The sequence below is a fragment of the Lepus europaeus genome, chromosome 18 (assembly GCF_033115175.1).
Source record: "Lepus europaeus isolate LE1 chromosome 18, mLepTim1.pri, whole genome shotgun sequence".
Lineage (NCBI taxonomy): Eukaryota > Metazoa > Chordata > Mammalia > Lagomorpha > Leporidae > Lepus > Lepus europaeus.
In genome coordinates, this window is record NC_084844.1 from 25,769,198 (window position 1) to 26,043,138 (window position 273,941).

The following is a 273,941-nucleotide window of genomic DNA, read 5'->3' on the forward strand; positions in this document are numbered from 1 at the left end:
CCCAGCTCCCTGCTAATGCACCTGGGAAAGAAGCAGAAGATGGCCCAAGGGCTTGGGTCCCTGTAGCCAGCCCTGGCTGTAGTGGCCATCTGGGGAGTGAGCTAGCAGATGGATGATCTCTATCTCTCTCCTTTCCTCTCTGTGTAACTCTTTCAAGTAAATACAATAAATCTTAAAATAAAAAAAAGGAAATGGGGTGTGCATTTGGTGCAGCAGGTAGGCCACTGCTTAGGACTCCGCGTGTCATAATCAGAGTACCTGGGATCGAGTCCCACCTCTGCTTCTGACCCAGCTCCCTGCTGATGTACCTGGGAGGCAACAGGTGATGGCCCAAGTACTTAGGTCCCTGCCACCCATGTGGGAGACCCAGATGGAGTTCCTGGAGGATGGAAAAATCTCTGTCACCTTGCCTTTCAAATAAGTAAATCTTGTAAGAATTTTATATAAAGATGGGTCTAAGTAGAACATCTGAAATTTGGTAATGAATCTTTTATTGACAGTGTGGTAGATACTGAGTGTTGGAATTGTGAAGCACTATATAACAATAATTACATTTACAAACATTAAATTAGAATTAAAAAATTTAATTAATTGTAATATGCATTCTTCTAATTTTTTAAGATTTATTTTTATTTATTTGAAAGGCAGAGAGAAAGAGGGAGCACACTTTCGTATGTGGGTTCATTCCCTAAATGGCTACAATGGCCAGGGCTGTGGTAGGCAGAAACCAGGAGCCAGGAGCTCCATCTCTGGCAGGGGCCCAAGCACTTGGGCCACAATCCACTGCCTTCCCATCTGCCTTTTAATAGTTCAATGAGAGTATTTTAGTCACATCGGTGTTCAGCCATGTAACAACCATCTACGTACATTTTGGATTTTACTGTTAAGAAGTGATGTCCGTCCGGGAGTGTGGGAAGAACGTATTTCATTTCACATTTATTACTTCCATCTGTGGCCCCATCACTCTGGTCCTGGGCACCCCCCCATACACACCAGGGTCTGCTTCTTTGCTCTGTTTCCTGCTGGTCTCCTCTGCATGGCTCAGCAAGGCCTCCACGGCTCACCCCGGGCACCTGCTAGCAGCCCTGGCCCCTGGGGGTCCCTAGAACACATGGACATTTCGCTGTGCCTGCTCTGACCTGAAACGACCTCTCCCTCCCTTGCCATCACCACGCTCCAAGCCTCAGCCCCAGCGTGCAGGGGACGGCCGCTCTCAGGGAGTCCTCGCTGTTTGGAAGGCACCCCTTAAACGTCTCTTCCACTGGCATTGTGGCCATTTGGAAGGGGCGAACCCACATAGGGAAGATCTCCATCTCCCTCTCCCTCTCTGACAGTGTATTAAAAAGTTAAAAAGTCTTCAACATGGAAAAGCCTGGATGATGCCCAGGACCAGCAAGTGAGACCCGGTGCCTTGTCTCACCCCACGCGTTTCCATCAGCGTCGTCATTGTCATCAAGTGCCCCGGAAGTGACAGACTGCATGGAACCTGCTCTGGGCTGGCTGCTTGGCTTCTAAGCAGGCACTATTATTTGCTCCATTCTTCAGCTGGAGAAACCAGGGCCAGCAAGGCTGAGGGAAGCCCACAGCTTTCTGGCAGGTGTACGAAAGCAGCCAGCACCGTGGTCCACAGACTGGGGCACCCAGAGCTGAGCAGCCCTGCCCAGCCATGGGCTCCCCGTCCTGAGAAGCCTGCTACCCCCCGCCTCCTGGCCACCCCCCAAGACCACAGCTTGGTCAGCCAAGCAGCTGTCTGCCCAGGAGCCAGGCACATGTGCAGACCCCTTCACGGAGACAGCCCGCCTCGCCTCCCTCTGCCTCTGCCCTCTGGCCCAGCCTGTGCCTGGCCAAGGCTCGGGACATGCTGGGGTCGGACAGGAATGCTGCTGGTGGCTCCTGCTCATGCAGCCAAAACTCACGAGCTGGGAGACAGGACTGTGGTGTGGATACGGCCCGCCTGGAGCTCGCGGTCTACGGAGGGCAGGGAGGAAATCATGACTTCTTGGCCCACGGGCAGTGTACAGAGGGGCTGGTGTGGCGGTGCAGTGAGTTAAACTGTGCCGTTTGCGACCCCAACATCCCAGATCAGGCTCAAGTCCCGGCTGCTCTGCTTCTGATCCAGCTTCCTGCTACTGCATCTGCAAAGGCAGCAGAAGATGGCCCAAGTGCTCGGAACCATGCACCCATGTGGGAGACCCGGATGAAGTTCTTAACTCCTGGCTTTGGCCTGGAACAACCCTGGTCATTGTGGTCATTTGGGGAGTGAACCTGAGAATGGAAGCTCGCTCTCTCTCTCCCTCTCTCTCTCTCTCTCTCTCTGCCTTTCTCTGAGAGTGAGTGAGAGTGCGCAGTACAGAGAGGTGCTAAGGATAAAGGCACCAAAGAACTGCCCATTGTAGAAGGAGAAAGGGAGGCAGGCCAGCCCAGGATGTGAGCCAGAGCTGGAGCCTGCAGGAGCAGATGTGTCCAGGGGAGAACTCAGGCGGGGAGGCGGCCAGAGTGGGGTTGCGGGGGTGGGCAATACAGCTCAGTCTGGGGGCCATGAGCTGGGGGGCCACAGGGGCTGGAGGAAAGGTCTCTGACCCTCCTCCAGCTGTGCTTGCTCCCCTGGAGGGAGATGGAAGCAGAAACGGGAATTTGGAGAACCCGATTTCCCGCCAGTCCCCAGACGCGGGGGCAAAGGGCTGGCATAGTGGAGCCCCCTGAAATGATCTCAGAGCCCTCACCCCCGCCTCGTGTCAGCACCTGCCATCCCTGTATGTACCCAGAATGCACAGGGACAGACCTCCACACAGCTGGACAGGGGTGTGCATGGGATGTGTGCCATAGACGGGGACTCAATCATGGCCATTTCCGGCACCTGACTCCGGGAGACAAGTGCCAGCAGCAAGGCAGGGCAGGCTGAAGGCAGATCTCCTGGGGCCGGCGGTTACTGGAAACTTCCAGGAGGAGGCAGAAGAGGCTCTAGGCTGGGTTACCTTCCCCAGATGAAGCTCACACAACTGCAGCTGCCTGCGGTGAAATAAAATGGGCCAGTTTAGAAGGTAGGAAGTTGTGAAGGCGCTCTCGCACCTTGATAAAGCTGGCAGAAAAGCAAATCCAATTATTTAAAAACAATAAGCAGTAACTTGCAAGAAGATACAAGGACTGGACTTGGGGCAGCATCGCCTTCTGCCACCAAGACTCCGGGGCTCCTCTGGTGTGAGAGAAGCCACTAAAGCCCTGCAGAGCGGAAGCTGGGGGGAAACACTGATCTCCCTTGGAGGGCATCGGGGACTTCTGTAGGGTGTTAGAGCGGCAGAGGGACCCCGGGAAGGCTGAGATCACACAGCTCTACCCGGGGTTAGATTACGAAGGCATGGGGAGGGGTGGAGACCAATTACTGGACAAGCTGAGCGCACCAACAGGGGCGTGAGCATGTGAGCACACGCATAGTGCGTGCCTGAGCCGAGCGCTCCACTGGCCGGACAACCGTCACTTGTGAGGGCACTGTGTTGTCTGCAGCCTGGAAGCCAGGGGCCAACCTAGGCGGCTTCTCAGGCAGGTGCAGGGGTGCGCGTGCCGTGTGTGCACCCCCAGGTGCATGGGGGTCTCACTCATCCGTGGGGCCGTGTGTGGTGAGCAGGAGTGCACACGACCGGGGACTCGGGTTGGGTGACCTTGCAGGCTTCTGTTTGGGGCTGCAACTGGGGAGCAAGCAGTAAATTCGGGCATGACCCTCTGGGATCCTGCTGTCCCAGGTGTGACGCGCAGGTGTGTGCGTGGGAATGTGTGTAGGAGGTGGGGCTGGGGAGGTCCAAACCAGGCGTGAAGTCTGCTCTTGCAGGCTTCAGGACAGGACTGACCGGAGGAGTGTGGCTCAGGGGAGGGCTGGATTGAGGGGTGCTCAGAGTCAGCGGCTTCCTGGATGCCAGCCCCTGAATCGCCCTCTCCAGGGATTCTGCGGGGCTCATGTCCTGGTTACCGCCTCTCAGGACGCCAAGGAGGCACCAAGAGCCTTGTCCAGGGTGCCACTGCTATCCAAAGCATGCCCAGACCTGGCTCCGAGCCCAGAGCTCTTGTATCAGTGGCCACCTCCAGCATGGGGAGGTGGGTGCCCGGGTCATGGTTGGGGCCCAATGGTGTTACCTGTAAGACTGGGAAGGGAATCTATTTCCAGGCACTCAGACGCCTTGGGGAGCTCAGGCGAAACTCCACCTGCGCAGCGTTCTCCGCCCCGCCCCCTGCCACCCCCAGGCCCATCTGCTCCCTGAAACCCCTCTCCTCCAAACCCATGTCCCCATGGCAACCTCGTGGCCAACGGGAGGAGCCGCTGCCTGCGGCAGCGTCGCCCCCCCCCCCCCCCCACCCGCAGCTGGGCGCTGCAGCCGCTGTTCTGGCGCAGGAGGGCGAGGGGGCGGCTTGTGGGCGTAGCGACGCCGGGCTGTCTGCTCCGCTCGTCCAGGCTCCCATTAGCCAGCCGGCCCCAGAGGCCTGCGCAGGCTCGGCTCCTCGGCACCTTTGTTCCTTAATTATCACTGGGGAGCCCCGCTCACCTGCCTGCCACTTTCTAAGAAGCTGTCTGGCTCCCCCTCCCCAGCTTGTACCTCCAGGACCTAAGCCCCCCACCCCCTGGGGCGGGGCCTGGTGTCTAGCAGAGGCTTGCCCAAGGCTTCCGCAGCCTCCAGCTCCTCAGGGCTGCCGGTCCTCCCCCCTCACAGCCCCTCACAGGAGCCCTTGCTCTTTGGCCCTGTGCCGTTGCGAATCCTGCCCGGATTGACCCTGTTTTAGATGTCTGGGCTGAAATGGACCTTCCCGTGTGGTTCAACACCTGCCTCCCCACTGGCCTTTGGGATTGGGCCACCTACAGTCCATGCTCAATGAATAGTCAAGGGGAGGGTGATCAGACTCAGCAGCTTCTACTTGAATGCCTCTGTTGACGGGGAGCTCACTGCACCCCGAGGCAGCCAGTGCCACCTTGAGAGGGCTGGGTCTGGTGTAAAACTGCTTTCCCGGCATGCGCAGCGCACACCTCTCCCCAGGGCCCTCTCATCTAGAGTCCGCCTTGCTGTGTCTCACCGAGGCTCGGTCCCATCTTCCCCGCCGCGGGCTCACTGACGCCCTCCTCAGGCAGGAAGCCCCCCAGCGGGAGGCTCTGTCCAGAGGCCACTTCAGTCTCCTGCGGGGCTTGGGGACTGTCAGGCCTGACCCCAGCTCAGCGCTAGCCCCCCGCTTTCCTCCTCTCAGCCTCTGGCCGCCGTTCTCAAGCAGGAAGGCAGGGGAGGAGGCACTGGGGCCAGAAGCCTCAGGCCAAACAAGCTCTAACAGCCAACAAGCTTGGCGGCGGACGGGCGCTTGCCACACACACCGTCCGGGGCTGCCGCAGGCCTCGGGGAGTCGGGTGGGAGATGGGAACCTCCCCCGTGCAGCAGGCCTGCCTCCGGCGCTTGCACAACTCCCTGCCTCGAAGCTCTGTGGGCACGAGGGGTCGGAGGCTGGGCCGCCGGCTGGCAGAATGGGCAGCAAGGGCTCCCCCGGTTCAGGCCCAAGCCTGCATGGTGCGCCTGTCCAGGGAGCACTGCCAGCGAGGTGCTGTCCAGGAGGTAGCCAGAGCCTCCCTCTGCCCTGGGGACCCAGCCCCTCACCCACAGGTGCACAGAGGAGGGGGCGGGGCCAGACCCAGGAGCCCTGTGTCACAAAGGTCTCAGAGCCTGGGGCCTGGCCTTGCACCCAGTGCTCTGGGGAGGCTCCCGCCTGTCCCTCTGCATGGTCCCGGTCCCCAGTCTGGACCCAGCCAGAGTTTCCTTAACATTGCCACCTTTGTGCTATTTAAAAGGTGTCTGGGTCTCTCCTCAGACTGGGGGCCCTGAGAGGACGAGGCCGTGCCTCTCCCATCAGACTGGAGGCTTCCTGAGAGCAGGGTCGTGCCTGCCCTCAGACTTGTGCACACACAGGAAGGGTGGTGCTCGGAGCCCGGCCACGCCTGCAGCCACGCCTGGGCTCAGCTCTGCGCATCGTGCATCCCAGGAGGGCTGAGGGAGGCCAGGAAGGCGCCTGGCACTTCGGAGGGCCCTCTGGCCAAACAGCAGCGGGGGTGGAGGACTGGGGTCGGGAGGCCACCTCCAGCCACCAGACCGTGACCTCAGCCTGGCTGCCTCGTGCTGCCGTCCGGATCTGACTCAGGCCCTTCTCCGGCTGCTGCTGGGCGTCCAGCTCCAGGATCGGCCCCAGGAGGCCACCAGATGCCACAGGATCCACCCAGGCAGAGGCCGCTGCCCCCAGGCCCACTGAGGCAGCCCAGGGCTCCAGCAGGGGAGAGCAGAGGGCGAAGGCTGCCTGCGGGGCCGGCTGCAGCACCTGCAGCCCTTCCCCTCACCCAGAGATTTCTGCCAGTGTCGGCGTGGGCCCTGCTCCGGCACCGTCCCCCAGCCCCTGCCCCACCCCAGGCTGGCACAGAGGGATCCCCAGGGGGCAAAACAAGGCATTTCTCCCATGAGGGGGGTCTTCCGAAGTCACCCCCAGAACCCTCCTCATTATGAGAAATTAAATGAAGACACCGCTTCTGGAATGTTGCCCAAAGTCTGTGTCTAGAAGAGGGGCCTGGGGGGGGAGGGGAGAGGGGACCCTGACTGAGCCCAGTGAGTCCACTGGCCTCCTCTGGGCCTCAGAGACTGCTCCTCTCCAGCCTCACCTCCTCCCCCTTCCCCTCATTCACTCCCCTCAGAGGAGAGGGGACTTCTTGCTGTCTCACAGGCGCCAGGCCCACCTACCCCTGCCCCAGGGCATTTGCACCAGCCATAGCTTCCAACTAGAAAGCATTCCCCACCTTCTTCCTCATTCTTGTTACTCAAAACTCGGCGGCTCCTCAAGGCCTGCCTCAGGGCCACTCCGAAAGAGCGCCCCCGTCCCCGTCCCCGGTGCCCCGTCCCTCTGTCCGACTGCCCACTGCCTCTCGCGGCACTCATCACTCCCTGCATGGAGATTCTGGTTGCGATCTAGTACCACCAGGGCATGGCTGTCAGCTCATTGAGTGGCCTGGGGAGCTGAGGAACCAGGGGCCCACGGGACTGGCACAGGAAGGGGCAGCTGGCCCTGCGGCTCCCAGGCCTCCAAGGGGACACAGGGCTGAGGGGGGAGAGGGGTGGGAGGGAGGTGGCCAATCAGTAATCAGTGCCTTCCTAGGATGCCCCGCCCACCAGTTCAGAACCCAACTCTGATGGCCAATGGGGAGGCCACAGAAGGAGGCGCCACAGTCCCCATCCTCCGGGTGTCCCCAGACAAGAGGGACAAGGGAGCCTCTCTGTGCTGGGCTCAGAGCTTCCAGAGCCAGAGACTGTGTCCCTGTGGCCCCATGGCAGGCCCCACGCCGTCCATCTCACCCTTTCTGCCGCTTGCTCCGGCTTCCCCGGCTCCATCCACAACCTCCTCACTCCCCCAGGCCTCCCGGCTCCTCCCCGCGGAGGGATCCTTGGCCTGTGGTCCCTGCCCTCTGCAGCCAAGACAGCTGGCAAACCAACCTCCATGAGCCCCAAATTCCCAGGCCTCGGAAGCAAGCTCTGCCAGGGGCCAGCTCACAGGGCCGGGGCCGGGGCCCGGGAGGAGCCTCCTGCCGGATTCCAACCTGCATGCCCTGCGAGGGAAGCCGGCAGGGACAGGGGCTCGTGCTGGGAGAGCTCAGTGCCTCACTTCTCCTCCTCCTGTGACCCTGGGGAAAGTTCTACTTCTCTGTTTCTGTCTCCACCTGTGAGATGGAGAGAACGATGCATTTCGTACTGGCTTGCTGGATTTCTGGAATAGAGTGGGTGTTTAATAAACGAGAAGCCCTCCTTCCCACCTGATCTTCACTCAGGAGCAGTCTGTGGCTCCCAGCTTCCCACGTGTCCGACCTGAATTCCTCTGTCTGCCTCTCCAGGGTCTCCCATGATTCACCTGCCCTTTCCAATCCCCTCGCCACTCCTCAGACTTCTCACAGCCCCTGCTTCTCTCTCCCTGTGACCTAGTGAGTGCACTGTGGTCATCCCTCTGCCTCTGTATTCCCTCTGCTCACCCTACTTGTCTTGCAAGCCCCCCCTCCAGGAAGCCCTCCCAGACCACTCCCTGTCTCCTCCAAAACCCTGCTGGTCACTCAGCTCCGCACCATAGCTGTGCTGTCCTGGCAGCCTGCCCTTCCGTGTCCACAGCTCTTCCCTGCCCACCCTGGCCACCTGCTGTGTCCAGGCAGGCAGAGCATCCTTCCTGGGCTTCCCCAGAACTCACTAGAGTGTTAAACATATAGTAAGTACTCAATAAACAGCCATCTTTTGGTTTAGTACAAAACAGTGAATGAGGAGAATCAGTGAAAGACCCGACAGGTGCTGGGAGGGAATCTAAGGAGGGCGAAAGTGCTGAGTCTGACACCTGAGCCAGGATCTGCTTCCTCCCTTCTCTCTTCATCCTCATCTCCCTGGGAGGTAGCACAAACCCATTTTACAAATGGGAAGACTGAGGTTCAAAGAGGAGTAGTGACTTGCCCAGGGTCACGTGGTGAGACATCGGCAGGGGCAGGTACCTGATCTGAGGCTGGGAGGCGGGGTGGGGACGGGGGGTGGGGGGAGGCATTCTGGTGGGGGTGGGGGTGCAATCTGTTCAAAGGCTCAGAGCTGGGAGGCCAAGGTGAGAGCATGGAGGGGGGTGAGAGGCACATGGAGGAAGGGGCTGGTCCGCCCCTTTGAACAAGGGCGGGGGGTAGGGCTCCAGAATTCTCTGAGCCAGCAAAGGCTACAGCAACTAGCCTAGCCTCCTGTGGCCAGGGCCCAGCGTCCCAGAAGATGGCAGGGGCAGGGGTGTCGTCTCAGATTTCTCACCACCTGTGTTCCCAAAGACATAGCCCCTGCCACTGTCACCCCAGCGCTTGTTGCCGGCAGGGCCTCTGCAGGCCTCACCTTGCCCATGGCCTTGCTTCTCCTGCATGGACCCCCACTACCCGCGCGGGCCACCAGGCGCAGCTGCAATAACACGGCTCCCTCCCTCCCTCCCTCCCGGGGCACTGGACTATTTACAGCTCACCAAGACATGCACGCCCATGAGCTCACTGCAGCCCTCCCTGCCCGCCCTGGGAAGCCAGCGGCTCAGGCACCATTTTGTAGATGGGGAAGTCGAGGCCGGGCCTCCTAACCCATCAGTTGGTGGCTCTTCTCACCTCCTCCAGTGGGTGGCTGGGGGCAGCTCTGTCTGAAGGGAGGGGGGACTGGGCAGAGCCAGGCCGGTGGAGGGGTGGGAGCTGATGAGGCAGCCTGTCCCAGGAGTGGGAGGGAGCCTCCCAGGCAGCCGGCCAGGAGGCCAGGAGGCCAGGACGGCGGGGGTGGAGGGAAGTGTTCCTGGCCCCAGCCACTGGCTGGGCAGGAGGGCCTGCAGGCTGGGCAAGCTGGCTGGGAGCACAGTTGGGGGTGCCTGGCTCCCCTGGCTAGGGCAGGAGGAAGGAAGTGGGGTCCCGGCCTCGGAGTGTCTTCTTGGGCACACAGGTGGCTGCAGCTGAAAGGACGCTGGGTAGATCCCAGAGGGGACTTACCAGCCCCAGACTCTGCTTAGGCCCAGCTCCTCTGCCACGTGCGGAGTCCGGCCCAAGCCCTCCCACTCACTCACACAAGGATGGTGTCCCCGGGCCTTCCTGCCTGTCTCACCTCCCCAGCTCTGCCAAGAATCTATCCCACATCCGGGCCTTCCCAGTGGCCCACCCTCCAGGACTCACTCCCCCTCCTAGCGGGCAGCAAAGTCCATGGCCGCTTCCAGAGGCTTCTCTTCTTTCCTTCTCAGCCTCTGAACTTAAAGCCCAGGAAGCCACGGTTTGAATGCTCCCCAGCCTTTGTCTCTGAGCCTGGGTATGAGGGGCCTTCTGCCTCCTCTATAAGACCAGGGGTTCCTGGTGCTGGGGACTGCGTCTCCCACAGCAACCTTGAGAGCCGCCTTCCTCCAGCTCTGCCCATAGGGGGCGCCCAAACAGTGTTGTTGAGTCAGGGCGTCCTTGCTGGCACTGCAGGTGCCGAGGTGTGATTCCACAGGCCATGGGTCTGGGGGAGGTGTGCCGCATACCGCCCCCCCCCCCCCCGTAGCTCCAGTTTCCTTTAGGCGTAAGGGAGAATTTGAAGGTAGGAGGGAGCCTGCTCATTTGGGCTGGAGGCTGCAGACCAGACCATGACCTCTAAATCGTCCTCCTGACCTTGCAGGCTGGGGCAGGGGTGGGGAGTGCGAGGGACCCAGATGCCTTGCTGGGTCCTGCTCTGAATGTCCCCAGCTCCTGGGCAGACGCCCCAACCAAGCAACCCCTGCTCCCTTCCCCAAGTCTCTCGGAAAGTGGTGAGTCAGTTGCGGCCATGAACTCATCCCAGGCAGTAAAAATAGGAAAGCAAACAGGCTGCTGCTGCAGGCCGGGGGAGAGGGCCCGGGCGGGCGAGGGGCGAGGGGTGAGGGGCTTCTCCCCCGGGGGCAGACAGGCTGGCAGTCCTTTGCAGTGAGTAGCCTCCTTAGGGCCCTGGCAACTCAACCACATCAAAGTCACCCCAGGAAGGTGTTTGAGGGGATGCTGTGTCACACGCACACAGTCACAGTCACACACGGTGACACAACCGAGTCCCGCAGAGGAACGCACAGTGACACACAGTTGAGGTGCGACACCCAGCCACGCACACGGCAGGCAGAGCCGGGGACCCGCCAGGCAGGCGCCTCGGTGCAGCACACGGAGGAAAGCGCAGAGTCCCGCACAGCCCTGCACACCCACGGCAGCCATCTCCACGCAGGGCGCACAGCTAACACCCAGCCCCAGGCACACACCCCACACCTTCGCACACAGGCCACGCCCATCGCTAGGCACACAGCTGCACGGACAGTCACGTGCAGCCACGGCCACGGAGTTCCCACACCAGGCACGGAGCCACGCCCAGGCCACCAGAGCCATACCTGTTACACACCCACAGTTACACACAACTCACACCACCACCTTCACACACGCAACATGCACACAGTGGCGGGTGCAGTCATGCAGATGGAAACTGAGGCACCTCTGGGGCGGAGTCCTGGTGGCACCGATCGGGCCCAGGGGTTGGGGCTACGAGAAGTGATTCACCACCACCCACTCATCCCCCCTCGGGTCTGCACTCATGGCCATCCTCCCTCCTTTTTCTCAAGATTTATTGTATTTATTTATTTGAAACACAGACATACACACAGAGACAGAATCGTCCAACCACTGGCTCACTCACCAAATGATTGCAACAGCCGGGACCAGGCCAAAGCTAAGAGCCAGGAGCTCCATCCTGGTCTCCCATGGGGGTGCCAGCATCTGTTGGCCTCCGGTGAGCATTAGCAGGGAGATGGATTGGAAGCGGGGCAGCAGGAACTCCAACCACTCTGCTGACATGGGGGCGTCCTACCCCGCTGCGTCCTACCCCACTGGCCCCCATCCTCTCTCCTGAGCACCTGCTGTTCAGCGGCCTCCAGGTGTTGCTGAGATCCCACACCCCCTACCTTGGAGATGATGGAGTCCCATCGACATTAAGCAACATCCAGTTACTCACCTGCTGTCTCTGGCCCCGTGTGCCAGGTGCTGCACTAGGTGCTGGGGAATAGACCAGTTATTCTAAACCGGATCACAATTTCCCACCAACGTAATCCTATTTCCAAGTGTGTGCCCATGTGACCTTCCATGGATCAGCCCCAGACACGTACTCCCCACCGCCCTGTCCAGGACTGGGAGAACCCCACCCCAACCGCAGGCCCCATACTTCAACCATGTTTGCTTCCAGGATCACTTCCAGGAGGGTGAATGGTTCTCATGAAACTGACCCAAGGAGGCACAGGGCACAGGCTCGGGAAAGACCTTCCTGTGACCTTGGCCTTCCCTTCTCCCGCAGAGTGAGCCTTGAGAGGCAGCTGGGTCTCAGCTGCGTTGGGGTGCAAAGAGGAAACCTTGGTCCATTTGCAATTTGTCACTGGGGGCCAGGCTGGTCCCCTTGCCACTCAGCCTCTGCACCTGTGACCCAAGGGGCGGGGCGCTGGGCCCCATCAGTGTCTCACCAGGAGCACTTAGGAATAAATTCAGAGCCACAGGCCCACCCCAGGCCTTCCTAACACCCACTGACTCAGGTCCTGTATGGCCTCTTCCAGCTCAGAAGGACTGTGAAACTTGGAGGAGGGGTCGGCGCTGTGGCACAGCAGATTTAAGCCCCGGCCCAAAGCGCCAGCATCATATATGAGCACTGGTTCAAGTTCTGGCTCTCCACTTACGAGCTGGCTCTCTGCTAATGGGCCTGGGAAAGCAGAGGAAGATGCCTCAAGTCCTCGAGCCCCTGCACCCACGTAGGAGACCCGCAAGAAGCTTCCATGCCCTTGGCTCCGGCCATTGTGGCCATCTGGGGAGTAAATTAGCTGATGGAAGCTCGCTCGCTCTCGCTCTCTCCCTCTCTCTCTCTCTCCCTCTATCTATAATTCTGCCTTTCAAATGAATAAAGTTTTAAAAAATACTTGCCCCTCCCAGCCCTGGGCACATGCCACGCAGGAGCCACCACCACCCTGTGGCGCGTGCCACATCATCGTGCTGGGCAGCTGAAGGGTTTGTGGTTAGAGCAAGTGACAGCCAGGTCAGAACTCGGGGCCCTGTTCTTGGCTGAGGCCAGGCTCCCAGGCTGGGCTGGGCCATGAGGAGTCCTGGGACCTTTTCCAGGCCCAAGGATGCCCCGGACACAGGAGAACCCTTGACCCCAGGCTGGCAGCTTGCCTCCGAGGGACATCTGCAGGACACAGGGGAGAGCCCCAAGCACCTGGGCACTTGAATGAGGGTTTGCTTCTTTTTAACCCAGTTCCTTGTATTGAATCCATCTGCTTCCTGGTTTCCAATTGTCTCCTTTCCTGATGCTTAGGGGACCCAATCCCAGGTCTGGATTGGAGGGACACGAGCAGCCCCAACCCATTCCTCTGGCCCCTGACGCAGCCTCCCAAGTGCATACCTCATTTGAAAAGCTGCATTATGGGCTTTCCATGTGCTGGGCACTCTGCTAGTCACACACAGAACCTCCTTTGATCCTTGCAGCAGTGTCACAGGCTAGGGATTATTAACCCCATCTTACAGACCACGAGAACGAGGGCCGCCAATCCTCAGCCACCTGTGCAAGCTGGTAAGCATCGGAACTGGGACCGACGGCTCCTGCAGCTGCTCCGGAGCCCAGCTCGAGGCCACACCTCGCCCCATGCCCCGGCCTTGACTCCTCCAGCCACGAGGGCTCAAACACTTCCTGAGCCTGCACACATGCACCTTGGGGGAAGCAACGCTCAACCAGACATGCACCTGTCCCTGGGATGTCTCATTCCAACAGAGTGGTCATTCCATACAACATAGAAGCAGCTGGGCTCTAAAACAGAGGTGAAGAATGGACTGCTTTGGAAATCTCTCCTTCCTGAGTTCCTTCCTGAACCCTAAGCATTCGGTGCAGCTGTTAAGACACCGCTCGGGATGCTCACATCCCATCCGTGAGGGCCTGGGTTCAAGTTCCAGCTCCGCCTCTGATTCCAGCACCCTGCTGGTGCACACCTGAGAGGCAACAGTGATGGCTCAAGCACGTGGGTCCCTGCCACCCACATGGGAGACCCAGAATGAGTTCTCAGCTCCTGGCTTCTGTCCGCACAGCCCTGGCGGCTGGGAACATCTGGAAAGTAAACCAGCAGATGGGAGATACACACACACACACACACACATACGTGCCTTTCAAATACAACGAAAATAAATCAATTTTTAAAACTGTCTTTCTGGGGCTGGCGCTGTGGCATAGCAGGTAAAGCCACCTCCTGAGGTACCAGCATCCCACATGAGTGCCAGTTTGCATCCTGGCTGCTCCACTTCCGATCCAGCCCCCTGCTAATGCACCTGGGAAAGCAGCAGAAGATGGCCTAAGTTCTCAGGTCCCTGCCACCCCTGTGGGAGCTCCTGGCTCCTGGCTTCAGATCAAACCAGCTCCAGCCATTTGGGGAGTGAAGCGGCAGATGGAAGCTCTATCTCTAACTCTCCCTCTCTCTGCCTCTGCCTCTCTGTAACTCTGCCTTTCAGATAAATAAGTAAATCTTAAAATGAAACTGTTCTTAAATTGGCTCTAAATCTGCATTCCTGTGCCTTCCATTTGGTTCTCTGCCTTCTTAAAATGAAGCGCTTGACATTTTCAGGTGATCCTCACGTCCCTGCTGTCTACTTTCCATGGGGCCAGCAGCCTAATTTCTTTTCAAGTCCTGGCTCTTGCCATTGCCCCGCCCTCACTCAGGCCACCGCCCACCCCACACCCCTTCAGGGCCACCCAACAGCCAAGCTGGGCTCCTCCTTTGCTGTTCTCAGTTGGGGTTCTCTGGAAAACTCCAGAGTCAGGAGGCCGGAGTTCCAATCCTGTTCTGCAATGATGGGCAAGGCCCCGAGCTGCTCTGAGCCCGATTTCTTCATCCGTGAAATGGGGACAGCAATACTTGCCCCACCTGACCAGGTGGCAAGGAGGAGCTGGGATCCTGAGCGTGAACGTAGCCCACGATGCCGCCGAGGGGGCAGGCCCCGAGGTGTCCCGGTCCTCGGGAGGAGCTGAGTCTGGCTTCAGGGTTAGCTGTTTGCAAGGCCGGGAGCAGGTGCTTTGAGGCTGAGGAGCTGAGGAAGGCAGGGTCCCTGCCCCGCAGGAGCTCTGGATCCTGGGGTGGCTCTTCCGGCTGTCCTCAGCTCCTCCTGGGACAAAAGCTTGTCCCTGTGACCTGCCAGGTAGCCTGATGCAGACGGGCCTGGTCCTGTGCATGAGCCAAGGGGACCAACCAGGAAGGGGCGACACCTCTGTGTAGTCACAACCTCAGGAGGGGGGCAGGACTTCTTAGATGTCCATTTCACAGATGAGGAAACTGAAAATTCGGATCCATCTGGTTTCCAAGCAGGGGAGGGGGGTGCTCCACCTGGCTGTGGAAAGGGCAGGATCCAGGGAGACACTGTCGTTTGAGGCCTCTGATCAGTGGGAATGAGGAGGCAGAAGGGGCCCCACCTAGTAGGTACTTCCAAAGAGAGGAATGAAGATGCTGGGAGCAGGGTCTGTGGTCCAGCCAGGCCTCTGGGCTGGAGACAAGAGCGCACTTCCTTCAGGACTCAAAGGATGCAAGCCTGATTTCCCATGACCACCAGGGAAAAACCCAAGGCCCAGCCTCCAGGATTCTCTCCTCCCTCCCTCAGACCAGCACCAAACCACAGAGCAGTGCGAAGAGCCCTGACTCAGAAGGCCCGGCTGGGACAGCCAGCTCTGCACACTGGGCAGGTTTTCCCTGGCAAGACGTTGCCCAACATGGGCCTCAGTGTCTGCATCTGAAAAATGGGCCCAAGAAACCTCCTGTCTTCCACGTTCCCACGAGGTCCCGTAGTGGGGCCAGACCTCGCAAATGTCTGATCAGTCCAACTTTCAGCCCGCCTCCCTCTTCTCCCTGTTCCTCGCCTGCCCCGCCCCACTCCCACTGATGTTATCAGAAAGGCTCAGAAGCAATCCTAACTCTGATGTACGAAGTCCCCGGCCCCAGCCAAGCCCTCTGCACCAGAGCTTTGGGGTGATGCCAGGAGCGAGTTCCCCAAGTCGGAGGAAGCCAGGCTGGGGAGGTGGCATTCCAGAAGGCAGTCAGAGAGTGAGTCAGGGCTGGGGCGGCCCTCCCCCTCGCTGGCTTCCGGCCCAGGCCCAGACTGCATTTGCATACATCTGCATATATGCAAGTTTCACCTGTGCACACTGGCAGGGCTGGGGAAGACACCTGTGCAGGGGCATGGAGGGCAGCCAGTCAGCCGGGCTGCAGCATCCAACCCAGAACCCTGGGCTGCGGCTCTTTGCCCACCAGAGGCCTGTCTCAGTGAACCCAACTGAGCTGCCCGGCTGGACCCTCAGCAGCATCCTTGCTGGGACAGTCCCCAGACACACTCCCTGGGCTTGCCCCTGAGCCACCCTTCTCAGGCCACCTTCCTTTCCACTGCCTCTCTGTCCCAGGCCCTAGGGCCCGCCCCCATCCTCCATCCAACTGGGCTCTCTGCCATCCGACTCTCCCCCCACCCACCAGGTGCCCAGGATGTCCCTGGGACGCCTCTCTCCTCCATCCTTGTCCTTGCCCATGTCCCCAGGCCCCTTTTGAAGTTTTCAGTTGGCGTTCAAGACCCTCCACGGTTCAGACCTTCCCGACACTCGGCCTCAACACTATGTCTACTTTCTTACCTTCCAGTCACATAGATGGGAGCCCTGTCCACACCTCTGGGCCTCAGTCTCATCTGTAAAATGGAGACAAGAATAGGAGTCCTTTGGGTGAAGATTCGACGAGGAGATGCATTCAAAGCACATCCAGCAGACAGGTCCACATCACTGTCAGCCATTGTTGGTGTAATCGCCTCTCCAACTGCCTTCTATAAAGGGCACCTCTCTCTCTGGAGCCTCCTCCCCCTTCCCATTCTTCAGCCCTCCTCTGCCCTTCCCAAGTGGTGCTTGGGTAAAGCACCCAAGTAGCGGGTAAAGCCGCCGCCTGCAGTGCTGCATCCCATATGGGCCACGGTTCGAGTCCCAGCTGCTCCACTTCCGATCCAGCTCTCTGCTGTGGCCTGGGAAAGCAGTGGAAGGTGGCCCAAGTCTTTGGGCCCCAGCACCCGCAAGGGAGACCCAGAGAAAGCTCCTGGCTTCAGATAGGCACAACTCCGGCCGTTGTGGCCAATTGGGGAGCAAACCATCGGATGGAAGACCTCTCTCTCTCTGCCTCTCCTCTCTCTGTGTAACTCTGACTTTCAAATAAATAAATAAATCTTTTAAAAGGGGGGGGGGGCTGGTTGACTTGGGTTCAGCTGTTAGGTAAGCGATGTAACCTCCTGTGCCCCGATCTCCTCCTCTGTGAAGTGGGGACAACCTTGTCCCTGTCACAGAATTCTTACGATGATTAAGCGGAACCGTGCATCTGAGGGCTTAGTCTAGTGCTCGGAACACAGACAACACCTGGGTTTTAGCTGTTCTTGTCATTACTGTCTTACCCAGGGTACAAGGCTCCCCTCCTCCCTCAAAGGCTGGGCAACAGGCGCCCAAGCGCTCTTCAGTGTCATCTCCAGGGCCAATGCCTTCATCCTCATCCTTCGGTGCCCCAGGCAGCCAGCGCCCCCCCCCCCCACCCTCCTTCCCTGCGGAAAGGGACCGAGGCAGCCAGGCAGCGACCCAGGCAGCTCCCCTGGCTGCTGGTCTGGGGGGCACGTGCCACCACCATTTGGGCTGCGGAGCGGAGTGGATCTCCCTGCAGACAGGTGAGTCAGCTCAGAGGCTGGGAGGGGCCTCCAGGGGACGGGCAGATCAGTGTGAGCAGATGCTGTGGCTCCCCCAGCACACAGCCCTCAGTCGCCTGCCAGGACCAACTCCTCTACCCACCTCCCCAGGTGCTGCTGCCTTTTCCAGGCAACAGTTGGCGAACTTCTAGTCATCTTTTTCCAAGGAGCCTTAACCAGGGCGATGGACAAGGGAGGGGAGACCGAAGGCTGGGAGAGGTGCAGGGGCCACTGCCTCCTCCTTAAATAGAGAGGCCTGGGTTCAGCCACCCTCCCCCCACCTCCAGCTGAGTCTGCTAGGGGAGGGTTCAGGCGAAAAGGGGTGGGACACAGGTGCCACTCACCCTAGCTCAGCCTGCCCTGCCTCCACACAGGCCTGGGGCTGTGAGCCCAATGCAGGGGCACCCGGAGCCAGATCCTGCATTGGAGGCTTTTTGGTAATTGCCACTTTTCTCACTCTGAGGCGCAGGGGTGCGGGAGCTTGTGCGTTGCCCACCCCCACCTCCCAGACAACTGGCTCTGCTCTGCTCCACAGCCCCAAATAGGAATCCAAGACCCGACCAATCTTTGTTTTATGAAAGAAAAAGCCTAGGTCTCCAGAATTTGGCCTAGGAATCGGAAAGTGAAACCGATAAACCCATTGTCCAGCCCCTCCGCAGGATCCAGGGCGAGTCGTGTGCGCGCGCCCGTGTGGCGGGTGCGCTCTGTATGCACGCGCTGCGGCCGTGTGCGGGCCGCAGGTGTCGTGGGAGTGCGTATCTGAGTGTCCGACCGTGTGTGTTACGCGCGGTGCTGTGCGCGCCCGTGCACACACTCACTTCGCTGTTCCTTGCTCGAAGCCCATCCTGCTCCCGCCCAGACCGGGCGTCTCCGGCTCCCACCCAGACTTCGGCCGAACGCCCCTGTTTCCCTGCCTGGGTCTGGGAGGGTCTGAAGACCGGGGCTGAGCAGACTTCGTTCCCGGCATGGTAAATTCGTTGTAGCCGGGTTGGTCTCGGGCCTCCCGCCTGCTCACCGCATTCCCCCGCGGCGCTAGGCGCGCCGGCCCGCGATCTGTCCACCCGGGTCCGGTGCGGGTCCCTCCCTCAGGTTCAACGGGTGCGCGGTTGGGGCACCCAGCGGAGAACTCCCGCGCCCCTGGCCATCGAGGCCCGCGCCTACGCCATCGAGGCCCCGACCCCGAGCCACTTCCAGCTCCGCGCTCGGCCCAGTTTAGCGCCGCGTGGTTTCTTCGCAGCGCAGAGCGCCTCCGTCTCAAATTCGACACCGCCCCGGCCCTGGTTGACCGTTTTATTTGGGGGGAGGGGAATCTTGATCAAAGAATTGCTCAATTTTGTTTTCAGCGTGCTTGGTGACTTCACACACGTGTGTACTTAAAACGTCTCAGCCGATCTCAAAAAGAAAGACTTCCCGGAGCGAGGCTGCAAAAACAAGGACCAAGCCGGGAGAGCGACGCTGAGGTCGGAGCCGGAGCCCCTCGTGGGGGAGGGGGCTGTCCCAGTGCCCAGGTCGCGGTGGCCTCGTCTCTCCCCTCTCCCCCGGGAGCTTCTCCTGACTCTGGGAAAATGAGGCAGGAACTCCAGCCACCCAGAAAGCTCTCATCGGGGAGCGGAGGTGAGAGCCCAAGGGAGCGCGCGGCCACGCTGGCAGGGGCCTCGGTGCTTAGGGTGGTGTCCTGCCCGCGCCAGCGCTGGTTAAGTGCTCGATCCGAAAGAAGAAAATCGACACAAAGATTCCACGGAAAAGTCAACTCGGAGGGGTGCGCAGGCTCCGGCAGATGGCCCTTCCCTTCCCCAGGTCTCGCTGAACCGGGGGCTCCGTGCGCCGCCACGCACCGGCAGGCTCGGGCCACAAGCTGCTTCCTTTCCCTTCACCCTCGTGCCAAGCCGAATTGTTCGCGAAGTTTCCCCAAGCCGAGTTACTAAGAAAGGCCCAGCCAAATGGAATTCAAAGCCCACTGAGAGCAGACAAAACTAAACTGAAATTTCGTTTGGTGATGGGAGATAGGCTGCCAGGTGGGGTGGAGGCGACCCCGGCGCGGATAGTCCCGGAACAGCCGCCGAGCGCTAGCGCTGGGGTCACGGTCGAAGCGCATTTCCGAGGACACAGATCCGTACAGGTGCCGCTCCGAGAGCCCGCTCGAATCTGCTGGCCTTGGCTCCTGACTTAAGGCGCAGACGCGGGAGGCGGGCACCCTGCGCGCCCGCCGTGAGTTTGGGGTGCCGGTTCCGACGGAATTCCTGCTACTGGGAGGCTCGCAACTTGAATTAACCTCAAGCGAGGAACGCATCCCCCACCCCCTCCCCCGCATCCCGCGCCGCGTAGGTTTATGAAACCAGATTGGGTGGGATGCCCCTTTGCCCAGCTGGTGGCGAAGAGAGATCGCGCCGCGCACGGCGTGAGTTGGGTCCGGCCGTCAGTGCAGTGTCCCCACCCCAGACCCCAAAGTCTGCCCCTAGGGCATCGCTTTGGTGCCCGGGTCCTCTTTCGGAGAGCTTTTGGGTTCTCCGCTTTCCGGCTTTTGTCGGGAGCCCGGGACTGAAGGTTTGGCTGACACAAGAGAGTTGGTTTTGTCTGCCTGCCTGCCTTCTCCCCCCTCCCCCACTCCCTCCTCGGTTTTATTATGTTTTGGGATTTGGCTTTTTGCAAGTCATCATAAAGCAAGTGACAAAAGCTTGGCTTCTTACTTCAGCCCTGTCCTTTTATCCTTTCTGGATAAGCTAGTTTCAGGGACTGGGAAATGCCTAAACCAACGTATCACGGCCAGCAACTTGGTGGCTGAGCCGGCACAGAAATCCAGGCCTCTGGTCTCCCGGGGCGGGGGAGCCCTCCTTGCTTTGGGATCAAATGCCCCTCACTGCCCCCTCCTGGCCCCCTCCCCAGCACTTCCCCCTTTCCTGGGGTGGGCCGGATGGCGGCTCCTCCTGGGAGGAGTCCAGCTTTGGAGGAAAAGCCCCCATCACCTGCTCCAGCCCCACACCCTTTGGAGTGTGGGAGGGGGAGCCCGTGGGAGGGAGGCCCTGGCACAGAGTGGGCTGTCTTCACTTGCAGGTTAGTGCCTACTCAGCAGAGTTTTTTGTGAAAATGCACAGAGCCTGAATGCTGCCTTTGATAGAATAGGGTGTTTCCTGCCGCTGCATACAGGTGAGGCTCCTGTCTGAGCTCAGAGGAGTCCTGAGAGCTCACAGGCAACACAGGCCACGGAGGTCCCAGCTTTGTAGGAAGCCCAAGGCCAACCGCTGTGGATACCTGCCAGAAAATCCACTCGCACCCCTCCTTGCTAGGTCCAGCCCAGAAAGGACCTGGGTGCCTGGCGCTGGGAGGAAGTGGCCTGCCACTCAGCTTTCCAATGCCAGCTCAAATGAACCTCCTCTGGGAAATCATCCCTGCCAGCCCACCCTTTCTCATGCTCCTGCAGAGGCCACCCTGGGACCCCACCAGGACAGTGTTGTTTGATGGTGGCAGAAAGGAAGGTTTGGACAGATACTCACAGGTTCCCAGCCCCTGCTCTAAGGAGATGGTGGCGGGGTTGGAGTTTGGGGCAAGAAGGGGAGAGGTGGCCCCACGGAGAGATGGCATTTCTCCACGGAGCAACCCCCGTACCCTGTGGGATAAAAGGAGAGTGGGTGTTCCAACTGTCCAGAGGACGGGACTCTCCTGCAAAGCTGCTTCTTCTGATCTCCCAGACCTCGGGGTGGAGAGCTCCAATCTGTCCATTCTTGGGGAGCCCAGACTTCCCCTCCCTCCCTAGCACATGACCCTGAATTTCAATAACCCCTGCACATTCTTGCGATTTTCTGTCTCTCCAAGGAGATTTGGGGTTGGCCACCACCCAGTGCCTTCCATCTCTCTCTCTCTCTCTGACCATTTTCCTTTTCTACCCTCCAAATCTGTGACTGCTCCCTTCACTCTCAGCCCTGATAATGAAAGCCTGCATGTGTGCAAACATTAACATCCCTGCCAAGTTGCACACTCAAGTGGGCAAAAGCTGTGAGTAAAGGCCGGGGAATCTGCCAGCCCTGATGTGAAGCAGCTGAGATGTGTGTGCACAGGTACCGGTCAGAGCGTCAGTACTGTACATAAATGTTCCTACGCTGGGGTTTTCTGTACTTTTGAGTGTGTACACCAGAGTTTACTTGGGCATAGTGCTTTTATTCAGAGAGGTTGCTGTTCACCTTTGGGTATGCAGATGTGTGCAGTTTGCTACAACTTGCAGCCTGCAAATTCATCCATTCACAGAGGGGATGCTAGGGTGAGCAGCTCTGTGGACACCTGTATGTTGGTACATGCAAGTGCATATGTTGTATGAGTCCGTGTGTGGTCGTGTACGTGCGGCAACAGATGCTCGTATACGTGAACGTATGTCCACCAAGGCCTTGGGCAGGTTGAGAGACGGGTCCAGCACAGAGTCTGGAAAATAAGGCCAGGGAGACCCGCCCGCCCAGTTTCCTGTGCCCTCCCAGGAGCCATCAAACTAAGACTCATCTCCCACTCCCGGATTTTGTCCGGGGTCACGCAAGGCCTTAGCCTCCCGCGGCGCCAGGAAAGGCGGGGTGCCACATGGGCAGAAGCCCAGACGGCAGATCCCTCCTGCAGCCTCGGGGGCCAGCCCGAGCTGCGGTGTCGCAACCACACCGGGGGCCCTGCCGGAAGCGGAAGCCGGCCGGGGAGGGGGCGGGAGTCGCTGCGGCGGCGGTCGCGGCGTGCCAGGCCCGGGGCGCCCCGCGGGGCCATGCGCGCCCTGCGCGTGCGGGGCCGGCTGGGCGCCGGGCGGCACCCTCCCAGCTCGGCGTCTGTTTACCAACAAAGTGCCGGCGCTCGGCGGCGACGCATTCCAACGCGCTGAATAAGCCGCCGGCGCGGGCCGCGGCTGCGACTCCCCAGCAGGTCGGTGGCGGTGGCACCAGGATCTGCGCGCCGATCCCACGAACGCGGGCTTGTGGCGTCCCGGCAGCCGCCGTGCCTCGCCCACTGTGCAGCTCCCCTCGCCCCTTGCGCATTCCAGGCCGGCGACTCCCTAGCGTTTCTGCCACGGTTACCGAGGTTCCCAACTGCACCCCTCTCCGAGAAGCTAAATGCGCCCGGAGCGAACGCACTGTCCCCCTCCCTTTTCCCCACCACGGGCAGCCCCGGGGGCGGGTCCCGGCGCCGGGCCTCCGTGAGGTCACTGCGAACCGCAGCCAATCCGTGGCGTCCAAGTGGGCGGGGCCCCCGTCGGGGCCCGGGAGCCGAACTGGATGCAGAGGAGGGGGTGCCCCATGAATTTAGGGGGGGAGGGGGAAAGCCATGGGGGGTACCCACCCGGAACCCTTTCCCGGGCGCGCCCTCTCCGCTGGAAGAGGCTCAGAAAGACACTTTCCCCAGGATCCTAAGTGTGGGGGCGGCTGCCTGGGGGTCTTGTCCGGCCTAAGGCCCCAGGCTCGGGAGAGTTGGCGGCGGGAACGAAGGACGTGCGGGGCCATGGCCTAGGCCCCTGGGCTTCGGCTCCGGCCGCAATGACCTCTTTGCCCTGCCCCCTCCCTGGCCGGGACGCCTCCAAAGCTGTCTTCCCGGACCTCTCCCCCCTCCCGTCGCTTGGCCTCCTGCCCGCAACCACAGCCTCCCCCGATTTGCCCTACTCCGGCCCGTACGGCCACCTTCTGTCTTACCCCTACACCGGGCCGGCCACCCCCAGCGACTCCTACCTGCCCTGCCAGCAGCCCGCGGCGCCCGCTCAGCCCCTTTGCGGCCCCGCCGAGCACCCGCAGGAAGCGAAGGCAGGTAAGTGCGACCGCGGCGGCTCGCCCACCTGTAGGGTCTCGCTCCTGTGCGCCCCGGAATTTCGCCCTCGCCTGGCTGGACGCTGCTAGCGGGATTCAAACCTTGCTCGACTTCACGAGATCTGGGGTGGGGGGAGGGTGAAGGGATAGGCGGGAGACGGGGTGGGGGGGCTGTAGGAGGGGCGGGGGCGAGTCGGTCTCGATCTCCTTTCCAAACCGACCTGGTTTCGATTTGCAGCCGCGTGAAAGCCGGCGGCGTGAGGGCTTCCCCCTCCCCCAGCTGCCGGGCTGTGTGCACCCTCGTGTAACGGAACACTGAAGCAGTGCAGCTGTGGGGGTGGGCGCCCAGCCTCCCGCCCCTGCCTTCCCTCCCTTCCCCAGGTCGACCCGCTGCGCGTTGGTCTGGGTTTAGAAAGGAGTGCTCCGGCCAAACCCTGAGACACAGAAACGCGGTCTTTTCTCTCCCTTGCCGCACCGGCGGGCAGGCAGACCCGCGCAAGCCCTGGACCCCCACCCTGGCCTGGCAGAATTTGGGGCATCGGGCCCCACCATGCATTGCACTCAGAATGTAGCCACAGCCTGGGAAAGCGGCTCTGGTCTCTCCAAGGCCACCTCAGCCTTCCCGCTGTCATTCCCACCCCTTGCCTTTTTAGTACCTGGGTCTCTAGTTCCCATTGCCTGGAGCCAAGTTGAGCTCCTGAAACAGTGCTCCGTGGGAGGCCTCAAAGAGGTCTAAGAGCTGGCCTCTGTTCCCGGCACTGGGCTCCGCCTGCCCCATTGTGCACAGGCAGGAGTGCTTGGTAAACTCCTGGAGATGCTTTCTTGTGTTCCACTTCCCACAGCCATCTCGCTGGCTCCAGCTTAGACGGCAGGGCTCCTACACTCCGTGCCCTGCACCTCGCTGTGCCACGGTTCTTTGGCGCCATCCGCTCTATGGCTGCACACCACCCACCCGGTGACTTGGGGCCAGCCAGTCCAGGACCCAGCGGTCCCTTCTCCCTCCCCGGTCGCTCTGATGCACGGTCACAGCCTGGAGTGCCTCTAGGATTGGGGAGCTTCCCTTAAATTGTACACAAGGAGGAGCCGAGGGAGGCCTGCAGGCAGGGTGTACAGGGGTCAAGGACCCGCCTGCTTTCCAGGCTCCCGGCCCGGGCCGATCAACATCACGGCAGGAGAGCAGGAAAGAGGATTTTTAGGTTTAGGTTTTCCCCCAGCGCCCCGGGAAAGGTTAACTGCCTTTTGTGGCAGAGCTGGGGCTGCCTCTCCAGGCTGTTGGAGAGGACAGGCAGTGCGAGGAAGAGGGGTAGAACCACGGGATAAGTGTGCACAAAAGGAGCCTTCCCCTAGGTATAGGCGAGTTTGGTGTGTTGGGTGCGTGTGTTTGGGAGCGGCATGGAGACAACACGACCTTGCCCTTAAGAGACACGTTGGCTGCGGGGTGGGTGGTGGCGTCCTGTCTTCCACACATCTCGCCTCCCCTTTGGTGTAAGGACGGCGCAGTGGGGAGTTGCTCTGCAGACTTTCCCGGGTCCAGCGAAGCACACGGACACACAGCAGTCCCTGGGTCGGCGAGGGGAATTTTCTTCGCCAGAACTGCGGGGGCTGGGCCCATTCGAGCAAGAATGAGGGGATGTGACAGAGCTTGGGGGTCCTTCTTTTAGCCCCAGTCTGTGTCCGCCCCAGCCTCAGGGAAAGGTTTGGCTCCCAAACCGTCCAGCATTTGTGCCTGGAGGGAGGCCCTGGGGCAGATCCAGTTGCGACTCGCTGCAACTGGTGCGGCGGTGGCAGACTGCGAGGGGGTCTCGTCCTGGAGTTCAGAAGTGAGGGTCTGCCCCGATGGTGCCAGAGAGGCACGGGTGGTCGCCCGAGGAGCAGCCAAGCCAGGAGTTGAGAGCCCTGGCGTGGAAGGGACTGGCGCAGGCGGGAGCGGGAGCCCAATGGTTTTTCTGGGAATTGGCTGAGGCAGGGGTCGAAGGGGGTGGATCTGAGAAGCGCACAGCGCCTGGGGCCTGGGTGAGGGATGCGGGGGAGGTGAAGGCAACTGGTGACCACGCCGGGGACCTGGCTGTTTAGGGGAGGGAGCCGGGCGTGCTGTCGGCTGTTGCAACCGTGGGGCTCGCCGGTGTGGGACGCGGCGCACGCTGCCCTCAGCCCGCCTGCGGTTCCACCGTTTCACGCACTCCACAACCGTCCACCTGAGACAGTCTTTGGGGTCCCTGGAGTGGCACAAGTTTGGGGAAGAGTGGACCCCTGCCCCCACACTCTGGGACATCAGGCTGTCCACAACTGAGGGCCATGGAGAGAGCGAGGCGGGCAGGTAGTGACCAGCTCTCCCGTCGTGGCCTTGCAGCTCTCACTGTCCTGGCCCCCAGGGATCCCCAGTGCGCGGGCTGCTCAGTGGAGGATGGGGCCGCCCCGGCGTCTGGAGTCCCTGACCACCGGTCCGGTGAGCCAGCTGTCACTTTTCCTGCAGGGTGCGCCTCGGGAGAGGGCCGGCCCGTTCCAGCAGGCGAGGCCACGGCAAACCCTGGGGGGTCACTCCGACACTGGCCTTGGAGGCCCGCAAGGCTGAGCCTCTCTGACTCATTCCCATCTCGGCAGCCGGAGGGTGCCACGCGGACACTCTCTGGGGCCTCTGAGCTTTGACTTTGCATCCGTGCGCCTGGAATGCCCTGCCCCCATCCTCTCTGAACCTCAGCCCAGCCCCGCCCCACCCCAGGCCGGCTGCTTGGCACCCTGGTTGAACTCCGACCTCGCACCGGGGATGCCCCCGTATCCTGGCTCTGGTTCTTGGCACTGCAGACCCAGTGCAGATGAGGCTGTGAAACCGTCCCACCCTCTCGCCATCCCCCCACACGCTGTCTGTGCTGCTCCCCCAGACTCGGAGAAGCCACCGCTGTCCCTGGAGTCCTCCGAGCCCTCGGAGCGGAGCCAGCAGGCCCCCGCCAAGAAGCTGCGCAAGCCCAGGACCATCTACTCCAGCCTGCAGCTGCAGCACCTGAACCAGCGCTTCCAGCACACGCAGTACCTGGCGCTGCCCGAGAGGGCCCAGCTGGCAGCGCAGCTCGGCCTCACCCAGACCCAGGTGGGGCCAGTCCCATCCCTGCGGAGCTAACCCGCCCCGGGTGTGCTCTGGGAACTCACAGGCCCCTGGCCCTGCTGTCACACTCCTCCAGGGAGTGTTCAGAGTGGGGGACATGGGTTAAAAGGCGGGACATGAGGTGCAGGAGGGTACGCCAGGCAGGGAGCACCGGGTGCCAGCTCAGAGGCGGGAGCTCAGGGGGCCCCCGGCGCTGCGGAGGACTCAGCTAGTGCTCCCCAGCCTCTGTTCCCTGTACCTGGGTCTGTTTGCCTTCGGCGGAACCCTTCCAGGCACACACTCCTCATCTCTCATTCTCTCCCCTTTTCTCCTCAAAGGTAAAGATCTGGTTTCAGAACAAACGCTCCAAATACAAGAAGCTCCTGAAGCAGAACTCTGGGGCACAGGAAGGGGACTTCCCCGGGAGACCCCCTTCCCTGTCTCCCTGCTCCCCACCCCTTCCATCCCTCTGGGATATGCCCAAGGCAGGAGCCCTGCCCGAGGCCGGTGGCTATGGCAACAGCTTTGGAGTGTGGTATCAGCATCACTCTGCAGATGTCCTGGCTCCACCCCAGATGATGTGAGTCCCAGGAAGGGTGGGTCACGCCCCCAGCCTCCTACAAAGCCCAGGACCCTGCCCACCTGCACCCCTCTGGGCGGGGAGGAAACCAGGTCCAGATGGGTTTTCTCGGGGGAGGAGGAGCTAGAGGAGGAAAAGGAGTGGGGTGGAGTTCTGTCCCCCTGACCCCAACAGCTAAATCAAAGACTTAACCACTGCTCCCCCCAACACCATGGACTGGACACCTTCCCTCCAGCTGGACCAAGGCTCAGGTGAGAGTCCTGCAGTTCTCACTGCCCCTCCCCGGGTCTCTGGTCTCCTCAGAAAGGACTGCAGCCCCCACCCCACCTCCCCCACTCCAGCCTGGGGGTGAAACCAGGAGGAAACTTGGAGTATTTTTCCAGTGTGTGTGCCTTGGGCTTTGCCCAGCCCATTTGTGAACAAAAGCAAAGCGGCCATCCACACAGTTAGACACTACGGGTTCCACCCAGCCACACACTAATTTGCCTGGTGGTCAGCCCATGAGTCCCACCCCCAGTAGCTCTTCATCATCCTGAGGGAGGAAGGATGCTGGGACACGGGCCTTCTGAAACAGACCGCTCTCTCGGAGTCTCCCTGTTGGAGTAGATACTGGATCCCGTTGTCTGCGATTCACTGGGTATTTATGAAGAGTCCATTCCCCCTCACCCCAGCACGACAGCTGTCAGACCCCTGTGCGCACCTCTTGGGAACCCAGGAGGGTGACACTTTGGGAGACCTGAGGACAAGCAGGCTCTCAGATGGCTGCAGGTGCAGGCATTCTGAATTGGGCACAGGGCCCCAGCACTTTGGCCTCTCCTGGTCTCTGCCCGAAGGAACCGCTCAGAGACATAACCTACTTGACTAGCATGCCCCCAGTTCTCAGACCATGAGCTGGCCAAGATTAAAGTTTGTACCAAAACCTGGGCCCTGGATTCGAGGTGTGTCTGTCTCCTGATTTCCTCTCTCACACTGACTTATCCTCCCCTGAGCCAGCACTCGGAGGCAGTGGGTTCTGGTTTCGCCTATGCCACTGGCTTGCTCTGTGATTCTAGCTCTCGAGCCTTCTAGCATCGCCCCATACTGTCACATGCTGCAGTGTAAAACAAAAGATGCTCACGCTGGGATGACCAAGGAAGGCCTGAGTGAGCCTTGCTGGCGAATTGTCTCCTGGCCCAGCTCTGGAGGGAGCCAGGCACCGCCCCCCCAACAGTGGGGGAGAAACCTTGCTCTCCTCTGGGAGAAGACACGCCCACTGAGCCACTCGGTCCACCTGGGGGAAGTAGAATGGCCCTTGCCTGCCGCAGCATGATGGGGAAGGGGAGGGAGGAAGGGACTAGAATTCTCCATCCAACACACATTTGTACAGCCTCTGCTCTGTGTTAGTTCCGGGGATACCAAGGCAGATGCCCCAGGCTAACAGGGAGCCAGAAAAATGAACAGTCATTTGTGTGGCAAGGGCAGAACCAGGGCTCCCCACCGCACAGCCGGCAGCCCAGGGCTAGGGGAGCTGTGGGGGAGGTCAGAGCACCAGGCCAGGAATAATCCAGGGAATCCAGCTCAGCGTGGCCCCAGGGGGTGGGGGAGGGGCTCCAGTTCCAGGCAAAAAGCTCCCAAGAGTCCACTGATTTCCCTCCTCCTGCCTAAACCTGTTCTTGGGACTGCAACTGGGGGCCGTCTCCCTCTGAGTGCAAAGCCCACTCAGGCACTGCTAGGAAAAGCCCAAATTGGGGTTACAGGTAGGACAGAGGGGGTGCCATGTTCCCGGGGAGCCGCCACCTCGGACCCCCGCAGTCAGCCCCTCCTCTCCTTGCTCTGTGTCAATGGCCGCCCCCTACCCCGCAAAACACACAGGCAGAGGGGTCTCTCGGGGAATGCAGGCGACATGGGGGGGCCAAAGCCATGATGCAAGGAACTCCGAGGAACTGGAGCGTACCCAGAGGAGAGGCATCGCCTGGTTCCTTCCCCCATGCCTGCCCCGCGCCCCCTCACCCCCATCTCCAACGAACGGTTGTCTGTCGGTGGCCTGGGCCCCGGGTGCCTTACCTGGGTCTTTGCTGAGGCCACAGGCCCTCAGGGCAGCTGTTCTCTCCCAGTGCAGGTTGCACACTCCCCTTTCCACAGTCCTGAGATAAGATCTACCGCCCATCTCGGAAAGGCTCCAAAGGCGAGATTAATTGGACAGCCCAACACGAGTCGCATCGTTAAAACAACAGCCCAGGTTGTAAAGTTGCGCAGCAGAAGGAGTGTAATTACTCTCCCAGCCAGAGGCCAGCGGAGCTGACTGCGGAGTGTGGGGGGGGGGAGCTTCCTTACCCCCATCACCCTTAACAGGGGAGGGGGGAACAGGAATCTCTTTTCCACTTGGGAGTTGAGCCAGTTCCCCTGGGATCCCGGGATCCCCAGTGGAGGAGGCGCCCCACACCCTGGAAGAAGCCCTGCTGGGAAAATTGGGTCTGCAGGGAGGGAGGGGGAACCAGACAGTCCAAGCCCTGCCGCCTGCTAGCTGTGTGACTTTGGGCAGGATACTGAACCTCTCTGAGCCTTCGTGTCCTGCCCTCTAAGACAGGAATACTAATAGCGCTTGCTTCGCAGGGTGGTGGTGATGATGAAATGGGATAGTGCTTGTAACACGCTTGACACGGTGCCTGGGTCATGGTGAGCACTGAACAGATGGCGTTCACGGCTGCTGTTTGGATTGTCAGGGAGGGGAGGGGTTAGGGCGGAGGTGAGTCCATGCTGCCATCCACCATTCACCTCTTGCCTCTGGCAGACCTGCCGCCCACAGGACTGGAGGCGGGACTCTGCACACGCCAGACTGCGCCCTAGAAGAGGCCAGAAAACGGGGACCTGCCCTGGCAGACGTCCCAGACACACGCTGGTACCTCCGAGGGGTCAGCCACACCCGGAAAGGGACACGGGGCGTCCCTCCTGCCGGGGTCACTCGCCTCCCCTCTCCGGTAGACTATTTCAAGACCTGCTCCCCATTCGCTCCCCCAACAAAATGAGATTCAATTAATTCAATTAAAGCAATTTTGGAAGCAGCTCCTGAAGGCTTTCAATGTGAGATAATTACAAGTAATTTGCTGCTGCGAAGAGGCAAAGGGCACCCGGGGTCTGGGGGAGACGGGGTGGCCCCCTCCCCCCCAGTGCAGGCGGCTCTGGAGGGACTCGGCGCTGCAATCTTTAACTGCCCTCCTATTGGCCAAATTACTTGCAGGTGGGAAGAGGGAGACTGTGGGGGTGCGGGGGAGACATGGGAGTGACAGAGGCCCCTCCTCCACCCCAAATCCGTTGTGCGGGGTGGGGGTGGGCAGCTGGTGGTTCCCGACAAAATGTCTGCATAGCCGCAGCAGCTGATTACTCAGCTCCAACCCTCATTCGAGCTTGGATGCCTGGACTTGCCCTTGGGATTGAATCCAGAGGCAATGGAATGTTAGCCGGGTAGCTGAGGCCTGTGTAGACGGGGCCTTGGAGATCAAGGACTTCCCCCAGAATTTAGGAGGGATATGGGAGGGGGCGGAGAGGAGGATGACAGTGACTTCCTGTTTCCAAGGAGCCGATGAGACCCCGCTCTTTCCCCTCGCCCAGCTCTGCCTGGTCTCTCATCTCAATTCCTCCCCTGATGCTGTCGGCAGATCTCTCTGGGATTTCGGTCCTGGGGTGGGGGCAGGGGCTGAAGCCTGTTCCTTCCCCAAGGCATCTTACAGGTGTTTTCTACCCTCTCCTGGGGTAACCCTTTCCATGCCAGGCCTCTCTTGGCCTGGGAGGAAACAGAAGGGAGTGGTGATGGAGTTGAGAGGGAAAAGGGGTGGAAGCTGGAGGCAGGGGCTGAGGCCGGGTGGGGATGGGCTTCCAGCCTCTGCAGAGATCTTGTGCCTGCCCACAAAGGAGTTGGTTTCTAAGGGCCTAAGTCCTCCTTTACCTGGAAGCCCCTGTTCCAGATGAGAAGCATTTCAGAGGCGCCAGCGTCGTGACACAGTGGGTTAAGCTGATGTTCGCGATGCCAGCATCCTGTATCACAGTGTAGGTTCCAGGGCTGGGTGCCCCACCTGCGATTCAGCTCCCTGCTCGTGCACCTGGGAGGCAGGGGAAGATGGATCCCTGTGGAGTTGCTGGCTCCTGGCTTCAGCCTGCACCAGCCTCAGCCATTGCGGCCATTTGGGGAGTGAACCAGCGGATGGAAGATCTCTCTCTGCCATCGCTCTGCCTTTCAAATAGATAAATATCTTGTTTTTAAATGGTGATCAAAGAGAAAAGGTCTTTGATCCAAAGTATTCCTCTCCCCCCCTTGCCTGCTCTGGCTCCTCTCAATCCAGCAGGGGTGAAGGGGAGGGGTTCTCCCAGTTCTTTTGCCCCAGCCCTTCTCTGAACCCCTTAGCTCTTGGACCTGGGGGACCCCGGGGTGGGGGAGTTCCATCAGAGTCCCTGGGCTCCTGCTGGCCCCTCTCTTCCAAGATGAAAAGCTTCCAGGGGCAAGAGTGGCCTCCTAGCCATGCCTCCCCTTCCCCCTTTCCTGACAGTTATAAAGGAGGCCCACAGCTCAATATGCAAATGCCCCCCTCCCCCAAATGCTGGACCCAGCCACGAAGGCACCTGGACGAGGTACCTGCGAGAGTATTGCACAGAGGCTGCACAGGCAGACAGGGCACCCGGGGGAGGCAGCTGCCCAGAAATACACACGTGCTGTGTGCATGAGGCAGCCCCTGGCTGTGCACGGATCATACACAGGGCAATGCACTCACTGGCCTTGACTCTCAAGAACGAGATGCCCAGGGGCTTAAATCTAGGCGGACACAGACAGAAGCACACATGGAAATATACAGATTAGGGGTGGGAGTTTGGCATGGCAGTTAAGACGCTGCTTGGGACGCCCGCATCCCACATCAGAGCTGGGTTCGAGTCTCAGCTCAGCTGCCAATTCCAGCTTCCTGCTATTGCATACCTTGGGAGGCAGCAGGTGCCGGCTCCAGCAGCTGGCATCTCTAACTCGCACATGTGAGACCTGGCTTGAGTTCCTGGTTCCTGGCTTCGGAAATGAGCCAAAGGATAGGATATTTCTCTCTCTCTCTCTCTCTCTCTCTCTCTCTCTCTCTCTTTCAAATTCATCAATTATTTAAATAAAAATTTCAAAAAGAATAGACTGGCACCCCTGTGTGTGAGCACAGGCGTTGAGGGAACAGACCTCACCGCTTCCCTCTCTGTCTCCTGTTTTCGGGGAATATTTCCCGGGTGAGCAGCCAGCAGCGTGCCTGGCCTGCCCCAGAAGCCCAGGTTTGTTATGAAGACTTGATTTCCTTTGTCTCCCCCACCCACCCACCCAAGGCCTCGCCTGCTCCTCTCACTAGAAGAGCTCATGTCCCCCGCCTTGCCCAGCACATCCCACTGCTCCCAGACGTGGCCACAGGTCCAGCTCTGCCACGGTACCCCGAAGGCTGGCTAAAGGGGGGCTGAGGCGGCCCCACCTTGGACATCTTTGCTGACCCCTCCGCTCCTCTGCCCTGACAGGCACCCAGGGAAGCAGGAGGGGGCCAGGGATCACAGGGTGGTGAGGGCAGCACTGTTCTGGAAGGCAAAGATCTGGATCTGCTTGCTATGTGACCTTGGGCAAGTTGCATCCCCTCTCTGAAGCTCAGATAATCTCTCCTGCTAAGTCTTGGCAGTGGCAGTGGGGGAGAGGGTGCATTAATGTGTGTCTATTAGCACTTCCCACTCCAGTCTTGTAAGGCAGACCCTGCCTCTCCCATCAGGTTCTTCCTCCCCCATCGGATTGGATGCAACCCGCAGCTCCCTCCACCCCCATGCTCTGAGGATGGGAGGATACATCCTGGGGGTTTTCCTGGGGGTGGGGGCAGGTCTGGCCAGCAGAGTTGGCCCAAGCTTCCTTCACACTCCAAGCTTTCTGATTCAGCGTCTCACAGTACCCCAGCCTGGAGGAGATGACTTCATAGCCAAGGTGGGCGGCGCTCTCTGCGGAGTACACATGGAACATATGCCTCGTGGCTCCGTCGGCATCGGTCCCTTTTACACTGCAGCTGGTTTGGGGTCAAACTAAAGAAGATCCTTCTGCCAGTAAGAGGGGCTCTACTCTGGCTGTGCCCTCTCCTCCCCACCCCCCCCCACCCCCCCCACTCCCCGCTATAAGCCAGCAAGGATGCACAAGCCAAGTGGTGAGGTTGGGCTGGAGACACAGGGGCTGGATGACCCCCAGGGTATGAGGTTGCCTGGGAACCCCCTCCACCTGGAAGCTCTCCAGGGATCACCCTCTCCATCCTGTTTTGCATATTAACTCCACCCACTAGGACTTGTAGCCCTCCCCAGAGGCAGGTTGCCAGACAGCAGAGCATCAGCCTCCCCTCTCAGACTGGCGGCTCTAGGGCTCAGTGGTTCCTTCCTCTGCCTGCCCCCCACCCCCCCACCCCCCACCCACCCCCCACCCCCCACCCCCCACCCCCCACCCCCGCGCTCCAACCCTGATGTGCCGCCTCTCCTCAGGGTGCAGGGGCTCAGCACGCAGGGCTGATCAGAGGGCTGGGCGGGGGCTGTGGCTTTGTCTGGGCTCCACCCTTCTCCCCTTGGCCGCCAGGCCCTCCACAGAGCAGCTAGACCCCTCCTCTGGGCAGGACTGGGAGCTGCTTTCTCCCATCTCTGCAAGCCGGGGCCTGCTCAGGGCTCCTCCCCCCAGTCCTGGAGCCGCCGGGAATGCTTTGCTCCGACAGCTCCTGGGGGAAGCCAGACTGCTGGGGCTCCTGACATGCCTCTGCCCGGCCCCTGTCACATTCCCCGCGCCCAGGGGGATCAGCTGGAGCCACCGAGGGAGGCTCCTTCCACCCTGCTGACCCTGGAGCTTTGCCCCTCATCTCAGGCTCCCCGGGGGGGGGGGGAGCTCCCACGCCCAGTCACCCTGGCAACCACATGTGAGAAAGAAAAGTTACTGTCAAAAAATCAAACTTGACTCCTCCTCCAGAGAGACTTCACGGATTGGCACTGTGGAATGCAGACGCTCAGCTGTGAGGCCTTGGGCAAGTCGCTTTGCTTCTTGGGTTTGTACGGCCTCACATCAGTAGCAGGGAGAATGAGCAGGGCGGTGCCTCCCAGCGACTGGGTGACAGGGAGAGCGCACCCCTGGGGAGCAGTGAGATGGGGGTTGCCAGGAGATAGGGTGCTGCTCCCTCACCCTGGCCCTTCCAGTTCACTGCTAACTTCCTCTCCGTTTACCTCTGTTTGCTTCTATCCCCAAGAACACAAAATAATAAAAGGCCAGCTTCCTTTTTTTAAAGATTTATTTATTTATTTGGAAGGCAGAGTAACAGATGGACAAAGAGAGAGACAAAGAGAGAGATCTTCCATCTCTGCTGGCTTACTCCCCCAAATGGCTGCAACAGCCAGGACTGGGCCAAGCCAAAGCCAGGAGCCAGGAACTCCATCCAGGTCTCCCACATGGGTGACAGGGACCCAAGTACTTGAGTCATCATCCACTGCTTTCAGGGAGCTGGATCAGAAATGGAGTAGCCAGGACTCGAACCCACACCTCAGTATGGGGTGCCGTCTTCCCAAGCAGCAACTTAATGCACTGCATCACCATGCGCGCCCGGAGAGCCAGTTTTTGGCACTCAAGTCCAAGTTCGTTCGTTCTTTCTTTCTTTCTTTCTCTGCCTTGCCTTGCCTTGCCTTGCCTTGCCTTGCCTTGCCTTGCCTTGCCTTGCCTTGCCTTCCTTCCTTCCTTCTTTCCTTCCTTCCTTCCTTCCTTCATTCCTTCCTTCCTTCCTTCCTTCCTTCTTTCCTTCCTTCCTTCCTTCCTTCCTTTCATATTTATTTATTTATTTAAAAAGCAGAGTTACAGGGAGGCAGAGGCGGAGAGCAAGAGAGAGGTCTCGCATCCAGATTCACTCACCAAATGGCTACAACAGCCGGAAATGTGCTGATCAGAAGCCAGGAGCTTCCTCCAGGCCTCCCACATGGGTGCAGGGGCCTAAGGACTTGGGCCATCTTCTACTGCTTTCCTAGGCCACAGCAGAGAGCTGGATTGGAAGTGGAGCAGCCGGGACTTGAACCGGCGCCCATATGGGAGTGGGGGGCTTTACCTGCTACGCCACAGCGCTGGCCCAGGTGAGTTTCTTAGCTCTTCTGTACCTCCTCTTCCTGCCCTGGAAAATGAAGATGGTTGCAGGTGCTTCGTGGAGTCCCTGTGAGGCTCGACCAAGTTCAGACACAAAAGGCATGGAATGGCAGCCAGGATTTCTCATTACCAGAATCTCCTCTGTCCAGGAGGCATCCTGCCCAAGCACCCCAGTGCCCCACTGCTTTTCTCTGCTGGGACTCTCGGATCCCACCCTGCAGATTTTGAGGCTGGGGCACCTGCATGCAGGGCCCTGGCATGGGTGGTGGGCTGGGCAGAAGCTTCTGTGTGAGGAGGGGAGGAGGCTGTGCCAGAGGCTGGCTAGAGGGTGGGGACGTCTGACTGTGCTCCCAGAACAGCCCCCGGACACGCCATGCGCAAAAGGCACCTGAAGAGGTGTGGCCACCCCGTGCCTGCTCGCTCAGAGCTAATGCAGACTCAAACCAGGCTTCTGACTTCTTCATTCATGAACGTCCGCCCTCCCCCTGCTCCCAGGAACCCCAGATCCCTCCAACTGGACTAAAAAGCAGAGAGAAAATATTTCTTTTGGGATCACGTTGGCACCCCATACCATAGCGCTGGTTCAAGTCCTGGCTGCTCCGCTTCTGTCCCAGCTTCCTGCAATGCATCTGGGAAAGCAGCAGGGGCTGGCCCAAGTGCCTGGGCCCCTGCATCCACGTGGGAGACCCGGATGGAACTCCTGGCTCCTGGCTTCAGCCTGGCACAGCTTTCCTAGTAGAGAGAGGAGTCTGTAGGAGAGCTGCCCTCCTCCACAGAGAAAGAAGGGTCAACTCGGGGCCCCTTGTGGGTGCTTACAGTGCCCACGGCCACCCGGAGGGAGTCCTGACTGCCCACGGTTGATGTGGGTTGTGTCGAGTTCTCATCACTGTGCCAAGCTACATGCTATGGCCTCTGTACGTGCTATTTCATTCTCTCAGCAGCCGGCGCTGTGGCATAGTGGGTGAAGTCCCTGCCTGTGAGAGCCCCAAGCTGCCGCTTTCAATGCCACATCCTCTGTCAGAGTGCTGGTTTCAGTCCCAGCCGCTCCACTTAAGATCCACTTTCCTGGGGTCTGCATTGTGGTGTAGCAGGTAAAGCTGCTGCCTGCAGCGCCCCTGTCCCATATGGACACTGGTTCAAGTCCTGGCTGCTCCTGTTCTGATCCTGTTCTCTGTCATAGCCTGGGAAAGCAGTGGAAGATGGCCCAAGTGCTTGGACTCCTGTACCCTTGTAGGAGATCTGGAAGAAGCTCCTGGCTCCTGGCCTCAGATCAGCCCAGCTCTGGCCATCGAGGCCATTTGGGGAGTGAATCAGCGGATGGAAGACCTCTCTCTCTCTCTCTCTCTGTCTCTCCCTCTGTCTGTAACTCTAACTCTCAAATACATAAATAAAATCTTAGAGAGAGAAAGAGAGAGAGAGATGTGATTAGCTCCATTTTACGGGTGGAGGAAAGTCAGGCTCAGAGGGGGTAAGTGAGTGCACAGCTTCAGTTATCTCATCTGTAAAATGGGATAATAACGGCCCTGCCATTGCCAGGCAGTTGTGAAGATGAAATGAGACAGTGCCTGTGAGAGCTCCGGGTGTAGGGCCCAGCACACAGTAGGCCCTCAGTCAGCCCTTTCGGTGCCCAGCCCTTGGCAGGACCTGTCTGCCCCCAGCAGCTTTGTTCTGCTCTGCCTTCCAGCCTGGGCCCTGCTGACTCCCTCAGCTGCCCCCCCTCTTCCAGCAGAGGGCACCTTACCCTCCCCCTCCCCATCAGGGTGCTGGAGCCCAGGGCAGGCTTTGCTGGCCCCAGGGGCGGGCGTGGGACTGTGCCACACGCACTGCATGACATGGCCAGGCAGCTCGTGTGCGCAGGGAAGGCACGCTGCCGCTGCCGCCGCCGCTGCTGTCCTTTGCCAGGTGCAAGGTGAGCTGCCCAGAGTGGGGGGGCCGCCCCGCCCCCCGTACCAGCTAATCCTCCAGGGTGTGGAGCAAGCGCCCTGCTTATTCAGCAGACACTTCCAGTCCTGCGCTGCTTTGCCCCAGGACACAACCCAGGAATTTGGGCCTCCAGGTCCCACCCCACCTAGTCCCCTCCTTCCAGGCTGCCCTGGGCTCCTCCGCCCGTCCTTGGGCTTCCCACCCCGGCAGAGAGAAGCAGAGAGACTCCAGACCCTTCCTCCGCACCTCCCCGGGCTCTCCTGGCATCAGCCGGCCTGGTCCAGACCCCCTGCCACTCCGGGCAGCCTCCTGGCCTCTGCAGCCGGCCAGGCCAATGGAGGAAAAGCAACGCAGGGACTTCTGATCACTGGGGCCAATCTACTTGCTTCCAGATGACCTCTTGGTTCTGTGAGGGTTTATGGCCCACTCAGCTGTACCTGTCCAGGGACTGGCATTGAGCAGTGGGTTCAGCTGCCGCCTGCAACACTGGCATCCCATAATTTAAGTCCTGGCTGCTCCGCTTCTGATCCAGCTCCCTGCTAATGTGCCCAGGGTGAAAAGCAGAAGAGGATGGCTTGAGTCCTTGGGCCCCTGCACCTGTGTGGGAGACCCAGCTGGAGTTCTAGGCTCCTTTCTTTGGCCTGTCTCAGGCCCTGCCCATTGCAGCCATTTGGGGAAGGAACAAGCAGAAGGAAGATGTCTCTCTCTGTCACTCTGCCTTTCAAACAAATAAATGTGTACTGAAGAATCAACAACAAAACGGTGCCTGTCCAGTCGTGGCCTGGTGGACGTAGGGGAACCCAGCACCTGCCTCTCTGTTGCTGGGTGCGCGTGCGCAGTTGACAGTCTCTGGGCCTGCTTCCTGGTGACTGGAGGAGGCCACACCTGCCGAGGGTGCCAACGCAGGCAGCTCAGGGGCAACCATCAGGTGCTGGGCCTTCCTCCTGTCGCCTTGCCTAAGGCCCAGCAGCCTGGAGAGGGTGCAGCTCTCACACAGAGGTCCCTGGAGCCCTCTACCTCTCCACTCATTCATTCATTCATGCATGCTTGCATGGATCTGGGGCCCACCAGATGTCTTATATTGCAGCTTGTGCTCGGTGTCCAGTGAGGGGGACAGGGCAGTGTCCAGGTGAGCACTGCCCCTAGTTCAGCTCCTGTCCCAGCTCTGCTCTCAGGGACACCTTGGGATAAAAGGCGTCTGCCGGTCCCCCCACCATCCAGCCCGCGGCCCTCCCCAGGGTGAATACAATCGCTCCACGTGGTCCACGCCCACGCCATGGAGCTGAGGACGAAGCAATGAAGCAGGTGTTACCCAGGCTCTGCCCCTCCATGGAGCCGGCAGCGGAGGACTGGAGAGAGTCACCGATGGGTGGTGGCAGTCACGGCTGAGTGACAGGGGAAAGGCCAGGGCTGGGGACCCAGGTCAGAGTGCCGGGAAGCTTTCCCTCCTCCGAAAGTGACCTGCAGGCCTTCTGGCCTCAGCCCGCTCCTGCAAGCCCCTCCCCCACTCTCTGCCGCCAGCCCAGCTCCCCCCTCAGGGGGTCCATGGCCGTGGTCTCCTTGCCCCCTCCCCTGGGGCCCAGGAAACTCAGCTCCAAGCACTTTTTGGCTTCTGAGTCTCGCAGTCCGCAGGCTGCCGGGTGGTTGGTAAACAGCTTATTAAGGTGATTAACGCTGCAATTAAAGCTGGAAAAACAGAGACCAGGGTGCTGGCTGCAGGTTCCTCCTGCTCCTCCCCCTCCTTCTCCCCTTCCCCTCCGATCCCCTCCGGGCTCAGTTGATGCAACTCTGAGCCCTCAGCTGCCGGCCTGGGAGCCAGAGGTGGGGAGGGCGAGCAGCAGGGGTCCTTTCTCAGCTGCTCAGGGCCCCTCCCCCATTCCCCTGTTTTCCTGGACCCTGTGCTGGGCTCTGCAGGGTGGGAGCAAGCAGCTGAGAGGGTGCAGTGCTGAGGGCGTGGCGTGTGCAGGGCTGGGAGTCCTCCAAGGAGGGACCCCAAGTATAGCGTTCGGCTTTCCCCAGTGAGGAGGGCAGGGGCTGTCTCCCCGCCATGAGCCAGGGCAGCTCCCAGCACACCTGGGGGGACCCACAGCCTCTGATCCGTGTCTGCCACAAGGAAGAAGTGTTTGGGGACCTCTGGATCCTGCCCTAGCTGCTGTTCCCAGGCACCCCGTGGAGTCCTGGAGGGGGGATCGATTGCTCCACAGGAGGGGCCCCAGGGAGTGCGTTCCCCAGCCTGCCAGGCTGCTTCCATCTCTTTCAAGGCATAACTCAAACGCCGCCTCTCCCACGCCGCCGCCGCCTTTCCAAGCCTCCTTCTCACTGCTGCCAGCCGCACCTGCCCTCTCCTCCGAGACTCGGTCCAAGTCCTCCCAGGTGGTGTCAGGTGTGCCTGGCTGTGGCCACTCCCAGCCCAGGCTCTGTGCCTGCCTTCACTAGGCTTTGGTCATCTGCGGGACCACCAGGGCCTGGCATACAGCAAGTGCTCAGAAAACAGTGGTTGATTTGTTCTTTCTCGATGCACCTAGAAACGGCGAGGTAACCACCGTGGCAGGGGCAGCCAGGGATCTGGGTCTGAGTCCGGGGTCTGCAGGATTGGGTAGGACAGGAGGCGAGGCGGGGGGGTGGGGGGGCAGGAATGGCCTCTCTCCTGTGGCCAGCAGCAGCAGCCACTTCCATGCGCTGAGCAGGGCTGCCCCTGTACTTGGTACCTCAGCAAGCATTTTACTCACATTATCCCATTTAATTCTCACAACAACGTGGCTAGGTAGGCAGCATTATCCCTACATTATACACGAAGAAACTGAGGAACGGAAAGGTTAGGTGATGTGTCCAAGGTCAAAGTGTCAGAGGCAGGACTCGGATCTGGGTCAGCTGACTCTGGCGTGCACATTCCAGAGCTAGGCGTTCAGCTTCTCCTAGGACCAGCCCAGGGGAAGCCTCAGCGCAGGCCCTCCCCCTGCCATTTCTCCTCCCAGGGAGGAGGGCTGGTGGCCGGGTGGGCGGAGCCACAGTGGCTCCTGCATCTTCCTCAGTTGAGATATAGAAAAGCCCATGAAGAGTACCCATTCTCCAGACAGACCTGGGTTCAAATCCCAGCATGTCCGTGTGAGTGTGTGTGTGTGTGTGTTTGTTATGTGACCAGCAGAGACGGAACCTCTCTGGCCTCAGTTTTCCCTTCTGAAATATGGGCACTTTACCACGCACCTGCCAAGCCATTGTGAGGTTCACCTGCGAAGTACCTGGCGTGGAGCAGGGCTTTAGGAGATGCCACCTGTCCCGGGGTTGGGAGAAGAGCGACGCTTTTCCTAGGACTGCCCCTCTTCCTTCCCTTTCTGCAATGGGTGTGGTCCAGAAGCGCCTGGCAGCCCCCCACCCCGGCCCCCTCTCCCGCACCTTGCCTGGTTCCCCTGCACAGGAGCCCTCACCCTCACCAGGCAGGTGTAGAGGGCAACCTGACAGGCCTGGAGGTGAGGAGAGGAGGAAGGGGAGGTCCGGGGTGGGGCTGACCCCGCAGGAGGTCACCTGGGCAGTTAATCCAGCCTGACAACACCGGGATGAGCCGGGAGGAATTAGGCAGCTTACAACATCCTTTCATCCCTAGCTGCCCGCCCAGCCTCCCTCCTTCCTTCCTCTCTCTTTCTGCCCTTCTTCCCCCCTCTCCCTCCCCTTGCTGGCAGCCCAGCCCTAATAAAATGCAGTGTCTCCAGCGAGTCTGCCGGCTGCTCCTGCCTGCACGCAGCCCTCAAACCCAACTGCCCGGCTCAGCCCCGCCTGGCAGCTGCCACCTTAACCCTTGCCAGCCCGGCTGGCGTCCGTGGGCTGAGGGCCCTCCTCCCTTCCGCCTCCCTCAGGGCATGGGGTAAGGGAGGAGAGGGCCTGCTTTCTGAGAGGGAGGAGAAGGGTGGCCTGGGAGGGGATGGGGGGGGTTCTCGTGAGCTCTTCCAGGGGACCCCAATATCTGTGTGGCCATCACTGTCCAATCCACCCCTGCTGTGAGCTGGAGACACCCCCCCCCAAGCCTCCTCATCTACATTCTGCTCTGTGCCTCTCAGCAGTGCCAGAGGTCACCAGGGTGGGGATTCGTACTCCCATTTGACAGATGAGGAAACCCAGGGCCTGCCTGGGAGGGTCCAGACTGAGCTGGGTCACCTCAGCTACCGGGCGGTGCTGCTTGATCGGCTCCACTTTTTCCATTACAGGCGCTTCCTCTGCCGTGTGTGTGTGTGTGTGTGCGCGCACCTGTGTCGGGTGAGCTGTGTCTCTTGGAGCATTCCGGCTTTGACTGTGTCCTTTGGGTGAGGCTGCTGTGCCTCAGGTGTGTGTGTGTGTGTGTCCAGGGCTGTGACAGCAGGCGACAGTCCCTGGGTCTTGAGTGAGAGTCCGTGTGTGTCACGGTGGAGAGATGTGGGTGTCGTGGTGCGCGTGTGCATTAACTCCAGTGCGTGGATTTACACCGGCTCCCCTCTGTGCCGAGACGTGGCGGTGCTCACATAGCCTCCCATCTCCCCTGCCCTCTCCACTTCTTGTCTCCCCGGGCTGGAGCTCAGCTCCTGGAGGAGGAGGAAGGCAGCACCGTTGGTCCAGGTAGTCCACAGCAGCAGAGGCAGCAGGGCTCGGACCCATGGCCCATGGGGACCACAGGGTCCCCGCCAGGCACTGGAGCAGTGGCATTCCCTCGTTCCAAGCTGGAAGGGGTACCCGGGAGGGTGAGGGGCCAGGAGTGCCTGCGCGTGGAGGCAGGGGGTTTACATGCGTGTGCAAACACGTCTGCGGGTGAGCTTAAGATCAAAGAGCAGCCCTGAGGTGACCTGGCAGCCATGGTGGCGGCAGTGGCGGTGGCGGTGGCCACTGGCTGGCAGGGAACGCCAAGCCTCCAGGCACCACAGAATCGGGGCCACCACGGCTAGAAGCCTCCCACCTTGGCTCACCCAGATTGGGGGCAGCCTTGGGGCCGACACACCTGCCACTCGCAGCCAGGTGCAGCCCAGTGCCATCGGCCAGTAGCGAGTTCCAGGGCTGGGGGCTATCTCCCCTGGAGTCCACCCCTCACCCCCCACGCCGGCCAGATGCCTCCCCAACTCCCAGGCCCTCCCAACAAGCGTCGTTGGCCACCAGCCTGTAGTTCAAAGAGCTCAGTGGTTCTTTCCCTCTTTTTTTTTTTTTTTTATTAACATTATATATAAAGATGGGTCCAGTAGGAAGGCAGGAATGAGAAGGCTGGGAGGGCCGACAGCTGGCCCGTCCCTGTCCCCCTGGGTGAGACTCTTGGAGACCCACGTCTGTCTGTCTGTGTCCTCGCTCCTGCACCTCCCGCGAGAGGCGATGCAGCCAGAGCCCACAACCCTGTCTCAGCTCTCACCGCACAGGGCGATCCGTCCGGGCGCCCGGGAGGAAAGGGTCACATAAATAGGAAACCACAGGAGGGAGGAGGCTGCTCCCTCTTACTCTTAGCAAAAATACTTACTGTATATATAGCCACGGCACCCACCTCGGCTTTTCTTCCCTGCTTCACCCTCGGCACGGTGGAGGAAAGCTGGGAGGGGGCACCAGGGCAGGGAAGGGGTGGCGCCTCCAGCCCCCCCAGGCAGCCACCCCTACCGCTAAAGGCACAGAGTTAGAATCCCTTCTCTCCCGGGCACTGCACGCCCCCCCACTTCGCCAGCTCTGTCTCCAAGAGCACCGGAAAGGGGGTGTTGGGGGGGGCTTGTCTTGCCTGGTTCGTCTCCATGGAGATTTGGGGTTTGGCGCCAAGGCCGCCAACTTACTGGAGGAGGGAGGAGTAGGTGAGGTGGGGGTGGGGGTGGGGGGGCAGGACCAAGCAGCCCCCGCAAGGGGACGTTGGATCCTATCTGGTAACAATGCCCTTTGCTTTCCTAGTGTTCAACAGCTTTCAAAACCAAAGTTGTGCAAAGTCCTGTACAGGAAAGAAACAGTCCTTAGGAGAAATATCGGCGACCCTTTCCCCTCGCCCATCAGAGTGGAGGAGCGGAGGGAGGGGGCTCTTCCCTCTAAGCCACAAACATGAGCAGATCCCCACACTTGGGGCGTTCTCTTTGGTTTTCCCCTCAAATCTTCAGTGAGGGCCAGAAGTGCAGAGTGGGGGCCGGCTCCCCCCCACCCTGAGGCCGGTCGCGATGTCCGATGTCTTGTGTTTTGGCAGTGAGGGCCTGCTTAGGAAGGAGGGGGCCGCAGGTGGCTGAGGAGGAGCCAGGCCCGGTGGGTTCGGGATCCACGGCCCCCGGCACCCCAGCCCCACCTGCAGGCTCCCCACGGTGTCCCCCGTGCCAGGCATCTTCAGTCTGGGAAGGTGATGAGCCACAGAAAGGCCACCCAGGCTCCAGGAGCAGAAGGGGAACAGCTGTTCCCGCTGGGGTGGGAGGCTCCAACATCTGGAGGGGCACTCCCGGACCCAGGCAGGGGAGGGAGGTGCAGGGGACATCCTTGGTCCAGGCAAACGTCATCTGTCATCGGGAAGCTCTTGGGTCCCTGGAGGAAGGGGCAAGGGAGGAGGAAAGGGGGTGCCTTTCCCGCGTGCTCCTTGGTGATTCCTGAGTGTCGGCTAGGACGGAGGCACCTTCCGCCCGGTCCCGGGGTTGGGGGAGCTCCTTCGTAGGGGGCGCAGGCCAGACCGGGCACTCAGTACACAGCCCCAGGGTTGGGCGGGGGCCCGGGAGAGGCGTGGTGCAGGGTGGCTGGCTGAGGCGGCTGCTGCTGTAAGTGGGGTCCACTCAGGTTCTGTGTGTGGTACCACGAGTTGGTGGGGTCGTCCAGGTAGCTGGGGGAAGCACTGTACGGGAGCGGCGGGGGCAGCTGGCTGCGGGCAGGGGCCGGAGTGGAGTGCGAGGAGGTGTCCCAGAGGGCCGGTGAGGGCGGCGAGTTGCAGGCCATGGAGTCGCTGTTGTTGGGACTATGCTCCAGGGGCACCTCCCCGTTCTTGTAGAGCTTCTTGAACTTGGAGCGGCGGTTCTGGAACCAGATTTTCACCTGGCCGGGGGAAGGAAGGGATGCTGGTTAGCCTTTGGGAACCCTGAAGGAAGACCCTGTGGGAAGGCCAGCCCCGAGCAGGCGGGGGCCAGCACCAAGGAAGCTGGCTCCCCCCATCAGGGCCGGAACTGGAGCCAGGGGCTCTGTCCTGCCGCTTGCTCGGTGTGACCTTGGCCAAGCTGCTGGGCCTCTCTGGTTCTCGCATCCCTCTCTACTGCTCAGGACTGGGGTGTGGGGGTGGGAGGGTGATGGCAGCACCCCTGCCTATGTCTTGGGGTCATTCAGAGACTCAAATAAATCCGGACATACAGAAAGCTCTGAAGCAAGCACTCCGAAAAGGCTGCCCAAGCTGGGGGGGGGGGGTGTGGGGGGGCGGTGTGTGGCATCCCATGCACCTTAGCTCCCATGGGCAGAGGCAGGCACACCACAGAGACACACGCACCCACACACACACCACCACACTCAGCAGCGTACCCAACCACAGCTCAGCACAGACACCCCCCCACCATGAGCACCCACAGTCCCACACCTGGGCTTCACCCGTGACCTAGGGACTCGGGAGCAGGTGAGCCACGGGTCCCCACGTGTCCCCTGGGGTATCTCCCCCTCCCGGCGCGACTCCCCACCCCATGACTGGTACAAACAATGAATCAGCTCCTCCGGCTGACCCAGATTCCCCGCGGCCCAGGCCCCACGCAGCCAGCCGCAGCCCGGGCCCGCCTGTCCACACCTGTAGGGAGCCGGGCGGCCGCCACTCCTCCCTGAGCACTGCCAGGCTGCTGGGGCTCTGGCGACAGCCGGGGGCGGAGGGGAGCCTCCTACTCTGGACTCCCCACATCCCTTTGGCTGGGAAGCCCTCTTGGCTCCCGGGAGAGGTGGGCTGGAGCATGTGGGTGCTGAGCAGGTGTGCACCCATTTTAGCATCTGTACTCCCCAGTGTGCACTCACACATACGCGTGCCTTCCACCTTTGTACCCAGTGACCCTGAATGACCATCCTCACGGGGCATTCCCATGAGTGTGCAAACCACCAGCATGTGTCTGAACACACATGTGTGGACATGCGCCCTGCCCCCCCCCCAAACACACACACACACAGACTATCCTGGGGGAGAAACACAACATGCCTGAGGTGTGACCAGCACTGCTGGGGAGCTGGGGATTCGGGGCTGAGGGGGACATCTCTGCTTGTAACAGCCACACACTGTTTGCACAGGTTGCAAACTGCACGTTGCAACAGAGATTGAGGCTTGGAGGGCCCCACCGCACAGGCAAAGGTTCCAGGAACCTGCAGGACTCTGTACGAGGCCAGCCAGGCTCAAAGGCAACTGGGGAGCCCCAGGGTCCCGCGCCCCGACCCAACACCCACCTGTGTCTGCGTGAGGCCCAGCTGCGCGGCCAGCTCGGCCCGCTCGGGCAGCGCCAGGTACTGTGCCTTCTGGAAACGGCGCTGCAGGGCGGCCAGCTGGTAGCTGGAGTAGATGGTGCGGGGCTTTCGGACTTTCTTGGGCTTCCCGTTCACCATGCGCACCTCGGCTTCCGGCTCCTCCTTCACCGACACTACGAGGGGAACGCACCGGGGAGAAGGGCGACTCAGCCTGGGCCTGCGCCTTCTGCGCCCTCCAGGGTCCCCGCGGGACGGCCAGCCCCCGCCCCAGCTCGCCGGTTCGCCGCGGGATGTCTCGGGGCCGCGGCGACAGAGCCGGGCCGGCGGCCGCCCACGCCGCGGCGCTCCCGGCTCCGCGCCCGGCCCCTGGAGCGCTGTCCCTGGCGCCAGCAGCCGCCCGCGCGAGCACCGCGGTGGCTTCGCGCACGACGCCTTCCCGGATCGCCTCCCGGCCCCCGGGCTCCGCGCTGGCCACCCTCTCCGTGCCCCATCGCGCCGCGGCCGCCACTCTCCCTGTCTCCCGTCCCCTCCCTTCAACTTTCTTTTTTGGAAGAGTTTTGGATCTTCGGGAAAGTTTCAAGATAGTCCCCCCCCCCCCTTTCTCTTCCTTCTTCCTTTGTGTCCCCTTCGTTCGTTCCCGTTCCCCTTCCCTCGCTCCCTCGGTCCGTCCGTCCCTTCCCCAGCCTCCCTGCGCTCTCAGCCCCCGGCGGCCCGCGCCCTCTCGCTCTAGATCGCCACCTTTTCTCTCTGCTTCTCTCTCTCGGCTTCCCTCCGCTCAGCCACCCTTGGGTGGGCCTTCCTCCACGTCTCCCCTCACCTCCACCCGCGGCTCCCCAGCCCCTATCCCAAGTCGAGTCCCTGGAGCTGGCCCTGTCCCGTGCCGGCCGGAGCGCCGCGAGGTCACCTCGGCGAGGAGGCGCCCCGACAAGCCGCAGCCCGCGCCCTCCTCTGCGGCTCGCCCGACGCGCGCCTGGCGGGCAGCCCCCAGCCTGTCTCCTCCGGCGGCCATCGGAGCCACCTTCTCAGCCCACGTCTGCCCCTCGAAGCCGTCCTGCCTCGTGCGGCCCGCCAGGCTCCCAGCGGCGGCTCCCACCCTGCCCGCGACCCCGCGGCGCTCACCAGGGTCTTGCGCCGGCAGTGGCTGCTCGCGGTAGGCGCCGTATTGCCGGTAGGACGCTCCGTAGGTATATTCCGACTTGGGCGAGTAAGCGCCCGTGCCTGCAAGCCCGTTGAGATTGAACTGGTGGTGGTAGGTGTAGGGGTTCACGGTCTGGCCGTAGGGCTGGCCCGCGTAGTAGTCGTGCTGGGGAGCGCTGTAGTAGCCCAGGTCGGTGACCGAGGACTCGGGCAGCGTGGGCGAGTCCTTGGAGCCCGCATGGCAGCTCAGCGAGCTGGAGATGTCGGTGAGGATGCTGCTGAGCTTGCGATCGAAGGAGCCGCTCATCCTGGCGGGCGCCGACCTTCCGCGGGCTGGCCTCGGCCGGGGGAGCGCCCGGGAGGCGGAGGAGACGAGGCGGGGGTGTGCGTGTCCAGAGGGCGAGGGGAGGGCCCGGCCTGCGTCTCGGGGGAGGGGGCGGCCGAGGGGCGCTTAGACCATCGCCAGCCGTGGGGGCCGTCGCCGCGCGCCTGTCCTCGCGTCCCAAGCCACAGTCAAATGCTGCCAGCTCCGCCCGGCCAGCCGGTTATACACTCAATGTTGGAGTCGAGAGGGAGGCTCCTGCGCGCTGATTGGCTGCAAGTCTTGCCTCGGAGGCAAAACATGCTCTCTGGCTCTCTCGCCCTCTCTCTCCCCATTCTTTGTTGTTACCCAAAACGCACACACGCACACACACACAGCGCCTTCTCCTGTCGCTCCAACTCAGATGACCCTTGCGGGTGGGGGCTCTTTGGAGGGGGCTGCTCTGTAGAGCTCCCCCCCCCAGGGCCTGTCAATCTGTTTCCCTGGCTGGGGCAGGACTTGGGTGCAGTGGGGGAAGGAAGGGACTTTGTCTACTGGGTGTGTGTGAGGAGGGAGGTGGGGGCGTGTGTGTGCGCGCATGTGTGTGTACATGTGTGTGCACCATGCAAAGGACAGGCAACTCACCCTGCTCAGAGTGGACTCTGGGCACTTGATAACGGCATCCCCCTTCTTAAAATCAGAAGAAAAGAAAAAGAACTTTAAGTTGAAGGAAATGTTTGAAATGTTTGGATATATATTAATATACTATCTTACAATGCGGTCATAAAGCATAGTTTAATCTTTAAAAAAAAATTTTTTTTTAATGAATGGAAGGAAGTGGACAGGGCCGGAGTATGATTGTCGACTATCGTGGGTCCACCGTGCTTCTTCCTGGCGGAGGGACAATCCCGCTGGAGAAGGCCTGGGGCCGGGGCAGGTCGGTGTGCACTTAGGGGCTGATGGGGAGGCTGGTGCACCAGCTGTCCGGTGATAACCTCAGCGGCTGCCAAACTGTGTGTGCGAGTTTCAGATCCGGTCTGAAGGCAGCAGGGGCCCTGGGGCTCCCATGAGGTTGGGTGGGACACAGGCTGGCCTCGTCACCGGGGTGCAGTAACACCAGGGGCAGAGTCTGTGCATTCCGGGTCAGCCTGGGCAGAGTGGCGTTTCTGGGGAGCCAGGGTCTGGGCTGCTTGTACGCAGGGTGTGTGATGTGAGGGTTCCATGCATTGCACAGCACTCGGAGTTGTGTATTGATGCAGGAGTGTGTGTGTGTGTGTGTGTGTGAGAGAGAGAGAGCGAGCGAGCGAGCATGCCTGGTAGCCTGTGGGGGTAGCAGTGGGTGTGTGAACGTGCAGCTGTGTGCTGACCTCCCAGTACCTCCCCCCCACACACGCCGAGACCATGATGCTCGCCCCTCACTAGGGCTCCCGAGGAGGAGGCCCCTCCCTGCAGACCCCCAGCTCCTAGTTCTGCCCGTCCCACAAAGCCTGTCCCAGGGTCACCCTCGCTGCTCCGGACGCCTATCCCCTTCTCCGTTCCACCCCCACTTCTGCTTTCCTCCGGGGGAGGGAAAATTCCTCCAAATCTCAAGTCCCAGCCTCCCCCCCCCCATCCTACTGTCCCCTTCCCGGCCTCTGACGGCCAGCGGTGAGGACAGCAGTGCGAGGGCGCCTCCACGCGGCTGCTCCTGGACCCTGCAGCATCTCAAGCCCGGCGTCTGCCCCAGCCCCAGGGAGGGGTCTCAGGCGCAGACCCCGGGGGTCGGTCAGGGGGCTTTGTAGCCTTTCCCAAGTCAGATTCACGCGACTGTCTGCCGGGGCTGAAGAGTCCTTGAGAGGGGCGACGGGCGGGGGCGGGGGCGGCGGCCGCGGCGTGGGAAAGGTGGGGGCGGGGGCGGACGAGGGGAGCGCTATCTGCCCGTCTATCTCAGCGTCCCCCAGCCCTATCGCCCGCCGCTGCGAGCCCGTGGCGGGGCGAGTTGCCACCCGCTCCGGGTGCCCTCTGTTCTGCTGCCAACAGGGCGCCCAGAGAGCCCGCGGCGACGCGGGCAGGAAGGGCACTGGGCGGGCCGGCTCCCCTCCACCCTGCTCCAGGATGGGAGCAGGGAGGCGGCAGGAACCTGCTTTGGAGCCCCCACTCCTACCCCCGGCCAGGCCCACCCCCAGAAGGGACAGCGTGGGGCATGCCTTTCTCAAGGGCTCCTTCATTCCTGTATCAGGGCTCTGTGGCCTCACCTGCCAGGCCCACTCCCCAATGCCCCCTGAGTACAGGGAAGGCACCCTGGGCTGGGAGCCTGCCGTCCTGAAATGCCCTGGGGGACAACTTCCAAGCCCCATTCCACTGGGGGAATTCTGAGAATTCTAGAAATGGAGGGAAATTGCAACCCAAAACGCTCAGATGAGCAATTCAACAATTGTTTGGAACTGTGAGGATGACATCTGGTCCCTGCCACCGCTGTGGGCTCCAAGATGCCAGGGACCGGCTGTCCAGTGCTCCCTTCCAGACACCTGGGACCGAACTCAGTGGATATTCATTGAGCGAGTGAATGGACACCTTACTGCCAGGTCACCCTGGCACGGCTGCAGCAGGTTTGGCAGGGCTAGGACAGAGGGGTCAGGGCAGGCACAGGCGTTGAGCTGCCCCCTCCGGGGTCAGAGCACAAGCAGCTGCCCAGCTGTGGCCATGAATATGCCCCGCAAGGGGCCTCTTGGGCCAGCAGGTCTGGCGCCATCAACTCCCGAGCGGGTGTCTACTGGCTCAGGGCCGTGAGGTAGCTAGAGGATGCAGTGGGGCCAGTGCCACCCACCAGGCCTCACCTGGGCCAACAAGATGAGCAGGTGCCAGCCAGCCAGAGACTTGGCCCTGGAGGCGCGCGGGGGGGGGGGGGGGGGCCAGGAGCAGCCTGGGCTGGCGCCTGTGGAAGGCTGGGGGGAGCAAGAGACCACTTTGGCCGGTGCTCAGATCACGGTATGCTGCCCACACTGTTTCTGGCACCAAGAAGAGGTACCCTGTTGAAGCAAGCTATTCCCTGGAGCCCAGGTATCACGCCACCTGTGGGCACTGCCTAAGGGGGAGGGACTCAGGGAGGAGCCTTCAGGGGCCTCTGCGTCCGCCTTGCCTGAGGAGCTGGCGCCATCTAGTGGTCAGTGTGAGGAAGCCGTGTCAGCTCCTCTGGGGGAGCCGGACCTGGGCCACAGGGGAGCAGCAGGGGCAGGGCCATTATGCCCAGAACTGTATTCTTAATGCTTGTTTTAATTTTTATCCTAGTTTTATGTATTTGAAAGGCATAGTCACAGAAAGGGAGACAGGAAACCATACAGTGGTTTACTCCCCAGTGGCCCAACAGCCAGAGCTGGGCCACACGGAAGCCAGGAGTCTCTAACTCCATCCGGGTCTCCCACGTGGGCAGCAGGGGTCCCAGCACTTGGACCATCTTCGCTGCTTTCCCAGGTGCAACAGCAGGGAGCCAGAAGCCGGCTCAGAAGCAGAGCAGCCATGACCCGCACCGACGCTCATGGGTGCCAGCAGCTTACACGGCCGTGCCTCAGCGCCAGGTCCACCTTTGCAATTCTCCTTTCCATACGCTGACTCAGCTAGTTCTTACCTTCAGTAACTTCATAGCGAGGGAAAATTCAGCAAGCAATGTCGGACTGTTAAATATCAACAGCTTGTGAAAACATTTGCCAGACGGTCCAATGCCTTCTATAGATTTTTAAAAAAGAGTGTGTGTATTTGGAAACATTTATCTTTTACATTTACCAACTTTTTTTTTTTAGCAATTATATATAAATTACCTAAAGAACTATAATATTAGACACGCATCGTTACTGAGTCACGATCCTGCCGGAGGACGGCTCTGGAAGCTAGATCGGACTTCAGAGGCATCCGTGAGCATTGCAACAGACCCTCACCCATATGGTTTGCTTTGAAGTCAACAGCACACCTTTACGATTTCACATCTCCAGCACAAATAAGTAGCTTTGGCTTGCTCAGCAAACCCAAGCACAGGCCCGTCAAGGACTCTGAAAACACCTTCAGTCTCTCTTTTTTTATTTATTTTTAAATCTTTTTTGAAAAAGATTATTTATTTATTTGAAGGAAAGAGATACAGAGAGGCAGAGGCAGAGAGAGAGAGAGAGAGATCCTCCATCCGCTGGTTCACTCCCCAAATGGCTGCAATGGCCAGAGCTGGGCTGATCCAAAGCCAGGGATCAAGAGCTTCTTCCAGGTCTCCCACATGGATGCAGGATCCCAAGGACTTGGGCCATCTTCTGCTGCTTTCCCAGGCCACAGTAGAGAGCTGGATCGGAAATGGAGCAGCCGGGACTTGAACTGGTACCCATATGGGAGGCCGGTGCCACAGGAAGAAGCTTAGCCTACTATGCCACAGCACTGGTTCCTCCTTGCCTTTTAAATAAAATGCAAACAAATGAATGAAAAACTAATTTTAAAAGAAGATACTGCCACATAGCTCTCTCAAGCAGTTGTGTCATTAGCTCAATCTGTTGTGAACCTGTTGCTCCCAGCATGCTTTGGGGCTCCTGGGAAGAGCTGTGGGGGCAGGAGTGGGTTACAGGCTACAGGGTCTGCAAAACCAGCAGAGAGGCCAGGGTTGGAGAGGTTAACCGGGGCCTTCGGCATCTCAGGGCAAGTGGAGCCACCCACAGTGGGGGGATGGTTCAGAAGGAGGGGGAGGACACCGGCCAAGAGGCCAAGGTGGGGGGGGTCCCCTGGCAGCAGTGGGGCGGGGGGCAGGGGACAGGCAGAGGGAGCTGGTATGGGGGAGGCCTGGGGAGCGCTTGGAGGCGGCCAGGAGGCTGGAGTCCGGCCAGCGAGGCCAGACGGCGCTGTGAAGTTGGGGTGGGCATGATGAAGACTGAGTGGTCCCCTCTGGTTGGGGGCCTCAGGGTGGGGGCACCCACAGGCTGTTAGCGGCTGAGGGGCAAGAGGGAGGGGAGGAAGAAGACAGGTGTGGGTAAGGTCAGGATGGCTGCAGAGGGGAGGTGGAGCCCGAGGGGATTTGGCACCAGGGGTGGGGCTTGAGCTAGTGTGGTTTAAGTGGGAGCAAGGCTGTTTGGATGTCAGTTACGGCAGCCCATAAAGGCAGCTAATCAAGAGCACCTCCCCCAGGAGGCAGGAGGGGAAGGATCTGGAAGGATCTAGAAGGCTTTGGAAGCTCACCCCGGGGAACGGCCTTACAGAGCACCGTCTCCACCACTGAGTCAGGTGTGGGTAAAGAGCTGAGCTGTGGCCTCTGTGTGCCAGCACTATTGGAAGCTTCTACACAGAGGGGCTCGTCTGCAGCTCCCAGCCACCTTCTCTTTTCTGCCTTTTGCTAGGGGGAAACTGAGGCACAGGCAGCTCAGCGGTAGATTGGAGGTTTGCGCCCAGGCGGTCTGCCTCTTAGCCTCTGGGGGTGGGCTGCTGCGCCTGCAGGGTGCTGGCTACGGGGTTGCTTGTTAGGCTCTGCTCCTGCTTGCACTGCTCAGCAGGGAGACAGCGCCGGCCCAGGTGTACCAGGGCACCTGCAGGGGTGAAGTCAAAGCTGGTGAGAGAGGAGGCGTGAGACCAGGATTTAGGGAGAGTGGAGAAAGGCAAGCTGCCACAGCAACCAGGGAGTGTGCAGAAAGATGGCCATGTCTAAAGTGTAGGGGCTGCCCCAGCCTGGCCAGGACACACGAGGATGTCTGGGGGTGCTGGAGCCTTCTCAGGCCCCGGATGTAGCAGAGCGCTGTGCAGCCAGGCTCGGGGGATGGCTTTGGGCCGTGGGCCTGGCCAGGGCGGAGGCTGGGTTGGCAGCAGGGAGAGAAGGTGTCTGGGGCAGTCTGAGTGCAGCCAGGAGGGAGGGGAGCGCAGAGGGGACAAGGGCTCCAGGCTGCACGTCCCTAGAGACCAGGGGCAGGCAGAACGGGGACGGTGGAAGGGAGTGTGGGAGGCTGGGGTTTAAGGTTTTGGACTGAGAGCGGGTCCGGGCAGTGACAGGTACTGGAGGTGGATTTATCCAGAGGCTAACAGAGCTGAAGCCTTGGAGCCTGGGGGAGGCTGATGCATGGGCCTTAAAGCTGTTGGCACTAGAAAAACCTGATGCAGTTAATAAAAATCTCGATAAATAGACTTTCCTGGTTCATGGAGAGTAAGACTTAATTTTGATTTGTTTGTGTTTAGATTTGTTTCTATGAAAAGCAGAGAGAGAGAGAGAGAGAGAGAGAGAGAGAGAGATGGAGGCCAGGCCAAGCCTAAGCCAGGAGTCTGGAATTCCATCCGAGTCTCCCACATGGGCGGGGGCCCAAGTTCTGGGGCCATCATCTGCTGCCTCCTACCTTAGCAGGAAGTTGGGTCTTAAGTGGAGCAGCTGGGATTGGAACCAGCAGTTCAATATAGGATGTGGCATTGCAAGTGCTGGCTTAACCACTGCATCAGAGCACTGGCTGCTCAATATTAAGATGTCAGTTTTGGGTCCTGCACTGTGGTGTAGTGGGTAAAGCCGCCGCCTGCAGTGCCAGCATCCCATATGGGTGCCGGTTGGAATCCCTGCTACAACACTTCCCATCCAGCTTTCTGCTATGGCCTGGGAAAGCAACAGAAGATGCCCCTGCACCCATGTGGGAGACCCAGAAGAAGCTCCTGGCTCCTGACTTCGGATCAGCCCAGCTCTGGCCATTGTGGCCAGTTGGGGAGTGAACCAGCGCATGGAAGACCTTTCTCTCTCCCTCTCTCTCTCTCTCTCTCTCTCTCTCTCTTGCTCTGCCTCTCCTCTCTCTGTGTAACTCTGACTTTCAAATAAATAAATAAATCTTTTTTTTTTTTTAAAGAAGTATGACAGTGCTGGGAGAGCAGACAAGTAGATCAATGGGACAGAACGTGGAGCCTAGGAACAGAACCACGCTCAGCCCGTCCACCCTCCTCTGACCCAGGAACACAGACAATTCCAGGGGAAGAATTGTCTCGCCGACAGAAGGTTCTAGAACAACTGGAGATCCCGTGCAAAACAGGAAGTTAGAACCAGCTCGGATGCCTTTCCCCAAGACTAACTCAAAATAGAGCTCAGACCTAACTATAGCACACAAAACTATACAACCATAGGAGACAGGCCAAGAAAGACCCTAAGTGGTCTCAAATCTGGCAACAGGTTTTCAGCTGTCACACCAAAGGTGCGACACACACAAAGAAACATCGGTAAGTAAGATGTTAACGTGGACACCCTGCTCAGCAGGGTGCTGGGGCTGGACCTCAGGCTGGATTCTGGTGCCCTGAAGTTGCCGGGACTTTGGCTGTGACCCCTGCTTTCGGCCTGATGGATAGGAGCGGACGATGCAGACATTGGAGGTGAAAGAGTGCTGTCTCCCGTCACGGCTGGGCCTGCGGGAGCTGCGGGATGACTCCTGCTGGCCTGGAGGAGACCTTTCAGGCCAGGGATCTGAGAAGGGCTAGCCTGAGACCTTCAGGCCAGGGATCTGAGAAGAGCTAGCCTGAGACCTGAGGCCTTTCTCTGCGGTTCCCTTTCCTGGGAGTATCGAGGCAGCCTCACCAGCAGCCCTGTCTGGAGAAGCAGCTGGAGAAACTTTGGGCAAGTCGATGCCATCCTCTTGCCTTGGGGATTCACAGGATCTCTCCTAGGCCTGGGATCCCTCCAGGCCTGAGATGTTGAAAGGACTTTGGGTGCTAACATTGTCCTTGGCAGGTTTGAAGGCTTCAGGAGAAACCATGCAAACAGCCTTAGATGTTTTCAAAATGCAACAGATAAAAACTCTGGGAGACATTTGTTTCCAAAATAAATCAGATATATCTGCTATGAAAAAAAAAAAAAAAGAATGAAGCAACATGCCACAGACTAGATAAAATCTTTGCAAAACACATATCGGAAGGACTTGCATCCAAAATTTACAAAGCCTTGGGGAGGGTGCTGTGGTGCAGCAGGTTAAGCAGCCGCTCGGGACACCTGCATCCCTTACGAGAGCACTGGCTCAATCCTGGCTCCCTTGCTTCAGATCCAGCTCCCTGCTAATGCATCTGGGAGGCCATGGATGATGGCCAAGTGCTCAGGCCCCTGCATCCACATGGGAGACCCAGATACAGTTCCTGGCTTTGGTCTGGCCCAGCTCTGCCTGTTGTGGCATTTGGAGAGTAAACCAGTGGATGGAAGATCTCTTTGTCTCTTCCTCTCTCTCTGTCACCCTGACTTTCAGATGGATGGATGGATAGATGGATGGATGGTTGAATCTTAGACTAGTATTATTGCCCTAAAAATCTGTATTCCACCTGGTCATCCCTCCTCCCTTCTCTGAACCCCTGTGACCCCTGGTCTTTGTCACTGTCTCTTACTGGAAATTTCCCAGAATACCATCAGTGGTGGAGAGAGTGGTGGGGCCACCCAAGACCCCCCCACCAACCCGACTGCCCTGGTTCCTGCCCATTCCCAAGCCTGGTTCACCAGTACCCACTGGGCAAGTGCATCATGGATATGCTGTCAATATACTCTTTGGCTTTTTAAAGTCATTTGATGAAGTTATCTATATATGGAGGCATAGAGGAAAAAGGCAAAAGCACTTAGCACACACACACAGAAACATTATACTTAATGGAGACATTTTATAAGTAAAACTTTTTCTTGTAAAGTGAAGAGACAGACAGACAGATCGTCTGTCAGCTTGGTTGCTCCCCAAATGCCTACAACAGCTTGGACTGCACCAAGTAAAGCCAGGAGCCTGGAACTCAATGTGGGTCTCCCACCCGGGGGCAGGAACCGACTACTTGAGCTGTCACCTCCCGCCCGCCAGGGTGTGGAGTAGCAAGAAGCTGGAATCAGGGGCTGGGGCTCATACCCAGGCACCCCGACATAGGAAGCAGATGTCCTGAGTGAAAGCTTTCTCTCTCTCTCTCTCTTCTTTTAAAGATTTATTATTTTATTTGAAAGGCAGAGTTGCAGAGAGAAAGAGGCGGGGGGGGAGGGGAGGAGACAGAGAGAGAGAGCGAGAGAGAGGTCTTTCATCTGCTGGTTCACTTCCCAGATGGCTGCAATGGCCGGAGCTGTGCCAAACTGAAGCCAGGAGCCAGGAGCTTCTTCCAGGTCTCCCACATGAGTGCAGGGCCCCAAGGACTTGGGCCATCTTCCACTGCTTTCCCAGGTGTATTGGCAAGGAGCTGGATCAGAAGTGGAGCAGCCGAGACTAGAACTGGCACCCATATGGGACCCCGGCACTTCAGGCTGGGGCTTTAACCTGCTGTGCCACAGTGCCAGCCCCTGAGTATAGATGTGACAAATCCTTGGGTGTACACGAAGAACTAAAAGTCAGCCTTATGTAAAAAGAATGCTATGCCTTGCTTGAGTGGGATTTAGTCCAGCAACGCAAGGACGGCTTGGCTCAGTATTTGAAAATTAATCAGCATAATCTACCCTATTTGCAGCCTAATGAATAAAAAAAGCACAGCATCTTATTGTCTGATGCAGAAAAAAAGTGACAACTTTAACACACATTCATGATGAAAACTGTCACGAAACTAGGAATACAGGAGAATTAACTTGATTTTTAAAAAATCCATAGAAAAGCTGCAGCTAACGCACTTCATGGGAAAAGACTGAATGTCGTACTCCAAAGCAGAGGAACAGAGCAAGGACGGCGCCCGCCCACTGTGACTCCTATTAGCAGAGGACACAGTGCTGTGCAATAAAATCCCCAGGGGAATCTCACCCTGGAGATTCCTGGAACCAGTAAACGGATTCAGCAGAATCAAAGGATCCCAGATCAACTTGCAAACCAAAGCGCACTCCCACACATGGACAGTGACCACGGCGAATACTGGGACCACGCTTTCTTTTGTTTTTTAGAAATCTTTATTATATTTTCTTATTTGAAAGGCATTTACAGAGAGAGAGAGAGAGAGAGAGGAGGGTGGGGGAGAGAGAGAGAGAGAGAGAGGTCTTCCATTCATTGGTTCACTCCCCAAATGGCCACAACAGTCGGGACTGGGCCAGGCTGAAGCCATGAGCCTGGAACTCCATCTTGGTCTCCCTCATGGGTGGCAGAGGCCCAGGTACTTGGGCCATCCTCTGCTGCCCTCCCAGGTGCATTAGCAGGGAGCAGAAGTGGAGCCGCCGGGACTTGAACTGGTGCTAATACAGGATAGCAGCATTGTATGTAGTGCCTTAACCCACCACACCACAGCACCAGCCCTGTGGCCATGCTTTGTAAGAGCTCAGATAATGAAAATTAGAACGATGATAATACTAGTGCCAAAGATGACAATACAACACCAATGACATCGCTGGGAGAAAAAGACTAAGGAACCGTGTTATTTAAATTTTATTTATTAATTTAAAATTTTAGTTGTACTGAGAGAGAGTAGAGGACAGAAAGAATGAGCTTCCATTCTCTGAGTCACCCCCTGAATGCATCAGGTGGGAGCCCATTTGCAGGAAGCTGGAATCAGAAGTGGAGGTGCAGGCTGGCGCCGTAGATTAACAGGCTAATCCTCCGCCTTGCGGCGCCGGCACACCAGGTTCTAGTCCCGGTTGGGGCGCTGGATTCTATCCTGGTTGCCCCTCTTCCAGGCCAGCTCTCTGCTATGGCCCGGGAAGGCAGTGAAGGATGGCCCAAGTCCTTGGGCCCTGCACCCGCATGGGAGACCAGGAGAAGCACCTGGCTCCTGGTTTCGGATCAGCGAGATGCGTCGGCCATAGCGGCCATTGGAGGGTGAACCAGCGGCAAAAACGAAGACCTTTCTCTCTGTCTCTCTCTCTCACTGTCCACTCTGCCTGTCAAAAAAAAAAAAAAAAAAAAAAAAAAAAAGACCCAGGACTTACCTTTGAAAAAAAAAAAAAAGTGGAGGTGGGATATGAAGCCATGAGATGCAGACATCTTAATTGCTATGCCAAACACTCACCCCTACTTTAAATAATCAGATAATTAATTAGGGAGACAGAGATGAGTTCCCACGCACCGGTTCACTTCCCAGATGGGCACAGTGGCCAGGGCTGGGCCAGGCTGAAGCTGGAAGCCAGGAGCCCCATTCAAGTCTCCCACGTGGGAGGCAGAGACTCAAGCACTGGAGCCATCACCGCTGGCGCCTGGGGCTGCATTAGCAGGAAGCTGGAGTCAGGAGCTGGAGCTGGGACTCAGACCCAGGTCCTCTGCTGTGGGGCAGGGATGTCTTCACTGCAAGGCCAAATACCTGCCCCTAGTAAATCATCATCGTTATCTTCTTTTTTTTTTTAAGATTTATTTATTTATTTGAAAGACAGAGTTGCAGAGAGGCAGAGGCAGAGAGAGAGAGAGAGAGAGAGGTTTTCCATATGCTGGTTCACTCTCCAGATGGCTGCAATGGCGGGGGTTGCGCCGATCCGAAGCCAGGAGCCAGGAGCTTCTTCCAGATCTCCCACGTGGGTGCAAGGGCCCAAGCACTTGGGCCATCTTCTGCTGCTTTCCCAGGCCATAGCAGAGAGCTGGATCGGAAGTGGAGTAGCTGGGACTAGAACCGGCGCCCATATGGGATGCCGGTGTTGCATGTGGCAGCTTTACCCACTATGCCACAGCACTGGCCCCCAATTCATATTCTTAAAAGGGCAAGATAACACCATCCTTCTGTAAGCTGGAACTACATTATGAATAAGAATGGAGAAAGAGGCTACAGTAAATCAGAAAATTCTATGCTGTTTCTCCAAAACTGTTTGCTGCTCCGTGGGAGACCATCAGCATGAACTTGACTCTTCTGGGTGTTCACTGCCATTGGCCAGGTTGTGCAAGTCACTGTAAGATGGAAGAGCGGGTGCTCAGGGGAAGCACCGCCCGGGTCTGTTATCCCTAGACCCCCTCCAGCCTCTCTCCCACCGGGGCGGTGAGCACTCACACCAACGTAAAATAACTCATCGTCTGGACATCAGACTGCTGCAGAACTAAGAACAAATGTCTCTCGGGAAAGAACAGGCACGCTGGATAGGACTTTCTTAAGTTTCTCCACCAAACCTGCAAACTTACTCAGAGTGCAACCTTGATCCCACTCATCCCAGCCTCCTCTGTGTTGAAGGTTGGAAGTGCTTTCCCTATGGAGAATTAAACCTCCGACGGCCTCCACCGTGCTTCCAAGTATTTAAAAAGTGCAGATGCTGCAGGATGAGTTTCTAGGAGCAGAAGAGCTGAGTGGTAAGCAGCTGGTCCATTGACGGAAACCCGCAGATACGAAGTCCAAGGACATTTTTTAAGACCACAGATTAATTTCTACCTGCCTAAAAACCTGCTATTGCCAACCTGGAAAATCCTGAGTAGTCCACAGGCCAGGCTCACTTTTTTTTTTTTTAATTTTAAATTTTTTTTTTAATTTTTGACAGGCAGAGTGGACAGTGAGAGAGAGAGAGAGAGACAGAGAGAAAGGTCTTCCTTTTGCCGTTGGTTCACCCTCCAATGGCCGCCGCGGTAGGTGCGCTGCGGCCGGCACACCGCGCTGATCCAATGGCAGGAGCCAGGTACTTATCCTGGTCTCCCATGGGGTGCAGGGCCCAAGGACTTGGGCCATCCTCCACTGCACTCCCTGGCCACAGCAGAGAGCTGGCCTGGAAGAGGGGCAACCAGGACAGGATCGGTGCCCCGACCGGGACTAGAACCCGGTGTGCCGGCACCGCAAGGCGGAGCAGGCTCACTTTTTGTTTTAAAGATTTATTGACTTGAAAGGCAGAGTTATGGAGGGTGGGGGGGAGACAGAGACAGAGAGGTCTTCCATCCACTGGTTCACTCCCCAGATGGCTGCAACGGCCAGGCTGAAGCCAGGAGCCAGGAGCTTCTTCTGGATCTTCCACATGAGTGCAGGGGCCCAAGGTCTCGGGCCATCCATCGCTGCTTCTCCCACGTGCATTAGCAGGGAGACGGATCGGAAGTGGAGCAGCCGGGACTTGAACTGGTGACCATATGAGATAAGATGCCAGCATTGCAGGCAGAGGCTTAACTCATTACCCCACAGTGCCGGCCCCTCACTTAAAACAAATGCAGTCTACTTGAAAGGGAGAGAGAGAACGAGAGCAAGAGCAACAGAGAGAGAGAGAGAGAGAGAGAGAGAGCGAGCCAGTCAGGAGTTCAGAACTCCAAATGTGCCTTCCACAAGGATGGCAGGAACCCAAGCACTTGGGCCATCATCCTGTGCCTCCCAGGATGTGCATTAGGAAGAAGCGGGGTGGGAAACTGGGTCACTAGGACTCCCACCGCACCTGCCCGGGAGATGCGGGAGCCCCAAGCTGCGGTGACAGCAGCCCCACTTAAGGGTTCTGTCGAGAGGACGTCTGACACAAGAAGCATTTGTAAAACAGGTCTTGATGAAAGCAGAGCTCCAGGTCAAAGCGGATTTTACATTTCACCAACACCCACGGGACGAGCAAGACGTCCAGGGCCGCAGGCACTTCGGAGGAGCGCCATCAGGCCGGAAACACAGAGGTGAATTGTCCGGCCCCGGCACGGGCCAGACAGAAACCTGGCAGTGGTTGTCTCTTTTTCTATGATGTGCAAGAAATGTGTTCCACTTGGCTTCCTTAGGTTCTCCTTTTTAACAGCATTACAGGTCTGTTTCTTAAGAATACACAAGAATATACAGTGTAGCAGGTGAAGCCACCGCCTGCAGTGCCGGCATCCCATGTGGGCCCCAGTTTGAGTCCCAGCTGCTCCTCTTCTGATCCAGTTCTCTGCTATGGCCTGGGAAAGCAGTAGAGGTAGAGGATGGCCCAAGTCCTTGGGCTCCTGCACCCACGTGGGAGACCTGGAAGAAGCTCCTGGCTCCTGGCTTTGGATCGGCGCAGCCCCCGCCATTGCAGCCATTTGGGGAGTGAACCAGAGGGTAGAAGACCTCTCTCTCTTTCTCTACCTCTGCCTCTGCCTCTCTGTAACTCTGCCTTTCAAATAAAATAAATAAATCTTTCTTTTTTAAAAAAAGAATATACAATGAGATAAGCCTGCAGCACTTAAATATCCAATAAAGAGTTAAAGTCAACTGTCTATCAGAAGACAGTGCTGTAGATATTATATTTTCTCACCCACGGTATTTGTTTAATTGGTTGTGCCATTAATCAGTATTCATTGCTGTAAACTAGTCCTATTGCTCATGGATGGAAAGGAAATAAGAAATCATAGATAATGTCAAGTAAACCTGTTGTGTCTGCGCATTAAAGGCATAGATTCTATTGGATATAATAGTACTGTGTTTTCTATCTTTTGTCTAGGATGTCTGGGTCCTAGGCCAGCTCTCTATGCAGCTGGTCCCTCTCAGGTGAGGATGCTCGCAAGCCAAATCCAGGGTGGCACTTAGGGCTCGGAGCGCCAGTGATGTCACTGGGTCCCCACCATCTGCCATCTGCTGCCCATGCCCCCGGCTCGTGCTGACGTCACCCTCACCCGGCTCCCAGACACAGCCCTGCCCTCCGCCTCCCTGGGGACCCTGACTGAGCTCACAGTGGTGTCTCCTGAGGGAGTGGCCGAGCCTGCTCAGCGTGGGAGGCAGGCTGCAGGGAGCCAGCCCTGTCCAGCAGGCATCCAGAGAGCGAGGCGGTTCCGGACCGGGAAGCCGAGGGCTCCTTACCATAAGAGGGAATGGCTGCAGCGCCGGCCAGCGCTCTGTCTGCGCCGGCCATTACCTCTTTGGCCGGGAGCCAAAGTGCCTTCCGCGAAATCCTTTTGGGCCAATCCCCGGAGCCAGACACACACGCACCCGTTTCATCACTTCCCGGATCATGGTGAAGTGATCTCTTGAGGTGACTTTCTGGCTGGCTGGCCAGGGAGCGCCCAAGGACAGGACCCACACCTGCCTCCTGCTGTGTGCCCAGCACCCCGCCACAGCCAGGAGCGACACAGATGCTCAGGCCCCGGGGGCCCGCGCCTGCCTCGGCCCTCAGCCTTCAGGTCCATGGTGCCAGCGCCCTCGGCCCTGACCCCCGAGCTCCGTGGGCTCCGGGCTTCTGGTCACTGCACAAGCAGCTGAAACTGCACGTGTGGGAGACTGGGCTCACCGCCTTCGGCCCTAAGCCGCCTCCTCCTCCTGCACGGCCCCCAGCCCTGGTCACTTCACCTCCTCCGCCATAGCTAATTAATCCCAGGGTTTTTTATTTTTTAAGATTTTTTTTTTATTTACCTGGAAGGCAAAGTGAGAGAGAGGGCGAGATTATCTGTCTTCTGGTTCATTCCCCAAATGGCCACAATGGCCAGGGCCGGGCAGAAGCCGGGAGCGTGGAGCGTCCAGGTCTCCCACGTGGGTACAGGGGCCCAGGCACTTGGGCCATCCTCCGATGCCTTCCCAGGTGCATCAGCAGGGAGCTGGGCCGGAAGCGGAGCGGCTGCACAACACTAGGCCCCCTCGGTTCCTCTAAGTGCCCGTCCTCCCCACCCCTCCTCCCTGCCCTGCTCGGGCACCCGTGCCAGGCCTGCTCCCCACAGCGCTGGCCACGCAGGCCCCATGGGAAGCCCCTCTGTGTTTCCCAGCCCCTTCCCACTCCCACCCACACACCCTGCAGGCTCTGGGCTCTGGGGCTTCCACTCTGCCAAGAGCCGGGTGTTGCCCGGGGAGGCCCAGCTCCCTGTGTGTCTACCTCTGGGTACCTCTCCACCCTCCTCCCTTCACTACCCTCCAGCACCTTGCACTCATTCATCCATCCGTTCATTCACTCATCTTTTCAGGGGGGCACCTGGCCCTGTGCCCACTCCTGCGCTCCACCGTGACGTGACCTAGTGTGGAGGAGCCCCGTGGATGGACAGACGGCCTCTGCTTCCCAGTCTCTCCCTCTGGGTGCCGAGACAGCGCCATGGCGTCCCCTCGCTCTGGGACTCCAGCCGGGGCTTGTCGAGGTGTTGGCTCTTGGGAGGTGCTCCCCATTGTTAGCTGAGTGAGTCAGCAGATCGGCGACAGCGCCGGCTGGCAAACTTTGCACAGGGCCAGCGAGCAACTGCTTTGGACTTTGCAGCTCGTGTGGGATCTGCCGCAACGAGAAAGCAGCCCCAGACATGGCGGAACAAAATCGTATTCACGAGAGCAGGTGGCAGCTGATTCCGCTTGTGGGTCAGGGCCTCCGATCCCTGAGCTACAGGCCTGAACTGTCCCCAGTCGGAAACAACTTCTACCCCCATCCTGGGGGCGCATGGAACCTGACCTGTGCATTTCGTGTGTGTTTCCTCAGGAATCCAGACCTATCCAGACACAGACAACTGACAGAGAGAATTAGAAGTCAGTGGAGAAACCTGGGGTGGGGAGGGGACAGACAGAATTCCTGCCAGTCTGGAGCCTGGGGGCCTGGACCCTCTCAGATTGGCCTCCCTGTCTGGGTGTGGGAAGAGGAACCCTCTCATATTTCTCTCTCTCTCTCTCTCTCTCTCCCACACACACACACACACACACACACCTTGGAGGGCCTGAGTGTCCTGAAAAATAAAGTGATGTGGCCTGAGGCAGGAGGAGGGGCCAGGTGGGCCTTGGGTCCAGTCTGTGGGCTGCACTCTGGGGTCCGCAACTTGGGGCAGAGGACTGTCAAGTCCCAACAAGACACCTGCAGTTAGTGCAATCGCCACCAGGTGGCAGGCCCGCCCATTGCCAAAGGACTGTGGCCGCAGGCATCTTAGGTTGGCTGATGGATTTGTTTATCCAATCACCATTGATTTATTCACACGTCATTCATTCATGGTTTTTATTTCCCATGCACTTCTAAGTCCTCCTAGGTGCCAGCAGGCGCTGTGCTAGGTGTGAGGAGGAAATGCAGGGTCCCAGGCAGGGGTGGCGCCCTCTGCTCCGCAGCAGCCGGCAAGAACGCGCGGCGAGGGTCTCCGAGGGCCGCTGGGGTCTGTGGGGCAGGACCTTCTGCGTGGGGGCAGGGGGGTTCCCCTTGCAGCCGTCGGGGACGCTGCCCCTTGCTCCGGCTTCTGCCGCGGGAGCCAGCGGGCCGAGGGCCCCGAGCGAGGTTTGGATCAGCTCCCAGCGCATCTCAGGTCGCCCGCAGTGGGTCTCAGGTGCAGCCGCACGGCTGTCCCTGGGGCTGAGGTTTTCTCCATCTCTGTTCTCCCTTTAACCAGGCCCAACCTCAAACCACCAGTCCAGCCCCAGCCCCTTCCCCCCTCCCCTCTGCTGCGTGTGTTCTGGCAGCTTTTCTCCCAAGTGCCCAGCCCGACAGCAGAACCTGGGTACAAGGAGCAGGCCCCCCCCAGGGGGGGGGCACAGCGCCTCTGTGCCTTCCCCAAGCCTCGTTCCTGCCCCTCAACTCCACACAGCGCTGGTCTGCTGCTTGCTGGCAGCACCGCGCCTGTGCTGTGGACCCTCACTTTAGACACAAGGCAAGGACCTCAGCTTGTTCATTGTCAAAGCCACAGACCTTGCCCGGGGCCTGGGACGTAGGCGGTCTCCACCAACGCGGGCTGAGTCACGGCCCCCCGGGAAGGTGGGCACCACCAGCAGGCCACGTGGATCTATGGGGTGGCAGGGGCTGGCCCACGGGAAGGCGGGGAGGGCGCTGTAGCGAAGCAGGTTGAGCATCTGCCTGAGGCACTGGCATCCCATTTGGGCACCAGTTCAAGTCCCAGCGGCTCCTCTTCTGATCCAGTTCTCTGCTCATAGCCTGGGAAAACAGTGGAACATGGCCCAAGTGCTTGGGCCCCTGCACCCACGTGGGAGACCTGGAAGAAGCTCCAGGCTCTTGGCTTCAGATTGGCCCAGCTCCAGCCATTGTGACCATTTGGGGAGTGAACCAGCAAATGGAAGACCTCTCTGTCTCTCTCTGTAACTCTGCCTCTCTAGTTAAATAAATAAATCTGACACGGGCTGTCCTTCATAACAGCCTTAAATGGAATTGCAAGACCCCCTGACCTACCTTGGTGGGGACCACGGGAGCCGCAGGCCACTCTGGAAGGGCTGGGATGCATCAGGGTAGGGGCACACCCACGAACTCGCTCTTCGGACAGGGGCCCCTGGTGGCTTCGTTGGCCAGCGGCCATGGTGCCCAGTCACCGCTCTGCCTGGCTCCCCTCCTCCCCTGGCCTGCCCCAGCTTCCTGCTCCCCAGGCCTCATGCCTTGTGACTCACAGCACAGCTCAGCTGGAAAACATCTGGCCATGCCCACAGCCCTGGCATCGGGCCCATTTGCCCCACATGAGGCCCCCACCCCCCCGGGGGGGGCTCCCACCAGGCCCTCCACTAGGGTCACGTCCATTGACATCTTCCTCCCGCCTAGCAAATCCCACTGATAAGGGGGGTGGGGGGGTGTGGCATGGCGCCCCAGCCCCTGGGTCGTGCCAGGTGGAGTGGGAGCCCCATCCTATCAGCTCATCACATTCCAAGCATTCCCAGTGGGCAGAGGGGGCGGGGCTGGCCGGAGGAGGAATGCCGCTTGGCTCTCATACCCTACGCTTTGGTTTCTTCACTGCCCGGGCCCGGCTCCCAGGCCCGCACGTCTCAGCCCCACGTCCAGCTCCTCATCCTTTCTTTTGCTGCTCTGGGCTTCCTTCCCTTCCAGTTTCTCCTCCCTCGCTCGGGGCTGCCCTCTGTCTTCCCTGGGGTGTGTGGGGAGACCAGGCCAGGGTGCTGCACAGGGCCTGTGTCCCTTTCGAACTCTGGGGTTGGCCCAGCCTTGGCTCTGGACCCTCTCCTGTGTATCTTTGTCCAGGACTTGCCCTCCTGGCCACGGCCCCTCCCACTCCTGGCGGCACCGGCCTTGGGGTCTAAGGTGCTCCCGGCCCGGTGGTTTGTGGATGGCCTGCAGAGATTTATCCCCAAAGCCTTCTGCAGACTGTGTGGGACTGCACTGGAGAGACAGCTCAAGCCCGACCTGCACCTGCACCCTGGGCCTCTTCTCTTGCAGGTTGGGGGCACCTGCTGGTCCTCGTCATCCGTCTTCTGTGGGTGTTGAGTCTGAGCTTGGATGAAGTGGTCTTGTTCCCAAGACACTCACAGGAGCATCCCTTTGTCCTCTGGCCACCTCCCAACCAAAGTGCAGTGGCTGAAGAAGAGCTGGGATCCAGGAACCCTGGGTTCTGATTCTGACTCTGGCCCTAATTTGCTGTGTGACAGAGGCTAGTCACTGTGCCCCTCTGAGCCTCAGCCTCGCTCCACTCCACAAATGCCTGTAACAGCCAGAGCTGGGCCAGGCAGAAGGCAAGAGCTGAGAAGTTACTCTGTGTGACAGACCACAGCACTTGGACCATCCTCCACTGCACTCCCGGGCCACAGCAGAGAGCTGGACTGGAAGAGGAGCAACCAGGACAGAATCCGGTGCCCCAACCAGGACTAGAACCCGGTATGCCGGCGCCGCAGGCAGAGGATTAGCCTATTGAGCCGCAGCACCGGCCACAAACTATTAATATTAAAAAGCACATTTAGAAAGGTCACTGGATGCAAGATCAATATAAGAAATTAAATGTTATTTGATACACTATCAATGTGTTATTAGGAAAAGGAATGAAAAATATATCATCATTTACGTAAACGCAAAACACCTAGAAATAAATCTAACCAAGAGGTACAGGGTCATTTACAACACAGGGAATCATAAAATATTATTGAGAAATACTATTTTTTTTTTTAGATTTATTTATCTTACTTGAAAGGCGGAGCTACAGAGAGGGAGAGGCAGAGGCAGAAAAAGAGATCTTCCATCGCCGGTTCACTCCACAAATGGCTATGACAGCTGGAGCTGGGCCAGTGCAAAGCCAGGAGCCAGGAGCTTCTTTGGGGTCTACCACGTGGTGCAGGGGCCCAAGCACTTGGGCCATCTTTCACTGCCTTCCCAAGCACAATAACAGGAGAGTGGATCAAAAGAGGAGCAGCTGGGACTCGAACCGGTGCCCATATGGGATGCCAGCGCTTCATCATAGCGCTGGCCCAGAGAAATACTTTTAAACACCTGAATTCATGGAGAAATACACTATGTTCATGAACTCGGAAAGAGACTGTAATGGTGTCAACCCTCCCCAGATCAGTCTTTAGGTTCAATGCAACCCCAATCAAAACCCTAGCAGGAGGTTTTGTATGTATGTACGTGTACCTTGATAAGCCGCTTCTAAAAGTTTCTGTGGAAATGGGAAGAACCAAGAAGAGCCAAGACACTATTCAAGAGAAAGCCAAAGTGGAAGACTTTCAGTAGCAGGTGTTAAGACTGCACGGTGTCAGTGCAGGGATGGGCGTGGTGTTAGGACTGCACGGTGTCAGTGCAGGGGTGGGCGTGGAGCCCTGCAACGCAGCCACACTAATAGGGCCATTTCGTTTTCAGCAAAGCTGATACTGCTATGCCAGACTGGGGAAGGGGGTTATTACCAGTAAACGCTGCTAAGTTACTTGGATATTCTTGCGGAAAAAAGATATTTTGATCCTTTGTAAGGGATGGTACACTGATGTCTCGATGGTACACCGAAACATAATCCTAGATGGAACATAGCTCCGAATATACAAGGTAAAACAACTACAAGAAAACACAGCCTGGGACGCCCGAGGCTTGCATCCAGAACATAGAACTCATACAGATCCATAGGAAAGAGACAGACAGGTTGATAGAAAATGGGCAGGAGACTTGAACGGGCATGTCACAAATAAGGTTTTGCAAACGCGCTTATAGGATCTTATAGGAAGGTGTTCAGCATCACTGGTCACCAGGGAAACACAAAAACCACCAACAGCCAAAGTGAAAAAGAGGAGCACGGCGGCAGATTGGCAGCGACGGGACGCCAGTAGCACCCTGGTGGCAGGCTGAGGGGCGTGTGCATGGGCCCAGCCACCGTGGATGACACTGTGACAGCATCAACTGAAGTCGAGCAGCGGCAGCCCCTAGGACTACACGAGTCCACTGATGCCCCCGGCCAACTCACCCTGAGGCTGAGGACGCTCACAGCACAGCACACTTCTGACACCAGGCATGTAGAGTTCAGGCAATCAGCCTGCAGCAACGGCCCCCAGGTGAGCGGCCCCTGATTCAACTCAGTTCCGACACTAGCCACCTGGAGATAGCATCCGATGCCTCAGGCTGGGGCTCCGTCCCCAAGACCAAGCCCTGGGGGCTTTCACTTGTGCCCCCCCCCCCACACACACAACCCACTGCTTGGGTTCAGTTAATTTTCCAGAGCAGCGACACTTATGTCCACTTCCAGGTTGCCGAGGACAGGTGTGACAAAGGGCACGGACGAAGAGACGCACAGCACAAGGCAGAGCCAGGGGTGCTCCACGCCCTCCCCCAGGGCCAGTTTCCAGGAAGCGCCAGGTGCCCGGCTGTGCAGAAGTTCTGTGTGCCCTCTGTTCTGGCTGTGTGTGGAGACTTCCAGGGCCAGAGTGCTAGCAGGCCGGTGGGACGGCCAGCAGGGCCTGTCCGTTCAGATGCTCCGCGGCCTCTCTGTGGCGTTCCTTCCTCCAGGGTGTGGGGCTGGGCTCCTGCTCCCACGGGGGTCTTGTCATCCGCCCTGGGAGGGCGCCAATCCCTGCATTCCTTTATGGTCAGCTCCGAGAAGAGTCGGGTGCTCATGACTCACCTTAGAGAACAGAAATTCTAGTTTCTGCAGCCTGCCTTGGGGAGGGTGTTAGGAGCCAGGACTCACAGAAACCCGGAGGGGCTGGCGCTGTGGTGCTGTAGGTTAAGCATCCGCCTGTGGCCCCGGCATCCCATATGGACACCAATTTGAGTCTTGGCTGTTGCACTTCTGATGAAGCTCTCTGCTATGGCCTGGGAAAGCAGTGGAAGATGGCCCAAGTGGCTTGGGCCCCTGTACCTTTCAAGGAATACTCAGAAGCAGCTCCTGGATCCTGGCTTCAGAATGGCCCAGCTCTGGCAATGGAGGCCATTTGGGGAGTGAACCAGCAATGGAAGACCTCTCTCTCTCTCTCTCTCTCTTTCTCTCTCTGCTTCTGCCTTTCTCTGTCTATAACTCTGCCTCTCAAATAAATAAGTAAATCTTTTTCAAAAGAATCTATATGGATTATTTTTTAAAAACCCTATATATGTATATATATACATACATATATACGGTTTTTAAATATGTCATATATATCATATACACATATATATCATATACACATATATATCATATACATATATATATATATATATATATATATGATATCTAAGCTCCAAGAGAACCCCTGGATGTCCCTCTGCAGTACAGTGGATAAAGGAATGGTGGTTTACTCATGTTTCTTCTTCTTTTTCCTCTTTTCCTTCTCCTTCTTCTTCCTTTAGAGACTTATTTATTGATTTGAAAGGCAGAGTTACACAGAGAGAGACAGACCTACCATCCACTGATTCACTCCCTAGATGGCTGCAATGGCCAGGGCTGGGCCAGGCCAAAGCCAGGAGCCAGGAGCTCCACCCCAGTCTCCCACATGGGTGGCAGGTGGGCCATCCTCTGCTGCTTTCCCAGGCATATTAGCAGGGGCTGGATCGGAAGTGGAGCAGCCAGGACTCGAACCAGCTCTCAAATGGGATGCTGGCATCTCAGGTGGCAGCTTTACCTGCTGCACCGTAGCGCCAGCCCCTCTAGTTGTGTCTATAGGACGTCAGCAACCGAAAGGAGCAAAGTGGAATTACAGAAATTATGCTGATGACTCCCGCAGCTTAACGCTGAGCAAAAAAAAAAAAAAAAAAGCCAGGCACAAAAAGGACACATACTTGGGGCTTGCACTGTGGAATAGCAGGTAAAGCCATATGGGCGCAAATTTGAGCCCCAGCTACTCCACGTCCAATCCAGCTCTCTGCTATGGCCTGGAAAAGTAGTAGAAGATGGCCCAGATCTTTGGGCCCCCACATCTGCATGGGCGATCCGGAAGAAGCTCCTGGCTCCTGGCTCCAGATCAGCGCATCTCCAACTGGGGAGTGAACCAGCGGATGGAAGACCTCTCTCTCTCTCTCTCTCTCTCTCTGCCTCTCCTTCTCTGTGTAACTCTGATTTTCAAACAAATAAATAAATCTCTTTTTTTAAAAAAAGGAAACAAGCTCCACGGGCCATTCAAACCCAGGCGAGGCTACTGCAGGTGGGCAGAAGGCGGGCAGCTGCCTCCGCGGGGTAGACATGCAGTGGAGGACTAGGGGCTGGGGGATGCTGGAAATCCTCTCTTCCTGGCTTCAGACACGCAGACATGCCGGTTTTGGGAAAATCCACTCTTCTGTTTCCGCATTACATTTCAATTAACCATTCCCTATATAATCAAACGGCCCAGAGAGACTCATTAATGGGCCCAGAATCTCACAGCTCTCACTGGAGAAGTTAGAAGTCCCATTCTGCCAGCCCTCGGCCCTCGGGTGTGGGAGTAGGAGAGGCAGAGGGGGTCTAGCTAGTAGCCTGGGGGAACGCGGGGTTGCAGGGACCACTCTGGAGAGCATCCAGAGGAAAGACAGCGGTAGGGGAAGGAGAGAGAGAGAGAGACTGACTGCAACAAGACAGCAGGTCGTGGGCTCCCAGAGTGCAAGCAAGCAGGCGGTGGGAACTGAGATTCTGTGAGGGTGGAGAGGTAGCCCCCCTCACTGCCCCATCACCCCTCCTCAGGAACGCCCCCCACCCTCACTGAACGAAGAGGTTGTTTTTTTTTTCAGGAGGATTTAAGGGGAAGGGGGGCTGCGCCCCACACCTGGGCTCAGGAAGAGCAGAGCCGCCCCCACAGGTGAGGGGCAGAAGGGAGTGCAGCAGGCAGTGGAGCAGGTCAGAGGCCGAGGGAACAGGAGCCGGGCGCGGTGCCCAGCCCTGGGCGGGTGTGTGGGAAAGGGCAGGTGTGCTCGCCCTGAGTTGGGAGGACTCAGAGTGCCCAGGCGACCGACGCTGGTGCTTCACGGAGATGGGATGCGTGCAGGCTGCACCCGGGGCACACCCAGCTCAGAGAGCGTCCCCAAGCCCCTTCCTGCGCTGCTCAGGGCTGCCGGCCAGCCCCTCACCAGACAAGAACACAGACGTGCGGACTGTGTCAGAGGCTGCGCGGAGGCTCCTCGCTGGCACTGGGAGGCTTGGAAGAGAGACCCACGGGGACCTTGGATGGAAGGACCCTTGGATGTGGGCCCCAGCTCCAAGGACAGAGTCCATGGCCCTGAGCAGCGAGCAACAAGTGTGGCTGACCCTGAAGGTTGGGGGCAGGTGCATGGGGAAGGGGAGGCTTCCCATAATCTCTCCATTGCCTCTTACCCCTCGGATGGCACTGTGCCCTGCGGACCCCACCTCTCCACACTGTCACCAGCACGACTCCGGGGTCAGCAGGAAAAGCCCAGGAGGTCCTGTGTCTTGGTCTCTGCTGTGCGACGCAGCCCCAGAGCTTCGGCTGCCACATCACCATTGCCCACAGGAGGCACCCAGCTGGGAGGTGCCAGGCCGCGGGCACTGGCAGCCTGGGTGAGTTGGCGGGAGTGCCGGAAGTGTGCTTTGCCGAGATGCTGAGGGGGTAGCAGGGGTGGACACAGCCCCCAGAGAGCTGGGAGCCTCCTTTGATGATGGGAGTCCCTCCTCTTTGAGACCTATCTCCAGGGGCCGGCGTTGTGGCTCAGCAGGTTGAGCCACCGCCTGTGATGCTGGCCCATAAAAGCGGAGGTTCAAGTCCCAGCAGTTCCACTTCTGATCCACTTCCTGCCGAAGCACCTGGGAAAGCAGAGGAGGATGGTTCAAATGCTTGGGCCCCTGTACCACATGCGGTTCTGAGCTCCTGGCTGCATCCAGGCCCAGCCCTGGCCATTGTGGCCATTTGAGAAGTGAACCAGTGGATGAAACAACTGTCTCTCTCTCTCTCTCTCTGGCTTTTAAATAAATAAAACTTAAAAAAAAGAAAGACCTGTTTGCAAATGGCACCTCCTCCAGCAAGCCTTCCCAGATGCCCTCAACAGAGAAGCTGTCCCCACCCTCACCCCTGTCTCCCCACCTCCCCAGGATACAGACCACACCTTGTCCCCCACCCTGAGTGGGGGCTGCTCAGCCTGTGTCCCCACCTGGTGCCCGCTGACATCCGAGCAGCAGGGACAGAGGGCTCCTCCGGGTCTCCCGCAAGGTGCCCAGGTCCCCAGTGTGGACTTGGGGCAAGGTGGGTGCTCACCAGCATTTCTTATGTCAGGTCTCTTGTGACAGCCACATTTCCTCCCCGAACACCCCGATTTTAGGGTGGCCTTGTCCCTGCTGCCCTGGCCTGGGACGCCCCCTCCCCCAGAGGTGAGGAAGGACCAGCCTGCCCATGTTCCTGGCTGGGCAGGCGTGGGAAGCTCTCTCAGCGTCCAGCCCCCATCACCCCTCCGGTTCAGCCCCAACAGGGGAAACCCTGGGAAGAGAGGCAGGGGCTAAGCAGAGGGCCCAGCCCACCCGGAGCCCTGGCTACAGGGGCCTGGAGTCTCTCAGCTGAGAGCCCCTCCCCCACCCCCCAGGCCGGGGGCTTCCCCAGTGGGGCAGAGGGGGTTGGGGGGGCTTGCTGAGCTGCCCACACCTCACCTGGGCAGGAGAGAAAAGCTGCCTGTTTCTGTGTCCTCCCCGCCCCCGCCCCCAATTCCACAAAGCTCCCAAGGTGGGGCAGGAGGGGCAGAGAAGGTGAGGGTCTGGCCCCTCCTCCCGTCCCACCTCCTGTGTGTGGGCGGAGCCTGGATTGCTGTCCCAGCCTGTGTGACCAGACCGGAGACAGGAACAGAGAGGGGCTCGGAGGGTCAGAGGGAGACAGGAACAGGGGATGGCCGTGCAGGTCATGGAGGAAGAGGAAGGCGGCAGGAAAGAAAGTTCTAGAAGGGCCCCGGGCAGGGCTCTGGAAGTGGGGCTGGAAGGGCTGGGTGCCTTGGCAGGGCGACTTCCTGGGGCCGCGCAGCCGCAGGGGGTCAGGGTGTGTGCGTTGAGCGCGCCGTGGGCCCCGGGAGGCGGCGGCGGAGGCCCGGCGGGCCCGGGCAGCTCTCCCGTCCCTGTCAGGCTCCTGGAGGAGCTTCTCCTGATGGCGCTACCCCCTCCCAAGGATGTAAGGCAGGCAGCAGCTTGTCTGCCCTGCCTGGCCCTGAGGAGCCCCCTCCTGCTCCCCTCCTGGGAGCAGGGAGCCGGCCCCGCCCAATCGCTGCCCCCCTCCCCCGCCGCCGCCGCTCCAGCTTTGCGGGGGGTGGGGGGGGGCGGCCCTGAGCTTCTGGTTCGCGCTGGCGGGTGGGCTACTGTGCTCAGCCCCCCAGCGTCCAGGGCCTGCCTGCCTGAGTGACACAAGAGTAATGGATGAAGCACAGGGCCTGACCCGAGGCCTTGGCTGCGGGCCCAGCGCTGGGAACGCTGTGCGTAAATATTTGGGGAGTGAATAACGCGCGCCCCTCCCCAGGCAGCCCAGAAGAGTGGAGTGGAGGCCATAGCGGCCATCCCTCTGCCTTCGACCTGAACCAGCAGCCAGGATCTGGGAGTCCAGACTGCTGGGCCGTCGGGGAGGTGCGGCACGGACGGGAGCGCCTGTTCTTCATCACCCACGGGTGGCTCCGTCTCAGCCACGCCCCTGCCCCTCAGCCGGCCAGCATCTCCTCCCGCCCCAGAGATCCCCAAGCCTTCTGTCTTCTGGGTTGAGGGGCAGAATCCCCTGCTGATGAAGGCACACTGCCCTTGCAAAACCTCCTTTCTTGGTTTTTGGGATGGACGTGAACTCCACCCCCCACCCTCCACCCGCGCGCCCTCACCTTGCTCTATTGCGCCCCCTCCTGGACAGCTGTCTGTTGCTGTCACCTGTCTGGAAGGGCTCATCTCTGGGCCGACACCATCCAAACTCCTAGGGTCCCTTTCCATCTCTTTCGGGAGCTTGGAGGGGGCCACAGCTCTCAACTTTCCATGACCCCCTCCCTCTCCTGTGGCCTTAGATCGAGACAACAAGGATGGGATCCGGCGCTGTGGCGAAGTAGGTTAAGTCTCCACCTGCAGCACCAGCATCCACATAGGTGCCGATTTGTGTCCTGGCTGCTTCACTTCTGATCCAGCTCTCTGCTATGGCCTGGGAAAGCAACAGAAGATGGCCAAAGTGCTTGGGCCCCTGCGCCCACGTGGGAGACCCAGAAGAAGCTCCTGGCTCCTGGCTTTGGATCAGCCCAGCTCTAGCCATGTGGCCATTTGGGTTGTGAACCAGTGGATGGAAGACCTTTCTCTCTGTTTCTCCTTCTATCTGTAACATTGCCTCTCAAATAAATAAATAAATAAATAAATAAAATCTTAAAAAAAAAGGGACAACAACAAGAATGTATTCCAAACACTTGACCTGCCAGCCGCTTGCAGGTGGATGAAGAGGTCCAGGCCACTCCGCGTGCCCACTGCCTTCCCGGGGAGGCTGCAGGTGCTGAGCTGTGCTGGTCTGGAGGGAGGCAGTTGTCGGTACATTTCCAACCTCACTCCCTCTTCTAGAAGTCCATATCCACTTAAATTTCATGAGAGTCCTCTCGTCGGTTTCTTGCTCGGTAATACTGAGTGAGTCACATCCCCTAGGGCTCAGTTTTCTCGTGTGTAAAAAGGGGATAAAAGCAGGAGCTGATAAATTATGAGAGATCCACGCAAAGCACTTAGCGCATGAGAGTATACATTAAGTGCTCAGCAAATGCTAAGCATTATGAGGAAGGTTTTCAAGACTTTAGGGTCAGTGTCTTTACCCAAATTCGTTCAATCCAAAGTTGTGGGTCGGGGGGAGGAAAGATTTTACCTTGGGACCAGATGTGGCCCGTGCTGCAGCCCACCTGCCTGATCAGGCCAACCTGACCCCACCCACTGCTGCCCTCTGCCCCTCCCCGGGGTTCTCCTGAGCTCTCCAATCTGGTGCCTCCCTTCCACTCCCACCAGCCTCACCAGACAAGTGCCCAGCCCATTCCAGGAAGAGGGACGTAAACACAACTGGGATGCACAAGGGTCCCAGCATCCTCTCCGGAAGCAATGTGCAGCCAGGGGCTCCAGTCTGGATAGGAAGGGTCTGGGAATTCCTAGGGCTTGGGTGTGTTGGGGGGGGGGGGTCTGGAGACAGGGGAGGCTCCCCTTCCTGGAGGGGGGGAGCAATGTCCTTCTGGATGCCTGAGGGCCATTAGACCCCTGCACACCTGGTGGGGGTAAGGCTGTAGCTCATATAGTCTGACCTGCACCTCCCTAACGACTGATGACGTCAAGCAGCTTTGTGTGTGCTTATTAGCCAACTGTGTCTCTTCTTTGGAGAAATGTCTGCTCACATTCTTTGCCTATTTTTTAAATTATTTATTTATTTGAGAGACAGAGAGAGAGAGAGAGAGAGAGCTCCCACCAGCTGGCTTGCTCCCCAGATGCACGCAACAGTTGGGGTTGGGCCAGGCAGAAGTGAGGAATTCAGTCTGGGTCACTCACGTGGGTGGCGGGAACTCAACTACTTCAGCCGTCATCGGCTGCTTCCCAGGTGCCCGTGGTCGGGAAGCGGGAATGCGAAACAAAGCTGGGACTCAAATCCAGGCACTCTGACAAACAGCATCTCAATCTTTTAAAAAATTTATTTATTCAAAATGCAGAGTTATAGAAGGAGAAGAAGAGGCACAGAGAGAGGTCTTCCATTCACTGGTTCACTCCCCAAATGACAGAAACAGCTGGAGTTGGGCTGATCTGAAGCCTGGAGCCAGCAGCTTCTTCTAGGTCTCCTACGTGGGTGCAGGGTCCAAGGACTTGGGCCATCTTCTACTGCCTTCCCAGGCTGTAGCAGAGAGCTGGATCAGAAGTGGAGCAGCCAGGACTGGAACCAGCACCCATATGGAATGCAGGCAGTGGCTTAACCCACTACACCACGGTGCTGGCCCCCAATACATATTCCTGATACAAATCCTTTACCAGATAGATGGTTCACAAATATTTTCTCCCATTCTCTGCATTGCTTTTTTATTTCCTTGTTGGTGTCCTTTGAAGCACAAAAGTTTAACATTTTTGAAACAGATTTATTTATTTGAAAGGCAGAGCAACAGAGAGAGGAAGAGACAGCAAGAAAGAGATCTTTGTGCTGGTTCACTTCCCAGATGCCCACACAGCCAGGACTAGGCCAACCCAAAGCCAGGAGCCAGGATCTCCATACGGATCTCGCATGTGGGTGGCAGCAGTCCAAGCACTTGGGCCATCATTGTCTACTGCCTCTCAGGCGCATTAGCAGGAAGTCGGATGGCAAATGCAAAGTAGCTGAGAGGGAGCCAGGCCCTCCCCCGTGGGTGCAGGTGTTCCAAGCAGCGGCTTAACCTGCTGAGCCTTGACGCCCACCCCGACAGAGATTTCAATGAGTTCCATTTTTCTATTGTTTTTCTTTTGTTGCTTGTCCTTCTGGTGCTGTGTCTAAGAACCCATTGCCAAATCCGAGGTCCAGTGATTTACCACTAAGTTTTCTTCTGAGAGTTTTGTAGGCTTAGCTCTTATATTTAGGTCTGTGATTCAGCACGAGTGACTTTTGTGTATGGTCTGACGTCAGGAGAGGGAGGGTCCCCCTTCGTCCTTGTCCTCTGGCACGTCCAGTCCCCTGCCCCCATGGGACTCCGGAGCCCTGGAAGCACCAACTGGCAAAGCCACCTTACAGATCCCTGGCCACGGGGCTCAAGAGCCTGCTTGTAACAAAACACGGCTCGGCTCTCAGCCTGCGCTTATCACGGCTCTGCCCACCACTCCACTGGCACCGAAACGCATCGACGGAGCGCCACCCGGTAATTCGCCAGAATAGCAAGTTAGTGAGTGAGTAAAAGAATGAGCAGAACTACACTGTCAGAGCTGGAAGGGACCCAAGTGACGGTGCATTTCAGGACAGCGACTCGGTGCGACCGCCGGGGAGGCCCTGCCGCTCCCTCGGGGTCACAGGGTGCGGGCCAAGGCCATGTCGGAACCCAGGGTGTCCTCACCTCCTGACCAGTAGTGTTGACTCCATGCTGGCTGTGCCTCCACCCAGCACAAGTTCACTGCCACTTGCCCTGTGCCGGGCCTGCCCTGTGGGACCCTGCCCTGTCGCTCTCCTCCAGGGAGGGAGCTGCTTAGCCTGGCCCAACAGCTTCTCCTGGGCTTCAAGGCCCACTCAGTGTCCCCCCACCCATGCAGGGCCATCCCCGGTCTGGGGCCCAGTGCTGTGTGTTCCCTTGGCGCGAGCACTGGGAACGGGAGGTGGCAGGCGGCCAGGGGCACAGGGCGGGCCGAGAGGAAGGGCCCCAGGTCCAGTTCATTTCCTGGTACCCTTGTTTGCCGCGTGCCCCTGACTTCTGGTGGTGTTTCCGCCCCGCCCACAGCCTCCCTGGCGGAGTGGGCAGCTGGCCGGGAGCTGGAATTCTTCCACTCTCTTCAGCCTCGGCTGGGCCCTCCCCTTGGAGCCCAGCAGACCCCGGTGGGAGAATCCTGCGTGAGCTCAGCCACGTTCCTAAGCCAGTCCAGGCCTTCAGAAAAGAGGGAGATGTGACAGACCCCACAAGCTTGTCACGGAGAACCCATAATAGACAGAAAGGGCTTGATGCAGTAAGACTCCCCATAAAATGAGTCCCCTCTTCAGCCTGCCTCTCCCCATTTTCCTCCCCCAGGAAGTCCTCCAGGATGCTCTCCTTCTCAGTCTGAGCCCTGGGGAGAGCCTCTTGCAATCCTCCATGATGGGGGGCTGATGCCTCCAGTAGCCCTGGGCGGGCCCTTCCTTATATAGAAGTATGGGGACCCACATACTGAGTTATGGTGGGCGAGAGAAGATTCCGATTGATTCACATCATTGAGCTCCACTCCATCCGAGCGCTGTAGTAGGAGCTTCTGGCAGGGTGGAGACAGAGGTCTGAGCCACCTCCACTACCACTACCACCATCCCTGCCCTCCTTGTCCCCATACTTAGCCCTGCCCAAGTTCCTTTACTCTCCACAGCGATCCTGTGATGAGGGCGTTATTAATTCTGTTTTACAGAAAGAGAAACGGAGGCACAGAGCGCCTAGGCCACTTTGCCCCAACTCACAGGCGGCCCACCCTGGCCGATGCCCTGTGGGAGGGAGGAACAGGGTCCTGCAGGGGTGGACGCATCGGCTGAGCCCAGGAAGCTGAGGGGAGGCAGGCAGATGTCAGTTGGGCTTGAAGGAAGGGGAGCTGTGCTGGGCAGGAGGATGCTAGAGCCCTGTGGGCAGAGGAGGAAGTGATGAGCAGGTGTTTGAAGCGTGCAGATCCGCCTGGCAGGCCGGGGCCGTGTGGAGGACCAGTGGAGGACCGTGCAAGCGGTGAGGGTGGGGGAGGAGCTCAGACTGCCGGCCCAGAGCACACACGGCCCAGGGTTTGGTTCCGTAAGGCACCCAGGGTTGGGTTTTGCATGAGGTCAGAGTGGAGGAGGATGAGTGGGCCTCCTGGAGTCAGGTGACTGTCGTCTCTATGGGAAGAGCAGGGAAGGTCACGGAGTGCTGGGCCCCATGCCAGGGGCTTCCCATGCATGACCTCAGCTTGTCCCCCGCCACCGTCCTGAGAGCCAACAGCGTTATCGCCTCCTTGCAGAGAGGGGACCGGCAGCTGGTGCAGCAGACAAGACGTCCCCTGGGACGCACCTGGGTTTGAGTTCCGGCTCCGCTTCTGATTCAGCTTCCTGCTAATGTGCACCCTGGGAGGCAGCAGGTGACGGCAGAAGTGCCTGGGTCCCTGCCACGCACACGCGAGACCCAGAATGAGTTCTGAGCTCCTGGCTTCAGCTCTGCCTGTTGCAGGCATTTGATGAGTGATGAAGCATCTCTCTCTCTCTCTCTCGCTCTCGCTCTCTCTCTCTCCACTTCTCCCCCCCCCCCCCGCCTCTCAATAAATAAATAATTAAGAAAGAAAACCCTGATGTTCAGAGATGAACCCTGGCCAGCTGGGGGCTCGTGAGCACTGGGTGAGTGGACCCCACTGCCCGGCAGAGGGCCAGGGCCCAGGCCCTGCTCGCACACTGCAGCCAGGGTCACCCAAACAGGGCGAGACAACAAGGGGCGGGAAGGAAGGAAAAGCAGGGCAGAGGGGCTGGAGCTCAGGGTGCCGGTGGGGAGACGCCCTCAGGAATTGGGGCCTGGGAGCTGTCTTAGCTGAGCTTCTTGTGGGCCCTGCAGCAGCAGTGTGGGGGCATTTGGCGCATGGTTAAGATGCTCCTTGGGATACCAACCTCCCTTATCCGAGTGCCTGGGTTCCAGTCCCGGCTCTGTTTCTTTCATTATTATTTTTAAAATATTATTTATTACTTATTTACCTATCTATCCAAAAAGCAGACTCATACACCCACACACACCCACAGACACCTCCCCATACACAGACACACACACACACACAGAGAGAGAGAGAGAGATGAAGCTCCACTATTTGCAGGTTCACTACCCGAATGGTCACAACAGCTAGGGCGAGGCCGGGCTGAAGCCAGGACTGGGAACTCCTTCCGGGTCTCCCACGTGGGTGGCAGGGACTCAAGTATTTGAGCCTTCACCTGCTGCCTGCCCAGGCGCATTAACACCTGCATGGGAAGGCACTGGGATTCTGGAGGTGTGCAGACGGAGAGGCAGCATAACCGGCTGGGCCACAACGCTGGCCCCGGCTCCGCTTCTGATCCAGCTTCCTGCTAATGCGCACCGCAGGAGGAGGTGGATGATGGTGGCTGTCATACAGCAGACCCTGATGGAGTTCCAGGCTCCTGGCTTCAGCTTGGCCCCAGTCCCTGTTGTGTGGACATTTGGTGAGTGAATCAGTGGATGGAAGTTACCTCTCTCTCTCTCTCTCTTTCAAATAAACAAAAATATATAACATTTAAAAAAACACAAGAGGGGCCAGTTCCAGTCCCGGCGGTTCCACTTCCCATCCAGCTCCCTGCTGGCGCACCAGGGAAAGAGGCAGAAGGTGGCCAAGTCCCTGAACCCTGCAGCCACGTGGGAGACCCGGAAGAAGCTCGGGGATCCTGAGGAATGACGCAGCAGACGGAAGATCTGTCCCTGCCCCGCTCCTGCCATAGTTCTGCCTTTCAAACAAATAAAAAAAAACTTAAAAAAATATCACAGAGAAAAACCTGTACAAACTGTCCTCAGCTACCGGGTTTGGGGTGGACCCCTTTGGGTCCCCCTGGGTTCCAGTTCCTGTCTGGGGGCCTCGGGCACACTGCCAGTCGGACCTGCAACTCTGCCCAGGAGGCCCTAGCAGTCCCACAGTCTTGCCAGTCACCTTGCTGCTGCCCTCACCCGCCATGGCCCCACCTCCCACCAGCCACCGGCTCTTGCCTCCCCCCCAGATATCTCAAGTGCCCCGCATCTCGCCAGCCTCTGGGCTGCAGGGCAGCCCCTCGGCCCCTCTCATTTCCAGCCCTGCACCAGTTCTAGATGGGTCTTTGCCTGCAGTCAGGACACAGCTTCGGGATCCACCAAGGCTGTGGGCTCATTCCCTGTGTGGAGCTGCCAGCTCCCTTCAGTGCCACGCTGGCTGCGGGCCAGGCACTGGCATCTTGTGTGTGTGTGTGTGGCTTCCGAGCCACGGTGCCTGCCACTTCCGCCCCTTGCGTCTCACTGCCCGCTCCGCTACTCCACTACATCAGCCCCGGCCCCCCACCCGTTCCCTTCTTTGCTCCCCCGAACAGCTCTGCCCTAAGGAGTGGCCTTGACATCCCCTGGTCCCCACGGCTCCTCACTCAGAGTCCCTGGTGTCCAGGACAAGGTAGGATCGGGGACCCTCAGAGGGGAAGGTCAAGGCCCTGGGCGGGGCTTCCTCCATCATTGTTCCAGCTCCTGCTGGGAACGCTTGCCCACCCCACCTGCCCCACTAAACCATTCTTCGTCCTGTTCTTCCCCATGCCTCTGACCCTCCCCCTCCCTTCTGCTACCTTCACAGCTGCCTGACTCATCCCTGCCCTGGGGCCCAAGTCTCTGGGGACTGACAGACCGACTGAGTTGTGGTTCTGCCCATGCCCGCCCAGCCGGCCCCTGCCAGGTAGGGCTCACTGCACACTCAGGAGGCAAGGCCCAGCCTGCAGGGCAGACATTGTGCCATGCGTGCATGTTCCCAGATCAGAACCCCTCAGGACACCCAGCCTCCCCCATCAGACCTGGGTCCAGTGCCTCCGCCCTCAGTCTGTCCTGTGATGGCCGACTCCTAAGCACAGCTGAGACTTGCAAGCAGGGTTCCAACTGGCAGCACTGGGCTCCCCTGCCCTTCTGCAGCTGCCCCACAGGGGTGAAGTCAGCAGCCAGGGCAGGGGGAGGCTTCAGTCTGCGTTACTGAGGGCCTCGCTCCCTCCAGGGCAGGCGGAGGGGAGGAAGTGAGTCAGTGGGTGCAGCCATCCTTGCCTCAGAATTCTGACTTTCCTTTTCAATGCACTGAGCCGAGACGTTTGTCCCAACAGGATCCTGGGGTGAGGGAGGGGACAGAGCGGCGAGTATTAAAGAGACAGAGCTGGCTCGCTCCTTTCTCCAGTGCCATGAAGACTGTGTCGACTGAGTGCAGGGCAGGGACTGGGGGGGGGGGGGGGGACCATCCTAGGGGCTGGGAAATCCAGGTGTCACCAACACAGAGCGTAACAGCTGTCACTTCTGGGTCCTGGCTCTGTTTTGACAATGTGGAAGTTTGGTATCTTTGTGTCCAATTTATAGAGGAGGGGGCCGGCGCTGTGGCGCAGTGGGTTAACGCCCTGGCCTGAAGCTCCGGCATCCCCTATGGGCACTGGTTCGAGTCCCAGCTGCTCTACTTCCTATCCAGCTCTCTGCTATGCCTGGGATAGCAGTGGAAGATGGCCCAAGTCCTTGGGCCCCTGCACCCACGTGGGAGACCCAGAAGAAGCTCCAGGCTCCTGGCTTCAGATCGACGCAGCTCCAGCCATTGCAGCCAACTGGGGAGTGAACCATCAGATGGAAGACCTTTCTCTCTCTCTCTCTCTCTGCCTCTCCTCTCTCTGTGTAACTCTGACTTTCAAATAAATAAAAATAAATCTTAAAAAAATAAAAAAAAAAATTACAGAGGAGGAAGTTGAGGCTAAGAGAGGTGTTGGAACTTGTCCAAGGCCAAAGTCCCGCCTGGCTACAACCATGTTACCTGCCCAAGCTGGAAGTCAGTGCAAGGCTCAGAAGAGTCAACAATGACTATGTGTGCGCATGCGGGTCTGTGGAGTGGGGGAGAGGAAAGGCTTAACCGACAGAGTGCAAACTCAGAAAGGATTCTGAGGAATAAGTGGAGATTTTCCCAGTGGATGTGTGGGTGCAGGGCATTGCAGCAGAGGGCCCAGCAGGTGCAAAGGTCCAGTGGCAGGAACTGGCTTGCTGTGCTCATGGAATCCTGCTGAGCTTGAGGACCGAGCACTGACACAGAGGCTGTTGAAGGAGGAGCAGGTTGTGGAGATGAGGGGGGAGGGGCTGAGTCCTTTCTGGAAGCATCAAGGAGGAGGAGCCTGTGCAGCCTGAGCAGCCAGCTGGAAGTGCCTGGTGAGAGCGCAACATCAAGGCTGGAGCCTGGAGGCGCTTGAACAGCACAGAGGAGAACGTTCACGGGCAAGGGGTTGTCTGGGGGAGGCAGAGGGGTGGGGACCACACACACGGAAGCCTGGGGTGGGCTGAGGCCTTTGCATGGGATATGGGGAGGAGAGCACTGGGAAGAGCAGTCAGGGATGGCGCCTGGGAGAGGTGCAAGGAGTAGAAACGGAGCACAGAGGAGAAGGCAGCAGGTCACTGCTGTCGCCCTAGCAGGGTCAGGGCACAAAGGACCAAGCCAAGCCCAGGGTTTGCCCGGCACAGGAAGCTGGTGCTGGTGGGCTGAAGGAGGCTGAAGCCAGGCTGGGGAGGTGCGAGGGACTCAGGTAAGCTCTGGAGAGGATCCTTGCTCCAGGGGAGGGTGGACAGGCCAGTCCATGCAGAGACTGGAACTTCTAAGCCGTGGCCTCAGGGAGAATTAGGAGGCCAAGATGATGGGGGGGGGGTGGGCAGGGAGGTGGGTGTCGGTGCAGGGAGAAGGGGCTGGAGGCAGAGCAAGCCTGAATCCACCAACACACCAACAGACTGCCAGGGGCTCTGTGGGCCTGGGATGAGCTGGGCAGTCTCAAGGAGGGCGTTGTGAACTGAGAGCAGAGGTATCACGGGGGACAGTGACAGCGGCAAATCGTAAGGACCCCACTCTGGCAGCAGGCAGGGAGGGGTGGAGGCAGGGAGGGCAGCAGGAAGCATTGAGAGGAACCTAGGGAGCAGGGATGGAGGCAGCGCATGAACTGGCCAGGCACCTGGGAGGCGGAGTTGAGCCAGGCTGAGGGACGAGGGGAAGGGAGGGACGCAGGCTTCTGGCTGAGATGAGCCCTGGGGAGCAGTGGGACGAGGGGGGCTGCCTGAGGAACTTCCCTCCGGGGCTGGGATCCAGCACTCTACCATTCTGGCTCTTGGAAGGAGGCTGATTTGGAAAGCACCACCTGTGGCCTGGGTTATTAAGAACAATGAGGGGCAGGATGTTGGGGCACAGTAGGCTAAGTCGCCACCTGGGATACCTGCAGCCCACATCAGAGCACTGGTTGGCGTCCTGGCTGACTCACTTCCAATCCAGTTCTCTGCTAGTGTGCCTGGGGAAGCAGTGCAAGAGCTCCCTTGTGGGAGATCCAGATGGAGCTCTAGGCTCCTGGCTTTGGCCTGGGCCAGCCCCAGCTGTTGCAACCATTTGGGGGAGTGAACCAGCAAATGGAAGACCTTTCTCTCTCTCTCTTTCTTTCTCTCTCTCTCTTTCTTTCCTTTCTTCCTTTCTCTTCCTTAAATAAATCTTTATATAGTTATTTTTAAGATTTATTTCATTTATCTGAGAGGTAGAGTTACAGAGAGAGAGAGGGAGAGACAGAGAGAGAGAGAGGTCTTCCATCTGCTGGCTCACGCCCCAAATGACCACAACGGCTGGAGCTGGGCCAATCCGAAGCCAGGAGCCGGGAGCGTCCTCTGTCTCTGTACAGAGCTCCGTGGATGTGGGCGGTGGAGAAGGCGAACCTTGAGTCTGTAGGTGTTTACCTTTCATCCCTGCTCAGCTCCAGAGCTCTGATCAAGGCTCACAGCCCTGCCCATTGTGCTGACCAGCCCACCGGGAGGAACCCCGACTCTGTGGTCTCTGTTACTCCCACGTCCCCTGCTAGGCGCTAACCATCCAGCAGGAAGCTGCTGCCATCAGTATGGAGGAGCTGAGCGGGAGAAGGCAGGGGCTGGTCCGAGAGGCCCCGGGCGATTTGAGTAAAACTCCCCGGTCATTTCAATGCAGTCCTGGTCTGGAGGCCCCGACTCAGCAGGTAAGAAGGTGGCTGGGCTCCGTGTCTTGCCAGTTTCCAGATGCGCTGCAGGGTTTTCACAGAGGAGGCCCTGCTAGCGGCTCGTACGTGGGTTGGTGAGCCCCCGGTGTCCTCGGCCATCCATCGGGCTGTGACCGCATGTGGACTTCAATATTTAGCGTCTGCCCCTTAGTCAGTTTATCTGCCTCCTATGCCAGGAGAGCAGTAGCAGCCAGGGCTCAGAGGCAGGGTGGCCGGCCAGTCACTGCTGTGTCCAGCTGTTTGGACAGATAGGCCACCGGTCACCAGCTCAGGTATTCTGAGCTAGCACTCCCAAAGCCATTCCCTCTTTTTCATGGACAAACAAATGGAATTCGCGGGTCACATCAGGGAGTCCTAAAGCAGGTGTCTCTAATCTTTTTAAGAGTGAGAAAAGCCTCTTGCTGTTGCCTCCATGCAAATGGTTCCTTTTCTCCCCTCTTTATGGCTTCATAGAGGGGTTTAACTACCGATGAGTAGTTTGGGATCCAGATGAGACAGAAGCCAGCTGCTCCTAGGAGCTGTCAGACCTGTCTCTGGGTGTTTGGAGTTGGGAGGGTCCAGTTTGCCCTTTTCCGTTCAGGTCCCAGGACCCGATGCCCCTTGGAAATCGGAATGCCCAACTACCTGAGCTCCTTTTGACAAATCTGAGCTTTCTTGAGAGACACTCGCTATCCAGCCCTTCGGAGCAGACTGTGCTTCCGTTCCCCTGTGGCAATCCTTTAAGGCTGCGCTTACCAGGAGCAGATCGTCCACATACTGTAGGAGCGTTTGCTACCTCCTGGGAGGGTGCACCAGGGCTTCTCTGAATAGCGTGGGGAAGTTTCTGAATCCCTGGGGCAATCGTGTCCAGGTTAATTGTTCTTCCCGCTGGTGGCGGGGTCCTCCCATTCGAAGCCTAATAAGGACTGGCTTACAGGAGCCAGGCAAATGCAGAAAAAGGCGTCCTCTAGGTCCAGACAGGTAAACCACCGGGCCTCAGCCGGTGTGAGACCCAAGAGGGTGCAAGGGTTGGGGACCACCGGCTGAATGGTCGCTGTGGCCCGGTTGATGGCCCGTGGGTCCTGGACTGGTCTTTACAGGTAGCCGAGGAGTGTTCCTCTGTAGGTTTCTTTGAGCCCAAACGCACACCCACCTGGAAGCGGGAATTCCATATTTTCACTGCAGAGTCCATGTTTGTGATGGGCTGCGAGTGAACTCTCCACGCCTCTTCTTGGGGAATGGTGTCAAGCAGGATCAGCGAGGCATCTTCTGGAGGTCTCTGCAGGTTGGGGTGAGCGCTGGATCCCCCGCTTGGACAGCAGGTCCTGTCCTGGAAGAGGAACTGGCACTCAGGCGGGGAGAGGAACTCAAGTCTCACTTGGTCTGGGGGGCACGGAGGGGCCGCTCTGAGGAAGCCCCAGTGGCCCCTGTAACTGTGGCCCTTTTTTCAGACAGGGGACCCACCGGCCTGGTGATCACCGAACATGTAGCACCAGTGTCCACCATAAAGCCCATGTTTGGCTTTCCACTTTTATTTTGACCAGGGGCTCGTGGAAGCCCAAACTTATGGAGCCTGGTCCGTCTCAGTCCGGGCTACTCCCAGCAAATCCGAGGAGACTGGCGAGTGGAGGGCTCTGCCTGGTACGGAGCACGATTCTCTGTTGCCTCCCGGTTTCTGGTCTTCTTTCCTTTGGGTTTGTCGGGTTTGTTGGTTTTTCCAATGTCCAGTTTCCTTGCAGGAAGCACAGTGATCCTCCTGGAGGCGGGGTCTGGCTCTGGCCCCTGGTTTCTGGATTCTGTGGCCACCTGTGGGTCTAGGGCAGCAGCGAGCAGGGCCGCCTTCCATTTCTTTCTTCCGTCGGCTTTTCTTTTTGCGGTCTGTGCCTGGTTCACAAAAATGTTGTTGGCTGTCTCTCCCAGCGGGGTGCTGTGCAGTGCAGCAAGTTCTCCGGCTTCTGCAGTTGCTGTCAAATGTCTTCTTGCCCTTGACCCACAGAGGCAGCTTTCACCATCTGAGGTTTTCCTGGGCTTCAGGGTCAAAAGGAGTGAACGGTTGGAGTGCTTCATGCACTCTCCATGGAAATCTGACCGCTGCGGCCCGGCGCTGTGGTGTAGCGGGTAAAGCCTCCGTCTGTGGTGCCAGCATCCCATATGGGTGCCAGTTCGTGACCCAGCTGCTCCTCTTCTGATCCAGCTCCCTGCTGATGACCTGGGAAAGCAGTAGAAGATGGCCTAAGTCCTTGGACCCCTACACCCGGGTGTGAGACCTGGAAGAGCTCCTGGCTCCTGGCTTTGGATTGGGCCAGCTCTGGCCATTGGGACCATCTGGGGAGTGAACCAGCAAGTGGAAGACCTCTCTCTCCCTCTCTGCCTCTGCCTCTCTGTAACTCTGCATCTCAAATAAATAACCAAAATCTTAAAAAAAAAAAAAAAAGAAGAAGAAGAAGAAAGGAAGGAAGAAAGAAATACGATGGACCCCCATCTGGCTTTCGGAAGACCTCAGTGGTTTTGGCCCTGTTGTAGTAGTTTCTTTGCCCCCACCCTTGGTCCTCTGAAGAGAGCCTGCTGGCATCTCCCCAGGCTGGATTTCCTTTCTCTGAGTTTGGGTCCCAGTGGGGCTCACCTCCAGGAAAGGCGATCCTGACCCAAGCCGCAGCTTGCAGCTGGCCCGCCGGCGCCACCAGCCGCTGGTGAGCTTCAGTCGCCCGCCATCGTCACTCGTCAGTGTTAGGAGAGTCAGGAGAAGCCGGTGGCGGTCTCCCCAAGAGGGCGAGTCTGTCTGACGGATAATTCTAGCAGGTCCATCAGAGCCCGGGGCTTCTCCAAGTCAGAGGGAGTATGGTGTTTCCAACTAAGTCCGTGGTGAAGGGCTGGTCATAAAAAGTCGGCTGGCCCTCTCGTGGGGCGCCATCTTGCTCAGCCTGCGGGAGTCCTCTGACCTCGCGCAGGGGCACCTGGAGAGCTGGTTTTCTGGAAACACCATTGCTGCCACTGTGACTGCCTCTGCTGGTAGCCCTGTTCCCTGAGACAGAGAGGGTGGCCTCCTGGGGTCACTGGTCCTGGGCTGAACAGAGATGCAGCCCTACCTGCCCAGGTTCCTTAGGTTGCGGTGGGGGTGAAACAGATGGTGGAGGACCTTCTGGTAGTAAAGGGGCCCCTGGCCTTGGCAAAGCAGGGTAGGGAGTCAGCAGTAATGGGGGCGCTTCTGCTTCTCCTTGGAGGATCAGTGGAGGGGCTGTGGGAGTCCCAGAAACCCCAGGAGTCCTTTGCCCTCTTGACTGAAGCTGAGCTTTGGCCACAGGATTTTGCTCTGTCCCTGCCTGTCAGTGCGGAACCGTATCCAAGGGGGCTGAATTAATGCAACTTGCAACCAGGAATCTCCACATGGGAACTGACCTGGGTGGCCTGGCTCTCCAGGTATTAGCGGATGCACTGCCTTTATCTCAGCCAGATCGCGAGTGCCGTCTCGCGGCCATTCTACTTTGAAAGTTGGCCATTCAGCTTCAGAGGGCTCATAACCTTTTAGGAGACATTTGGACACCACAGACTCCTGATAACCCGTCTTAAAGCTTTGGAGCCTGCAGTCGAAGGCGGCGGGTTTTGAATGGGAGTTTCTGATAATGTGCCGCCCTCTGGCTGGTGTCGCAAGAGAGAGACAGAGACCTCCAGAACAGGCACTGATCCGGACAGAGATCGCTTCACCGGCCTGGCTGCTCTCCTGGTAGAAGAGACGGAACTGCAGCTGGGGGTCCAGACTCCGGAGCCACAGGGCCATGGAGCCATGAACACACTCACACTACACATGCACTCTTTCATTACAGATGCCAGACAGGTACCTTCTGTGGGGACCCAACAGAAGCAATCGTTAGGATTGCTGGGAGGTGACCAGGCTCTGCTTCTGAACAAAGGAGGGGCCTGGTACTGGGCTCCCCGGGGCGTCTTGCTGTGCCCTGAAGTCCAGGAGAATCCGTCCTCTCTGGTCTGGTTGGCCGCGAGGAGTGAGCCTGGGGAGCGGACCACGGCTCGGGGCATCAGGATCCCAGAGAATGAGTTGGGAGGCGCTTCCCAGTCATTCCCAGGCTGTCAACAGGCCCCGGAGCCCACAGGTCAGCCGTGGTTCAAGGGGCCAGCCTTGTTTGAACACTGTGGAATCTCTCAGCGCTCGATAATGGGCACAACGGGTGTTTCCTGGCCAACGCATTAAAAATGTCCCAGAGAGCTGGACTGGAGGAATTCCCTTAGTTCACGCAGGCACCGGAGGCCGGGTGGAGCAGCAGCAGCAGCAGTTTATCAAGGTTGAAGGGCCAGTGGAATCACTCCCAAGACTGGGCATCCGATCCAGGTTCCTCACCGCATTTACAGGTGCATCAGCGTCACGCATTCAGTTACAGCCTCAGTAGGCTTCGGTGAGCCTGCGGGGCTCGGGACCACCTGTGAGGAACTTGAGACCATGCTTATGGAGGACAGGAATTGGCGCAGGGGGGAGACGCAGCAGAGAACCAAAGAGAAGGACACCCACCCAGACATGACAACACCTGTGGGGAACAGGGATTTGGATGACCACCCAGACATGCTGATACCTGTGGGGTCGCAGTAAACAGAATGGGATGTCTGCCCTCCTCGGGGGTCTTTCTCTCCCTTGTCTTTGGTCGCAGCCGGACTTCCCCTTCACACTAAGGGGGAGGTTCTCAGTAAATATCAGCTCCCTTCCACATTCCTACAGGCCTAAAACATTCAGAGACATACAGCCACAGAGGCAAACACGTGAGTGCATACGGGATCGTGTGCACGCTGTAGACCCCACCAGGGTCTCAGCCTCTGGGGGGTAGGGCAGCAGGGCGAGGCCTTGGGCAGTAGGAGGAGAGCATGCAGGGGCGCGGGAGCCACAGGGACTGGGGTTTCTGATACTTGGGGCCTGTTCCCTGTGCCCTGACAGGAGCCTTGTCTATTTACCCCTAGAAACACCCAGCTTTTCCCCTTCCTACCCTCAATGTCTCCCCAGGCCACCCCCATCCCTGAAGTTCAAGTCAAGTACATGTGGACGCACACCTCACACAGCCCGGCTCTAGGTCTCTCCCTCTCCCTGCCCCTGCCCCTGCCTCTGTTCAGCCCACCTCATTCTGTGATCAAATGATCCCAGCAGCTCCCTCCTGCACGCCCCTACCCCATTCTCTCCTGGCAACGTCAATTTCATGCTGCAAACAAAATGTCTTTTTTTAAAAAATATATTCATTTTGTATGTATTTGAAAGGCAGAGCTACAGAGAGAGGAGGAGAGAAAAGAGAGAGAACGAGATCTTCCATCCTTTGGTTCACTCTGAATGGCTGCAACGCCAGGGCTGGGCAAGGCTGAAGCCAGGAGCCAGGAGTTTCTTCCAGGTCTCCCATATGCATGCAGGGGGTCAAGGACTTGGACCATCCTCTGCTGCTTTCCCAAGCGCATTAGCAGGGAGCCGGATCAGAAGTGGAGCAGCCAGGACTCTAAGCAGCGTCCACATGGGATGCCAGCGTTGCAGGAGGAGGCTTAATCTGCTAAGTGAGTCACAGTGGAGGCCACACAAAATGTACTTTCAGACAGTCCCCCTGTACCCCAAGCACCACCCCCCAGAGCAACATGGGTGTAGCCTCTGTCTAAATCTGTGGACCTCTGGAATATGAGGCCAAGACGAAACCCTGGCCTTCCTGAAAGAACCCCCACTCACCTTGCATGCCCCATGGGGGCCTGGCTCCGTGCTGGCATGTAGTAGCTTGTCAGGGAATGTTCCAGGCTGAATGATCTGAGCCAGGGAAGTGAGCTGCACTGAGCCCGCACCAGGGTCACAGGAGAAGGAGATCTGACAACTCTGCTGGTGCTCACCCCACCTCTCCCCCTCTCAGCCCCAGCAACTTGCACTTCCAGGTCAAGTCAGAGAGATGGACCAGAGTTGCTTAACCCAACACTGGCTGCTGACTGGGGACTAAAGAGGGAGTTTTCCCCAGCCCTTCCATTTCACAGATGGGAAACTGAGGCCAGAACCAAAAAGGTAACTTAGAGTGAGAGCCTGCGCTCAACCCAGGTGGCACACGACTGCTCTCCCTGGCTATGGCTCCAGCAGTGCCGTGTGCCACGTGGGAGGGCAGGCAGAGGGAGGCTGGGGCGAACACCATGAGCGCTATACAGATGGGAGATTTTTATTTTTTGACAGAGTGGACAGTGAGAGACAGAGACAGAGAAAAAGGTCTTCCTTTTCCTTTGGTTCACCCCCCAATGGCTGCTGCGGCTGGCGCACCGCGCTGATCTGAAGCCAGGAGCCAGGTGCTTCTCCTGGTCTCCCATGGGGTGCAGGGCCCAAGCACCTGGGCCATCCTCCACTGCACTCCCGGGCCACAGCAGAGAGCTGGCCTGGAAGAGGGGCAACCAGGACAGAATCCGGTGCCCCGACCGGGACTAGAACCCGGTGTGCCGGCACCGCAAGGCGGAAGATTAGCCTATTGAGCCGCGGCGCGGATCAGGAACTGCCTTTATACACTATGTCACCATCCTTGCTGGGAGAGCCTCACCCCAACCAGGCCCCAGCTCTTCTGCTTTTCTTCTCTTCCCCTGGTCTAGCGCTCCTCCTCCAGGAAGTCTCCCTGGCCCTCGGCAGAGCCCATCGTTTGCTTGTTATGAGCACCTGCAGAGAAAGGCAAATCCCTTCCCAGGTTTGTTTTAGATATCAAGACTGATGACTCCGTGAGCACCCCAGAGGGGAAGAGATTTATTATTTACATAATTGAGGTCTCCGGGAAGAGCAGGGCCTCTTAAGGAGGTCCCAATGGCCCAGGAGAGCCAGAGAAGTGGCAGGCCTGGGGTTTTGTGGTTAGGGGTTAGCGTGCAGAAAGGGATGTGAGTCTCTCTCTCTCTCTCTCTCTCTCTCTCTCTTTCTGACACCAAAGGAGGAGCACCAAAGCTCTCTTGTCCAGGTGTGGGACACAAAGGCCAGGGGGCAGTGAGATGTAAAAGCCATCAGCAAACATCAAAAACTGGACACGGACTCCTCACCCACGTGCTCTTGTTCCCTTGTGTCTGAGCTTCTAGCTGGGTCCCTGCTCCATGGGGAAGCGTTGCCAGATGAGGCCAACCAAGCGATGAGATAAGGCTGTGGGTGGCAGTCACTGAAACCAGAGGATTTCCGACCTGTGGTTTGAACTTGGAGTTCCCTCCTCATCTCTCCAGCTCAGACCCCTCCTGTCTCCGTGTCTCCCCCACCCCCATTCCATGCCCCCAGATCTGACACTCCCACACATTCCTCAGCTCAGGCCCTCCCCTCCTCCCCGTCTCCCCTGCTCCTGCCCCCACATTCCCTCTGGACACTCCCCTGGAGTGGAAAACCATCCCTCATCCCTTTCCTGCCCCCCGTCCCTGAATCGGACATGCTGGTCATTCCTGTTTGGGATGGCCACAGAGATAAGGCCTGGCAAGGAGCCCATTTGTCATCACAAGACTCCGAGTGGCAGGACTTGTACCCACACTGAGTGTCCATCCTGGGCCCCTGTCCTCCTGACCCTGGCTGTGTCCCCTTCTTTAGGAACAAGCTGGAAAGTCCACAAAATAGCAGCAGGAACGGGGGTGGAGGGAGAGATGGCAAAGCCATCTGGTCAACCTCCATCTAGGTCTGCTTCCTGTGCCTTGGTCTGGATGTCTCCTTACCCTGGTGTTGTGGGCCACAAGGCGGACCATGAGAGAGGCTGGGTGGCTCTGGAAGTCACAGCTTGGGAACAAACACTGTCTTAAGGGCAGTCGGGGACAAGCATCCTCTTCCCAACCACCACAGAAAAAGCTGTTATCGCAGCTGCTTTTGTTTACACATGTCTGGTTGTTGATCAACATCTGCCTGGAGTTTGTCTCTCTCTCTCTTTTTAAGATTTTATTTATTTATTTGAGAGGTATTGTTATGGACAGAGAGAAAGGTCTATCATCCGCTGGTTTACTCCCCAATTGGCGGCAACCGCTGGAGCTGGGTTGATCAGAAGCCAGGAGCCAAGAGCTTCTTCCAGGTCTCCCACGCAGGTGCAGGGACCCAAGGACTTGGGCCATCTTCCTCTGCTTTCCCAGACCATAGCAGAGAGCTGGATGGGAAGTGGAGCAGCCAGGACACAAACTGGTGCCCACGTGGGATGCTGGTGCCACAGTAGAAAGCTTAGCCTACTACACCACAGCACTGGCCCGAGTTTGTCTCTCAGAGACGTTGCTGTGGCCAGTGGTTTCCATCCCAGCCCTGCCTCCCATCAGCTGTGTGACCTTGGACATCCAGGTACTGTCCTGGGGCTCCATTCTTTGAAAGTCAAATGAAGAGGGTGATCCTGGCCTCCCTGGGAAGCTGGCCGGATGACACGGGTCTGCCCGAGAAATGATTCACAAACTGGAAAGTGAGGCTGGGGCCAGGTCCCAGGCTCTGACTCTGATCTCCTCGTCTCAGTTCTGTATTCTATTCCTTAAAGGGAGCTCCACACCGTACGAGCCCCAGGCTGCAGGAGAGGCCAGGTCTGTCGGAGCTCATTGTTAGCAGATGTGCTCCAGGGGCCGAAACACAGGGTTAGATTCCTAACTGAGGGTCCTTAGCCTGAGCCTTCTCATCTTTTTTTCTTTCTTTCTTTTTTTTTTTTTTTTTTGACAGGCAGAGTGGACAGTGAGAGAGAAAGAGAAAGGTCTTCCTTTTGCCGTTGGTTCACCCTCCAGTGGCCGCCGCGGTAGCGTGCTGCGGCCGGCGCACCGCGCTGATCCGATGGCAGGAGCCAGGTGCTTCTCCTGGTCTCCCATGGGGTGCAGGGCCCAAGGACTTGGGCCATCTTCCACTGCACTCCCTGGCCACAGCAGAGAGCTGGCCTGGAAGAGGGGCGGCCGGCGCTGCGGCTCACTAGGCTAATCCTCCGCCTTCTCATCTTGAAACAAAATTACACCTCCATGGTTGCTGTGAGCCTTTAATTTATTCATATTTGTAAAGCACTCAGTTCACGCTGTATTTGTGTTTAATCGATAGGATTTCTCTTACTATGATGGTGAGAAGCTAGAGAGAAAAGAAAAACGCTCAGGGAAAATGTTGCACTGCAGTAAGAGACATCTATTGTACTTCCAAAGTACACAGTGACCTCTGGCAGCTCTTTTCTGTTTGGTTCTTCTAGGAATAATGAGATCTTTTGGTGCCGCCCACCTACCTCCACCTGGCACCCCCCCCCCCACTGCTCACCTGGGGGTGCTGACTTCCTGCCCAGCACCCCCCACTGGCTCAGCCTCAGCCTGAGCGGAGGAGTGGACCTTTGAGATCCTGCCGGCCAGTCCCTGAAGGCAGGAGAGGAGGAGAAACCGGTGCAGTCTGGGCCAGCTCTGGCCACACAGTTCCCACTGCGGAGGGACTGGTCTTCAAGAGTCGCATCCACCTTCTAGAAGCAGCAGCCCTTAAGGGGAAATGTTATCATTTTGCTAATTACAATTAGCGATGTTTGATAATTACCACGACTAAGTATCTGTCTGGCTTCGCTGTGGAGCCAGTCCCAGCTCGAATCAGGAAGGTGGGGGCGGGTGGACCGCAGAAATAAATCTCAACAGAGACAGAGGAGGGGCTGGGTGCGGGGAGAGCGCCCAGAGACCGCCAGCCACCTCCTGGGCACTCACAGCGCTGCGGAGGCGAGCCGAGCGTTCCACCAGCCGCGCGGGGAGACCGTTCCCAGATGCGCCAACGCCCGGCCTCTCCAGCCGGGACAGCCGAGGTGGCTGCGCCAGCAGCCGCAGCAAAGCGGCGGGGCAAATCCCAACCCCGGCCCCGCCCGTCCAACCCTTCTCGCTCCGGAGGCGACGCTTCTCGAGAGATGCGAGGGGCGGAGAGGGCAAACTCAAGCTTTTTGGGGCTCCCGACAGGTGTCTGGGGGAGAGGGCGGAGCCAGGAAGGAAGGATGAGGAGGGAGGGGCGGTGCTGCCCCTTTAAGAGGCGGCGGCCGCTCGGGGACCTTTTCTCTTTCCCCGGAAGGAAAGCGGAGTCCGGGCTGGGCGCGCAAGGTGGGGAGGTGCGGGGCTGGGCGTGGGGAAGGCGGGGCGCGCGCCGTGGGACCCCTCCCTCCCGGCCTCCCGGCCTCCCGGCCTCCCGGCGGTCGACTGATCTCCCGGTCCGGATCCGCCGCCCAGCCGGGATCGAAGGCGACAGCGCAGCCAAGGGGGCGCGGCCGGGACAAGCTAGGGGGCCGGTGACCCGACTACGGGAGAGGCGATTGCATAGACCCGCGGACCTTGGAAGGGGATCGGAGAGCGCAGAGCCGGAGCAGACGCGAAACTGAGCGGGGCTGAGGGCGAGGAACGGATCCGCACTCGGAGGCGCAGCGGCGCTGCGGGCGCGGGCGGCCTCGGCAGCCAGGGAGCAGGTGAACAGGTCCGAGCTCCGAGCTGCGCGCCCTCGCGCGCTCTCGCCCCGGCCGCTGCTCCGGCTAGCAGCCATGGGCCCTGGCGCCCGCCGCGCGCCCGGCGCCCCGCGCCCGCTGCTCTGCGCGCTCGCTTTGATGGTGGCGGCCGGCGGCCGCGTCGCCTCCGCCTTCAACCTGGACACCCGATTCCTTGTGGTAAAGGAGGCCAAGAACCCGAGCAGCCTCTTCGGCTACTCGGTCGCCCTCCACCGGCAGACCGAGCGGCAGCAACGCTACCTGTAAGTGGGGCTGGCGGGGGTGGGGCGGGACGGAGTGTGCGTGGCGGGGTGCGGTGCCGGAGCGGGGTCGCAGCCCACTGGACCTCCCGACCCTTGTGAACCAGGATTCTGGAGAGCGGATTTCCGAGCAGCCCCCCGGGCTGCCGAACTTTGGCGGGAAATGGAGGATTGGGCGTGGTGTGGGGGGCATTCCTCACTGGCAAGTGCTGACCTGGCCAGAACCTGTCTAGACGCGGCCCCTCCACCCTTCAGATCTCTGTGAGCCGAAGTGTGGTCCCTGTTGCCTGAGCCCCCAGCCAGCGGGTGAACCGAGTGCCTAGCGCTAGCTGCTTCTCTCCAGGGCTGGGAGCTGGATAAACAAGATAAAAACACCTAGTGCCCCTCCCCCTCCTCCTGGGGAGAACCCACAGCACATGCATTTAAGCCCGCACCTCGCACTTAGTCTGCGGCCACGCGGGCCACGCCCTCTGCAGAGCCAGACGGGATAGCCTGCTCAGCCGCCCGGCGGGCTGGTGCAGGGGGAGCGGGGAGCCGACGGCTGAGTCCGGCCGTGCGGAGCTGTCCAGAAGCTCCTTCTGACCCCCTGAGCGCCGCGGAGCGGGGGCGTGGATGAGAGAGAGGAGCTGTCCCCATTGGGACTGCGCCTCCCAGCCGCCCAGCCCTGCGCAGGGGCGCTCTCCCACCAGACATCATCCCCGCATTCCACAGATTCATGTTGAATCGCAGCCCTGAGTGTGTTTGTTTTGGTTTGAAGAGGGAAATGGTGTTTTTCTTCTGTTCTCCTTCCCCGACAGCTGCAAAGGAGAAGGAGCTGGAAGGGCTCAGGGGAGGAGGGAAGGAGAGCATCCAGCTGCCTGCCCCTCCCCGCCAACTCCCGCCATAGGGACCCACACCCGGGGGCATGTCCAGGTTCCAGGGCTTTCTCTGCTATGGGCTCAGAGTGTGCTGAGGTTGGCAGCTGGGACAGGGCAGCTGGGGGCAGGGCCGGGGGAGGAATGAGGCTGCCCAGCTGGGACAGTGGTTAGGACAGGTCCAGCAAGCCGCTTTGACCCCTACCGGTCAGGTGACCCGACAGGTGTCTGTCTTCCCCTGGCCTCTGACCCCACTGAGCTGGAAGGAACTTCTCCCAGCTCCGGCTGGGGCCTGCAGAAACTTGAGGAAGTTGGGAATGGTCAAAGTCCAAACTGCCCCAGCCCTGGCCTCTGCCCTGTTGGCCCAGTCCCTACCCAGTCTGCCTGCCCGGGTGCGGCCTCACCTCCATCTGGCTTCTGTGGAGGTGAGGGCCACCACACCCTTCCTGGCCTGACTCCTGCTGCTGTCTGGCTTCAGCAAACCCCGAACGACCATCAGGGTGATTCTCCGTGTCAGTGCTCTTCCTGCCCTAGCCCGGGAAAAAGATGTTCAGGTTGCTGGGGCCCAGGCTGCTGGGTAGGAGTCAGCAGGGTGATGAGCAGATCCGTCTGGGAAGGCAGCACACACAGCGACTCCGAGGCCGCCCCTCCCCACTTTACCATGTGACCTTGAGCAGCACACTTTCCTTCCCTGGGACAGTTTTTCCCAAAAAGGGATTGGAGTTGGATCTCTGTCTCCTGCCCACCTCCGAGGGCCTGCGAGAGGCAACTTGGCATTGTGGAGGGCAAAGAGGCTCCCAAGTGCCACTGCCAGAGTCCTGTCGTGGGTCTGTCCCTGAGGCTCTATTTCTCCTCTGAAGGGCAAAGGCGCTCGTTCTTTAGGGGCACCAGTGGGGCTTTAACGGGACCATGTGTTTGAAATGCACTGCCCAGGTGGGCGTCTGGGCGCGCCATAAAGCGCTGGTTAAACACCTGCGCCCCTCATCAGAATGCCTCCATTCCATTCCCAGCACCAGAGGCCGATTCCAGCTTTCTATTAACGTGGACCCCGGGGGACAGCAGTGGTGGCTCAAGTGGTTGGGTTCCTGCCATCCACATGGGAGACTTGAATTGAGTTCCTGGTTCCCAGCTTCAGCCCTCACGCCATATGGGGGAGTGAAGTAGTGGGTGGAAGCTCTCTCTCAAATAAATAAATTAATTAATTTAAATGAGTTTTTTAAAAGTACCCTACATATGCCCACTTCCCCCAGGTGCAACCGCAGGCTCCGGTGCTACAACCAGGACCTGGATGCACCCCCAGTACCCACGAGCTCCACCCGAGATGGCTGAGCTAAGGGCTTCTGCTTTTCTGCCTGGGCGGCTCGAGATGGCATTAGGCCTTCCAAGAGCAAGAAGGTTCTAGAGCTCATGGACCGCCAAGAGGCAGGTGGTTCTAGAGAGAGTTTGGGGCCTCCCTCCAGGGGCATCCTCAATCTTTTTCCAAAAGTGGGTCTACCTCTAGGCTCACCTCCTTGGCTCACTGAATTCTGCACCCTGGCCCTGCGGGAGAGCCAAGGGGGCCAGCTGGGCTTGGCTGCAGCCAGCTGTGTAGCCAGATGTGAGCAGCTGCCTGGGTATACCGCGCCCGGGAACTAGCGAGCCAAACTGTGGCCTCACGTTCTGTTGCTCTCAAAGTCCCTTTGGAAGAAGGAGAACAGGCTTGTGAGTCTGGAGTTCATAGGTTTTTAGGAAATGAGGGATTTGAAAGTAGAGGCAGAATCCTGTGTGTTTTGTTCCTTGTCCTGGGGCGGGAGGAGGGGAGAGCACAGCTTTCCTGTTCTCAAATCCCCACCCTAGGGGTGGGGGGAACCTCTCTGCTGCCCCTTCGCCTTCCTCCCCCACCCACATCATCGGGGGTTCCCGCCGATGCACAACCCAGTCCCCCATTCCTGGAAGTGAGGAGCATGGGGGAGACCAGGGTACTTTGGCTTCTAATGGTGAGATGGGTGCAGTCCCCCTGGAGGGAGGTGGCACCCGCTCTGTTGCTCCCTCCTGGAAGTCCTTGTGAGCCATGCGGGCAGGCTCTGAGCCTCTCTCCCTTTCTCCTTTGCCTGGAAATGAGGGCATCTGGAGGCCTGGCGCTCGTGGAAATGATGTCAGGCACGAGGTAGGCAGGAGCCCAGCTTACCTGCTGTGCTCCCCCAAAACAGGTTCCCCTGGGCGGGGCAGGTGCCTGGCAGCCTCCGAGGCTCGTGCCAGCAGAAATGGGCACAGCGGCTATGGCTGCACGCAGCCGGCCTGCACGTGGCAGCTCCCTTCCCTCCTGTTCTCCCCAGCGACCAGTGACAGCCCCGGGGTCTTTGAAGTGGGCGGGCACCGAGGAAGGCCGGCCAGATCTCGTCGAGAAAGCAGCAGCAAAAGGGGCTTGCTTGGTCACACAGGGCTAAGCCAGGGAGGAAGAGGATGTCCTTGCGGTAACCTCTTACCTGAGGTTAGATGATACCAAGAGTGCCCTGTGGTGGACAGGGATACTAAAGAGAGAGAGAAAGAAGAAGAAATGAAAAAATTAGTTTTTTTTTTTTAACCTGAGCCTTGCCCATGGCCTCTTTCTCCCATGCCTTCTCATTCTCTCACTGCCTCCAGCTTGTCACTCTGGCTCTCGGGCTGAGTCACCAGTGGGGAGAGGGGGCTGGGTGGGCAGTGGAGGAGGAGCAGCGGGAGGACGGAGAGGGCTGCAGCTTCAGCTACCGCAGGAACTGCCTCTGGGGAGATGATTAATTTGGGCAACAGCGCTGGCACTGAGCTGGGATCCAGGATCTTGAGAACTGCCCCATCCCCCTACCCTCTGGGGATCAGGGCTAGAGCAGGCCCCCTCCCCTCCTGCTTCCTGGCCTGGGAGGGGAGCATGTGCCAGGAGCTGGCCTGAGTGCTGGGTCCTTCTGGCCCCTCTGAAACCTTCCCGGGAAGTTGGATGTTATGGATTTTTTTCTCTGAGCCTCACCCCACCCTGTGTTCCCGGGGGGACCTTCTTCTCTTTGGAGTGAGCCAACCTGGTGCCTGATCTCTCCTGGGTCCCATTCCTCAGCTTCTTTGATTCCATTGCTCGCTGCTTGACTCTTCCATTAGCTTTGAACTGCCCTGGAGGAGTGACCGGGCAGGGGTGAGCAATAGCTTTTCTGGAGCTTAGAGCTCAGGGGCCTCCCCAGGGGCCCGCAGGGGCTGTCTGCCTGGAGCCAGATGAGAGGGTATGAGGAGGCAGCTGTTGGAAAGCCCCCGAGAGGTCATCTCCCCCACCCTCCTCCTCCCAGGGGCTCCCTGCTCCCTGACCCCAACCTGGTTGCATCTCTGGTCTTCCTTGCTCCACGAGCTCCATCTCTCCATCCAGCCTCCCACCTTCTCCCTGGGCTGGGTGGACAGGTGCACTGGTGGCCTGGGAAGGGTTGGCTTTTAGACCCTGTGCTCTGGACCAGACCCAGCAGCAGGTGGCTAACAGAGGTGCTTATTTGCCTAGATGTTCTATTTTCTTTTTTCTTAAGATTTATTTTTATTTATTTGGAAAGCAGAGTTATACACACACACACACAGATATCTTCTGGCTGCTGGTTCACTCCCCAGATGGCCACAATGGCTGGAGATGAGCCAATCAGAACCCAGGAGCCAGTAGCTTCCTCCAGGTCTCCCACATGAGTACAGGGACCCAAGACCTTGGGCCATCTTCTACTGCTTTCTCAGGCCATAGGAGAGAGCTGGATTGGAAGTGGAGCAGCTGGGACTTGAGTCAGCGCCCATATGGGATGCCAGCACTGCAGGTGGTGGCTTTACCCGCTACACCACAACGTCGGCCACTGCACCATCTTCTGCTACTTTCCGAGGTGCATTAGCAGGGAGCTGGATGGGAAATGGAGCAACTGGGACTCAAACCGGCGTCCTTATGGGATGCCGGTGTCACAGGCTGTGGCTTAACCTGCTGCTCCACGACACTGGCCGCTAGAAGTTATATTTTCATTTTCATGTCAGTAAGGACCCTTCTAGCCTCTGGATTCTGCAGCCCTACCTGCACTCACCTGGCTGTGGCTGGAGGAAGCTGGACCTGACCCTCTGCACGCCGCCTTCCCTCGTGCACGCCGCCTTCCCTCGTGCACGCACAGGCCTCTGGCTGTGGACCCATTGGATCCTGGGCTGGGAGCCAAAGGGCCTTAAGGGGCCTCTGAGCGGGCCAAGCAGGAGCTAAAAATACTCCAGGGGGGGTGGGGGGCTCCCTGTGGAATCTCTGGGGAGGGTGGGGCGTGGGATATGGAGCTGGGATTAGGGCACTGGCCCCGTTCCATCCCCCCAGCAGCAGGCACAGAGCTGGCTGGGACTGGAGAGCGGAAGCAGGAGGGTGTAGGGGCCACAGGGATTTATTTCGATCCAGTTGCCATCTTGCCCAGCTCTGCCTGCTCAGGAGGCTCAGGAGAGGGGTCCCTCAGCCTCCTCTCCCTGGGACAAGGGAGCTGAGAGGGCACGGAGATCCTGGTCCTCGTCCGCCTGCCCGACAACCTGAGCAGGGCAGCGGCGGCCGCAGCAGCAGGGCCACACTTCCATTACAGTGCATGGCAGGACTGCACCCTGGCTTCCCCTAGGCACCCCACCCACTGAGGCCTGCACTCCATCAAGGTCATCCTAGCCAGCCCCCAGCCTCCCCCTCAGCCACTGCCTGGCACCCTTAGGCCCTTGAAGTCCTGCCACCGAAGTCTGTTCTTTGTCCTCTGCTCCAGGCGAACCTGAACCTGGCAGGGCAGAGATTCTGGGTCCCTGGAGAGAGGCCTGGGGTCATGCTAGGCCAATCCTGGTGCCACAGAAAGCAGAGCATCAGAGCCCACACTGGCTACGGCAGGAAGCCCAGTTTGCAGATGAACCCCTCTGTTCCTCCAGCGGCCCCGGAGTCAGCAGGACCGCTGCTGTCCCCATTTTACAGATCAGGCTGTTGAGGCTCAGTGAGAGAAAGGAAATTTCCCCTTGAGGCAGAACAGGCTCTAGAAGCAGAACCTTTGACTCCCAGGCAGGGACGTTCCCTTCCCACGGGCACGGCTTCCTTCTCTCATCTGTGAGGCACGCCGGGGAGCGGATGTACATGGGTGGTCAGGCAGTGGACTCGCCGAGGTGCCCTCCCCAGCCCCGACAGAAGGTGACTAACTGGGCCTGGCTGCCCCACTGGCCTCCCGCCAGCCCTCCTGCGTGGGGAGCTTGACCCCATCCATCGCAGGAACACTTCCCCAGGGGCAGGTCTGCGCTGCAGATGTGAGGTGCAGGCAGCCGTCCCCGCCCTTCCCAGCACCCCCAGGCAGTGCATTCCTGGCTCTCAGTGGGCGGAGGCACCCCAGGCCCCGGCATGCCCAGGCCCTGCCCTACCCACTCCCTGCCGCCCTCACGCACAGGTCCCAGGCTGGGGCTGCAGCCGACGCTGCTTGGCACTTCCTGCCTGGCAGGAGGCCCAGAGCCCAAGTTCTAAGCCGGGAGCCTCAGGGGAGACGGTGCAGCTGGGGCCAGTGGAGGGGCATCTGGGAGATGCCTGCCATCCGGAGGGTTGGGTCCTTTGGCTGGAGGAGGGGGTCCTGGCCAGCACTGGGAGGCTGCAGGGAATACGGATGAGGGGAAAAGAGAAACTGGCAGAATGGGCTCAATACCCCAACCAGGGGTACGCCAGACTCCATCCAGATGGCCTGGGGTGGGCTCAGGAATCTGCCTGTTTCACAAATATCCAGGCCCTTCTGAGGCCAGCAGACCACAGCCTGTCCCCTGAGGCTGATCCCTGCCTCTCTCTGCTCCAGTCACCCCTCTGGCATGGGATGGCCTGTTTCGTCCATGTCCCTCAAGATAGGTTCTGGGACAAGCTGATAGTTCTTGTGCCCTCCATGCCACCCCCTTGGAACACTGCCCCCCGGGGCCACGTTGTGCAAAGTGTCAGGTGCCCAGTCCAGCCCCATCCCTTGTGTGCCTGTTTCTAGGTGACAGTAGGGAGGTTGGGCATCGCCGTGCCTTCTGGATCTAAGTCCTCCCATGGCCTCCAGAGGCAGGGTCCTGGCTTCCAGCAGCCCTCCCACCCCCATGCAAATGCTCCCTGCTGGCCCCTCTGGGATTTGAACCCAGTGCCAGGGTTCCTCCAGCCTCCTCCAAAGCTAGCGGGTCAGGGAACATCCCACTAGCTGTGGGCCGTGTATAAGGCCCGCAAAATCATTTGTCCTGGTCCTGTTAAGGCCACCAAAGGCGGGACTCGCAATTCAATACATCTACAGCGGGCTCATTTTTAAGTTGTTCATTTTTTGTGGTCTGCAAAGGATGCTATAAAGATCCAAATGGCCCTGGGCAGAAAAAAGGTTCCCCAGCCCTGGCAAGGGGTTCCTTCCAAACCCGGATGGGACCAGGCCCCTCCCCTGCCTCACACCCCTGGGGGGCTCCCTCCAGGCCCTCTCCCCACCCCTCATGCCCCACCCGGATGTTGCTGGGCCACAACTGTCCCAAGGACTTTCCAGAGCTGTTCATCGCACAGTGTGCTCATGCCTCCTGGCTCATGCACATGCCGTACCTTGTCTCAAGCACCCTCCCGCCCCTCCTTCACCTGTGACCCTGGCCAGTGTCCTGCAGGCCTCCCTGACTGCCCGGCTCCTGCTGAATCCAGGTGGCCCTCCTGCACGAGGCAGTGCCAGAGCCTGTTCCCCCCGACTCCTGGAGGCAGGGACCGGGTCCCATCGCCTCCCGGCCCCCAGACCCCGGCACACAGCTGATGTGCGGTAACTGCCTATCAAAGAGCAGGTTGTTCCAGGCGGAGTCTGAGCTGGGGCCCACCTGCCTCCCCGCCTCCAGGCTTCTGGCCGGTGCGCCCCAGGACCTTGCTGCACCCGATGGCTACACCAACCGGACCGGTGCTGTGTACCTGTGCCCACTCACTGCCTCCAAGAACGACTGTGAACGGATGGACATCGTGGAGAAAAGTGAGGGGAAGGGGTGGGCCAGCCAGGTCGGGAGGCTGGCAGAGGGGCAGCTAGAATGTTCTGGAGCCACTGGTGCAGTTCTGGTCCCTTTGTGTCCAGTGTGGGGCCATGGAGGAGCAGCACCACATGAGATTGGTGGGGCACAGAATAATGTGGGGGGAGTGGCTGCCCTGCTTGGGTGGAGGGTCCCAAAGGGACCAAGCCAAGCCTAGTGGAGGCTCTGGGTCCTGGAGTATGGATGGAGGGGCCGCAGCTCATGTGCTGTCCCATGCCCACAGGTGACCCTACCCATCACATTATTGAGGACATGTGGCTCGGGGTGACCGTGGCCAGCCAGGGCCCTGCAGGCAGAGTCCTGGTAAGTGGGCACTCAGTGTCGGCCCCTCCCAGTCCTTCACCTCCCAGGGACTGGGGAGAGGTTCAAGGGCAGCCCAGGCATTCTCTGTGTGTGCGTGTGCGGGGGCCCTTGCAAGACGTCCCTCTTTGTGGCTGGGTGTCCCTACAGGTGACGGGTCCCCCACTTCCTGTGCTCCTGCCGAGGGGGTGTGTGACACAGGGCCGGCCGGGCAACCTCAGTCTTGGCTGAATTACCCGCTTTGTCCCTGCACCCACAGGGGTGCTCGTCCTTTGTGGGAACCCCAGGGAGTTGTGAGAGGGCTGAAAGGGCAGAGAGGGCCCCGGGCGGCTGGCGCTGGCCGCTGTGCCTTCCTGGGAGATTGGCTGCCGGAAGAGCCAGAACCCTGCTGACCCCGGCTCACCCCGGGGCCCCTCCCTGCTCTCAGTTGTCACCTCCTGCCTGCATTCTTCAGTGCGGTCCCTGGGACCTCAATTTCTGAGTCTTAGGAAGACAGGGTTTTTTTGTTTTTGTTTTTGTTTTTGTTTTCCCTTTATTGTTTAGATTGATGTAAAATTTACATCCGGTGAAATGGACAGATTCTTAAGTTTCAATGAATTTTTCACAAATGTAGGTACCTGTGTAACTGACACCCACAAAAGATAGACCAAATTGACATCATTCCAGAACATTCCCCGTGCCCCCTTCCCATCAGTCACCACCCCCATAGTCTTTGAACACCGTTCTGAGCTCTGGGTTTGCATCACTTCACCAAAACCCCTCTTTAGGAGTCCATCGAAAGCGATTCCAGACGGGGCCCTGTTGTGGTTGTACGTTCAGCCCCCCATCCGCCCACTCATCCACCAGCTGTTCAGTGAGCAGCTACTGCGCACCGAGCACTGTGTGAGCCCCAGGAAGGTGGCGGTGACTCAGGTCGGGCTCCGGCGCTGAGCAGTGGGGCTCACAGCTGGAAGGGGACACAAAGAGCAAGTAAACAAGAAACAGGTCTATTTCTGGCACTCGTCTGGCCCCAGGCTGTTTTCAGACACCTCATTCTGATCCATTGATTTGCGCAGTAACTACTCCCGGGCGCTGAGCACCGAGAGTGTGAGAGCGTGGATCGATTCCCACCTTTGCTGGGCAGCACAGCCGAGGGGCTTGGGAGCAAGGACTTCAGAGCCACACGGCCTTGGCTGGAGCGGCCTCTGCCTCTCTCTCTCTAGATGTGGGATTTGGGGCAGGTTACTGAGCTCCCTGTGCCTCAGTCTCTTGATCCGTAAGATGGGAGAAACAACTGCCAGTACCCCCACAGGGTGGTTAGCAGGCTTAAAGGAGTCAGTCCGTGCATGGGAGGAACTTAGAATTGTGTCTGGCGCGTAGTAGGTGTGCAGTAAGTCTTGGCTGCAGCCACTGTTGTTTTTTTCAGTAAGAGGACAGGGTCATCTGGCGTCAGCGCAGAAGCAAGTGCCTTGATCGCTCAGTCAATAGCTTCTTTTAGATTCAAGAACCTGAGCCTTATATTCCCTCATCCTGTCCCCTTTTCCCTTTGCCAAGATCTCTAAGCCACGCTCAAATCCGTACCTCCTGGCTTCCCAAAAAGTGTAGCTGCCCTTCAGAGCAATTTCTGAATTCTGGAAAGCAGGTGCCGGTTTCCATGTCGCTGTGGGAAGGCAGAGAAGCCGGACTTCCTCCAGCTCTGCTTCTGCAGTGAGAGGGTCACGGGGCTAAGGGGACCCCTGCGTCTGCGCTCGTGGCTCAGCCTGACTGTGCTGGGGTCGGGGTCCCCAGGTCTGCGCCCACCGCTACACTCAGGTGCTGTGGTCAGGGTCGGAGGACCAGCGGCGCATGGTGGGCAAGTGCTATGTGCGCGGCAATGACCTTGAACTGGACCCCAGTGATGACTGGCAGACCTATCACAACGAGATGTGCAACAGCAACACCGATTACCTGGAGACCGGCATGTGCCAGCTGGGCACCAGCGGCGGCTTCACCCAGAACACTGTGTACTTCGGGGCCCCGGGGGCCTACAACTGGAAAGGTGGGGGCTGTGGGGGAGGGGAAGGGGGCAGAGACCACTCGCCCTGTTAGCCTCTGGGACAGCAACTCAGACCATCCACAGTAGGGGATGGGAGAGATGGGACCCGGGTGCCAATCTCTCCGCAACACCATGACCTTGACTGCAGGAAAGCACTGACGTGTGCCAGGGACGTTCACCCTCTGACCTTATTCATCTTAAAACACCTTGGCCAAGCACGGACTACACCCATTTTCCAGAAACAGAAACCAAACCTGGAGCAGCAAAGTAAGCTGCTCAAGGCCAATAGTAAGTCACGAGGGGTGACTTGGAATTGGCACACAGGGCCAGCTGACTCCAGATGAACCAGCGGGAACCGTACCTTAAAGCCTACGAGGGACAGAGCCGCTAGGTGGTACGGGAGGCGCTCCTCCCCTCCTCCCATTATCCAGTGGGAAAAGGACCCTGTGGCTCCTTCTAGATTTGTTTTAGGCTCTGTAGGTACCCGAAAAACAAAAGCAAACCACAAACACAATCACAGTTAGGGTTCTCTTCTGCTGCCCTCTCTTTTCACTTACCGAAGGCGGTGGGCGCTGTTCATGTCAGCACACACAGGACCCCCCTTCCAGGAGCTGCAGAGTGTTTCCTTGCATCAAGACCCACGCTTGGTGCTGGCGTTTGTGGCACAGAGGTTAAGGCCCCTCTGGGGATGCCGGCATTTCATATGGGGGCACCGATTTGAGCCCCGGCTGCTCTGTTTCTGACCCAACTCCCTTCTAATGCACCTGTGAAGGCATCAGATGATGGCGCAAGTGCTTGGGCCCCTGCCACCTTTGTGGGAGACCTGGATGAAGCTCCTGGCTCTTAGCTCTGGCCTCACCCACCCTGACCATTGTAGCTGTTTGGGGAGTGAACCAGTAGACGGATGTGCTCGCTCGCTCGCTCTCTCTCTCCCTCTTCCTTCACCCGTCCCGTGTCATTCTGCCTTTCAAATAAATAAACAAATCTTTAAAAAGTAGAATATTAAAAAAAAAAGAACCAAGCCTTTACGGCCACAGCACCCCCAGTTCCCCCATCTCTCTGCCTCTCCCCATCACACCCCCGTGCAACCCCCTTGTTGCAGACTGAGCAGGCACAGAGAGCCCTGAGTCCTCTCCTGATACACAGGTAGTCCTGGTTCTGAGCTCCCCGGCGGCTGGGGCTCTGCCCCTCCCTGACCCTGCCTCCCACCTGCTGCTGGTCTTTTTGGACCTTGGCAGGGTCGCAGGTACTCTGCAGCAGCAGCCCTGTGGGCGGAGCCAGGTAGGCAGCCGAGCCTGGGGAGGCGGGACCAGAAGGAGATGAAAGTGTGGAGTCTGAAGCCAGCGTCTAGAGAGTACGGAGATGTCATCCGGTGTCTAATAATATCCAGGAGCCTGGATGCCAGCAGCGATGGCCCTGCCACCAGCCCCCGTGGGGACTATGAGAAAGCCAGTTTCCTTCTTTGAGCCTCACTTTTCTTAGCCACAAAATGGGCTTTTATCATTCCACCTGACAGACTTGATAAATTGAAGGGAGCTGGCATCTAGCCTGCAGTTGAAGCAGCCAGTTAAGCTGCCCAGGACCCGTTTCAGAGTCCCTGGGTTTGCACCCTGCCCCAGTACCCTAATGCAGACCCCGGGAGGCAGCACTGATGGCTCAAGTACTTGGTTCCTGCCACCCAGATAGGAGACCCGGATTGCATTCCCAGCTCCTGGCTTCAGCCTCTGGATGTTGAGGGCATTTGTGGAGTGGATCAAAGGATGGGAGCTCACTCTCTACTCCTCAAATAAATAAATAAATAAATAATTTCTTTAAAGTTAAAAAATAATAAAGAGGGAGAGATTTACAAAGGGCAAAGTGCTCATGACTCAAAGGGATTTTATTATTCTTATCTCGACTGCGGGTTGGGGGGCAGACAAGGTGCAGGAAAGGAGTGGTGACGATGCGCCCCCTCCCCCTCCCCACATCCCTGTGAAGGAAACAGCTACATGATCCAGCGGAAGGACTGGGATTTATCTGAGTACAGTTACAAGGACCCAGAGGACAAAGGAAACCTCTATATCGGTGAGTCCATCGTGGGGCCCATTTAGTGATGGGGGCTGCCCAGTCCCTGGCACACGGGTGCACTTGCTTTCAGCGTCTGGTGGAAGAGTGAGGTTAGCATGCAGTGGGGCCAGTGGCATTTAGTTCAGTTAACACACACTCGGTGACTACTACTACTGACTATGCCAGGCCCTCTTCCAAGCAAAGGTAGCAAAGTTGCTACCTTCCCAGAGCTCACAGTGTGCAGCAGGACTGGAGACTGGGAGGGAGTGTGGCTACTGGACATCCAGGGCCCACTTTCTTGCATCATCTGGAATAGCAGAATAAATAATAGGGGGGGAAGTGGGCTTTGGGGCTGGGTCAAGAGTAGCAGGGGACAAACTTTCCTGGGGATCTGGATTGATCATCTTTCTCCCTACCCCAGGGTACACGGTGCAGGTGGGCAGTGCCATTCTGCACCCCACGGCCATCACCATTGTGACAGGTGCCCCGCGGCACCGACACATGGGCGCCGTCTTCTTGCTGAGCCAGGAGGCAGGCGGAGACCTGCGGAGGAGGCAGGTGCTGGAGGGCACGCAGGTGGGCGCCTACTTTGGCAGTGCCATTGCCCTGGCAGACCTGAACAACGATGGGTGAGAATCTAAGGACATCCCCCGGGGCCAGGGAGAGAGGTGGGCGAGTACAGGCTTGCCCAAGCCAGCTCAGGGAAGTGGAGGTTTTGCACTTGCGCATTTGTTTGTGTATGTGCTGTTTGTTGAGATTTGTGATCTGACTCCACGGGAGTCTGGGTATTTGCATGTCATTTGCATGACACCTGCACTTGTTTGTGCCTGCCATTTGTACCCAGGGCTCCAGGGGATGGGGGCTGTTTGGGGTGATCTGTGCCTGTATAGCTTCCCCATGACATGTGTGTCCCACCTGGGGGGTCATTTGTTGCCATGTTCTCGTGACTGATGGCCAGGGGTGCTGCTTGCACTGCCTCGCACCTTAACACAGGTGTGGCTGTTAAACAGGAATTATGCTGCTTGCTAGGGGCCAACCTCACATGCCTGTTCCTCCCCCTCTCCTGCACAGGTGGCAGGACCTCTTGGTGGGTGCTCCCTACTACTTCGAGCGGAAGGAGGAGATAGGGGGCGCCGTCTACGTCTTCATGAACCAGGCAGGCACTTCCTTCCCTGCCCACCCCTCCCTCCTTCTTCACGGCCCCAGTCGCTCTGCCTTCGGCTTCTCCGTGGCCAGCATTGGTGACATCAACCAGGATGGATTCCAGGGTAGGAGCCAGCACCCCTCCCCCAGTCTCCCCACTGACTCAGTGCCAGCTGCATTCCAAGTCTGACAGGGCCCACAGAGGAGATGGGATGGGGCCCAACCTGCGGAGCTCAGAGCGTGATACTGGTGGGGGGAGCAGAGGGAGCAGCAGAGGGGAGCCAGTGAACCTCCTGGAGGAGGGGGTATGCGGCTGGTCAGTGGCGGCTGAGCTGAGTTCACACTGGAGAGGAGCTAGAGGCACAGAGGATAGGAGAGCCGGCTGCCTTGAAGTGCTCATTCTGGAGGGGGTTGTGAGATGGTTGGGGGTCGGCAGCAAGGCTGGAGGCAGCTCAAGAATGTAGTGTAGAAGGAGCAGATGATCGGGCTGGGATGGGTGGGAGCCGTTGGTAATAGGGGTCATCTTTAGTGCATCAGTCAAAAATGGGGCGTCAGGGAGTGATCACTGGGTTGAGCCTGGTTGTCATAGAAAGGCAGAGTTATGGAGAGAGAGAGAGAGAGAGAGAGAGAGAGAGAGAGAGAGAGGAGAGACAGATCTTCCATCCTCTGGTTCACTCCCTACATGGACACAACAACCCAGGCTGGACCAGGCTGAAGCCAGGAACCGGGAGCTTCTTCCAGGTCTCTCACGTGGGTGCAGGAGCCCAAGCACTTGGCCACCTTCCGCTGCTTTCCCAAGTGCATTAGCAGGGAGCTGGATCAGAAGTGGAGTAGCAGGGACTCACTGGTGCTCAGACACGGCACGGCAGTGTCACAGATGGCAGCCTAATCCACTGTGCCACAAAGCCGGCCCTTAGACTTTTAAGTTTTGACACTTTAAGTCCACTAAGTGTTCCGATTTTAATCCCCAGCCTAGTGTCAGACAGAGGTATGCTTCAATATCCTCCTTGCGACTCACTGTGTGACTCTGGGTTTTCTGGGTCTGTTTCCTCATCTACAAAGTGGGGATGAAATACACACCCTGCGGCAGTCTGGGGGGAGTTAAATGAGATGAATCTCAACAGCTTCCTGGCAGAGTCCCCGGTGACACACCTCCTTCTGACCCTGCCGGAAGGTATCATTAGAAGAGGTCAGGGTGTTTGGCATGCCCACATCCTATGTCAAAGCGCCTGGGTTCCAGTCCCAGCTCCATTTCTGATTCCAACTTCCTGGTAATGCACACCCTGGGAGGCAGCAGGTGATGACTTAGGCACTTGGATCCCTGCCACCCATGTGGGAGACACAGATTGAGTTCCTGGCTCCTGGCTTCTGCCTGGCCCACCGCCATCTGTTGGGCATTTAGCGAGTGAACCAGCGGATGGAAGATCTCTGTCTGTCTGTCTCTCTGCCATTCAAATGAATGAGTAAATAAAAGTTTAAAGAGGCGGGGTGTCTGGAGGTGGAAGGCGTTGTAATAAGGGGAAAGCACTTTTTTTTAAATGCTGGGCTGCTCAGAGCGCTGCAGCTGTGAGCACTGCCTGGCAGGGTGAGGTCAGCGCCACGCCAGGCTCTGTGGCCCGAAGGACAGGCAGACAGCTGCGGGGCGTGGAGGGCCTGGGTGACCCCCTCCTCTCCTCTTCCCCAGACATTGCTGTGGGAGCCCCGTTCGAGGGCTTGGGCAAAGTGTACATCTACCACAGCAGCTCCGGGGGGCTCCTCCGACAGCCCCAGCAGGTATGGATGGACGGGGATGCACCTGCTGCCCCCGCCGGCTGAGGTGGGCCTTCCCCCCTTTCCCTCACTCACCCCTTCCTTGCTGCCCTGAGCCTTACTCCCTAGAACCTCTCCCCACCACTTCCCCCTGCTCCCAGGTAATCCATGGAGAGAACCTGGGACTGCCCGGCTTGTCCACCTTTGGCTACTCCCTGAGTGGGAAGATGGATGTGGACGAGAACTTCTACCCAGACCTGCTAGTGGGGAGCCTGTCGGACCGCATCGTGCTGCTGCGGTGAGCCAGGGGACAGTGGGCGGGCTCCTTGCTCTCCTCTGTCCCTGTGTGTGTGGAGGCCTGCACCTGTCCATCGTCAGCACCAGGCTCTCGGAAGCCTGCGTCTTGGCCTTGGCCTGGGGCAAGCAGGAAGCACTGATCTCTGGTTCTGATGTCTGTGCAGGGCCCGGCCTGTCATCAACATCCTCCACCGGACCTTGGTGGCCAGGCCAGCGGTGTTGGACCCCGCGCTCTGCACAGCCACCTCCTGGTGAGCATCTCAGACCCTGCTGTGCCCACCACCCCTCCTCGTGTGTGGCAGGCGCAGGAAGGGGCCCAGTTTCCAATCCCTCCCTGGCAACTCCTGACAACCTACCTTTGGAGGTGTGATTCTGAGGTCAGCGGGGCTAGTCCTCCCTGCAAAGCAAACTTCCTCGTGGGAGATGGTGCACAGTGGCTGCAGAGGGACTGCCTGGTTCAAATCCCAGCCCAGCAGTTGCAGGGACAGGGCTGGGCTGTGGGGAATGAGGTCCCAGAGAGAAGAGGGGTGCACTTAGGTGGACGGATGTGGGGAAGGAGGGAGAGTCACCTTGTGCAAATTATCGATCTCTCTGGGTCTCAGATTTCTTGCCTGTAAAACAGAGTTCATAACTAATTCACAGGGCTGTAGTAATAAAAGAGATTATCTACCTAGAGTCCCTAGCACTGCGCCCTGTACACCCTACGTGCTCAAAGAACATGAGTTGCTCAGAAAGTGAGGACACTGATGGCTGTGACCCCCAGTCTTTGTGTAAATGAGGACATGGGGTAGAAGGCAAAGGGGGGCAGGGCAGAGAAGCAGGGGGTGGGGCATAGTAGGAGACCTGGATTCAAGACTGGTTGAGGCCACCAATCTCCTGACAACTCCAGATGGGTCTCTCTGTCCCCCCGAGCCTCAATTTCCCCTTTGGTGGCCTCTAACCTGTTTCCCATGGCTGTAGTGGAAATGGCATGGATGGGGCCAGGGACAGTGCAGATCAGCTTTGTGGACTCCTCAGTTTCGCCCTTGCCTGTCCCCAGAAGGGCACTGGTTTCCCTTTGTCCAGTACAGGGCAGAGAGCCAGGGCTGGGTATCTGCACCCTGGGGCGACCCGGCCCTCCTGTAACCGCCCCCTCCCCACCCCCAGTGTGCAGGTGGAGCTGTGCTTTGCTTACAACCAGAGTGCTGGGAACCCCGACTACAGGCGAAACATCAGTGAGTGCAGGGGCGCGGGCGCGGGGGCGCGCCTCCCGCTGGCCGCCGGCTGACCGCCCTGTCTGCCTGCAGCCCTGGCCTACACGCTGGAGGCCGATCGGGACCGCCGCCCGCCTCGGCTTCGCTTTGCCCGCAGCCAGTCAGCTGTCCTCCACGGCTCCTTCTCCATGCCCGACACGCGCTGCCAGACGCTGGAGCTGCTCCTGATGGTGAGGGGAGCGGCCTGGGAGAAGACAGTCTGTGGGGTCACAGCACCCGGCGCGAGGTAGAGGGGAGGTACCGAGCCTGGGGGTGAGCAGGACAGCAAAGGTCTTAGCGCCTCTGAGCAAACCTGAGGGACCTCTCAGCTCAGCTCTGGGAGAAGGGGCAAGTTCCGTCCCTCTCTGGGACATCAGGGCGGACCGGAAGAGCCCAGCCCCCCTTAGAGGGACCGCTGGGGAAGAGTCCCGTCTCCTCACTGCGGAGTGGCGTCAAGACGGTATAGTCTCAACTTGGCGATCAGTCCAGACGGGCCTCTGGCCGAACTGGGGGGCTGTCAGGATGGAGGGGTCCCCGGCGCCTCCCTGGGGCTCGGGCTGGTGTGAGGATTCCACTGGGGCTCAGCTCGCCCTCCCTCCCCAGGACAACGTCCGCGACAAACTCCGCCCCATCGTTATCTCCATGAACTACTCGTTACCCCTGCGGATGCCGGAGCGCCCACGCCTGGGGCTGCGGTCCCTGGACGCCTACCCCGTCCTCAACCAGGCGCAGACTCTGGAGAACCACACGGAGGTGAGCGGGGTCCGGGCCCGGCCGGGGGCCGCTGCGTGTGTGTGTGTGGGGGGGGGGCGTGCTCCCGCTCACATCCCGGCCACCCCCCAGGTCCAGTTCCAGAAGGAGTGCGGGCCGGATAACAAGTGCGACAGCAACTTGCAGATGCGGGCGGCCTTCGTTTCCGAACTGGGGCTGCCGATGAGCAGGTGGGCTCCGGGCCGCGCTGATTGGCCAAGGGATGGCGGGGCTTCATTGGCTGGCAGGATTTGGGGGCGGGGCCTCGCCGGCTAAGGGAGGAGCCTCATAGCGAGGCCAACTTGAAATAGAGGGGCGTTTTTAGACCCGGTAGGATGCCCAGAAAGGTGGCTTTCTCCTACAGGTAGGGCCTGGCTGTCCGTCCCAGGGGGTTTTCCTCCCTAGTACACCCGAGGGACGGGGGCTAGCGCTCCGGGGCAGGGCGGAGGCGGGGCTTTGGGCTGAGGCCGGGGCTCCTCCCCCCAGGCTCCAGTACAGCAGGGACGTCCGCAGACTGCTCCTGAGCATCAACGTGACCAACGCCCCGAGCCGGGAGCGGGCCGGAGAGGACGCCCACGAGGCGCTGCTCACGCTGGAGGTGCCGCCCGCCCTGCTGCTGTCTTCAGTGCGCCCGGTGAGTGCCCGCTGGCCGGCTCAGCGCCCACGCTGCGGTGCTCCGCATTTGCACCCCACCACGCACGCCATCTGCAGGTCATCCTTTGCCGCGTGCCGCCCTGCTCTGGGCTGGGCCTCGTCGCTCGCCTGCAGCTTCTCTGCTGTCTGGCGACCTCGGTTCGACTTCTCTGCCCTGTCTAGGGCTTTTGACCCTGCGCCCAGAGGGGACCGAGGACAGGGCCTCCCAGACCCCACCCTGAACCCACTCCTCTTCTTTCCTCAGGCGGGGACCTGCCAGGCTAATGAGACCATCTTGTGCGAGCTGGGGAACCCCTTCAAGCGGAACCAGAGGGTGAGCCCGGCCACGCCCTCCCAGTCTAGGTGGCTCCCAGGCTGCCCCTCCCACCAGCTCCTGTCCTTGTTTGTGCACACGTGCTTCGCAGGCTTCCTTGAAGCAAAGAGCCAGAGCCCTAGGGTGGGGGTGGAGATCCAGGTGGGGGCAGGAAAAGGCCCAGAGTCTGAGAAAAAAATGGGGCTGTGGCGGCGGGGGGGGAGGGGGGGGGTTTACATGCACACAGCTACAGCAGGCAGAGGGGAGGAAGCACCTGCCCTATCGTGCCAGCTTTTGTGTGATGTACTTCTCACGACTTCTGAGGCCCAGATGCCATCTTACATCTGACCCTGTGACAGATGGAGCTGCTCATCGCCTTCGAAGTCATCGGGGTGACCCTGCACACACGGGACCTCCAGGTGCAGCTGCAACTCTCCACGTGAGTGGCCTCAAGGAGCCAGGCCGGGCTTGGGGCCGCGGGGTCCTGGGTCTCCTTCCGACCTCCCGTATTCCCTCCCCAGGTCGAGTCACCAGGACAACCTGCGGCCCGTGACCCTCAGTCTGCTGGTAGACTACACACTCCAGGCCTCGCTCAGCATGTGGGTACTGCTCCCTCCACTGCAGACCCAGACTGCGGGCCCAAGCCGGGGTCTCCTTGTCCCCAGGGTGTCCCCTCAGCTCCTCTGACCCTCCTCCTGGCCAGGTATTCTCAGGCTCCCACTCCTCCAGGTCATGCCCCCGGGTCACCCAGGGTGATTGCTGTGACACCGCTGTAAAGCAGGGGGAGTGGACAAACCTGCCACCCTGGGCCTAAGGTGTTGGCTCCTCCCATTTCCTGGAGCTCACTGCTAAGCACCTGTGTCCATCACCTCACTGTCTTCTCACATCTGCCCTGTGACGCGTTAGCTGCTGTTAACCCCAGGGAAACCCTGACTCGGAAAAGCTCAGTTACTTGCTTGGGGCCACACTGCTGGTGGAGGCGTGGCTGGGGTTTGTATTCAGGTGTACCTGATGTCAGAGGGGTGGCAGTGCACCAGGCTCGGCACCCACCCCCTCTGCCAGTGCCCAGGCTCCTGTGCCCAGCGACTGTAGCATCTTTCCTACCCTCAGGATGAATCACCGGCTACAAAGCTTCTTTGGGGGGACAGTGATGGGGGAGGCTGGCATGAAAACTGCAGAAGACGTGGGAAGTCCCCTCAAGTATGAATTCCAGGTACGGGGGCCTGTGGAGTCCTGGTGGGGGGCTCCTGGATGGGAGAGGGGTCTGTTCGGAGCCTGGAGCCTGAGGCTGGGAAGGTTGGGGGCTTGGGGAGATGGAAGTAGCTTCCCAGGAGATAGTGACCCTGACACCTCTCGTCCCAACAGGTGGGCCCAATGGGAGAGGGGCTGGCGGCCCTGGGGACCCTCATCCTGGGTCTGGAGTGGCCCTATGAAGTCACCAATGGCAAATGGCTGCTGTACCCCACCGAGATCACCATCCATGGCAATGGGTCTTGGCCCTGCCAGCCACCTGGAGACCTCATAAACCCACTCAACCTCACTCTCTCCGTAAGTTCACCACCAGGGTCTTCCATTTGCAGCTCATTCGCAGGCTGCAGGACGAAGGCCAGTGTTTCCCCTCCCTCCCCTCATAACCTGCCCTGGGAGGCTGCCGGTCCCCTCTGTCCTCTCCCCTTTCACCACCCTGCTCCCAAACCTCCCTCTGCCTTCCCAGCAAATCTCCTCTTGCCCCTTCAGGACCCTGGGGACAGGCCACCCTCTCCACAGCGCAGACGGCGGCAGCTGGACCCGGGGGGAGATCAGGGGCCCCCGCCCATCACTCTGGCTGCTGCCAAAAAAGCCAAGTCGGAGACTCTGCTGGTGAGAGGATTGCACCCACCCTGTCCTGGGGTGCAGGGGCAGCGAGGGACGTGCAAAGCAAGGGAGAGCGGGACCCCTCTTGGGGAGAGCCCGATCTGATGAGGCGCCACGGCCCCTGCCCTCAGGAGCCTCCAGACAGAGGGGCAGACGTAGCTGCAGTCCTTAGAGGGTGCCCCACTCTGATGTGGGGGAGGGTCCAGTACAGTCTCCTCCCAAAGGTGGAGACCCTGGCTGTCTCCCAAGGACCCTGGAGGCAGATGGCTGCTCAAAGCCTTGAACTTTAGGGCTGGGGAGTGGAGAGGGGCAGGAGAATGTGTGGGCTGGGAAGGGAGGAGGAACAGGCTTGGGCGGGCTGGTAGAAGCCTGGCAGGGTGGAAAGGTGGGAGCTGGCATGAGCAGAGGCTCAGGGTGGTGGTGGGGGGCTAGGGAAGGGGTGCCAGGGCCATAGGGACCAGATTTCATGCTCTCCGTGTTCCTGGCACGATATGAGGTTGGCCTGAAGACTGTACAAACATGTAAGTGGCGGGGGATGGCAGGTCAGGGGAGCGTGCACAGTGATGGGATGACATCAGACCCCTTCCGGTCACTCAAGGGTGGGATGCAGCCCAGGAGGGGTGGCAGGTGAGGAGAGAAGCACGGGAGCCTGAGACCCGCTCTGTGTCACGTCTCGTGTTGCCCACCTGCTCACCTCAGACCTGTGCCAATGGCCGTGCCCGCTGTGTGTGGCTGGAGTGCCCCATTCCTGATGCCCCCAATGTCACCAACGTAACCGTGAAGGCACGGGTGTGGAACAGCACGTTCATTGAGGTCAGTGCCCCGGGCTGGGGGTCCCCACTGCTACCTGGCCAGATGGGGAGGCCAACAGGGAAGGGTGGGCGTGAGGCCAGGGTCCCTGCAAGGCGCTGTGTGTGCGTGCATGTGGTGGCACAGCATCGATGTCACTCCCAGTTGCGTGGCTGTGGCTGTCGCCGTGTCAGTGTTAGGTTTGCGCATCTGCCTGTGGACATATCCACGATGTTTATCTCCAGCCAAGGTCACTGTCTCCCACGTGTCCATTTTTTGGCCTCGCGTCCATTACTCTCGGTCTCAGGGCCTTTGCCCATGCCATTGCTGCCCCTGGAATGCCAGTTTCCTCTGTGCTGTCTCTGTGTGGGCCCGTTATCAGCCTCGGGGTCTCCAGCAGCTCATTTACCACCCGTGAGACCTTCTATGACATTTCCAGCTGAAAATGACCCCCTGCCTTGGACATGCACACAATGCTCTCGGAAGTGCCACTTGTCACACGGTCCTGCCAGTGACTTGGCCAGCCCACCCCCACCCCACCCCCCCCCGTGCCACCTAGACCAAATGTCTTCTGTCTGTGAATGATCTGTTCAGCTTCGTGGGCCATATGGTTTCTGTTGCCACCACTTCTGCCCCGTAGTACCCAAGCCGCGTAACCAACCAGTGAATCTGGCTGTGTGCCCAAACTACTTTGCTTCCCAAAGCAGGAGCTAGACCAGATTCTGCCCACAGGCCTGACCTAGACTCTGACCTTCATGGTCTCTGCTGGCCCTCAGCACACACAGGACCTGACACAGAAATGAATGGACAACGCACACTTGTGCATGGAGGAGGGGCCTGGCGCACAGGCCAGGGGTGCTGCTTAAGGGTGCTGCCCGGTATGAGGGCCCCAGCAGTAGGGGTGCTTGGGGTCAGGAGGGAGGCTCACAGGGGCTCCAGCTGCTTCTTTGGACCTCCCTCTTCCCCCTCCAGGATTACAGAGACTTTGACCGGGTCAGGGTGGATGGCTGGGCCACCCTGTTCCTGCGAACCAGCGTTGCCACCATCAACATGGAGAACAAGACCACATGGGTGAGTGAGCATGCTGACGGGTAACAGGCTTTGGGCTCCTTTTAGAAGCCCATGGATACACATTGGCTGTGTGGTTCTCAATTCTGTTTTTGTTTTATGGGTTTTTGTTTTTTTGATTGATTGACTTAAAAGTCAGTTACAAAGAGAGAGGGAGAGACAGAGAAAGGAATCTTCCATCCACTGGTTCACTCTTCCCAGGTAGCCGCAATGGCCAGTGCTTGGTCAGGCCAGAGCCGGGAGCCAGGAGATTTATCCAGATCTCCCACACAGGTGGCAGGGGCCCAAGAACTTGGGCCAACTTCCGCTGCTTTTCCCTAGCCGTTATCAGAGAGCTGGATGGAAAGTGGAGCAGCTGGGGGACTCCAGTGGGCACCCATATGATATTCTGGCATTGCAGGCAGTGACTTTACCCATGGCACCACAATACCGGCCCCTGGTTCTCCACTTTGACGGCACCTGGAAGCTTCTGGAGGACCTCTGGTGTCTGGACCACACCCCAGAGCAATTACCCCTGAATCTCCAGGAGTGGGGCCCCAGTGTCGGAGGGTTGAGTACCCCCAGGGCCACTAACCAGCGGCCAGGGTTGAAAGCCACTGCCATAGCTTCCTTGTCCGCACAGCAGCTCCGTGGAGATAGGGCTGGGGGTGGATCTCTGTTTTCCGCTGGGCTGAGAGCACTGAAGCCAGAGACGTGGAGTGACCTGTCCCAAGGGGCACAGCTTGTCAGGGCCTGGAGCCTGGGCCTCCAGGTGGTCATGTCCCCGATAGACATGCGAGCCTTCTGGCCACCGGCAATGAAGAGTAAGGAGCAGGATAATAAGGTAAACAAGTGAGGGCCACCGGGGGGAGCCCCACATTTGCAGATGAAGCAATTGCCTACACAACAGAAATGGCCAGAGCCAGACAATTGTCAGGGCCTGGAAGAGAAGTAGGGGAGTTCAGGAGCCTCAAGCACAATGTGGAATCCCAAGTCCCTGGGTTTCCTACACGTTGACAATAGCTCACCAAAAACACGGTGGAAAACATCCCACTCCAAGCTCACACAGCATCCAGGAATAAACATACCAATGAATGTGCCACCAAAAGTGAGGGAAAGAGGTCAGTGTGATCAAGTTCAAGTTGCCACCTCTTTCTCTCTTTTTTCAAAGATTTATTTATTTATTTTTTTTATTTGAAAGCTAGAGTTACATGGAGAGAGGGAGAGATAGAGAGACCTTCTATCACTGGTTCACTCCCCAAACTGCCAAAACAGCAGAGGCTGGGCCAGGCCAAAGTCAAGGCCTGGAACTCCATGTGGGTCTCCCTTGTGGGTGGCAGGGGCCCAAGCCCTTGGGCCATCTTCTGCTGCTTTCCCAGACACATTAGCAGGCAGCTGGATAGGAAGTGGAGCAGCTGGGAATTGAGCCAGTGCGCATATGGGATGCCGGCGTCACAGGCAATGGCTTAATCCATGGCACCACAACGCCAGTCCCAAATTGTCACATCTTCCCAAATAATCCCAGGCCTAATAGGATCAGGAAACTTGAGCAAAATTCCAAAACTTGATTCCAAGTCAGATCTTGAAGAATAAACCTGATAAAATTGAGAACAATATTTTGAAAAGGATGTGAGTGGGATATCAGGAGTCACATATAGGGAGATTCTGAATGGTTAGGTACATTTGGGGACATTTTCTAAGATAAATTAATATAATAAGAAGAGGTTGGAAAAGGGCCAAAAATACCAAGAAACAGAATGGAAATTTACTTTATGATACAAATAGTGCTTTCAATCAATAGACAAAAGTAGACTGTTAAATAGTGTTAGAACACCAGAGTTAGCAAATGCAGACAAATCCCTACCTCATGCTATAAATAAAATAATTCCATTTGAATTCAATGAAATATTTAAATGTTGAATTAAAACCCAATATGTCAAAATAAAATGCAGAGAATAGTTGAACAGTGATCTTTAATTTCAGGGAGAGTGAACTGTTATTAAACTCAGGAGTCACAGAGGAAAAAACCTGACAAACGAGACTCCATGAGAACTTAAATCTGTATATAACAAAAGCGATGGTAAAGAAACTAAAAGGGTGAATGATGTTCACTCTGTTGAAAAGTCCACAGCACATAGGACAAAGTGCAGATCCAGATTCTAATATATAGAGACAAAATGGATAAATAGGCAGTGTAATAGGGTGAAATACAAGTGACCAGCGTACTCATAAACAAAAATAACAGAAGCTAGATTTCGTGCTGCCTATCAGATCGGAAAATACTAAAAAGAATAACGCCGTCTGCCTTTGATGGGGTGGAGAGAAATGTCCCTGGCTGGAGCACACGCCGGTGGATTCTTTTTGAAGATGCATTTGTCAATATCCATGAAAAATTAAAATGCCCGTTCCCTTGGGTCCAGCGTATGGTAATAGACCTGGAGGGGGGAACAGACAAGTGTGCCGAGATGGATACGGGGCGGTATCTGAGGGCATTATTACCCCCGGTAGAACATTGGAAACCGCCCCCGTGCCTTTTAGGAGGAGACTGGTTCGAAACGTAAGGGCACATTTCCTACAGTGACTGTGCCGCCCTCAGAGGCGCTGAGGCTGATGTGGGGCACCCAACACGGAAAAGAAGCAGGGTGCAGAAAAGGGTGTGTGGCAGGAGCCCGTTCACGTGCGTGATCTGCCTGGGAGAGTCCAGAGGGAGTTACACCCAGACAGCAAAATGGCAGAACCTTTCGTCTTCATAGCATCTGCATTTAAAAAAAAATCCAAGTAATTTCAAAAGATGTGAAATCACATATAGTTAGAAAAATTCATGGATACAAAGATACTTCAAAGGGTTCATGGGAAATGGAATTAAATGATAAGTCTACTTGGATGCATGTAAGACTATTTTAAAGACTTATTTATTTTACTTGAAAGTCAGAGTTACACAGAGAGAAGGAGAGGCAGAGGAGAGAGAGAGAGAGAGAGAGAGAGAGAGAGAGAGAGAGGTCTTCCATCTGCTGGTTCACTCCCCAAGTGGCCATAACGGTTGGAGTTGCACCAATCTGAAGCCAGGAGTCGGGAGCCTCTTCCAGGTCTCCCACACAGGTGCAGGGGCCCAAGGACCTGGGCCATCTTCCACTGCTTTCCTAGGCCACAGCAGAGAGCTGGATCAGAAGAGGAGCAGCTGGGACTAGAACCAGCGCCCATGTGGGATGCCGGCACTGCAGGTGGCAGCTTTACCTGCTACACCAAAGCACCGGCCCCAACATGCAAGTCTATTTTAAAATTCAGACATAGCTTTTTGTAATTTGCATTTCCCATGAACTGTTTGAAGAGCCCTCATATACACAGATTTCAAAATGTTTGGCATCAAAATAAATTTATATTTTAATTTCATTTTCAAAGAACTTTTAAAAAAGTACCCTAGGGCCAGTGCTGTGGTGCAGTAGTTTAAAGCCCTGGCTGGCCTGAAGCACTGGCATCTCATATGGGCACCGATTCGAGTCCCAGCTGCTCCTCTTCTGATCCAGCTCTCTGCTATGGCCTGGGAAAGCAGTAGAAGATGGCCCAGGTCCTTGGGCCCCTGCACCCACGTGGGAGACCTGGAAGAAGCTCCTGGCTCCTGACTTCGGATGGGTGCAGCTCTGGCTGTTGCGGCCATCTGGGGAGTGAACCAACAGCTGGAAGACCTCTCTCTCTCTCTCCTCTCTCAGTGTAACTCTGACTTTCAAATAAATAAAAATAAATAAATTTTAAAAATTCTTTAAAAAATAAATAAAAAGTATCCTCATACATACGAGGGGGGTCTTCAAAACATTTGTGAGGCCGGCACCATGGCTCAATAGGCTAATCCTCCACCTTGCGGCGCCAGCACACCGGGTTCTAGTCCCGGTCGGGGCGCCGGATTCTGTCCCGGTTGCCCCTCTTCCAGGCCAGCTCTCTGCTATGGCCCAGGAGTGCAGTGGAGGATGGCCCAAGTGCTTGGGCCCTGCATCCCATGGGAGACCAGGAGAAGCACCTGGCTCCTGGCTTCGGATCAGCGCGATGCACCAGCTGCAGCGGCCATTGGAGGGTGAACCAACGGTAAAGGAAGACCTCTCTGTCTCTCTTTCTCTCACTGTCCACTCTGCCTGTCAAAAAAAAAAAAACACTTGGGAGAATTGCACATTATGAAAAATGTGCATGGGTTAAAATTTTTTTGCACCAAAATAAACTTACCTTTTAATTGTTTCTCTATGAAGGTTTTGAAATTACCGTGTATGTACACACACACACACACACACTCCTTTATAGGGAAATAGGATGGCTGTATATGCAATGCACTCTTCCGGGGCTTTTTTGGTAAATATTTGTGGAGCTGTGTAGCGGGTGTGGCTCTCAGCACTTCACTCGTATTAAATGCCTCTAACCTTCCCAGCAACCTGTGAGGTAGGTATTTTTGGAATTTCCATCCTGCAGACGGACAACAGAGGTTAAGTAGCTGGTGCCAGGTCACACAGCCTGTGACTAACACCGCCAAGTTCAGGTAGTCTGGCTCCAAACCCAGGCTTGCGGTCGCTGTGCCTCTGAGGTAGCCACTGTGACCCCCTTATGGGAGAGTAACGGAGATCCAGGGGGGCGGTCTGCCAAGGAGCGAGCTAGCACACAGCCCCGGGGTGTCGGTGCCGCGGGCGGAGGCTCTTTCCAGCCCCTGGCTGCCCCCTACTGGCAGCGGGTCAAACGGCAGGGTCCTAGGCCTCGTGAACCCCGGAGCGCGAGTCCCGAGCCTACGGTGGCGAACTCCTGGCTAAGACCCCTCTGCCTCCGGCCCCCCGCAGTTCTCCGTGGACATCGACTCGGAACTGGTGGAGGAGCTGCCCGCCGAGATCGAGCTGTGGCTGGTGCTTGTGGCCGTGGGCGCGGGGCTGCTGCTGTTGGGGCTGATCATCCTGTTACTGTGGAAGGTTCGGACCCCAGCCCGGCTCCTGCTCCCCAACCCCGCTCCTGCCCCCGCACCCTCCCGACCGTCCGCCCTCATCCCACCGTCCACCCTCCGCATTTGCATCCTACCCCACCCTGCCCCGTGGCCGGCCCCCTTGCCCCCCAGCTGCCAGCCACCCCCTGCAGGGCCCGGTCCCCAGTGCTGCCCGCCAGGACATCCCAGCGCCCCCTGATGGCCCTCCCGCCTCCTCCCCTGCAGTGCGGCTTCTTCAAGCGAGCCCGCACTCGCGCCCTGTATGAAGCTAAGAGGCAGAAGGCGGAGATGAAGAGCCAGCCGTCAGAGACGGAGAGGCTGACCGACGACTACTGAGGGGGGCAGCCCCCGCCCCCGGCCCACCCGGGTAACACGGCCTCCGCGCCTCCTCCCAGGGCCTCTCCCTCTGTTCTGTCTGCACTTCTTCCGCTAGGGGTCCCCCTCTGACCCCGCCTGAGATCTGGCCTCTCCCTGCCAGCCCCAGCTCTGGCTCTCCCCAGCCTCCCCTGCTGAGCCCCTAAGGCACCTGGGGCCCCAAGAAGGAGCCGTTGCCTTCTGGGGACTGGGGAGAGATCACGGCCAAGGCTGGGGGAGCTGTCCATAATCGTCCTAGACCACCGCTGACCCGCGGGACCCAGCGATTTCCCTCCGAGACAACCAGCTTGCTCACCGTCCCCAGCGCTTTCCTGGCCATGCCACCAGCACCCTGCAGCTCCCCTGTCTCCATCTGCCGCCTCCTCCCCTCTTTGCCTTCCTCGACTCCTCCTCCTTCCTCAGGGGTCTGCGCTGGGCGGCTCTTCTCCCTGTCTTGGTGCAGGGAGGTGGGGGTGCGTTTGAGGTCCTGGCTTTGCAGACCTCCAAGTTGGGGGAGGAAGCAGCCGGCCCCTCCTCCCCCTGCTCCCAAGGCTGGAAGCCAATGCTCTGTCTCTTCCCTGCCACCTCCAGTGTGACTTCTTCAAGCGGACAGGCTACTACCGGATCATGCCCAAGTACCACGCGGTGCGGATCCGGGAGGAAGAGCGCTACCCGCCTCCTGGGAGCACCCTGCCCACCAAGAAGCACTGGGTGACCAGCTGGCAGACTCGGGACCGATACTACTGATGCCCTCCCCCTGCCCACTGCCAGGGCCCCCTTCCCTCCTATTTATCATGAGTTATGCCCCTGGCTGGCTGCAGGCCACTGCTCATGGCTGACCCACAGGAGGCCTGGGCCCCGGACCTTGCAGCACCAAGCACCCTGCAGCCCTGCGCCCTGGACACAGGTGGGGCCTGCTGTTGCGGCCCATGCCTCTGCATTGCGGAGGCCACATGGACCTGCCCTGTCCCGGCCTCCACCTGTGCCAAAACCAAGCACCACCTCCACGTGGTGGTGACCCCTCCCCCACTCACACTGGATCCATCCTGGGCCACTGTCACTGGAGGGACTTGGCTGTCCAGAGGAAAACTACTGACAGGGAGCAGCGTGCTGGGACCCGTGCATTGCTGGACCTGGCCATGGAACTGCAAGGAAGGTCCTGGCAGGGCTTTCCCGGGCCACCAGCTAGGCCAGCAGGTGAAGCGGGGGTACAGAGGAAATGCCACTACTGAACTGCCACCCCGTCTGGGTCCCGGACACAGCTGGCCTGGAAAGACTGCAGTCCAGGAGGGAGGGAGCAATGCCGGAATGGAGACCCGGCCGCTCAGGCCCCACACTGCCTCCTTCCCCGGGTCCAGGGCCTGGAGTGCTGCTCCTGGCTGCCCTTGGCCTTCAGAGCCTGGCTGACTCTGCCTCCACAGGCTGCAGCCCAGGCTGGTAATCCGCCCCGCCCCCTCCCAGTCCACGGTACTGTAGCAGGGGAGCTCCTCCCCCTCCTCGTGCCTTCTTTGTACAGAGGCTTCTCATGGTGACCAATAAACAGCTCCCTGTTTGTACGCGCGGCTTCCGCCCCCTTCCCAGCCTGTGCTGTCTCCCTGCCGATGCTGAGTGGACAGCGCTGGCGTGTGTGTGTGTGTGTGTGTGTGTGTGGAGGGGGTTGGAGGGGCCCCTCCTCACTGAGATCCAGGACCTAAGATGAGGGCGGAGCTGGGATGGGATCTGGAGCCGAAGCAGAGTGTCCCAGGAGAGTGTGCTGGCCCAGGGAGGGAGCAGGGCAGAGTGGTGTGCTAAGATGGGTCTAGAAGAAGCTGGAGCTGTTCCATCAGGGAACCAGCAGGACTGGCTTGATCAGGTGGTCAGAAGGGGAAGCAGTGACCCAAAACTGCCAAGACCAGAATGGCACAGGGTCCATCCCATAGGGAGCACCCCGGGGCTGCTCAGCCCTGGGCCTACGAGCCCTGTCCTTTGCTCCCCAGTGCCTCCTGGGGTTCTGGGTGCACCCGCATGGGAGACCAGGAGGAAGCACCTGGCTCCTGGCAGCGCGCCCGCCGTAGTGGCCATTTGGGGGTGAACCAATGGAAGGAAGACCTTTCTCTCTGTCTCTCTTTCTGTCTAACTCTGCCTGTCCAAAAAAAAAAAAAAAAAAAAAAAGTGGAGCTGGGACTCAAACCCAGGCCCTTGGTTATGGGACATGAATGTCCAAACTACATGTCTTTTTTTTTTTTTTTTTTTTAGATTTAATTTTTATTTATTTGAAAGCACAGTGGGAGAGAGAGAGAGAGAAGACCTAGAGAGACCTTCCAGTTGCTTGTTCACTCCCCCTGGTAGCCATATTGGCCAGGGCTGGGCCAGGCCAAAGCCCAAGAGCTCAGAACGCTATCCATGTCTCCCAGGTGGGTGGCTGGGGTCCAAGCACTTGGGTCATCTCCCGCTGCTTTCACAGTGCATTGGCAGGGAGCTGGATGGGATGCTGGCATCACAGGCAGCAGCTGAATCCACTACACCACAGTGCGGGCCCGGGCTGATTATCTTCACCACAGCTCTAAGCACAGGCCCCTCCATGGCTTCTGTGGCCTAAGCTGTGGCCTCTGTTGATTTTCCCTAAGGCGTTGAGCTTCAGCAAGACTTCACTGAGGCTGGAAGTGGGTAGCAGAGAAGCCTGGAGGCAGATCCCAGATTCCCAGAAGCCTGGGCTCCGTGCCTACCCTGCTCCCCAACCTTACCCCTGGGATCCGCCCCCCCCCCCGATGATTGACAGTGCAATGTCCACCTCTCTCAGCAAAGCCCCCACCTCTACCCAGAACTGCCAGGGATCCGAGAGACTTCACTTTGTTTCCCTGCTTGGTGGGGTGGGGGTGGGGGTGTTTACACAGCCCCCTCCCCCATCAGCTTCCCTGGCCCAGCCCCCAATCGGCTGCGTGAACCCTACATGATCCTGCCATTCCCAGGGTCCATGAAACAATTGGCAGAGCTGCCACCGTGCCCACTCTTCTTGAGCCCCGTGGACTCTCAGCCGTGCATCAGTAGGAGGTCCCACCAAGGCCAGCTGCTCCCTGCTGGACACGCGGGACTGCATGGCAGGCCCTCCAGGTTGGATGCAACAGTTGTGACTCAGTCTCTTTTTGTCAGATGTTTATTTATTTGAAAGAGGTGATAGAGAAAGGGAGTGAGAGGGAAAGAGATCTTCCATCTGCTGGTTTACTCCCCAAAAGTGCTCTCAAGAGTCAGGACCAGGCCAGGCTGAAGCCGGAAGCCCTTCCCACATCAGGGGCCCACGTGGTGTGGAGGGACCTCTGCACTGAGCAGGTGCACCCAGTCATCCTCCACTTGGGTCGTTGCTACGCATATGGGAGACCAGGATGAACAGTTCCTGTCTCCTGTCTTCAGCCTGGCCCAACCTGACTGTTGTGGCCATTTGGGGAGTGAACCAAGCAAACAGAAGATCTCTCTCTCGCCATCACTCTGCTTTTCAAATAAATAAATAAATCTTGCAAAAGAAGAGTGGTACTGGCAATTTTATTACACCATATTGTTATAATTGTTCTTTTACTATTATTCATTGTTAATTCCTTTTTTAAAAAAAGATTTATTTATTTATTTATTTATTTATTTGAAAGAAACACAGAGAGAGAGGAGAGGCAGAGAGAGAGAGAGAGAGACAGAGAGAGAGGTCAGTCTTCCATCCGCTGGTTCACTCCCCAATTGGCTGCAACAGCCGGAGCTGCGCCGACCTGAAGCCAGGAGCCAGGAGCTTCTCCTGGTCTCCCATGCGGGTTCAGGGCCCAAGCACTTGGGCCATCCTCCACTGCACTCCTGGGCCATAGCAGAGAGCTGGTCTGGAAGAGGGGCAACCGGGACAGAATCCAGCGCCCCGACCGGGACTAGAACCCAGGGTGCCAGTGCCGCAGGCGGAGAATTAGCCTATTGAGCCACGGTGCCGGCCTGTAGGGGGTCTTAACAGCCACTGGGGGTCTTGGAACCTATTCCCCCAGCGGGCAAGGGTAGGCTGGGATAATCACCTTCTGTTACAATTATTTTCTTATGCATCTGTCTTCCAAACCGAGAAAAGAAATGATCGAGGGACAAGGTCTCGTCTCGGTGCTGTGTTTCCTGATCCCAAGACAAAGCCCAGCATGTATTAGGCGTCTGATCAGCCCTGGCCAAGGACCGTCCCCTCCAAGAGCAGAGAGCGTCCAAGTGGCCAGCGGAACTCAGGTCCGGGATGGGACATACCTCCTCTGACCACAAGAGGGCGCGCCACGTTTCCTATGAGCGAGCCCAGCTGCTGGGGGCGCCCGGGGCGCACCGGCTCCCGGAACCTGTCCCCAAAGAAGCCCAGGGGTTTCGAGGGGCGGAGGGGCGCGCTCCATGGCCAAGGCTTTGTGTTGTGCTGATTCACTAAAGGTGCTCGAAAATTAGCACCTGGAGTGAGTGTTGAGTCTAGCGGTTAAGACGCCCCCTCCTCCCACATCGGGGGTCCCCGGGTTCCATCCCTGGGCCCGGCGGACGGGGCGCTCGCTTTCAGTACCTGTCTGTCCTCCTCTCAAACTAGAAATCGGAAAAGGAGATCGCACTGGTGGCAGCTGCTGTCTCCACCGCCGCCGGTCGCGAGGGTTTTGACTCCGGTGTTATTCGATGGGAAAGGCTACCGCTACTTTACCCCGAGCCACTCGGGCCTCCACGGAGGCGGCTGGGTTGCTCGCCTAGGCTTGCGTGCCGGTCCCCAGTGTGGCGCACATTCACAGTCCGGGGCGCTGCCATCCGCGCTTGGAACCCACAGGACCCCGGGGAGGGACAGCAGGCAGGCATCAGGACCAGTGAAACGGGCATCTCTGGCAGAACGGGGATTCGTTGAAAGCCACCTGGACAGGTCAAGAAATGAGAGGTAAAAGGACCTAGAGACAGCCCGGAAAGGCGCAGGTGGAAGCGCCGGCGAGAGGGCTCCAGGAAGGAAGGGGTTAACCCGGGCCCAGTCCGGGGAAGGAAAGGGAGGAGTGTGCGGGCTGGAGGCGGGACCCCGGCGCTGCCTCCGGAAAACAACAGGCCGCCTCGGGCAGGGACGGGGTTAACGGGGCGGGCCCGGAGGGAAGCCACGTGCCGAGGCGGAAGCCCATTGGCTCTCCCGGGGTTGTTTGTGAACAGACATTGGCGACGTCGGGGCGCCGCGACGAGCCCATTGGCTGAGCCTTTCAAGACCCGCCAGGGCCAGGGTAGGGAGGAGGAGGCGGTCGAACCGCGTCGCTGGGCCGGGCCGGGCCGAGCCGAACGCGAGCGCTACCCGCGGCCGGGACCGTAGCCCGAGCCCGAGCCGCGGCCGCCGCCATGCGCTGGGTCCGGGCTCTGCTGAAGAATGCGTCCCTGGCAGGGGCGCCCAAGTACATCGAGCACTTCAGCAAGTTCTCCCCGTCGCCCCTGTCCATTAAGCAGTTTCTGGACTTCGGTACGGAGGGGGCGGCGCTGGCTGGCGGGGGCGGGGGGCGTCGAAGGGACCCTGTTCTCGAAGGACCTACACGGAGGCAAGGAGAGGCTCCGAGGACAGGGACGAGCTGCCTGGAAGAGTACAGAAAGGAAAGGGTTAACAGGGAGTCAGGGTTAGCGCCTGCCCGGAAAGGGTTAAGGACTCCCCGAGAAGGGACTCCCCGCTGGGTTGTTCTAGGGGAAGGGGGCGCTGAGATGGAGGGGTCCAAGGTTTCTTCCCAGGCTCTCAGAGGGGTCTTGGGCAGTGAGCGGTGATGACGTTGGGGCAGGGAGGGAGCCGGGTGGTGTGCAGGCACCGAAGGGTTAATAGTGTTGTCCAGGTGACTGGGAGAGTCGGGGGGCCTGGAGGAGATGGCCAGCAGGCCGGTGGGAGTGCTGGCAGAGTGTGGAGATGCAGCCATCTGGAAGGAGACCTGGGCTGGGGTGGGCTTGAGGGCCGAGAGGCTCCTGGGCAGAGTGAGACAAAGCCAGGGGCCCTTTGGGAAGAAGGTGCCGACAGCCCCCCCCCCATCGCTGGGTCCCCCTGACTGTGCACCTGCACTCATTGAAGGGGCTGCACCCCAGCTGCCTCAGTAGGCAAGGACACTTGAAGATCAAATCTGCCCCAGCCTGGCCGCCTGTCCTTGCCGGGCAGGGGCCCAGGACGCCATGAGATGGAGTCAGGCCACTTGTACCCTCCCTGGGCTGCCCCGGGCTCCTGGATCAGGAGCACCCCCCGCCAGCATTCAGGGGGTGTCTCCGGGACGGGCGGAGGTGGCCATGCCAGCGGGGTGGCTCAAACAGGCATTGTGTGGGCCTCGTCTGTCTGCACAGTGGTTCCCTGGTGCCAGCTGGAGACTGGGGGGTGGGAGGGCAGGCCAGGTCTCTCCAGAGTCCAGCTGATAGTGCGTGGCTTCGGTTACAGCTGCGTCACGGACAGGAGCCGGCAGGGGGTGGCAGCCAAGACATAGGGCACCTTCCCCCCCCCCCCCACGAGTCTGTGGGCCCCCTGCCCTGTTTGAGTCTTGAGCTGCCCCTAGGTAGGAAAGCCTTCCAGGCACCTCCCAGCTCCCAGCAGCTCTCCGGCTGCAGAAGCGTCGCAGCTGGCAGGCCTGTACCGTGGAGTTTGGTCCGCTCGTACAGGGTGGGAAACAGAACTCTAAAAGGTGGGACACACCTGAGTGGCTGAGGTCCCCTGCCTCGAGGCTGGCTTATTCAGCCTGCCACCTCCCCTTTGTCCTCCACCCAGCCCATGCTATTTGGACTCTGGTCCTCAGGCTCCATTTGTGCACAGGTGGGCATTACTACAGGGGTGGCGCTGCACTGAGCATCCAGGCCAGCCTGGCTGAGGCCGACTGGGCCCCTGCAGCCATGGAGGTTTTAGCATACCTCCCCCCAGCCAGGACCTAGCCCAGGTAGGGATGGGTTTCCCAGGCTCCTCTGTTCACTGAGGCAGTGTCTGCCAGGAGGGAAAGAGAAGGGAGATGGCTTAGGCCAGAGGCAGCCCCAGGTGGGCCCGGGCTGAAGCCTGGGGCAGGGTGGTGTGGTGGTTGTCTCGCTGTGCGCCAGCGATGAAGGGTTCAGCTCACTGGGCGCCATGGTTTCCAGCTCCGGGGGCTCCCCGTCCTCTCTCTCCCTGCAGGTTCCAGCAATGCCTGTGAGAAGACCTCCTTCACCTTCCTCCGGCAGGAGCTGCCTGTGCGCCTGGCCAACATCATGAAAGAAATCAACCTGCTTCCGGACCGCGTCCTCAGCACGCCCTCCGTGCAGCTGGTGCAGAGCTGGTGAGACCCCTGGCTCGCTCCCCGCACCTCCCACCCTACCGTCAGGCGTCCAGAGCTCCCGGCGGGGGTCTCGATGCTCCCAGCAGCCTTGAGGAGGGTGAGGAGAGAGGCTAGTGGGTTGCCCCAGGCCACGTGGGGCTCCTAGGCCAACGCGGGGGCCAAGGGCAAGCTCCTGGCCTCCGTATCTGCAAGACAGCCCCGTTCTTAGCATTCTCCTTTCTCTGGAAGCGCCTAGGACAATCATTGTTTTCACAGCTACAGCGCAGGTCGGGCCGATGCCAGCGTTAGCCCTCTTGGGCAATATTTACTTGCAGTAACTTTTTGGGAAACACAGAAAGAAGAGCCACCTCCTAAAACACATTCTATAATCCAAGCTACCAGTCAAACTCAGAGATACTCAGAGATGGCACAGTCCCTGCCTGAAGAGCTTTGGATGGGGCAAAGACCAGAAGTGTCTTATATGTAGCCGCAGGAGCAGGCAAAAGCCTTGGTGAAGTTCACGCTCAAGCTCTGGCCAAGGTCAGGTGGCTGGAATACCTTAGCCAGTGGCCAGTCACGTGACCAGCAAGCCAGGCTGTGCTCTGCCTGCCACTGGATATGGCAGTAACTAACCAGCCTGGGTCTTTTGTGGCCCCGTGCAGCCCTGCATGGAGACTTCGGGATTTGCAGGATGCTATGGCCGTGCTGTCCACACCTGCTCTGATCCCGGCACCACACTGGGTCTGAGGCAGCAGCAGCCACTGCCTGCCCAGGGGCCCACGGTCTTGCAGGCCAGTAGGCACTCCTCGCCAAGGCCAACTGAGCACCTTGCCACGTAGGTCGTGGGAGGAGCCATGGGCTGCTACAAGGCAAGTTTTACCTAAGAACCAAGATGTTAGTTACTTGAAAGTAACACTGAGTGTTTTATTCCCTCATTGCAGAATATAACAAGTGCACTTTGACACTTGGATTAACACAAAAAAGGAGATAGAATAAAATGCCAACCGCTGCCCTCCGCCCCGTAACCAAACACTGTTTAGGTCTCCCAGGGCTTCCTGGTGGCCTCCTAGTGTTGTTTCTGTGTGCCGGCATGCGTAGACATGACTTGTTCTAATGAATGAGCTATGAGAAAGGAAGAATTGTCCACAGAGGCCACGTGTGTAGCAGGTGCATGCCGAATGCTGGCTTAGTCATAGGTAGTGGGGGAGCTGAAACGGACACACATCACCGGGCCAGGCCCAGGTGACCCCGAGCTGGGAAGGAGGAGAGGGCTAAAGAAACAGCTTGGGCGAAGGCGTGGCACGGGAAAGGGGCTGGACAGGGCATCCAGGACTTCATGTTAGTGCGAGGTGTGAAAGGGGAATGGGGGCTGGAGGAGGAGCTGGTTTCCATGCTGTCCAACCAGGTCACCCCTCGCTGTGGCCTGCCCCTCGGAGACCCAGGGCCTCTGTGTCATGCAGCCTGTGCCACCGTGGGGTGGCCGGGAGTGCAGAGAAGGTGCCATCTGTTCTCCCAGCCCTCCTCCGGCCCCGTCCAGCTGGCTGAGCTGGCCGCCTCTCCAGCTAGTCCCTGTTCAAGGCAGGGCTCCTCAGGCCCCTCCCTGGCCACTGTGTTCCTGGGAGAGCTGGGCCATGCAGGATCAGGGCAGGGGCTGCTGCCCGGCCCTCCCTGTCCCCCGCCACCTCCAGAGTCCCCACCAGTGACCCGGCTCCAGCTTGGCCTGACTTACTCTTCCTCCAAGTCTTGGAAGTTGTGTCCAGTGGCAGCAGGAGAGAGTCGAGTTAGACAAGAGAGGACACTTACCAGAGGCTGATGCAGCGTAGAAGTGAGCAAAGCTGTTTCCAGAGACAATGGGCACCAGCTGCAGCGAGCGGGACAGAGGTGTGAGGGCAGGAGGGACTTCCTGGCGGGGCCCAGGGGAGAGTGAGGATCCCCCTTCTCCAGGAGAAGCCCCTGTGCCGGGATGCTGGAGGAGGTGGAAGAGGGCAGGATCTGCAGGCAGGGAGGAGGCCAGCAGGCCACGCACAAACAGCTGCTGGGAGTGCTGATGGCTGCTCTGTGGCAGTAGCTGATGGAGCTTCTCATTGCGGCCAGGGGGGATTCCTGGTTCAGAGGAAGCCTGAGCGATTCCTTCACCTGGACCAACGGGGGCAGGGCCCGGACTCCTGTTCTGGAGCCACAGGGAAGGTGGAGGCAAGTGTGCTGTTAACGGCCATCCTCCACTTCCCGGTTCCGTCCCTAAGGCTGAGAGGCCAGGGCTGCAGGCAACTTGCGCAGATCTCTGTCAGCACGGGGCCCTTCCCCAGGCAGTGGGCGGCAGCACCTGCAGGCCAGACCTGATACGATAGGCCGAGGTTTCCAGACACAGATGAACATCCCTGGACAGCTCGCTGTGGGCCAGAAACTGTTTAAACGCCAAACGCACAACTACCTGCACCTCCAGCACAACCTTAGAAGTCGGCCTTGTCATTATCCCCACTTTGTAGCTGGGAAACGGGGGGTCCGAGGGGTGAAGACGCTTGTCTGTCGCCTGGGGAGCAGGTGGTAGAGCTGGGGCTCAAGCCCAGGCTGTGGGACCTGGAGCCTGCGTTCCTGACAGGAGAGGGAAGGCTCCGTGCTGGGGCCGTGACAGAGACAAGGATCTCCAAGTTCACGGACAAGTCCATGGGAGAGCAGGGTGTGCCTTAGAGAACGCCTCTGACAACTGGCGCTGCTGGAGCCCAGAAGCGGTGCCCTGGGCGTCTGCCGGGCAGGAGCACAGCCTGAGGCTGGGCGTGGGGCCGACGGGGATGTGCTTCCGAAAATGTCACTTGCAGGGTAGACTCAAATGACAGTGAGTCACTCCTGTCACTAATAGATAGAGGCTTCGTGGGAGTAGCTGGGAAAGGGTGGGAGGCGGTCATCTTCTCTGACACTGAGGGCCCCCCTGGCCTCTTGGTGAGGTGTGTGGACCCCAGGCCCTGCTCGGAGGATCCCTACTCCCACCCCAAGGGAACCCACGGGTCCTGGCCCTTGAGACCAGCAACAACCCTGACAGCAGTGGCCGGGGCCTGCTCTGTCTGGAGCCCTCGGCCACTCCTCCGGCGATGAGTGATGGGAGGGGAGCCAGTGACGGCTGCCTGCTGAGCCCCACTCCCTGCCTCATCTCCTTGTCTCTACCCTGGCCCAGGAGTGCACCCACCTTGCAGATGGAGACCCGAGCTGCCCAGTGGCCCCCAGAGCCAGCAGTGGAATCCAAGCTTGTCAGGCTCTGTGCCTGGCCTGCCCTACTCCTCAGAAGGCCCCTCGCCCTCATCCAAGACACCCGGCCCCCTCCCCGCCATGCAGCGAGCTTCCATCCTAACCCCGTCACCCAGCTCACACACTTGTCCCTAGCAGCCGAGGACATGAGGGTACGGTGTCTGTATCATCACACGCACTTCACTGTCACAGACTTGTACACACTCCCCCGCACGCTCAGGGCTGCCCTGTGCCCACACGCAGCTGCTGCACCCCTCTCCTCCCTCCCCTCTTTCCCAGAGCCCTGGCACACCCCTCCCCCCTGCCTGCACTCCACCCTCCTGCCTCCCAGATCCATAGCCCCAGAAGGAGGACTGGGCAGGCCGGCACGTTACCTCGGGCTAGGTTAGAAACTCGGGGTCTCACGTAGGAAGCTGTAGGCGCACAGACCCAGGCCTAGGGCTGGGCCCCCACTGCTCTGCCCAGAAGCACCGAGGCTGTCATTGCTCCACTGTTTGCATTCTCAGGCCCCTGGAGGGGGCGGGCAGCCCAGGAGCTACTGAGGTTCCATCCCCGGCGTCTGTCCCTTTAGCATCAGGGTCTGGCTCAAGGGTGATATCCAATGCGCCAAGCCTCCTGGGTCTTCATGGCCGGGCCAGGAGCCCTCTGGGCAAATCCTGCTCAGCCCTGCACCTGAGGGAGTGACCTTGGGGACAAGGAGGGATCAGAAGCCCTAAGGTCCTGGACACAGGCGTGAGCCTTGGGTCTGATACTCAGCGGCCAGCCCCTGGCCCTCGGCAGTCTGTCCTGCCCATTGCTTGGCTCAGTGGCCATGTGACCACACCGCCTCTCTGTCCTTTAGGGTCCACTGGGCATTCCTACCCCTGGGTTCTGGGACTCTGACCCTGCCCTCCTTCACCCGCTCGCCCAGCCTCCTCCTGGGTCCTGGGAGGTGTCCCAGGGCCCCACACCCCAGCTGTCTCCTCCCCTCTCCACTGGTTCTCTCCTGCCGAGAATCAGAGGAGCATAAATCCGTCTGCTGGGCATACTGAGGGCACACAGGGCTTGGAGTCACGCAGCCAGGCCTCCTCGGAAAGCGAGCTGCAGGCCGGGCATGTTAGCAGGAGACTGGGCGACAGCAACTCTGGGGTGGCCCCAGCTGCTACCACAGGTGGCCCTGGGCAGCCCTGAGCTCAGGGCTCCTTTTGGTTTCTCGGCTCTTTCCTGGATCCTGGGGCAATTGGCCTCTCTCCAGGCCTGCAGATGAGGGGTGGGGTGAGGGCCACCCGGCCTGGGGACCCTTTGCACTGGAGTGAGCTTTGGGGCCCTCAAAGGACAGAGCCCACTCAGTCCCAGGGCTCTTGCCACCCACCAGTGCCTGGCCCAGACCACCGTCGCTCAGGGAGAGGCCCTGTGCTGGTCATCCTGTCCCCTGGGGCCCTGGTGGGTGCAACAGCCACCCCACGGGAGACATTAGGAGGGGTTCAGGGGGTGGTGGGCCTCCCCCGCCTTCCTCGCTGCTGCCAGAGGGAAATCTCTCCCCAGGATGATGCTAGGTCTCCAGGCCTGCGGGGCCTCCTGGACGGGGTGATCCCCAGGCCATGCTCCCAGGATCCCACAGCAAAGGCACAGTCAAGGCCTGGCAGGCGGGAGGTCGTCTTGTCTGTCGGAAGGGAGACTCCTGCCCAGGCACATGGAGTGGAAACCCAGGCTGGGGCTGAGGCCGGGTCCCTCCCACCCCCTGCACACAGGTACGTGCAGAGTCTCCTGGACATCATGGAGTTCCTGGACAAGGACCCCGAGGACCAGCGTACCCTGAACCAGTGAGTGCCAGACCCAGCCTGGGCTGGGAGGCAGGTGTAAGCCAGGGGCACCTGGGGTCACAGCCCAGGGCCAGAACCGCCAGCAGGGTGCAGGAAAAGAGCCCTGCCTTCAAGGACGCCATGTGAAGAGGGAGACAGGAGGGAGATGCGGCCTCTGCCCTCAGCGAGCCTCCCCCCACCCCCCAGCCGATAGAAAGCCCCAGGCCCCGCCCATGGTGCCAGGGGGCTTCCTGGCAGAGCAAGCCAGAGCTCTGGGCTCCCGAGCAGGGGGCTGGGGGGCGGGCGGCCGGGAGACTGCAGGCTCTGGAGGAGGAGGAGAATGTGGAGGGCGGGAGGGGGCTGAAGGTGGGAGAGCCGTGCCCTCCACGCAGGTTCACCGATGCCCTGGTCACCATCCGGAACCGGCACAACGACGTGGTGCCCACCATGGCGCAGGGTGTGCTCGAGTACAAGGACACCTACGGCGACGACCCGGTCTCCAACCAGAACATCCAGTATTTCCTGGACCGCTTCTACCTCAGCCGCATCTCCATCCGCATGCTCATCAACCAGCACAGTGAGCCTGGGCCCGGGAGGGGCGGGGGCCTGGGAGGGGCGGGGCCCGGGAGGGGTGGGGCCCGGAGGGGCGGGGCCCGGGAGGGGTGGGGCCCGGAGGGGCGGGGCCCGGGAGAGAAAGCAACCGTCCAAATTGGAGGAAAAAAACCAGTGTTGTATCTGAAACGTTTACAGAACGTAAACTTATGTCACCTCGTTACCGTGTTCTTTTTAACTTAGCAGTCATAAAAATTCTCATCCTAATCAACAACATTATGTTCCTAGAGGACTGGCTATGATTCCTAGCTAATCATAAATTAAAGGATTTTCTCATGTGCAAATAATTTCAAAAGCAAGATGGCAAAAGTTAGGATGGCCTAGCAAAAGAAAACAATAACTAATAATGTGAGGTGTGTTCTGGGGCGAGACCTGGGACAGGAAAAACACTTGGGCCTGCATAGGTCCCCAGCTGACCTGAGCCAGGGATTCAGGGGTCAGGGGTCAGGGCAGGGGGGAGTAGCTTTAGGATCCCAGCCTCCTGGGCAGACCATGTGGCCCAGTGGGCAGCACCCTTCCTTCCTGCCCACAGCCCTCCTCTTTGACGGCAGTACCAACCCAGCCCACCCCAAACACATTGGCAGCATCGACCCCAATTGCAACGTCTCTGAGGTGGTAAAAGGTGAGCCATCCCCACCTGCACCCGGAGCCCAGGGATCTCTCCGAGCTCACCTGGCCACAGGGCGGCCTAGTAGGCTGGGGGGTGGAGGGGCGGGGGCGTCCGTGGGTTTAGTGTTGGTGAAACCCAGTGTTGGTGCCAAGAGGCCTGGCTGCTGGGTGGGCCACCCACACCCTGAGAGGCCCCTTCTCTCTCAGATGCCTACGACATGGCCAAGCTGCTGTGTGACAAGTACTACATGGCCTCACCTGAGCTAGACATCCAGGAGGTGAATGGTGAGTGGGCGTGGCTGTGTGTGCCCGCCCATCTGGGCACCTGGGGGTGCAGGGTGAGGGGAGGAGTCAGGACACGGGCTGTTCTCTGGACTGGCGCGAGGCAGAGCTGTTTCTGCCTGAGTATTAGAGTATTATTGTTACTACTACAGGCTGAGTGTACCCCCGCCCCCCCCGAAAATCTGAAATCCGAAACGCTCCCAATCTGAAAAGTTTTGAGCAGCAACATGCCACGTGTGGAAAATTCCACACCTCACCTCCTGTGACAAGTCCCGTTCAGAATACAAACGTGCTAAAAACAGTGCATAAGTCACCCTAGGCCATGTGTGTAACATGTATGTGAAACACGAATGAGTTTTATGTGTAGCTATGTGTGCAGTGTGTAACAGGCTTGGGTCCCATCAGCGAGCTGTTTCGTTATGTAAATGCAGATGCTACGAAACCTGAAATCCCAAACACTTCTGGTCCCAGGCAGGTTGGCTAAGGGACACTCAGCCTGTACTGACTCATTTGCTAGATAGTCTTAAGGCGGGATCGGGCCCTATGCTCAGGGAGCTTGCCTTCTTGGTGTTGGTGATGCTGGGACGTGGGGCCTTTCACCCGTGACCAGATAAATAAGCCAGATAATCTCCGGTCTCATGGTTGTGAGCGATGGGGAAAGTGAGAGGGGTTACAGGACAGCCACAGGGAGCAGTGGTGTGTCCCCTGGGGTAGCCCCTGGGCGGGGTGGTGGGGTGGTAGTCAGAGCCGGCTCCCCACCCCAGGTCTTAGTTCCAGCAGGAGGGAGGGAAGCATGGGGAAGGCCCAGGAGTTGATCAACATTGCTTCCCTGGGTCTCCCCGGCCAGGGTTGGCCTGGTGTTGAGGCTCCGGCTGGGCAGCCATGTGCCTGCTTGTCTCGCTGGGAGAAGGTGGGGTGGGGGCTGTGCGTTACTGGGAGAAGAGGGAAGACTGGCTACGGGGGTGCTACTTTGGGTAAGGACGTGGGATGGTGACCTCTTGCGATCTTCTGGTCTTTGGTCTTGACTTTCCCTGCAGCAGCCAACTCCAAACAACCAATCCACATGGTCTATGTGCCCTCCCACCTCTACCACATGCTCTTTGAACTCTTCAAGGTGAGCACGCGGGCGGCCCGTTGTCGGGGAGTACGGCCAGGGCTGGCTGCTCTCGCTCAGCTCCTGCCTCTCTCCCCCCCAACCCCCGGCAGAACGCCATGCGGGCCACTGTGGAGAGCCATGAGTCCAGCCTCGTCCTCCCTCCCATCAAGGTCATGGTGGCCTTAGGCGAGGAGGATCTGTCCATCAAGGTTATGGCCCTTGACCTTGGGGCACCAGGAGGGGGTGGGGAGGGAACTTGCCTCCTGCCAGGGACGGGCTCTCGAGTTCAGGGTGCCAGGGTGCGGTGGGTGGAGGTAGCAGAACTGAGCTGTGGGGAGCCCCTGACATGTCCCCTGTCTCCCAGATGAGTGACCGAGGTGGGGGCGTCCCCTTGAGGAAGATTGAGCGTCTCTTCAGCTACATGTACTCGACAGCTCCCACCCCCCAGCCGGGAACTGGGGGGACCCCGCTGGTGAGATGCCTTCACCCAGTGCCCCTCTCGCCGCCTTAAGGATGCTGTGGGTGGGGCCAGCCGCCCCTGCAGAGTCTGGGCCTCCCCTTCCTCCCATCTGTGCCCCACCTGTCACCTTCAGGCAGGCTTCCCTCCCCTCTGTCCCCACCCCAGTCACTGCCTTTCTCTGGGCCCTGCTCAGCTTTCCGGCACCTCAGCGTCCACTCCCTCGGCAGACAGGGCCAGGTTTGGGATGTGGCGACTCAGAGCAGCCCCGTGACCTGCTCAGACCCTGCGGCCCCCAGAACACAGTTCTCCTAGCTCCAGCCTCCCAACCCCAACGGTGCCTCATTCACCCCTGCACCTGGGATCTGGCCTCAGAGCCATCTGTCTCTTGGGTCCCCTCCCCAGCCAGCTAATCCTCTGCATGACCCCAGCCCAGGTCCCCGAGCACACCAGGCCCTGAGCTGTGGGAGCCCAGTCCCAGCCCCCCTCCCCCCTCCCTGTGCCCCCTGCAGGCTGGCTTCGGCTACGGGCTCCCCATTTCCCGCCTCTATGCCAAGTACTTCCAGGGGGACCTGCAGCTCTTCTCCATGGAGGGCTTTGGGACCGACGCTGTCATCTATCTCAAGGTGAGGTCCTGCCTGCAGAGCCCTCGGGGAAGGGGCTTCTTGTCTGCCCCACCCGGGGCGGGGCACAGGGTGATCTGCTGAGGAGGGGGCGGGAGCAGGGGCGGGGAAGCGGGCACTGAGCCTGGTGCTCCCCAGGCCCTGTCCACGGACTCAGTGGAGCGCCTGCCCGTCTATAACAAGTCAGCCTGGCGCCACTACCAGCCCATCCAGGAGGCCGGCGACTGGTGTGTGCCCAGCACGGAGCCCAAGAACACGTCCACGTACCGGGTCAGCTAGGGACCACCCTCCCCTGCCTCAGAGGACAGATGGCCGTCTCTGGGTCCGGCCACCAGTGACCTCTCCACCATCAGGGACGGGGCGGGGGCGGGTAGTGGGTTCTCCCTGTGACCAGGTCTGTTTCTGGGAACATCACTGTGGTGGCTGGTCTGTGGCAGTCTCTAAGTGCCAATCTGTCTCCGTGGGGACTCGCAGGGGGTCTCCCTGGTGTCTAGTCTCTGTGGCCGGCTCACCCCAGCGGGTGGTCCCATGGCAGCTCTTGACAACTGGGCTGTCATGTTTCTGCCAGGGGTCCTGGGTCCCACTCACTGCCCTCCACAGCTGTGGCCTCCATGTGGCTGCCCCTGCTTGCCTGTGCCCCGGTGCACACGGGCACCTTGGCCCTGGCCCGTGGTCAGTGTTAGGAAGGTGGGGCAGGGCCCCCGGATCTGGGAATTAGGCAGCCAAGGGCTTGCAACTCTGATCCCTGGCAGCTTCCCACTCTAGGTTGGGCCTTAAGGTCAAGGTCAGCCAGAGCTGGGTGGGGGGAGGGCTTCACAGAGAGCCCACCTGAAAGTGCAGGAACCTAGCTGTGCTGCTCGAGGCCCCGCAGGTGGCCTTGGCAACATGGGCTGCTGCCTCTGGAGCCTTCCCTGCATGTCCTGTCACACACGCCCCTCCCCCTGCCTGCCACACACTTCGCTCCCGCCCCGTGTACCTCGCTAGATTGATAGCCCTGGATGCCCCACCCCCTCCCCGCAGCACACCGGGGGTTAAAGCTGTGTGCTGTGACTGAAGTGACAGTGACATCTACAGTAAAGAGACTGAATGAGAGCGCAGGCTGGCTGTGTTCCTGGGGGCGGGGAGGCAGGCGGTACCCATGACGACACCGGGCGCACTGAGCACAGCCAGCCTCAGCTGGGACCTGACCCAGTGTGTACCGCAAGTGACGCACCAGGGAAGCCGTCCAGGGCCCCAGTGGGCAGACAGAAAGGTCACTGGCACATCGTAAGTGTTTATTGGAGTAAATTAGGAACCGCCTCCCCCTCACATGCAGGTGGGCACCCAATGCAGCTCCTGCACAGCTCACGGGCAGGTGCCACCCATCCTCCACCTGGCCCAGGGGGTGCCCATGTCCCCACACCTCAGTTTCCCCTGAAGCCCCTCTCCCAGCACAGATGGCAGAGAGGAAAGGGCAGAGTCCCAGTGACAGGGCCCTGGGCGTCTGCCACAGCCCCTGTTCAGGAACGAGGGGGTCAGCATGCATGGGTCCCATCCACTGTTCCAAGGCGCCAGACGCTGGGCTCGCTGCTGGGCTATGCCTGGCTGCCCCCTCCCTGGATGTTTCCTAAAAGGGACAGGTGCCACTCCCAGGCTGCTGGGAGTCCACCCTCAGCCCTCCCGGTGGCCCAGGGAGCCCCGGCCTGCACTGCCTGCCAGGGCTGGGGCCCACTGAAGCCCCAGCAATGCCCTGGGCAGATGAGGGATGGCTTTGAGCTCTTCCAATCCAGCCTGGGACCCCAGGTGTTGCCTCCTGCCTGGCTGGGGTGTGTGTGGGTGGGTAGGTATCCTATGTCCCCATCAGCCCCCAGACAGGGCTCAGCCCTCTATGGGAGCAGCAGGGACTGAGCGGCCCTGCACGGTGGCATCTTGGCCCGGGACGGGGGGGAGGGGTTGGAACCCTCCCTCTCGTCTCCTCCTGTCCCTGCAGAGATGGCATCGGTCCCTGCTGCTTGCTCAGCTCTGCTGAGGCTGTGTCCGGCAGTCTACCCTGAGAGTGGCTTGCTGCAGTGCCCAGGGGCCTCCCTGGGGAACAGAACACAGCTGGGCCACCATACAGCCGCTGGCGAGGGCTGGCGAGGAGCAGCTCTGTCCACTCCTGCTGAGCCCTGGGCCCCAGGGCTGGTCTCCGGGCCTCTGGCGAGCAGGCACCCCAGCTCCCTCAGTCCCCACCACGGGAGCCCAAGGACAGAGGGTCGGCGGAGCTCGGTCCCCTCCTGGCTCCTGCCTCGCTGCCCCTTCCCTGCACCTGCCACCTACCTCCCAGGAACGTGGTGCCCGACCGTCCTCGAAACAGGATTTATTAGGGGGCCCGCTCCAGAGGGTCTCCCTTTCTGAGGGCTCTGGGTCCAATCTGAGTGACAAGGCGAGAGGGGGCGTGCGTCCCACCCCACCCCCCAGCCTCCCTGGTGAGGCCTGTGCCCGCCCTGCCCTAGCTCCGCTTGGCCTCCTGCTCCCTGCGCCGCAGCTTCTCCCGCTGCCGAGCGGCCTTCTCCTGGGCCTTGCGCTCCTTCTCCGCAGCAGCCGCCAGCTCCTTCAGTTTCCGCTTCACCAGCGCGCGGTCATGGGAGTTGCTGAGCCCCAGGCTCTGCAGGGGGCGGGGGAGGACCCGAGAGAGAGCACCGGATCAAGGGTCCGACTAGCAGTGGGGGAGCCTGGCAGCCCATGAAGTGTGCAGGGTCAGGTGACAGTCTTAGAGGGCAAGGTCAAGTACTGGGCCCAGGGACCCCTGCTGGAGTGCAAAGGTTCAACTAAGGCCAGCGGTAGAGGTCAGAGGTCAGGGCAGGTGTTGGCATGCCAATGATGCTGGGCTTGGGGGCCCAAGGTCAGGAGGAAAGGCTCCCAAGGGACCTCCAGCCCCCTGGATGGCACCTGACCCACCTTCAGCCTGCTTCCGTCAAGCTGCAGCAGCTGCGGCCCATCCACCTGCCGGGCGGCAAACTCGGCGGCGTACTGCTCCAGGTTGAGGCTGTGCAGCCACTGGCCCACCTGCTGACTGGTCCAGTGGTGGACAGTGGGGAGGGGTTCATCCAGGAACTGGGGCGAAGACCAAGGAGAGTGAGCAGGGGTGGGGGGGAGTTTGACCTGAGGCAGAGGTCAGGGTCAGGGTCCCGGTGGGTGATGAGGGGCTAGCCTCACCTCATCCGAAGACTGGGACAGTGTGTGGTAGGGGTAGGAACATTTGGCCTCCTGCCGGGGACCACTCGGGATCTTGGGGCTGCTGCTCGGGGGCGTGGAGTCGTCACTCAGGGTGGATTCCTAGGGAGGGGGCACGCATGGCTGAGGGCAGCATGCACCTGCAGCCCTCCAGCCCCGCCCAGAGACAGTCGAAGTCCTGGATCAGGTACCAGGAGCTGAGCAGGGCAAACATGACACGACTCGCGTGAAACAGGCTGTCTATGCCAGCCAGAAGAGTTAGCAGGGATGGAGGAGGTGCCAGGCTTGGTGCCGCTTCCCACAGGCAGCCTACCAGGATTCCCTCCCCCAGGCTAGGACAGGTCCTGCTATTGCCTCCCACCTGGCCTCTGGAGCCCTGGCCTGATTAGAGGTCTTTGTCCTCACTGGCATATGAGCCCTGTGAAGGCATGGGCTGAGTCTTGTGTTCACCTGGCACCCCCAGGGCCTGGCCTAAAGGAAGAAATGGAGGGTGAGCAGAGATGGGTGAGAGAAGGAAGTCCCAAGTTGGAAGGGACACTGTCCCCTGTGTCCCCGGCTTCCTGGTTTTCCCCTGTGCCCTGGCCGCACATAAGGAACAGAAGCACAGAATACTGAGCGGGGGAGAGGTCACAGAGCTTCGCACCTGAATCTGGGGGAGGCCATGGGCAGGGCCCTTCCCTCCAAGCCTTCAGCTGCTCATCTGTACAATGGGCGCACAGGCCTGCACCTGCTACTTCACTCTTGCCTCTGTCCCTGGGTCACACCTCTCACTGGCGTCCAGAGCATTCCTTCGGAGTCTACTCATCCCACCCACCAAGTGGGCGGCCCAGCTCCAGGCAAACTAATCAGTGTGAATGGAGGAGACCTCAGACTGGAGGCCCAGTAGGGGAATCCCAGTCCAAATAGCAGTGTGTTGGGTGGCGGAAGCCATGGGTGAATCAGTGAATGACCTACTCAGCATCTGAGTGAGTGAAGGGAACAATGGTGAGCCCACAGCTGGACAAACTTCAGCAAGGCACGCCCCCCAGCCTGAGCAGGGGTGCAGGCTTACCTGGGAAGCGGACTTCTTAGGGCTGAAGCCCTCGTGCTTGGGGGAGCAGGTGGGGGAGGTGGTGCTCCCCGAGGACGCTGAGCCCTTGCCGCTGTCTGTGAACCAGGAGAAGGGCAGGAACGGGGAGCCCCCTGACCTGCCAGACCCCTCCACCGACTCCCTGTAGAGAGAGCGTCCGGCATGGGTACAGACCCGGAGGGCAGGGCTGGGGCTGCCCGGGGTGCTGGATGCCTCTCACCTGCTGCCCATGGACAGGCGGTTGCCGCCCTTGTCCTTCCGGCTCTTGCCAGTGGATGCTCGGCGTAAGGTGACCCTGCGGGGGGGGGGGGGAGTGGGGCATTGCTGTGACTCTCTCCCCCCACAGCTCCCGGCCCTGCGTGTGGGCCCCTCCTGCACTCACCCCAGGTCCAGGAACTTCCGGCGAGTCTTCTTATCCAGCCCAATCGTGGGGCTGGCAGGTTCTGGAGGGCTGGCATCCCGGCTGTCGTCTTCCGGGGCAGAGGGAGGGAGGGAAATCGCCTGGTTGGTGTGCGACCTAGGACAAGTCGCTTCACTCTCTGAGCTTTCTTCAATCCAAATATGGGGAAACCAACACCTGCCTGGTTTGCAGGACTTAATGGGATGTTTAAGAAAACCTTTTACAAACCGCAAAAGCACTTGACAAACTGGAAAGGCAGGGACCGCTACGTTTCCTGTGAATTTTATCCTGGTCAGTTTCTCACCAGCCTTCCAAACCTGGCTCAAATGGTCCAACCAGGTCAAGCCCCTGCACAATTCCCACATAGCACGAACCCTGTCCCACCTGCTCCAGCCCAGGCATCGGTGGCCACTAAGAGCAGGAGCTGCAGTCCCAGTGTGCACCGGCAGGGGGCGCCGCGGCGGCCGCGCTCACCTTCGCTGTGCGGCTCCGCGCGCGGGTGGCGGCGCACGAAGCTGGGCGAGCTGTCGGAGGAGGGTGCGGAGCGCGGCGGGGAGCACGAGGCGGCGGCCAGGCCCTCGTGCGAGGCGGCGTTGTGCAGGGGCCGGTAGCGGGTGAGCGGCGAAGGCGGTGGCTCGTCCTCGTCCAGGCTGCGCCGCAGCCCCGGGGGCTCCAGGCAGAAGGAGCCCCCTCCCGGGGACCCTGGGCCCGAGTGCAAAGGGGAGCGCAGCCGGTGCAGGGGACTCCCGCAGCCGTCGGTCACCTGCGGGAGGGGACAGCGCGGCTCACCGAGAATTTGCTTCACCCTGGAAACTGCGCAGGAGCAGCCGAAGGGGGGTCGGGACTCCGGGGGCCTCCAGGCGCCTCCAGGCAGGGCCGTGAGAGGTGCAGGAAGGGGAGCTTTGAGTCACATAGGTTCGGTTTAATTCCGCTTCCTTTGCCTACTAACTGTGACTTTGTTACTGAACCTCTCAGGGTCTCAGTGTTCCCGTCTGTAAGATGGGGATAATAGGACGATAATTCCGTCTTTAAAAGGAGGCAGTGAGGAAGAAGTGAACTGCAGTCAGTCACCATGTGTTGGCGTGACCACACCCATGTCTGAGGGTGCAGGTTTTCCTGGAAGGGTCTGGAGGGAGGGGTCATCAGGGGCGAGGAGGGCAGGGAAGTGCGCGTGTGTACGTGTGTGTGCAGGTCGCCCCAACCTTGCCTCCTGGCCCATCAGAGCCCTCGCCGTCCTCAGCAGAGCTGGCACTGTCCCGAAGCCTCGAGCGGGATGGCCGATGTCTCCGGCCCTTGGCCAGCAGTTGGGCCCGGGCCTTGTGTAAGCTGCTGTCCAGCCTGGCGGTCTCAGGCACAGCCAAGTCCAGGTCTGCAAAGCGAGTGCAAGGGCCAGAGACCAGACGGGTGAGCTGGCAAGCCCAGGGGCTCACCTCCAGTGGCTCCTGTACCCACACCTGACGTTCACCCGCTGTTTCCAGGTGCTGGGCGCTGACAGTACAGCGGAGAGGGACATCGGGGTGTGGCAGCATCTCTGTGCCATGGCAGCACGTAAAGGCAGCCTGGCCTGGGCAGGGAGCAACCCCGCCGGGAGGGGCTGCAGCAGGAGCACCTAGGCGGGGCGTTAAGGTCTGCGGGGGATTTACAAGTTTTCAGAGAAGCGGGCTGGGGGATGAGACTGGAGAGACCATGGTGGTAACCGCTACCACCTAAGAACCCCGCCTGCTACGCGCCACACAACCTTAGTTCCTCAGGCCAGCCTGGTGGCGTTAGGACAGCTTGTTCTGCACGTTTCTTTCACAGCTGAGCAAACTGAGGCTGAGAGACCCAAGTCCCTGGACTGACGCTGCCACCTCTCCCGGCTCTGAGCCTGGCTAGTCTGGCTCCAGAGAATGGCTCTGCTGGGGACCCTGCCGGCTGTGCGAAGCCCAGGTCGCTGCTGAGTGGAGGACTTGCAGCTGGAGTGGGGCAGAGGGGCTGTCCCCTCGGCCCCCAAGCCAGGGCCAATGGCAAGAAGGAAAGTGCTACAGCGCCCCGGAAGCCTGTGGCTCCCACCCTGGGGTCCATGGCCCAGTGCCAGGACCTGGAGGAAGGGCAGGCAAACACAACAGATCCCGCGTAGAAACCCCATCCGTCTTCGCTTCGCTTTTCATCTGCTCCACCTGGGAGTGAAGCCCTCACTCTGGACTGGCCCTGAGCTTGGCACGGGGCGGGGGGGGGGCCCTCCAAATGAAAGATTCTAGGCCGGCCCCGCGGCTCACTAGGCTAATCCTCCGCCTAGCGGCGCTGGCACACCGAGTTCTAGTCCCGGTCGGGGCACCGGATTCTGTCCCGGTTGTCCCTCTTCCAGGCCAGCTCTCTGCTGTGGCCCGGGAGTGCAGTGGAGGATGGCCCAAGTGCTTGGGCCCTGTACCCCATGGGAGACCAGGAGAAGCACCTGGCTCCTGCCATCGGATCAGCGCAGTGCGCCAGCCGCAGCGCGCTGGCCGCGGCGGCCATTGGAGGGTGAACCAATGGCAAAGGAAGACCTTTCTCTCTGTCTCTCTCTCTCACTGTCCACTCTGCCTGTCAAAAAAAAAAAAAAAAATTCTACCCAGGCCTCAGGATGAGTCAAAGCCATCCCCCCAGGCCCCCACGATCTCAGGGACCCCCATGCCATCCCAAGCCCACCCTGCCTTGCCTTCTCCTCTCTCCTTTCTACAGACACCCCTGAAGCCATCCTAGCCACGCTCCTGGCTTCGTGACCACCTGTGTCTACTTCCAGCCTTGACCCCTGCCCTGAATTCAAAGCTCAGGCACCTACCAGGGAACTTGCCACGTTAACGCCATTTGCCCCCCAAAACGAGCCCCTCACCCTGCCTCAAGCCCACTTCTCCCTAGCTCAGTGAAAGACCCACTGTCCAGCCAAGTCACACAACTCCGGCCTCCCCTTCGCCCTTAGCCCCAGCCCTGCTGTAACTCAGGCGTCCACCTGTCTCTTGGGCGCCTCCATGTGAACGTGCAGTGTGGCATCTCTGACTTCTGTGTCACGGCCAAACTCCAGACCTCGCCAGGCCCCAGCCACTGCTCCCAGCACTCCCGTCCCAGTGGGGGCAGCTCCATCCTTCCAGTGGGGTGGCCCGGGCTGAACCCTGGAATCACCCTTTTTTGCCTCCTATCCTATGAACTCGTGCATCCACTGTTCCTGCTAGCGCCACTTCCACCACACACGAGTGCCCAGACTTCCAGAAACCTAGCGAAGTGCCACGATGCTGTGGGCAGTAGGGGTGGAGAGCAGAAGGGGGTGTGGTGAAACCAGGCTGGCCCCGAGCCTGCCATTGTCACCGAGGACCTTGTGCTGCTTACTCTCCTTGGGAACCTTTGAGAGCCCTCACAGTACTGTTAGCGAGTGTGAGAGCTGCACACACACACACACACGCACGGGAGACAGCAGTGTGAGTGCACACACACATGTACAGTAGACAGCAGTGTGAGCGCACACACACACGTACAGGAGACAGCAGTGTGAGCGCACACACACATGTACAGGAGACAGCAGTGTGAGTGCACACACACATGTACAGGAGACAGCAGTGTGAGTGCACACACACATGTACAGGAGACAGCAGTGTGAGAGCACACACACACACATGCACAGGAGACAGCAGTGTGAGTGCACACACACACATGTACAGGAGACAGCAGTGTGAGAGCACACACACACACATGTACAGGAGACAGCAGTGTGAGTGCACACACACATGTACAGGAGACAGCAGTGTGAGAGCACACACACATGCACAGGAGACAGCAGTGTGAGAGCACACACACACATGTACAGGAGACAGCAGTGTGAGAGCACACACACATGTACAGGAGACAGCAGTGTGAGAGCACACACACACACACACGCACGGGAGACAGCAGTGTGAGAGCACACACACATGTACAGGAGACAGCAGTGTGAGAACACACACACACGTACAGGAGACAGCAGTGTGAGAGCACACACACATGTACAGGAGACAGCAGTGTGAGTGCACACACACACATGTACAGGAGACAGCAGTGTGAGAGCACACACACACATGCACAGGAGACAGCAGTGTGAGTGCACACACACGTACAGGAGACAGCAGAGTGTGAGAGCACACACACACACGTACAGGAGACAGCAGTGTGAGAGCACACACACACACATGCACAGGAGACAGCAGTGTGAGTGCACACACACACATGTACAGGAGACAGCAGTGTGAGAGCACACACACACATGCACAGGAGACAGCAGTGTGAGTGCACACACACGTACAGGAGACAGCAGAGTGTGAGAGCACACACACACACATGTACAGGAGACAGCAGTGTGAGTGCACACACACGTACAGGAGACAGCAGTGTGAGTGCACACACACATGTACAGGAGACAGCAGTGTGAGAGCACACACACGTGCACAGGAGACAGCAGTGTGAGAGCACACACACACACATGCACAGGAGACAGCAGTGTGAGTGCACACACACACATGCACAGGAGACAGCAGTGTGAGAGCACACACACACACATGCACAGGAGACAGCAGTGTGAGTGCACACACACACATGTACAGGAGACAGCAGTGTGAGAGCACACACACACACATGTACAGGAGACAGCAGTGTGAGTGCACACACACACATGCACAGGAGACAGCAGTGTGAGAGCACACACACACACGTGCACAGGAGACAGCAGTGTGAGTGCACACACACATACATGCACAGGAGGCACGGCAGAGTCGAGGAGAAGGGAGCCTGCTGGTCTAGGTCACGGTCATCTCTGGCCTCCGTGATAACAGAAAGCCTCTAGCTGGTCTTCCTCCCTCCTCCCCCTCCCACTTCCAGTCTATTTTCCACACAATGGGCAGAGTGAGCCTAATGAAACATGGCAGCTCCGTCACTGCTGTGCTCCGAACACTCCGCTGACTTCCATCTCATTCCGGGCAGGAGCCAAGGTTCTCGCAGCGGCCTTCCACGCTCAGCCTGCAGTGCCCCGGCCTCGCTGAGCTGCCACTTCTCTTCCTGGCCTCCAGCCACCCTGGCCTCCTGGCTCCTTCTCACACCAGCCCAGCATGTGCCTCAGGGCCTTTGCATTTCTCTTCTTTCTTCCTGCAAGGCTCTGGCCACCCATTTCTGCACACAGCTATCTGTCCCTCACCCCCTTGGGTTTAGCTTCAAAGCTGTCCCATTGAGGCCTATCCTGACCATCCAATTTAAAACAGCTTTCCCCACAAAGCCCCACTACTTTCCCCTACATCATTTATCCCTGTATTTTACTTATTTATTTTATTCTCTCTCCACCAATTAGAATGTCAGCAGATTTTTGTTTTGCTCACTGCTCTGTCACAAGCATAGGACAGTGCCTGGCACAGAGCAGGTGCGCAGTAAATAGGATTCTAATGGAAAGAACAAAATTTCTGACTTGCACTCTGCACACACATGGAACCAACCTCTCCTACCCCTCCGGATGGATGTGCCTTAGCCCAGGCCTTCACCAGCTGCACCCCCCCATCCCAGATGTGGCCTCAGCATCTGTCCATCCTGCCTCCCCACACGCATACCTTCTGCAGGCTGGCAGGAGCTTTCCAAGGGACATTTCAGGCCATGCCCTGTCCTCTCCAGGGGACAGGGCAGGCGAGGGAGCGGGGTCCCAGAGCCAACACTATGGGAAGTCTATGCTCCTGGGCCCTCACTCCAAGCCCAGCCAGCCCCGCCCCCATGTGAGCTCAGATTCCGCCCCTTCTCTGCCCCTTCTCCTCTGGGACACAGGCTCTGCAGCTGAAGGCTGATAGCCAGGGCTGAATCCAGCCTGGCTGGCTGGCCCTGGGCAAGCTACTGAAGTCTGGGTATCAACTTCCTCGTGACCATCACGGCAGGGCCTTCCTTGGAGGGCGGTCATGAGCATTCACGAAGATAATCTGCACACAGCACCCCACTATACCGCCTGTGACTCTAAGATCCCAGCAGGCACCCCTGTTGACGGCTCCTGTGTTAGACAGCCAGGGAGGTCTGCGTGCTAATGAAGATCTGAGGCTGTGGGGCCGGGGCTGTGGTGTAGTGGGTAAAGCCGCTGCCTGCAATGCCGGTAGCCCATATGGGCACCGGTTTAAGTCCCGGCTGCTCCACTACCAATCCAGCTCTCTGCTATGGTCTGGGAAAGCAGTGGAAGATGTCCCAAGTCCTTGGGCCCCTGCACCCGCATGGGAGACCCGGAAGAAGCTCCTGGTTCCTGGCTTCAGATCTATGCAGCTCCAGCTGTTGCGGCCATTTGAGGAGTGAACAAGCAGATAGAAGACCTCTCTCTCTCTCTCTCTCTCTCTCTCTCTCTGCCTCTCCTTCTCTCTGTGTGTGTGTAACTCTGACTTTCAAATAAATAAATCTTTTTTTAAGATTATTTATTTATTTATTTGAAAGTCAGAGTTACAGAGAGAGAGAGAGAGGAGAGGCAGAGAGAGAGAGAGGAGAGGCAGAGAGAGAGAGAGAGAGAGGTCTTCCATCCTTTGGTTCACTCCCCAATTGGCTGCAACGACCGGAGCTGCACCAATCCGAAGCCAGGTGCCAGGAGCTTCTTCCGGGTCTCCCATGCAGGTGCAGGGACCCATGGACTTGGCCATCCTCCACTGCCTTCCCAGGCCATAGCAGAGAGCTGGATCGGAAGTGGAACAGCTGGGACTAGAACCAGAGCCCACATGGGATGCCTGCGCTTCAGGCCAGGGCATTAACCCACTGCCCCCACAGCGCCAGCCCCCAAATAAATAAATCTTAAAAAATAATAATAATAATAAGGCCGGCGCCACGGTTCAATAGGCTAATCCTCCGCCTGCAGCACCGGCACACCAGGTTCTAGTTCCGGTTGGGGCACTGGTTCTGTCCTGGTTGCTCCTCTTCCAGGCCAGCTCTCTGCTGTGGCCCGGGAGTGCAGTGGAGGATGGCCCAAGTGCTTGGGCCCTGCACCCCATGGGAGACCAGGAGAAGCACCTGGCTCATGGCTTTGGATCAGCGTGGTGCGCCGGCCACAGCGCACCAGCCACAGCGGCCATTGGAGGGTGAACCAACAGTAAAGGAAGACCTTTCTCTCTGTCTCTCTCTCTCACTGTCCACTCTGCCTGTCAAAAAAATAAAGAAAGAAAATAAAGAAAAAAGAGCTGAGGCTTCAGAGAGAACAGGAGAGAGCTTTCCAAGGAAAAGGAATGCTGTGGGCTTGGGCTGGCAGTGTGGGGGGGGCAGCCAGGGGGCTCCTGCACTTGCAAGTGTTAGGCAGGAAGTTAGAAATCAGCCTGTGTGTGTGTGCGAGGGCCTGAGGAGACAGCTCTGCAGAGCTCACCTGGGAAGCAGCCCAGTACTTACACTCCAAGGTCCTGCCCGCACCCCAGCAACCTTCCAGGTGGTCTCAGCGCCCCCCAGGGGAAGCCTCTCTCCCCAGAAGCCTCTCTCAGCACCATGTGGGTTTCCTGGCCTGGACACACTGAGCAATGCAGCCTTCCCAGCCTTCCTCCACGGCGGGCGCCCTGGGGGAGGCTCTGCCCAGTGCAGGGGAGCTCAGTCTGACTGCACTGAGCAGTGGACCCTTGGGAGGAACTTTACCTGATTCACACTCAGCAAACTCTGTCCTGGAGGAGGGGACAGGAGGAGGGGAAGGAGAAATGGTGGGAAGAACTGGAGCCCTTCTGCTTAGAAGCCCCGGTCTGAGGACGGACTGTGCGCTCAGTACCAGCTCTGCTGAGCCGCCCGCCTGGCCTGCCAGGTGTATTCTGTCCACTTAACCATGCAACCTTGCTTGCCCCAGTCTGAGCGACTGGGCGCTCTCTCGGATTCTGTCCCATCCGTTCTGATGGACACCTTACCCTGTTAAACATTGCTTGCTGCCTTGCTCTCTATCCCACCCATCGCTGTTAACACAAGGAGCCCGGGCAGGGTGTGGTTCAGGGGGGAGGGCGCCCTCACATCCCCTCCCCCAGTCTCCAGGCAGTGCCTGAAAGCAGCCAGGCCTGAGGGTTGGGCCACAAGATAATAACAGCTGATGCTTTGGGAGCTCTTACTGTGCCGGCACGGTTCTGAGTGCTTCACAATTACTGGTTCATTTAGAGCTCCCCACACCTACAAGAGAGGGGCTCCAGGAACCTCCAGGGCATAGAGCTGGTGCCGAGTGGGCCAGCGCTGCAGACAGGCAGTCTGGCTCCATGGGAACCCCAAGCACGCTCTACCCCTCTCAAACAGACAGCAGGAGTCACTGTTCATCTAGTGAGTGGGGAAACTGAGGCCCTGTGCTCTGCCCTGGGCAGCAGCAGCACCAAGCCCTTCCCCCTTCTTCCATCTCTTCCCTCTGCCCCCTCCGCCACCCCCTCCCCTCCTACTCCCCCCCCCAAGTAGTGGGAGAAATGAATACTTAATTTCCTAGGACCTTGCTACCCCTGCAGAGAGGAGGGGAACAGGCGGCCTTTGGGTGGCTAGCACACAGCAGGGAGAGCTCCTCTGCGTGGGGCCGAGGTTAGGCCAGGCCTGTGCAGACAGACTCAGGGGCTGAGGCCCCCATGCAGGCAGAGGCTGGAGGAGCCCCAGGGAGACCGGGGTGGGAAGCAGCCTTCCCGGCATTGCCAAGGCCAGCAGTGATGGCACGGAGCGGGCAGCAGGCAGGGGAAGCGAAGCTGAGAGCCTCGTGGTACCCAGTGAGTCCTTCCTCAGACCAAACCCAGCTTCGGTGAAAGCAATGGTACTTTCCACCGCGGGGCATGCTGGGAAGCCTGCCCTGCCGCTGGTCTCTTTCTCAGTCCTCACGTTGGGAGCGGGGAGGGGGCGAATTTGAGTGTGCAGAGCAGCACGCTGGTCCAGAGGGACTGGTGTGCATCGCATTCTGTACCTGACCTGGAGGCAGGTGGGTCACGGGGCCGGGCATCCATGTGGGCAGTGCAGGACTCAGTGCCCCTCCACTCCCTGCCCAGAAAGCGGGCTCGTGCGTCTCATTGACACGAGCATGATGCGGCACATACGAGACGGAGGGTTTAGCCGAGCTCCTGGCACAAACGAAGCCCTTCCAAAATGGGGACCCCACTGTTGTAAGTGGCACGTCCACTGAGAAAGACAGCGGCAACAGAGACACACACACTCTGATCCCCACCCCCACCCCCCGCAGTGCCCACTGGCCTTGGGAGGAAGTGATCCACAGCTGGGTTTATTGGCTCCACGGAGAGCCGCACTGAACTTACCAAAAACTTCATCTGCAGGTTCTCGGAGCTTTGAAGAAGCCATGGCTCAAAAGAACTGGGGAGGACAAGTGGGGAGAGAGAGAGAAAAGACCCTGGATAACAGGTTCAGGTTCAAGGGGAGGGGAGGCCAATGACAGCCTGCTCCTGTCCTGCTGGCCCCTCCCCACCGCCTCTAAACTCTTTCCCCAGCTCCCAGGAAGAGAACTCATTGGAACCGGACCCAGGTGTGCACCTGCGGGCAGGAGGGGCAGGGTAGGAGCCCATCCTGGACACAGACAGGCTGAGCCCTGTGGTCTGGTTCCAGCTGATGGCTCAGCTGAGGGCTGTGCCTTCACGTGGGTCAGTGGGTTTCTCCCCTTCACTATCTTGGGCCATTCCATCATTAGCATCCCCTGTAAGTGTTCCATGATCATAAACTATCCAACCTCAAGTTTGGTAGAAGTCGTGGCGATGAAGTAGAATCTTTTCATTTTGCAAATAAAGAACCAGTAGGGCAAGGGATTAATCCAAGATTATACAGCAAACTCATGGCAAAAGCAGGACCCGAACCAGGTCCTTCCTCACGTCTCCCTACCTACCTATCCACCCATCTACCTGCCTAATCGTCTATCCATTCATCCACCCATCCATCATCCAGCCACCCTACACCATCTATCCACCCACACATCCTTGCACACATCTGTTCTCCATGCTTCTCTCGCCCATCATCCAGTCCTGCCTCCCCTCCCCCTGCCCCCATCACTGGTGCCCTCACCGCATGCCTTTGATCACAAGCTGCACAAGACGCTGGCATCAGGAGCAGGGCCAGAGTTCTAGACAGACTCATGGTCGCAAATGACTGACAGATGCAAGAAGAGTGGACAGCCAAATCTCTATGGGGCACCAAGGAGGTTCTGGGAAGAAGTATGGGTGGATGGAGTTTGGTTTGGTTTTGGTTTTCTGTGGGCTTTTCTGGCAGGAAGCAAGAAGCAAGACCAGGTAGAGAGCAGGTGAAAGTATCTGGGTAGGCTTCCTAGCAGATGTTGGCTCCTGCAGCCCTGGATGGGGAGAATAAGGATACGTAGGAGCCACGGAAGTGCATGGAGCAGAGGGAGTGCACGGCTGAGACGTGGTCTCCAGTTACTGCTAACACCGAGGCTCCTGGAAGAAGGTCAGGGCACCGGGCTGACCACAGGAAAGCTGGGCCATGTGCATGCCGGGGTCCTTTGCACCTCTCCTCTCCCAGGGCTGCATAGACACTACCTGCTGTGGGCTGGCCAGGCTTGAGAATCCTGGTGTCCCCACTGACAGATGTGACAACTGCGATGCCCTGTCTCCTGCCTCTTAGCCCCGCTCTTGTTAAGGATCTGCAGATGAGCGAGAGGCAGAGGGGGAGGAGATGGGCCACACAGGCTAGGACGGGGACAAGCATCAACACCACCCTCCCCCCAGCCCGTGGGTGTGTGGGGCTGCATGCGGGAAGTGAGGTGTGGGAAGGGAACCCTCCAGCCCTTCTTGAACTGGGAGGGGGGAGGGAGGTCAGTGGCAAAGATCCAGAACATTTCCTCCTGTCCCAGGGGGCCAGGTGGGAATGGAGGCAGAGCCAAATCCCCTCATTCAATCAGAAAGCCTTGTCTGCCCAGGTTCCTGGCTGCCACTTCCTCTAGCCAGTGGGGGGGGGGGGGGGGGGCGGTGACCCTCCTCCCATTGTCGTCATAATTTCTAGATCCAACCACTGGAAAAGGGAGACTCTTCTGAACTTCAGTGACTCCCTGCATGGGTGTTCTCTCCTCCGTCTGCTGGGGGGTCCCCGAGTGCACGCGGTGGGGGAGGGTATGTATTCCCCTATCAGACTAGGGGTGCTGGCAAGACAGGAAGGGTGCCTCCTCCCTCAGACTGAGCATGGCCTTTACGCAAGGCCCCCAGCCTCCGCCCTAGACCCTCTGTGGATGGAGGAGCGCTCTCCCAGTGCCCCGATGGGTGGGCTGGGGTTTGCAGCTTTTCTCTCCCTCCCTTCAACAGCGAGCTCCCTGCAGGGGGCAGGAAGGAAGGCCAGCCACTGTCCCCATGGGCAGGGAGGATACCACGATTGCGAGGTTACCAGGCCCCTCCCACCCAACCTGCTCCTTCCAAAACCGAGCCTTGGAAAATCACACGTTGAACCCCTCCCTCCCCCACCCACCCACCCACACACACAAATGGGCGTGCACACAAATACACACACTCCCACACACAAATATACATGCGCATGCATCACACATGCAACCAGGTAACTGCACCAGGGTGGAAATGAACCTGTTCCTAGGGAACACCTGCAGACCACTCCCCCCCCCATCAAGGCTTTCAATGCGGAGGAGGAGGAAGAGCACCAGTGACCTTTGACCTTCCCTGGGAGAAGGAGAGGCAGGTGAGCTCAAAACTTCCTGGGACGCGAGGATGGAGAAAGAAAAGGAAAGAGAAGCCCCGGGCAGGAGCCGGAGAGCGACAGGGGAGTAGGAGCGGCACAGTGGAGACCAGCCGAGTGTCGCAGGGCTGCTGAGAAGCTAGCGAGACCAGAGGGGGAGCAGGCCAGGGCCGGCAGTGGTGGAAACCCGGGGCTCCAGGGTCCTGAGAGAGGCCCCAGGGCGGCGTGCGAGGAGAGGAGAGAGCCAGGAGAGAAGTGCAGGGGAAGCGCTGGGCGCGCTCGGAGGCCGGGGCGCGAGAGGCGGAGTGGAGCTGAACTGGCGGAGTCGCCCCTGCCCGCGGGGCCAGGGTAGGGGTCCCAGGCTTGCAGGGGCCTGCAGGAGGCCCACAGCGCCTCCAAGGCCAGGGAGACAGGACACCTCCTCCACTCCCCGGCCACAGCCCCGCCGCTCTCCCGTTCCTCTCCAACACAGAAGGCCAACTTCGAGCCGAGCAAGAAGGAGTTAAGCCCTCTCCCCCTCCCCCCCACATCAGTTTTTTATTAATTTCTCTGGGCGCCGGGCGGGAGGGAGGAAGGGGATTAGGGACACAAATCCTATCTCCGCCCCCTCCCCTGACAGCTCAGCGCCCCAGCTCCGGGCCGTCCCCCTAGGAAGAGGGGAAGAAAGGCCTTCGTCGCTTTGCCCCAGGCAAGCCCCCTCGGGGGGTCCCACCGCGAGCCCGAGTCGCTCCCCCAGGGCCCGGCTCTCACCTCCAGCATCGGTCATCTTCAGCGTCCGGCGCCCCGGGAACCCCTCCGGCCCATAGTGCTCGAGGCGCGGGCCCGGAGGCAGAGGGGGTCTCCAGGCTGTCTCGTCACCCCGGACGCGGGGGGCTCCGGGCGGGCTCGAGCTGCTCCATCCCGGAGGTGGGGGCGGAGGTCGGCGGGAAGGGTCCCGGAGCCGGAGGGAAGGGCGGGCGGGGGGCGGTGCGGGAAGAAGGAGAAGGTTTGCAGGAAGCCGGAGGCGCGGGCGGGGCTGCACTGGGAGACCTGCCGGGAGGATGCTCCGTGTGTGCGTGCGTGCGCGCGTGTGTGTGCGTGTGTGTGAGAGGGGGAGAGAGGGAGAGGAGAGAGCGCCACCTCCCGCCCCGCCCCCGCCCGCCGGGCTCCACCGCACGCCGCCCCCCGCCCGCAGGCCGATTTGCGCGGTGTCGCGTCGGTCGCGGGTCCCCGGGGAAGGGGCGATGCGGGGGGCGCGTGGCGGGGAGGCTCGGCGCCCAGGAGACAAAGAGCGGGAGGGAGCGACGGAGGGAGGGAGGGAAGCCGGCAGGGGGCGGAGGCGACCGAGGGGCGGAGGCGGCCGGCGCCGCGGCCAGGCCGGGAACCCGAGTTGCCTCGACTTCTGGCGGGCGGAAGCCTTCGCGGGTGGGAGCCGCCGCGGCCCCGCCTGGGGACCCACGGGGCTTCCGCTTCCTCTGCAAGGGGCTTCCTGATTCACTCACTCATTCATTCATTCAACAAACATGCAGCCCGCGGGCGCGCGCGGTGCACTTAGCTGGATGGGGGAGGGGGGAGGGGGTGCTGTGGCGCCGGGAGAGGAGCGCCCCCGGGGCGCGCGGCCCGGCCGGGGGCGGCGTGGCGGGTGGGCAGGGGGATTCCTTCAGGATGAGATGTGCGGGTTACTGCCGCAGGCCACCGCAGGGGAGAGGCGCCATGGGGTGGAGCTGGGGAGTTCTGGGGGCCAGCAGGGCCCGGAAGGGGCTCCCACTCGCATTTTGGGCAGAACCTCTGGCTCCTCGGTGGGGAAGACAGGGACACCCCCACCCCACCTCCCCGCGCGCGCGCGCGCGCGCGCCAGGAAGACCAGTTGAGTACCCTCCCGGATGTAGGATTGAAGTTGACAGGCTGGGGGACCGGCTGGGCTTGGAGCAAGATTGGAGGAGGGGTCTGGGATGACGCTGGGGCTTGGCTTGGGGCTGGGAGCCCTGCAGCGGCGTGGGGGCGGGGAGAGATGAGCTCAGACTTGGACCTGGTGAGCTGGAGGTGGTGGCAGGCCAGGCAAGGGGGGGAAATGCAGTCATCCCCAACCAGTGGCCATGTGGCCAGGCACCCTCCCGAGCACTTTTCTGATTATTTACTGTCACCCTCCCAGCAACTCCACGAGGTAGGTGTTCCTGTTACCCCCTGGGGGGGGCACTCAGAGTGAAGCTGGATGGAGGCCCTGGCACAGGGGAGAGGCATGGCGCCTAGCAGGTTTGAGGTCCCTGCAGCCCCCCCTCCCACCTCAGAGCAGGTGCAGAGAACAGCCCAGAAAGGACACGGCTATGCGGGAGGTCTGTGGGTGTTTGGGGGGTCTCCGGGTGTCTTCAGAATCAGGGTGCTGGCTAGACCATGGAGCTATGGGGCCAAGGTGGTACCTCCGGTGTCAGCTTTTGGGGACTGTGTCTGGAGTCTTTAAAGAGGCTGTGTTTTGCAGGCATCTGGGGAGGTGGGCCTGGGGTTGCAAGGCAGGTTCCGTCAGCCCCTGTAGATCCCAGGGCCGAGGGACGACGGGATCTAGGGTCAGTGCTGGCAAGGGGTGAGGGGGTCCTACAAGGGTATCTCTGGCACACAAGACCTAGGAGGACCCTGTTCCTGGTGAGGCCCCTGGTTTTCCTCTCCTGTGGAAAACTGACTGGAGCGCCCACGAACTGGGCAGGAGGGGGCAAGGGGATGGGCTAAGCTGCAGAGCTTCACCCAGGCCTGCCCACAGCCACTGCCACGGTCCCAGACTCAGACTTGACCTTGGGTAAGTCACAGCTCAGGCTTGAGGGACTCACGGGGAAGCCACAGGACACTCCACCTAAATTCGAGAGGGCTCACCTTGGGAACGTACATGTGATACACAAGTCAGACAGGGTGGCCGGACCCCGCCCCTGTGCTTAACCCCAATCAGCAGCAGAAGCCCCTACCGCGCACTCACCACACCTCCTGCCCTCAGGGAAAAGTAACACCACGCTACTTGGGACTTCCTGGCTTGTGTCCCAAGCAGGGCCTCACTGGCCTTGGGGTTCAGTGACCTCGTGGTCCACTGGAAGGCTTGGGCACTATCCCCAGGTTTCCACATGGCCCTCGGGTGCATGGCAGGAATGGGCCAGCCCTCCACGGCCTCGGGGGGTGGAGCTAGCAGTTCTGAGCAGCAGCTATGAAGCCAGAGTCTGGCAGGACAGGAGGCATCAAGGGATGGGCTGCCCCTGGGGCTGCTCACAATGGAGGGGAAAGCCAGACTCCCCAGGGACCCCCACCCCTGAACACAAACGCTTCAGGGCTGGCGACACCCCACCCCCCCACCCCCCTCTGGGACTCCGAACCTTGTCCCAGCACCGGGGACAGTTCAGCATCTGGGTGTCAGGCCTCCCGGCACAGAGCAAAGCCTAGGACTACGTAGGAGCTCCCAGGCCCACCCCAGAGGGACACACAGAACCTGGGGTTCGCACTGTACCAACCCACCCCCTGCTGCGATCCTTCCTGAGCCCCCTGCAGGGCTCTCCTGGGAGTCCAGGGGCTGTGGTCAACCTGGCCACATTTAATTCATGCTGTGAAATCCTCCAGATGCCTGGGAGAAAGACAGGTGGATGTGCTGAGCTCGCTCAATAGGAACCATAGCCCTGCCCAGGCTGACTGGACCAAGCATGGGTGTTGATGGGGGATGCTGGACGAGAGGACGCCTGCTGGCTCTAGGGGCTCACTGGTGGGTGGGGACCACCACCCCCCACCCCCACTCCAGCAAATCAAGAGACCATGCAGCGAGGCTCTGGGGGCTGCTTTTATGAGGGCGATCTGACAGAGGGCATGGTCCGTACAAAACCGGGAACAATACATACATATATATATTATATACAGAGACGCGGTCCTCCGAAGGGCGGCCGGGCACCCGCGGCCCGCCCCCTCCCTCTGCCACGGTCCAGGGCGGGGCCCGGAGACAGCCAGCTCTTTCAGGAGGTGGGGGCATGGGAAGGCGGGGGCAAGAAATACTGATTGATGGCATGGTCTATTTACAGGGGACAAGAAGCCAAAACGTTTTTTAAAAATGATCAGAAACCCAGGCTTGGGGCAGGGGCATGAAAAAGTGGCCAACTGAGATGGATTCTGGAAGGGGGGACCCTGGGGGGGGGTCTCACCTCCCTTGGTCCAAGCCCCAGTCTGGGGTTAAAGTGGGAGAAGTGGAGTCGGTTTCGCTCAGAAAAGTGGCCAGGGCAGCCCTGGGCTCCAAAGAGCCAAGAAGTGGCGAAACCCTGTCCAGCCAGAGCATAGAACACAGGGTGGCGTGGGGCTGTCTCTGCCACGGGAGTGCAAGGCTTCCAGGTGTCGTCCTGGGCAGTGAGAAATACTCCCCTCACCTATGACCAGGGTCCCTGCAGCCAGGACCCCGAAACCAAACCACCCCCCCTTCCCTTCCTGGCATTCCCAGGCATGACCAGGACACCCGGACTCCAGGGAGGCCACACGGCTGTTCCAGGAGGCTATGGCTATTTGGCACCTGGGAGAGCGGAGGCACAAGAGCCGAGGGCTGTTGCCCAGGAGAGGAGGAGCTGGGGACCAGGCGTCCTAGACTCTCCCGGGGCCCTGCGCTCATCCCCCTCCTCCCCAAAGGACACGCCAGAGGTCAGGGCAGGTCGGGCCCAGCCTCTGGGCTGTGGGTGCACTCTGTCCCTCCTGGGATAGGGGACAGGGAGGGGAGGTGTCGAGCAACAGACAGCACAACGAGGGGGGACAGGGAAGGGCCAAGAAGGTGGGCTCTCGAGTCAAGAGGCCACGGGCGGGGAGCAGCCTCCAGATGGCGAGATGCTGGGAGAGCCCCCAGCCCCATTCCAGTCCAGAGACAAAGGCTGGAGGTTGTGAAGTCTGGCAGTTTGGTCTGCAGGTCCTCGTGTCCATCACCCACCCAGGCCAGCCCTCAGCATCCCTCGCTCAGCCTCGGCCCCTTGGGGCAAGGAGGAGGCCGCCCTTCCAGCCACCTGTCTGCCCGGGCCATCTTAAAGAGGCCTGTCACGTGGGCCCTCTGGTCCCTGAAGCTGGGGGAGGTGGGGTGGAGGGTGTGGGGAGTCGGGGCACCTGTCCCCAGGCTGGGAGGGGGTGGGGTCGGTGGTGGAGGACAGGGGAGGGAGGATGATGGGAAGGGCTTATGATTCCTGTTAAGTAGAATTGGAATTCCTCAGTGTCTGCAGGTTTCCTTCCAGTTCTGAGATCTGAAAAACAAAGGCGAGAGGGGGTGCTGGGCATGGGCCCCGGCCCTCTCCTCTGCCTCCCTGCTGGGGCCATGACCTTGAGCTCTCAGCCAGCAGCAGGAGCCCCTCCCCACAGGATGCGCAGGGCAGATGACAGGTGGGGGCTCGCGCTGTCCCCTGCAGCCTGCCTACCTTGTCCAGGAGCTTGTCCATCTCCTCCTTCCTCGCCAGCTCCGACTCCTCCAGAACCCGCCGCTGGGCGGTCTCCTTTTTCAGGAACTCGATCTCCCTGGGGACATGCAAGGTGCAGGCATGTGGCCTGGCTCCCGTGCAGGGAGACTCGGGACCCTCGACCCTGCCCTCAGCTCCACCCTCCCCCTCCCCCTCTGCCCAGGTTTTGTCCCAGGACCTCTGGGGCCTGGCCCTGTGCTGCCCTTGGTGCCCAGCTCAGGCCACCACCACCACCACCCCCGACCTCAGGGCTCCGCACCGCCACCCCAAGCGCTGCCCAGGCCTCCTGAGGCCCGCCACGTACTTCTGCTGGTAGTCCTTGATGAGGCGCTTGGCCTTGCTGTACTTGCGCTCCAGAGCCTGGTACTGCGCCTGGGTCTCCCGCAGGTGCTCGTCCACGGCCTGGCACAGGCTCTGGGCCTCACCCCAGTAACCCTCCAGCTTCTCCATGCGCTCCTTGTTCTCCTCCACACTCTGCTCGAGCTGAGCCTTCTCCGCCCGCCAGCGCCCCTTCTCCTGCTCCAGGCTCTGCAGCTGAGACAGGAGGCGTGGCCCTGGGTTGGTGGTGGGGATGGGGGTGACGGCGCCAGGGGATTCCAGCAGCGGTGGCACCCCCTGCCCCCGGCTCTGAAGTCTCCTTGGCCGAGCCTGGCGGGGGTTGGGGGGATGAGGCAGGGAGGTAGAGGGGTGAGGAGGGGAGGTGGGGGGATGAGGAGGGGAGGTGGGGGGATGAGGAGGGGAGGTGGGGGGATGAGGCAGCCTCCCAGCACCCCCCGCCCAGAGCGCAGGAGAGCTCCGTTAGTCACTGACAGCTCTGTGGTTTGGGCCAAGGCAACGCTGGCTCAAGACTGAGCCATTCCATCTGCAAAATGGGAGTGACACTTGCTTCGAGAGCACGCGAGGGCTACAGTGAGACAGAGGAGGCCCAAGTGCAAGGCAGGAGAGGGCCGTCAGCGCGCTCTGTCCACCCGCAGCCTTAGCCAAGCTCAGCAGCCCGTGCTCCGGTGGCTTCTTGACACTCTTGAGCTCCTGCTCTTCCAGCTCCCAAGGGACCCCAGTGCTGGCCCCCAGTCCCCAACAGCTAAGTCCTGGATCTCACTGCCAGGGGCATGGCCCCACCCCCACCCTGAGCCCCAAGCCTCAGCCAGCCTTGCTCTCAACTTCCAGCCGCATCTCCTAGCTCTTCACAGACACCAGGCCCCAAACCAGACCCCCTACCTGCACAACGCTAGGCCTCCTTCCCTAGCTTGCTCACCACTGGCAAAAGGCACCACCCATTCACAGCCATCCCAGCATGCACTCTCAGGACCCTGCCTGCCTTGCCCCCTTGTTAGCTGCAAATGCCCCTTACTCTCTGTGCCTCAGCCACAGACTTGCCACAGGACCTTTGCATGGGCTATTCCTGCTGCTTGAATATTCCCCATCTGCTCTTCCCCAGCCTAGTCATTTCCCGCCAGCTTACCCCTTGGCTCTGGGCTCAGTGGATCCCTTCCCCGCCCCAGCTGGACTGGGTTCCCGGGAGCTCAGTGACTGTGCTTCTGCACAGAACCCAGTGTCCGTTTGTAACAAGACAGCCATCAGTGTCAGCCACTAGAACAGCACCCAACAGACACTGCCAATGGAATGCACGAGCACACGGCTGGCCTGGAGCAGGGACCCTGGAAACCCAGTTCTTCCCACCCTCAGCCAGTACCCTGGGCAGTGCTCGTTGGCCTTGCCAGGACACTGCCCAGGCCTCTGCCCAGTCTGCCTGCCTCCAGGTCCTGCTCACCCTCACCCTCCTGTTCTGCAGGCAGTGACCTAAAACTCCCACGGCCACACAGCCACGCGCGGCCTGCCACGGCCCAACCCTGGCAGTCCAGCCTGCCCCACCTCGCTCTCCCCTCAGAAAGAGCGGCCACAGCCCTGCAGGCCTCCTCCCAGCACAGCTGCCAAGCTCCGGGTCACTGCATTGTCAAGAGGGCCCTGCCTTCTGCCTCTAAGCCCTGCCTTCCTCTGGAGGCCGGCCCAGCTTCACTCTCCCCAACGTGCGCTGGGTGCGCATGCACCTGTGTGCACGGCCCCTGGACACCTGTCTCTCCCTACCACACCGGAAGCCCCACTGGGATTGAGACTCATGTCGTGCAGGCCCCGGCAGTGGCCATGTGCGTGCCTGTGCTGGTACCCAGTGCGCCTGCATGCACATGTGTACGAGCCCCATCTGCAGGTCTGTGAGTGGCGCTGGCTGGCGGTGTCAGCATCAGCAGTGCCACGTGGCCTGCCCAGGTGAGAAGGCGTGTCCGGAGGCCTCTTCCTGGACTAGGGGGTCCGAGGGAACAGACTCAGGCTGATGACCCCGGAGGTGACGCCACAGTGAGACGTGAGCCCCAGCTCTCCGTGATAGTGTCTCTCGGTGTCCAGGTGCGTGGCTACCACTTGCCTGAGCCCAGGCTGGCACAGGTCTGGGCCTGTGCCTCTGAGCAGCCGTACTTGTCACTGGGCCTGGAGATGGAGGCCACGTGGGGGACAGTGTGGCCACACAGACATCTGGAGTGTGGGGTGTGACTCAGGGTGCTCAGTACGGCAGCTTATGGCTTTGGCTTTTACCTGTGACGTGCCACACACCATGCTCAGGACTTCCCAGCTGCTGTCTCCTTTAGTTCTTCCAGGCTCCTAAGGTGTCGCTGTGATAATCACCCCATTTTACAGATGGAGAGACTGAGGCACACAGCAGGGAGTGGAAGAGCAGATGGGCACAGAACTCAAGCTCTACTGTGTCCCCTTGCCCCTGGGGAGTGTGCTCCCGTGGATGCCTACAGGTGGTGTGCAAGTGTCAGTGCAGGCAGGTGCAGGGTCCCCTGGCCCTCACACGCTGTTCTTCAGTCCACACGAACAGCACACATGCTGCACACCAATGCCCCACACGTGCACACGCACCACCCACGCCACCACACGTCTTACCATCATTACGGCTCTCACCTTCCCACACGTGCACACACACCACCCATGCCACCGCAGGTCTTACCATCATCACGGCTCTCACCTTTCTCTTGAGCTGCTGGATCTCCGCCTCGGTCACAGCATGTTTGATCTGCAGCTGCGGGCAGAGGGACGGGCACTCAGCTCCAGCCGGGGTGGGCGGCGCCAAGGGCAGGAGGCCGGCCTGCTGCTCCACCCCCAGCCCAGGCCCCCACCTCCTTGAACTTGTGCACCAGCTTCTCGGGCTCCATGTCCACAGGGGACAGCGCGTCCTCGTTCTCCGCTAGCTCAAACACCTCGATGGCCACCTCGCCACCTGGGAACGTGGGGCTCAGCTCCTCCTCCTCGTCGGTGGCATATTCCCCCGTCTGCCAAGGAAGACAGGTTTGCCTGGGTCAGACTGGGAGCACCCCTGGGCATGATCCAGGCCTCCCCTCATGGTCTGTGTCTTCCGTGATGGCCAGGGGAGGCCCCTGCAGGCAGGGGTGGCGCCCCCTAGAAGCCTGGGACCGGAAGACACAGCCTGTGTATCCCCTTCATACTACACACAGATCCTCTGTGGTCCGGACCTGCCTCCCTCCTCAGATTAGACCCGAGAAGAGCCCCTCGAGGGTGCACGATCTTGGAGGGAGCTGTGTTTTCCTTGTGAGACCACGAAGGCTCTCCAAACACAGAGGGTGTAACCCCTAGGCTCCCAGGGATACAGAATGTCACTTTGGGGTTCTCTAGGGGGGGTCTGGGAAAGCCGCAGAGGCGGATGGCTGTAATGCTGTATCTGGCCACCAGGGGGCAATCTCCCCAGCAGTCAGGCCAGCACCACCTACCTCCTCGTCATCCTCCCCATACTGGGCGTATCTCTGTTCCATCATCTCCCGCTGCCATCGCTCCTGCTCCAGGGTCTGCTGAATTAGCTGGGCCACTTCGCTCTGCTCTCCGGGCCGCTCCCGGCCAATCATAAACCTGCAGGGGCACCGGTGTCATCCGCAGGCCTCTGTCCTCAGCTGTGTGATGTCACCATCCTCCCTGCTGGTGCTCCCCTCTCGAAATCCAGGCCCTCCCAGGGGAGGTGAAACAAGAGGGCTGAGTCCAGAGGCTGCCAAGGATTAATAATGAATGGAAGAGCTGGGGGACCTTACTGGGTTTCCTCCCGGGGGGAGGCGGGAGGCAGGCAGGCCCATGAGCCTTCCCAGCCAGCTCTGGAGGAGGGTGCTGTCCACCAAACTTTGGGCTGGGCTGCAGGGGCTGTGAGCTCAGGAGCTGCTAGTGCAGGAGGCACCGTGTGGGGAAAGCGAGGCAGGGGAATGGTGAGGATGACCCATGCCAGCAGGGCGGGGACTATGGAGCTGTCTTGGGTAGGCTCCAAGCTCCTGCGCTTCAGGAAGGGGCGGGACGATGGTGACTGGAGATTAGGATGGAGAGGAAGCAGTGGGACTTCCAGGCACCAGCCCCTCCCCCCCAGGGCCACCCACATCCTGTTTCTCTTCACCACCCTTTCCTGGGGGCACCCCGAATCCATGCCCTGAATGCACAGCCCGGGGTGCGGTTGGTCTTTCCAGAGGGGAGGGATGTAGTTCCAGACAAGGGGAGCTGGCATGATCGGCGCTCCCCTACACAGCTCCCATTTGGAGTCAGGCCCAGGCAGCAGCAGAGGACGGTTTGGAGGTGCATGGACAGTGGGCCTAGAAGCCTGAGCCCCAGTGGCGGCATTAATCTGGGAGCTGGGCGTGGGAAGGCAGGCTGGGGCAGAACTTCGTGCACAGCAGGCCCCGTGGGCAGCAGTCAGCGGAACTCGCCCAGGAGCCCGGCTGCCCAGAGCTGAACAGGCCGAGGGCAGGGGGCCCAGCGGCTGCGGGAGGGCCCAGCCTCCCCGACCCCACCCCTTGGGGCTCTCACCGCACACGGCCCTTGGTGTTCCGGAGCACAGAGGCCGCAAAGCTCTGGGTCACGCCCACCAGACTCGTGCCGTCCACCTCCACCAGGAGGTCGTTCACCTGGATCCTAGGGGAGGCGACGTGGGTTAGGAGGTCCAGAGGGACTCACATCATCTTTGAGAAATGCATGAACACAGATGCAAGCCAACAAGGAAACAGCAAACACACACGCTGCCTAAGGGAATCTGAAATGTCACAGCTACTCTTAAGAAATCCCATAACCTTTGTAAAAAGGCAAGAAAGGCGCTCAAGTCAAATGCATTTCTGTAATCTTACAATAGACTTATCAATTCACACACAAATGCACACAGGCAAAGGGTCAAGAGTGGAACCACGGGGGCCAGTGCTGTGGCACAGTAGGTTAAGCCTCCACCTGCAGTGTTAGCGCCGGTTCCAGTCCCAGCTGCTCTACTTCCCACCCAGCTCTCTGCTATGGCCTGGGAAAGCAGTAGAAGATGGTCTAAGTCTTTGAGCCCCTGCACCCACGTGGGAGACTCAGAAGAAGCTCTGGCTCCTGGCTTCAGATCGGCCCAGCTCCAGCTGTTGTAGCCATTTGGGGAGTGAGCCAGTGAATGGAAGACCTTTCTCTCTGTCTCTCCCTCTCTCTGTTAACTCTAACTCTCAAATAAATCTTTTTAAAAAATGCATTTCTACAACCTCACAACAGATTTATCAGTTCACACACATGCATGCGCACACGTAAAGGGGTCAAGAGTGGAACCATGGGGCTGGGGTGACCCCTCCCATTGGTACATCAATGAGCAGTTCCCACAGGGACCTGGGACGTTGTCGTCCTGCATAAGACGCATGGGGCTAGGCCCACCAGTGTGGGGAGGAAGAGCTGGGTAAGCCAAGAGACGCAGGTGTCCAGGCCCGGCAGAGGAGCTGGGTACACGTCCCATGACAGTCACCCTTGTCGCCTCCTCCATCACAGAACTCACCTCTGCCAGGCACACAGCAGGGGCCCAGCAGCACACGTGTGTCATGCTGCCCTCTTACACAGGCGTCTCGGCACACACCTGAGTCCACAGGTGTCTTGGCTCCCAATGCCTGGGTGCCCCTCCACCCAGCATCCCGCACCCAATACAGTGCAACCCACCTCTTGGCCCCCCATATACACTCTGTATACCCACCGCTCCTGTCCTCCTTGCCACAGGGAGAGGCGGGTGTTCTAGCCTGCCCAGAGAGGAAGGAAGGTGGGGGACTCTGGGCCACCTCCTCCCTCCGCTGCCACCTCCCTGGGAGCTCCCGGCCTTCTCTCAGGATTCCCAAACAGGAAGGAAAGAATGGCTCACATCTCCACATGGGCCCACGCCCGTGGACAAATTCATGCACACACACACCCCCAAGCCAACCAGCAACAACTGGAAAGCTCTTGAGGGGCCGGTGCTGTGGCGTAGCGGGTAAAGCTGCCACCTGTAGTACTGGTATCCCATATGGGTGTCAGTACAAGACCCGGCTGCCCCACTTCCAACCCACTCTCTATTATGGCCTGGGAAAGCAGTAGAAGATGGCCCAAGTCCTTGGGTCCCTGCACCTGCATGGGAGACCTGGAAGAAGCTCCTGGTTCCTGGCTTCAGATCAGTGCAGCTCCAGCCGTTGTGGCCAATTGGGGAGTGAACCAGAGGATGGAAGACCTCTCTCTCTCTCTCTCTCCCTCTCCCTCTCCTCTCTGTGTAACTCTGACTTGCAAATAAATAAATAAATCTTTTTTTTTTTTTTGACAGGCAGAGTGGACAGTGAGAGAGAGACAGAGAGAAAGGTCTTCCTTTTGCCGTTGGTTCACCCTCCAATGGCCGCCGCGGTAGCGCGCTGCGGCCGGCGCACCGCACTGTTCCGATGGCAGGAGCCAGGTGCTTCTCCTGGTCTCCCATGGGGTGCAGGGCCCAAGCACTTGGGCCCTCCTCCACTGCACTCCCTGGCCACAGCAGAGAGCTGGCCTGGAAGAGGGGCAACCGGGACAGGATCGGTGCCCCGACCGGGACTAGAACCCGGTGTGCCGGCGCCGCAAGGCGGAGGATTAGCCTGTTGAGCCACGGCGCCGGCCTATAACTAAATCTTTAAAAATAAAAAAAAAAGAAGACTCTAGAAAGTTTGAGGTCGGGGCAGGAGGGGCTGTCGCCCTTCTTCTCTCTGCACCCCCCACACCACCTGGACCACGACAAGCAGAAGTCCCCTGGACGGGGCAACCTCACCTCTAGCAACGTGACCCCAGTCACCCAGTTCCCACCAGGCCACTCTGCATCTGTGCATGGGGAGGTACCACCAGGGACCCCTGACATCAACCCCTCGCAGCTACCCTGAGGGTGCCCTGTCGCCCTTCCCACCCCCACGGTCCTTCCTGTGCTGTTAACACATACATAGCAGAAAAGCCAACATCAGTCAGCAGGCTGGCTGCCCCTGACCTTTCTGTCCCACAGAACTCAACCCTCCACCCGCAGACCCTCCACGCTGGCCCACGCACATGCCCTCAGCGTAGCGCAGTCCATTGCCAGAACATCTCCGCGCTGGTCCAGCCACATGGACACCTGGGTCTCCTCTGCCCTCCGGGCTGCAGCAGCCCCTGCTCTCCCTCAGCCCAGCCAACCCTGTGTCCACCACAGCACTCAGCTCCTCCCGAGTCCCAGAGGTCAAGCCCTCCTGCATCATGCCATCGTGGTACTCCACGTTTTCCCATTCCGCGCCTTGGGCAAGCGTGCCCACTGCCTTAATGCCTGTCTACCTCGCTACACCGTCCGAATCCTCATGGACAGCAGGGTGTGTGTGTGTGGGGATGCTCAAGTGCCCTCCAGACACAGCCTCCACGGCGCAGGCGCCCTACCAAGGCCCAACACCCACCTGCAGCCAGGACACACAGCACCCCAATTTCACTAGCCCTCCCCTCCCCTGGAGTGCAAGCACCACGGCAGGGGTGTCAGGGCCCTGTACTCCACACACGCCCCCACCACGCCCAGAGCACAGAAGCCGCCCATACCCGTCAGTGCGGACCCCACTGATGACCGCCGGTAGGGCGGAGGGGGGTGGTACCTGCCATCACGATGAGCCGCGCCGCCCTCGGTCACTGTCTTGACGAAGATGCCCAGCTTCTCCAGACCCATGTCGGCCCCAGCCCCCATGCCGATGATGCTGATGCCTAGGCCCTCGGAGTCTGGAAGAAGGAAGGGGAGGGGAGATGCCAGAGGTCGGGGGAGAGTCCCCCACCCCGAGCCCTCCCGGCAGCACGCAGCCCTATGTCAGGAGGCAGTCCCCATGCTCAGGGATGTCCTGTCACTGGGGTAGGGGCATGGCCTGCCCACCCCCTACCCGGTTGCTGAGCCACCAGGGAAGGCTTTTGGGTCGCTGGTTGCCCTTTGCCCCTTCCAAAGGGCTGCAAGCGGCAGGGTGTGCCCAGGGTGTGCCCAGGGTGGTGTACTGCCAGGTGGAGGCTTGCGTAGGCGGAGTAGGGTGTGGCTAGGCCTCTGGGGTGGCCGTGATGGGGCCTGATCCTGAGCCCTTTGGTCCCCCCTCTCCAGGCGGCCTGGTCTCTACTCACAGCTTTGGGGCCTTCCTCTGCCTGCCACACCTGCCCCGCCTGAACTCCTGACCCCCCCACACTCACTCACTGGTGGGCACCACCACTGGCTGCCAGGTCCGGGAGGTCCCGGATTCTTCCCCCCAGCCTCCACCCAAGCCAAACAACCTCCAGACCCTGCGGACTCCCTTCCCTGCCACCGCTGCCGCCCACGCAGGACGGTCTGGCCCCAGCCCCTGGTGAGCGTTGGCTGCCCTAGAATCCCTTTCCCACCTGTTAACGGCGCCCAAGCCCTCTAAGAGAAACACTCCCAGGTCTGCACTGTCTCTCCTCCTCCTCCCCAAAGCCTTGGTCCCGGAGCTCAACTCAAGCCCCACTTCCTCGGTGAGCCTGTCCCGACTGCTCAGGACCCCTGCGGTCGCGGCCACTGCAGCCCTCTCCTTCTTCCCAGCAGGGCAGAGCTGTAAGGACACAGTGACAGGAGACTGCTCCATCCTTGGGCCCTGAGGCGACACCTGATCCCGACCAGGACCCGGCACACAGCGCTCAACTGTGACCTCTGCACTACATGAGCAAACAAGGCTGCGCGGCTGGGCTGGAGGTGTGTGTTTGGGTCAGGCTGGAGTCCCCGAGGGCTGCAGGGCACCCACGGGAAGGCACAGGGCCAAAGTTGGTGTCAGAGGGGGGCCCTGGGGCCGGCCCAGCTACTCACCCTTCTCCAGCTCCACAGGGAACAGCTCCAGCCGCTCCACACGCTTCTCCAGCTCGTACTCGGCCGAGGCCGCCATGGGGTCCACGTCCTCGTTGCGCCGATCGTAGTCCTCGTTGGAGTAGGTGCTGAACACCTGGGGAGGGGGCGGCTCGTCAGAGAGGCCGGCAGCAGGGCAGGGGCGGAACTGGCACCAGGAGGCTGGGAGGCAGGCTGAGTCCCCGCCCGATGCCCTGCTCCCCACTGCCACACGCCTTCTCCCCGTCCCCAGGCAGCCCTGCCTCGCCCCCAGCTCTCAGCGAAGGCCCCTGTGGTTCTGCAGCTGATGGCGGGCCAGGGAGAGGAAGCCCGTCTTGCCTGACCCACTCTGCAGCACCGACCGGCACAGGCCCTGCCTGCAGCAGGAACAGCAGGACAAGCCCAGACAGACGGGCACTGAGGAGCTGAGCCCAGGCCAGAGCCGGGGACTCAGAGCCGGGCAGAGGCGAGGGTGGACAGAGAGAGCACCCAGAGAAGGAACAGGCTGAGCACAGAGGGGAAGAGGAGGAGGGGAGACGGGTAGGGGGGATGGGGAGGATGCCAGATGGGAGCGGGGAGGGAGCAGGAGCCAGGGGTGGAGAGAGGCAGAGGCACCCAGGACCCAGCTCCCACCCAGGGAGGACCCTGAGGGTCCCCAGAGGGCGGGCAGCAGCAGGGGTGAGTGAAAGCTGGGCCCTAACCGCCCTCACCTCCAGGAGAGCGGCTCTCTCTCTCCTCCGCCTGGCAAAACCAAGGGGACTGTGGAGGGGCAGCATCTCTGACACTGTCCACAGCAAACCCAGGGCCCGGGGGCTCCAAGGCCCCTCCCCCACACCCCTCTGCCATCTCCTTTCCCCCCTGTCGCAAAAAAGGGACCGTGCTGGCTCCAACCCTTCCAGAAAGAACAAGAACGGCAGGGCAGGGGCTCCTTGGGGTGCCCAATCCAGCATGGGTTCCCCCAGCTGGAGGCTAACGCATACCACCTGGGGTACCACTGCCGCCAGAGACAGGATGGCAGCCCTTGGAGACCGAGGGGCAGGAGGCGCACAGCAGCGGGGGCCCAGACCAAAGGAGCTGGACTGGGACACCGTTTCCCCCAAGACCCCCGCCAGGGCCCCCTCTGCAGCAGCACAGGCCCCATGGGCACCTTGGCGGGCAGCGGCACTCTTGTGTCCCAGCCTTTGTTGGGGCCGGCTCCCTGTCATTCCCACCCCCCTGCACACAGGCTCATTGCCCCAGGGTGAGGGGGCAGGGTGCTCCTAGGAGGAGCAGCACAGCTGGGAGGGGCCTCTGTGGTCACCGAGCTCTGTGCCCTGGATTTCACAGCCATGAGGGAAGCTGAAGCTCATCCGTGCGTGGGGCAGCGGCTAATGTACCTTTCTCCCACCTGGCCAGGGGCCCCAGACCCCCTGGAGACCCCTGCTCTGCAAACAGTCCAAGATGCCAGGTCTGATGCCCAAGGTCACACCCGGGGTTAGCCAGTGGCAGGGCAGGAAAGGCCGGCACCTGGCTGGGCTCTGGTGGACGGGCCACCGGTGACTTTGTCCCCTTGCACACAGGTGTCCCAGGCCGTGGACTCAGCAAACTGGCTTTGCTCACTTCTGCATCTGAGTCTCCCGACCCCTGGGCTCTGCTCCGGGGGGAGGGTGCCCTCATGGCATCCCTCTCCTGGGTCAACAAGACCCCTCCGCGGGTGCACACCGGGACACAGTCTCACTGTGACCTCCAAAACACCCTGTCCTGGCCTTGCCCCGCTCCAGTCATTTCTCCGCCTGTGGAATGGCAATCACCTTTCAAACCCTGCCCCCTGCAGGCACCCCCCTGCCCCCACCAGGGGGCTCTGGGCCCTGTCCCGCTTCCACAGGTGACAATCTACATTCAGCTCCTCTGCCTGCACAGGAAGTGTCACCTCTGTAAGGGTTAACAGTTGGGTCACTGGTGGGACATGAACCCAGTGAAGCGGTGGGGTCAGAGAGACGCACAACCAGGTCCCCTGAGCCAGGGTGGAGAGAATGAAATTCCCAGCAAGACGGCAGCTCAGACACGCGAGGGCCACATCACACACCCCGGCTCCGCACTGGGCAGGCCGGCTCCGGGGCCACCAGGGAGTCGGGAAGCACTGCTCTAAATCATGTGCTATTTTTTGCCAGGTAATCAGGGTAAAGTGTCAGATATAGACCGACAGAGGCCCAGGCCACACAGCTCTGAGGGCAGGAGGCCGCGCCAAGAACTGGTGGTGGTGGTGGTGGTGGTGGTGGGATCCTGACTCCCTCCCAAGAACACCACAACCCTCAGTCCCTCGGGCATCCCACTGCCTGCACACCAGGTCTCAGGCCAGGGGAGGGGCGGGCTTGGGAGGAGGGCAGCAGCCTCTCCCCTGTAACCTTGTGAGCCTCTTGCTGGCAGGGAGGTGGGAGAGGGGCGGGGGGGGTGGTGGTGGTGGTGAGAACTTGGGTAGCTCAGTGTCCAGAGTAGTCATGGAAACTACAAGCAAACAGATGGGGGTTGGCTGGGGAAGGTAAACGCTGGGCAAGGTCCAGCTAAGGAGGTCCAGGGACCTGGACACTCTCAGGGGGTGGGCCTGGGACTGGGCACAGCTGAGCCTGGGGCAGGGAGAGAGGCTCATGGGGGCTGAGTGTGGGCCAGTCAAGTGTGGGTGGGGGAGGCTCAGGCTGCTCCCTTCTTCCCAGGGGATAGCCCCTCCCTGGCAGTACTGTTCTGAGGATCTCAAAGCCACTGGCCTAGCCCACAAACCTATCACCAACAGTGGTGGACGTGGGGGGAGACCCCACCAAGGGGCAGCTTCCACTCCTCTTTTAGGACACCAGAGAATGTGGCAGGAGCCCTGGGGAAGGACGACTGCCAAGGCCATGGGCGGCTGTCCCATTGTGCAGCCAAGAGCAAAGGCATGCTGGCGGCTGCCAGGCACCCTGGGGATTCCACCGCCCCACCCCCTTCTCCTTCCTGCCCAAGGCCCGCCCCGGCCCCCACCCCCCCTGACCCAGCACAGACCCCTGGGAACAAGGCCCCAGCCCTAGTCACATGGTCACAGTCCCCGGTTCACCCTCAGAACCACTTCCCTCTTTCAGTTCTGCAAAGCCGGGAGGGGGCACAGACGTGCTGGAGGAAGGGCCGCCTTTCCCTCCACCTTCATTCTGGGAAGTTGCGGGCTCTCTCCTCCACTCCCCATCCCGCTCCTCTCTGGGGGATCCTCTCTCTCCCCAGGGGAAAGGAGCCACTGGCTCCCTCACCCCACGCAAACCCCAACCTCTGGAAGCTTCTGCAGGAAGGAATGCCTGGGCGAGGAAGGGAAAGCAGGTGTCCCAGGGCCGGCATGGGCGGGGCGGGGGGGGGGGGGCGGAGGAGCGCCGGGCCGAAGGCAGGTCAGGGCAGGCCACCTCGGGCCCAGACCTGAAGATCGTCCCCTCTGACAAACAGCTGGAACTCCCCCCGGGCGCCCCTGAGGGTGGGAGCTCCTGGGAAGGGGGCTGGGTGGCAGTGGCTGACTCAGCCTGCCAAAGCCGGCTGGCGAGGCGAGGCGTAGGCGGCGCACGTGGCAGGGGCGGCGCGGGGGCGGGGTGGGCGCACTCACTTGGATGGGCGCGGTGCTGAAATGGATCTTCCGGCTGGGGGCCGGGTCCTCTTCCTCCGACAGCCCGGGGATCTCCACGCACCCTGACTCGGGCTCGTAGGGGGGCTCCCCATCCTCCTCCTCGTCTTCGTCGTCCTCCTCCAGGGCGCTGCCCCCCGAGTCCTCCCCGAGTCCACTGTAGGCGCTCACGTCCACCAAGTCCGCCTCCGAGAAGTCCTCCTTCTTGGACTCATCGGCCTCCTCAGGGGCCGCATCCGGGACCCGGGAGTTGCCCACCCCCGTCTCTGGCGCTGCCACCGTCGCCGCAGCCTCGTCTTCGGGGGCAGCTGGGGCCTTGGGCTCCTCGGGCGCGGCGCTGGCTGTGGCCGTCGAGGGGCCGCCATTCTCCAGGGCCGCGTGGACCGTCACTTCGGCCTGGATCACTTCCCCGGGCGCCGACTCAGCCTCCGACTCCCCGCTCTCCTCCACCTCCACCGGCTTAATTTTGCGCACCTCCCGGGGCTTGGGGGGCGGGCGGGCGGGGGCCACTCGGTGCTGCGGGGGCTGCTGCCCGCCGGGGCCGCGCTCCTTCTCGGCCGGGGTCTCCCCCGACGGGGCGGCCGGGGCGGCCGGCGCTGCCGGCGGCGGTGGCGGCGGCGGCTGAAACACCCGGGACCGCTTGCTGACCAGCTTGGAGTTGACCGGGGGAGCCCCTGCGGCCGCAGCCCTGGGGGCCCCGGGCCCGCGGTGGAGGCCGGTCCTCGAGTCGGCCTTTTCGAAGACGGCGCTCAGCTGGCTGACCGTGGGCGACACGGCGTCGGCGTCCAGCTTGTCCAGCGCCTCCGTGCTGCCGTTGAAGCGGACCACGACGTCCAGCTTCCGGTCCTGCAGGCCGGCGCGCTCCTGCCTCAGCAGCCGCCGCGCCGCGGCCTCCTTGTCGCCGCCTGCGGCCGCGGGAGCGCTCCGCTCGAACAGCTTCCGCGTCTCCTGCAGGCGGGATGGCGGGTGCGGCGGCGGCGCGGGCTGCGCCGAGGGCGCGGGCTTGGAGTCGAAGCGGCTCACGCGCTCGGACACGCTGGTGCCCAGCTTGAGCAGGGCGCTGTGGTCCACGTTCTCGTTCAGGCTGCTGGCCCGCGGCAGCGACAGGCGCACGCCGCGCTCGGACGCCCGGGGGGCCTCGGCCAGGCCCGCGCCGCCGCCCGCCTCGCCCGGCGGCCCCGCCGTCGTGCCCATCTGCAGGAACATACTTTTGATGCGGTGGACGTTGGAGCCATATTTCTTGTGGTGGGCCGCCTTGGGTGCCTCGTCGGGCCCGGGCGCATCGGGCTGCTTGAGCGCCTGGATGCCCGCCTCGTAGGCGCTGCGGTGCGGGGAGGCGCTCCGGAGGGGACCCCCGGGCCCCCGCGGCTCCGTCTTCATCATGGTGGGGGGAGCCGGGTTCGCATCCCCCCGCTCCCCGCGACCCCCCTCCGACAGGCGGCTGGCCAAGTCGGGACCGCCGCCCCCTCCCCCCGAAGAAAAAAGCCCCCGGAAAGGCCCTTTTTTTTTTTAGGGTCCTTCAAAAAGCAAGCTGCCAAAAACAGTTAACCTCGCTTAAAAAAAAAAAAAAAAAAACCTCCCAGCGGGCGCCCAGTGTGGGCCGCCTCCCCCAACCAAGCTGCCGGGGACAGCCAGCCCCTCAAACCCCGGGCGGCCTGGCCCGCTCGCCCCCACCCAAATTACGAGAGCGGCGGCGGCCGGGGCCGGTGGGACCGCGCGCCCTGCCCGCGAAGCAGCGGCGGCGGCGCCGGCTCACATCGTCCGAGGCGGTGTCAGCAAGGCTGGCAGCCCGGGCGCCCGCCACTCGGGCCGGGGGCCTCGGCTCTCGGGGGGCCCGGTACCCCGGCGCCCATGGCTGCTCCGCCGGCCGGGGCCGCTCCGCCGCCGCGCCTCCCTCCCTCCCTCCCTCCCCCCCGCGCCCCGAGCCTCGCGTCTTTCTCTCGCTCTGCCCGAGCGGCGGCTGCCGGAGACCGAGCGGCTGCCCTTCTCGCCGCCGCCGCTGGGGGACTGGCACCTCTGGGTCCTAAAGGGATCGGATTTCCGGGCCCGGAGCCCGTGAGCCCTCCCCTTCCCCTCCGTCCGAACTCGCGGCCTCCCACGCCCGTCGTTGGAGGGGAACCCTCTTCGACCCTTCCATCTCAGCCGCAGACTGAGGCTTCTCGCGACCCACATCACCGCACCCCCAAGACGTACTGGGAGGGGGCAACCCAGCCCGCGGGGTCTCAGGGCGACCCCCTGCCCTCCCCAGACGTGAGGGGTGGGGTGTCCCTAGGCGTCCCCTCCCCTCAGGGCCTGTGGCGCTCCTCCTTGGTGTGCTTCAAGGCTATTATTAGCATCAAAGGTACTGGATGCTGGGTGGAAATACAGATGCCCGGGCCCTGCCCCAAACCTGCTGAAAATACAAGTCTCGTAGGCTGGACCCAGGAATCTGCATTTGAACACTGTCCCCTGAGCACTCCTGTGTGAAACCTGGGCTCAGCATTGCCCTCCTCGTGGTGGGTGAGTGTGGGGGTGGGGAATGAAGAAAGGAGGCGGCCCCCCTCACCCTGGTCTCAGGGGTCTCCCTCATCTGCCCTCTGGCCCTTTGGAAGCCTTGAGAGAACAGACTGTTGGCGATCTGCACCCCCCAGGGAGTTGAAGTCCCACCTCCAGGCCCCCAGCAGGGCACTCCTGCCTCCCAAACAGGAAGAACGTGTTTGCCAGGAAGAATTCTAGAGGCCTGGGGCCGAAGTTTCCCCAGTGACAGCTCTAACTTGGGTCTCCAATTTAAAGGATCCTGACCAGTGTGTGCCAGAGGGTGACAGTGACCTCCACACGTCCCCTGACCTAGCAACCCAGAAAGCTGTTGAAGGTTCCCCACCCCCACCCTGGCACACACAGACCAAGGGGCCTGGGGCTGCCCGGTGTCCCTGGCCCACTGCCTGGGCCCTGGCTGTGGGGGTCCACCCTAGGCACAGGTCCAGATGAGCTCCTCCCGTCCACAGAGCCCAGAACGTGAGAACAGGGTGGATCCTAGGACCCAGAGAACAACTCAGGCACAAAGCCTCCCCCCTCTCCCAGCTGCTTCCTGCATATGGGGCCTTCCTGCGGCCTCTGCCTCCTCCCCCGCCCTCTTCCCCTCCATCCTCTTCCTCCTCATCCTAATCTCCCAGTCTCAGGCCCCTGGCCTGGAAGGGCTGCAGGAGGGAGCCCTCCTGGCCCTCTGCTGCAGGAGTGCGTGTGGGTTTTGTGGGCTATTAATCCGTTGGCGAGAGCTCGCTACAGCGTGGAGGATGGGATGTGGGAAAGCCGCCTGGGAACCCTGAATATTGGGATGGGGAGGAGCCAGGAACCACAGGACTGGATCCCAGGACTTCTGCTAAGGGGGAGGGAAGATTTGGGTTCCGAGCCAGAGCCGGAAGTGAACCCAGGCCTCTGGCTTGCCACTGCCACCTGCCCAGGAAACTTCCCCCTCCCCAGTTTTGCCCTTGGGGGCAGGGCAGAGTGAAGAACATTCGGGCTCAGGCCCTCCCAAGCCATCACGGAGGAAGATCGCTTTCCAAAACAAGCTCTAGGACCTGGGTTTCCAAGATCAAGGCTGGGGCTGGAAAACCCCCTCCCCGCAGGCCCCTCCCAGCAGCCCCACCCCCTGGTCTCACCCAGCCTGGGGGTTGGGCTGTGTCCTCAGAAGCTCTTGTGCGGATTGGACGAGGGCGCAGGCCCCTGGGTGTTCTGCCCAGATTCTCCCACACCCTTTGCAGTGAGTCATCTTAACTGGTCCCAGCCCAAGGGGTCTGTGCCCACGCTCTGGCCAGGTGGGGAAGCCCCTGGCTTATGGAGGTGGGAGGAGGAGCTGAGAACCAGCTGTTGGGCCCTGAGTCCCTGGGACTCCCTTCCCCATATCTCCTGCAGCTTGGAATGAACTAGAATTATTTCCATGGGTGAAGGCCCTTTCGGGGCTTTGGGATACTCCAGGGTGGTTCGAGCCCAGATCTGGGGTGACGAAGGCTAATGAGTGGGACTCAGACTGCTGTTAGAGGAGTAATGAGCAACAGCCCTGGCTAGGATTCCCGGAGGCTTTTATGCAGCCCTAAGTGCTTTAACCATCACTCCTTCCCCAGGCTCCGTCCGGCTCAGCCAGATGGGTGGGGAATGGGGTGTCATCTTCAGCCCCTCCCTGGCTGCCTGGATCGGAGCTCCATCTGTGAGAAGAGGGGCTACCTCCAAACAGAAGACTTCCAACCCAATTTCCATTCCTCAGGCTGCCCTCCTCATCTGCCCCCTGTGGTTCTGTGCCCCAGGAGAATCTGACTGCCCTTTCTCCATCTTTGTGCAGGAGACCTTGACGGCCAAGTTGCCTGCTGGTCTTTGGACAGAAGCCCCTTCCTTACCTTTGCCCTGGCCTTAGAGGGTGGAATATTTCCCAAGGTTGACCCAGGGGCTGGGCTGCCAGGGCTCAAATCTTGGCTCTACTACTTCCTAGCTGTGTGGCCTTGGAGAAGCCACTCAGCCTCTCTGGACTGTGAAAAGGAGGAACTGAGGCTTGGAGAGTGGCAAGGGTGGGGAAGGAGCTGCCTTTCCCAGCCCTTGTTGCAAAGGCCAGAGGCTGTGTGGCTAGCCCAGATAACTGGCTTCCAACTCTCCTCCCAGTAGAGACCCTGCCCATTTTCCCACACCCTCCAGATCTGATGAGGGCCCTCTGGGAAGGCGCACTTGGAGGACTGTCCCTGGAGGCTTGCTAGTTTTAAACACCAGGTTGTTACTGCAGAGGAGGTGACGAAGAGGTGGGGAGAGGCCTGATGTGCGATAAGTCCCAAGCCCTCAGCGCCCTGGGCTCAGCCTGGGCTGGGTGCCAAGACTGGCTTCTCTTCTCAGCTCTGAGGCCTTGAGACTCGGCCTCTGAGTGTGACTTTCCCTTGGCCACTATCATCTGAGCAGAGGCTAGACCAGGCCCTGCCCTCCAGCCGCTTTGGAGTGAGCCAGTGGTCCCCGCGATCCTCTGCCGGGGGCCCAGGACTAGTATGCTGGAAAAGCACACTTAACGTGTGCACCCTCACAGGCCCGAGATCGCAAATCCAGCACGTTGTGCTGGAGGGGTCTCTAGTGGCTCTTGGCTGATGGCTGATCCCTTCGCCAGCGAATGAGGAAGTCTGAGCACTGGCACACCCCATGTTGGAGAAAAGAGACCCCGCTAGGGTGCATGGCGCCTGAATGGACCCTAGCTTCACCCATTTCCTGGGTGACCTTGACCTGAATGTCTGAGTGCCTCCTGAACCCAGGTGACCCTGGAGTCCCACTGGGCATGCGGAACAGAGCTTGGAGAACACAGGCTTGGAGGCTGGGCCATTTTGTTTGTCTCTGACCTGCCACTTCCTGCCTAAGGGACTTCAGCAAGTTCGCCATCATCAATGGAGCAAACATACCAAATTCATTACATTGTTGGGAGTGGTAAACATGTTTGAAGTGCGTAAAGCACAAAGAAGGAGCTTGGTGTGGGGGCTGGTGTGTATCTTCACCCAGGGGACATGTGTGCTGGTCCCTGCCTGGGTGGGTGTGGCCGAGAGGGAGCACCACTGTTTGTATCTCGAAGTATTGTCTTCATCAGACTTTGGGCTTCTTGTTTCTTTTCTTTTTTTTTTTTTTACAGGCAGAGTGGATAGTGAGAGAGAGAGAGACAGAGAGAAAGGTCTTCCTTTTTGCCGTTGGTTCACCCTCCAATGGCCACTGCGCCCGGCGCATCGCGCTGATCCAAAACCAGGAGCCAGGTGCTTCTCCTGGTCTCCCATGGGGTAAGGGCCCAAGGACTTGGGCCATCCTCCACTGCCTTCCCGGGCCATAGCAGAGAGCTGGCCTGGAAGAGGGGCAACTGGGATAGAATCCGGCGCCCCAATCGGGACTAGAACCCGGTGTGCCAGCGCCACAAGGTGGAGGATTAGCCTGTTAAGCCACGACGCCGGCCTTGTTTCTTTTTTAAGAACATATTTAATCGCAAGGTAGAGAGACAGGGAGAGAGAGAGAGAGAGAGAGAGAGAGATCATCCATTCACTGGTTCATTGCCCAAACGGCCACGACAGCCAGGTCTGGGCCAGGCTGAAGCCAGGAGCCAGGAACCCCATCCTGGTCTCCCATGCAGGTGGGTGGCAGGGGCCCAAGCACTTGGACCATCTTCCTCTGCCTTCCCAGGTGCATTAGCAGGGAGCTGAATTAGAAGCAGAGCAGCTAGCACTCCGATATAGGATACCAGCGTCATAAGCAGTGGCTCAACTGGATGTGCCACAACCCCTCCCCACCCTTGTCCCTTTTTACTGTACTTTGTGACATTCTGAAATACTAGGGACCTTCAAAAAGTTCATAGAAGGGGGCCAGCGCTGTGGCGCAGCGGGTTAATGCCCTGGCCTGAAGCGCTGGCATCCCATATGGGCACTGGTGCTAGTCCCGGCTGCTCCTCTTCCAATCCAGCTCTCTGCTATGGCCTGGGAAGGTCCTTGGGCCCCTGCACCCATGTAGGAGACCCGGAGGAGGCTCTTGGCTCCTGGCTTCGGATCGGTGCAGCTCCAGCCATTGTGGCCAACTAGGGAGTGAGCCATTGGATGGAAGACCTCTCTCTGTGTAACTCTGACTTTCAAATAAATATCTTTTTTTTAAAAAAGTTCATGTGTATTATAAAAAAAAAAGAGCACATAGATTTCAAAAACTTCTTGCACTAAAATAAACTTGATCTTTTAATTCCATTTTTCCATAAACTTTTTGAAGCACCCTGGCCTGAGCACCTCTTCCACATCTTTGGGGATCATTTTGAGTGAAAGAGGCCTTCTAAAGTGTTTGTCATTCTGCCTCTTGGTACCTTGAGTTTCCCATTGCACCCACAGGGAGAAGGGTCCCGTGGGGTCCTCCCACGGCGGGAGACCGCCTTGTTGCCTGTTCCTATGTGTTACCCTCTTTCTAGCAGTCTCTGCACCTCACTCTAGCGCTGCTTGGAAAATTCAGATACATTTTGGAGATGGGGGAGGGAGACTGAGAAGGAGTGGTCAGGCTGTGTGTGTGTGGTTGGGGGGGGGGCAGGAGCAGGACAGAGGATAGATTTCTCCAAATCATCAGTTTCTTTAAAAGAAAGCCTATATTTAGCCAGGCTTAGAGGGCCTGTAAATATGTATTTTGCAACACAGACAGCCGTAGCCGTGGGAGCTTCAGAGATAGGCAGGGAGGTCAAAGAAAAAAAAAAGAACTGGGAAGATTAGGCAATGTATTTTGTCATCAGCAGATTCGAAGAATTCTCCCTACTCCCTGCTCTGCCGGCTAATAATACACACATCTGTGTTGATGGTTTATAGTTATCATCTGCTGTCTGGATCTTGGAGAATGAGGGCCTAAGGACGGGATGACTCTCAGAGTCACCTTCTTCTGCCAGCCCTCGCCTCACCTGCCCTGGGTCAGGGGCAGAAGCATGCTGCACCCCACCCCCACCCCCACCAGCTTCTGCCGGGTCAGCCTGGTACCAGACACAGGCACAGCCTCCGGAACTCCAGCTCTCTGGGCTTCCACACTCAGCTCCTTGCACTTCAGGCGGCTGTGAGGAGTGGAGTGAGAATCCAGCTGCTTCAGAGAATCAGGTAACACAGAGAATTTATGAACGCTAGTATTGTGTGATTTTTAAGTTTTTCTGTTTATAAGAAAGAGAACATTTGAATAGTGTGAAGTCCCTTTCCTTTCTCTCCAGCCCTGCTGCTCTTACATTTGGAATACTCCTTGCTAGCCTCTATTTTTTGTATTATTTTGTTGAATGTAGCAAACCAGACGTAACTAAATTTCACTACTGTAGCCATTTAAAAAAATTTTTTTTTATTTATTTGAGAGAGAGATCTTTCATCTGCTGGTTCATTCTCCAAAATGCCTGCAACAGACAGGGCTGGAACCAGGCCAAAACCAGGAGCCTGGACTCCATCTGGGTCTCTGCGTGAGTGGCGGGGACTGAACTACTTGAGCCATCACCTGCTGCCTCCCAGAGCGTGCAGTTTGCAGGAAACTGCAATTAGAAAGAAAGAGACTCAAATCCAGGCGCTCTGATGTGGGATGCAGGCATCCCAAGGAGCAACTTAACCACTTAACGAGGACACGTAACACCTGCCCCTACTTGAACCATGGCCACGTGTATGGACAGGTCATTGGCACTAAGCACACCCACAGTGTTTGTTGTGCAATCATCACCACCATCTATCTCCAGAACTTTTTTTCATCTTTTTTTTTTTTAAAACTTATTTGAAAGGCAGTTAGAAAGACAGAGAGAGGGAGAGAGCTCTTCCATTTTCTGGTTCACTCCTCAAGTGGCCCTAAATGGCCAGGAGCTAGGAGCTTCTTCCGGGTCTCCCACAAGGGTACAGAGGCCCAAGGACTTGGGCCATCATCTACTGCTTTCCCAGGTGCATAAGCAGGGAGCTGGATTGGAAGTGGAGCAGCCGGGACTCGAACCAATGCCCAAATGGGATGCCACCATTGCAGGTGGTGCCTTACCAGCTACAACACAGCACTGGCCCCTAAACCCATCTTCGGAGTGGATTCCTAGGAGCAGAAAGCCAGCGCTGCAGGGCAGGCTTACCAAATCATGTTCTCACCACCTGTGGCAGCACGAGACCTCCCGTTGGACCACATCCTTGCCAGCGTTTGCTCTCATCAGACGTTTTCTTTCTGCCAATCAGAGGCGTGGAAAGTGGTATTTCATTTGAACCTGACTGCCCTGCTTTCTCAGGCCGAATGGCTCACGTTCATTGGTCAGCTGAGCTTCCTCCAGGTGCATCTTGTGTATTGTACTCTCGGCCATCCTTTTGTCGCTTTGGATGCCAGTGACAGAAAGCCCCAGTGTAACATGTGGGTCAAGCCACTAGAAAATTCTATCATCTCAACTCATAAGAAGCCCCAGGGTTGGTTAATTTGCAAGCTCAACTGTGCCACAATCTTTCCATCTTTTTTGCAATGCCCTCGTCTTCATTGGCCCGCCTCTGAGATGGGGCTGCTCATGGTCCAATATGACTACCTTAGCTCCAGCTGTCCCCTGGAGACAACACTGTCCAGAGGCAGAAGGTGGAAGCTTTTTTTTTTTTTTTTTTAAATTTTTGACAGGCAGAGTGGACAGTGAGAGAGAGAGACAGAGAGAAAGGTCTTCCTTTGCCGTTGGTTCACCCTCCAATGGCCGCCGCGGTAGGTGTGCTGCGGCCGGCGCACCGCGCTGATCCGATGGCAGGAGCCAGGTGCTTCTCCTGGTCTCCCATGGGGTGCAGGACCCAAGCACTTGGGCCATCCTCCACTGCACTCCCTGGCCACAGCAGAGAGCTGGCCTGGAAGAGGGACAACCAGGACAGGATCGGTGCCGCGACCGGGACGAGAACCTGGTGTGCTGGCGCCGCAAGGCGGAGGATTAGCCTAGTGAGCCGCGGCGCCAGCCAAAGGTGGACCAAAGGTGGAAGCTTTTTAAAGAGTCTTTCCCAGAGCCCTCCTCTTGCCAAGGGGATTCCCTTTCTGGTCTTAGGGACCAGAATTACAAACGAGTCCATGTCTGAACCAATCATTTACCAGAGGACCAAAAGGATCAGTGCTATGTTTTTTTGTTTTTGTTTTTGTTTTTTTAAGATTTATTTTTTTATTTGAAGGTCAGAGTTACACAGACAGAGGAGAGGCAGAGCGAGACAGATCTTCCATCTGCTGGTTCACTCCCCAGTTGGCCACAACGCCAGAGATGCGCAGATCCGAAGCCAGGAGGCAGGAGCTTCTTCTGGGTTTCCCACGTGGGTACAGGGGCCCAAGGACTTGAGCCATCTTCTACTGCCTTCCCAGGCCATAGCAGAGAGCTGGATTAGAAGTGGAGCAGCTGGGGGCCGGCACCGTGGCTTAGTAGGCTAATCCTCCGCCTACGGCACCGGCACCCCGGGTTCTAGTCCCAGTCAGGTCACGGGTTCTAGTCCCAGTCGGGGCACCGGATTCTGTCCCGGTTGCTCCTCTTCCAGTCCAGCTCTCTGCTGTGACCCGGGAGTGCAGTGGAGGATGGCCCAGGTCCTTGGGCCCTGCACTCGCATGGGAGACCAGGAGCAAGCACCTGGCTCCTGGCTTCAGATCTGCGGCAACGCACTGGCTGTAGCGGCCACTTGGGGGGGTGAACCAAAGGAAAAAGGAAGACCTTTCTCTCTGTCTCTCTCTCTCACTGTCTAACTCTGCCTGGCCAAATAAATAAATAAATAAAGGTGGAGCAGCCAGGACTAGAACCAGTGCCCTTTGGGATGCCAGCACTGCAGGCGGCGGCTTTACCCACTACACCACAGCACCGGCCCCCAGTGCTATGTTTAGACTAATCACTACTTATCTAGCAGGGCTAGGGAAGACCCAGCCTCTTGCAAAACCCAACTCCCAGATCAGATCAGGGTCTGTTTTCAGAGAAGAAGGGAAGGGATGCACTTGGGGTGGCCAAAGGGCTATTCTTTCTCCTTGTTGGTTCCTAGGATTTTTTATTTTTATTTTTTTGAGAGTGGATAGTGAGAGAGAGAGAGACAGAGAGAAAGGTCTTCCTTTTTGCCGTTGGTTCACCCTCCAATGGCTGCTGCGGCCGGTGCATCACGCTGATCCGAAGCCAGGAGCCAGGTGCTTCTCCTGGTCTCCCATGCGGGTGCAGGGCCCAAGCACTTGGGCCATCCTCCACTGCCTTCCCAGGCCATAGCAGAGAGCTGGCCTGGAAGAGGGGCAACCGGGATAGAATCCGGCACCCCAACCGGGACTAGAACCCGGTGTGCCGGTGCCGCAAGGTGGAGGATTAGCCTGTTAAGCCACAGCGCCAGCCAAGGAGGTCTTTAAATATTCTGAATGTTAGCCCCTCCTCTGCTTTATTTGTCCCTAGCACTGCCACCCAGGCTGCTGCTTCTCTTTCCACTTGGTTTATGTCATCATTTTCAGAGCAGAGGACATTTGGGGAGTAATGAAATAAAAGCTGTCCATCTTTTGTGACTGACAAATCCCTTCCCTACTGTTGGACCCCCTATACTTTCTCCTAATTCTCTTCAAGTTTTGTTTTTTCACTGTTAGGTCTTGAACTCATCTGGAATTAATGTTTATGGATGGCGTGGAGAGTTTTCGTATGAAAAGCCAATTGTCCCACACTGCCTTGAACAGTCTCTTCCAGCTCTTGCTATGAGCTGCAGTGCCAGGGCCATCATCCGTCAAATTCCCACATCTGCTTGCGGCTGGCCCTGGGTGTTCTATTTGGTGGCTGCCTTTGTCTAGCCCCATGCTCAGACCACGTGGTCTTAATCACCATTGCTTTCAGAAAAGTTTTGTTATCTGTTCAGCATCTCCCTTCTTCCTTTTTCAGTTATCTCCGCTTTTCCGGCCTTCTGCCCTTCCATATGCATCGTAGGATCATTCGTCTCACTCTGTGAAAAATCCTGATGGGGTCTTTGCTGGACTTGCGTTTTCTCGACAAGTCACGTGGAATCTCCTTCATGACCTTGACACGTCTCACCCCTCCACTTCAGACATCTCTGCACCTCCCCATTTGTTCCTCTGCAGAGCCTACAATATTATTTTTTCCATAAGTCTCTCAAAGTTAGTTTTTAAAAAGATTTATTTCTTTGAAAGTTACAGGGAGGTCTTCCGTCCACTGGTTCACTCTTCAAATGGTTGCAATGGCTGGAGCTGAGCTGATTCAGAGCCAGGAGTCCGGAACTTCTGGGTCTCCCACGTGGGTGCAGGCGCATTAGCCGGGAGTTGGATCAGAAGTGGAGCAGCCAGGACTCAAATCCGCACCCGTATGGGATAACAAGGCTGCAGGCCAGGGCTTTAACTCGCTGTGCCACAGCGCTAGCTCCCAAAGTTATCTTTTGTAACTTTCTAGGTTCTGACAATGTGAATTTTTTGTCGTGATTGATTTCTTTTTAAAAAGATATTACAATTGCTAATAAATCATCCCTGGCCTGTAGAAACATTGTTGAATTTTCTATTTGAGCGGTATCTATCCAGCAACCCCGCTGAGCTCACCGCTCACATGCGCCAGTGGCACCTCTTGGCTTTTCTCTCAGCAACCACAGCGTCTCTGTGCGTAGTGGTGTCCATGTCCCACCGCCCCCAGCTCCCATGCAAGCGGGCGGGGCTGGCCCCGGGCCGCTCTTGCCTCGCCCTGCCCTGCTGTAAATAAATAAAAGGCCCCCCACTTTCTGCAGAGCTTTCGCCACTACAAAGCGCTTTAGCTCGCATCGATCTTCCTGCCTTGCTGCGCAGAGCGAGTGTCCGGTGGGAACAGCCGGGGCCCCACGGCTGCACCGCCGCAGCCTCGCCTTGCCCTCTGCGAGAATTGGGCCAGACACGGCTCCTGGCCTTGTGCAACTCCTGCAGGCCGGCCCCGGGGGCCCAAGTCCAAGAGGAAAACGGAGCTGGGGGCCACACAGGTCTCCAAGCCGGTGCCCCCCACCCCGTGTCTGAAGGGCAGCGTGGACACGTGCAGATGTCCTTGGAGGTAGGAGACGGGGCGGCTGGGGAAGAGACCATCACGTACGGGCTCCCGCCTGCATGCGGGCTCCCCCCTCCGAAGGGGACAACGAGCCCTCCGCCCCGGGAAGGCGACGACGACACCCGGCCCAGGCCCGGCGTCGCCCGCTCTGAGCGCCGCGCTCCGCACGCACGGTGACGCGCTTCCCCTCCCCGCTTCGCTCCAGCACTGCGCAGGCGCGGGGCCCGGCTGTGGCTGGCGATCGCGCCCTCTGGCGGCGGACTGACGAGTTGCACCCTTTGTTGTGCGCCGGGGTCGGAGAAAGGAGTGGGTGGAGTCTGGCAGGCTGATGCTCGAATCAGGTGGTGACAAGAAGCCCTTTCCTTTGTCCCCCGGTTTAGAAGCGGATGAAGGAAATGCGGCCTCGGAGGTCGAGAGGCTTAGGGAGCCGGTTCCTAGAGACCGAAGGGGAATCAGACAGAATCGGGGAACTGATGCTTTCATTCCTTTAGCAAACATTCACCGGGGTGGGCGGAGATAGGGGCAGAGGATCAGAGAGGTTACTTTTAGGGACCAGGTGGAGCAGAAAGGTGGGGGAGGGCGGGGTGGCGGGGGGGTGGGGAGCAGGCGCCGAAGGAGCGCTGGCTGAGAGGGAGGAGGGGCTGAGACTTGACCCCTTCAGTTCCCAGACGGTGCCCCAGCCGGCCGGGAGCAAGCCCCGGAGCTACAGATGCGACAGCCGGCGCGGCAGGAGGCGTTTAAGCCATACGTTCATAATGACGTTACTGACCGAAAAAGCGAACTGGCCACGGCCTGGGGGAGGCTGGCGGTCTCCCAGGCAGAAGTGTTCCCTTGCCTTCTTGGAACTGATAAATGCAGGAAAAGAAGCAAGTATTCGTCCTGTCTGAACTGTGCCACTGGGTGAGCAAGGCAAGCGTGCAGGGCACGTCCTGTGTCTAGAGCTAGACCAGCTGATGAGGAAGGTGTGATTGGATTTGAGCATCATCATTTTGAAAGAAAAAAAAAGAAGAAGAAGAAGCTGATGGCTAAGGCCCTGACATTGCCAAGACCACAGCAACACAGGTCACGCCTCCATGTAGGAGGACCCACCACCTGTGACACCTTCTCACCAAACAAAATTGAGCCAGAACCTGCTCAGGCTTCTGGATCCAACGACGACTGGCAGAATAAGAAGGCACAGGGAACACAACTCACAGGAGATACAGAGGTCAGAGGAACACCTTAACACCTTAGAGGTGCAGGTGGCAAACCCCAGGCTGGGCAAAACATGCGACCTAGGTCCTTCCCAAGGATGAAGAGAGAGGGAGAGGAGGGGGTGGCAGGGGGAGCTTGAGGAGGCAGAGGGAAGGAAGGAGAGGAAGAGAGAGAAATGGACAGGGAACCCGCGGATGTGGAGACATTTAAGAGCGATCCCTCACTTGTAACATGAGCGCTTTACGGGATCCTGATTCCCGCAGACATGATGAAAACCGACATTTATGAGAAACTGGAAATTTATACTGGAAGTTTGATGTTAAGGGATTATTACCTTAACCATTGGTTGTTATGTGATCACACTGAGTCATTATCTTTTTAAAGATAAAGAAACACTGGCAGGAAATTGAACGGGAGCAGGAAATTGGGAGGGGGAAGAGGTGAAGCTAGAAATGGCCCGTGAGTTAATTGTTGAAGCTGTCAGGTGGACACATGGAGACTCCTTATGTTATTTTGTATACTTTAAAACTGCTGGACGGCGCCGTGCTTAACCGGCTAGTCCCGGTTGCCCCTCTTCCAGGCCAGCTCTCTGCTATGGCCCGGGAAGGCAGTGGAGGATGGCCCAAGTGCTTGGGCCCTGCACCCGCATGGGAGACCAGGAGAAGCACCTGGCTCCTGGCTTCGGATCAGCGCGATGCGCCGGCCGCAGCGGCCATTGGAGGATGAACCAACGGCAAAAAGGAAGACCTTTCTCTCTGTCTCTCTCTCTCTCACTATCCACTCTACCTGTGGTGCAGCAGGTTAAGCCTCTGCCTGCAGAGGGCGCTGTTTCACAACCTGGTTGCTCCACTTCTGATCCAGCTCCCTGCTAATGCTCTCTGCTATGGCCCGGGAAGGCAGTGGAAGATGACCCAAGTCCTTGGGCCCTGCACACGCATGGGAGACCCGGATGAAACTCCTGGCTCCTGGCTTCAGCCTGGCTCAGCCCAGGGTGATAGGGCCATTTGGGGAGCGAACCAGCGGATGGAAGATGCCTCTCTCTCTCCTTCCCTCTCTGTAACTTTTCTGTTCAAATTAATTAATTTAAAACTATTTCAGAACAAGAAGTGTAAAGACCCTGTGAGCCTGCTCCCTGCCCCTCCCCAGGCCTCCATGGCCCCCAGGGTGCTTTGTGTCAAGCAGCAGGCAGCCATCACGGCTGTCCAGACGCCTGGGTGAGGACAGGCTCTGCTGCCCTCAGGTCTGGGGAGGCTTTTCCGAGGCTTCCAATTGGCTCCTTGGGACCTCCCTGGCCCCCTGAATTGGGGGACACGTGGGGAGCATAAGGGGAAAATGCTCAGTTCTTACATTAGGGCATGCTAGCCTCGGTGGGGCCTGGTGCCACTGGGTGCAGACACTGCCACCTTAAGACAGTGGAGGGTGTGAGTGGGCAGCTCCAAAAATAGCAGGGGCAGCAGCAGGAGGGAGGGGGGAGTGACCTGGAGACGCAGGGACAGAAGCCTGGGCAGCTGCCCAGCCCTGGCACCTCCGCCCACTCCCCGCCGCCCCCGCCCTCAGCCTCTGCCTCCAGGACCTTTCCTCCTCTTTCCCTCCAGCTCTGGGGAGGCGGAGACGACGCCAGGGGGATGCTGGGGCAAGCACCTGCCTGGGAGACCGAGCAGACGCTGACTCTGGAATCCGGTGGCTCTGCAGGGACCCATGGGGTGATCAGGTGGGGCGAGAAAGAGCAAGGGACAAGAGCTAAGTCAGCTGCGCACCGGTCGCCCCAGTCTGCAGGCATCCGGTGTGGGTAAGCCGGCAGAGTAGAGCCCTGACAGCCCTGGGGCCCTGCCTCCTTCCTGGGGCCCTGGGGACACTGCCTGTCCGCCTGCTCTGGGGGGGAGCCCTAGAGAGACGGGCACCCCACCATCTTCACACCAGGGCCAAGGCAGGAAGCAGGGGGAGGTGGTGCCTGAAGTCAGGCACCAGGCTGAGCAGTTGGTGTGCATTTAGTGTCTCGTGGCCTGGGGGAAGCGCTACCCTCCCATGCATCAGTCTTACCATCTCTACATGGGGACAGCAGTGGCATGTGTGTCGTGGAACTGCCGTGTGTGCACGGCGACAGGCCAGGCCGGCTGTGGTCACCCATCTGCACGCAGGCTGCGTGCTCCCCTCTGTGCACTCGGGTCCCGGCACGTGCGGCAGGTGCCCTGTGGCACTGCGCTGGTTCTTGCGGGGAGTCCCCACAATGACACCCAGGAGCGAGCACTGTGGGTGCCAGGTGCAGTCGTGGAAGCAGAGGCTGAGAGGTGGCCGGTGACTCACTCACTCAGGGTCGCATCTCCCGGAAGTGGCACTGGGGTCTCAGAGCCCCAGTCCCTGAGCCAGCAGGGGGCACCTCCTGCACTCACTGTCTGCCTGGCTGGTCTGGGGATGCGGGCTGGGAGACCGGCCATCATCTTTCACTGCTAAGGAAGCTGTCCCACGGCCCCCTCCACAGTGCAGGGCCGCAGTGCCACGTGGGGAGGCTGTGCACCCGGCACCCAGGCACCTGCCTGGCTCTGGAGAAGGCGGGAGGTCAGCGATGGCACAGGGGCTACCTGTGCAGGGTCTTGCAAAGGGGGTAGAAGGTGGCCAGGGGGGTGAAGGCAGGAAGGGAACCCCAGGTCCAGGGAGTGCTGGAAGCCAGGGAGGGGCTGCCTGGGGCTGGAGGGGAGCCTGAGGGCTTGGGGGTGCGTGCGGGGAGGAGATGAGGGGATTCTAGGGGTGGACGGTCAGGCTCAGAAGGATTAGAAAGCTGTCAGCTGGGAAGCGGGGGCAGTGGGAGCCATCGCGGGTCCCAGGGTGAGTGTGGGACCCCTGGGAGGAGAAGGTGGGAGGGACATGGGGCGTGGGGGCAGTGTCTACCCAGATTCAGGGCCCGCTCTGGGCAGGGAGGGCAAGGCCCCCTGGCTGAAGCTGGGACCCAATTGCTCAGGGACACCTCCTTGTCCCTCCCTCCCTCCCCTCCCCTCCTCCCGCCCCTGTCTCTGTCACTCATGGGGCCAGCTGGCCGGGCAGCCATGGCGGCGGCCGCACTCCTCTGTCTCCCTCTCCTTGTGGGCAAGTCGGGGTCTTCTCCGGAGGCGGGGAGGGGGTCCTGGAGGGGCTGGGAGTCGGGGTGATGAGCTGCAGTATGAGAGGGCCTCAAGGGAGGGGCCGAAGGAACTGTGGGTGTTCACGCGAGGTGGCCAGGGGCTCTGAGCAGGCTGAGGAGCTGGGCCCCAGGGTGCGGGGGCTGGGAGCGCTGGGGGCTGGCGGGGTCCTAGGGCTGGGGTGGGCCTGAAGCACAGGCCCCTGCAGGGACGTGGGCCCTTTAAAGGGCTGGCTGGGGCTCTGCCCTGTGGGGCCCAGGCTAAATTTGGCCCTGACAGGGAAGGGGGTGGTGACTGGGGCAGGGCCCCTCGGCTGGATGGCAGCCTCTGCTCCCTGTTTATTCGGAAAGGCGGTGGGGGTGTGTGTGCCGGGTCCCAGGGTGGCTGCCCCTTGTCCTGGGAAGGCTCCTCCCGTGCTGTTGTGTGGTTCTAAGTGCCCTCAACGCACACGCAAACACACACACACACCTCCTGGTCACACATCAGTGCCTGCCCACCGTGACCCCCCGGCAGGGGAACGAGGGGTAGAAAAGTTTTTTGGGGCGGGGAAGGGGTGTCTGCCCGTGAATCCATGCCAGGTCTGGGTTTGGATTAAGGCAGGCCCCGCCCCTGCTTTCCTGGGAGAGCCCTGTGTCTGAGGCTGCTGGGGCCCCCTACACAGGCTGCCTGGCGGGCCCGGGGGGCACCGAGGCCCAGCAGACCACCCTGTACCCGCTTGTGGGCCGCGTCTTCGTGCATACCTTGGAGCCTACGAGCTTCCTGCACCTCCCAGAGCACGGTGAGTGGGGCCAGGCGGCAGGGGCTGGCTGGGCTGCCTCTCCCCAGGTTCCCGTCAGGCTTCCAATGCCCTCTCCCTGTTCCACCAGCTGCCCCAGCCACCGTCCCCGTCACCTACCATGCCCACCTCCAAGGACACCCAGACCTGCCTCGGTGGCTCCGCTACACCCAGCGCAGCCCCCACCACCCTGGCTTCCTGTATGGCGCAGCCACCCCAGAGGATCGGGGACGCCAGGTCATCGAGGTACCTGTGAACCTCAAGGGGACGAGTGGGCGGGGCCCTGCCAGCTGGGATTGGAGTTTTGTCTGCCTTCATTTGCATGTCATTTACATGTCTAATTTGGGGCCCCGGTCCTGGGGGGTGAGACCCCTCCCACAAGTCATGGCAGGTCCTGCTTAAAATCACCGCTCAGCCCTTGTCCTCACTCCCTCCCAGGTCACTGCCTACAACCGCGACAGCTTTGACACCGCCCGACAGAGCCTGGTGCTGCTGATCCGGGACCCAGAAGGTACCTCCTGCCCAGCTCCCCTGCTCCCCCACCAACCACAGTTTTGGGGGGGTCTCCCCTGGGAAGGGAGGTGGCGACTTGGAGGGCAGTGGGGAGGAGGGACAGACGCTCTGCAGACAGAGCCGGGACAGGCCTTGGGCAAGGCGTGGAGGCTGTGAGCGTGGGGGAAGAACCTTGGGGCTCGGGGCGTGGAGGGTGTGGGAGGGCAGCAAGGGGTGTGAGGAGGAGCCTGAGGATGCTCGGGGAAGGTCTGGGGGCAGCTGAGGTCCATGTGGTCTGAGATGCACCCCCGCCACCTGCCCAGGGTCCCCACTGCCCTACCAGACTGAGTTCCTGGTGCGTAGCCACGATGTGGAAGAGGTGCTGCCCCCGACACCTGCCAGCCACTTCCTCACGGCCTTGGCGGGGCTCTGGGAGCCCGGCGAGCTCAAGCTGCTCAACATCACTTCAGCCTTGGATCGTGGGGGCCGTGTCCCCCTTCCCATTGGGGGCCAAAAGGAAGGGTAGGCGTGAAACCCACAAGGGCTTCCTGGAGGAGGCAGCTGGCCTTTGGTCTGGTGCTGGGCATAGAATAGGAGGCTCCCTGGGTTCCAGGTGGGTTTTGTACACCATTCTGTGCCCTCATGGTGTCCATCTTCAACTCCCAGCCTCACACCTCTGTCTACTACTCTCCAGCGCCTCCTCATCACCCTCTTGTGCTTCCTGATCCCAGACCCTACTTGCTCTGCACCCCGATATCCCATGAGGACATGTCCACCCACAGAGGACTTTCCTGTGGTCTGGGGCCGCCTCTGAGTGTGGGATGCTCTGGGTAACAGCAGCCCAAGCTCAGGATAGGCTGAAGCCGCCTGTGCCTCCCCACCCCGACTCTGCTGACGGTGGCTTCTATCTGGGCCCAGGGTATATATCAAGGTGGGCTCCGCCTCACCCTTCTCCACCTGCCTGAAGATGGTGGCGTCCCCTGACAGCCACGCCCGCTGTGCCCGGGGCCAGCCTCCGCTTCTGTCCTGCTACGACACCTTGGCGCCTCATTTCCGCATTGACTGGTGCAATGTGTCCCTGGTGAGCAAGGAGGACCCTGGCTCCTGGGGTGGGGGTGGGGCAGGGCGCCCATCACAATCCCGGTCCCCACCCACTTCACATGCGGGTCTCTGAGTTCTCCAGCCCTATTTCTTTCCCTGAAGGGTCTCTTAATCTTGAGCTCTCTCACTCTCTGAAGTTCCACCTTGTGCCACAAGAGGGCGGCAGAGTCTATAATCCGCTCATAGGGGCTCTCCAAATCCGTGTGTCTCAGATCTGGGGACCCAAGGGCTCCCGCACTCCTCTACGCAGAGGGTGGTTCCTAAACCTTCCTCCCGACCTCCCAGTCTGCACCCTTCTGAGGTGTCACCTAGTGTCGCCTAACAAGCCTGCCTGCAGTTAGGAGCAGCCGGCTCTCCATGGTGCAAACCAAAGATGCTCACTGCAGCTCAGGGATATGGTGCCCTGGGAAACCTGTCTCCCTGGCCTGGAAGCCACGGCCACGCTCCGTTCCTGCGGATTGGCCGGTAGGGCTGGGACTCGCCTGGGTTCTACAGGTATGACAATGACAACTTTCTTGAGCCCTGACTATGTGTCAGTCACCATCCAATCATGTCTTAGCCTGCAACCATTGGGATGGGGGGGGGGGGGGCGGAGGGCAGGCACTGCAGTTATCGTTTTGACTTCACAGGAAACAGGCACGCAGAGCAAGTTGTCAGCCGAGCGCTGGCTGGAGTCAGGATTTGAACCAGGCAGTCAGACTTTAGAGGTGTGCACTAACCATTGTGCTGTCCTGCCTTTCCTAGAATTCCTGGCTCCTGGTCCCCGTGCCTGTCTGGTGAGGTCACATGAGCTGAGGCAGTGAGGCAGGCAGGCAGGAGGACGCCCTGTGCTTGCTTGGGACAAGGGGCAAGATGGCCCCAGAAATCCTGCCCTTTCCCCTGGAGTCTCTGTGTCCAGCCAGTCACTCCTGGGTCAGCCCTGGCTCCCTGTGCAGGTGGATACGTCAGTGCCAGAGCCGGCGGATGAGGTGCCCACCCCAGGCGATGGGATTCTGGAGCACGACCCCTTCTTCTGCCCTCCCACTGAGGCCACTGCCAGAGACTTCCTGGCAGACGCCCTGGTCACCCTGCTGGTGCCCCTGCTGGTGGCCCTGCTGCTCGCCCTGCTGCTGGCCTACATCATGTGCTGCCGACGGGAGGGGCGGTGAGTGCTGGGGGGGGCAGGGAGAACACCTGCCGGTCCTCACACCCGCGGGCCCCTTTGTGGCTGGCGCTTGGGCTTCGTGGGGACAGATCCCTCCAGCAGTGGGGTTCTCAGCTGGGAAAGGAGTTCTAGACCCCTTTCTGGGCAGTTCCTGGGAGTCCTGCTTGGCCTGGCACCAGGACAAGGGTGTGGATAACGGCATGCAGACCCCTGGACATGTGAGCCCCCAGGGCACCACGAGGCAAAGTCCTGAGCGGGACTAACGTCTCCCTTGCTTTCCTGCAGGCTGAAGAGAGATCTGGCCACTTCTGAGTGAGTAGGGGAAAGCTGGGGGCTGGGTGGGGACCCCCTGGGATGTCTGCTTGGAGCCTCCAACCTCCATGGGCAGCAGAGACAAACCAGATTCCTGGAGGAGGGGGCGACAGATGGAGGAGCCCTCGGGGACTGCTGAGCCCTAGCCCAGGGCCAGCTGCTGGGCCTATGTCTCGTCTTTGTTGTCCTCTGTCCTGGTCCCCAGAGAACAGTGTGTTGTGGTCGGGCAAAGGGGACCCGTGGCCACCCTGGGGGAAGGGCTTGAGAAGAAACTTAAGAGGCCCCCAGCAGGTGCACCCTGTGGCCACTCCCACCGTGCGCCAGACACCCAAGGGTGCAGGCCGGGTTCTGCTGTACTCTCGCTGCCATCACCCTCTCCAGCCTCACATACTACACCTGCAGGAGGCGGTGGCTGGGCCAGCAGAGGTCCGTGGCTGCTCTCAGCTCCGCCAACCCGGCCCAAATCCACCGTCCAAGGGCTTCACCTGGCCCCCACCTTTTCCGTTCCCTCGAGCCCCAAAGATTCCAGGAGGCAAGTGTGAAATGTTAGGCTCCTTTTATTCTCGCTGTGCGCTGAGCCTACAGGCGGGCCGGGCATCCTTGCTCGCTGGCCTGACCTGCCTCGTTAATTGTGGCTGCATTTGGCCACCCTGCGAACCCCTTTGATAAGCTGTTTTTGACCCTCTGTGGAGCTCAGCAGGGACTTGGGCTGTCTAGACCGGCGCTGCCCAGACTTCCGCCGCTGCTGCTGTCTCTTGCCCTTGAGCTTGAACTTGGAGGCTTGCTTTCTGCTCAGGCGGAAGGAGCCCGAGGCACCCTTGCCGGTCACCTGCTTGAGCATCCCCTTGTCCACCAGCTTGGTGAGTGCGAGCTTGAAGCGCCCGGTGTTGCGGGCCATGTTGTAGCCAGTGGCAGCCACCGCCTTCTTCAGCGTGGCCTGAGACACGCGGCTGCGTTTCCCTTTGTTGGCCAGAACCCCCAGGATCACTTTGGACATGCTGGGCTTCCGGTGGATTTTGGGGTAGCTGCGGGGCCCGGTCTCGTTGTTGGTGAGTCCCGAGGTGCTGGCCTGATGGCTTCCACCCAGGCTGGCGTCTGAGGCCAAGGGCGCCGATGCAGGCAGCACAGGAGGGTCTTTCTGCATCTCTTCCTGGGCTTCACTGGGGGAGAGGACCTCCAGGGTGGCAGCTGGCAGTCTCCCCTGGGCTGCTCCTCGGTGGGTGGGTGAGAGATGTCCCAGCTCCTGCTGCCCTCAGAGGCTTCCTTGTGGGGCTCCAGCCCTTGCCTTCCCCTGGCTGGCCAGAGGGAGGACCAAGGATGATCGCCCACAGCTGGCCTCCGCAGACTTGTGCTGGGGGGCACCACGGGTAGTCAGCTTAACTGTCTGATGACCTCAGGGGGACATTGTGAAGCCACCAGAACCCTGCAGGGGTCACAGTGGCCCATTGTTCCCTCCCTCTGGGGAGGGGTAGCCAGGGGATGTCAGGTGCCCTGCAGAGGAGGCTGTGGCTGTGCAATGGAGAAGGGCGTGCCCACACTGTGTGTGTCTCTGTGTGTGTACACGTGTGTGTGCACGTGTGTGTGTGTGTTTGGTGGTACAGCAGATTTCAAGGTGTTTTGACTCCCGTTTAAAATTTTTGTTTTCATTTGAAAGGCAGGGGGTGGGGAGGAAGGGGAGAGAGAAAGAGAGAGAGAGAGAGGGAGAGAGGGAGAGAGAGAGAAATCTTCCATTGGCTGGTTCACTACCCAAATGCCCATGAAAGCAAGGGCTGGGCCAGGCTGAAGCCAGGAGCCCCTCGGGGTCTCCCAAATGGACATGTGGGTGGCAGGGACTCAGCTCCCTGAGCCAACACCTGCTGCCTCCCAGGGTGCACAGCAGCAGCAGGAAGCTAGAATCTGTAGGAGAGTCAGGACCCAAACCCAGGTACCCAAATTGGGTGTGGGTGTGGGTGTCCCAACCGGTAAGCTCACAGCAGGGCCAAACACGCACCCCGAGTCCCCAGGCTTCACCTCACCACTTTGAGCCCTCCGTCTTGACCCGCTGGCTCTCTGAACTACTGAATTAAAGAACATGAACATTTGAAAAATCAGAATTATGGCAACACTTAGGGATTATAATGGGGAACGTGTGTAATGGGGAAATCAACTCTTGATCTAGGCAAGTCCAAATAAGTCCTTGGGTAACTTTCTATACACATTGGTTAAAGGTTTCACTTTATTTATTTATTTGAAAGGCAGAGTTTCAGACAGAAAGGTCTTCCCTCCATTGGTTCCCTCCTCAAATGGCTGCAATGGCCAGGGGTGGACCAGTCCGAAGCCAGGAGCTGCTTCTTCCCGGTCTCCCACGTGAGTCAGGGGCCCAAGCACTTGGGCCATCGTCTGCTGCTTTCCCAGGCCACAGCAGAGAGCTGGTTCGGAAGTGGAGCAGCCGGGACTAGAATCGGCGCCCATATGGGATGCCGGCACTGCAGGCGGAGGCTTTACCCACTACGCCACAGCGCCGGCCCCACCCGGGTCAGGCTTACAAGCTCCGATGTTGTCAGGACAGTCTGCTTCCTCCAGCCATTTGGAATCAATAACCAGTGTTACCACGAGTGATATTGGCTCTGGCTGGACTGAAGTTTGTGTTGATTTATTGCTGCAAAATCCATTTTTTTTTTGCTTGCTCAGTATCTGCCATTTCTCAAGTTGCCCACACCTTGTGATTCTGCTACCTGTTAATCACCTGTATCAGACAGAATTGGTCACAAAATCCTCCAAGCCTGGATGACGCTCTCCTGTGTGTGGGAGGGGGCGGGGGGGGGGCGGGATGCAGGGCTCTATGTGGGAGGTGGAGGGGGTATGGGTAAAGTTGGGGGCATGTTTGTGCCCATGCATGGGTGTGTGCGCGTACGTGTGTGTGCGCGTACATGTGTGTGTACATGTTTGTGTGTGCGTGTGTGCGTACATGTGTGTGTGCAGGGAAGCCTGCCCAAGTGCTGATGTGGAAGGGCTGTGGGGAAAGCATGGCAGGGCCTGGCTTCTGCTCTCACTCTAGGAAAACAGCCCCCAGAATATTCTTTCCACCTGTGCGTTGCCAGAGTGCTGAGGTGCAGCTGTGGGGCCAGGGGCGGGGAGGGGCCCACTGACCCAGCCCCTGCCAGCGAGGGCCCAGGACACCACCTGCTGACTCCCTCCATCCCGGCCTCCGGGCACTGCTCTGCTCTTCCCCCCTCTGTCTCCCCTGGCCTGGGAATGGAAAATTGTGTTTTGCACAACTCCGCGTGCCAAATTCCAGACTCAAGAGCTCATGTTGACCCTCCCCTAGCCTGCGATGGCGTCTCCGCCTCTTCCCAGCACGGGCCAGACGGGCCGTACCGTGTGAAGCGGGACACGGTCTGCTTTCTCGGTTTCTTACTGGAGTCCCTGTCCTCAGATGGGGGTGGGGAATTCCGCATCTGCCTGGGGCCTTCTTATTTCTTATAATGAAACGTGCCTGCTCCATTTGACCTGGCATCGCGTAGTCTGGAGACATGTCCCCGGGCCGGGCGAGGTGGAGAAGGGGTGTGGAAGCACCTGTCCACCGGAGGCCAGGTCGGTCAGTGAGCTTGCTGGCAGGGAACAGTGTGCCGGTGGCACCAGCAGCTGACGGCTCCCTCCAGGAACAGCTGCGGCTAGCTGTGAGCCTGAGCAGGGGATGTCCTAAGTGCTTTTCCTCTGTTAGCTCACTTACCTTGTGCACCTGTCTTACACTGGAGGAAACTGAGGCACGAGGTGGTTAAGTAACTTGCCCAAGGTCACACAGTCGATGAGCCACACAGCCCAGAGTCAAACCCAAAGCCAGTCCTCCTGTTTGACGGCTGTGCGACCCTGCAAAAGCAAATCCGTGAGAATGAGGAGGATCTGGGGGGGAGCCAGCAAGGACTTCCGGGTGGGTGTGGCCACTCAGGGCTGCTGGGATGGGCCTTGAGGAGCCCTGGTCTGGAACAGAGCCGGGACCGGACATGGTGGGGGCGGGGACAGGGAGGGAGCCAGAGCTCAAAGGGCAGCAGGAGGAGCCACAGGATGAGATGCTGCCACTGCCGGCTGGCTGGATGCGGGCAGGTGTTCCTGGAAGGGGAGCTGGTCTGAGCACAGCTAGGAGATGAGTGGAGGAGGAGGAGGAGGCGGACTCGCCAGGGAGGGGAAGGGGAGGAGTTAGGGCTCAGAGGCTGGAGAAGCTGTGGAGAGGGGAGCGGAAGACACCCAGAAAGGTGGCCGCTGCAGGCGTGGGCACTGCGGGGCCATCAGTCCACACTGCAGCATCCACGGGCCCCCCGGCCGCCCTCCAAGGGCGAACCGCATTCTCTAATCTTGACAGCAGTCCCGGGAGAGGGTACTGGGAGCTCCGTCTTACAGTTGAGGAGAGTGAGGCACAGCCTGGTTAGACAACTCACCCCGGACATCCGGCTTTGAACGCAGGCTGTCCGCACCCACAGCCCACGCCTCTATGCACTGAGTAGGCGCCAAATGGCAAGTTTGTTCTTTTCTCCCACACCACCGTGTGGCTCCGCAGCAGTGCTAGGCTGGGCCCTGCGGGCCTGGCTCAGGCTGACCACTGCCCCCGCCCCGCCCTGTGCCACCAGCATCCAGATGGTCCACCATTGCACCATCCACGAGAACACGGAGGAGCTGCGGCAGATGGCAGCCAGCCGCGAGGTGCCCCGGCCACTCTCCACCCTGCCCATGTTCAACGTGCGCACGGGTGAGCGGATGCCTCCTCGGGTGGACAGCGCCCAGGTGCCCCTCATCCTGGACCAGCACTGAGAGCCCAGACAGGTGGGTGCAGCTGGGCGGTGCCAACCTCACTTCTGGAAATGAGGCTGGGCAGGTGATGGTGGATGCCAGGGCCGTGGCTGCACAGTTCCGGGTGCTGCGTTGGGGTCGGAGGGTTAGAGGAGGCCAGCGTCTGCCTCCCCACTGCTGCTTCAGTTCCAACCCTGGCTTTACCCCCCTCTCTCTCCACGCAGAGACCGTCTTGGCCACCTCCCACCTGGTGATTCCGGCTCTTGGCCCAGCTGGCCCCCAGGGTCTTTGGACCAGCAGAGAGAGGAGGGGTGGAGCGGGGTGAGGACCCCCAGAATAAACACCTGCTCCTCTGCTGCTCTGTGGTTGCCTGACCTCCCCCCATCCCCCGCAGCCTCCCCGCGCACCTCCCTGCTGCCAGAGCCCGACACTGGCTCCCAGCTGACCTTGGGGCTCGTAGCATTTTGCTGTTTCTGCAAACCTCTGGAAGAAAGAGGGGAGGACCTGTATGGCCTTCTCATGGACCTGACAGTAAGGGGTGCCTGGGCCGATATCCCGTGGACCAGGAGGCTGAGGCCTAGGGACAGCGAGTGAGCAGTGCAGGGTGGAACCTGGCCAATCTGCCTGTGACTGCCCCCAGGAGGGAGAGATGGGGGGAGGGTCTGGGGGTCAGGAGAGCTGGGAGATTGTATATGGAGTCCGTTGACAGCTGCCCGGACCCCCTGGAGGGAGAGTCCCTCTGTGCCTTGTGTCGGGGGAGAAGCTGACATAGACACGTGGAGAGAGGAGGGAACGCAGGATCTCGATGCCCTCGGCTGGCGGAGCAGAGTCCCAGGGTCTGGCAGAGCTGAGAACCCTCCTCGCCCATGTCCTGTGTCCCCATGGGAGTCCCGGGGAGCTCAGCTGGCTGTGAGGAGGCCCAAGGTTGTTTCCCAGAGGACCTCAGCAAGTGGGCCGCTGTGCCACCAGGAGGCTAACCCCAGAGGGCGCAGATAGACAGGACACTGCAGAGGGCCTGGGACACACGGCCATGAGAATCCCAACGAGGGCCAGGTAGCCACCCACCAGGCCTCTCCCCTTCCCTCTGCTGGGACCCCCCCCAGTGCTCCAGGGTCCTCTCGCCCTCCGCAGTGCAGGGCTCTGCCCAAATGGCCCCTCCTCAGAGAGGCCTTCCCTGAGCTCCTGGGACCCGCAGCTCCCAGGCTCCCTCCCTGCGCACCCCCTCCCAGCCCCTTCTCTGAGAGGGGCACCTGTCTGGGTCCTCTTGTCCACATCCTCTGCCCAGCATGGTCTGTGGCCCCAGGAGGTGCAGCGTCTGCACACAGAGGGTGCTCAGGAAAGCCCTTCTGAGGGAGATCAGTGTCCGGGCTTGCTCAGGGTTCTGGAGGAAGTTGCTCCTCCTGCCCCCTACCCCCGCCCCCCACCCCCCACAGGAGCTGAGCCCAGCCACTGCCCTCTGGTGAGCCCCCTGCTCAGTTCCCAGAGCCACTGAACAGCGACCCCACAGGCATTTCCAGAGGCAGGCAGGGCGCATGCTCCCTGAGGCCTTCAGGGGCCTGCCCCCACCTGGCAACCCCATGGCCTCTCATCTGCGGCTCCTGCCTCCTGTTTCCTGGGCTCCTCTGAAGCAAACCAGGCAGCCCCAGAGGAGGCTGGGAGCGGACTCCTCCCCTGTCCCTGTCTCCTCTCCCTCCTCTCTGGCTTCCCCTGTGCCCTTCCTGTGCTGGCCAAGGATAGAAGTGGGAGGCCCGCCCCCCTTCCCTCTGCTTCCCAGCCTTGCCTTGGGGTCTTGGCCACGCCTTCCTCCCTGTCCAGTTCCCAGGAGCACACGGGAGCCTGGCTGCCGGCCCAAGAGGAAGTGGTCCAGACAAGTAGCTGGGAGGATGGCGTGACTGCTGAGGACACAGGGCTGTGCCCGGGCACACACACACCAGCAACCCCAGGCTGGCGAGGCAGCTGCCCCTCCCAGATGGGCAGGGTCCTACCTAGCCGTCACCCCTACCCCCGCACTCCTGAAAAAACATGCCAGCAACACCCCCTCCCTGTCTCCACCCCCTCCCCCACCGTCTCCTCCAGTCCCACCAGTGGCACTGCCCATGTGGCCCCCACTGCCACCCTAAGCATCGCCCTGTGTGTGGCCTGGCTCTCCAGATGTCATCACGTCCCCATCGGCCTGGCCTGCGGGCACAGGCGGCCCCAGCCCCCAGACGCACGGCTCCCCTAGCAGGACTCCAGTCATCACAGTCTGGCCACCCTGCCGCTGGCTCCTCCAGCCACAGTCAGATGACTCACATGCTGAGACTCATACCTGCCGTATGGGGCTGGCGTGGGAACCTGGGCACCAGTGTGCGGGCAGCTGCCGAGCCTGGAGACACCTCCATCCAAGCCCCCGCGGGACCCCTGGGAACAGAGGCCCGCAGGGTCTTCCTGCTCCCTCAGAGCCGCACTGAGAGCCTGCGTCTCCCTCTGTGCCTTGTGGGAAGTTCATTCTCTCCCCATGAACTTGCACATCCAGCCAGGGCAGCTACTGGCCACACGGGACCCCAGGGCACTTGAAATGTGGCTGGCGCCAATGGAGATGTGGGAAAGGCTTAAGTGATCATATTTGGGGATAGAGTGTGTTCAGTAAAAGACATTATACACATGGGTTTTACTTGTGTATTATTATTTTTAATGGGCACTGGAAAATGCAGAAAGCTGGGGCTTGTGTCTGTTTTTATCGGGGAGGTGCTGGCTCCATGGCTCTTCCTGTCTCCACCAGAAGGCCGACCCACCCCAGAACTCTGTTCCTTTCCTTGCTTTCTACGAAGCACCTGCTCCTTGAGACCTCCGTGCGCGCAGCCGGGAAGGCTGCAGAGCCAGGAGAGTCTGCCCCACGGCATTGAAGCCCTAGACCTTGAACCTGTGACCTGGTTGTGCTTTGGTCTCCGCCACGGCTTTCCTCCTCTTCCTCTCTTCTCTGCCCTTCTGACTCCCCCGCGTTGCATGCAAGAAAAGCCCCACTTTGGCACCTGCGAGTGCCAACTCACCTCCCTGCAGGCCTGATCTTGCCTGTGCCGGTGTGTAAGGGCCCGTCGCCCTCCTAGCCAAGGGCTGGCCTTCTTGCGGGGTCTCGCCTCCCGGGTCCCCGACCTGCCCTTGGCCTGCTGCGGTGCGTCGTGCAGAGCAGCACGAGGTGACGGAACAGCCTCTGCCCGCACCATGGCTCCCACTGGTGCTGGGGCTCGGGCGGGGGGCCTCCCCCAGTCAGCGTCTCCGAATTCCCCCACACTTGCCCTGTTCCCCCATTCATCCGCATTCACGCAGAGTCTCCTGTGCCCTCCGTCAGGCTTGGGCACTCATGGTCCCTAATGCCACGGCCCCCAAATTCTCAGGGCTCACCTGTATCACGTACAGACGCCCACCCACCCCAACACACACACACACACACACACGCAGGGCCCCTGTGAACCGGGGAGGTGGTCAGGGCACCCCCAACAGCTCAGAAGGGACCTCGGAGGCACCCCTCCCCCACTCAGCCCCCAGCACAGGCCTCCTTCCTGAATGCCCGCTCAGGAACACACACAGCCCCCACGCCTCCCTCAAGCCAAAGCCACTGCCTTCCAGCTAGGAAACCCTCTCCCAGCCTCTCCTCTCTCAGCTGCATCCAGCCCTGTCCATCCAGAAAAGTCTCAGAGGCACAGGGGAAGCTGAGGCTAAGACGCTGGAAGAAAAACAGGGGCTAAATCCACCCTCTTCCTGCTCCAGACAATCCTGCCACAGGGCCAGCAATCCGAGACCGCAGCAAAAACAAAAACCCAAAGGAAATGTCTTCCCTTTCTAGAAGTTTCCATATGGAGCCGCTTGGAAAATCAGCCATAGGCGCTCAGTCCTTCTCACAGGGCAGATCAAGGCGAGTCCCGCAGAGCAGTGCTGGGGGCAGTGGGGTCTTAGGGAGAGGGTCTGGGCAGCCCTATTTATGGGGGCTGTGATGTCAGAGGGAGGGAGGGCCTGAGTTGGGAATGTGGGACAATGGCCCCTTTGTCCCCCTCCCCTGCTGTTGTGCCCTCACTGAAACCACACAGCAGCCCCACACCGGGGGATACAGCGTGCAACCCTGCCACACAGGCGAGCCCGCGGTGCGTGTGCACCCCCTGCGGGACGCATCCACGTGTGGGCGTGCACACAGGAGCCAGTGGGCAGGACAGTGGCCTCAGACCCAGTGCTGCCACCCACACGAATCACAATGAAATAAAAGCAAGATTTGCATTCCTCAGCCACACCAGCCCCTCTTCAAGTGCTCCCTGGCTGCAAGAGGGGGCGGCCACCGCCCTGGACACAGACACAGGACCCGCTCACCTATGCAGAAAGCGCTGGCCTAGAGCCCTCCACTGTGTCCGCTCCCGTGTGCAGGCTGCTGCTCGCCAGGGCGCACCCAGCTCCACTCCCACCTACAGGGCAGTTTCTCCATCTCAGCGGCGGCTCGTTCTTCTCCCACTGTGCCCAGTCCTGCGGAGCAGCGCTGGCCTCTCGCCTGGAGAGAACCGGGTGAAATCAGGACAACGTAAACGTGGCAGCAATCCCCGGGTGCAGGCTAAGTTCTGCACACCGGGAGGGCGTTGGGAGCTCAGAGGGAGTGAGCTCAGCCTGGCCTGGGCGGGGGTGGGGGAGGAGGGACATCCTCATTTCAGGCACAGGGGAAGCATAAAGAAAGGCCTGGAAGCGGGGTGCATGTGTGAGAATTACAGTCACCCTATGTGGCCCAGGCGGGTTAGGGAGGGGCCAGGGGTCTGGAAAGGTAGTTAGTAGCCGCCAAAGTAGAGTGATGGATGATAGAGGCTCAGGATGCTTCTGGATGCCCCTAGGGTGCAGATGAGGGTGGGGCCTGCACAGCAGGGGTCCCAGGGGCCACCTGGGTGGGTGTGGCAGGCAGGCCTCACCAAGCAGTGAGAACACAGAGCCATCCATCAATCAACAAGCACACCACAACTTTGGGTGACTTGCCCACGAATAAGCCTTCATTTCTATGCCATAATTTTGTTCCCTGTCTAGGCTAATTCCTTTTCTGCACAGAGCCCGTCGCGGCGGAAGTGTCAGTGTTGAATTGTTAGAGGCCGTGGTTACAGCCACGAGCACCGAGCGCCTGCCGCAGGCTGAGTTTTGCCCGTGGGTGACAGCTCAGGCTCGGCCGTCTCTCTGCACCCCACGCAGGCTGCTTTTCATCCCTTTGAGGGGGAAGCCCGGAGACTCTGGGTGGGAGGGGAGCCCAGAGGTCTCCTCCCGTGTCTCCCAGTCTCTGGGGGCTCAGTTCGCCCCAGGCGTCTGGCTCTGCGGAGTCTCTGTGCCCCACTGACCAATGCTGGCCAGCACCTTCCCGAGATGGGAGAGCCCACCACTCACTTTCCTTAGGCAGCTGAGGCCCCCAGGCTGGCAGGAGGTTGCAGACAGAGGGTGCAAAGAGAAGGCAGGAAGAGGAGGCAGCAATCTGAGTGGCAGAAAAGGCCAAGGAGAGGAGAGGGCAGGATTGCAGGGCCTGGATGGAGGGACTGGTCCCCCAGGCCACCTGCCGCTCAGGGCTCTTAAGTGCTGGGGATTCCACAGGCTGGGGACACGCTCCACAAGTGGGCTCTGTCCTTCCTGGCAGGGCCCTGTGGGTATTTGGCTACAGCCCTCCAGGGTTCAAGGAGTGAGCCTGGAACGTTCCTTTCTCCTGCTTCCTCCCAGGTTCCCGGCAGGCTCCGCAGCTCCTTCTGCTGCTGCATTGCGGGCCACTGCCTAGGCGGGAGCTCAGAGGGGACAGGCAAGGAGGGGGGAATAGAGGCCGGAGGACCTCCATGTATGTCCCGTGAGAGCCCTCGCCGGGGCTCCCAGTCCCCACCCATCCAGGGCCCATGGCAGTGCCTCCCTGGCAAATGCTGGTGTTGCCAGGAGGGATTTTTTGGCATTAGGTTTGGGGAACCTGGGACCTGAAGGTGTGTGTGTGGGGTGTGCAGAGTGGCTGGGTCACCTGTGTGACAATGTGGGGAAGAGAGACTTTGGAAGACATGCAAGGAGGACACATGCGAGAGACAGGTTTAAGGCATAAGGAAGGTGGGGGAAGGGGCTATGGAGGAGCTAGAAGAGAAGCAGAGAGGAGGGGTGGAAGATGGAGGATGACCCTCCCCTAAGCCCCGTCCCCCTTGCGCACCCTCCCCCACCAAGAAGGGAAATTAGGAGGCCACAGAAGATAGGTTTGGGTCATTTCCACATGCTTTATTCCAGCCATCAAAATAATTAAAAACATCTCAAATTATTATACACATACAAAATAGGTACAGAGCCTCTTGCTTCCTCCCACCCCAGGAGAAAAACCGCTTTGTGCTTTGGGAAGTTGTGCTCTGGAACCCGGCAGAGAGGACACAGGACAGACCGGGAGAGACGGTGGACACAGCCGCAGGGCAGAAGGCTTCGGAGAGGGCCAGAGGCGGGGAGCAGGCGGGGAGCCGCTCTCCCACCACGGGAAATAGCACCGTTAGAAATTCACCATTAGGGGGGGAAAAAAAAGAAAGAAAGAAACCAAAGAATAAAAGAAGACTTTGAACAAAAAGGAACATTTGCTGGCCCTGGGGAGCATCTCAGCTTGCATAGCACCAGAGGCTCCTTCCCGCCCCACCCCCCCGCACAGAGATGTAGCACCTTTGATAGAAAACGGGGAGCCGCTGTCACCTGCCCCCATCCCCGCCCCCACGCAGTTGCCCCGGTGACACACAAAGACAAGAACGAGGTAGTCTTTCAGCAACACAGTTACACAAGGGACAGAGCAGTCTCTCCCCTTGCCCCCCAAGCCCTGGGCTGACGCTCGCCCCACGTCCGTGGCTGGAGCTCCGTCGTGGCCTTTCCTGTGAAGGGCTGCAGGCTCCCCCAGATGGCCCCCTCCACACTGCAGAGGGCCACAGGGAGGCCGGATGACGTCCTTGGCAGTCTGAGAGCCCCAGGTCCCCCCAGGGTGTGGGGGGTGCTGGGTTAGGGTTGGGGAGAGTGGGCTGGGGGTGTTTCAGCATTGCCTTTGGTTGCTGGCAGGACAATGCATTGCTTCCTGTGTCTTTGGGGGAGACTGAGACTTGGGGGGCAGGGTGGGGGAGGAGCAGATGGGGCAGCGTTGGGGTATGGTCAGCCCAATGGGCAGGAAAGGTCATACCCCCACTCGGGTCTTCAAGCAAGTGGACCAAGCTTCCTTTTTTAAAAAGTTATTTATTTATTCTTTCTTTTTTTGTTGTTTTTTTTTTTTGGTTTTTTTTTTTTGGTAAAGTTGAATGCACTTTTGGTTTTTGGTCATGTCCAGTTGGTCAAAGATAAAAACTAAGTTTGAGAGATGAATGCAACGGCAAAAACAAATCTCCAAAGTCCGTGTGAAATTGTCTCCCATCTGGGGGCCTTTTGGGGGGGGTTTCGGTCTGGGTTGTTTGTCGTCTGTTTCTGGGGTGCAGGGGAGGTGGGGGTGGGTGGGAGGGAGCCAGATCGGGGAGGAGGGCGTTTACAGGAAGCAGGCAGGGCCAACGTCGAAGCCGAATTCCTGGTCTGGGGCGCCAATGTCCAAGGGGGCGACATCGATGATGGGCAGGCGGGAGGTCTTGGTGGTCTTGTACTCGATCACAGTCTTGCCCCAGGTTCCGGTGTGACTCTGGTGGGGGGGAGACAAGAGGGAGGGGGGCATTACCGGCGGGAGTGACGGGGTGAGGGGCGCGGGCACCTGCGGGGGCCGGGGGGCGGGGCTTGGGGACTCACCGTGCAGCCGTCGTGGAGGACAGTGTAGGTGAAGCGGCTGTTGCCCTCGCCCCGCAGCTCGATCTCGTTGGAGCCCTGGAGGAGCAGGGACTTCTTGAGGTTGCCGGTCTGTTGGTCCATGTAGGCTACGCTGTTCTTGCAGTGGTAGGTGATGTTCTGGGAGGCTTCGGTGGACATGAGGCGCAGGAACGTCAGCTGGATGGCCACATCGGCGGGGTCGGAGCCTTCGCTGCCGTACTCGAACTGTGCGAGAGAAGGGGAGAGTGAGGAGCGGGCCCCTCGCTCCTGCCCGGCACCCCAGGTGTCACCTGCCCTTGGCACCCTGCGTCTGAGCCAGTGTCAAGGACCCAGGACCCCCGCCTCCCGATGTGGCTCTGCACCTTGCCTTTTGGAGCACTGTGTAGCCCCCCCACCGGCTCCTCCCGCAGGGGCCTCTGGGCTCAGCTGTGTACCTGGAAGCCATCGGTCATGCTCTCGCCGAACCACACGTGCTTCTTCTCCTTGGGGTTCTTGCTGATGTACCAGTTCTTCTGGGCGATGCTGGGCTGGGTGGGGTACACGCAGGTCGCCCCAGTGTCCATGTTGCAGAAGACCTTGATGGCATCCAGGTTGCAGCCTTGGTTGGGGTCAATCCAGTACTCTCCTGTGGTGGGACAGGGTAGGGTGGAGTCAGGGGCAGCAGGTGCCCGGCACCACATAGAAGCAGGGGCACATCTGGCGACAGGAGGAGGGGGAAGGGGCCGGCCGGGGCAGGCGCTCACCGCTCTTCCAGTCAGAGTGGCACATCTTGAGGTCCCGGCAGGTGCGGGCGGGGTTCTTGCGGCTGCCCTCGGGGCTCTTGATGTTCTCGATCTGCTGGCTCAGGCTCTTGAGGGTGGTGTCCACCTCGAGGTCACGGTCACGGACCACGTTGGCGTCATCTGCCCGGTAGTAGCGGCCGCCATCCTGAGCCTTCTCTTGAGGTGGCTGGGGCATGATGAAGTCGAAACCGCCGCTGGGGGGACCAGGAGGACCGGGAGGTCCAGGAGGGCCGGGGGGACCCTGTGCAGAGAAGGAGAGTGGGGATGATGACCAGCGTCCACACCCTCTCGGGGCTGGAGGGTCACGAGGCAGAGGGAGAAGGGGCTACGTACAACAGGGCCGGCGTCACCAGTGCGACCACGGGGACCAGGGGGGCCAATGGGGCCTGGGAGGCCGTTGAGTCCATCTTTGCCAGGAGCTCCAGCAGAGCCAGGGGGTCCCTGGAGGGAGGAAGGGAGGGAGAGACGGGGAAGGTTGGAAAAAGCCTGTGACAACCTCAAAGAAGCCATTGCCCTCCCAGTGGGCTCTGAGTCCGTGGCCCACAGGGCCAGGCTCCGTCTGGGTCCCTGAGATGCAGGTGTGCTGGAGCCTACCGCTGGGCCAGGAAACACTATGTGGGAGGAAGGCGCAGTTGGGGAGAGGCCGAGGGCTGGAGAAGGTGGCTAACCCAGGACTCCTCTTCCCATCCCCCATTCCCTGGCTCCGACCCCAACTCCAGAGAGGTGAGGGGGCCCACAGGTGAGCCTGGGCTCAGAACCCAGGCAGAGGAGGTGGCAGGCACGACTTACACGGGGACCAGCAGGGCCAGATGCTCCGGAGGGGCCTTGTTCACCAGGAGAGCCCTGAAGAACAGATACAAAAGCAATTCAGGCCCAGGGTGGGCAGGTGCAGCGGGGGTAGGGGCTGGCTGGGGAGACGAGGGGCAGAGTGGGCAACCTGCACTCCCATCTCAATAGTCTAGAAATCAAGCCCCAGGTTGAGACCCCTCCCACAGTCCCTCTCTGTGGCTACCTGGAAATGTCCATAAATCTTCAGACCCCAGTTCCCACTTGGGAGGAGTCAAAATAACTACGGGGGAAACTGAGGCAAGGGGGGTCTCCCTCCCCACCTCACACAGCACAGGAAGATGACAAAGAAGACCCAGTGGTAGGTGGGGCTGGGGAGGGGCTGAAAATACTCACAGGGGGGCCAGGGGGACCCTGGAGACCGGAGAAGCCACGGTGACCCTTTATGCCTCTGTCGCCCTGTTCGCCTGTCTCACCCTTGTCACCACGGGGGCCTTGAGGTCCCTGGGAGAGAAGCGGGGACAGCGGTCAGGCAGAAGTTCCATCAGTGCTGAGCTGGGTGCTGTCCACATCAGGACGCACAGGTGCTGAGGGCATGGGGCCAGCATGGAGTACTTACAGCAGGACCACGGGCACCAGCAGGGCCGATGGGACCAGCAGGACCAGCAGGACCCTGGGGAGGACAGAGAGATGGTTAGATCCTGGCCCAGGGAGGCCTGAGCTGCAGAACGAGGTTCCCTCTCTCCCCACAACACCCTTCCCACCGTGCTCACCTCGCCCAACCCCCAGACCAAGCACCCCAAAGTCAGGCTTTAGGTGAGCCAGGGAGGCGGGGAGTCCGTCTTGGAGAGGGGACTCCAGGCTGAGCTGGCCGAGGGCTGGGACATCCCAAGTGCTCCTCTCCTCCCCGCCTGACCCAGGGCCTGTCAGCTGTCCCCAGCCCTCACCCCCATCCTGACCCCTGCCTCTGGGCAGAGCTGCAGGGCCCCTGGCCTGACCATGAGTGCCCGGCTACTTACAGTCTCACCACGATCGCCGCTCTTGCCAGCAGGGCCCACAGGGCCAGGGGCACCAGGAGCGCCAGGAGCACCAGGGGGTCCAGCGGGGCCAGTCTCACCACGGTCACCCTGGGAGGGAGGGCACCCTGTGGTCAGGAGGCAGGCAGGAGTAGGGACAGGGCAGGCAAGGCTGTGGCCCCGGGCATGGCTGTCTTACCTTGGGGCCAGGAGCGCCATCTCGGCCAGGGGAGCCTTCAGCACCGGGAGAGCCCTGCAGGGAGAGAGGAGGAGGTGAGGGCCAGCAGGTGGGCCAGGGCTCGGGCTCAGGCCCAGGTGGCACTGTAAGGGCAGGGCCCGGGGACTGGGGATGTCTCACCTCACGTCCAGATTCACCAGGAGGTCCAGCCAGTCCAGGGGGACCCATGGGACCAGGGGGGCCACGTTCGCCGCTGGCTCCAGAGGGACCTTGTTTGCCAGGTTCACCCTAAGGGAGAAGCAAGAGTCAACCCAGACACGAGGTCAGGGAGCCCTGAGGCCGCCGAGGCCACTTGGCCTTCTTGGCCCCAACACCCCAGGCTGTACCCTCAGGGGCTTGGGACTGTGGAGGGCACTCACAGAGGGGCCGGGAAGACCAGGGAAGCCTCTTTCTCCTCTCTGTCCAGGCAGGCCGACCACACCACGCTGTCCAGCGATGCCCTGAGGTCCGGGAGTGCCAGGAGCACCCTGTGGGAGGCAGACAGCGGTGAGGCAGCTGCCAGGGGCCTGGGGACCCTCTTCTGCACCAGCCACCACTGTGTGGCGCTGTGGAGACCCAGGCGGGCACTCACAGCAGGTCCATCAGCACCAGGGGATCCTTTCTCGCCAGCAGGGCCAGGGGGACCAGGGGGGCCAACTTCACCAGGACGTCCAGCGGGGCCGGTCTCACCACGGGGGCCTTTGCCGCCCTCTTTGCCGACGGGACCAGGAGGGCCGGGGGGTCCAGCGTTTCCCTGAGTGGAGGCAAGAGGGGCTGTCAGACAGCCGTGGATTCTGGGGCCTCAGGCAGGCCCACTCTCCCCCTGACAGCCTGTGCTTACCCACTGCCCCTGACCCAGAACAGCAGACACCCCCAGATACTTACGGAGGGGCCAGGGGGGCCGACTCGGCCAGCAGCACCAGGGAAACCAGTAGCACCCTGGCAGAGAGAGTGAAGGAGCAGTCAGAAGAGGCCAGCTCTCCGGGCCCCGCTGCCCACCTCCCAGTACTGGTGGGGCAGAGGCTCCCCAAGCAGCGGCCACACTTACAGGGGGACCAGGACTACCACGAGCACCTTTGGGTCCAGGAGCACCAACGTTACCCTGCAGGAGAGCACAGAGATGTCACACCTGGGCTGGCCCTGGGCCCAAGCCTGCCAGTATCTTGAGCACAGGGCAGGGGGATACTCACAATGGGACCGGGAGGACCGGCGGGACCAGCAGGGCCAGCGGGACCAGCATCGCCTTTAGCACCGGCGTCACCAGGCTCGCCTTTAGCACCAGGTTGGCCATCAGCACCCTGGGGGAGGAGCGAGAGTGGTGAGTGCAGGGCTGGGGAGCAGCAGGAGCTGGAGGCAGCAAGGAGCCTGTCGCGACTCAGGCCGACTCCCTGTCCTTATCCAGTCACTCACTGTGAAGGAATGGGGTCTTGGTACTCACAGGGGGGCCGGCGAAGCCAGCAGGGCCGGGGGGACCAGGCTCACCACGGTCTCCCTAAAAGGAAAGAGGCAGATTGGAGAGATGCCATGACAACAGGTGCAGGATGGAGGGAGCAGAGGGAGCATCGGCCAGGCCTTCTGTACTTACGGGGGCACCACGAGCTCCAGTGGGACCAGCAGGGCCGCTGGGACCAGTTTCACCCTAAGAGGGAAGGACAAGAGGCTCAGGGTCAGGGTCAGGGTGCCCACCTTGACTACTCCTGGCAGATGACCCCAGAATGGCCTCCCCCTGCTTCTGGTCCCTCCAGCTTCCTGGGTCGCCAGCTCAGTGTAGCAGACCCATCTCCAATGCAGAGATCGCTGGAGAAGCTGTGTGTGGGCAGGCAGCCACCTCACCTTGTCACCAGGGGCACCAGCAGGGCCAGGAGGACCAATGGGGCCAGTCAGGCCACGGACGCCATCTTTGCCAGGAGAGCCATCAGCACCTTTGGGACCAGCATCGCCCTAAAGACAGAGAGAGACCTGAGACTTCCAGGGGTGGCAAGTGTCCTGCTTGTGCCTCACCTCCCCCGTTCTAAGGATTTTCAGGTGAAGAGGTGCCTGCTAGGAGAGCTGGCTGACACCTAGGCTAAGAGGCCTCTGTCATGTGTAGAGGGCTCCATCAAGGAGCTGGCCCCACCTCTCATCACCATGGTAACTCCTAGAGAGAAGGGCCTGGACCACAGCGGAGAAGACAGAGAAGGGAGGAGGAAGAAGAGAGAAGTGTCCCAGGGAGCCATGGGAAGACACTGAGGGATCCAAAGCAGGGAGAGAGCTGGGAGCTACACAGGGCTCCAGGGAGGGGGCTCCTGTACTTACTCTGTCACCCTTGGGGCCTGGAAGACCAGCTGCACCACGTTCACCGGGCATTCCCTGAAGGCCAGGGGCGCCTTGGCTACCGGGAGCTCCAGGGGCACCAGCATCACCCTGTGTGACAACCAAGAAGACTGCAATGAGGCCAGGGTGGAGGTGGTGGTCCCGGAAGTGGCTCACAGTCCTGGGCTTCCTCTTGGAATCACCCAGGCCCAAGCCTGGTGAAGAAGGAAGATTCACAGCCCTGACTTTGGGCTGCCTGGGAGCCCCCCACCTGCTCCCCCAGCATCTCCTTGGCCATCACGCTCCTGCCACAGGAGGGGTGAGCTCTGCTCCCTGGGCTGCCCTCACCTTAGCACCATCGTTGCCAGGAGCACCGTTGGATCCGCGGGGGCCAGCGGGACCGGGAGGACCTTGCACGCCACGTTCACCAGGGAAGCCTCTCTCGCCCTAGAAGGGAAAGTCAGGGCACGTGATGGCTGCTCCAGGCTCAGAGACGACCACGGGGCATCTGGCTGGGAGCAGTGGCACAGCGTCTACTTACTCGTGCTCCAGAGGGGCCGGGGGCACCAAGGTCTCCAGGAACACCCTGAAGGAGAGGGAAGACCAGAGAGTGAGCCCTGGGCACAGGATGGATTCTTGTCCCTGCTCCTGGGGCTGGCCCTTGCGCAATCAACCCCACAGCCCTTCCACTCCTTCCGACTCTGCACTGAGAGCTGTCCTCCCCAGGCCAGGGGGAGGGGAGCCGCAGCATCCTAGAGCTCCTCAAAGTCACCCAGACAGGCAGCTCTGCAGCCCCAGGTCACATCATGACACTTCCTGCTTCCCTTTCCGAGGAAGTCCCTCCCTGTGTCTAACCTTCATCCCAACGGTGTCTGAATAGCTAAGGAGCAGGTGCCTGGCCCTCTGCATTCCCTCCCTTGCCCACCCCCCCTTCCGGCCAATGGCTCCCTCTTACCTGTTCGCCAGGTTTGCCTGCTTCCCCAGGAGGACCAGCGGGGCCAGGGAGACCCTGCAGGTGAGCAGTGGGGGGAGAGAGAAGAGGGGCTTCAGAATCCGGAGAGGACAAAGTGGTGTCCCCGCTTTCTCCAGCCCCCAGCTCCCTGACTGCCGCCTCACCTGGAATCCAGGGGAGCCAGCAGGGCCTTGTTCACCTCTCTCTCCAGCGGGACCCTGTCACCGAGAGACAGCTGTGGTCACAGGAAGGCGGACGGGGCAGGGGACGGGGGCGCCACCTCAGGCCTCCCAGGCAGGGCCACTTACAGCAGGTCCAGGGGGTCCCTGAGCTCCAGCTTCTCCGTCTTTGCCAGCAGGACCCTGTGGGGGGGCAGGGAGGGAGCGCTCAGGGTGGCAGGCCCGGTGGGCAGCTGGAGGAAGGGGCGCAGAGCAGGAAGGGGCTGCTTACCACAGCGCCAGGGGGTCCGGGAACGCCTCTCTCTCCAGCTTTGCCGGGCTCTCCCTGGGGAGGAAAGGGTGGGCAGGCTGAGGAGGCTGAAGGGAGACAGGAAGCCCCCCAGGTGCCTCCTACTTGCTCCAAGGAGGAGTTTCTAAAAGGGACCTCCTTCTCCAAAGCCGGGCTGGGCTGTGGGCTGTGCATGCGCAGTTTAGGCCTGAGGCCCTCAGCCTCTCCCCACACCCAGAGGGCCTTGCAAGCCCTGCTCCTTCCACCCTCTCTCCTCCCTTCCCCCTGCTCCGTGCCCACTGTGGCCTCAGCTGCCAAGAGTTTCTCCTCCATTGGTGCCTTCTTTGAACCTCAATGGACCCTCCAAGATTTGGGGAGTGGGGCCGGGGGCACCCACAAAACTTAGTTCCAGGGACAGAGCAATGGCTGGGAAGCCGGAAGTCCTTTATTTTACTGATAAGGAGCTCCAGAAGGGGCAGTGAGCAGTGTGAGGCCACACAGCAAGTCAGCAGCAGGGCTGGGCCCAGAGCCTGGGACTCTTGCCGGCCGGGTATGCTTGTCCTGAGCCCTGAGTCGCTCCCCACTCAATACTCACAGCGGCACCTTTGGGTCCAGGGAATCCCATCACACCAGCCTGACCACGGGCACCAGGGGGGCCTGGGGGTCCGGGGCGACCGTCTTGACCAGCGGGACCCTGAAGATGGGAGGCACAAAGTCAGATGGGGACAGGGGTGGCAGACGGGAAGGGGGGAGAGGGCTACGGGGAGGGATACTTACAGGGGGGCCAGTTTTGCCATCAGGACCAGGGCTGCCAGGGCTTCCAGTGAGACCCTGGTGTGGGGAAAAGACAGAAGTGTGAGTAGGGGGAGAAGGGGATGGTGGGGGGTAGCCCCAGGAGCAGACCCATGGTCTGCTCCAGAATGCCTATCCCAGACCCACCCCCCACAGGCCAGGGGGTGCCTGGCCGAGCTGGGCGGCAGGGCTGGGGGCCCACCTTGGCACCAGGCAGGCCGGCTTCACCGGGGCGACCAGCTTCACCAGGAGAGCCTTTGGGGCCAGCAGGGCCAGGAGCACCACGTTCACCAGCGGGACCCTGGGTGGGGAAAAGTCACAGGAAAACGAGGGGCTTGAGTACGGGCCTTGCGACCATGGCCAGCGCCTCTTCCCCCTTACACAAGGAGGGCTGCTGGGGCGCTGGCTTGGGTGGGCTTCGGGGTGGGAGGCATAGCAGAGGTGAGGCCCAGTGGAAGGGAAAGAGGCACCAACCCCTGAACTGCACTAACGTGCAGGAGCGCTTGTGCCGGGGGCGGGGTGGGGGGTGTCCAGCAAGGGAGCACAGGTTACCTTGGGGCCAGCCACGCCATCTGCACCTGGGAAACCACGGCTGCCAGGTCCACCCTGCAGAGGGAGAGCAGTCCGTGAGCTCACGGACCCAGACAGGCACTGGGGTGGGCAAGGAGGCGGTGGTGGGGGTGGGGACGGTGCGGGGGGGGGCACATACACGCTCGCCAGGGGGTCCGGGCAGGCCAGTAGGTCCGGGTTCACCTCGGGCTCCTCGCTTTCCTTCCTCTCCAGCAGGGCCAGGGGGTCCTTGAACACCAGTGGGGCCCTGGAGTGGGCAGAAGGCAGGGGGCAGCCTTGGTGAGGGGACACCCTGGTGCCAGCCCCTGAGCCCCTCTCCAGAGCACCCAAGGCAGGCAGGCACTCACGGGCTCTCCCTTGGCACCAGTGTCTCCTTTGTTGCCGGGGGCACCAGGTTCACCCTGCAAGGGAAGAGGAGGAGGAGATGAGGGGAGAGTGGAGGGCGCTCAGTTGTCACCACCTACCCAGCAGACCGGGCTGCACTGGAGCCGGTGCATGGGCAGGGGTGGGGTGGGCACAGGTGAGAAGCTGGCACTTACACTGTTACCCTTGGGACCAGGGGGGCCGCTGGGGCCCTGGGGTCCAGAGGGGCCTCGGGCACCAGGGAAGCCAGGAGCACCAGCAATACCAGGAGCGCCCTGTGGGAGGCAGAACAGACATGGAGCCCAGGAGTAGAGGGCTGGGGCAGGTGGGAATGGGCGCACCCAGTAGGATACTCACATTGGCACCTTTAGCACCAGGTTGTCCATCAGCACCAGGGTTTCCCTATGACACAGAGAAAGGAGAGTGAGGACCCACAAGGACCCACAAGGTTGGGAAGTGGCCCAGGGGCCTCTGGGGAGGAGACACTCACAGCAGGGCCAGCAGCACCAGCAGGGCCAGGGGGGCCGGGCTCACCACGCACACCCTGGGGACCTTCAGAGCCTCGGGCTCCTTGGGGACCAGCTTCACCCTGGGGCAGAAGAAAAGACACGTCAGGAGCCAGCCTGGGATCAGTCTCACCCGTGGGCAGGCGGGCACAAGGGCAGGAGGCCGAGGAGCAGGGACTCTGAGATCAGAGAAGCACCTGCTGGCCTCCCCAGGACAAAGGTGTTGCAGCATGGCTTTTGGCCTCCTGCCACTCTGGAGCCCTCTGGTTTGGGGAGCAGGGAGACGCCTTGGCCTGTGACAGTCATGCTCTGGGGAGGGCAAAGATCTCACCTTAGCACCGACAGCTCCAGGGAAGCCAGGGGGACCAGCGGGACCAGTGGGACCCTGAGAATGAAAAGGAGATGTTAGCAGGAAGGAAGCTGGCAGCTGCGAGTCACACCCTGGGACGGAGGACATCCTGGGGTTCAGAGCAACCAAGATCTGACCCTGTGACCCTGCACCCACCACTGAGGTCAAGGGGCCATACTCACAGGGGGGCCGGCAGCACCAGTAGCACCATCGTTTCCACGAGCACCCTGCAAGAAGAAGGGGACCCAGTTACACGCACTGAGCGAAGACCAGTCCCTACAGCTCCCAAAGAAGTCTTTCCAAGAGTCCAGGGACACCCCCAACCCACCAGGGGTCAGGAGTACTCACAGCAGGGCCAGGGACTCCAGGGCGGCCTCTCTCGCCAGGCAGACCACGGGGGCCCTGGAAACCAAGTCAACAGAAACCAAATGAGACGGGAGACCACCACTCCAACTCCCACGCCTCCGTCTCCCTCCACACCTGCTCACTCCCTTCCCGTTAGAAGCTGGCTCACTCACCATCTGACCAGGAGCTCCGTTTTCACCAGGGCTACCAGGCTCACCCTACAGAACAGAGAACAAAGAGTGAGGAACTCGTTCACAGTGGGGCTGTGGAGGGGAGGGGGACCGTGACCTTCGGACAGACCCTTACCTTGGGACCAGCAGGGCCAGCATCTCCCTTGGCACCATCCAAACCACTGAAACCCTAAAGTAGGAAGGAGGGACAAGATGAGACTCTGCAGATGGGGGGTGGGGTGGGGACCACCCTGAACCTGCCCAGCCATCTGCCTATCTCCAGTGGACCAGACCCCATGGGAACAAGTTCTCAGCCAGGCTCTTTCTGGGCCTTCATTTTCGTAGAGGGGAGCTCTTTTGGATGCCTACTGTGTCTCACAGCAGGACCCTTTGGGGAAGGGGCTGGATCCATGGATGCAAGGCGCTTAGGGAACGTAGAAGATGCCTCACAGGAAACTTACTCTGTGTCCCTTCATTCCAGGGAGGCCAGCTGTTCCGGGCAAGCCCCGAGCACCCTGGAGAGAGGAGAAAAGGAGGCGGAGGAAGGGACATTAGACCTGACCACCGTGGATGCAGCTCCCTAACGCAGACCCAGTGCGGCCGCAGCTGCTGCTTACCTGAGGCCCAGGAGGCCCACGCTCGCCAGGACGACCGGGCTTTCCAGCTTCTCCCTAGGAGGGAAAGGAAAAGCCATCAGGGCCACATGTCTCAGTTTGGGAAGGGGGGGAGGAAGGTCAGGTGTAGGGGTCCAGACCTTATCTTGGAGTCTAGAGCTCAAGTTCAATCTGCCAGGAAAGCCTCGTGTGCAAAATCTGAGACCCCGCAAAGGGGCCACTGCTCACGTCTGTCACCAGCATTTTAGCCTCACCATCTACATACCAGGTGCAGTTAAGGTGCACCTGAGGCTTAACTTGGGCCGGGGGCGGGGAAAGACATCCTCTAAGGGCTCAAGGGCAGCCCCTTGCTTCAGGGAGAACATGCCCTCCTGCCTCTGGGAGTCACCTGCAAAGGTGGTGTGGGCTCTGGGGTGGAGATTATGGGACCCAGCCAGTGGAGGCCATGGGGCCAGACGGTATCTCCTCACGGCGCTACTTACGTCATCTCCGTTCTTGCCAGGGGGGCCAGGGGGACCACGGGGACCCATGGGACCCTAGAGGAGGGAGGAGGAAAGGCGGTCAGGATCCTCAGAGGCGGTGAGGGAGACCCCCAGTGCGTGTGTGGGGTCCTCCCACAGGAGGGGGAATCCACATTGGGGATACTTACAGAAGCTCCAGGCTCGCCAGGCTCACCAGGGGGGCCTTGGAAACCTTGGGGACCCTGGAGAAGGAAAGAAGGGCGGGTTAGAAGGGCAGGTCACTGCTTAGCTTCCCCATCTCAGCAAGAGCTCTCTGAGCGCGGTCCTGGCCCTCATCCCAGTCCTCCTCCCAGAAGCACAAAGCCCACGGTGGTATATGAAGACCTCCTGGATACTTACAGGTGAGCCAGGTGGGCCAGGAAGACCTCGAGGACCAGAGGGACCCTGCAGAGGGAAAAGAAAGGGGGGAGCATGGCACGAGTCTGCAGGGAAACGCAGCGTGGGCGGAGCCTCGCTGGCTCCCACTGACTCCCGCGGGGACCACCGAGCCCCACAGCTGGCCTATGCCGCCCCCTGGGGTGTGAGTGGGGGGCGCATGCCAACACCCGCCCAGCCCCTCTGGATCTCCGCCTGCTCCTCTTCTGTCATCTGTGCTCCCCCTGGTGGCTCACCATGGGGCCAGGCACGGAAACTCCAGCGGATTTCTCATCATAGCCGTAAGACATCTGGGGAGCAAAGTTCTGGAAAAAACGAGAGAGAGAGAGAGGCAGAGAGAGCGCATGAGAAATCGGGAGGCGGAAAACATCGCCAAGAGCAGCACACACGGACAACCGTGCATTCCTGCCCCACACGCAGCTGATCAGACATCTCGGACTGCGCGACTGCACCAGTCCAGACTCATGAGTGTCCCCAAGGGCCAGGAACACTCATGGACGCCACACCGACAGGGCAAATGAAAGGCAACTCCTGACCTGGGATTGGATCCTGCATCAGGGAAAAATCAAAGCTACAAGGGACATTACGGGACATCGGTGCAAGCTGGATGTGGATGGTTTGTTGGCTAATGGCGTTCAATGTCCCAGTTTCAATCACTGTGCTCCGGTCATGTAAGGGAATGGTCCTCTCTCAGGAAACACACCTGAAGTGTGCGATCAGCGTCTCACTCTCCAACCGCTCAGCACAAAGTGAATGGTAGCTAAACCTGAACTCGGTTCAGCAAATGGACGGACTGTGCGGGGGATATGCAAGCTCTGGGCGCTTTTCTTGCACCTTTTCTCTAAGTTGGAGACTATTCCAGAATGTGGTCATGTCAACAAAGTAACCGAACAACGCGGGGACAGGGACATGCAGTGTCTCCACTCTGCACTTACTCCTCCGAGGCCGGGGGGTCCGGGAGGTCCAGGGGGGCCGGGGGGGCCGGGAAGTCCGGGCTGTCCAGGGATGCCATCGCGGCCAGGGGGGCCTGCGGGTCCCTGCAGGGGCGAGGGCGGGGCCGGGGTGAGCGACGGCCGGGAGCCACGCCCACCTGCAGCCCCACCGCCGAGGGAGGACGGCACTTACCCGTGGGCCTCGGGGGCCGGTGTCTCCCTTGGGTCCCTGTAGAGTTGGAGAAGGGACACGGGTGCAGGTTAGAGAAGGGAGCAGAGCAAAGAGTCACGGGCGGGATGGCGAAAGTCGAGGGGCAGAGGCTTACCTCGACTCCTGTGGTTTCCTGGTCCGTGGGTACTCCTAGGGGAGAAGAGGAGCGGGTTAGAGGCCGGGTCTGCCTGCGGCGCCCCCGCCCCGCCCCCAGCCCCGGCCCGGTCCGTACCCGCGTCTTCGGGGCAGACGGGGCAGCACTCGCCGGGGAGCACTTTCGCGCCGGGGCAGTCCTTGGTATCTTCACAGATCACGTCATCGCACAAGACGTCGCCCTTGTGGCACACGCAGATCTGGCAGTTCTTCGGTTTCCATATTTCGCCTTCACTGTACCGGACGCCGTTCTGCACGCATGTGACTGGCGGGACTGGGGCAGGGCGGGGAGGGTTGTCAGCGGCCCGAGACCCTCGGCTGGCCGGCCGTTCCCTCTCGCACTTTCCACGTCCCGCCTCCCCCTCCCCCTTCCCCCAAATCCTTCACAGCTCGTCTGCTCCTCGTCAGCGCCGGTGACAGCGCCGGGGCGCCGGGCCAGGGCGGCCGTAACTCTTTCCAGTTCTCAGGAATTTAAACAAAGCTTAGGGCCGGGGATGCTTCCAATCCCAACCTCAGCCCATTGGCGCGGAAGCCCAGGGACGCACAAAGCCGTGGGGGGCGGGAAGGCCGAGAAAGGGAGGGGCCCGGCCGGGGGGGGGGGGGGGGGACGTGGAGACCAAAAGCGATGTGGGGAGGAGACGAGGGAGGCCCAGCCCCCACCACGCCCCCGTTCCCGGGGCAGGTGGGGCGGAGTGGGCGGGGCTAGGAGAGCGGGGAGGGGCTTATTGGAGACGGGTCCCGCCCAGAGGCTTGAACCGCGTCCCTCAAATAGCATACGCCCTAACCGCCAGCGCCCGGACGTCTTAAGAGTCAGCTCTCAGGACTAGCCTAGTCCCCTAAAGCCAGCCAGGGCCTCTCTGGATCACTTAGCCGAGTAACTCAAAGGTCCGCAAACAGTAATGAAACGAGTTAGCCACGCCCACCGCGCTAGCATCTACCCAGACGGCCACCAGGTGGCGGGCAACACCAAGCAATGGGGACCGGGCGGGGCCGATTTCCCAGGACAGGCCCCTGCTTTCCGAGGGCTACCCATCCACGGCTTTGCTGTCCAGATATAGAGGTGGGGTCCTCGCCCGACAGCAACCCGGGTCTCGGCGCTCCAGCTCTCGGCCGGAGAAGATCAGCACAGGGCGCGCCAGTGCTCGGTGTCGACCAGTGCGGGGCGCCAGGACCCCGCCTGCCAAGTCCGCGCCCAAATTTCCCGGCCACCGACCCGCCCCCTCTCTGCGGCCCCTCCCCCGCGGCCCCAGGAACACGGTCTCGCCTGCAGCGAGGACAAACAATCTTTCCTTATGAATCATCCCACAGCCCTCCTGACCGCTTCCACGGCGCGGGCTCCAAGTGCCCAGCGCGGCGCCCCCAGCCCTTCTTCGACGTGCTTGTCCCTCGCCCCGCGCCTAGGTCGCAGCTGTCCCCTCGGCCCTCCGCGGGGCGCGCTCGGGACTTCCTCCCGCGCCGGCGCCCGGCGCGCTCCATCCTCGCCTCCCGCTCCCGGGCAGGCGTTCGTTGCCACCCCCACCCCAGGGTGAACCCCCGCTCTCCCGGGGCGCCGAGGGCGCCAGCGCCCTCCCCATCGACCCGAGTCTCCGGAGCATCCGACTCTGCGTTTAAGCCGCAGCCTCCGGGACCAAGCGCAGGGCGAGAGCCACGAAGCCGGGGACTCCCAGTAGTTGGGGACTTACTGTCTTCGCTTTGGCCCTCAACTTGGCCTTCCTCCTGGCCGTGCGTCAGGAGGGCGGTGGCCGCTAAGAGGAGCAGGAGCCGGAGGTCCACAAAGCTGAACATGTCTAGACCCTAGACATGTAGACTCTTTGCGGCTGGGGTGGGGGGTTAGCGTCCGCTCATGCGTGGCCTCACTCCGCGTGCCTCCTGCTCCAGCCCCGAGGAGAGACTCCCGTCTGCTCCGACGCCTGGCCCGGGCCCCTTTTATACCGTCCTGAGGGAGCCCGGGGAGGAACCCTGCCCCTCGGAGAGGGGGAGCCGGCCGCCCGGCCCCCAGCCAATCAGAGCCGCCTGGCCCGGCCCCCAATTTGGGAGTTGGAACGGAGAGGGGGAGGAGGAGGGCAGGGCAGGGAAGGGAGTCCACCCCGCATCTCCCCCTCTCGCAGCTCCGCGGCCCCAGCCCCCCAGCCCAGCCTGGGCCAGAGGAACTGTCTCCGGGTGCGGCTGGGTGCTCTGTAGAGTGTGGGCTCCAGGGCGGATAGGGGGTATCCTGTACTCTTTCTGGGGCCTCTGATCTGGAGGAGGTGGAACGGGGGGGGGGGCTGGATGGCCCCCATTCCAAAGGTGGAAGGGGTTGGGGGACTGGGAGAGGGTCCTCCAGGCCTTGCCCCCTTCAGCCTGTGCCGGCCTAGGCGAGATCTAAGGAGTGGGTCTGGGAGGGGGCAGCTGGGGACCTTCTCCAAAATGTGAGGCTCTAGGCATTTAAAGGATGTGCCTGTTTGGGGGTGTCTTTTGGTGGGGCTGAAGCTTGCCGGTTAGGAAGTGGGGGCTACCATCCAGAGACTTCTTGATAGACATTGCAAATGTGATTCTTGGGATAGGGGTGACCGCCAGGGCGTTTTGATTTGAAGGTGCCCACTCTTCTGCTATGCCTGAGGTTCCAGAAGAGATTCAAGTGTTCCCCCACAACACACACGCATCAGGCATGGCCGAGGACAGTGGGCTGGGGAGGCTGAGGCCCAGGGTCTGACACCTGACTTTGTTATTGCTCCAGATGGAAGCTTGGGTGCAGGCTGGGCAGCGTAGGGTGCACGCCAGGGAGTGCCGCGGCTCAGAGGTGTGGACGGAGTGGGGGTGCAGCCACCTGTCCCTCAGTGTTGGTCCCTGAGTTTGTAGGAGGCCTGATATCACTGGTGACTTGGGAAAGGGGCTCCATCCTGGCTGTGATCCAGGCTGGTGGGAGACCCTCCCGCTTAGCACTGTCAAACCAGAGGGAACTTGGGTGGGAGACACCTGGCCGGAGAGGGAGCTGCACAAAGCCCCTTCCGTCCCCGCTTGTCCCTGGACTCAGGGTTGGTATGTGTGGGGAAACTTGGGGTGTTCTGGGAGAGACTTGCTTTGGAGCTAGGGATGGGATGGCAGGGGAGGTTGAGGCTGTTTCTACCACCTCACCTCTTTTCTGAAAATCCGGGTCTTACGCTCTGTCCCTGAAGTGAGGAGAACCATCTGACCCCTAAAAGACTTTATCTGGGGCAGGGGCTCTGTCTGGGGCAGATGTCTCCCAGAGCTGGTGTCCCAGGCCCCAGCAGTACTCTACATCAACCTCCATCTGTCCGGGGCCCTTGTCCCACCACAGTCTTTGGGTCCGAGACAAGGCTCTGGGGGCTTCCCGCAGCGCCCAGCAGCTCCTCTCCCGCCCCTTCGGCTCCCCCACCCCCAGTGCTGCCGAGCTGCAAACGTGGAAGCGGGGAGTCCCGCCTCCCCCAAACCATCCAAGATTCCATTGCCTCCCCCCGCCCCTCTCCACGCCCTCCCCCAGCTGGTTTTGTGCAACGAAGGCAAAGGGAAAAAAATAAAAGACGGCGGCGGCGGGAACAGAAGGGGAGGGAGCCACGTCGGCCGTGGGCAGTGGTGGTGGGAGGGGGCAGGGGGCAGTGAGCGGTGCGGGAGGGGCGGCTGAGGGAGACTGCAGGGACTATAATTAAAGGGAAAATATAGTTTCCAGAGAGGCAGGGCTGGAGACAGCAATGGAGGGACCGGCCTTCATCAATTATCCCGACCATGTGGCAGCAACTTGCGGCCCAGCCTCTGCCCCCGCCTAGTGCCAGCCACGGCGGTGCAGGCCTGGGGGGCTGAGGTGCTGAGATGGCACTTCCTGGGCCCACCCAAGCTCCACCCTGCACCGCAGGTCAGCTCCAAGGGGTGCCCTTCTCCCCAGAGGGGAACAAGGCTCCTGTCCCTGGAACAGAATGGACATGGGCAGTGGCTGCCTGGGGTGCGGTTTCACAGAGGTGCCCTGAGCCGCCCATCTCTTTGTCGCCAGAAGCGCCTCTCTCTGCTGCCCCCTGCCACACACTCTCTGTCTGGACCTCCCCCCCCACCCCCCGCCCCACACCCACCATAGAGAAGAGGTGAAACTTGACAGGTGTGGATTGGGTGTGGTCACATCATGGGCTCAGGGTTCTGGAGGGGATCTGGGGACCCCTGATATTGGGGCGCAGTGTACGTGGTGTGTGACGGCTGCCACCCCAGTGTCCGGATTCAGGCCTTCGTCCCCGGGGCTGTGGGTAGGCGGTCTCCAGGCATCCTTTACACGTGGCATGGAGCTGAGGCCCAGGGCCTCCTTTGCCACTTCTGGACTTGAAACGCTTGGCGGGCGCCCAGCCCAGAGATGTGTCTTTAATTTCTGCAGTATGACAGTGAGAGGAAGAATGTGCTTGGGGTCTCCTCCCAGCCTGGCTGGGCCTCCCTGGCCAGGACCGAGGCCTGGAGACTTCGGGGCGGGGAGAGGAAGGCGGGCGGCGGGAGGGAGGAGACGCCACCTCATCTTTAGGAAGCTCTGCAGCTCTGGCTTCTTGTGGAATGTCAGACTTAGTCCGGCACTTGGAGGGGGGAGCAGGAGCCAGAATCTCCTCCCCTCACCCCCAAGAAATGGTAAAGTCATCAGCAGTCAGGGAAAAAAATTCCTCAAGAAGAAAAACAGAAAGCAAAGTGCTGAGCCCTGAGTTCTCTCCCGCTCCAAGTTTCCCCAAGTGCCTCCCCCCGAAAGAAGGGCAAAGGCCTGCGGTCTCTCGATCCCCCCCCGCCTTGCCCCAGGACCCCGTGCTGTGGCGCACCTCTGAAAGAGGTAGGCCAGGTGCAGGTGCACGCCCTCGTCCCGCACACTGCTGCCACTCTCTCCAGCCGCTCTGGGCCCCAGCTGAGGTTCTGACGCTCTCTCTCTGCACTGGGACCCTCCAGGAGGCTCCTCTGCCCCCACCCCTGGCCACACACTGGTGATGGAGAGAGGGTCCCCAGGACAGGAGCTGAAGAGAGAGCAGTGGGCGGGGTGGGGGGTGCCGTGAGGCCCATGGGCTGAAGCTGTCCACGTGTCCCAGTGTGGAGCCCGGCACTTCCAGTCTGGGGCCAGGCCCTGAAACCCTTGGCTTAGGGCTTTAAGCCCCCAGGTATGGCTCCATTCTTTATATCCCTCAGGTTCAAAGCTAAGCTCTTCACCCTTCTGAAATTTCCCTCCATCCCTCTCTGTCCAGGCTTAGGGGGAAGACAATGAATTAAGTTTTGCCCATCCCGAGGGCTCAATGCCTGTGACATGTGGGTGCCTGGGTCTGCAAGTTCAGAGGCGTGGCAAAGGTGGGAACCCCTAGGATGATGGCACCTGAAGGCTTGGGTATGGATGAGGGTGGGGTCAGGGCTCACATGAGCCTTGAGGTTGAAGGGCTGGTCATGGGGAGGCGTGGTGCTGGAGAAAGGGTGCAAATGGACAGAGAGCAGGGAGGGCAAGGGTGTCCTGAACGCAGGGGAGAGGTTGTTCTAGAAGGGGGTGGGGGAGAGGTAGATGCCGCAGACCAGGAGCATGGTGTTCCCTGGGTGTAAGCACATGGCAGCGACTGGTGCCCACCTCTGAGCGGTTGGCTGGAGTGACAGGCGAGGAAGCCAGGCTGCCGCGGCAGGGGACGGGGAAGTGTGGGAGGCCAGGAAGTGGGGTCAGAGAGAAGCCTCCGGTGCTGGTGCTGGTGCCGGTGCCGGGAGGAGGAGTCTGGCCGAGAAGGGCCACGAGGGAGGCCACACATCCCTCTCCCCCTCCCTGCCTCCTGCTCCTGTTCTGCTTGCCCCACACTCCGCCCCCACTCCTGCCCTCCTTCCCCCCTTTCCCTCTTCCCCTGGCTTTGTCTTTCTCCGTGCTCCCCTCCTCTGGACCTCTTTTCTGCCTTCTCTCTCTCTCCCTCTCCTCTTTCTTTTGGGACCTCGGCCCTCCGATGCCCACAGCCAGGCCCTGTGTCCTCCGTCCAGGCTCTGGAAGATTCTGGAACCTCCGATCAGATCCTGCCTCATCCTCTGAGACCAACCCCCTGCCCCTAGTCCCAGCAGGGAGAACTTGGGGCCGAGGAGCCAAGGAAGGTGCTAGGGTGGCTGCAGAGAGAAGGGTGGGGCGTGGCCACACCTCTGCCAGGTGCGTGCCATCGCCCAGCTTCCTGCCCTGGGGCCCAGCCAGGTCTCAGCTGAGAAGAATGTCAGGGGTAGGGAGTACCATGAGCCTCAGGGACCCCAGCCCTGGCTGCTGCTCTGTGGCCACCAAACATGGGGGTCGGCGCCATCATTCCCACTGGAGCAGGCACCTGTGGGCTTCAGCTCGCATCTCTGGCTCCTTATGGTGTCTGGGTACCAGAGGAGGTTCTCCTTAAAGCTTGGCTCAGGGGGTCAATCCGATTCGGTTCAATCCTGTTTTTGTTTCAGCCCATTCCCCACCCTGCTTCCTCCCTTCCTCTTCTCCGTTCTTTTACCTTTTCCCTCCCCACATCCAACCTCCCTCTAAACCTTTTCCTCATCATGTATTTTTCTTCCTTTCCCTCGTTCCATTCTCTCCTCTGCCTGGGCCTTGGGCCACCCCCCACCCACGCACCCCCTTGTCTCCCTCCTTCCTGCCTCTCTCTCCCATTTGCTTCCGGGGGTCTCTGCCCCGGCCCTCCCTGCCTCTTTGGTGCCTCTGTCCCATGCTGGGGGCGGTGCTGGGATGCGAACGCAGGATGCCAGCAGCCTTATGTATTCCACTGGAGGGTGAAGTGGTGGCAGCCAGAGAGGGGCGGGGACAAGGGGCCAGGGCTTGCATCACAGCCCCACGTTCTGGTTCAAGTGTTCTGAAGATAAATGCAAGGATTTCTTTAAAGCCCAAATTTTAAAAAGAGGAGGGGGAACGAGGGGCCCGGGGCCTGTCCAGATTTGGGCTCCTTCTTCTACCTGCTCTGCCCCTTTGCCGGAGGGCAGCCTCTGCCACCCAGGTGGCTCCTGTCTTCCACTTCTTCCTGGACCACCTGGCCGGGATTCTGCTGTTTTTCAAGAGGGGGATTGAGCGGCGGAGGGGAGGAGAGCCCGGGCTGCTCACCAGTCCTGGGCAGGAGGCCCCTTTGGTATGAGAAAGGACCCAGCATGTATCACACGGAAAGGCACGCCAGGTTCTGAGCGCATCACAGGAGCTGGGTCTGTCCTGAGGCCTGGTAGCACTTTCCTGAATAGGCAGGGGGGTGAGTGGCGATCATTCAGGTAGGTAGGGGGAGGTGTAGGCTGAGGAGTTGAGGGGAACATGAGGGTACCTTGGAGACAAAGGCTCTGGGGCAGGAGGGAGCATGGCCGGTTCTGGGTGCTCAGGGAATCCAGAGGAGGCCAGTCTGTGTCTGGGGAGCAGAAGTCACCTCTGGGGGGAGGGGTTAGTCCTTCTTCCTCCAGCCACGGACCACCCATAGAAGTAGGGGAGGTGCTCGGGCAGGTCTGCATTTGCAGTGGGCCACCAGGGTCACCAGCCGGAGCAGCTGCTTCCCCAGGGGAGGGCTGCAGGGGCAGGAGGTGGAGGAGCAGCCCAGGTGGGAACGCAGAGAAGAGTCAAGAGCGCTTTGGGAGGCAGAGCTGGCAGGTTTGGGGGTTGAGCTGAATGTGGGCTGGAAGTGGGGCTGGGAAGGTCCAAGAATGACTCCTGGGCTTCTGGCCAGAGACAGAAAGAGAGGAGGCTGAGCAAGGCGGCCGGCACCTTCGAAGGACACTCTGGCTGATTCTGCAGAAGGGGTGGCTGCTGCAGGCCTCGCGGGGCCAGGCCTGTGCCGGGAGAGCTCTCGGGACGGCAGCTCCTGCTCCCAGAGTGGGGACCAGGCAGGGGCTGACACACACACACACACACACAGGGTCCCTCCCAGCCAGGCAGTGCTGTCTGTGTGATCCGGAATCAGTTGCCTCCTCTCTCTGAACCTTATTCCTCTCATCTGTGAAATGGGGCAGTAATAAGACCAGCTTGCTGGCCTATGCCTTGCTCAGTAAGTAGAGGCTGCTAGAGAGACACAAAAGGTAGTGAGAACCTCATGGGGAGATAAGGTGGGCTTCATGGAGGAGGCTGTCTTGGAGCTGAGCCTGAGCGTATAGGTGACAAGGTCCAAAAGCCTGAGAAGCTTCATATACATACACACTCACACTCAGCAACGGAGACACACATTCACACACATAGACTCTCAGAGTGACAGAGGCGGTGACACACACACACAGGGTGCTACAGAGATGTACACACAGAGAGACACACACACAGAGAGACACACACAGAGGGTGACAAAGACACGCACACAGAAGGTGACAGACACACATACAAAGAGTGACAGACACAAACACACACACAGAGGGTGAAAAACACACTCAGAGTGACAGAGACAGACAGACAGTGAGAGACAGACACACGAGTGATACACACACACAGAGAAAGGGTGGCAGCGACAGACACACAGAGAGTGGCAGAGATGGACACACACACACACACTCACACACAGAGCTTCTTGGAAGGCAGTGTGGGAAGAGAAGGCTGGCAAGGCAGGCTGGGGCCATCCTGGGCCTGGGACTCTGCAGGGGGCTTATACTCAACGTGGCACTGTAGGGAGTTGGCTGCATGGCTGTGATCCCTTTGCCAAGGACTTGCCCAGAGAACCTATATCTTGGTGACAACAGAAGGACTTAGGTTAGAAGACTGGGACCCTTGGGAGGAGGAGGAGATTGTAGGGAGGCAGGTAGGACTGGTGATCTAGGATCAACAGTGAAGTCAGGGCTTGGCAGCAGGCAGAGGTAGACCAGATGTCCCCTCCAAGGTTTGTGAGCAGGTTCTGTTGACTTCAGGACTTTGGAGTGTTGAAGCGGAAAAGTCATGGACTAGAAGACGTTCCATGTAGGCCTCCCCTTCTTGTGCAGCTGAGAACACCGGGGCCCAGAGAAGGAAAGGGACAGCCTGAAGTCACACAGCTGGGGTGTGTGGGTCAGAGCAAAAACAGTCCCTGGTGTATTTTAAGCCCTGGGTGGCTGGCAGGGCCAGGCTAAGCAACGGGGGATGGGGCCAGCCTGACCTGAGGACCCCACGGAGCCCCCTCTGAGGCCTGGGGGGACAGCTGAGAAAGCTGTTCCCCGACTCTCAGTTGAGCCATGTGGCTGGAGGGGGAAGGGAGCCTGGTGGGCAGGGAGGAGCTGCCACATGGAAAGCCTTGATGCGAACCATCTGGCCTGGGCGGGGAGTGTGGGCTGCCGGGGAGGGGAGGGGCAGGAGCCGGGAAGGAGGCCGTGGTGGGCGGCGGATGGCGGGCTGGGGCGGGAGTGGCCGCCCGGGGCCCCTACCTTCCAGACTGCTGCAGCCCAGATGCCTCCACAGCCGGCCTGGCCCGTCCAACCCGCTGACCTCATTCCCAGCTCCCCTCCCTCGCAGGCCCCCCTCTCCGGCCTGCCTGCCACGTAGGCTGCAGGCTGAGCCGCATCTTCTGCTGGGGGAGGAGGAGCAGGACACGGGCCGGAGCCCAGAGCCCGCCAGGTCCGGTAGACCTGGGTGGGGCAGCCATGTTCCCCAGGGGGCCCAAGGACCCCCTCTCCCTCCCTGCCAAACATGAGTCCTAGGGCACCAGGGTCATGGGAGGGGTGGGCAGGAATCTCAGAGGTTCTCTGGAGGTCACTGTGGCCATCCCTCTGCCTCCTTAGGGCAGGATATTTCCCCCACTCCTCCAACTGTTCACAGAGGGGGGCTCTGCAAGCATGGGGGCCTCTGAGACCCGGCCTCCCCCTGCTGCTGCTCCAGCGGCCACCTGCAGCTCACATGCTGGGGACATCTCCGAGTCACCTTCCCTTTCACCTTGTGTCCAGGCCGGAGCCCCTCCTGGGCTCTGCTTCTGACCCCCACCTCCCCCACCTCCCAGCCCCCCAGGTCCTGGATCTCCAGCAGCCAGCGGCTGAGCAGGGGGCTGTCCCGCTGGCTCCCAGGGCGTTCCGGGCCCGTGAGTCATCGGCAGCGTCTGCCTGCTTGCAGCTTCCCTCCCCAGGACCCTCTTTCCCTGCCTTCCCACCAAGGGCAGAGAGAGCCCCTGCCAGGCAAGGGCTTGGAGAGGGGGAGGAAGCCACGCACAAGACCACGGTGACCGAGTTAGCATTCTGGCGAAGCTGGTCAAGCTGCTGCTTGCTATGACGTGGGCATCCCACATCCCCATAACGGAACCGCGGCTGCTCAGCTTCCAATTCGGCTCCCTGCTAATGCAAGTGAGGAGTCCTGGGGCCCCTGCCACCCACATGGGAGACCCAGATGGAGTTCCAGGCTCCTGGCTACAGCCTGGCCCAGACCTTAGCTGCTGTGGATATTTGGGGAGTGAGCCAGCAGACAGAGGACCCCTCTCTGTCTCTCCACTCTCTGTCACCCTGCCTTTCAAATAAATGAGTAAGTAAATAAATCTTCATCAAAAAAAGAAAAATACAAATAATAAAAAAAAAAAGACTGCAGCAAGCCCTCTCTCCCCCACCGAACTCTGCAGAGCGGGGGTCTTAGAGGACTTGATTCTGCCTCCGCCATCGTAGAGAGAATTTCTCGTCCTCACCCCCATTTCCCAGATGGGGAAACTAAGGCAGGAAAAGTAGAGGAGAGCAGGAACTTGGATGGGCCCAGATACCCCTGTTTCAGGGCTCGGCCTTGCCAAACCGGGAGTCTGCCCACACCGCGTACGGAAGGGCGCTCCGCACGTTCACGGCCGGGTCTGGCGGAGAAGCTGAGAGAGGCCGCTGCCGCCTTGGCTCTGAGGATGACACGTCCTGTTGGCGGGGGTGGGGGGCGGGCGTCCACGTCTGCAGAAAGGGCGGCCACCGGCCTAGACCCTTCCCACGGAGGCCCCGCGCTCTGCAGTTGCAGCTGCAGGCTCCACCCTCGCCCCAGCCTGCAGCCGCAGCAGTCGGGGGTGGGCCGGGAAAAGCTCCCAGTCCTCTCCCCCACCCCCTTCCTCTCTCCCTAGTTACCCCTCCAGGGGCCCAGTGACCTGGGCATTTCTCGGTCCCTTGTTGAGCCTCGACTTCTTCACTGGTAACATCAGGGGCTGGACAGAAAAAGTCTCCAGCCACAATTTGTCAATGGCTTCCTGTCTTCCTAGTGTTCACACTCACTGCACACACACACACACACATGCTCTCCCACACCTCCATCAGCAGGCACACAGGGCTCTCTGCCTAACTTGGGTGCCGCAGACCCCCACAATTTCTCCTCTCCTTCCCATCCCTTCTCCACCACCCCATTACATTCTCTTCCTCCCGCCCCTCCCCTTCCTGAGGTCACTGTCATCGGCAAGGGCACGGGAGGAGAGAGGGAATCAGATCTGACCCCAGCCAAAGCTCAGGGCGCCCGGAGGTTTGGGGTAGGAGGGAGGCTGGGAGCGGGGAGGAGCAGAGGGAGGAAGGCTCGCTCTTTCCCACCCAGCAGGGGACCTGCAGGAGCAAGCCCCTGGCTTCAGTCTCCTGAACCTCCTTAGCATTCACTTTCAAAACACTCTGTCCCATCCTGGGCCCTCTTACGCGGGATCATTTTAGCAGCCTGCCCCTGGCTGTTGTCCCGGGCTGCACCCTTCTAGGAACTTCTGCCTGAGGGAGCCTGGTCCGAGCTCAGGGAAGCTGGTTCCAGCGGATGAGCTATCTGCTGGCGCCGACAGCATGGGAATCGGGCCGCGAAACGCACCCTTCAGGTCCGGCCGAGGCAGGATGACAGCAAACACCAGTCCCTTGTCTGCTGTGAGCGCGATACTCACATGTGCTCCTTCCTGAGCCCCCTGAGACGAGGAAACAGAGGTGGCCCCAAGTCACGAAGCTAGGGGTCAGACCCAGCCTGCCCGGCTCCTTAACCATAATTCAGGGCAGGTCCAAGAGACCTAGGATGGATGCAAGGAACGCTCTGCCACCTGTCTGAAAAAGTGACCATTTGCGCAAGCAGGCTGGCTCCATCTGTGTGCACGCACGCAAGCACGCACAGGAAGGAGGGCAGCGAGACACGCTGGAAACCAGCCACGGGCGCCGTCTGCTGTGTTGGAAAGCTCTCAGCTGTCTGTTGTACTCCGTTTGCCAGGGAATGGCCGAGTGGACCTCATCCCACAGGCCATCGCATTCAATCCCCACAACAGCAGGTGCACCTCAGGCTCTCGGTTTTACAGATGGGGACTCTGAGGCCCAGCAGGCCACAGTGCCACCCAAGACCTCCTTCCTAGAGCCGGACAGCCAGATTGGCTCCTATTCATTGTCCCGTATACCCTCTACTTGCCGACCCACAGGGCCGCGAGGTTGGCACAGCCCAGCCAGCCATGTGTGCACTGGGAGGGACAACAGCCCTCACTCGGGTTTCGAGCAGCACGCTGAGCTTTTTCCTGGCTGTCCCCCCTAGGGAGGTCTTGGGCACGCTCTGCCTGTGAGAGGGGGGTCCCTTGCTGGGGATCCCAGACAGAAAGTGGTGAAGCCAGACCAGAGCACACACCTGCCTGTGTAGTGCACTTCCCATTCTGTGCATACAGCACATCCCCCACCCCCCAGCATGTGTGTGTGGAGGGGTAGAGACATAGAAAAGCCACACCCATGTCGCACCTGCTTAATACAAGCTAACTGTTATTTGGTGTTTTCTGAGTGCCAGAAACGCACCAGCCCACTGAACGGTCACTATAACTCTATGACGTGAGAATCTGTCCTTATTCTTGTGTTTTGTTTTTTTTTTTTTTTAAGACAGAGAGAGATGGAGAGGCAGAGAGAGAGAGGTCTTCCATCCACTGGTTCACTCCCCAATTGGCGGCGATGGCCAGAACTGCACGGTTCCAAAGCCAGGAGCCAGGAGCTTCTTCCGGATCTCCCACATGGGTGCAGGGGCTCAAGGGCTTAGGCCATCTTCTATTGTTTTCCCAGGCCATAGCAGAGAGCTGAATCAGAAGTGGAGTAGCCAGGACTAGAACTGGCGCCCATATGGGGTGCCGGCACTGCAGGCGGTGGCTCTACCCGCTACGCCACAGTGCTGGGCCCAGTATTCTTGTCTTCTTGTTACAGATGAGGACAGCAGCAGTTCAGAGACATTATGTAACCTGCCTGTGGTCACACAGCCGGAAGTTATAGAGCTTCGGGTTGAACGGAGGCTCTCACTGTAGGTCTCCAACACTGACCAGGTGCTGCTCTATCCGGCCAAGCAGCAACCCTTACTGATTGTCCCTGTGTGCCGGTGCTGTGCAGGCCCCAGGCACACAGAGGGGAACAATGCACGGGGTCCCCCTGCCCTCCTCTCGCTTCCTCTGCTCGCTCGGCACCACCACACAGCAGAGGGGAGCTGAGCCCTCACTCTCTTCTCCTCCACAGAGCCTCTTCCCCAGTGCGCTGGGCGTGTGGGTGTTGGCTCTGCACTAGCTGACACCTAGTAAAGGGAAATCCCAAGGGAAGTAGGAAACAGACACGGAGACGGAGACGCAGTGGGCTGGGCCGCTGGGGGCGGGGTGTCTCTTTCACCTTCTTTTTTTTTTTTTTTTAAATTTCTTTTACAATTTTGTTTGATAGGCAGAGTGGCAGAGTGGGATGTAGCGCTTCCATCCCCAGCGAGCTCTGGAGTCCTGCCCCCTCCTTCCTAGAGGGGTTCCCCAGGGCAACCAGAGATAAGGAAAGACAGGAAAGTGAACGTCCAACCTGCCACAGATTCCCAACATTCCAATCCTGCCCAAGGCCACATGTGGCCTCCTCCAGGAAGCCTCCTTAGATCAGACCTGCATATCCATCTGTCTCCTCAGCTCTGTGCATGTTCTGAGCTCATCTGATGATGGTTTCTTAGTGCTATTTTTAAAAAATACCCTTTTAATCTGGAATAATTTTAGATGATCAGAAAAGCTCCAAACAGAGTATGGGAGGTTCCCCTTTATTGCTATCGGGCCCCCTGATGTTAACATCCTACATCACCATGGCACATTTGCCAAAACTAAGATGCCAGTGCTGGCGCGTTGCTGTGGACAAAACTCCAGACTTGGCTTGGATTTCACTAGTGCTTCCACTCACGGCCCTTTTCCGTTCCAGGGTTCCGTGCGGGATGCCCCGCTGCGTTTGGTGTCCGTGTCTCCCGGGTCTCTGGCTCACGGCAGTCTCTCTGCTTCTCTCTCTCACATCCTTGACAGCTGGGACGAGGAGTGGTCAGGCGCTCTGTAAGAGACGTCCTTGTTTCTCAGCCGTAAGAGGCAGAGTCTGTATGCGTGGACAGACAAAAGTGGGGCCGGCCTGGTCACAGCGGCAAAGCGAGGGAAGGGTCACCCACAGATGAATCCCCGCTGAGCACTCGAAGAAACCCCGAGGGTGCCACAGAATCTAGTTTGAGAACTGGGGAGTGTCGGCCAAGCTCAGCCTTGTGCATAGTTCTATGCTGTGGAACTCTGGGTGGGTCACACCCATCTCCGGACTTGGCCATCACTACTTCCCAAGCAAGCCCAGGTGCCTGGGGTGATGATTTTTTTTTTTTTTTAAGATTTATTTATTTATTTGAAAGTCAGAGTTACACAGAGAGGAGAGGCAGAGGGAGAGAGATAGAGAGAGAGATCTTCCATCCAATGGTTCTTTCCCCAATTGGCCGCTATGGCTGGAGCTGTGCTGATCCGAAGCCAGGAGCCAAGAGTTTCTTCTGGGTCTCCCATGTGGGTGCAGGGGTCCAAGGGCTTGGGCCATTTTCTTTTCTTTCTTTCTTTCTTTCTTTTTTTTTTTTTTTTTGACAGGCAGAGTGGACAGTGAGAGAGAGAGACAGAGAGAAAGGTCTTCCTTTTGCCGTTGGTTCACCCTCCAATGGCCGCTGCGGCCGGCGCACCGCGCTGATCTGATGGCAGGAGCCAGGTGCTTCTCCTGGTCTCCCATGGGGTGCAGGGCCCAAGCACTTGGGCCATCCTCCACTGCACTCCCGGGCCACAGCAGAGAGCTGGCCTGGAAGAGGGGCAACCGGGACAGGATCGAGGCCCCGACCGGGACTAGAACCCGGTGTGCCGGCGCCGCAAGGCGGAGGATTAGCCTAGTGAGCCGCGGCGCCGGCCACCATTTTCTACTGCTATCTCAGGCCATAGCAGAGAGCTGGATCGGAAGAGGAGCTGCCAGGGTTCGAACCGGCGCCCATATGGGATGCCAGTGCTTCAGGCCAGGGTGTTAATACGCTGCACCACAGTGCCGGCCCCAGGGGGGATGATTGACATTTGCCTTCCCTGGCATCTCATGCCGCTCAGGGACCCCACCCCCAACCCCACCCCGTGCAGGACCAGGGAATCCTGCGGGTTCCTGCCTCCCTGTCCTCCCTGTCCCTGCCCACGTCTCGCTCTGCCAAGGGGAGTTGCTTTGCCCAGGTCATGCTTCCTTCTCAGGCCAGTCTGGTGAGCATACAAAAGTCCTGACCCCTCTCTTGAGGAAGGCAACTCCTTATGGGATGAGTGGAAGCCTTGGCTTGGATGCATTATGGTCCAATGTCCCCTCTGCCCTGTCCTGCCTTACTCACTCCCCAACCAGTTCCTGCACAGAAACGTCTGTCTCGGGGCCCGTGTCCTGGGGACCTCACCCAAGACGCTTGTAGCCAGCTCTACCCACAGGATTCTGGACCCACATCACCCATGAGCGGCTTTACACCAGGGAAAGGAGAAACATTGGGGGTGGGCATTTGGCCTGGCAGTTAAGACACCTGCATCCCACATTGTCATGCCTGGCTTTGGCTTCCCGTTCACACAGACCCTGGGAGGCAGGGGCCGTGGCCATCTGCATTCTTGGCTCTGGGCTTCAGCCCTGGTCCCACCAGCCCTGGCCATTGTGCACATTTGGGGACTGAACCCGTGGTTGGGTTTCTCTTTTTCTCTCACTGTCTCACAAACGAATGAATAAGTACACCAAGAAGTAATAAAGTAGAGGTGCTAGAACTGTCACGGCAGACCGCGGAAGATCAGATCCAAGAGCTCAGAGGAGAAGACACTTAGAGTGGATCTGGTATGGGAAACCCAAATTCCCCAGGGAGCTCCCAGGGACTGTGCAAACACAGTCAAGCGGCCGGCGCCGCAGCTCAATAGGCTAATCCTCCACCTTGCAGCGCCAGCACACCGGATTCTAGTCCTGGTCGGGGCGCCGGATTCTGTCCCGGTTGCCCCTCTTCCAGGCCAGCTCTCTGCTGTGGCCTGGGAAGGCAGTGGAGGATGGCCCAAGTGCTTGGGCCCTGCACCCGCATGGGAGACCATGAGGAAGTACCTGGCTCCTGCCTTCGGATCAGCGCAGTGCACCAGCCGCAGCGCGCTGGCCGCGGCGGCCATAGAGGGTGAACCAACAGCAAAAAGGAAGCCCTTTCTCTCTGTCTCTCTCTCTCACTGTCCACCCTGCCTGTCAAAAACAAACAAACAAACAAAAAAACCAAAAACCACAGTCAAGCATCAGCACCCTTTGCAGCTGCTGAGCCAGGTGTGGTGTCTTTGTCCATGCAGAGCCACAGCCCTCAGCGTCATGGCCTGCAGCCACGGATCTCTAAAATGCTCCCCAGGAAGAATCTGCATTTTCCCAGGACGGACAGTGGTATACATGTAAGGTCTCGTCATAAGGTAAACAAGAGTACTTCAAGAAGTGCATGGAAAAATGGAATTTAAAAGATACATTTTTTCAGGGTACATTTTTTTTTTTTTTTGGACAGGCAGAGTGGACAGTGAGAGAGAGACAGAGAGAAAGGTCTTCCTTTGCCGTTGGTTCACCCTCCAATGGCCACCGCGGTAGGCGCGCTGCGGCTGGCGCACCGCGGCTGGCGCACCGCGCTGATCCGATGGCAGGAGCCAGGTGCTTCTCCTGGTCTCCCATGGGGTGCAGGGCCCAAGCACTTGGGCCATCCTCCACTGCACTCCCGGGCCACAGCAGAGAGCTGGCCTGGAAGAGGGGCAACCGGGACAGGATCGAGGCCCCAACCGGGACTAGAACCCACTGTGCTGGGGCCGCAAGGCAGAGGATTAGCCTAGTGAGCCGCGGCGCAGGCCGAGGGCACAATTTTTTTTAAACTCATGCATACAAGGGGTATGTCAAAAAGGTGTGAAAAATGAATATTCTGAAAAAAAAAACAACTATGCACAGCTTTCATTTTTTTCTAACAAAAAATAAACTTGGGCTTGAATTGCATTCTCCATGCACGTTTGGCTGGCCCCTCTTTTGAAGTCCCATAACTTCCATCGTAATGTGGTTTCGCACGACCTGGATCTGCTGGAGGTTCTGCAGAACAGTGCACTGTCCTGCAATTCTGATGGCATCTTGCCAACTGGGCCAAGAGAACAAGGAGTGGCAGGCGCCCTGGTCACACATATGCATGCAGGAAGGCCTTGGGCACAACCCCAGGTGTCCTGCTTGGACCACAAAGCCCATGGACCCTATGGTATCAAGGTATTTGTGGCACCAAAAAAGCCTTTGATGCCCCAACAGGAGAATTAGAACGTGGAGCCCCAGAGTTTTAGAAAAAGGTTGCTTATGTTGGAGCATCACACACTGTGCAAAAGCAAGCTCTTGCATGCCACGGAGCTTTGGGAGAGCCAGAACACTTCAAGGAGCAAGAGGTGACCGCGTGGCTGGAGCTGCCCGCGTGAGCTGCGTTCCGACAGACCATCCCGTGTTTCCGCGGGTCCTCTCCAAACCAAGTTGCCCAGGCTTCTTCTGGCCACTACGGTTGTTCTGGATCTTTCTTAGATGTCTGTCGATTCACTGTTCCTCCATGTAGCATGTCACCCAGCCAAGAACACGAGCTTCCGGCGTAGGTGACTGAGACCAGGGTAGCAGGATCCACACCCCACCCCCACCACCACCTGATTTAGACAGGTGTAGACCTTTCCCAGTGTGGCCCTTGGACCATCAGAGGTCTCTCAAAGTGGCCCACAAGCGTTGCAGGTTTGTGGGAGAAAGAAATGGATGGAGTTACTTCACTCATAAATTTGAAGTGTAAATTAAGACTTCTCACAGCTGTCCCATTATGTTCTTCGTAACTGTCCCATCTTTGACATTGTACATGCACGATGTTGAACTTGGTTGATCCATCTTGGCAGTTTGTCTTGGGCAATATATTTCCATGTCATTTATGGGGTTTTGGTTATTTCTTTAGTGATGTGTAATATCCTCAACCTAAATAGTAAGTCAATGATTCAAAAGTGGTTCATTAAATCTGAAGAGGGCTGATGAAAATCGTAACCCAAATACACAAATGAGAAAAGGCTGTGAACGTAAATAGTGAACAAGAATCTAGAGTGGGGTGTGTGTGTGTGTGTGTGTGTGTTTTAGCAAAATGTAAATCTCTAAGAACTGGGACGTAGTTGATGATTTCATACGGGCAGCTGAGGAGGGAAGCGTACGTATTGAGCGCAGTATTGAATATCTGAAACTGGACTGCGCCAGGCCGGTGATTCGTTCCACTTGAATCCCCAGTGCGTTGTATGTTACGAAACTTCGTCAAATAGTGGCATGGCGCCATCAAGATTTTCACATCATTTTCAAACAAAGAATGGTGACCTTTCTGGTAAACTACCAGAGCCTTCTTCCCCAGAACAAGAACAAAATAAGCTTTCCAGGACAAAATTGATGGCTTTCTCCCCCCACCGCTTGCAAGAAGAAAAACAAAGCCACAGAAGCGGCACTTAAAATTGCATTCCTCTTAGGGAAACACAGACGCAAAGGAACACAACCGGAGACGCTTATCACACAGCTGTGTTATTCAAGACACACGTTCAGAGAGAAAGAACCGTCAACTGGGGACAAATTTCCTTTGCTAAATGACGGTGTTGGACATCACACAACAGCAATTGAATCCATTGTGAGAAAACAGCCTGGTTATAATACCTGCTTTCTCCTGCCTCTCATTAGAAGTTGTACATTTTTTCCTCTAAAGTGAGCCATCACAGATATTGAATCTATTGTCACCTGCGCAAGCTGCTTAAGATCTAAAAATTAGCCTCCAGCGTCCTGGTCAATGACTTGAAGAAATGGGCTTGTCTCATCTCTCTTTTCAAAAACCCACATGGCAATCCTGTGTGCATGAAGTTGGTTAAAAAAGAAAAATCAATGATGCGCGCCAGCACCGTGGCACAGCAGGTTAAGCTGCTGCCTGCAACACCAGGATCCCTTATGAGCACTGGTTTGAGTCTTGGCTGCTCTACTTCCATCCCAGCTAATACACCGGGAAGGCAGCCGAGCTGGTCCGGGTACTTGGGCCCCTGTACTCACGTGAAAGACCCACATGTAGTTCCAGGTTCCTAGCTTCAGCCGGACCCAGCACTGGCTATCATGGCCATTTAAGGGGTGAACCAGTAGAAGGAAGATCTCTTTCTCTGTCTCTCCCTCTCTTTCTATAACTCTGACTTTCAAATAAATACATCATTTTTAAAATTTTTATTTATTTATTTACTTTAAAATATTTTTTATTTATTTATTTGGAAGTCAGAGTTACACACAGAGAGAGGAGAGACAGACACACACACAGAGAGAGAGAGAGAGAGAGAGAGAGAGAGGTCTTTCATTCACTGGTTCACTTCCCAGATGGCCGCAATGGCCAGAGCTGGGCCGATCTGAAGCCAGGAGCCAGGAGCTTCTTCTGGGTCTCCCATGCAGGTGCAGGGACCTAAGCACTTGGGCCATCTTCCACTGCTTTCCCAGGCCATAGCAGAGAGCTGGATTGGAAGTGGAGCAGCTGGGACTTGAACTGGCGCTCATATGGGATGCCAGCACTGGAGATGGCAGCTTTACCTGCTACACCACAGCACCGACCCCTAAATTACATCTTTTTTAAAAAAAAAAGAATCATCAATGTGCAGAGATCAAACACACTTGGCATCTATGTTGTCCACATAGGAGAGAAAAATATTTGATAACTTAGTTCTCCCCTAAAACCCCACGCTTCAGGGAAAAGAGCCTTGCTTAGTGCTTATCCTGTGAGTCATGAAGCCAGTGAGTAACTCGCTGATCCCTGCTGAGCCAGGAGCAGTAGGTTTGCGGCGGGAAGGCCACTCTCCCAGAGTGGAGGAAGTTGTGCCTGAAGGTCAGTTCCTGGGTTTGCTGATCGTTCTTCAGGATTTCAGCAAATGATGCTCCTCCCGTCCTCAAAATCCCTTCTCCCTTTCTTTCTCACACTAACAGTATTCCCTTTTGTAGCTGGACATGTGACCACTCAGAATAAAAACTACATTTCCCATAATTCCTTTCAAGTGAGGTCATGTGACTATGTCCTGGCCAATGTGAGATGAGCTGGAGTATGACTTTCTGGGCTTTATAGGAAGGAGTCATGCCTTTCCTCCCAATGTCTCCCAACTGTTGCTTCGTGGTGAGGCACACTGAGGCATCAGGGGAGGGCACGAGCCGAGGGGAGCAGACTAAGATTGCAGGAGCCTGGGTCTCTGGACAAACTGATGGAGAATCACTGTTGCAGCCCTGGGCCACCTGTCCACGGACCATTACTTTTGAGGGAAATGAACTGCTGTCTTTTTAAAACCACTGATACTTTGGATCTCAGTGATAAATAGCCAAACCGAAATCCTACCCACTCAGGGTGGGAGAAAATGGTGAAAATTGTGGCCATAATCCAATCCTATTCACTGAGCACATTTCTTTCCACTATTTTTAAGAAAGATATATTGTTTATTTTATTTTTTTCAAAAGGCTGAGTGATAGAGAGACACAGAGAAAGAGAGAAAGGTCTTATATCTGCTGGCTCACTCCCCCAACTGGTCACAATGGCCAGGGCTGGTGCAGGCCAATGCCAGGTGCCTTGAGCTCCATACGAGTCTTCTACATGGATGGTAGGGGCCCAAACACTTGAGCCATCTTCCGCTGCCTTCCTGGGCAAATTAGCAGGGAGCTGGATCGGAAGTGGAACAACTGGGACTCGAACCAGCACTCCTAGGAGATGCTCACACTGCAGGCTGTGCCACAAGGCTGTCCCCGCTTCTCTTCATTACTGTGCAAAGTCAGGTGCTGCAAGTTCAAGACCCTGCTTTTCCACCACGCGCTATTCTAGCCGCGGAGGGCAAAGTATCCCATGAGGAGTTTGGAAAACAGAGATGAGGTGCATGTCTCAGCCTCGGCTGCTCGCACCCCGTCGAGGGCCTTGGGCGGCCTGCACCGATGGTGAGGGCGTCAGCATTGGCCTCCCGACAGCACCAAGCACCGACAGTGTTTACTGTTGAGTGTCAGGTGAGCAGAATTCCTTAAAACCAACCTCGGTACGATGCCCTGTTAGGAGAGTCTGATTCCTTCTTAACGCTTGGAAATTTTGTTTCTGCGAAGGAGAAAGGAATCAGTGACATATCATTAAGACTATTCAAAAACCACATCCAAATATTACATCAGAACTTAAAGAATTCTTTCCAGAGTCAAATTCAACTGAAGAATGAATTATGGCCCCATGTGTGCCCCTCTCTCTCTCTCTCTCTCTCCCTCTCTCTCTCTCTCTCCCTCTCTCTCTTTCTCAGTGCAGACTTCTAGCTTTGGGAAGCTTTTACCTATTGACCTAGTGTCCAAGAGAAGGAAGTGGCCTTCAGGGAGAAGGAGTTTGCTGATTTCTGAATCCGTGCTTGGCCCGAGTCCGGAGCCATCTGACCGAGCGCTAGACCGTCGCTGCATTTTTAATGACCTATAATTGTGGTTTAGGATTTTCTAATTTAGTACAAATAAGGAGTAAGAAAGGAAACACAGCCTGCGAACCCTCCTAGGGCTGTCACTGCCGCCCGGGTCCTTGGCTGGCGGCCATGCTCGGAGATCGGCTCCGGTGCCGATGGCAAGCGATTACCCTTCCCGGTACTTCTCATAAAGTTGTACTTCTTTATTATTCTAGAAATATGCAGCTTTTTACGTTTATTTTTATTTTTTTCCATTTGCTTCCTCTGGGCGGTTGGTACCCGGCCCGCCGCTGAAGGGGTTACTGCTGTGAGTGTGAGAAACTCTTGCTTCCCCCTTGCATTCCACAGCAGATAAGGAAATCCCTACAGGGACTCCAGGCCCCTGAGATCCTGCTGCAGGCCTGTCCAGTGGACCCTCCGGGGTCTGCAGCCTCACAGCCTACCCCCCCCCCCAGGCGGGGGTGGGGTGGGGGGCTTGCTCAGTCCCTGTCCCAACTGCTCCACTCAGAGCCCATCAGGGAGGCACCATTTTACATTTTTCAAAAGTCCGCAGTGCGCATCTGCCCAAAACTGCTCAGCTGGTGGGGCTGGGGGTGGGGGAGCTGGGAAAGAGATCCGAGACTGTTTACGACCCCACAGAGTCGCTTTCCCCACACTTAGATGTCTGTCGAACAACCCAAACTACAGGAAAGTAACACGATGGTTCTCCTGGATCCCAGCCTTCACCACAGCCCGACGGGATAAGGGAGCGTTGGCCCCACTTTACAGATGGGGAAACCGAGGCGCAGAGAGCCGAGAAACTCGCCCTTTGGGTGCGGTGCTGGTGAGCGGCAATGTCGCTTCCCACGGAGGTCCGAGAGCCCAGCATGGGCCTTTACCGCCCGCCACAAGTGGCCAGCCAACGGGCCCCGGGGGTCTCCCTCCAAAACCTTTCCCGCCTTGGGCGCGGAGGGGCGCTGCCGCCTGGCTCCTTCCCCCTGCTCGGCTCGGGGCCAATCCCTGCGGCAAGTCTGCCTCCGACAGGCGGCAGCCAGGGTGGTCTTCCCAGCCGCGCCGCACGCTCCCCACCGCCTCGCTCTGCGCCCAGAGCAGCGATTCCCCTGGCCGTCGGAGGAGCGAGCCCCCCGGTGCTGCCCGGAACAGCCTCCTCCCTCCCGCAGAGCGCGCGTCCCCGACCACCCGCCGCGGGGTTCTCCCGCAGACCCTGCTCTCCCCTCCAGAGCCCGCGCCCTGCCTGGCTCCCTCTCCTCCCCACGCCCGGCGGACCGGCCCTGGGAGGACCCGGGCTCCTGGTGCCGGGCCGCGTAGCGCATCCCAACGCTGAGCAGGACTGAGACTTGACTGGCACCCCGGCCCCGCGCTTGCCCAGCGCTGCGACCTTCCCTTCCTTGGGCTCACTGTGCTCCGCACCGTGGCGGGTAACGCAGCTTTTTCCCATCGTGGCTGGCGAACTTAAAACACTGAGAACAGCGCTTGGGGCTGTCTGTGACTTGTGTGTGTTAGAGTTATCTGTGATTATTATTTGTCTTATTCCTGTTAGCTCCTCTTTCCCTGTCCCCATCTCTTCTGTTGAACTACTGGGGCCAGCCTAATTCTTCAATTCTTTTTGTTTTTGTTTTTTAAAAGATCTATTTTTTAATTTATTTGAAAGACAGAGTGACAAAGAGAAATAGAGACACACAGAGAGAGAGGTCTTCCATCCTCTGGGTCACTCCCCAAATGGCCGCAACGGATGGAGCTTAGCCAATCCGAAGCCAGGAGCCAGGAGCTTCCTCTGGGTCTCCCACGTGGGTACAGGGGGCCAAGGACTTGGGCCATCTTCCACTGCTTTCCCAGGCCATCAGCAGGAAGTTGGGTCAGAAGAGGAGCAGCCGGGACTAGAACCAGCGCCCATTTGGGATGCTGGTGCTTCAGGCCTGGGCTTTAACCCGCTGTGCCACAACGCCGGCCCCAGTTCTTTAATTCTTGACTCCCCGGAGCCCAGCCCAGTGCAGGAGTGGGGGTTCTTCCACTGTAAATCGCCCTGCCCTCCCTGGGGGCACCCTGACCCCTCACCGGCTCTCACCCCACTTCCTTCTCTGGGGAGGCTGAAGGGCCCCCGAGGGTCTGGCCCTCTCCACACTCTGGCGAGGGCAGTCTCAGACACAGATGGGAAAACCCCGTTCTCCACCACTCTCCCATACCACGCAAGAGGCGCCATCCCCAGCCCAGCAGAAACGCTAGGGCCAGAGGAACCCTGGAAAGGAGGAGCTATGTGCTCTACTGTGGAGTCGCTGTGGGACTCAGGAAAACTTGCTTCGCCTCCCTGAGCCTCACTTTTTACTCCTGTGAAGTGGGACAACAGCATCTCACCTTCTTTCCCAGGGCTGTCCTACTGCTCAGTTGTACAAACCAAGACAGGGTGAAGAAATGCGTGGGGCGGCTCCCTTAGGGCTGGAAGGGAGGACCGGAGCCAGGCCTGCCAGCTTCTGTGGTCTCCTCTGTGCCGAGGGTGTGGCCCCTGGGCCCCGGCTGGGCAATGAGATGTGATGAAGTGGGGTTGACGGAGAAGGAGCGTAGCCTTCAGCTTTGTCCCAAGTCACTCAAGGACTTCTGCCGGCCACCTGCTCTAACCACTTCTCCAAAAGTACCTCCCAGTGCCCCTGACAGCCCCCAGGGCTCCCAGGGAATGCTGATGCCCAGGGCCCCTGCCAAGTCCGGCTGTTGGCTACCAGCTCGCTCCCCACCCCTTCCCCCGCTCTGAACTCCAGCCCAGTTGAATTAGGAATTTCCTAATATTAGTCATGATTCTTTCAGTTACAAGTGCCAACAGCCTAACTCAAAGTGGCTTAAGCCGAAAATTAAAGATATTTGGCTTCTTTAACCCAAAAGCCAGCACAGCTGGCTCTCCGGGCTGAAATGATATCAAGAAGCCTCGGTCTCTCTCCCCCTTGGGCTCCTTTCCTTGAAATGGCTCTTCTCCTGGCCACGGGCTCAAGTGGGGGTCTCAGGCACCCCTGGCAGACTTTTCTCAGCAAGCCCAGGAGAAAACAGAGCCTCTTTCACAATAGCTTCGGGAAAGAAAATAAAGGCCCAAGACTGACCCATATTGAGCTCACTTAGGTCACGTGCCTGTCCCTAAACCAATGACCGTGGCCAGGCAGATGCAGAATGCTGGTTGACTTGGGCTCAGGTCCACAGCAGTGACACATGGACCCGGGTGGGGGAGGGGCAGTTCCCCAAAATAAAATTTGGATGCTGTTTCTGGAAGAAAGAGGAGCGAATGCCGGGGCAGGCAGAAGCCATGGAAGCCCCAAACCTGCCCTCCCTTGGCCACTACCATAGACACACACATCCTAGTCCCATACGCATCATTTTTATAAATGTTCTGTCACTGCTTTTTTTTTTTTTCCTTGTTATTGGGACATCATTTCAAAGTTTATAGAAGAGCTCCAAGAATAATGCAACGAATTTATTTTCTCCTAAAATTGTCCCCTGGATACTGGAGTGTATAGATCCTATAGTGACATGCTACTAAATAACAAGTCTTCTTTTTAATTTTTTTAAAGATTTATTTATTTATTTTAAAGGCAGAATTACAGAGAGGCAGAGGCAGAGAGAGAGAGAGATAGATAGAGAGAGAGAGGGAGAAAGGTCTTCCATCTGCTGGTTCACTCCCCAAATGGCCACAACGGCTGGAAGCTCCTGGCTCCTAGCTTGGAGTTGGTGCAGCTCCGGCCGTTGGGCCATCTGGGGAGTGAACCAGTGGATGGAAGACTTTCCTTCCTCTCTCTCTCTCTCTCTCTCTCTGCCTTTAAAATAAATAAATAAATCTATCTAAAAAGAGAGAAAGCAATGACTTTAAAAAAAGTACTATCACGTCTGCCTCACCGTTTGCATCTCATCATTTCTCCCGATTGTGTCCTCTGTAACAGAAAGACTCAGGCTCGTGTCACGTGTTGTTTATTCTCAGTCTTTTCCCGACTTTGTAACCTGTACATTTGGAAGATTATAGGCCATGATTTCTCTGAGTGGGCCTCGGTCTGGCTTTGCTGCTGTCTCGCCGTGACTGTGTTGCAGCCACACTTTCTGGACAAGAACGTCACAGAAACTGTGCCACCACGGGCCAGCTGCCCTCACTCCTGAAGGGGTGAACCCTGACCAGTTGATTCTGGCGGTGTCTCCCAGGCGCATCTACTGCCAAGTGCCTCTCGTTTTCCCGTGACTCAGGTCATGAGCTTCCTGTGGGAAGGGACTTTGAGACTATGGATCCCCTCGTCATCCAGCTGGTGCCCTGGGGGTCTCCTGGCTGAGACCTTTCTCAGGATGCTGGTGCTGTTTTCATGTGGGCTACAGTAGCCAGGAAGTATAGGCCAGGTGCAGCTCTGTTCTCACACGCCCGGAGGCTGGAAGTCTCGGTTTGTTGAGTTGGGCGAGGTTGGGTTCTGGTGAGGGCCCTCTTCCATCCACAGAGGGCCACCTCCTCTTTGTATCCTGATGGAGCAGAAAGGGCCGGAGAGCTCCCTGGGGTCTGTGTTTGAAGGGCACTAATCCCATGTGTGAGGACTCCATTCTCATGACCTAATAACCAGCAAAGGCCCTACCTCCTAACACATCACACTGGGGCTTAGGATTTCAACACGGTGTGTGGGGGAGGGGGGCACATTCAGTCCACAAATGTTCAGTCGGCCATTCAGTCAGTCCAATTTCATCATTCCTGCTGCCACTCCACTTAGTGGAAAAGCTTTCTCTTCTCTTCTTTTATTTCTGCCACTGTTAAGACCATTATTTATTTTGATGGCAAAACTGTCCAGTGGCAGCTGGTGGGGACCTCTTCTGTGCCTTTTGGACTTGTCCCTGTTCTGAACGGAGTGGTGTCCACTCCAACCCCACATGTGACCGTATTTGGACACAGGAACTTTGCAGAAATGAGTAAGGTTAAGTGAGGTCGTAAGGGTGGGTCCTGGTGGGAGAGAAAAGGTCAAGTGCAGGCACAGCGAGAGGGCTGCCGTCTTCAGGCCGCCCAGAGAGGACTCCGAGGGATCAACCCTTTGGCATCCTGACCTTGGACTTCCAGCCTGCAGTCCTGGGAGAAAGCAAACATCTGCCGTGACAGCCTGCGGGTGTGGGACGGTTTGTAATGGTAGCCTGTCTCCTAGCATCCTTAGTACATTCACTTGTTGGTAACCAGCCGCCAATCAGTTGCCAGGCCCGGCCAAAGCTGGAAGCCAGGAGCTCCATCCATTTTGCATTTTTAAAAATATTTTTAAAAATTTATTTATTTGAATGTCAGAGTTACACAGCGAGAGAAGGAGAGAGAGAGAGAGAGAGAGAGAGAGAGAGAGAGAGAGAGAGAATCTTCCATCTGCTGGTTCATGCCCCAGTCAGCCACAATGGCTGGAGCTGTGCTAATCCGAAGCCAGGAGCTGGGAATTTCTTCCAGGTCTCCCATGTGGGTGCAGGGCTCCAAGAACTTGGGCCATCTTCTACTGCTTTCCCAGGCTATAGCAGAGAGCTGGATTGGAAGAGGAGAAGCCGGGACTCAAACAGGCACCCATATGGGATTCCAGCAGTGCAGATAGTGGCTTTACCTTGTATGCCACAGCGCCCTTTTTCCTAACTTTTTTTTTTTTTTTTTTTTGACAGGCAGAGTGGACAGTGAGAGAGAGACAGAGAGAAAGGCCCTCCCTCCGCCGCTGGTTCACCCTCCAATGGCCGCGGTAGGGGCACTGCAGCTGGCGTACCGCGCTGATCCGATGGCAGGAGCCAGGTGCTTCTCCTGGTCTCCCATGGGGTGCAGGGCCCAAGGACTTGAGCCATCCTCCACTGCGCTCCCTGGCCACAGCAGAGAGCTGGCCTGGAAGAGGGGCAACCGGGACAGGATCTGTGCCCCGACCGGGACTAGAACCTGCTGTGCCGGTGCCGCAAGGCGGAGGATTAGCCTAGTGAGCCACGGCGCTGGCCTTACGCCGATCTTTACTTCTATGCCCATGTGAAGATCACGCGTGTCACAATACCTCCAAGGCCAGTCCAGGTGTGGAGCTGCAGGTGGGAACCCACGGGGCTTGCATCTGTGTTCTCCCCGTCCTTAGGGATCACACTCCTTGCCAGCCCATTTGTCCTTCTTTGTGTAACCACTGTCCCCTCCCCCACACAGACCCCTCCTCGGCTCTCTGGAGTTTGGACACCTGCATTGGGCCGGCCTGTTCAAGCTCCAGCGTGCAGCAGACTCTAACATCCCACAGCAAGCTGCCTGGGCACCCTGCCCCGGCCCTGCAGGCTGTCCTCCTGACCCGGGGACTCCACTGCTTGGCGTTCAGCCACTGCCCTGCTCAGAAGCCCCCTCCTCGCTCATGGTTTGGTCTCCCTGCCCTGGCCCTCTCCTTCACTTTGCCTGGGCACCGACACCCCACCAGGCTGCCCTCCTTTGAGTCTCTCCGCTCCAGCTGCCAATCTGAGACACTCTCTTGACTTCACTTGAGCTCTATTTTTTTTTAAAGATTTATTTATTTATCTGAGAGGCAGAGTTACGACAGGGAGAGGGAGAAACAGGGTCTTCCATCCGCTGGTTCACTTCCCAAATGGTTGTAACGCCGGAGTTGCGCCGATCCAAAGCCAGGAGCCAGAAGCGTCTTCCGGATCTCCCACGTGGGTGCAGGGACTCAGACTCTTAGGCCACTTCCACTGCCTTCCCCGGTGCATTAGCACAGAGCTGGATGGGATGAGGAGTGGCTGGGACACGAACTGGCCCCTATATGGGAGGCCGGTGCCACAGGAGGAGGCTTAAAATACTACGCCACAGCTCCGGGCCCTTCACTGGAACTCTAAAACCACCTGTGGGGCCACTGCCTCTCCTCTGCTCCTCCTTCACACACACACACACCCAACCCTGGGACACCTGCCTTGCTTGGTCCCACCCTAGGGCTTCTGGACTGAGGTTTTTTTTTTTTTTTTTTTTTTTTTTTTTGACAGGCAAAGTTAGACAGTGAGAGAGAGAGAGACAGAGAGAAAGGTCTTCCTTCCGTTGGTTCACCCCCCAAATGGCCGCTATGGCCGGTGCGCTGCACCAATCCGAAGCCAGGAGCCAGGTGCTTCTCCTGGTCTCCCATGTAGGTGCAGGGCCCAAGCACTTGGGCCATCCTCCACTGCCTTCCCGGGCCATAGCAGAGAGCTGGCCTGGAAGAGGGGCAACCGGGACAGAATCCGGCACCCCGACCGGGACTAGAACCCGGTGTGCCAGTGCCGCAGGTGGAGGATTAGCCTACTGAGCCGTGGCGCCGGCCCTGAGTTGGTTTTGGACAAGAAAAAAAGGGAAGGAAGGGGAGGGGATTGAAGAGGGGAGGGGAAGAGTGGGGAGGAGAGGGGAGGGGAGGGGTGGGAAGGGAGGGGAGGGATAGGTGAGCCGGAAGAAGAGGCAAAGGCGAAGGAGATGGAGAAGAAGAGGAGGAAGAGAGACGGAGGAAGAGGAGGAGGAGGAGGAGGAAGGCTGCCTGCAGTTGTTCCTTGGGTGGCAGACGCCGTGTGCCACAGGTCGCGGGGCCTCTGGTGACATCATCTTCTTTCAGAGGGAGATTAATTCCACGCAGGCTTCGGGTAAAGGCATCCTGATGCTACGAAGCTGCTGTAGTTCCCTTGCGCCCTTATTCCTGGGGGTGGCCCTTTCCAGGGTCCCGCTGGAAGTGGGTTTGGAGCAGGTGGAGGGGTGAAGGGAGAGACAGCCCTTGCAGGAAGTGTGGAGGGTTCAGGAGTGCAGGGAGGTGGGAGACACGGGTGTGTGTTTGTGGGCAGGTGGGAAGGAAGTTCAAGCAGGAGGCGTGAACCGCATAGCAGAACCCGCAAAGGTGGATGGCTGGGGCCTGGGGCCAGAGGGGGCGGGGCCAGGAAGGAGCTGCGGCTGCCACTGATTCGCTGATGGGTCCACGGGTCAGAGGGGCTGGGGTGTGCAGAGCGGGGAGTGCCTGCCTCCCTGATGGCTCGGGCTCCCTGGGAGTGGCTGGAGATGAGAACCCTGAACAGAGGTGCAACCGAGATGGGGACGGGGTTCAGTGAGGGAGGGACTTGCTGGGGGAGGGGGCTCCGTGAGAGGAGCTTCAGGAGTCCCATCGCCTTACCCCACCTGGAGCCCTCTGAGAAAGGGCGCCCAGCCAAGTGCCTTCCTCTGGGACAATGCGGGCCCAGCCCAGCTACTTGGAGTGGGGAGGTGGGTGGCAGTCTCTCTCGCTCATTCTTTTCCAGGGCTGGGGGTGGGAGCAGCAAGGCTGGGGGCCCAGACTCTGTGCCTTGTGCTGGGTGGGGGGCAGGGAAGCCCCTTCCCCTCCCTAGGAACACAGGAATGGAGATGGAGAAAGCCCTGGGAGCCTCTGCCCCTCTCCCTCCAAACACCATGGGAGCAGACACGAGGTGTGTGTGTGTGGGGGGGGGGGTGGTGTGCAACTTCACGTTGGGTTTGTTTCTCATTTTGCTCTTGGCTCCTCTGGTGGAAAAATCGAGGCGCTCCCCTTGGTACTGCTGAGGCGGGGAGGGTAAGCGTGGTGGAGAGGCCGTCCTGGCTGGCCTGGGCAGGCGGGGCCTGGCCAAGGAGAGACTGCCTCCCCCAGCCCCTGCTCCTACGTGGCTCCCCTGGCCCAGTGCGGGAGTCCTACGCCATCTGAGGGGGAGGCGCTGGGCCAGGGAGGACGTAGGCATTGGGCTTGGGGTCAGCCTCATGCCCACAGACCCTTCGACCCCTGGCTTCTCCCAAGAAAGTCTCCGAAGGAGGAGGACTTGAAGCCCTCTGGGCTGCAGCAGGAGAGATCTGAGATACATTTTGAGTGGGGGGGGGGGTGTCTTTGCCCGAGGGGAGGCAAGCTCTGTGGTGTAAGGGTTCCCCCGCAACCACCAGGCATCTCCTGGATACTCCAGGATGTGGAAGGCTTTCCTCTCCATTGTCCCGTGTCACCTTCTCAGCCACTCTGTCCCCTCCCAGGGGTGAGGGACCTGGAGAGGCAAGCAGTCAAGACTCCCCCGTGGGCGGCCCAGCCTATAAGTGGCAAAGCGGGACTTGGAACCCAGTTGTGTCCGGCTCCTTCGCCGACACCAGAAACGTAGGCAGGCCCCTCTCCTGCACCCAGGGCGGCCCTGCTCAGCCAGGGAGGGCACCTTGACGGAAGCCAGGAGACCTGTGGGCCTGGTCCTGCTCTGTGGCCCAGCCCCGCACCTCACCCCCGTCCCAGCCCCTTATTTGGCAGTGAGGGGCTTCGGGGATCTCCCTCCATCCGCCCTCCTCCTGTGCAGCCGGCACCACCCCCACTCCACTTCTGTAGACGCCCCAAGTCCCTCGATGGGCCCCCGCTCCAACCTGATGGAAAGAGGAGTCTAGCGAGGAGCCCAACCACTTTCCCCTGGAATCTGCTGCCTCGGCTTTCCAACGCAGAAACCATCTGGTGTGCATTACGGGCAGGGGAGAAAGCCGAGAGCAGGAAAATGTGAGCTGGCCCTTGCAGCTCCCGTCTGCAGGAGGGGGCCTCGGTGCTCCTCAGGGGATGGGCCAGCGGCTGCCCCCAGCTCCCCAGTCCTCAGAGAGGGTAGAGAAGACGTGTGCCCCGGCAAGGGCAGGAGCAGGGCAGGGTCTGGGCCCCCGGGCACCTCTGCAAGAGCTCAGTCTGAAACTGCTGATCCTACCAATGTTCCCATTTCGTAGATGAGGAGACTGAGGTCAAGAAAGGGCGTAGGGATTTCCCCAAGGTCACACAGTGAGTCGCAGGGGAACAACATCAGAGTTAGAACCCATCCACGCAGATGCAAGGAGTGATGGGAGTTCCCAGCCTGGGGGTGGGGACAGCTGGAGCAAGGTGGCAGGAGGGAGCCTGGGAGTCTCCCCAGCAACCTGGACAGAGGGAGATGAAGGGGCGTGACCACAGCCTTCATTCTCTGGGGTCTCCCTTCCTAGCCTCTCAAGCCCACTGCCTGCCCATGTGCCGCTCTTCCCTGGCACCCAATCCCTGAGGATGGTTGGAATGCGACCTGCAGCCCCTGCAGCCGGGGCTCTTCCTCTTTGTCCCAGGATCCCCTCCCCCAGGCGAGGTCCCAGCTCCAGACGTGGCAGGGCAAGCCGGAGTGAGGTTTCTCGCTCCCTCCCAAGTGCTGCGCTGGCGGCTCCCGAAATAAAAGTCAAATGTGGGCTTGGCAGAGGGAACGGGGTGGGAGAAGCGGCAGCGTGCTAGAACTTCATTCTTTCCATTGTAACTTCACCTCCTAACCTCTGGCATTTTAATTACGTCTCCTACCCGGCTCGCTCAGAGGGTGAGCTCACCCTTTCCTCCAACTTGGGAGGGGGCAGCTGCTGCTGGACCCCCAGCCCGAGGCTGCTCCCAGGATGCTGAGTAGGGGCCGGGCTGGCCAGGGCGGCGGGGGGGAGGGGGGCAGCCCTGCTCTCGGGCATGCAGCCTGGCACCCCAGGCTCCATGTGTGAATCATTACGGCTTCACACCCACTGCCCCATTTATTGGTGGCCACTGTCCTCAGGCAGGGCACAGCGGGCTCCCCACCCCACTTTCTGTTTTTTAATTTATTTTTAAAATGTATCTGAGAGGCAGAGAGACAAAAGACAGAACCCCACCCTTTAGTTCACTCCCCCAGATGCCCACAATGCTGGGCCTGGACCAAGGTTGAAGCTGGAAGCCAGGAGCTCAACCCAGGTGCCCTACGTGGGTGGCGGGGACTCGGGGTAGCTTGAGCTATCACCCACTGCCTCCCAGGGTAAGCATTAGCAGGAAGCTAGAATCATAACAGAGCCGGGACTCCAATCCTGCCTCTCCCATATGGAATGCAGGTATGGTAACCACGAGACCAAGCACCCACCCCTCCCCTGCGGACAACGTGGCCAGTGAGTCGGTGCAGGGCAGGGCCCGGCTCCAAGGAGAGCGCAGACCTGATCATTTCCTTCATCTCCCCAGAGCAGCCCCTCCTTCTTCCCAATGGAAGCAGGTGAAAACCTTCTTTTGCTGCACAGACATAAAGGACAGAATATGGGGCAGCAGCACCATGCCTATGAATTTTTAAAGCAGAAAACAGATCCTCGGGCTGGTGAAGCCTCCGACTGCAGTGCCGGAATCCCATATGCGCGACAGTCAGTCCTGAGTGCTCCACTTCTGATCCAGCTCCCTGCTATGGCCTGGGAAGGCAGTAGAAGATGGCCCAAGTGCTTGGGCCCCTGCACCCACGTGGGAGACTGGGAAGAAGCTCCAGGCTCCTGGCTTCAGTTTGGTCCAGCTCTGGCTGTTGCAGCCATTTGGAGAGTGAACCAGCTGATGGAAGACCTCTCTCTCTGTAACTCTGCTTCTCAAATAAATATTAAAATTAATAAATATTTTTTAAAAATCCACCAGCTTCTCCAAGAGCTCCACTTGGGACTATGTGCAGGCTCGGGGGAAAAGCGGCCTTCTCGCCAAGCTGTAACCTGGGGTGAGAGGCCGCCCTTCCTGTATGAGGCTGGTGGCTTTGTTCCCTGGGCCGCGCTGAAGATGCCAGTGTGTGCTACAGGCAGCCTTGGGCTCTCCGGGCACACAGAGGCCTTCTCCGCCCACAAGGCCCCCAGGCAGAGCTCTGCTGGGTCTCTGCATCACTGATGTATGGGAACTTGCACAGGGCAAGCAGCCGGGGAAAGGACTGAGCCCCGGGCTGGCAGCCCAGCCCACCCCAGCCTCGGCTTCCTGCCCTACCCCACTACTCAGAGGCCTGGCCCGGAGGGGGTGGGGTGGGGTGGGAGGGGACCCTCTGGGTTCTTCTCTCTTGCCCTGTGGGTCTTGCTGAATGAATATTCTGCTGAGAAACATCCTGGGCACCTACCCTGCCCCCAGCCTCATTCCGACCAGATCTGGCCTCTCTGCCCTGGTGAGGCTTCCAGACGCGAAGCAGGTGCACGGTGCTGAAGCTGAGAGGCGGACATTAAGGTGTTGGCAGCTCCTGGAAGGAGACCCCCGAGCCACCCGAGGGCACGGGGAAGCCGCTCAGAGTTGGCTAGCAGAGTGCCACGGGCCGAGGGCGGTGCATGGGCAGAGAGAACAGTGCAGAGCCACAGGTGTGCGGAGCGTGGACGGCGCGGCCAGAGAAGGGGTTGGGGGATGACCACTGTGGAAGCCAGATGTCCCCTTAGGAGATCCCGGCAGCCAGGCCCAGGCTGGTGGTGGCTGCGAGGTGGAAAGTGGCCAGCCAGCTAGAGGTTGGAGAGACGGACACCACAGACATGGGGACCGCTCAGAGCTCCTGGGCTTCTGGTCTGAGTGGTTGGCTGGGTAGTGTGCCATTGAATGGGCTGGGTTTCACCCACCTGTAGGGCATCCAAGTGGAGACATTCACTAGGTGGCTCATAGAGATGGTGTCAAGAGATGAGCCCTTGGGAAAACCAGAGAAAGGCACTGCCCACCACAGGTAGGGCTGCAGGAGCGCCCGAGGCCGGCAAAGTCCACCCGGAGGGGGTCTCTGACTCCGTGCACAGGGGTGTCAAAAGCTGGGGCCCGAGGGGCTCGTGTGACCGAAGGGCCCCTTCGCCCCTCTGCCCCTCAGTTGCCCCCTCTCCATCCCCAGCCCTTCTCCCCCCACCCCTTGCCTCTAACCCACTCTGCTGTTCCTCTTCTCTCCGACCCAAAGGCTCCACGCTTTCTCAGGGAACTTCAGCCATCCTACAGCCCTAGCTGGCCTCCTGGGTCTGGAAGTCACCGCCCCTGCTGCCAACGCACCTCTCCCTGTGGACTGTTCTAGAAACGCACACCATCCCCAGCCCCTTTCCTCCTACGGAATCTCCATGAGGTGCCAGGCTCCAGGGCAGCTCCAGTGAAGCCTGGCCCAGAGACTCAGGGTCCCAAGGAGAGAGAAGCAGTGAGCCTGGCAGGCCTGCTCAGAGTGAGAGAAGAGGGCCAGAGAATGAGCTGTGAACATCCAGAAACAGCCGAGGGATAGGAGTGGGCTTCGTGGAGGAGGTGACTCTGGGCGGAGCTTTGCAGAACTGGCAGGATTTGGTCACATGGTGACGGGAGCAAGGGCAGCTGCAGGAGAAAATGTGGTGAGGGGAGGGGTGGGGGTGGAAAGAGGGCAGCAGATGACCTTGAAGGCCAGAGGAGGAAGCAGGCTGCGAGGTGAAGGGGCTGCAGTTCGCGGGTCTAGAGACCTTGGGAGTTCAGACTTTGTCCACTGCGCCTTTGACCTGGGCTGTTAGGATCTCGTACTGCTTCCTGGTTCCTTCGTTGACGCACTCATTCAGGAAATATTTATTGAGCTCCTGTTCTGTGCTAAGCAAGTACAGAAGATCCCAGGAGGGACAGGACAAAGTCACAGGAAGAGACACAGACGATAAAGTCTCAAACAAATGCAGATGAAGAATCGAAACCATCAGCGAGCATGGAGCCAAATGGTTAAGGCATTGAAGTACCGGGTTCAAGTCCCAGCTCTGGCTGCTGACTCCAGCCCCTGCTACTGCAGACCCTGGGAGGCTCACCTTCCACCCACACGGGAGACCTGAATCGAGTTCCCGGTCCCCAGCTTTAGCCCTAGCCCTGCCCCTGCCCCAAGTATTTGAGGAGTGGGCTAGCACAGAGCCTGCACCTCCTTCAGCAGGCCGGGAGCAGCCTGCAGCTTGGACGGACAGAGATGGAGCATCGGGGACGAGAACTGAGGTGTCTCAAAGCCTCCCAGGGTCAGCCACTTCCCTGCCCAGGGACCCCGCCCCCGCCCCTCGCAGTGCCCCCACCACAGCCATCATTGTTTCCTCCAGCCACCATGAGGAGGGCTGGCACTTACAACCGGGACCCCGAGCCTTGCAGGGGACTGCACACCACTTATGGAACGGTGCAGGGGGGCCAGGAGGGACCAGGGATGGAGCTTAGCAGGGACCTTGGGAAGGACCCCCCTTCCCAGCCAGGCCCGAGTGAGAGGCTTTTCCCTGCCCCCACTCTGTTAAACCCTGAAACTAACCTCAACCCCACCCGGAGAATGCCCCAAATAAATCCCAGTTTACCTGCCGCTTGGGGACAACCACCATTCCCCTCCCTCCCTCTTCAGCAGGAACCATCCCCCCAAGGCTGGGGGCTCCCCTGCAATGGGCTCCTAATATAGCACCAGCTCCCCCCTTTGTCATGTGGCCCTGTTGTCCCCAGGCAAGACTGGAGCAGGTGACACAGCCCTTCTGGGAGGCAAAAGGGAGTGCGGAGGCTGTGAGCCCTCTAGGGTCTGATGTCATTTACTGTCCCAGCTGGGGTACTTTGGGGCCCTGTCAGCAATCTCACCCATGGAGCGGCCTGGGCACCTCGGGCATCTGGTCACCCAGGGATGGGGCCCAGACTCCAGCCTCCCTGAGCACCGCTGGGAGAATGAGAGCAAGACAGGGGCTGGCAGTTCTGAGTATGCCCCCCACCCCCGCCCCCACCACACCACTGGCTAGGGCAGGACAGGCTCAGGCTCCAAGGACCCCCAAGGCACAGGGGCTCCTGGAAGAGGCCTGGGCAGAGAAACAGGGGAGCTGGACATGGCTATTTTGAGACCACGGGCTTGGGTCAAGGCCTCCCTGGAGAAAGCCACCTTCCACTCTGGGAACCAGGCTCCCCTCAGGGAGGACAGAGTGGGGGAGGAGTAAAGCAAGAGAGTGGGAGAGAAGCAGGCACGCACGGAGAAGCAGGAATGCCGAGACAGGCGGAGACGGACCCAGCCGCCCAGAGACCGATGACGACGGGGAGGGAGGAGGAGCGAGGGGGTGCTCCCGGGGACTCTCTCCACCACGTGGCACTGTGGGTCTGGCTCTCCCCTGCTGTCAGCCCCACCACCAGCGAAGGGGGTGAAGGGCCCCTGGCCTGCGGGCTGCCCTGAGAGGAGGTCTCTCCTTGCCTCTCCTGCTCAGGCTAGGCGAGCCCAGGTGCCACTCCGCACCTGCCTGCCAGAACCAGCTTCGGTCCCCCTGCAGGCCTGGCCACCCCAGGGCCCAGCCTCTACCTGCCCCTTTTCCTCTTGGTCTCCCCGCCCCCCGAGGTGTCCAGAGGGAGGGCAGGAAATAAGGAGCCCCCACTTGGAGTCAGCCCCTTTGGAGGGGGATGGAGGCAGCGAGAGCCTGAGAAGGAGCTGCTTCCAGGCTTGGGTCCCAGGAAGAGGGGCTGAGACCAGACGGCAGCGGGGCTGGGGGTGGCATTGCCGCGTCCGAGTCCATCTTGTCGTCGTCATGCTGGTGATTTAGGGAAGGTCGCTCAACCCCTCTGGCTCCACCCCTGGGATGTGAAAAAAGGACCCCCATAGCACAAGGCAGGCTGGCCAGACCCCACCCACCGCTGACAGCTCCATCCGCGCCTGTGCGAGCAGAACAGCGCAGCGCCCAGCACCGTGCAGCAGGCTGGGGGTGTGAGTGAGTGTGTGAGTGTGTGTGTGCATGTGTGTGTGTTGGAGGTGGGGAACCTGGGGCGACAGTCACACAGCTTCCCGCTTGGGGGGAGGTGACACGACACATTGATTAAACTTGATTACCCGTCTGCCCCCACGACCCCCACTAGTTCAGGAAACACTGTTTATGGGGCCTGGGGCATCAGACCTGTCATTTAGCGGGAGGAGGCAACCCAAGCCCCAGCCTGGAGCAGAGCCGCGTGTGGCAAAGCAGTGCCCAGCCCGCAGCAGGCACCGGCCCAGACACTTAGTGCCCTGTTTATCCTGGCCGGGGTGGCTGGCACAGGTGCCCGCCAGCAGACCCACCTGGAGGCCAAAGAGGAAGCCAGGACAGCAGCTCTGGGGAGCCGGGGACCTGGGGGGATGGAGAGGCGCTGGCCCTGCTGCACACGTCACAGTGCGTTTCACAGGGCGTCAGCCCCCAGACACAGCGGCCTGGGCCCCCCAGGGCACAGAGCAGCTGGAGGAGACTCGGTGCGGCTCCCCCAAAGCCCCCAGGACAGAAGAGGCTGAAGAAAGCACCGACACACCCCTGCACTCCCCTGGTAGAGGGGCCCCTGTCAGCACCCGAAGGCCTCACAGACAGCCCCCTGCCCATCAGAGCGCATGGCAACACAGGCCCCATCTCCACGCCCCTTTTCTAGTTTGAGGACAGTATAGACAAGGCTCCCAAACCCCGCCACACCCACCACACATCCTGGCTCTGACACCAGCTGGAGCCCCTCAGATATGTGAGGCTCACCCTGCCGCGCCCCTGCCCCACAAGGAGCGAGGCTGCCGCACAGGCACGCATGCGCATGCACACACACACACACACTCCTCTGCACCCACCGTCTCAGCCTGAGCTGCCTCCTGCCCCTGCCCCTTCGCTGTCTCCCTCTCTCTCCCAGCCTGGCCCTGGCCCAGACCCCATTCCCTGCCCTAGGGTGACACACGGGGCAGCCGATGGCAGCCACCACTCCCCTGGCCCCAGGTGCTTGAGGTGCTGAGGGCGAGAGGTGGGGACCCACGCAGCTGCTCTGGGCCTCCGATCTCCCTGCCCACCATCCCACCATGGTCTGGCCACACCCTCCCCCATTCCGGGCAGCGTGGTCCCCACATCTGGAGCCAGAAGCCATGCAGGCAGCTCCACGTGGACACACCTCTCCCTGCTCCCTCTCACCACCCCCCCCCCCCCGCCGCCAGCAGGTGGCATCCAGTCGCTCTGGTCACAGGCCAGCACCCAGTGGCAGCCTCGGGGCCAGGACACCCATCACCCGCGGAACCTCTCCCCAGCAGCAGTCAGAGGGGCCACTCGGTGCCCACTGCAGTGGGCAGGCAGGGCAGCGCCGGCCCTGGAGGAGGCCTGGCCCAGGACTGGGAGAGGCGGGCGAGCCAGGCGGTGAGGAGGCAGCGGTTTGGCCGGCAGTCAGAGGCAGTTTATCCTGGCCCGGGGCCCTGAAACCAAACATCCTCCACTAACCTCGCAGACACATCAAAGGCCGCAGGGAAGGGGCCCTTCGCTGGAGGAAACCTGCAGCTCTGGAGGGCTGACAAGCTGGCTCCGGGCTCGGGACCACCCTGTCCCACTCGGCTGCCCAGGCCCACGCTGGGCACGGCAGTCCCGGGAAGGGGGAACGGACAGAAGGGGCCACTTCTAGCAGGAGCCCCGTCGTCTCAGCAACGCAAGGGGGTGGCAGAACTGGCACCAGGTCTTAGCTTTGCCCCCAGTACAGGGCTCCCTTTCCAACCTGCCGGCTTCCCCCGGCCCCTTCCCACCCTCCAGCTAGGGAAGGCTGCTGGGGGGCTCGCTTTGCGCCCCAGCCTTTCAGCCAGGAAGAGGGGTACGTGCTAAATCGGAGTGGGGACCGCCGCCCTCCGCAGGCTCCCCTGTCCCACAAAAGCCCTCGCCACGTGGACAATGGGGAGTGGAGGGCAGGGGGCTTGCGGGCTGGGGGAAGGAGCAAGCTTTGGAAAGCAGCTGAAGTGCAGGCAGAGGACTGGGCGGCCAGCCACGGGGCCTCTCTGGGGGACGGCAGGGGCCGCAGGAGGAAGGGGCTGTGAGGCGCTAACAACAGAGGGAGGAGGTGCTAACAGGGCCGCTGGGCTGAGGGGCTCCTGGAGCCAACGCCCCCTGGGCCGGCCTGGACCGGAGAAAGCTGGGGGCTGGGCAGATAGGGGCTGCCACATCAGCACGGGAGGCTGCGGCGGGTGCACACCCACGTGTGCACATATATGTTGTCCCATGCGCACGCCCACACATGCGTGCGTGCACAGCCCCGGAGCCAAGTCTGCGCTCAGCTGGGAGCCAGATGATGTGGCCGCTCAGCTCAGCTCGGCGGAGCTCTGATTTGAGAAGAATGCGCCTCACACTCTCCCTCCGCCTTCACCGCTCCAGGGCCCGCCCGGCTCTGCCTGCACCCAGCCTTGGTCTGAGCCCCTAGACCATCGAGAGGCCCCCTTGGGCACATCTGGCCCACAGAGGGCTACTGGGACTGGGAAGCTCTTCTCACCGCCGGCCCTGTCACCTGGAGACAGAGAAAGGCACACGCAGGGCACAGCAGAACCCTCTTCTAAGGGCCCGTCTGAGCAGAGCCAGTTAGTGGGGGTGCCGGGGATCCCCCTGCCTTCCTTCTCTCTGGCCGCGGGTTCCATCTCAGAGTGAACGGCGAGGGCTGCCAGGGAGGAGACCCGGAGGGAGAAGCCCCCAGCCCCAGGCTCTCAGGACCCTCATCCAGGTCTCAGCTCAGCTTCTCCCGCCCCAGCTCCATCAGCCGCCTGCAGCTCAGTGGCTCAAAGCCTCCCCCGCTCCCCAGCCTGCGGCTAGGCCCCTCCACCCCGCCCCCCCGCCACCCTTCCCCGGTGTTTCTGTCGGTGTTTCTGTCTCCGGCACGGCACGGCCTGGCCCCGGAAGCCTTCACTTTGGGAGGATAATGGCTCCCAAGGGCCGCTTTTGTCTCCGCTAAACCCCTGGAAGGTGAGCTTTAGTTGGACCCTTCCAAGGCGCTCGTTAGGATAATAAGCTCCCTGCCCCGTTAATTGTCAGGTGGATCTCTGTCCCCGGCCTCCCGGGCCACAGGTGGCTGCTCACACGTGGGGTGAACTCCGGAAGTCATCGCCACACCTCACACCCATCACCCTGAGAGGGTGGGCTGGGGGGGGGGCTTTCATTTCCAGTGAAATACCAGCCAGGAGCCTCAGCCTCTGTCCCACGTCTGGGAAATCCGACTGGGAGCCCTGGCGCAGTGCCTTGTCCAGCCACACCTCCCCTGCAGTATCCCCTGAGGCTCACTCCCTCACCTGCAAGGGTGGGGTGTATGAACACACCCTGGGGGGCAGGAAACAGAGATGGGCTCCCCAAATGGCACAGCCAATGGAGATGGCGAAGTTGGGGCCTGGGAGGTGTGAGTCTGGACTTCCCCCTGCCAAAGGAGAGCCCCTCACCAAGGACTCCAGACATGAATTCCCTGTTCTCCTGGAGCAATCTGGCCCCTGACCCAGGGAGGCCCCCCGGCAGCTTCGATTCAGGGACAACAGAGCCAGTGTTTACTTGGAACAAAGCACCATGGGGGAATGAGGGCTGAGTCAGAGCCGGCAGCCCCCGCAGCCTGGTGGGAACATCAGGACATGGCCACGTATCTCAGAGGGAGGAAGGCCGAGAGCTGCCAGCGAGGCCTGTGTGGGGGCGAGCAGGGAGGGGACATTCACTGCAACAAGCAGTGAGTTCCAGTCCAGGAAGGCTTTCTGGAAGAGGTGGCACTTGAGTTGAGCTTTGAGGGATGGGTTTCAGGAAAGGTTATTGGGGAAACTGGCTGAAGCCAGGAAGGAAGCCAGAAGGGAAGGGGGCTGAAGACCAGGGGGAGGGTGGGGGAGAGGGGGAGGGCAGGGAGGGCCCTCAGAAGCCCCCCTGAGATGGCAGTGGGGAGTCTGAAGTTAGGGAGCAGGAGAGTGACAGACCTCAGTGGGTGCAAGGGGAGACCAGGCTGCAGACCCCACTGGAGACGAATGCGATGGCCCTGGTGAGCCAGGCCGCTCAGGGGCAACCAGGGCTGGGGACACTTGTGACAGACCCGGTCTCCAGTCCCCAGGAACACTCAGCCTAAAGGGAGAGGCAGGCCCTCCCCAGGGGGCAGGCCGCAGGGAGGGACTGGGAGGGGAGGGACAAGACAGGAACACAGAGGGTCACTCAACTCTCCAGCCCCAGCCCCACACAGAGCGGTGGTCAGAACCCAGTCCCCTGCCCTCTGCTTTGCCCTAAGGGCCCAGTGCACCTGATGGGCAGCAGAGGGAGCTGCTGAGCAGGGCATGCCAGGAACTGGCTGAGCTCAGACCCTTAATGCCTGTACACCTTGCTCTGCCGTTGTGCTACAGGGACACAGGCACCTGCTGGCCCCTTTCCTCTGCTAGGCACGTATTTGCTGGGCCAGGCACCGAAGGCTTATTTCATTCTCACGATGTCCATGTGACAAGTGAGCTACGGTTACCCAACTCCTCTGGGAGGCACAGAGACGTTGGGTGTCTTCTGTGAGGCCACACAGCATCCCTCAGTGAGTGACACAGTTAGTAACATGACACAATACTGCCCCTATAGGCAGAGCCTGGCTTTGAAAAGAGAGCTCTGGGCCCCAGCACCACTAGACCCCCTGGATACGGGTGGCCTGGCAGTGTGGGAGAGCAGGGTGCATGCTGAGCCGCACAGAGCTCAGCCCGGTGCTGCCCTTGCACCCAGGGCCTGGCCACCCACCCTGCGCCCAGTGACGTGTTCCTGCAGCGGCCCGAGGTGTGTGCACTTGCACCGGGTGTGGGCTCTCAAGACCTTCAGGGTTCTGGTCCTGACTCAGCCCCTACTCTCCCCCAGGGACTTGGCCTTCCTGCTCCTCTGGGCTCCAGTTGCATGGAGGGGGTGGGCCAGCTGACCCCCAAGGCCCTTGCAGCTGCGCCCTTGTAGGGTGCACAATCGGCTCCTTCTTCCAAGCATGGGGCGAGGGCAAGGGGTGTGCACATGAGGACATCTGAACATCGCTGCTCTCGGGAAACCCCAGATGGAATCTGGCGTGGCCTCTGGAGGCACTCACTGAATGCATGAGGTCCCCGGGTCTCCCCACTCCGCGTCACCGCATGCCTGAGCACACGAGGCGCGTGGGGAGCAGCTCTCCTCCCGCTGCCGCATCGAGTGTCCAATAGAAGATGAGGTCCCTGTGTAGGATCCCTCCTTCCCCTAGAGACAGGCCCTGCTATGCCCAGCCTGGGGTCCCATGGAGCTCCACCCCTACCCTACCTCACCCACCAAGAATGCTGAAGTGGGGGTGGGGGCGGAGCCACGTTGATGGCCATTGACCACAGGCTGGGACCACCCACCTCCAGCCTTCGAAGTATAGGACACAAAAGGGCAGTTTGGACTCATGGGAAACCCTAGGGGCCCAGAAGCAGGCTCCAGGGACCCTTTGGCCTCGGCCCAGAGAGGGGTCCTCCCTCTCTGCACCGAGAGAATGTGGGGCTGGGGCTGGGGCTGCACCAACGTCCCAGGGACGGCATGGGCCCGCCAGATTTAACAAGCCAAAGCACATGACCCCCAGTTACATTTGAATTTTGGCTAAACAACAAATAAATAACTATGCTGCAATTATTTTGCATTTAAAATTAAAATTTAATTCCAAATGTGATTGTCTTTTTGCCTGGCAGCACTGTATCTGGCCAGGTGGGTACCAGAGGTTTGGAGTCGGGTGATGCCAGCCTCCCCTGCTGCGTCTTCAGCCCCTCCAGCCCCCAGACCCGGGGTGGGGTGGGGTGGGAGGGGGGAAGGCAGGCAGGGAGGTGGGGGGAGATGCCTCAGGCCTCGGGTGCTTGATGAGCAAGAAGTGGAGGCACCACGGGTGCCGCTGGGAGAGGGCTCCAGCCCTCTCTAGATGAGGGGGCCCGTGGCAGGGGGCAGTCAGGATTCAAGGCAACTGCACGATGGTGGGGGGGAGGTGCGCCCCCTCCCTCGCCAAGCTCCTAATCACCAGAGCTTTCACTGGAGCCAAGATTCTCTGGGGCCAGATCCCAACTGCACTTGGATCAGGAAACTGGAAGATTCTGTTCTTAAGGGCTGAAAGGGGCCAAGAGATAATGAGAAACAGACAGGGAAAGAGAGGGAGAGCCCAGGAGAGCCCCTGAGAACAGGCCCGGAAGGGGACGCGCAGGAGCAAACCTTAGACACAGGAAATGGGAGCAGAGGGAGAGACACACAGACTGCAGGCAGCCCGGCTCCAGGGGTGACTGAGAGAGCCCCGGATGGAAAGCCGGACTGGGTGCAGACAGGGAGCACTGGGGAGAGCCAGAGAGAGGAAGAGGAGGGGGCAGAGCAGAAGCCAGGCAGGTCGAGGATGTTCTCAGGGTCAGAGTCGGGGCCACCGTCCCCTTCCCCCATGGCGCCCCTCCCGGTCTCTGCCTGTCCTGCGTCTCCTCGCACCCTGGCCTATCGCCCACCCCACCCCTGGCTGGCTCCCAGGGAGACCCAGGCCCAGGTCACAGCCCGCGCCCTCGGGCTCCCGCGAGAGGCCGGCGCCGGGCGACGCTGCCCCCTGCCGGTCGGCCTCGGTCAGCGCCGCGAGCCGCCGCGGGGCAGGGGCGCTGCGCCGCCAGGGACTCAGAATGCGGCCATTCCCAGCCCGCCGCCACGGCGGGGTCTCCCAGGAATCCGGACGGGCCTGCTCGCCCTAGGACCCGGGGGCAAGACGCTGCAGCCTGGGGCCTTCGTTCCCCGCCCCCGCCCCGGCTTCTCTGGGGATCTCACAGGGAGGGGGTAGGCTTGCGCCAGCGTGGCGCCCCGACCCACAATCTCAGGTCGCTCCCTGATGGCCAGAAAGCAGGCCCCAGGCAAGCCCCTCACCCGGGCCGGGGACCTCGGCCTCCCCAGCAGTGCAGAGGAGCGAGGCCCTCCGGCCCTTCGGCCACGCCCAGCCCCAGGTGCAGCTCCTCTCCCCGAGCCCCCAACCCTGGTGGGTGGAGCAAGGCCTAACTCAGCCGTCCCGCGCAGGCCCCACAGGAGTGTTTTCGTAGTGGATCAGGTCATCTTTTCCACCTCCCAACACCCCAAACCCAACCTCTACCCTTCCCCTTCCTCCCCCTCCAGGCCCCAAGTCCGCCCATCCCAGGTGCATCGGCTCCGCCCCCCCGGCCCGAGGCGGGGCCCCATAGGTGGAGAGAAGTGGGAGAGGTCGCGGCCCCGCCTCTCCCCTCCTCCCCATACACACGGAAGCTCAGTGGCCCCCAGGCCAGGATGTCGGACGCCCGGGTCCCCCGCCTCGCGCCCACCTTGCTGCTTAGTCTGCTGGCTGGCCTCCAGCAGGTGAGCGCCTCGGAGGTAAGGCTGCCTCACTCTCCCGGCCGGCCCTGCCGTCGTGGGGCAGGGGCTCGCGGCAGGAGGCGGTTGTCAGAATTTCCTGGAGACCAGTTAGCAACTTCCTTTCTCTTGCGGCCAGGTGGGAGTGGGGGCGGCAGGGGAGCCCGGTGCAACCCAGGGTTCCTCCTCCTTTGGGGGCATTGTGTGCCGTGGGACCCGGCCCCGCCCCCCGCCTGCCTGACACCTAGGGCCTCCCTGCCGGTGGAGACTTTGACCCCAATATTAGCCTCCGCTTGTCCTTCCAGCTCCTTCCCTTCTGTGCCAGAAAGCAGGGCCCAAGGTCTGGACGCCTGGGCTGGCCCAGTCCCCAGCTCTGATCTGCCATGCTGGGTGACCTTGGGGACGTCCCAGCCCTCTCTGGGACTGTGCTTCCCAGCTTGTGCCCTGGGGGAGAGGAGCCTGCCCAGACGGTGCAGGGTGTGACTCCGGGTGGGCCACTGGGGGGCGGGCGCGGGGTCTGAGCACTGCCCCAGCCCTCCTGGTCCTCCCTCAGACCCTCTACAAGAGGGGGGCAAGCTTCCCCGGCCCAGCGTGGCAGCTTAGCCTGCAGACTGAGATGGGTCTAGAACGTGCCTCCACAAGGCCGAACTTGCCGCGTGCTCTGCAGCGGCCCATCTGCAGAGTCGGATCCCCGGGTGGGCGTGGTATCCCTACTCATGCTTGGGCAGTCAGTAGTGGTCATGTCAACACTGGATGGAGTCAGCAGCCCCAGGGGGTAGGTGCTGTGAATGCCTCTGTTCATGGCCACCCTGGTGCTCCCAGCCACCCCAGGCTGGTTCCCCCCTCAGTCAATGGGGAGAGACCGTCTCAGAGAGGAGCTGGGTCACTTCTCAGTCAAGGGCCTGGAGAAGGAGGTCGAGGGACCGAGCCTGGGGCCCGAGGCGGGGAGAAGGAGGTCGAGGGACCGAGCCTGGGGCCCGAGGCGGGGAGGGATACCTCCGAGTGTCTGGACATCTGGACTGCCAGCTTTGCCTGCAGCTCTGTGGTTTAGGCGACCCACACCCTCTCTGGGCCAGCCTGCAGGGTGTCTTCCTGCTCCTGTCCCCGCCTGGGGGCAACGCTTGTAACAAGGAACTGAGCTCCGGAATTGTCTCTGGTGTCTTTACTGTTGTCATTAGCAACTGAGGTTTCAGTTTAATTACTTTTTTACACCTTTGTTTAAAAAAAAAAAAAGCTTATTTATTTATTTGAAAGTCAGAGTTTCAGAAAAGGAGAGGCAGAGAGAGGAGAGAAGGATCTTCTATCAGCTGGTTCACTCCCCAAATGGCCGCAACGGCCAGGGCTGAGCCAGGCCAAAGCCAGGAGCCTCATCCAGGTCTCCCACATGGGTGCAGGGGCCCAAGCACCTGGGCCGTCTTCCACTGCTTTCCCAGGCGCATTAACAGGGAGCTGGATTGGAAGTGGAGCAGCTAGAACTCAAATCTTTACCCTTATGGGATGCTGGCACTGCAGGCGGTGGCTTTACCAACTACAGCATAGCACTTGCCCCTCATTTTAATTATTTCAAGTAATGGTATAAAAATGATGGTGGTCTTACCCAATCGGCTTCTATTCTTGAGCCCTGGTCGTTTGTTCCAGGGGGTTGGGGTAGGGTGACAGAGACCCCCTCCCCACTTTCCTGCATCCCTGCACTACATCCCTCCCCACCATCTGGGAGCAGCCAGGATGAAATGCAAGCAGATAATCATTGAATGCTCATTCATTCATTCGTGTATTTTGGTCACTGGGTTTTCAATGGTGATGAAACAGACAAAAATCCCTGCCCTGGGGTTTCCAGTCTGCTGAGCTGGCGGGCAGTCAGTGAGACACAGTAAAAGCTACAGTACGTGATGTGATCCTAGAGCTTTGGAGGAAAATTAAGCAGAGGAAGGGGAGGGGGAGCGCTGTGGGGGAGTGGATCTGCTGGAGCCAGCTTTGCAGCCTTCTGGGACATGTGTCCCGGTGAAGCTACCCTGCGGGGATTGCAGAGCTAAGGAGCCCAGGGGGAGGGCGGTCCTGGCAGCCTTGCAGATCGAGTCCTCCAGGCAGGAGGGGGTCAGACAGCAGGTGTGTGCAGGAAGGTGTGTGTAGGACTGTGAGGGTGTGGGAAAAGAGGGGACATGGGATGCAGAGGGGGAGGGGGCTAAGGCTGCCCTCTGGGAGTCTGTACCCCAGGGGACTTCTGACAAGGTTGTTAGGGGACCAGCTTTTCACCATAGCAGGGGTCCGCCTGCCTGCAGTGTTCAAAGTCCCCCGGCTGGGGATGAAGTCACAGGGTCCTTGGCCATGGCTGTCATGGACACAGAATTGGAAGGGAGTTCTGGAGGGGTGAGCTTCTGGACTTGAGTGAATGGGGGTGGGGTGTTGGAAAGGAGGGGCAGCTGGGCTCCATCCTTTGACCCGGGGACCTGGGGGTGGGTGGAGTGAGGTCGGGAGAAGTTGAGTCTGTTGGGCACCTGCAGGTTGTGTCGTACCCGAGCAACGAGCAACGTCTGAGCAGAGGTCTTGCCCCTGCTCCCCCTCGTTCCCATTTATGACCTCTGACCTCTGCCTCTTTTCTTCCCCAGGCTGAAGCCAAATGCATTCGCTCCTCGTAAGTCTGGGCCATGAGGCTCTAACATCCACTCTGGGGGAGAGAGGAGAGGGACAACTCCAGTTATGCCCTGTCTATCACAATGGGGAGGGGGTCAGGCAGTTCGTCCAGCATCCTCTGCCACTCCCATTCCAGCTGGAAACCAGCCCCCTACCCCCCCACCTGGAGAGGGAGACACCCCCCCCCCCCAATCAACCGCCCCTGAGGACCGGGCCAGGCTGTTCTGGATCCTTCTCACAGCAGTTGCTGGGCAGGGTGGAGACTCTGCTGACCTAAATACCCAAGGGCACTTCAAAAAGCTGTGCAAAAATGGAACTTAGAGGTAAGTTTATTTGGGTGCAAAACAATTTTGAAATCTGTGCGTCATTTTTCCATGCTCTTTAGGAAGACACCAGTATTATGCGTGGATTTCAAATATTTTGCACCAAAATAAACTTAAAAAAAAATCATGTGTTTATTTGAGAGGCAGAGAGAGAGACAGAGAGAAAGAGAGAGAACTCCCATCTGCTGGTTCACTCTCCAGATTCTCAGCTGGGGCCAGACCCGGCTGACGTCAGGAGCTGGGAACTCCGTCCAGGTCTCCCATGCGGGTGGCAGGGCCCCCATCACTTGAGCCGTCATTGCTGCTTCCTGGGCCTGCATGGGCAGGAGCATGGGGCCAGCAGGGGGATATGGGCATCTTAATGACCAGGCTAAATGCCTACCCCTGAGTTTCTCTTTTAATTCTGTTTTCCACAGATGTGTTGAAAGCCCCCTGTACAAATCCCAAGAAGCCTGAGCAGGGTGGGGAGGGGCCGGGGGCGTGGTCTCGATGGAACACGGATTGTTCCCGAAGCACCTTGCCCTGCCTCCTTCGTATTCTGTGGGCACCGGTCAGGCTCGTTTCTCCTCCGGTTAGCTCCTGGTCGCTCCACATCACCTCCCTCTCTGCGTTTCCTTAGAGCCAAATGAGTGATGTCACAGCCACCACAACTCAATCCCCATGGCTCGACAGGACAGTCTTGTCACCCATTCTACAGATGAGAACAATGAGGCTTAGTAAGAAGCAGTAACAGCACAAGAGCAGAAGGCCGGTTGGGAGATAAGCCTGGAGCCGGGGTTGAACCCCAGCCCCAGTTCCTCCCCTTGAGCTCAGAGAAGGTCCGGCCCCCCACCCCCCTGCAGGGAGGCTTATGCCTGTGTTTAGGGGAACTGGTCCTCTGCCTTGCGTCCTGGTCCAACGGCCTCTCCTTTCCCCTTCCGCCCCTGACCAGCACCTGCCCCGAGGGGTTGAAATGCTGTGGGAAGAGCTGCTGCCAGGAAAACGAGTTCTTCTCTGGCCCCTTGAGGTGAGCCCAGGGCCAGCCCCTCTGGGCGCAGTCCTCGGGTGGGGCCTGGTCCGTGTGGGACAGGGCTGGATGCTGCAGGCCAGTGCAGCGGGGATGGCCTGGGCGCTCAGGGTGACACTGGCACTCTCCACCCAGGATCTTCGTCATCATCTTCCTGGTCATCCTGCCCGTCTTGTGCATCTGTGGCCTGGCCAAGCGCTTCTGTCGCAACTGCAGAGAGCCAGAGCAGGATCCCGCGCCGGACCGCCAGGGGCCCCCGGAAGTGCCCCCCGTGGCTTTCCCGGAGAGAGTCTGGGTGTCTGCCTGTGATCCCCCACCCCCCTACAGCGAGGTAGGTGTCCCAGAGCGTTCTCTGTCCCAGGCTGGCTGTCGCTCGCTGTTGCCCAGATTGCTGGAGCAGCAGGGTCGAGGGAGGGCTCTGCCGCTCGCGCCGCCACATCCCTGCCCAGGTGACCAGCCTCAGCCGGCACAGGGGGACAGGTAACGGCCAGGGCCAGGCCCACCAAGAAGACTCAGAGTGTCCTCTTCCTCCGCAGATCATCCTGAAGCCTGCCCTGGGCCCGACCCCCTCGGAGCCGCCGCCACCCTACAGCCTCCTGCCCGAAGACCACGCTGAGATGCCGGCGGGCACTGACAACCCAGCCTTCTGAGCCACCTCCTCCCCGCGCCTCCCAGAGCAACTCAGAGACTCTGCCACCCTGGAATGCCTGCCCTGGTCCCGCCAGCCTCCGGTCAGCCTCGGATTTAACTTATTGCTTTTCCTGTCCCGCTTCCGCCCCAGCTGCCTCTCCTGTCCTGAGGGCTGGGCTGCAGCAACAGAATCCGCCCCGTCCCCCAGTTGGAGGCAGCCAGGAGGAAACTGTCAAAACTGGCGGTGCCCAGCCGCGGTGCCGGCTCCTCAGCAGGGTAGTGAGAGCCCCGTCTCTGGAGGTATACAAGTCTTGACTGGCCAGCCAGCTCGGAGCTACTATGGAGGCCCTTCTGCACCCATGGGAGATGGGACTGGGTGACTAGAAAAAGCCCCACTGTAACCCCCTGCGCTGCACACTAAATGTGTGTCCTCACTAAACGTTGGCTGACTGTGGCTGCGAGTCTGCCTCTGGCTGTGCGAGCAGGTAGTGGGCAGGGGGAGGACGCCGCGCCGATACCCCACCACCATGAGCCTCCCAGGGTCTTCCAGGCGCAGGCCACCTGCAGCCAGGGGCCCTTGGCAGGTGCTTTGGTTTCCTGTTCCTTGAGGTAACTGGGTGCCAGGGAGCCGGGCACCGTGGTGGGAGGACCATGCACGGCTTCCCAGTCCCGTCCGCACACTGCCCTCCCCCGAGGCGTGGAGCTGGCTCCCTCATCGCCTCCTCTGGAGTCAGTGCAGGAAGGTCTTGGATCCAGGAAGCAACCTGCTGGGGAAGGTGGGGGTGGCCAGCGGGCCAGGAGAGGGGAATGGGTGGGTGGGGCCCAGCCCTGGAGTCCCCTGCAGAGGAAAGGAGAGAGAAGGAGAAGGCAGACCCCGCCCTTCTCTTCCAGCCTTCCTGGGGCTCTGGACTCTGCTGTTGAGCACCCCCCCACCTGCCCCACCCGTGGGGTTAGCCCCTAAGGGGGAGGAAGCTTTACCACTGCAGCACCGAGCAGGCCCCAGGGGGCCTGCAGCAGAACCTGGGGCTGGAAACCTGGCCCAGGTCATGCAGAGTGCAAAGGGGTCCTGGTGCCAGTGGCTTGGGGTCCAGGCGGGCAGGTAACCCCACCCTGATCCCTGCCTTTGCACTGTGCCCTCAGAGCCCATTCAGTGCCAGCCGCCTTCTCCCAGGCACAGGGCACAGCTCAGTGCTGGCCAAAGCTCCCGGGAGGACTGGAGGTGGGAGTGGCCCTGGCGTGCTGGCAGGGGTGGCTCCCCTGGGACTATGCCAGCAATACCCGTGCTTGGCACACCAGGACCCAGGCAGGGGGTGGGGCCAGGGGTGTGGCGATGGGACAGGCAGCCCCAAAGATGCCAAGAACGGGGGCTATGGGCTGGGGGTTCCTGAGGGAGTTGGGACTGCACTGGTTGCTGGCATGTTAGCACCCGGGACGGCAGTGGGAGAAGGGGCCCAGCTCTCAGTGGGTGCTTCTCTGCTTGTAGGGGTTGGTTGGCGGGAGGGGGAGGAGAATGTGGGTGCCTCATGTCGGGGTGCCCGCCCGGCAGAGGAGGCCGAGCGGAGAGGGTCACCCATGCCCAGGGCCTTGCCTTCCTCTCACTGGCAATGAGGCAGGTCCTCCAACGCCTCCTGGCCGGCAGCAACAGAGAGGCCTGAACGGCAGCCAGCTGGAGCCCCGAGCTGCAGGGGCCTGGTGGCAGCAGCGACGGCTGCTGGGACTCTCCCCGCTGTGTGGATGGGAGCGGAAAGGATGTGACCTTCCCAGGGGGCGCTGGGGCACCAGTCCCCTGTGCACAGGCCTCACGGAGCTCCTACTGCATGAGGCACTACACCTGGACCTCGGGCACTCATGGAGATGTACAGTGCACTTGACCCGGGCATTCCCCTCCCAGGAATGAGCCTTCAGAGGGACTCAGAGCAGAGCATTCCCAGAGCGCAGCAAACCGCGCTCGCCACACTTCTAACAGCTGTGCGCACCAGGGAGCAGCATGGAGCTAGCCAGTTGTAAGCAAGAGTGGTTTGTTTGCTTTTAAGCCAAGCAAGAGTTTTTGTTGTTTATTTTTATTTATTTGAAAGGCAGACAGAGAGAGAGCGAGCGAGAGAGATCTTTCATCCACTGGTTCGCTCCTCAAATGCCTGCAGCAGCAGCAGGGCAGGGCCAGGCTGAAGCCGTGTGTTTCAGACACGGGTGGCAGGGTCTCACCTGCTACTGCCCAGGGTGTGAACTTGCAAGAAGCTGGGATCGGAAGCAGAGCGGGGACCCGAAGCCAGGCACTGTGACGTGAGATGTGGGATTCGGGCATCCAGGGTGGGCCCTGAACCACAGGGCCAAATGTCCCGAGGGGAGCCTTGACATCGAGTGCCTGGAGGCTGTGTGGCTTGCAGTGGGCAAGCATGGGGGCCTTTATAATGTCCCAAGTCGTATTTGCTGGCAAACACAGGCACCTTTAGCAGTTTATAAAGATTGCCTCGTGAACTTTGATCAATATCAATCAATATATTATCTGCCTGCTATGAGGAAGAGACTAGAAGGAGGCAGACATGTGACACACCCACAACACTTGCACAACCCAGGGGATAAGACATGGGATAGCAGGACACCTGCCAGACATGGAAGAAACAGGTGAAGCCGCAGGTCTAACCCTCACGGGACTCACGGCAGGCACTGGGTGTGTACTGAGAGAGAGCGGGAGCTGATGCTGGCTTGGAGGGTGAGCAGTGTCTTAAGCACTGGAATCCATTCCTTGCAGCCGGCTGAGCAGTTCAAACCCAATGAGCGAATAATGAAAGACACAGTCACATCATGAATGAATAAGCGATGAGAGGCTGGCGTTGTGGCTCAGCGGGTCAACGCCCTGGCCTGAAGTGCCGGCATCCCATACGGGCACTGGTTCAAGACCCACCCGGCTGCTCCACTTCTGATCCATCTCTCTGCTATGGCCTGGGAAAGCAGTGGAAGATGGCCCAAGTCCCTGGGCTCCTGTACCCGTGTGGGAGGCGTGGAAGAAGCTCCTGGCTCCTGGCTTCAGATCGGCACAGCTCCGGCCGTTGTGGCCAATTGGAGAGTGAACCATCGGATGGAAGACTCGCTCTCGCTCTCTGTGTAACTCTGATTTTCAAATAAATCTTTTTAAAAAATGACTAAAGGAGTGAATGAAATAAAATAAATCTTTTTATTTAAAAAAGTCCACAATAAAAGAAAAGAGTGGACGATGGAAATCTGCCACCAGATACTTGTAAGGAAATTTACAGCCCGGAGCAAGTGTCGTGGCGGCGGCTCCGACACCCGCATCAGTACGGGCGTGCCTGGCGGTGAGGCCCTGCTCCACTTCCAATCCAGCTTCCTGCTAATGGCACGTTCGGGGAGGCAGCAGGTGATGGCTCAAGTACTCTGGCCCGGATGGAGTTCCCGGCTCCTGCCCCAGCCTGGCGGTTTCAGTCAGTTGGGGAATGAACCAGCAAATCGAAGATCTCTCTTGTCTCTTTCTGTCCATCCCCCCCACCCCTTCAAATAAATAAAAGAAACCTGCAGCCTGGTTGATGTCCAGACTTGCTCCCTGTAGTCGTGGCCTGGAACCGCTCTCAGCTGGGAGGCGAGGCCTGCCTGTGAGGTGGGGAGGGCCTGGGGCGCTGCTCCAGGGCAAGAGGGAAGGGAGGAGGGGAGGCTCCAGGCAGGATTCTGAGGCGGGCCTCAGTTTCTCTATCTACAATGAAGGGGTCAGCCCCTTCGGCTCTGAGGGCGGGGCAGGGGCTCTGTGACTCCAGAGTTGAGAAGAGCTAAGAAAGAGGACCCGGAGGACCCCCTCACCATGGTACCCTTCCCCTGATCCCTGCAGCCACACTCAGGAGCCCCCAGGCCATCTGTCAACAGACCCCAAACCTCCCACCTGAACCTCAGAGACTCCTGCAGGCCAGCAATCATCTGAGCCCATTGAGAGCCTCAAGCAGCCATGTAGTCACCCAGGCCTTGACCTTGACTGTCCTTATCATTGTCGCTGACCTGCTCTGCACCAAGCCTTGTCTCCATCCATTGTACTCATCTGGTAGAACTAGCCAGAAGCGCTTCCGGCTCTAGGAGTACAGAGTAGCAGAGCTGGGGCCAGGCCTGGTGATGGAGATGGAGGAGGGACAGCTGATGTAGCAGTGAAGTCACCCTTGCACCACCTGCATCTTATTTTGGAGTGCCTTGTTTAAGTCCCACCTACTCTGCTTCCGACTCCAGCTTCCTGGAATGCCCACCCTGGGAGGCAGCAGATGATGGTCCCTGCCACCCATGGGAAACTAGGATGGGATTCCTGGCTCCTGGCTTCAGCTTGGCCCATCCTGGGGCTGTTTTATGGGCTTTCAAGGAGTGAACCAGTGGATGGTGAGTGAACCTCTTTCTCTCTCTCTGCCTTTCAAATAAATAAAAATAAATAAGTCAAAGTTTAAAAAGAAGAAAGAAGGAAATTGGGATCCTTGTCCACGGCGGCGGGCATGTGAACCTGCTCAGCCCCTGTGTGGTATTTCAGATAACCCCCGCCCCCAACCGCCTGTGCCTCCTCCCCTCGGGTTCCACCTGGGGAGCCGCCGCCGCCACAGCGCCTCCTACAGGGCGCTGAGTGCCACCCCTCCCGCTGCGGCCTGTTTATAGCGCGCCCGTTATCACCTGTTGCAGAAGCGCCTGCTCCTCCACTTCCTCCCATCCTTTTGCATTCCTGGCGCTCCAGTCGGCCCTGGTCTCCATGATTACTCAGAACGGCTCCTGTCTAGGTCGTCTTGGCCAAAGCTAGAGGCTCCTCTGGCCTCTGGTCTTGGTGTCATTTTGTTAGGTAGGAAGTCAGAAATGAGCTTATGTGTGTGTGACAAAGGCCTAAGGAGTTGACATCTAGGTTCAGCATCCTCATCTCAGTCATCCCGATAACCTTCCAGGTGCAGCCTAGTATCTGCACTTCAAACGCCCTGCCCCTTCTACCCGATAACCATCCTTCCTCTAAGGCGGGGTGAAGCCCGCCAGGCTTCCCCCTGTCTGATAACTTCAGAGGGAAAGCTCAGAAAGGAATTTTTCATATTTACATCCAAAAAGTCCTTTGTTCCAGGAGGAGAAGAGGCGGGAAGGCAGGACTCACCCCCCTAAAACACCCCCCCCCCCCCGCCCCGCCCCGGCCTCAACCAGACTGCGCGCTCAGCCCTCTGCCTCTCTGCTGAGCCGCCCGCCTGGCCTGCCCGGGTGTGTTCTCTCCACTCAACCATGTAACCCCGCTCTTCCCCCCCTCCAGTCCAAGCGACTGGGCACTCTCTCCCAGGTCCTGTCTGGAGAGGTGCCCATCCGTTCCTACGGATGTCCCTACCCTCATAAACCTTGCTATGTTGCTTCCCACTACTCTGTCTCACACCTGAATTCTTTCTTGTGCGAAGACAAGAACCCTTGCCTTCTCCAGTAACAACTTGGCACACTGAGCTCATCTTTCTTTCCCAGACTCCTCGGACCCTGCTTTGCCCGGCTTCCTCCTCGCAGGCACCTGTCACCTGTGTCCCTTGGCTCTCTCTGGCCCTCTTGGCTCAGCCGTGTTCCCTCCCACAGGGGCTGTCATCCAGGTCAGTGGCTTCACAGACTTCAGCTGGTGAACCGGGAATCTCCATCTCCAGCCAAGACTTCACCCTTGAACTTCAGATGTTTACCCAACTACCTAAGGCCTCCATGCGGGTACCTCTTGAGCATCTCACAGCCATAAACAGGATCCAATTTCCTGCCATCCATGCCCCAAATCCAGCCCTTCCCAAGATGCTCCGTAACAGATGGCCCTGTCACCTACCCAGCTGTGCAAACAACAAAGGAGGCACTGGACCCGGCTTTCTCTCTGTCCCTCACCCCCTCACTCTGACTGACACCTCCACACTCATCTCTCCCCTGAGCCACGGCCACCTCCACTCCTGTCTCCAGTTTGCCCCCCGCAGGTGAGGACCTTACTGCAGCCTAACTGACACTTGTCACCTCCTGGCTTAAAACCCCGATAGCTGCCTATTGCACTTGGAATAAACTTGGAACCCCTGGCCATGGCCAGCAGGATGTAGGAAGCGCGACCCCTCCTCGCTCTCTTCCTCATCTCCCACTTCTCCTCTCCCTTCTCATTCTGGCCACAGCCGCCTTCTCTCTCTACCTCCGCTATCCCAGATCTGGGCCTTCGATGGGTTTTCTGCTTGGAATCCCCTGTCCTGTGTCTTCCCATGGCTGCTATCTTCTCATCATTCAGGATCCAGCTCAGCTGTCACCTCCTCCAAGAAGTCCTCCCTGACCCTCTGCATAAAGCAGCCCCTCTGGTCCCACTACAGTTCAGATCCTCTCTCTCTCCATGCCACGTCTCAGCACCTGAAATCACCTTAGGATTTACATCCTTCCATTACTTATGGGCTGTCCTTGGGGACAGGGAGGGCTGTGTTCACTGCCACTCTGTACACAGTGCTATCTGCTGTGGCCACAGGGCTCAGCTCCAAACAAAAGCCCAGAGGCCAGTGTTGTGGCCTAGCAGGTTAAGCTGCCTCTTGTGGTGCCGGCATCCTGGATCAGAGCACTGGTTTGATGTCTGGCTGCTCCACTTCGGATCCAGCTCCCTGCTAATGCGCCTAGAAAACAGCAGAGGATGGCCCAAGTGCTCGACTCCTCCCCCCATGTGGGAGACCCAGATAGAGTTCCTGGCTCCTGGCTTCAGTGTGGCCCAGCCCTGGCTCTTTCAGGCATTTGGGAAGTGAACCAGCAGACAGGAGATGTGTGTGTGTGTGTGTGTGTCTTTCTAAGAAATAAGTCACTGTCAAAAAAACAAGGTGGGAGCAGGATTTGGTTCAGTGGTGAAGTCGCTGCTTCGGATGCCAAGAGCCCAGGATCCAGGTCCCAGGTGTGCTTCTGATCCTGCTTCCTGCTGATGCACGCCCCGGGGAGCAGCAGGTGACGGCTCGAGTGCTTAGGTCCCTGCCATTCACACAGGAGAACTGGACGGGCTTCCCAGCTGCTGGCTCCAGCCTAGCCCAGCCCTGGATTCTGTAGGCATTTGGGGAGTGAACCAGGGGATGCAAATTCAGCTCTGTATTTTTTATGGGATTTCGAAAGTTATTTGAAAGGCAGAGTTAGAGAAAGAAAGAGGAAGTAGGGGAGGAGAATCTTCACCTGCTGGCTCATTCCCCAAATGGTCGCAATATACAGTGCTAGACCAGGGTTAAACCAGGAGCCAGGAACTCCATCCGGGTCTCCCACGTGGGTGCAGAGGCCCAAGCCCTTGGGCCACCCTCTGCTGCTTTCCCAGGCGCATCAGCAGGGAGCGGGATTGGAAGTGAAGCAACCAGGACTTGAACCGTGCTTATATGGGGTTGCTGGCATTTCAGGGGGTGGCTTAACCCATTACACCACGACACCAGCCCCTCAAATAAATAAATATTTTTTGAACAAGAAAAAGGAAAGCCAGAAGAGGTCCTGAAAGAGAAATGCTGGGGTGGGAGGGGACGAGTTTCTTAGGCCCTGTTAAGGCCAAAGGGTGTTGCTGGGCCCCCCTCCCTGCCCCCTTTCCTTCTTGTTTCCCGTAGCTATTCAGCGAGCACCTCCCGCATGTCAGGGAGGTGCCTCCCCACCTTGTCCTGCTCCCCACAGGGAGTTTATGTACCTTGTGTAGAAGCAAGGGTTGCAGGTGGGCCTC

General features: G+C 59.6%; 10 protein-coding genes and 1 long non-coding RNA gene across 20 annotated transcripts; 5 read left to right on the forward strand and 6 right to left on the reverse strand.

Annotated features, from left to right (window-relative positions):
• Positions 1–355: 355 nt before the first annotated feature.
• LOC133777303 (uncharacterized) lies at positions 356–23,161 on the reverse strand. 2 transcript variants are annotated; one of them, XR_009868517.1, is made up of 4 exons: positions 23,070–23,161; positions 16,203–16,255; positions 2,783–3,009; positions 356–2,135 (listed from the first exon to the last, which is right to left on the reverse strand). It is a non-coding gene; the product is annotated as an uncharacterized LOC133777303 (long non-coding RNA). The 2 variants fall into 2 exon arrangements; XR_009868516.1 differs by having other exon boundaries at positions 356–3,009.
• DLX4 (distal-less homeobox 4) lies at positions 22,556–29,730 on the forward strand. 8 transcript variants are annotated; one of them, XR_009868514.1, is made up of 5 exons: positions 22,556–23,041; positions 25,920–26,125; positions 26,458–26,699; positions 28,793–29,354; positions 29,470–29,730. XR_009868514.1 is itself a non-coding variant. In XM_062216823.1 (5 exons), exons 1-4 carry the CDS (start codon positions 22,777–22,779, stop codon positions 29,316–29,318), a joined length of 618 nt encoding a protein of 205 aa, XP_062072807.1. In that variant the 5' UTR covers positions 22,556–22,776; the 3' UTR covers positions 29,319–29,354; positions 29,470–29,730. The 8 variants fall into 8 exon arrangements, 6 of the variants coding, with proteins under 6 accessions (XP_062072807.1, XP_062072802.1, XP_062072803.1 ...); XM_062216823.1 differs by lacking the exon at positions 26,458–26,699 and having other exon boundaries at positions 28,798–28,917; positions 29,292–29,354; XR_009868515.1 differs by lacking the exon at positions 29,470–29,730 and having other exon boundaries at positions 26,458–26,950; positions 28,798–29,399.
• A 12,163-nt stretch (positions 29,731–41,893) lies between these two features.
• DLX3 (distal-less homeobox 3) lies at positions 41,894–46,649 on the reverse strand. Its single transcript, XM_062216312.1, has 3 exons — positions 46,228–46,649; positions 45,091–45,281; positions 41,894–43,722 (listed from the first exon to the last, which is right to left on the reverse strand). Exons 1-3 carry the CDS (start codon positions 46,550–46,552, stop codon positions 43,375–43,377), a joined length of 864 nt encoding a protein of 287 aa, XP_062072296.1. The 5' UTR covers positions 46,553–46,649; the 3' UTR covers positions 41,894–43,374.
• Positions 46,650–94,062: 47,413 nt separating this feature from the next.
• ITGA3 (integrin subunit alpha 3) lies at positions 94,063–123,166 on the forward strand. Its single transcript, XM_062216780.1, has 26 exons — positions 94,063–94,283; positions 101,957–102,084; positions 102,363–102,442; positions 104,207–104,456; positions 106,431–106,517; positions 106,921–107,128; positions 107,571–107,767; positions 109,327–109,415; positions 109,553–109,689; positions 109,853–109,939; positions 110,835–110,902; positions 110,975–111,111; positions 111,524–111,673; positions 111,764–111,861; positions 112,157–112,304; positions 112,569–112,637; positions 112,976–113,055; positions 113,138–113,215; positions 113,727–113,829; positions 113,982–114,164; positions 114,354–114,476; positions 115,170–115,283; positions 116,232–116,330; positions 121,118–121,243; positions 121,480–121,621; positions 122,200–123,166. The coding sequence occupies exons 1-25, from the start codon at positions 94,078–94,080 to the stop codon at positions 121,588–121,590; spliced, it is 3,156 nt and encodes a 1,051-aa protein (XP_062072764.1). The 5' UTR covers positions 94,063–94,077; the 3' UTR covers positions 121,591–121,621; positions 122,200–123,166.
• A 3,651-nt stretch (positions 123,167–126,817) lies between these two features.
• Positions 126,818–138,620, forward strand: PDK2 (pyruvate dehydrogenase kinase 2). Of its 2 annotated transcripts, none has more exons than XM_062216782.1 (11): positions 126,818–127,048; positions 128,708–128,849; positions 133,799–133,870; positions 134,242–134,426; positions 134,994–135,083; positions 135,278–135,355; positions 136,393–136,466; positions 136,559–136,657; positions 136,813–136,920; positions 137,418–137,531; positions 137,667–138,620. In XM_062216782.1, the coding sequence occupies exons 1-11, from the start codon at positions 126,931–126,933 to the stop codon at positions 137,805–137,807; spliced, it is 1,221 nt and encodes a 406-aa protein (XP_062072766.1). In that variant the 5' UTR covers positions 126,818–126,930; the 3' UTR covers positions 137,808–138,620. The 2 variants fall into 2 exon arrangements, with proteins under 2 accessions (XP_062072766.1, XP_062072765.1); XM_062216781.1 differs by having other exon boundaries at positions 126,819–127,048; positions 136,390–136,466.
• Positions 138,621–138,788: 168 nt separating this feature from the next.
• On the reverse strand, positions 138,789–154,903 carry SAMD14 (sterile alpha motif domain containing 14). The gene is made up of 10 exons (XM_062175485.1): positions 154,544–154,903; positions 151,411–151,465; positions 143,395–143,561; positions 142,667–142,955; positions 142,175–142,262; positions 142,013–142,087; positions 141,775–141,934; positions 140,706–140,825; positions 140,448–140,603; positions 138,789–140,154 (listed from the first exon to the last, which is right to left on the reverse strand). Exons 2-10 carry the CDS (start codon positions 151,451–151,453, stop codon positions 139,999–140,001), a joined length of 1,254 nt encoding a protein of 417 aa, XP_062031469.1. The 5' UTR covers positions 151,454–151,465; positions 154,544–154,903; the 3' UTR covers positions 138,789–139,998.
• Positions 154,904–157,565: 2,662 nt separating this feature from the next.
• On the reverse strand, positions 157,566–173,373 carry PPP1R9B (protein phosphatase 1 regulatory subunit 9B). Its single transcript, XM_062175483.1, has 10 exons — positions 171,930–173,373; positions 168,323–168,455; positions 167,127–167,247; positions 164,062–164,166; positions 162,993–163,128; positions 162,384–162,536; positions 162,233–162,286; positions 159,515–159,744; positions 159,172–159,268; positions 157,566–159,000 (listed from the first exon to the last, which is right to left on the reverse strand). The coding sequence occupies exons 1-10, from the start codon at positions 173,328–173,330 to the stop codon at positions 158,947–158,949; spliced, it is 2,484 nt and encodes an 827-aa protein (XP_062031467.1). The 5' UTR covers positions 173,331–173,373; the 3' UTR covers positions 157,566–158,946.
• A 15,912-nt stretch (positions 173,374–189,285) lies between these two features.
• Positions 189,286–198,683, forward strand: SGCA (sarcoglycan alpha). Its single transcript, XM_062175075.1, has 10 exons — positions 189,286–189,292; positions 189,376–189,492; positions 189,581–189,735; positions 189,928–190,000; positions 190,305–190,503; positions 190,900–191,062; positions 192,018–192,226; positions 192,512–192,538; positions 197,143–197,335; positions 197,527–198,683. Exons 1-9 carry the CDS (start codon positions 189,286–189,288, stop codon positions 197,321–197,323), a joined length of 1,131 nt encoding a protein of 376 aa, XP_062031059.1. The 3' UTR covers positions 197,324–197,335; positions 197,527–198,683.
• On the reverse strand, positions 193,097–194,438 carry LOC133777232 (spermatid-specific linker histone H1-like protein). The gene has a single exon (XM_062216715.1). It carries the CDS (start codon positions 193,680–193,682, stop codon positions 193,164–193,166), a length of 519 nt encoding a protein of 172 aa, XP_062072699.1. The 5' UTR covers positions 193,683–194,438; the 3' UTR covers positions 193,097–193,163.
• Positions 198,684–204,491: 5,808 nt separating the features above from the next.
• Positions 204,492–219,369, reverse strand: COL1A1 (collagen type I alpha 1 chain). The gene is made up of 51 exons (XM_062175336.1): positions 219,139–219,369; positions 217,536–217,730; positions 217,419–217,453; positions 217,286–217,321; positions 217,096–217,197; positions 216,397–216,465; positions 216,125–216,169; positions 215,914–215,967; positions 215,747–215,800; positions 215,268–215,321; positions 215,112–215,165; positions 214,787–214,840; positions 214,654–214,698; positions 214,484–214,537; positions 214,318–214,362; positions 214,118–214,171; positions 213,771–213,869; positions 213,638–213,682; positions 213,457–213,555; positions 213,265–213,318; positions 213,057–213,164; positions 212,900–212,953; positions 212,550–212,648; positions 212,333–212,386; positions 212,151–212,249; positions 211,559–211,612; positions 211,417–211,470; positions 211,273–211,326; positions 211,112–211,165; positions 210,698–210,742; positions 210,505–210,603; positions 210,160–210,267; positions 209,698–209,805; positions 209,450–209,503; positions 209,303–209,356; positions 209,055–209,162; positions 208,913–208,966; positions 208,750–208,803; positions 208,457–208,618; positions 208,245–208,352; positions 208,006–208,113; positions 207,847–207,900; positions 207,651–207,758; positions 207,251–207,304; positions 207,028–207,135; positions 206,635–206,688; positions 206,179–206,286; positions 205,807–206,086; positions 205,498–205,688; positions 205,046–205,288; positions 204,492–204,941 (listed from the first exon to the last, which is right to left on the reverse strand). Exons 1-51 carry the CDS (start codon positions 219,239–219,241, stop codon positions 204,795–204,797), a joined length of 4,389 nt encoding a protein of 1,462 aa, XP_062031320.1. The 5' UTR covers positions 219,242–219,369; the 3' UTR covers positions 204,492–204,794.
• A 42,256-nt stretch (positions 219,370–261,625) lies between these two features.
• TMEM92 (transmembrane protein 92) lies at positions 261,626–266,337 on the forward strand. Its single transcript, XM_062175514.1, has 5 exons — positions 261,626–261,709; positions 262,772–262,782; positions 265,574–265,648; positions 265,784–265,979; positions 266,185–266,337. Exons 1-5 carry the CDS (start codon positions 261,626–261,628, stop codon positions 266,296–266,298), a joined length of 480 nt encoding a protein of 159 aa, XP_062031498.1. The 3' UTR covers positions 266,299–266,337.
• The last annotated feature ends 7,604 nt before the right edge of the window (positions 266,338–273,941 follow it).

Bases quoted from the DNA above. Each gene is read 5' to 3' on its own strand.
- DLX4 (XM_062216818.1), top strand. From the start codon at position 22,777: ATGACCTCTTTGCCCTGCCCCCTCCCTGGCCGGGACGCCTCCAAAGCT. The intron at 23,042-25,919 runs GTAAGTGCGACC...CTGCTCCCCCAG, and splicing joins CCCGCAGGAAGCGAAGGCAG to ACTCGGAGAAGCCACCGCTG. The intron at 28,918-29,469 runs GTTGTAAAGTTG...TGCCTCTGGCAG, and splicing joins TCGTTAAAACAACAGCCCAG to ACCTGCCGCCCACAGGACTG.
- DLX3 (XM_062216312.1), bottom strand. From the start codon at position 46,552: ATGAGCGGCTCCTTCGATCGCAAGCTCAGCAGCATCCTCACCGACATC. The intron at 45,282-46,227 runs GTGAGCGCCGCG...TTCCCCTCGTAG, and splicing joins ACTGCCGGCGCAAGACCCTG to TGTCGGTGAAGGAGGAGCCG. The intron at 43,723-45,090 runs GTGGGTGTTGGG...TCCCCCGGCCAG, and splicing joins TGGGCCTCACGCAGACACAG to GTGAAAATCTGGTTCCAGAA.
- ITGA3 (XM_062216780.1), top strand. From the start codon at position 94,078: ATGGGCCCTGGCGCCCGCCGCGCGCCCGGCGCCCCGCGCCCGCTGCTC. The intron at 104,457-106,430 runs GTGGGGGCTGTG...ATCCCTGTGAAG, and splicing joins GGGGGCCTACAACTGGAAAG to GAAACAGCTACATGATCCAG. The intron at 111,112-111,523 runs GTGAGGGGAGCG...CTCCCTCCCCAG, and splicing joins CGCTGGAGCTGCTCCTGATG to GACAACGTCCGCGACAAACT.
- PDK2 (XM_062216781.1), top strand. From the start codon at position 126,931: ATGCGCTGGGTCCGGGCTCTGCTGAAGAATGCGTCCCTGGCAGGGGCG. The intron at 136,658-136,812 runs GTTATGGCCCTT...CCTGTCTCCCAG, and splicing joins AGGAGGATCTGTCCATCAAG to ATGAGTGACCGAGGTGGGGG. The intron at 136,921-137,417 runs GTGAGATGCCTT...TGCCCCCTGCAG, and splicing joins GAACTGGGGGGACCCCGCTG to GCTGGCTTCGGCTACGGGCT.
- SAMD14 (XM_062175485.1), bottom strand. From the start codon at position 151,453: ATGGCTTCTTCAAAGCTCCGAGAACCTGCAGATGAAGTTTTTG. The intron at 142,088-142,174 runs GTGAGTGCAGGA...CCCCCCCCGCAG, and splicing joins CGGAAGTTCCTGGACCTGGG to GGTCACCTTACGCCGAGCAT. The intron at 141,935-142,012 runs GTGAGAGGCATC...CTCTCTCTACAG, and splicing joins CGCCTGTCCATGGGCAGCAG to GGAGTCGGTGGAGGGGTCTG.
- PPP1R9B (XM_062175483.1), bottom strand. From the start codon at position 173,330: ATGATGAAGACGGAGCCGCGGGGGCCCGGGGGTCCCCTCCGGAGCGCC. The intron at 163,129-164,061 runs GTGAGAGCCCCA...GTGCCCCTGCAG, and splicing joins AACACCAAGGGCCGTGTGCG to GTTTATGATTGGCCGGGAGC. The intron at 159,001-159,171 runs GTAGGCAGGCTG...TTTGTTTTTCAG, and splicing joins TGGACAAGCTCCTGGACAAG to ATCTCAGAACTGGAAGGAAA.
- SGCA (XM_062175075.1), top strand. The intron at 189,493-189,580 runs GTGAGTGGGGCC...CTGTTCCACCAG, and splicing joins CCTGCACCTCCCAGAGCACG to CTGCCCCAGCCACCGTCCCC. The intron at 190,001-190,304 runs GTACCTCCTGCC...CCACCTGCCCAG, and splicing joins GCTGATCCGGGACCCAGAAG to GGTCCCCACTGCCCTACCAG.
- LOC133777232 (XM_062216715.1), bottom strand. From the start codon at position 193,682: ATGCAGAAAGACCCTCCTGTGCTGCCTGCATCGGCGCCCTTGGCCTCA.
- COL1A1 (XM_062175336.1), bottom strand. From the start codon at position 219,241: ATGTTCAGCTTTGTGGACCTCCGGCTCCTGCTCCTCTTAGCGGCCACC. The intron at 217,322-217,418 runs GTAAGCCTCTGC...CCAACTCTACAG, and splicing joins AGGAAACCACAGGAGTCGAG to GGACCCAAGGGAGACACCGG. The intron at 215,322-215,746 runs GTAAGTAGCGCC...TTTCCCTCCTAG, and splicing joins CTGGCAAGAACGGAGATGAC to GGAGAAGCTGGAAAGCCCGG.
- TMEM92 (XM_062175514.1), top strand. From the start codon at position 261,626: ATGTCGGACGCCCGGGTCCCCCGCCTCGCGCCCACCTTGCTGCTTAGT. The intron at 265,649-265,783 runs GTGAGCCCAGGG...CTCTCCACCCAG, and splicing joins TTCTTCTCTGGCCCCTTGAG to GATCTTCGTCATCATCTTCC. The intron at 265,980-266,184 runs GTAGGTGTCCCA...CTTCCTCCGCAG, and splicing joins CCCCACCCCCCTACAGCGAG to ATCATCCTGAAGCCTGCCCT.